General features: G+C 41.7%; 3 protein-coding genes and 1 pseudogene across 5 annotated transcripts; 3 read left to right on the forward strand and 1 right to left on the reverse strand.

The window, feature by feature from the left end:
- Positions 1 to 25,621: 25,621 nt before the first annotated feature.
- On the reverse strand, positions 25,622 to 173,439 carry UGGT1 (UDP-glucose glycoprotein glucosyltransferase 1). 3 transcript variants are annotated; one of them, XM_036254953.1, is made up of 40 exons: positions 173,375 to 173,439; positions 164,201 to 164,336; positions 162,652 to 162,734; positions 157,075 to 157,205; positions 155,885 to 155,997; positions 153,631 to 153,805; positions 151,174 to 151,270; positions 149,532 to 149,610; positions 145,605 to 145,705; positions 144,800 to 144,899; positions 143,425 to 143,485; positions 139,452 to 139,543; positions 137,520 to 137,670; positions 134,923 to 135,042; positions 133,207 to 133,292; positions 127,813 to 127,948; positions 124,072 to 124,203; positions 97,609 to 97,773; positions 89,622 to 89,742; positions 86,602 to 86,700; positions 85,242 to 85,336; positions 83,092 to 83,298; positions 82,254 to 82,385; positions 81,140 to 81,270; positions 72,426 to 72,521; positions 70,235 to 70,337; positions 69,046 to 69,125; positions 60,443 to 60,632; positions 57,841 to 57,999; positions 57,248 to 57,333; positions 54,568 to 54,652; positions 50,807 to 50,895; positions 50,159 to 50,263; positions 48,393 to 48,477; positions 46,671 to 46,853; positions 45,612 to 45,772; positions 44,420 to 44,534; positions 27,707 to 27,823; positions 27,182 to 27,350; positions 25,622 to 25,846 (listed from the first exon to the last, which is right to left on the reverse strand). In XM_036254953.1, exons 2-40 carry the CDS (start codon positions 164,320 to 164,322, stop codon positions 25,821 to 25,823), a joined length of 4,578 nt encoding a protein of 1,525 aa, XP_036110846.1. In that variant the 5' UTR covers positions 164,323 to 164,336; positions 173,375 to 173,439; the 3' UTR covers positions 25,622 to 25,820. The 3 variants fall into 3 exon arrangements, with proteins under 3 accessions (XP_036110846.1, XP_036110845.1, XP_036110847.1); XM_036254952.1 differs by lacking the exon at positions 173,375 to 173,439 and adding an exon at positions 169,274 to 169,403; XM_036254954.1 differs by lacking the exon at positions 173,375 to 173,439 and adding an exon at positions 165,102 to 165,124.
- On the forward strand, positions 115,103 to 115,315 carry LOC118625787 (40S ribosomal protein S21-like). The gene has a single exon (XM_036254956.1). The coding sequence runs from the start codon at positions 115,103 to 115,105 to the stop codon at positions 115,313 to 115,315; it is 213 nt and encodes a 70-aa protein (XP_036110849.1).
- On the forward strand, positions 117,467 to 118,353 carry LOC118625786 (annotated as a pseudogene).
- A 223-nt stretch (positions 173,440 to 173,662) lies between the features above and the next one.
- On the forward strand, positions 173,663 to 175,350 carry LOC118625788 (40S ribosomal protein S17-like). Its single transcript, XM_036254957.1, has 2 exons — positions 173,663 to 173,778; positions 174,841 to 175,350. The coding sequence occupies exon 2, from the start codon at positions 174,853 to 174,855 to the stop codon at positions 175,258 to 175,260; it is 408 nt and encodes a 135-aa protein (XP_036110850.1). The 5' UTR covers positions 173,663 to 173,778; positions 174,841 to 174,852; the 3' UTR covers positions 175,261 to 175,350.
- The last annotated feature ends 31,557 nt before the right edge of the window (positions 175,351 to 206,907 follow it).

The raw sequence follows: 206,907 nt of genomic DNA on the forward strand, positions 1-206,907 counted from the left end.
TCCAGGCAAACAAAAGCTAGAGTATAACAACATTCGCTGGGCTAGCAACACTAACCAGAAAAGCTTAGACTTGACAGTGGTGTTTAAAGTGGGTCTTCCCTGGCTCATCCAAACCCAGGAGAGGAAGCCACAAACAGCAGAACACCAACACCCACAGGGAAAATTTGGCAGACTCCAAAGCCCACTGTGATAGCCAAAATGGTGAAAAACAGAAACAAAAGCCAAATGAAAGAACAAGAGACCTCTACAGAAAATGAGATAAATGAGGTGCAGTTAAGCAAGTTAACAGAACTAGAATTCAGTCATGATGTTGAGGAAGTTCAACAGCATGTGTGAGGATATGAGCACCATGAGTAAAGACATAGAAATGTTGAAAATCAACCAGTTGGAAATTAAAAACCACCAAGAAGAAATGAAGAATGACATATCAGAAATAAAAAACACATTGGAAGGTCTAAAAAGCAGAGTAGGGGAAGCTGAGGACTGGATCACTGAATTAGAAGACAGGGTAGAAAAAAATCAACCAATCAGAAAACCAAAAGGAAAAAACTATTAAAAACAGGAAGACAGCTTAAGAGAACTGTGGGACAACTGGAAACGGAATAATATTCGCATCATAGGAGTCTCTGAAGAAGAAGAAAATGAGCAAATGCTAGAGAATATATTCAAAGAAAGAGTGACAGAAAACGTCCCTAATTTGGTGAAGGAAGAAGGCATTCAAGTTCAAGAAGCACAGAGAGACCCAAGTAAGAAGAAGCCAAACAGGCCCACACCAAGACACATAGTAATCAAACTGCCAAAAATTAAAGACAAAGAGAGAATCCTAAAAGCAGCAAGAGATAAGCAACAGGTTACCTACAAAGGAAACCCCAGAAGGCTCTCAGCTGACTTCTCACAAGAAACACTACAGGCTAGAAGGGAATGGCATGAAGTAATCAAGGTCATGAAAAACAAGGATGTGAATCCAAGACTAATCTACCCAGCAAGGCTATCATTCAAAATAGAAGGTCAAATAAAGAGCTTCACAGACAAAAAAAAAAAAAAAAAAGGCTAAGGGAATACATTAGCACCAAACCAGCACTGCAAGAAATGATAAAAGGACTGCTGTAATTACCAGGAGAAATGGGAAGAAAAATAGAACCACACTAAACAAAAATGGCAATAAATAAGTACATGTAAATAATCACCTTAAATGTAAATGGAATGAATGCTCCCATAAAAAAAACACAGAGTAGCTAATTGGATAAGAAAGCAGGACTCATCTATATGTTGTTTACAAGAGACCCACCTCACAACACAAGACTCACATAGATTGAAAGTGAAGGGATGGAAAAAAATCTTCCAAGCAAACAGGAAAAAAAAAAAAGCTGGGGTAGCAATACTCATATCTTATAAAATAGATTTCAGAATGAAGGCCATAACTAGAGCCAAAGAAGGGCACTACATAATATTGAAAGGATCTATCCAAGGAAGGAAGATATATGAAAGGAAGATATAACCTTGATAAACATATATGCACCAAAATATATTTAAAAACTTCTGGAGGATTTCAAAGGAGAAATCAACAGCAATACAATCATAGCAGGGGACTTCAACACCCTGCTGACATCACTGGACAGATCCTCTAGACAAAAAATTAGCAAGGAAACAGCTCTAAATGAAGCACTAGACCAAATGGATTTAATAGATATCTACAGAGAATTACACCCCAAAACTACAGAATTCATTTCTTCTCAAGTGCACATGGGACATTCTGAAAGATAGACCACATGTTAGGGCACAAACTAAGTCTCTACAAGTTCAAGAAGACTGAAATCATATCAAGCATCTTCTCAGATCACAATGGCATAAAACTAGAAATCAATTGCAAGAAGAACATACAAAGACATTTGAACACGTGGAAGCTAAAGAGCATGTTATTAAACAATGAATGTGTTACCGAGGAGATCAAGGAAGAAATCAAAAACTTCCTGGAAACCAATGAAAATGAAGACACAACAACACAAAATCTATGGGATGCAGCGAAAGCAGTTCTGAGAGGGAAGATCATAGCACTACAGGCCTACCTCAAAAAAGAAGAAAAATCTCTAATAGATTATGTAACCTCACAACTTAAAGAACTAGAGAGCAAACAAAAAGAAAACCCCAGAGCAAGTAGAAGGAAGGAAATAGTAAAGATCAGAGCACAAATAAATGACATAGAGACCAAAAAAACAATTCAAAAGATCAGTAAAACAAAGAGCTGGTTCTTCGAAAAGATAAACAAGATAGATGGACCCTAAGCTAGACTCACCAAGAAACAAAGAGAGAGAACCCAAATACACAAAATCAGAAATGAAGGAGGAGAGGTAACAACTGACACCATGGAAATACAAAAGATCATTAACAACTACTATGAACAATTATATGGCAACAAATTCGACAAGCTAAGCGAAATGAACAAATTTCTAGAAACACATAGTCTCCCAAAACTGGATCAGGAAGAGATAGAAAACTTGAACAGACCATTAACAACAGAAGAAATTGAAGATGTAATCAAGACTCTTCCAGCAAACAAAAGCCCAGGCCCAGATGGCTTCACGGGGGAGTTTTACCGAACATTCAAAGAAGAACTAATACCCATTCTCCTCAAACTATTTCAAAAAATTCATGAACAAGGAAAACTTCCAAACTCGTTTTATAAAGCCAGCATAATTCTAATTCCAAAATCAGAAAAAGACACAACAAAGAAAGAAAACAATATCCCTGATTAACATAGATGCCAAAATCCTGAACAAAATACTAGCAAATCAGATCCAGCAATACACCAAAAAAATTATCCACCATGACCAAGTGAGATTCATCCCAGGGATGCAAGGCTGGTACAATATTCGCAAATCCATAAATGTGATACACCACATAAATAAATGAAGAATAAAACCCACATGATCATATCAATAGATGCTGAAAAAGCCTTCGACAAAATCCAGCATCCATTTCTGATAAAAACGCTCAGCAGTGTGGGAATAGAGGGATCATATCTAGACATAATAAAGGCCATATGTGAAAGACCTACAGCCAACATCATACTCAATGGGCAAAAACTAAAACATTTCCCTTAAGAACAGGAACAAGGCAAAGATGCCTACTTTCACCACTCCTATTTAACACAGTACTGGAAGTCTTAGCCACAGCAAGCAGACGGGAAGAAAAAATAAAAGGATCCAAATTGAAAAGGAGGAAGTGAAATTGTCATTATTTGCAGATGACATGATACTATGCATAGAATACCCCCAAAGACTCCATCAAAAGTTTACTAGACTTAATAAATGAATTTGGCAATGTAGCAGGATACAAAATTAACGTCAAGAAATCGATGGCATTCTTATACACCAATGATGAACTCACAGAAAGAAAAACTAAGAAAACTATCCCATTTACCATTGCGGCAAAAAAATTAAGATACCTAGGAATAAACTTAACCAAAGAAATAAAGGACCTATTCGCAGAAAACTACAGGTCATTGAAAAAAGAAATAGAAAAATATATAAAAAAGTGGAAGTACATACCCTGTTCACGGACTGGGAGAATTAACATCATTAAAATGTCCATATTACCCAAAGTAATCTATAGATTCAACGCAATCCCCATCAAAATACCAATGGCATACTTCACAGAATTAGAACAATTACTTCAAAAGTTCATATGGAACCAAAACAGGCCTCGAATAGCCACAGCAATCTTGAAAAGGAAGAACAAAGTTGGAGGGATCACAATACCAGATTTCAGGTTATACTACAAAGCCACTGTAATCAAAACAGCCTGGCACTGGCACAAGAACAGGCATATAGACCAGTGGAACAGAACAGAGAACCCAGAAATGGACCCAAGGCAATATGCTCAATTAATATTTGACAAAGGTGGCAAGAGCATACAGTGGAGTAAGGACAGCCTCTTTAATAAGTGGTGCTGGGAAAATTGGACAGCTACTTGCAGAAAAATGAAACTAGACCATCAACTTACACCCTACACGAGAATAAACTCAAAATGGATAAAAGACTTAAATGTAACTCATGCATCCATAAAAATCCTAGAGGAGACTGTAGGCAACAAAATTTCAGACATCATACGCAGCAGAATTTTTACTGACATATCACCTCAGTCAATAGAAACAAAGGAGAAAATGAACCCATGGGACTACATCAAACTCAAAAGCTTCTGCACAGCAAAAGATACAATCATCAAAACGAAAGGCTACCCACTGTATGGGAGAGCATAATTGCCAATGATATATCAGATAAGGGGTTAATATTCAATACATATAGAGTGCTCATACAACTCCACAAAAGGAAGACAAAGAATCCAATTAAAAAATGGGCAGAGGAACTAAATAGACACCTCTCCAAACAGGACATACAAATGGCTAAGAAACATATGAAGAAATGCTCATCATCACTAATCATCAGAGAGATGCAAATTAAAACAACTATGAGGTATCACCTCACACCTGTCAGAATGGCTGCCATCAACAAATCATCAAACAACAAGTGTTGGCGAGGGTGTGGAGAAAAGGTGACTCTTGTGCACTGCTGGTCGGAATGCAGACTGGTGCAGCCACTATGGAAAACAATATGGTGTTACCTCAAAAAATTAAAAATTGAACTTCCATTTGACCCAGTGATTCCACTTCTAGGAATATACCCAAAGAAGCCTGAAACACCAATCAGAAAGAATATATGTACCCCCATGTTCATAGCAGCACTATTTATAATAGCTAAGATCCGGAAACAGCCCAAGTGTCCATGAGTAGATGAATGGATAAAAAAGCTGTGGTACATATACCCAATGGAGTACTACACAGCTGTAAGAAAGAAAGATCTCTTATCCTTTGAGACGACATGGAAGGACCTGGAAAGTATCATCCTAAGTGAAACAAGCCAAACAGAGAACGACAAGTTTCATATGATCTCACTTATTTGTGGAATATAATGAACATAACAGTCTGAGGAATGGGGTAGTCCCAGAGACGCGGAAGTGGGATACAGACTGACAAGCCCCTAAAGAGGGGGGTGGTGGGGGAGAGATAAACCACAGAACTTATATGCATGTATGCATGAACAGTGGACATGGACAATAAACGGGAAAGGGCAGGGAGGGAGGGAGAGGGGGGAATCAGTGGGGGGAAAAAGGAGAAACATCTGTAACAAAAAATAATTAATAAAAAAAAAAAGAAGAAAAGCAAGGACCTGAAATCAAGACTACTCTATCCAGCAAGGCTATAATTCAAACTTGAAGGTGAAATAAAGAGCTTTCTTGACAAAAATAAATAATAATAATAATAATAATAATAATAATAATAATAGCTAAAGAAGTTCATTGCCACCAAACCAACATTGCAAGAAATGTGAAGAGGACTGCTTGAAGAAGAAGAAGAAGAAGAGGGAGAGGGAGAGGGAAGGAGGGAGGGAGGGAGGGAGAGAGAGAGAGAGAGAGAGAGAGAGAGAGGAACATAAGCATAAAGAATAAAAATAGAAATAAATTTCTATTTACCTATCAATAATAAGCTTAAATGTAAATGAATTAAATGCTCCAGTCAAAAGACACAGGGCAGCTGAATGGATAAGAACACAAATTCCGTATATATATGCAGTCCACAAGAGACCAACTTCAGAACAAAAGACACACAGTCTGAAAGTGAAAGAATAGAAAAAAAAATATTCCCTGCAAATGCAAATAAAAAGAAAGCTGGGGTAGCAATACTTATATCTGAAAAACCAGGCTTCAAAACATAGGCCATAACAAGAGACAGACAAAAATCAATAAAATCAGAAGTGAAAGAGAAGTAACAACTGACATCACAGAAATACAAAGGATTGCAAGAAAATACTATGAACAACTATATACCAGCAAACAGGACGACATAGGTAAAATGGACAAATTTCTAGAAACATACAGTCTTCCAAAACTCAATCAAAAAGAGCCAGAAAACCTGACTGGACTGATAACAACTAATGAAACTGAGACAGTACAGCCAGTAGTCAGAGAAGAGCCCCTGAAAGCTTTGAGCTTTGGACCTCTCAGTGTTGGGTGTTGTGGCTCTGGATACTGAGCTGTGAAGGCTGAGGCTGGGTTCCTATGCTGAGTCACTCTCCCATACTTCAGTAGCCAACACTGTCAAGCAACACCTTCACATCGAAGTAGCTTTAGCCTGGGGGAGAAGCAACTGCCCCTCACTCCGGAATTTAACACCACCTGGTCCAAAGAAGTGCAATCTAAGACTCATTAACAGCCAGAAACTACCAACAGGCCAGTAGGCAGAGACAAGATTCTGAAGGTTTTGGGCCATGGACCTGGCTCACAGTGTTGGGTGTTGTGGCTCTGGGAACTGAGCTGTGAAGGCTGAGGTCTGGTTCCCTGTGCTGAGGCATTATCCCACACTGTAGAAACAATTTTCTTCTCAAAGAAACTTTAGCCCAGGGGAAAGCAATTGCCCCACCTGCTGGAATTGTTCTTACCCTGCTCACCTGTAGCATTTTTCATTCAGCTGAGAGCTATAACCTGAGGCTCCTTAAGTAACTGAGATAATAGTCATCCTGCAGGAAAAAGCTCTGAAATGATAGAATCTTTTCTTGGCCTGTGACTCTACCCAGGAAATTAAGATTAAACATTAGTGTTCGGTGTTGTCACTTACATACTCATCCAAACCCAGCAGAGGGAGTCGCAACCAGTGGAACATTGACACCAACAAAAAAAAAAATTGGCAGGCTCCAAACCCTGCTGAGGCAGCAAAGTGATGAAACAAAGAAACAAATTCAAAATGAAAGAACAAGAAACTTCAACAGAAGAAGGGCTAAATGAAATAGAGTTAAGCAAGTTATCAGATGTAGAGTTCAGAATAATGCTATGAGAAAGCTCAACAGCATGAGTAAAGATATAGAAACAATGAAAATCAACCAATTGGGAATGAAAAACCACCAAGAGGAAATTAAGAATGACATAGCAGAAGTGAAGAACACATTGGAAGGAAAACCAGCAGATTAGAGGAAGCCGAGAATCAGATCAGCACATTAAAAGATGGTAGAAAAAAATCACTAAGTCAGAACCATAAAGAAAAAAACTTAAAAACAAGAGGACAGTTTAAGAGAGCTGTGGGACAACATGAAACATAACATCAACATCATAGTAGTTCCAGGAGAAGAAGAAAGTGAGCAAGGGTTCAAGAATATATTTGAAAAAAATAGTGACAGAAAACGTCTCTAACTTGGTGAAGGAAAAAGGCATTCTGTAAGGTCATATAGAATTTAGCCTTGTTATTCTGCACACAGATAACTTGGAAGGAGCCCAGATGTCTTGCAAACAAGCTTTGGAATGTTCCCATAACCTTGGAGAGCACATACCTTGCAAACAAGTATGTTACAACATATGCCTACAAACGGGATATGGTTGACTCCCAAGGAACTCATTGACCTTAAAGATTAAGGAACAGTTAGATTATAACAAGAGTGAGGTCAGCGAATTCTTGGAACCTAGCCTAACGCAGATAGAGGATATAAAAATAAAATGACGCAGCACTCGGCACTGCAGTCTTGTACCCTGTCTTTTGTGTTTGTCTGTTTCTTTGTTCATTCCCTTTCCCCTCCTCCCGACATATGGGAGGCAACAGCATGCAAGTTCAGGAAGCACAGAGATCCCCAAGTAAGAAGAATCCAAAAAGGCCCAACCAAGACAGAGCATAATTAAAATGCAAAAAATCAAAGATAAAGAGAGAATCTTAAAGGCAACAAGAGAAAAACAATAAGTTAACTAAAAAGGAGCCCCCATAAGGCTTCCAGCTAATTTCTCAACAGAAACACTACAGGCCAGAAGAGAATTGCATGATATAATCAAGGTAATAAAAAAACAAGGATCTGAATCCAAGAATACTCTATCCAGAAAGCTATCATTCAAAATGGAAGGTGAAATAAAGAGTTTCTCAGATGAAAAAGGGGGGTGGGGGAGGGCTAAGGGAATATATTATATATTAGTACCAAACCAGCACTGCAAGAAATGTTTAAAAGACTGCTGTAAGAAGCAGAAGAATTAGAAAGAGAAACAGAGCCAGTATTAAAAATGCCAAAAAAATAAGTATGTATAAATAATAACCTTAAATGTAAATGGTTAAATGCTCCAATCAAAAGACACAGCATAGCTGAAAGGATAAGAAAGCATGACTCACCCTGGCCAGTTTGGCTCAGTGGTTAGAGTGTCAACCTGTGGTCCAGAGAGACCCAGGTTCGGTTCCCACTAAGGGCAAGTACCTCGGTTGCAGTTTGTCCTCGGCCCTGGTTGGTTGTGCGGGTGGCAACCATTCGATGTGTCCCTTTCATGTCGATGTTTCTCTCATCTCTCTCTCTCTTTCTCTCTCTCTCTCTCTCTCTTACTCTACCTGGACAAAATATTGAAAAATGTCCTCAAGTGAGGATAAAAAATTAAATAAAATTTAAAAATAAAGAAAGCATGACTCATATATATGTTATTTACAAGAGACTCATCTCACAACAAAAGACTCACACGGGTTGAAAGTGAAGGGATGGAAAAGAATTTCCCAAGCAAATGGAAATGAAAAAAAGAGCTGGGGTAGCTATACTCATCTGATAAAAATAAACTTCAAAATTAAGGCCATAACTAGAGACAAAGAAGGCCATGATGTAATATTGAAAAGATCTATCCAACAGGAGGATGTAAACCTGGTAAACAAATATTCACCCAAAATATGAGCACCAAAATATATTAAAAAACTTCTGAGGATTTCAAAGGAGAAGTCAACAGCAATGCAATCATAGCAGAGGACTTCAACACCCCACTAACACTGCGACCCCTTTTAGGGGTTGAATGACCCTTTCACAGGGGTTTCCTAAGAGCATTGGAAAACACATATTTCCGATGGTCTTAGGAACTGAGACACCACTCCTCTATCCATCTCCAGGCGGGTTCGCCCACATGCAGATATGCCCACATACAACATGAGGTACTATATTAAAGGGTGGCAGCATTAGGAAGGTTCAGAACCACTGCTCTAGACAAAAAAAGAAAATTAATAAGGAAAAAGAGACTCTAAATGATGCACTAGATCGAATGGATTTAATAGATATCTACAGAAAATTACACCCCAAAATGGCAGAATTCACATTCTTCTCAAGTGAACATGGGTCATTCTCAAAGATAGACCACATGTTAGGACACAAATTAAGTCTCTACAAGTTCAAGAAGATTGAAATCACATCAACCATCTTCTCAGATCACAATGGCATAAAACTAGAAATCAATTACAACAAAAACACTCAAGAACATTCAAACACATGGAGGCTAAATAGCATGTTATTAAACAACAAATAGGTTACCAAAGAGATCAAGGAAGAAACAAAATAATTCTTGGAAGCCAATGAAAACAAACACACAACAACACAAAATCTATGGGACGCAGTGAAAGCAGCCCTGAGAGGAGAGTTCATAGCACTACGGGCCTACCTTAAGAAACAAGACATATTTCTAATGGACTATCTAACCCTACAACTTAAAGAACTAAAAAGGAAACAAACAGAAAAACCCATAGCAAGTAAAAGAAAAGAAATAGTAACAGTCAGAGCAGAAATAAACAACACAGAGAAAAAAAAAATTCAAAAGATCAATGACACAAAGTCCTGGTTTGTTTAAAAGATAAACAAGATTGATGAATGCTTAGCCAGATTCACCAAGAGACAAAGAGAGAGGACCCAAATAAACAAAATCAGAAATGAAATAGGAGAAGTAATAACTGACATCACAGAAATACAATGGATGGTTTTTTTAAAAAAAAACTACCATGAACAAGTATACACCAACAAATTGGACAATCTAGGTGAAGTGGACAAATTTCTAAAATTACTTAGTCTCCCAAGGGTGAACTGGGAAGAGACAAAAAACTTGAACAGACCAATAACAAATAAGGAAATTGAAGATGTAATCAATAAAATCCCAGCAAATAAAATCGAGGGCCCAGCTAGATTTATGGGGAACTTTTACTGAACATTCAAAGAAGAACTAACACCTATTCTGCTCAAACTATTCCAAAAAATTCAAGAGGAAGGAAGATTTCAAAATTCGTTTTATGAAGGCAGTATAATTCTAATTCCAAAACCAGATAAAGACACTACAAAGAAAGAAAACTACAGGCCAATATCCCTGATGAACATAGATGCCAAAATCCTTAACAAAATATTAGCAAATCAGATACAGCAATAAATTTTTAAAAATTATTCACCATGACCAAGTGGGATTCATCCCAGGGATGCAAGGCTGGGACAATATTTGCAAATCAATAAATGTGATATACCACATAAACAAAACGAAAGATAAAAACTATATGATTGTATCAATAGATGCTGAAAAAGCATTTGACAAAATCTAGCACCCATTTCTGATAAAAGCACTCAGTAGTGTGGAATAGAGAAACCATATCTCAACACAATAAAAACCATATATGAAAAACCTACATCCAACATCATACTCAATGGGCAAAAATTAAAGTATTTTCCTTAAGAACAGGAACAAGTCATCATAGTCCACATTCACCACTCTTATTTAACATAGTACTGGAAGTCTTAGCCACAGCAACTAGACAAGAAAAAAAAAAGAAGAAGAAGAAGAATCCAAATCGGAAAGGAGGAAATGAAACTGTAACTATTGGCTGAGGACATGATATTGTACATGGAAAGTCCTAAAGAGCCATCATAAATATACTAGATTTCATAAATAAATTTCTCAAAGTATCAGAATACAAAATTAACATCCAGATATCCATGCCATTCTTTTTTTTTATCCTCACCAGAGAAAATACTTGCATTTATCTTCAGACAGAGCAGGAGGAAGAGAGGGGGAAGTAAGAGAGAGAAACATCAATGTGAGAGAGACACATCAACTGGTTGCCACCCACACAACCCCAACCAGGACCGGGGACAATGCAACCAAGGCACACTCCCCCAGCGGGAACCGAACCTGGGCCTCTCTGGTCCGCGGGCTGATGCTCCAACCACTGGGCCAAACCGGCCAGGGCCATGGCATTCTTATATACCAATAATGAACACTCTGAAAGGAAAACAACAAGAACAAAACAATCCTACTTACCATTACAACAACAACAAAATTAAATACCTAGAAACAAACTGAACCAAGGAGATAAAAAAAAAAACTGTTCTCAGAAAACTACAGGACATTGAAAAAAAATAGAAAAAGATATAAAAAAGTAGAAACATAAACATGGTATGAGGTAAAAATCAACCTCATTAAAATGTCCATACTACCCAAAGCAAGCTAGATTCAATGCAATCCCTATTAAAGTACCACAGGCATATTTCACACATCTAGAGCAAAAACTCCAAAACTCTCAGGGAACCATAAAAGACCCTGAATAGCCACAGCAATTTTGAAAAAAAAAAAAAAAGAACAAAGTGGGAGGGATCACAATACCAGATATCAAGTTATACCACAAATCATTGCAATCAAAACAGCCTGGTACTGGCACAAAAACAGACATATAGATCAATGAAACAGAACAGAGACCCTAGAAATCAACCCAAGACATTATGGTCAATTAACATGTAACTAAGGAAACAAGAACACACATGGAGTAAAGACAGTCTCTTCAGTAACTGGTGCTGGGAACATTGGATAGCTACATGCAAAAAAAAAAAAAAAAAAAGAAAGAAACAAGACGACCAATTTACACCATACACAAGAATAAACTCAACATGGATAAAAGACTTCAATGTGACTTGTAAATCCATAAAAGTCCTAGAAGAAAATGTATGCAATAAAATTTCAGACATCACATGCAGCAGAATTTTCACTGACACAACAACTAGGGCAAGAGAGAGAAAGGAATAAATTAATACATGAGACTACATCAAACTAAAAATCTTCTGGCCCTGGCTGGTTTGGCTCAGCGGTTGGAGCATCAGCCTGCGGTACAGAGAGACCCGGGTTCGGTTCCCGCTAAGGGCAAGTACCTCGGTTGCAGTTTGTCCCCGGCCCCGGTTGGTCGTGCAGGTGGCAGCCACTCGATGTTTCTCTCTCTCTTCCTCTCTCTCCCTCCTGCTCTATCTGATCAAAAAATGGAAAAATGTCCTCGGGTGAGGATAAAAAATAAATAAAAAAACTAAAAAGCTTCTGCACAGCAAAAGAAATATCAAAGTGGAAAGGGAACTGACTATATAGGAGAGCATAATTACCAATGATACATCAGATAAGGGGGTAATTTCCAAAATATATAGAATACTCATACAACTCAACAAAAGGAAGACAAAGAACCCAATAAAAAAATGGGCAGAGGAACTAAATAGACACCTCTCCAAAGTGGCCAAGAGACATATGAAAAAATGCTCAACATCACTACTCATCAGAGAGATGCAAATTTAAAAAACTATGAGGTATCACCTCACACCTGCCAGAATGGCTGCCATCAACAAATCATCAAACAGCAAATGCTGACAAAGGTATGAAGAAAAGGGGACTCTAGAACACTGCTGGTGGGAATGAAGACTGGTGCAGCCACTATGGACAATATGGTATTTCCTCAAAAAATTAAAAACTGAACTGCCATTTGACCCAGTGATCCCACTTCTAGGAATATATCTTAAGAAGCCTGAAACACCAATCAGAAAGAATATATGTACCCCTATATTCATAGCAGCACCATTTACAATTGCTAAGATCTGGAAACAGCCTGTGTCCATCAATAGATGAGTGTATAGGAAAGCTGTGGTACATTTACACAATGGAATACTATGCAGCTGTGAGAAAGAAAGATCTCTTATCCTTTGAGACAACATGGAGGGACCTGGAAAGTATTATGCTAAGCGAAATATGCCAGTCAAAGAAAGACAAATATCATATGATTTCACTTATTTGTGGAAAATAATGAACAAAATAAGGTGATGAACAAAATAGACCCAGAGAAATAGAAGTAGGGTTTAGACTGACATACCTCAGAGGAGGTGGTGGGGTGGATGGGGAGAGATAAACCAATTAACTTATGCATATAAGCATAGACAATGATGCTATTTTTAATGATAGCCTTGCTGGATAGGGTAGTCTTGGATTCATATCCTTGTTTTTCATTACCTTGATTACTGCATGCCATTCCGTTCTGGCCTGTAGTGTTTCTGTTGAAAAGTCAGCTGATAGCCTTATGGGGGTTCCTTTGTAGGTAACCTTTTGCTTATCTCTTTTTTTTCTTTATTGATTTTAGAAAGGGAAAGGGAGAGGGAAGGAGAAATAGAAACATCAATGAGAGAGAACATCGATGGGCCGCCTCCTGTATGCCCCTGACTCGAGATTTGACCCACCACCTGGCTATGTGCCCTGACTGAGAATCAAACCAGCAACCTCTTGGTGCATGAGTTGACACTCAACCACTGAGCCACACCGGCCTGGCTGTTGCCTATCTCTTGCTGCCTTTAGGATTCTCTCTTTGTCTTTAATTTTTGGGATTTTATTATGTGTCTTGATGTGGGCCTCTTTGGGGCTCTCTGTGCTTCTTGAACTTGTATGCCTTTTTACTTCACTAAGCTAGGGAAGTTTCCTGGCACTGTTTCTTCAAATATATTCTCTAACCCTTGCTAATCTTCTTCTTCTTCTGGCATTCCTATAATATGGATGTTGTTACATTTCACATCCCACAGTTCTCTTAGGCTGTCTTCCTGTTTTTTAATTGATTTTTTTCTTTTTGGTTATCTGATTGGGTGATTCTACACTCTCTTCTCATTCTCTGATCTGATCCTTGGCTTCTTCTACTCTGCTGTTTATTCCTTCCAATGTGTTCTTGATTCTGCTATGTCATTCTTCATTTCCAATTGGTTGATTTTCAATGTTTATATATCTTTACTCATGCTGCTGAGCTTCTTCATAATTAATACTCTGAACTCTACCTCTGATATCTCACTTAATTCTATTTCATTTATCTCTTCTCCTGTACAATTCTCTTGTTCTTTCATTTGGGATTTGTTTGTTTCACCATTTTGGCTGCCTCAGTGGGTTTTGGAGCCTGCCAAATTTTCCCTGTGGGTGTTGGTGTTCTGCTGGTTGTGGCTCCCTCTACTGGGTTTGGATGAGTGTGGGAGGACCCACGTTAAACACCACTGTCAAGTTTTACTTTCTTGGGTACATTTGCAAGCCAAGTTAAGGTTCAGTTATCCTCTAGCTTTTGCCTGGAAACTATTATTCTCAGTTGCTTGATGAGTCTTGATTTTTAGCCCTCAGCTGAATAAAAAATACCTCAAGTGTAAGAGGATTTTCAGTGGGTGGGGCACTTCAGTGAGGGGCATGCAGGAGGTGGCCAGTTGATGTTCTCACTCATCACTGTTTCTATCTCTCCCCATCTCCCTTCTTCTTTCTCTAAAATCAATAAAGAAAAAAATTTTTTAAGAAATAAATGTTAATGAACCTCAATTTGCATTTCACTGGCCTTGCCTGGTGGTGTTGAATTCCTGAGAGAGGGGCCATTGCTTTTCCCAGGTGCTCTTAAAAGGGGCTCTTTGAGTAATATGGCTACTCTCCTGTGAGGGAGTGATTCAGCACAAAACTCCTGATGTCCTCCCCTACAGCTCTCTCCTAAGCCAGGAGCCTGAGACATTCTCCACACAGTTCCAGTCCAGTCCCCCTTCCCTCTGCCAGAGCCCAAGGTGAGTGGGTGTAACTGATTTGGTACTTTTTAAAATCCCCACTTTCTCAGTGGGAACTGCTCACAGCTAAAATTGCCCTCAGCTGTTGTCCGTGGGCTCCCAGTGGGCCTTCTCAGTGGGCCCTCTGCAGTTCCTACCAGGCTTGATTTGGCATCCTCTTTCTGTCTCTGGTTATATGGGTTTTCTCCAGCTGCTTTTCAGTGTGTTTCTCCCAATGATTTGTCTTTATTTTAATTGTAATTTAAGTTTCTGTGCCAGATGTTCATGCTCTCTCAGCATCAGCAGTTTCCCAGCCATTAATTTCAAAACTAGTGTCCCCTTGTCCCAGTTGCTCCTCTCATGGTTAGCCTTGCTCTACACCTCATGACCTACAGAGACAAGTTTGGCCTGATCTGCCCCTCACCTCAGGTCTCCCAGCAGCTATTTTCTCAAATTACTTTCCTTTAGTTTTCTTCTTCTAGGACTTCTACAATGCATATGTTGGTACACTGGATGGTGCCCCATAGGTCCATCAGACTCTGGTGATCATTTTTCTTCCTGCTCCTCAGACTGGATCCTTTCAATTGTCTTAAGTTTCATTTCTCTGATTCTTTGTTTCTGACTACTCAAATCTGCTACTGAACCCTTCTAGTAAGTGCTCATGTCAGGTAGTGTACTTTCAGCTCCAGAATTTGTTTGGCACCTATTTATAATTCTATTTCTTGTTTTTTAATATTATCTTTCTCATATGATCTTTTCTTGATTTCCATTGATTCTTTGTCCATGACCTCCTTTAGCTCATTAAGAATATTAAATGAGCCCTGGCTGGTTTTGCTCAGTGGTTAGAGCATTAGCCTGCGGTCCAGAGAGACCTGGGTTCAGTTCCCGCTAAGGGCATGTACCTCGGTTGCAGTTTGTCCCTGGCCCTGGTTGGGTTGAAAGGGACCACTCGGTGTGTCCCTTTCACGTCGATGTTTCTCTCTCTCTCTCTCTCTCTCTCTCTCTCTCTCTCTCTCTCTCTCCCCTCCCCTCCCTCCCAACCACTCTATCTGAAAAAAATATCAGGGGAAAAAATATTAAGTGAGTTGATTCTGCCCTGGCCGGTTTGGCTCAGCAGTTAGAGCATCAGCCCACAGACCAATGAGTCTCAGGTTTGATTCTGGTCGAGGGCATGTACCTCAGTTGCAGTTCATATCCAGCCTTGGTCAGGGTTGTGTGTCTCTCTCTCCCTCTCTCTCCAACTCTCTCCATCTTACACTGATGATAAATGGAAAAATATCCTTGGGTGAGGATTTTTTTTAAAAGCCCTGGCACCCTGGCTGGTTGGGCTCAGCAGTTAGAACATCGGCCTGCAGTCCAGAGAGACCCAGGCTTGGTTCCCGCTAAGGGTACGTACCTCAGTTGCAGTTTGTCCCTGGTCCTGTTTGGCTGTGCGGGTGGCAGCCACTCGATGTGTCCTTTTCATGTCAATGTTTCTCTCTCTCTTCCTCTCTATCTCTCCCACTCTATCTGAACAAAAAATGGAAAAATGTTCTCGGGTGAGGATTAAAAAAAAAAAAAAAAAAGTCCTGGTTTGGCTCAGCGGTTAGAGTATCGGCCTGTGGACCAGGGAGTCTCAGGTTCAGTTTCCACTAAAGGGCACGTACCTCGGTTGTAGTTTGTCCCCACCCCCGCTGGGTCGTGTGGGTGGCAACCACTCAATGTGTCTCTCTCACATCGATGTTTCTCTCTCTCCCTCCCGCTTTATCTGAAGATAAATGCAAACATGTCCTCAGATGAGAATAAAAAATAAATAAAAATATATGAGCTGATTCAATGTCATCACATAATTCTAATATCTGAGCTACCTCATAGTTTCTAATTTTTTCCCCCTGGGACTGTTTTTTTCTTTTTAATTCTTTGTTGACAAATGGACATTCTGGGTGTTATACGTTAACTCTGGAAATCTGATTGTTCCAGTTCTCAGGGATTGGTGATTTTGGCTTGTTGGGGGTAGAATCATGGCTTGTGAATTTCCCAAACTGTATTTTGTGATTTTTTTTTAAACAAAGTATACACTCCTTGATGTGTGTTCCCTGAAGTTTCTGTTCCATTATCTCTTCAGTCAAGCAGTACCCTGAGAAGTTTCTTTACATGTCTGTCTTCAACAAGGCAAACAAAGGGTCCCGTCTTTTTAAATCATCTGATACATGACACCAGGTAAGCCACTCTACTGAGGACCTAAGCCAAGGCAAGTATCTGTGCCAATTCCTCAGGTATTACTACACCAGCCCAAATGCACAAATCCAAGTATTTTGAGGACAAGGTCACACTGCCAAGTTGCACCATCCGGCTGCTCCAGAACATTGGCCGTTGCCCCTTCACTGAGTCGATACTGAGGAATGGGGAATGGCACTTGGTTTGTGTGTGCCACACACTTACAAAAGATCAGAAGCTTCTCCATTCATGAAACACTCCCTTGGTTGTTATGAGTGTCCAATCACATTCCAGATGTTCCCAAATCATTTATTCCAATTTCTCTTTCCAGCTTAGTGATTGACTCAGTGGAGTGTCTGCCACTTTGCATGTTGTCACTCTGGCTCTGTGTATTTTCAAATAATTATTTGGTGCACACATTTAGAACTGTTAATGTCTTCTTGATGGACTTTTGTCATTATAGAATGTCTTTTTCCTCTGGCAACACTCATTGTCTTGAAGTTCAATCTGTTTGATACAACATAGCCACACTAGCATTATTATTAGTGTTTGCATAGTGTATTTCTTAGTTTCAACCTATGTATTTCTTCTACTTAGTGTGTGATTTGCTTTCTAAAATACAATCTGAAAATCTCAGCCTTTCAATGAATGTTTACGACCATTAACATATAATGCAACTATTGTTTTCAGCTTAAAGTCCATTATTTATCCATTTGTTTACTGCTTATCTTCACTGTGCTTTTATATTTGTTCTTCCCTTCTTGTTTCTATTGAATTGGAGTTTTATGTTTTTTTAATTAAAAATTTTAATTTAAGCATTCCATTTCTCTCTCTCTCTCTCTCTCTCTCTCTCTCTCTTATAAATTTTTAGTTAAATAGTTGCTCTAGGGAAAATAATATTCTTCCTCAGCTTATCACAGTTTATCTTACATTACCGTCACACCAATTCACGTGTAATATGAGAATCTTGTAACTCTCATCCTTGACGTAACCGTCATATATTTTACTTTGAGATGTTATAAGCCCCACAATATATGTACAGGTATCATTTTTGTATTATGTCATCAATAGTTACTTAAAGAAAAAAATAGTATATATACCTCCATATTTACTATTTCCAGTGTTCTTCATTCCTTCCTGTAGATCTGAATTTCTGTCTGGCATGACTTCCCTTTTAGCCTGGAGAACTTTTACCATTTCTTAATAGTCCAGGTCTACTGGCAATGAATTCTCTCAGCATTCAGTTACTCTGAACTTTTATTTCATTTTCATTTGGAAGAATATGTCCCCTGCATACAGAATGTTAAGACAGCTTTTCCTTCTTTCAACACTTTAAAAATGTTATTGCACTATCGTTTGTTCTCTTTTCCTCATGAAAAGTCAGCATTGGACTAGGATGTACCTATTTGTGGCCTTCTTTATATTTATCCTGCTTTGGGGGGGGGGCGGGCATATGGTGAAGCCAGACACAGATTGAGAGAGAAAACAAGAGAATTCTAGTTTTGTTATACTCACAGTTCATTCACACCATGCAGGATCCTCAGCAGCACTAGGGTTGGTCATGAGGTAATTGGCAAGGTAGGTGCTGTGGGTAAGAGCCTTTATTGTGGGTTCCCCAGGAATGAATGGGTGAAGCAGGGTAAGAAAGTTTAGGATTGGGTCATTTGAATAATTCCAACAGTCTCTGGGGCATATGCACTGTCCCTGGTGGTCTGGTATCTGGCTTTGGGCAGTTAGGGTGGGTACATACTGGCACAGAGTGTGAGTGTCCAATAAGTGAGGTGGTTGAGGGTGTGGACTTAATCAGCTGGTCAAGATGACTGATTGGCCTCTAGCCAGGGCCTCAAAGCTAGTGAAGACAGCATTTTAAGAAACTATATTACAGGGGGTCACTCACTTTGTTGGGCCCAAGAGTTAATCTTTTTCATCACACTTTGATGAATATTTCTCCAGATATTTTTTTCCTCCAAATACCTTCTCCTCTATTTCTAGTACTCCACTAACATGTTTGTTATACTGCTTGATGCTGCCTCACAGGTCATTGCATCTGTAATTTTTTCAATCTTTCCCCCCACCCCCTTTGCTCTTGGCTTTTAACCTGTCTTCAAATTCATTGATCCTTTCTTCTGCAGTGTTTAATCTTTTAAGCTTACTCATGAAATTCATTTTCAAAAATGTCATTTCTCTGCTGAATTTCACATCTTTGTCCTGTGTATCTATCCTTTCCTATAGATTCTTGAACATACTGATGATTTTTTTTTTTTTTAGTAAGAGAGCTTTTGTAAGATTATTTGAGCCAAATTGATGAATATGTCAAAGAACAAGATATCAAATGCACCCGGCTGGTGTGCCTCAGTGGTTGAGCGTTGACCAAGAGGTCACCAGATTCCAGGTCAGGGCACATGCCCAGGTTGTGGGCCAAATCCCCAGTGGGGGCATGTGGGAGGTAGCCAATTGATGTTCTCTCTCATAAATGTTTCTATCTCTCTCTCCCTCTCCCTTCCTCTCTCTCTAAAGTCAATAAAGAAAATTTTTTTTTTTTTTTTTTTTTTGCATTTATCTTCAGATAGAGCAGGAGGGAGAGGAGGAGGAGGAGAGAGAGAAAGATCAATGTGAGACACATTGAGTGGTCGCCACCCACACAACCCCAACGGGGGCCAGGGACAAACTGCAACCGAGGTAGGTGCCTCTAGCGGGAACCAAACCTGGTCTACGGGCTGACGCTGTAACCACTGAACCAAATAGGCCAGGGCAAGAAAAAATTTTTTTTAAATATATCATATGCTCCCTTCTAATTCTTCTTACTCAATAATTTCAACATCTTGGTTTCTGTAGGTGTTTCTTTCCACTTTTTTCAAGGTGTGTCATATATTCCCATTTCTTTTTATGTCTCCGGATTCGTGATTGTATATTGAACATTATGAATGACTCACTGTAGAGACTCTGGATTCGGTTACTTTTTTCCACAATATCTGTTCGGTTTTGTCTTAGTAGGCAGTTAAGTTACGAGCAGGTCACCTTGATTCTTTACAGGCTTGAGTTTAGGCTTTATCAGACCACTCTATTTTAATGTGGCCTTTAGTCCTAGGGCCTAGACCTGAGTTTTGAGATGTGATTCTAATTCTAAGGTAGTATGACCCTGTAGGTTTTCAATAGAAAGCCCAAATTATTTACCACGCCTCCCTAATTTGGTGGGATGTACACTTTCACTCCCCAGCACGGCATCTACTGAAATCTCTACTGAGATTCCCAGCTTTTCAGTGTTGCTTTCTGTTGGGCCCCTTGGAATCCTGCCCTGTTCACCCATAATTTAGAGTCAGTCAAGGATTTGGGGGGAGTATCTAAAACAAATTCAAGGCTCTGTGGCTTCCTCCTTTCTAATTTCCAGCAGCTCAGGCAGCCTCACACTCTGACTTTGCTCCTCAACCCAGTAAGACTGCCACTTTTTGATTCATCCCCTGTGGGCCACATGAGGAATCGCCACTTAAAGGTGGATCTTATCCAGTGGGTTTCTCTTCTGTGCTGGAGCCCCTCTGCCTTCTGCCCTTGGCTGGTCATTTTCCAGTGCATTTCAACAGTGTATAGATTCCTGGTAGGCGGGTCAGTCTGGCACAAGATGCTTCTGCCCTTACTGAAAGCCAGACTGCAATCAGACGTCTAAATGTTGTTTAATATAAAATAAAATCCAACTTCCTTTTCCTTTATCTGGGTGATGGTTATACTTGTGTGTTCACTTTGAAAATCTATCAAGGTACATATTGGTGTGCTTGTGTCTACATTTGCTATAAGCAATTTTTTAAAAGTTTATCATAAGTAAAAAATGTCATGTTGGCACCCAGTTTAAAAATCCCTCAGGGGCTTTCTTGTGGTCTGGGCTCAAACAGCGCCCCCCCCCCCCCCAAACTTCTCTCTGGCCATGATTCTGGCCACATAAGCTTACTTACAACTCCCTAAATGACATACAGCTCTTGCCCCTCCCTCTTTCCCCATCTCTCTCCCCGGACAGGACAAGTCCTCATTCCACAGGCTTCCATGTGAACATCGTCTCCGCGTGGAAACTCTTCCTGACCACGAAATGCCTCTCCACCTACCCTTCAGTGCTCTCTGCCATGCTCTCACAGCCCCAGGGCCCCTCCACCTCTGATTCAGCAAGAGCACCCATGACACCAGCCTGCAGTGTCCAATGAGAACCTGTCAGGAGGGTTCGCAGCTTCAACTCCAAATCTAGTGCCAGAGCAGGAGCTCGGAGCTTCTGCATGATGCACGAAGTCAAGGTTCTCCTTTGTTATGGTTAGTGCTGCTGGGCAGCTGGCCTGCCAGCTCCACCTGGGGCAGTTCTGAGGCTGGCGAACCTGATGAGGCACAGCTGGCTGCAACCACGCCCAGCTTCCTCGCCAGGTAAGATGTTCAGGTAAAGCTCTCCTTCCTGTCTGGACCTGCTCCCTCAGTCAGATAAAGGGGTGGAGCTCTGAGCTCTCCCAACCTGCCCTTCCTAAATATCAAAGCTGAATAACTGACCAGACTGTTCCAAAGAAGAGAAGGAGGCATTTCTTGGTTGAGCAGACCTTATTCTCATTACAGCAGCAAGGAATTCATTCACATTCACTCAGGTGCAGAGGGTTCTGCAGACACCAGAGCCCCGATGCGGGTCCCCAGGCAAGAGCAGCACCTGGACTGTTGCATTTAGTGGAACAAAAGTACAGAGAAACAGAATAGTTTTTATAAAGATGGGCTTTTTTTAAGGTACATAGTTTTTTAAAATCATAACATTTTTCTTCATTTTTTCCATGTGTACATTGTTATTACCAAGGATAACTGGTTGTAAAACATGGTACTTGATTCTCTTTTTCTCAAATTGCTGACCAGAGGTTAATGTATTTTGATACTTTTATTTTAAGAGGAATGATACCCGTTTCTCTGGAACTCTAACTCACGACAAGTAAGGCGATGCCTGAGTCACAGACAGGAGAAGGCCTTAGTTCCCACCTAACTTGTACCCCCTCCATCAAATCTTCCACATTGGCCTCTGCATTGCTAAGCAACTGGGAAAGACCAGGAGATGGCCTGCTTCACAGTCGTCACCATGGTGTTTAAACTTTCCAACCACTTCCAGAGAGCAGGCAGCTGCTTAAAGCTGACTCTATGGTTGTTTTTAGAAACTATCAGTGAGCTCTCAGGGAGGGCCCTCTGCTTGGGCACTGACTCACTGCCCCCAGAAGCATCCTTTCTGTATCAGATCGAGACCAACGACCCAACGAGGAGAAACTGGTACCCTCCAGATACTCTGAAGTACCCACGCCGACATGAGTTGACTCTCATCTGCTTGATTTCAATCACATAATCACCAAAGTCCTGATTAAGACCTTTGCTTGCTACATAAAAGCAGGGAAAACATGAATTTAAATTAAAAATGTTATACCACCAAACTCGACACACAACAGCTGTTTTTAAGTTGATTAACTCTATTATCCCCCAAATATTCCCCATTAAATCAAATATTTTAAAAATCATAAAAATTGCACACTGGTAAATGTATTTCACAGCTCTGTACGCATGCACCCCCTTGTGTCACCCAGGAAAAGTGTCCATTTGGGAGCTTCACCAACACATTCACATTCCACGAACTCCGATGCCCTGGCGCTGACATTCTATTCAGAGACATGCACTATTCACTTGTAACCCTTGAGCTGAGATGTTTCTCGCACTCATTCATGGCGATTTTAGAAAAGGACGGCTTTGCCCTGGCCGGTTTGGCTCAGCGGTTAGAGCGTCGGCCTGCGGTCCTGAGAGACCCGGGTTCGGTTCCCTCTAAGGGCACGTACCTCGGTTGCAGTTTGTCCCCGGCCCTGGCCGGTTGTGCGGGTGGCAGCCACTCGATGTGTTCCTTTCACATAGATGTTTCTCTCTCTCTCTCTGTTCCTCTCTCTCCCTCCCTCTCTGCCTGAACAAAAAGTGGAAAAATGTCCTCGGGTGAGGATTAAAAAAAAAAAAGGACGGCTTTCAGGTCCTCACAGGGCAGATGGGGGAAAGGAACCATTTCGTGCTCATCACTATGAGGGTGGTATCTGATCTGTCCCAAGTGATGGTGTCAACAAGCAGAATTCCCAGCTCCATGAAAGGGGGTTTCCTTCCTCCCCAGCACAGGGGGCTTCTCTGTGAAGAAGCACGGCCACCCCTCGCGTTCAACCCCTCACCAGGGACAAGCAGTCCCTGAAGCCAGACTGAAGCTGTTCATTCAGACAGAGCTTTACCGAGGCCCATGCTGGGGGGAATTCACGGGGGCAGAGCAAACGAAGCTCCACTCTTGGGAACTAGTTCTCAGTCCATGTAAACGTTCGCCCCGAGCTCCACGAGCTCAGAGTGCAAAGGCCTGAAGGAGCAGCACAGGGGCGCAGGCACCGGCCCCTCCGAAATGCCATGCTGAGTCAGCACTTGAGCAAGCTCATGGAGAATGAGCTCACTGTGATCAGTGTGGCAGACTAAATGCAAGTCTAGGACAGACAGAGGCAGGCCCACAGTGCCAGCGGCAGGCTGTGAGCAGGGGTCTTGATCTCAGTCACACATCACTCCATGAAACATGAAAGTCACATGACTTCACATCACTCTGACACTCATTCAGAAAGAAAATTTTCCATTATGGCATAATGAGAGAGGGAGAGGGGAACCCATTTCATATAAATGATGGTTCAAAACAACACACTGTGACAGTTCTGAGAACTCTGAATGCCTCGGTGCAATCGACCCTTCCGTCTTAGAAGTAAACCTGCCTTCCCTATCTTCTCGGTCACAATCGGCTTCATGCAGTAGAGGCCAGAGAAAGCTGACACTGGCCGGGTTTTAGTGCTAACACCATTTCCTAGGGCATCAGAGGCTCAGCTGAAAGAGGGCTGTGCCGCACGAATCAGGAACTACGGCAGGAGGAGGAGGGCCCTGGGCCACCGCAGAAGCTGATCTTGAACATTTACACCCAAACACCAGTAAGACCTCAGTTAGAGCGCTGGCAGGCATGGGCAATGAGGACACACAGAGAACAGACTTCACCCAGTGCCTCCCCACGGAATATGCTAAGAGCCCTGGTAGGAGACATGGGGAATGATGGTCTGGTTCATGGCCCAAGGAACTGCCATTAGAGCATGTCCCAGTGACCAGTATTTCCTGCTCCAGCTCCCAGAAAAACACAGCTCTGCCCACGCTGTGGACGGAGCGGCAGCAGCAGAAGCCATGGAGAAGCGTAAACAACGTAAGATGAAGCTGCATAGGCACTGACTCTCGGGGACCCCTCCCACGGCTCGGACCTGGTGCTTCACCCATAGCAAGCATTCTGTCGGTCTTGGGTCAGTTTATCTAAAAACCTTTTGAACCCCCTTCCCCAGCGTTTCATGGACTCATAGAAGAAACTCAAAAGTTCCTCAGAGTGCTTGAGGGACTCCTGTGCTGACTTTGCATGTGAATGTGGAAAAAATAAATTACTTGACATTCATCGTAAGACCTTGATTTAAAAAAAAAAAAAGACTGCAGATCAGTATGTTACCTGGCTTAGGCGAGTGAGGCCCTGGAGACCATGTGCACTCCTTCCTATTTAAAAGCAGGCACGTATGAGAGTCCACGGCTGTGCTCTGCGTCCCTGCAGCTGGGATGAAGGGGACCTGGGACCCCCACCCACACAGGCCAGCACACAGGGAGACTCCTAGTGGGAGCTCCCAGCAGGCCCCTCCCTGGGCATGTGCTGAAGCACAGGTACAGAGAGCAGTGCCTACAGGGCATGTGGCCTCCAGATGCCCATGCAGTCGGGACAGGTGGGCGTTGTCTCTGAAGCCAAAGGCACCCACGTGCTGAGCTGAGAGGATGGAGCCGTGTCTGAAACACGAATCACACAGCCCAAACCTCTCCTGGTCTCAGATGTTGGAGTCTTCTGTAGGGAAACGCCAAAGCCTGCTTCCCTGTCTGAGGGAACAGCCCTCAGAGGGAGGGAGTGACAGCGAGTCAGTCCCAGGTGGCCCTGAGCCTGCGATGCACCTCTGGAGGGCTACTATGGCTGTATCCGTAAGGAGATCAGGAGCGACTTTTGTCAGAAAGTGGAAAACAAAGCAAATACTTCCACAAATTGTTTACAAAATAATTACCTAAAATAGTCGGTGAAGTTGGGTGGGGAATAAGAATAATGTTTTTGCTTCAAATTACTCACAATGGTACCAATGGTTTACAAAAGAAAACAGCCCATCTCCGGTCTTCCTCCCCCACCCCATCCCTGACACCCCCGAGTGGTCCTACTCCTGATATTCTCCATACCCTCACCCTCACCCACCCCATTCTGTCCCAGTTAGCCTGTCCCGAGCCAGCCCTGAAGACACCACTGTTGGCTGGGTCTCAGTCCATCGCAGAACTTGCTGGGGAGCAGGGCACAGGGAGGGCACAGGAAGGGCACAGGAGGGGCACAGGAAGGCACAGGAAGGGCATAGAAAGGGCATAGGAAGGGCACAGGAGGACACAGGAGCACACCAGCATAACCTCCAGGTGTCCCGGTCGGGACAGAGCTCCTGCTGGCCCAACTGGAGAGCACCTGTCCCCACTGCAGCTGCAGAGGGAGTCCGCTCCAGCCTACCGAGAAAGGAAGAAGGGTGGTTCCGGCAGCTCGGCTCCCAGGAGTGTGGCAAGAGCTCTGGGTGGGGACACACAGGACCTGTGCTCCCTCCACGGCTTCGCCATGCTCCCTCCTGGTGAGAAGACTGCTCTCCGCAGAGTCCCCAGAGATCAGCCCCTGGTCTTCCTCCGAGGTACAGACCCAGGAGAGCCTTAGCTCCAAAGACCCAGCCAGGATGCAGGTCTCAAAGTCGATGCTCAGAATCAAAAGGGCCTAGGCACACCTGCCCAGCCAATTCATCAGCAGTTGTATAGACAGATCAGAAAAAACTAGCGTTGAATATAAAAAATGTTTTTCAAATGGTGCGATTTCCTATACTTCTCCGCAGATCATAATTCTTCGTGTGTCTGAGGTCCTAGACAAAGAGAATGAAAGAAAGTGGACTGTCCTCACGTCATGAAGACACAGACTGGGCACTTTCTAGTACAGTGACCGTCATCTGTGCCCACACCTCCATTTTATCTCTCTTTTTAAATGTTTAGAAACTTTGGTTTGATGTGTTTGAAAGCAAAAACAAAATAAGAGACATTTTTATCTTTACAATGAAACCACCTGCGTGTCCCTTACCTAAGGTGAACTGTTTACAAAGGACAGTGTTTACCTCTGTCAGATGCACTTTCTCAGGCAGGAGCCTCATTTTCTCATGTAACACCATATACACATTTTCTTGTGCAGCTCATTTTCCATTCTCTGTGCTTGGAGGTTTACACTGTTTTCAATGCTTTTGGTTTAGAAATATTAGCAAAATAATTTCTCCATGCATATAACTTTATTCTGTTGAATTTCTTTAAGGTAATTTCACAAAAAATTATTGAAGTATAAACCTTTTAACTGTCCTGACAATGGCTGATGACTTAACAAGGACTGTGTAAGACGCAGGGGTCCAGCAGTTCGGCCAGCACGTCCCCGACAACGGCCTCCTTAGTACGAATCTCGATGTGATATGTATTGACAGATTCCTTTCACCTCATTACTGTTTCCTCAAATTCATTTATTGTTTGTTTTCCTCTTACTTGAACAGTATGTCTACATTCTTTGCCCATCTATGGAAATTCTTAAAGCTTACTAATGAATTTGAATTATTTTTATGGTGAATATCCAACCTTTCAGCTGTGATATTTAATATCATGATATAATCTTCAGGATGTTTGGGTGAATCACTCAAGATCCATGTTCCTTAACTGCTTTTAGTTTTGAGCTGAATACCTAATAAAATCCAGAAGTCAGCTTATTAATAGTTTACAAAAGGTCAGTTTTGTAGTCTAATAATTTTTTTCAAATGCATGGAGATCTATACACAGGAGTGACAGATTACATTAAGACTAGTCCTTCCTATTCTTAGCCTAGATTAAATAAAAATGCATCTGTCAATCCTAAATGTGTTCATTCACTAGTGACTGGAGAGATTTGATGGAAAACCAAGGAATCTGGCAAGAGATCCCAATATAGTGTCAGGTTTGGCTTATGTACCACCAAACCCTAAGTAACAACAGTCACAATGAAAGGACCTTTCTCAAAGCAAAAGGACGAAAAGGGCAGCAGCCGCAGTGACAAGTACCAGAAGGCCAGACTGGAACAGGAAAGTGAAATACACTGGATGATGTCGGGACAAAACGTCCGTAGGCTGTTGTTTCTGCAACAAGCAGGAACCACAACTGCGGAGCTCTCCCGAAGCCCAGGGCCGCCCTACCTTCCGCGCCTGGCTCCGTGGCCGTCCGCTCCTCGTGCCGCGCTCCCGTCTCCTTCTCCTTCTGAAAGCGCATCTGCAGCTGCTTGATCTCCTGGTCATAGTCCTGCCACTCGGGGACGATTCGGACAGCTGCTTCCAGCTTGGGCTCTTTGGTCATTGGATTATTACACTGGAAACCAAAAAAGTAACACACTTCAGCAGGGCTGAGAAAAGGGTCATTATACAGAATTCAAAGGTGTTTCTGTTTCGAGTCCTAACTGGGCAGAAAAACAACACTGAGGGACCAAAGGACAATCAGCAGGAGCAAAGCCGCGCCCACTGGCAGCAGGAGCAGCCCCCGCAGGCAGGCGCTGGCTTTCGGGAGACCCGCACGGAAATGTTCTCCGATCCCTGAACCGACACCAGCGGAGGAAGACGGACTAGACCCTGTGCACCAACCCCCGCGGCTGTCCACCCTCTGCCCTGAACGGACACTGAGGGCGCGGGCGGCCGCGGGCGGCCACGCAAGCACGGACGACAGCTCACCAAGTCGATTGTCTTCGCCCCCCTCTTGGAGGCGTCATCACACCACGTCTCACACCAAAGCCACTCCTGAGGGAGCGATTTGATTGGCACCTGATGGATCATATTATTGGGCAAATCCTATTTGGTAAAAACAAAAACAAAAACACTAAAGTTCTGGGGAAAATTTAAATAAATTTAAAACAAATTAATGATGTCAGCTTCTCAATATATAACACATGTCAGTCACAAGATTTTAGAGCTGAAAGGCTGCTTACTTACCAAAACCTTATAGAAGCCAAAATACTTATTTACGCTGTTTTTAAAAACCACACAGTTTAGAGGATCCATAAAACATATACCCATAATAAGCACCTGAAAATCTTTAGCTTAAAATTCTCAAACAGGCCCTGGCCGGTTTGGCTCAGCGGTTACAGCGACAGCCGGGTGGACCAGAGAGTCCCGGGTTGGGTTCCCGCTAAGGGCAGGTACCTGGTACCTGGTACCTTGTTGCAGTCTGTCCCCAGCCCGGTTGGGGTCATGTGGGAGGCAACCACTCTATGTCTCTCTCATGTCGATGTTTCTCTTTTTCTCTCCCTCCCTTTCTCCCTCCCGTTCTATCTGAAGATAAATGCAAAAAAGTCCCTGGGTGAGGATAAAACAAAAAAAATTCTCAAACAGCCTATACCTAGACTTTTCCACCATGAGGGAAATTCTAAAAGATAGTACTACTGCCTTTTGACAGTCAACTAGAAACAGTATGGTTCTTATATTTGCTTAAAGTAAACTCTGACTTCATCTGGTCTCCTCAGGCCTGACCCCAAATGGATGAAGCCCATGTGTTTCCCAGCCAACCACACTGTGCTTTGAAGATTTTCCTCAGGGAACCTTCTGAGTTTGGCACAGTAAAATGTTCCATTGTCCTAAGACAAACAGCCAGCATGGGCCAGCAGTTCCACCTCTGAGTAGTACACAAAAGAACTAAGAGCAGGGACTCAAACAGATGCTGTGCACCAACATTCATGCAAGCATTATTCACAATCAGAATTAGCCAGATGTCCATCAACAGATAAATGGGCAGCCCAGCTGGTGTGACTCAGTGGTTGAGTGTCCACCCATGCACCAAGAGATCACCGGTTCGATTCCCGGTCAGGGCACATACCCAGATTATGCGCTAAATCCCCAGTGGAGGCATGCAGGAGGCTGCCAATCGATGTTCTCTCTCATCGATGGTTGTATCTCTCTTTCCCCCTCCCTTCCTCTCTCTCTAAAATCAATAAAGAAAAATTTTTTTTGATAAATGGATAAACAAAATATGGTATACACATACAATGAAATATTATTTGATCTCAACAGGAAGAAAATTCTGATACATACTACAACATGAATGAACCTTGAAAATACGCTGTGAAATAAGCCAGATACAAAAGGAAAAATACTGTATGACTGTTATTGAGAGAACAGGCAAATTCAGAAACAGAAAACAGAATAGAGGTGATAAGGAGCTGGGGGAGGGTAGAAAGGGGCTAACTCTTTAATGAGTACACAGTTTCTGTTTGGGAGAATGGAAAAGTTCTGGAGATGGACAGCTAAACAACACTATGAATGTACTTAATGCCACTGAACTGTACCCTTAAAAATAACTAAAATGGCAAATTTTACGCTATGCACATTTTACCACAATTACATTCTTTACTAGTGAACTCACACTACAAGAAAATAAAAGACGTCCTTTAAGAAGATAAAAAATGACCATTATGGAAGCCCAGCAATACAGGGAAGAATGCAGAGGAACCAAAGGGTAACTATGTGAGTGAATTTAAATCTAGATATTGACTGATCTAAGCAAAAGTAACAACTTCGGCTGAGGTTTAGGAGAGAGAGACCTACACTACAAGGCAGCAGGCAGTGTGGTGGATAGTGGAGGTAAGCTCCAAGGCAGCGCTGCTCGAAGTGTGGCGAGCAGCCTTGCAGCAGGAAGCCTGAGAAAAATGCAGATTCTTAGGCCTGGCCATCTATCTGCTGAATTGTCCTGTGCAAACAGAACCCAAAAATTAATGCTTTGGTAAATTCTCCAGGTGGTTCTTTAAATGTGCTAAAATTTGACACCAAATTTTCTGATGGTTTTGCACTGTGGTAGGTGGGTAAAATACACCAATTAATATTAGCCTTTGCAGAGTCAGAAATGCATACTATAATTGCTAGGATAATCATTAAAATAATTATTTTAAAACCTGTATAGTTTAAACTAATCAAGGGAAAATAAAATTATAAAAACTCTCAATCTGAAAGAAACTAAGGAGAAAAAGAAACATAGAATACCTATAATAAGAGTAATACAGAAAAGCCAAACTTATGGATAATTACATTAACTATAAATGGGCTAAATGTTCAAATCAAATGATTGTCACACCAAATGAAAAACCAAACATACACAAGCTATTTCTAAGAAACAGAACTAAACATAAGGATAAAGATGGAAAATAAAAGGATTAAGAAAAATTGAATGTAACCTTAATTGAACGGAAGACTAATATTAGAAGAAGCACACTTTAAGGCCCAAAGAGAAAAAAAGAAGGTATTACCAGAGATAATAAAAAGTTAATTTGTCAGAAATATGTATATGACTTCTAAGTTTCTAGCCATTCAGTAACAGTCTCAAAATAAGTGAAGCAAAATCTGATAAAAACAATAACAAGAAAGATCACAGTACAGAAATATATTTAACACAATTACCTCAGTAACTAATAGAAAAGAGACATGGCCCTGGCCGGTTTGGCTCAGCGGTTAGAGCGTCGGCCTGCGGTCCAGAGAGACCTGGGTTTGGTTCCCGCTAAGGGCGTGTACCTCGGTTGCAGTTTGTCCCCGGCCCTGGTCGGTCGTGCGGGTGGCAGCCACTCGATGTGTTCCTTTCACGTCGATGTTTCTCTCTCTCTCTCTCTGTTCCTCTCTCTCCCTCCCACTCTACCTGAACAAAAAATGGAAAAATGTCCTCGGGTGAGGATAAAAAATAAAATAAAATAAAATAAAAAAGAGACATGAAACACATAACATGTCGCTAACCTTAACCTAATGAACACATATGGAAAAATATTATACTAAACAACTGTTAAATATAAAACCAGATGAAATGTTTACCAAAACTGACTATATCTAAGTCAAAAAGCAAATCTCAATTTACTTCAATGTCTGAAATCACACAGACTACATTCTTAGATCACAGAAGAGACCAGCTAGACAGTACTAACAGAAACATAACTGGAGGCCCACCACCTCAGTGTTTGTCAGTGCAGGCACCGCGAGAAGACTTCCTGCAGGGGACGCTGTCCACAGGAAACCTGCGCAGGGGCCACTGAGCAGGAGACCCGCGCGAGCAGCACGGGAAGGTGCTGGAAAGGGACTCCAGTAAGAAGTAGGCTCTGTGCACACAGGGGACAAGCCAGCGGCAGAGGATGCCAGAGCAACTGCACCACAAGCTTCTCAAGGCAAATAGGTCCGTGGAAGCCAACAGGAGTAAGAGCAAAGCCTCCACGAAGCTGCTTGAGGGCAACCATGGTCCCGCCTGTACCAACAAAGAGCTTGGGGGACGTCTGAGGAACACAGTCCCATCATAGAATATGACGAACGCGCCATCATGAGAGAGGCCTTTGTACACAGAGCGGGCAGTGGGGCCATCGGGGCCTTGACAACAGTTTCCAGGGGAACCACCATCTTTGGGAGAGGGCTGATCACAAGGCTGTGTGCAGAAAACAGGTTGGATGAGTAAAGGGAAGGGTTAGAGTAGACAAACAGCTGGCGGCTGGCTGCCAGTAAAGGATTAAGTGTGGGTGATGGGCCTATAATGGAGAATGCTTGGGATTTAGAGGCTTTACCTTAGGCAAACAAGACTCTGGGAGAAACACCGCCTTTGGTTTGTCCCCCTAAGACTTGTACACCTGTGAGTGCAGAAAGCCTTTCCTCTGAGACTTGCCAGTTATGCTGTCTCTGGGGGGAGGGGAGCAGAGCACACTGGGTTTTCACTCTGCACAGGCTGCCTCACAGCAGTCCAGGCACACCTCAGGGATGCTGCGTCCGTCCAGGCCCCTGCAGTACAGCGAGTATTGCAATATAACTGAAAAATCTCCCTGTATTTGTAATCACTTTTCAGTAACTCATGAGTCAAAGAAGAAATCACAATGAAACAGGAAACATATTGAATCAATTATATGCTATTACTACATATAAAACGTGGAATGTAGCCACAGTCTTACTGAGACAGAATTTGAAATTTTCAAATGCATGTATTAGAAAAGACTAAAAATAGTGAACTAAACATCTATCTCAATAAATCAGAAAAATATGAACAAATTAAAGTGAAAGGTAAAAAATAAGAAATTAGTGCAATAGAAAAAACATTACACACAAGATGAAAAACATTAAAAGCTAGTTCTCTGAAAAGACCAATAAAACTGATTAATTGCTGGGAAAAAGAGAAAGCACACATAAACAATGCCAGGAACTAAACAAAGAGAGAAACAGAGGAAGAGAGAGAGAGAAATTAGCACATATCCTACAGACTTTAAAAAGATAACTGGTGTGGCCCTGGGCACTTTGGCTCAGCAGTCGGAGCGTGGAACTAAGTATCCAAGAGTCATGGGTTCAATTCCGGTCAAAGGCACGTACCTCCTACCTCGGTTGCGGTTCGGTCTTCGGCCATGGTCAAGGTCCTGCAGGAGGCAACCAGTCGATGTGTCTCACATCGATCTCCCTTCTCTCTTTTTGTCTCTCTGTCTCTCTCCTGTCTCTCTCTCTCCTTCCCTCCATCCCACTCTATCTAAAAATCAAAGGAGAAATATCCTCAGGCGAGGATTAACAAAAAAAAATTCTGATTTTTGATATACATATTTCAAAACTTATAAACACTGCACTTAACCATGTCCCTGGGTATAAATTAGACCTCAGTAAACGAGATGGAGGGTCATACAAACAACTCAGTGACAATATGCTAGGAAATTCAGATGCAATCCAAAGAAAATACAGGCAAATGAAGTGACAGAAAATGTCCACAGTCCCATGACTCTTAAAGAAATCAGAATTATAATTTAAACACAAAGAAATCTCTATCTGGCTGCACTACTGAATTCTACCAAACATTTAAGAAAGAAAGAAGGCCAATCTTTCATAACCCAATCAGATTAAATAAAAAAAAAAAAACCTAACTCATTCTATCAAGCTGACATAGCCTTGGGACCAAAACCTGGCAGGGACATGATAAATGTAAAATTCTTAAACAAATATTAACAAAAAGAATTCAGGAATACATTAAAAGAATAATAAACTAACACCTATTCTCCCCAAACTATTTGAAAAAATCCAAGAGGAAGGAAGAAATCAAATCTTTGTATGAGGCCAGCATAATCCCAATTCCACCACCAGATAAAGACACTACAAGGAAAGAAAATTATGGGCCAATATCCCTGATGAACATAGATGCCAAAAACCTCAGCAAAATATTAACAAGCCAAGTCCAGCAACATATTAAAAAATTATTCACCATGACCAAGTGGGATTTATCCCAGGGATGCAAGGCCGGTACAGTATTCACAAACCAAGAATTGTGATACACCACATAAACAACACGAGAAATAAAATTCATATGATCATACAAATAGATGCTGTAAAAGCATTTGACAAAATCCAGTATGTATTTTTTTTTGCTGTTAATCTTCACCCAAGTATATTTTTCCATGGATATTTAAAGAGAGTGAAAGGGAGGGAGGGAGAAGGAGAGAGGAACATTGATGTGAGAAAGACACATTAATTGGCTGCCTCCCGCACCACGCTGACCCAGGCGAAAGATCAAACCTGCAACCCAGGTACGTGTCCATGACCGGAATCAAACCTGAGACCCTTCAGTCTGAGGGCCAACACTCTAACTGCTGACCCAAGCTAGCCAGATGCAGTACCCATTTTTTAATAAAAACTCTCAGTAAAGTGGGAATAGAATGAGCATACCTCAACATAATAAAGGCCATATATGACAAACCTATAGCCAACATCATACTCAATGGGCAAAAACTAAAACCATTTCCCTTAAAAACAGGAACAAGCCCAGCCAGTGTGGCTCAGTGGTTGAGCACTGACCCATGCACCAAGAGGTCACTGGCCCACATGCCCAGGTTGTGGGCCAAATCCCCAGTGTGGGGCATGCAGAAGGTGGCCAATCGATGTTCTCTCTCATCAATGTTTCTATCTCTCTCTCCCTCTTCCTTCCTCTCTCTCCAAAATCAATAAAGAAAAAAAAAAATCTTTTTAATTAAAAAAAGAAAAGAACAGGAACTAGATAGGGATGTCCACTTTTGCCACCCTTATTCAACATAGTACTGGGAGTTATAGCCACAGCAATCAGACCAGAAAAAATAGCCCAGCTGAGCCCTAGCTTGTTTGGCTCAGCAGTTAGAGTGTCAGCCTGCAGACCAGGGAGCCCTGGGTTCAATTCTGGCCAAGGTCACATACCTCGGTTGCTGTTTGTCCCTGGCCCCGGCTGGGGTCATGAGAGTGGCAACCAATCAATGTCTCTCTCTCACATTGAAAGAGAAACCTCTCTCTCTTCCTCCCACTCTGTCTGAAGGTAAGTGTAAAAGTATCCTTGGGTAAGGATTTAAAAAAAAAAAAATAGCCCAGCTGGTGTGGCTCAGTGGTTGAGCATCACTGGTTCAATTCCCAGTCAGGGCACATACCCAGGTCTTTTTTGGTTCCATATGAACTTTTGAAGTATTTGTTCTAGTTCTGTGAAGTATGTCATTGGTATTTTGATGGGGATTGCACTGAATCTATGGATTGCTTTGGGTAGTATGGACATTTTAATGATGTTTATTCTTCCAATCCACAAACATGGTATATGGGTCCACTTTTTTATATTTTCCTCCCTCCCTCCCACTCTATCTATAAATCCATAGAAAAATATCATCAGATGAGGATTTAAAAATAAATACATACATGACGATGAGGTATCACTTCACACTTGCCAGAATGGCTATCATCAACAAGTCATCAAGTAACAAGTGCTGGTGAGGATATGGAGAAAAGGGCACCCTAATACACTGATGATGGGAAGCCACTATGGAAAACAATATGGTATTTCCTCAAAAAATTAAAAATGGAACTGCCATCTGACCCAGTGATTCCACTTCTAGGAGTATATCTTAAGAAACCTGAAACACCAATCAGAAAGTATACACCCCTATGTTCACAGCTGCGCTATTTACAACAGCTAAGATCTAGCAAAAGCCCAGTGTTCATCAGGATGAGTGGATAAAAAAGCCATGGTACATATATACACAATGGAGTACTATGCAGCTGTAAGAAAGAAAGATCTCTTATCCTTTGAGATGACATGGAGGGACCTGGAGAGGATTATGCTAAGCAAAGTATGCCAGTCAGAGAAAGACAAGTATCACATGATCTCACTTATTTGTGTAATGTAATGAAGAAAATAAGCTGACGAACAAAATAGATTCAGAGACATGGAAGTAGACCTTACATGCATATATGCACAACCAATGGACACAGACAACAGTGGAGTGAAGTGGGGGGTGGCAGGAGCGAGGAGGAGGCTGTCAATGGGGGGGGGGGGAAGGAGGGACATTTTTTATACTTTCAATAATAAAGAATTTTTTAAAATAACAGGCCAAAAAACACGAATAATAAATCATGATCAAATATATTTCAGAAATTATATTAAATAATTAGCTACATTACAGAATAAAAGAGAATCATATCATCTCAGATATCAAAATAGAGAAAGTATGAAAAAGAAATCTTTAAATGTAAGATTGAAAAAAAAGGTTAAATTATCATTATTTGTAGATAATATTATATAAATAGAAAATCCAAAAGTATATGCAGATTGGCAAGGTAGCTGACTACACCAATGAACAAAAATCAATTGCAATTCTAGATACTAGCAACAAACAAAAAACAAATTTTAAAATAATAATAACTCTAACAAAGGTGTACAAGATCTCTATGAAGAAAGCTATCGGTACTATTGAGTGATATTAAACACAACCCAAGCCCTGGCCGGTTTTGCTCAGTGGTTAGAGCATCGGCCTGCGGTCCAGAGAGACCCGGGTTCAGTTCCTGCTAAGGGCACGTACCTCGGTTACAGTTTGTCCCTGGCCCTGGTTGGGTCATGTGGGTGGCAGCCAGTCAATGTGTCCCTTTCACGTCGATGTTTCTCTCTCTCTCTCCCACTCTATCTGAACAAAAAAATGGAAAAATGTCCTCAGGTGAGGATAAAAATTATATATATATATCACAACCCAAATTTAAAATCCTAGCAAGTATTTTTTTTCCTCCTAACGTGAAAAACCGATTCTCAAATGTATATAGGAAAACAATAGACAAAAAATACTCTAAGACCATTCTTGAAGAAGAATGAGGTGGGAGTATTTGAATTACTAAAAATCAAGACTTAGTATAAAGCTACAGTAATTGAGATATTTGTAGTATGAGCATGAGACAGACAAACAGACTAATGGAGTGAAATAGAGGGCCCAGAACCCAATCCATACATATATTTATATATATATACATACACATACATATAACTTCACATCTGACAAATGTGTTGAGCACAGTTTCATTAAATAAAAAAATCGTGTTGATATAACTGTATGCATATAAAGAACAAAAGTTGAATTCTACCTTACACCATACATAAAACAAATTTCTACTGAAATGTAGATCTAAATGTAAAAGAAAAACAATAAGGCTCATATAAAAAAAAAAATTTGCATGACCTTAACAAGAGTTAAAAGGCATTAACCTAACCATAAGGGAAAATACTGGCCAATGGGACTATAAAAGATACCATTAAGAGAGTTAAAGTGGGAAATTTTACAACATATATAGCTAACAAAGAATATACTATCAGTATATATAAAGAATGCCCATAAATCAAAAAGCAAAACACCAAACAACCCAAATACTTAAATAAGCACTTCACAAAAGAGATTATCAAAAGAGCTGTAAACATACAAAAGTTACTCAACTTTGTTTTGTTTTTTTTGTTTGTTTTTTTACCCTCACCCGAGGGCATTTTTCCATTTTTTGTTCAGGTAGAGTGGGAAGGAGAGAGAGGAAAAGAGAGAGAGAGAGAAACATCTACGTGAAAGGAACACATCGAGTGGCTGCCACCCGCATGACCGACCAGGGCTGGGGACAAACTGCAACCGAGGTACGTGCCCTTAGCGGGAACTGAACCTGGGTCTCTCTGGACCGCAGGCCGAAGCTCTAACCGCTGAGCCAAACCGGCCAGGGCTGTTTTGTTTTTTTTAACGCTCACCTGAGGACATTTAACGCTCAGATAGAGTGGGAGGGAGAGAGAGGAGGGAAGAGAGAGAAAGAGAAACATCAATGTCAGAGAAAAACATCAAGTGGTTGCCACCCACGTGACCCCAACCGGGGCTGGGGACAAACTGCAACCAAGGTACATGCCCTTAGTGGGAAACAAACCCGGGACTCTCCGGTCCACGGGCCAACGCTCTAACCACTGAGAAAAACTGGCCAGAGCGGAAGGTACTCAGTTGAATGATTAATTATGAAAATGCAAAATAAAACCACAATGGAGAGCAACATCAGCAAAAATGGCAGAGTAAGAAATTCTGAAAGTTCACCTCTCCAAAAAAGCACCCCAACAATTGGCAAAAATAGTCATAGAGTAATTTTTTCAGAACTCTGCAAATTAACCAAGGGCTTGTAGCAACCCAAGGAGCATCTAAAAGTCAATAAAAATGGTTGTATGTCAGTAAGAGCACTGAGCTTTGTGGAATTTTAACTTTTACCCTACTCCCATTAACCTCCTCCAGCCTCAAAAATGAGCAGCCTGCATTCCCATACTAGAGGAGAAGGATGGAGGTCTTTCAAAGCTTTGTTCACAAAGCAATCATTATTTGACCTAAGGGTCCCTGGAAGACTGTACTGTAAAAGTTTATTTCTACTGAACTTGCCCAATGCTAAAGTTTCTCCTTGACAGTACTTCTTGAATGTATTAAGCATCCTGAGGCTGCCTGAGGTGGAGCAAAGAACAGACTAACCAAAAATCTTTAAAGGAGAAGCTGAACAATGAGATGTCCACAGGAGACTTTGAAAAGAACAGACACATTCCTGGGAATATAGAAGACCGTGTACATGTGTAAGACTCTGAGTATGCTCAGGGCTGTGTGCATAATCAAGTAAGACCTAAGATGGACCTACGCTCTCTCCTCTGGCTGACCTTGAGGTTCCATACAAGGAAACAGTGATAGCTAAGGTAGAGCTGTAATCTGCCTGACTCACTGTTGAGGATGTGCCCCAACATGCATCCACAGGCCTTTAGCAAAGACTGGGGGACTTTAGTGGTTCTGAGCACTTACAGAAATCTCTGTTCAATGTTAGCTAACTACTAAGCAAATCAGGCATGACTAATAGAACTGACAGAGTGTATGAGAATAATGTTTCAAAAAATTAGACAATATAATGCCCCGGCCGGTTTGACTCAGGGGTTGGAGCCTGCGAACCAGAGAGTCCCGGGGTCAGTTCCCGCTAGGGGCATGTACCAAAAAAAAATTAATAAAGAGAAATTACAAAAGAACCAAATAGAAAATCTGCAGTTGAAAAATACAATAACTAAAAAGAAAATTCACTAGAAGGCTTCAACCACAGATTTGAGCAGGCAGAATTAAGAATCAGATCAATTGAGATTATCTAGTTTCAGGAGCAGAAAGAATAATGAAGAAAAATAAGCATGACTCCTATCAAATATGTGGCACTATCAAATATACCAACATATATATAATGGGAGTCACAAAAAGGAGAGAGGGAGGAAAAAAGGATATTTGAAGAAATAAAGAAAACTACCCAAATGTGATGATAAATATTAACCTACACATCCAAAAAGCTCAATGAACTCCACGTAGAATAAACTCAAAAGAGACCCACAAATGGTCAAAACACTGAAAACCTTGAAATGAGCAAAAAAGAAAGGAATACTCAAGGTTAACAGTTGATTTCTCATCAAAAACCATTGAAGCCAGAAGGCTAAGGGATTCAAGCTGCTACAAGAAAAAACTGTCAAGCAAGAATTTTATGTCCATCAAAACTATTCATCCAAAAAAAAAGGACTTCTGGTCAAGATGGCAGTGTAGGTAAACACAGTATCACATCCACCCACAACCATATCAAAGTTACAACTAAACTACAGAACAACCATCATTCAAAACTACCTGAAATCAAGCCGAATGGAAGTCCTACAACTAGGAAATAAAAGCAGCAGCCGCATCAAAACTGATAGGTGAATAGGCTGGTCCCACACCCACATGTGACAGATAAAAATTAGGAGGACACCTCAGCTGGGAAGGTCCTCCCTGAGGACTGAGGGGTCCCCGTCCCACACCAGGTGCTGGCTCAGGATCCCAGTGCCAGGAAGAGAATCCCCATAACTTCTGGCTGGAAAAACCAGCGGGAACTGAGGCTCAGGGAGGCTGAGGCAGCTGGAGCCCCAGGCAGCTCCTCTTAAAGGCCCACGCACGGACTTACCAGACTCACTCCTTCTAGGCTTGGAGGAGAGGCAGCTGGAGGGGCGCCAGAAACATAGAGGGAAGAACTGAGCTGTTTGGCACTGCAACGAGGGCTGGAGAGGGGGCTTTCTCCGGGACAGATGTGCTGTCAGAAGCCTTTGTTCCTTTGGTGAGCCCTTCCCTGGGGCAGCAGACAGCCGCCATACCTGGGACTCCAGCAACCTGGCTCACACTGGTAGCCCCGCCCTGGTGATTCCCTGAGGCCCTGCCCCACCCAACTTTCAGGCCCACCCAAGCTGTTCCCAGTTGCTTAACCTTAGGATTGGCCTGTCTTGGATCCTGCTTCAGGTTTTCCTAAATTCTTTCCAACAAGCAGCATCTGATCTCAGCTAGCACCATACCTCTCATTAAGTAATATATAGAAACAAACACAGAGAAGCAGCCAAACTGAGGAGACAAAGAAACAGGTTCCAAATCAAAGAGTAGAATAAAATCCCAGGAAAAGAACTAAGCGAAATGGAGATAAGCAACCTAACGGATGCTGAGTTCAAAATACTGCTTATAAGGATGCTCAATGAACTTAGTGAGAACCTCAGTGAACTTAGTGAGGGCCTCAAGAGCATAAAAAAGGACCAGTCAGAAATGAAGGAAACACAGTCGGAAATAAAGGAGGTACTAACTGAAATAAAGAATAATTTACACAGATTCAATAGTAGAGTAGGTAAAGCCAAGAAGCAAACCATCGATTTGGAATATAAGGAAGCAAAAAACGCCCAATCAGAACAGCAAAGAGAAAAAAGAATCCAAAAAAATGAGGGTAGTGTAAGGAGCCTCTGGGACAACTTCAAGCGTACCAACATTCGCATTTTGGGGGTGCCAGAAGAAGAAGAGAGAGAACAAGAAATAGAAAACCTATTTGAAACAATAATGACAGAAAACTTCCCTAACTTAGTGAAGGAAACAGACATACACGTCCAGGAAGCACAGGTGAACAAACAAGATGAACCTGAAGAGGCCCACACCAAGACACGTCATCATCAAAATGCAAGAGGTTTGCCTTGGCCGGTTTGGCTAAGCAATTAGAGCGTTGGCCTGTGGTCCAGAAAGACTTGGGTCGGTTCCTGCTAAGGGCATATACCTCAGTTGCAGTTTGTCCCTGGCCCTGGTTGGGTCATGTGGGTGGCAGCCACTCTATGTATTCCTTTCATGTCGATGTTTCTCTCTCTCTCTCCCCCTCCTGCTCTATCTGAACAAAAAATGGAAAAATGTCCTTGGGTGAGGATTAAAAAATAATAATAAAATGCAAGAGGTTCAAGACAAATAGAGAATCTTAAAAGCAGCAAGAGAAAGGCAGATAGTTACCTACAAGGGAGTTCCCATAAGGCTGTCAGCTGATTTCTCAAAAGAAACTTTGCAGGCCAGAAGGGAGTGGCAAGAAATATTCAGAGTGATGAAAACCAAGAACCTACAACCAAGATTACTCTATCCTGCAAAGCTATCATTTAGAATCGATGGCCATATCAAGAGTTTCCCAGACAAGGAAAAGCTAAAGGAGTTCATCACCACCAAACCATTATTATATGAAATGCTGAAGGGTCTTCTTGAAGAAAAACATAAAAAATATGAACAAACAGACCTGACCTGTTTGGTTCAGTGGTGAGAGCGTTGGCCTACAGTCCAAAGAGACCCGGGTTCAGTTCCCGCTAAGGGCGTGTACCTCAGTTGCAGTTTGTCCCCGGCCCTGGTTGGTTGTGCCGGTGGCAGCCACTCGATGTGTCCCTTTCACGTCGATGTTTCTCTCTCTCTCTTTTCCTCTCTCTCCCTCCCACTCTATCTGAACAAAAAATGGAAAAAAATGTTCTCAAGTAAGGATAAAAAAAAAATATACGAACAAACAAAATGGCAATAAATACATATCTATCGACAATTGAATCTACAAACAAAATAAACAGGCAGAACAGAAACTGTGGGAGACTTTTTGCATGGCATCCATCTTGTTAAAGTCTGCTCTGCCGTCTCCGGCCTCAGGGCGGGGTCTCTCTGCATTCCTCTAGATAATTGTTTACTCCATTCTTTGCTTATCATTTGTTCCACCTGGGGTATTTGCTGGAATTTGCTTCAGGTGAGATACTCATTAACTGTTTCACCTGTTTTTCCCCTATATATTATATGAACTCCCTCTGAATAATCGAGACTTGATCAGAATCCTGTCTTGTCTCCATTTCTCGTGTCTCTTGTCCCTCCTCATCCTCACTCCCCCTCTAGAGTCCTTGTTGCTCAACCTGCGGGACGGGTCAAGAAACATTCTCATAGATATACAGAAAATTTTGTTGGTTGCCAGATGGGAGGGGGGTTGGGGAAAGGGGTGAAAAAGGTGAAGGGATTAAGAAGTACAAATTGGTTGCTAGACTGACAAACCTCAGAGGGGAGGGGGATTGAGGGATGGAAAGAAATAAACCAAAGAACTTATATGCATATATGCATATATGCATAACCAATGAATACAGACAACAGTGTGAGGAGAGGCAGGAGGGGGTCGGGAGTGGAGAGGAGGGGGTCAATGGGGGAAAAATGAGGAACATCTGTAATACATTCAACAATAAAGATAAAAAAATAAATAAATAAAAATTTTTAAAAAAAGAAGAAGAAAAGAAATTATACATTCTCCAAGAGTTGGTAACTCCAGAGCTACCCTACCAGAAATACTAAAGGGAGTCTTCCTGGCTAAAAGGACACTAAACAGTAACTCAAACCTACATAAAGAAATAAAGCCCAGCCAGTGTGGCTCAGTGGTGGAGCATCGACCCATGCACCAAGAGGTCAAAGCCAAACCCAGTGGGTTTGATTCCCAGTCAGGGCACATGCCCAGGTTGTGGGCCCATTCCCCAGTGGGGGTCATGTAGGAGGCCGCCAATCGATGTTCTCTCTCATTGATGTTTCTATCTCTCTCTCCCTCTCCCTTCCTTTCTCTCTAAAAATCAATAAAATTTTTTTAAAAAATAAAGAGTACTAGTAAAGGTATGTAGGTTAATTTAAAGACCATATCAATGTATTTCTTGTTTGGAACTCACCCCACCATCAAATTAAAAAACAACTAAGAAAAGAAGTAATTATAAATCTGTGTTGATGGGCATATAATGTATAAACATGTAAACTGTATAATAATAACAGTATGGGGGTTCAAAGCTATACAGAAACAAAGTCTTTATATATTAATAAAATTAAGTTGTTATTATTCCAAACTAGATTCTATAAATTATAGCATTAATGATAATCATTAAGACAATCATCAAGAAAATAAAAAGTATATAACAAAAGAAATAAAGGAATTAAAATGTCTAATATAAAAAGCAATGATGTAGGAAATGAGGGACAAAAAACAGAGGACATATATAAAACAGAAAATGGCAGATGTAAATCCTATCTCACTAACAATTACATTAAATGTAAATAGACTAAACTCTTCAACTGAAAGTCACATGGGATGCCAGCTCACACCTACTGAATTCATACACTGACCAATAATTACTGGTCAAAACATGAAGCAACAGGAATTCTTATATGACTGATGAGAGTACAAATTAAATCTACTTTGGAAAACTGTTTGGAATTATGTAGTAAAGATACACAAACCTGGTAAGCAAGCAATTCTACTTGTACTTGTACATGCAACTGAAATATGTATACATGTGCAGCAAGACATGTGCATGAATGATCACAGCATTATCCATGGAAGACAGAAATGGAAAACAACCCAAATGTAGAATAAACAAAACATAACACCAGTACACACAACATGGATGAACCTCACAAACATAATGCTGAAGAAGTCAGACTCAAAAGAGTTCATCTTTTATGATACCATTGAGATAGAAAGGAAAAAAAATACAGGCAAAACTATAGTTTTTTTCATTTTTGTTTTTTTAATCCTTACCCAAGGACACTTTTGCATTTATCTTCAGATAGAGTAGGAGGAAGAGAGGGAGGAAGAGAGAGAGAGAGACACATCAACTGGTTGCCACCCACACAACCCCAGGGTTAGGGACAAACTGCAACCAGGGTACGTGCCCTTAGCAGGAACCGAACCCAGGACTCTCTGGTCCACAGGCCAACACTCTAACCTCTGAGCCAAACCGGCCAGGGCTAAACTATAGTTTTTAAGAATACATGTTTAATACATCTTTCCATAAAATAATTCTATACAGAAAAGCAATGGGATGACTCCCACAAAGTCAGGGTTCTGGACACTTGCATTAGAGAAGGGTGGCTTCCAGGATGCTAGTAACATTCTAGTATTTCTTGAACCAGATGGCGATATATGGGCATTTGCTTTGTGGTAATTTACTGATGCATATGAATATGTATACATTTATATATTTTTGTTTTGTACACTTCTCTATGGGTGCTAAATATCACAATAAAGGCATAAATATGTTTAAAGTAAACTTTTAAGCAAAACAAAATATGTGAAACTATCTACCACATCTAAACTATAATATCGCCTACGAAATTGTTTAGCATTAATAAACAGTATTAGTTCAGCTAAACCTAAAAAACACCTCAGTTTCTGACACAGAAAAAAGGGACACTGTGGTGCTATATTCTATACTGAGTCCTGATCTAGTTAGTTCCTAAAGAAAAGGAACGAATTGACCCTAGCAGGCAGAGAAACAAATTTACCAGATTAGCTCGGCTACAAAATGAGCAGATACAGTAACAGTTCCTTCCATTTCCCTTTCCAAGGCAACACTGGGCCTATGACATTTCTCATTAATGTGTCTTCTCTTGAGGAGAGATAAAAATGTTACATACAGCCCTGGCCGATTTGGTTCAGTGGTTAGAGCGTCAGCCCATAGACCAAAGAGTTGTAGGTTCAATTCTGGTCAAGGGCACGCACCTCAGTTGCAGTTAGGTCGGGGTCGTTGAAGAGACAACCAATCGATGTGTCTCTCTCACATCAATGTTTTCGCTCTCTCTCTCTCTCTCTCTCTCTCTCTCTCCCTCTGTCTGAAAATAGATGGAAAAATATCTTCAGGTGAGGATTAAAAAAAAAAAGTCACATACACAAACACAAAATTTCTTCCCATGAAGAAACGAAACACTGTCCCAACCAAAGAGAGAACTGAGAATACTTCATATTCTGACACAACAGTGTACAGCATCTCTGAAAGTGTTCACCAAAAAGACAGGCACTTACTTGATCAAGATTTGAAAGACTGTTGGGATCCTGGCTCAGGCCTTGGTACTGTCCCCTGAGTCTGTCACCAGCAGCTATCTTCCTAAACTTCTTCAGATCGACAACATACAGCGCACTGTACAGAGAGGATCCACGTATTAAGTCATGGATTACAGTAAACAAAGTAACCCCGCTGAATAACGGAACACGTCACCAGGCAAACACTCTGGCTTCTCTTTGAAAATGTGAGCTGAGGCCCAATGGAGGACCGTGGGGTCAGTATATGTCACTTCAAAGATGGCAAAGAAAAGTATTACAAAACCCATATTCTGCCACCACAAGCTCAATTTGTCACTGTTCCTTATTAATCGCCTTCCAAAAAAAATAATTTAATGTCTGACAAAAGCATTCTAGCAAATGTCAGCAGATTAGGCAATAAAAGCTATAGGAACTGCTACATAACTCTATTAGTCAAAGACATCCTGATGCTGTTTTACATGTTGCAGGGGTGGGGGACACGTTTACCATGCTTTTGGACCAAAAACATAGAGTTGAATACTAAAATCACTCCATCCCAACACATCTCTGTATGTGCTGTTCCCTGAGGTCCCCACCCTCCAAACCTTCAAATCACACTGTGCCCAGAGAAGACAATGTAGTAAAAGTACCAAACACTACATGGTTTATCCTAGGAGTTATACTTCTAGGAATTTATCCTACAGGTGTACTGGAATATACAAATTAATGTACTTAATTATTCAATGCAATAATGTATGTCACAGCAAAAGACCGTAAATATAATAACACTACTGGAATGGTATGTAGATATAAAAAGAAAAAAGGTCTCTCTCTACATATAATAAGATCCACTAGAGAGATTAAGTACAAAAAAGCAAGGCATAAAACTATAAATAGGATGGTATGCTTTGTGTAAAAAAGAATTCATATTTTGTGTAAAAAAGCAGTCAGTTGTTTTTGTAAGAAGTAAGAAATTCTATGGGACTTACAGATAATTAACGGAGGAGGTTCATCTGTTGTGGAATGAAAACTAGGTGGAAGAGAGATAGGACTGAGAAGATTTTTTTCACTGTGTATTTTATAATTTTTATTTATGAACCACATTAATGTATTACCTATTCAGTATTAAATATACAAAATTAATTTAAAGAAGAGAAAATCAAATAACAGTGTTAGGAGTCATCCCTTCTAGTACCTGATGTGATACTTGCGCCCAGCTAAGTGGCTGGCCCAGTACCCTGACTTCCAGAACCGGTAGCCATCCATCTCTTTCCGGCTATCACAGAATGGAGTATAACCATAAGGGGCACCATCCAAGTTGAAATCTCTTAGCTCTTTTAGATCTGTTCTTACGATCTAGAGAGAAGATACACAATTCATTTGTTAAACAACAATGCAATAGCAGTTCCTGAAAATACAGAGCACCTCACTGAAGGTATCTTGGAGGGCAGCTCAATGGTTAATGGCACAGGCTCCAACAGGAGACCCAGCGTGCGCCTGGGTTCTTCCACTGATAGCCGACTGCCTTCACTAACAGATGAGACACTTAGTGTAGTCCTTGGCACACACAGAGTAGAAATAAACAAATTTATGTTGCTGAGCCTCTCTGTGACTCAGTTTCCTCATCTGTAAAATGGGAATCTCACAGGACTATCAGGAGGTTTAGATGAATTACATATGTAAAAAAAATGCCTATTTTTAGTTTGCATGTGAAATGAATTAAGATTAAAAAACTGCACACATGATGTAATGACAATTATGTAAAAGAGGCATAGAAGAAAATATAAAAAGGAGAGGCAGCAAATGCAAATTTTAAAAGTGATCACATCTCGCCCTAGACAGTTTGGCTCAGCAGTTGTGGTGTCGGCCCTTGGACAGAACAGTTGTGGGTTCAATTCTGGTCAAGGGCATGTACCTCGGTTGTGGTTCGGTCTCAGCCCTGGTAGGGGTCGTGGGAAGCAACCAGTCAATGTGTCCCTCTCACATCAGTGTTTTTTTCTCTCTTTCTCTCCCTCCCTCCGACGTTCCTCCCTCCCACAACATAAAGATCAACAGAAAAATAACCTCGAGTAAGAATTTAAAAATTAATAATAAAAAAATAAAACTGACCACATCGGGTGATACTTTTCCATATATTCTAAATAATGTAAAATAAGCATGTATTTTTCCATAGCTGAAACAATAAAATAATCCAAAAAGGAAAAGGCAGGCTTGCCCTTCAATGCGAACTCCCAGCCAGGCCCCCGGAACTCACCTGATCGGCGTCCACGAACAGCACCTTGTCAACAGCCAGCGGGAAGAGCACGTCCAGGAAGAGGATCTTGTAGCCCCAGATGATGCGCTGCTTCTCAGTCTGCTGGTGGAGCCAGCGCGGCCACTTGTACTGCACCAGCTCGTACTGGAAGCTGTGCTTGTCAGCCATGTAGGGGATGAACTCCTGTTTGCAGACACAGGGACACAACCATTTACTCTGAGAAAACCGACTTCACAACCTAAGACAGCCATCATCACTGTGGCACAAAGCACATTCACCATGACAAAAAAATCTGACTCCCCGTGACTACATAAAAAATACATATAGCCCTGGCCGTTTTGGCTCAGCGGTTAGAGCGTCGGCCTCCGGTCCAGAGAGACTCGGGTTCGGTTCCCACTAAGGGCATGTACTTAGGTTGCAGTTTGTCCCTGGCCCTGGTTGGGTTGTGAGGGTAGCAGCCACTCAATGTGTCCCTTTCACATCGATGTTTCTCTCTCTCTCTCTCTCTCTCTCTCTCTCCCCCTCCCACTCTGTCTGAATAAAAAATGGAAAAATGTCCTCGGGTGAAGATAAAAAAAATAAAAAAATTAAAAATAAAAAAAAATACATATAAATGTCTGCCAAATCCCCATTCCTTTATTAGTTCCGAGCACTACATGAAATGACAGAAGTCTTTAAGGCTTTTACATAACTATTTACATTTGTGGGTATGTACTTAAAAGAAATGAGCTTCACTGGTCTAAACTTGATTAGTAAAATATTTTTTGAGCTTGATTTTTTTATTGCTGACAGTATTACAGATATCTCCATCTTCTCCTGGTGCCTCTCCAAACAGCCCACCCCACCCCAGGCCTGCACCACACTGTCATCTGTGTCTGTGAGCTGTGCATACATGCATCTCAATTCTTTGGTTAATCTCTTCCATTTCCCCCAACACCCTTCTGCTCCGACATGTCAGTCTGTACCACGTATCTATGCCTCCGGTTCTATTTTGTTCGTCAGTGTATTTTGTTCTTTAGATTCCACATATAAGTGAGATCAGGTGAGATCTGTTTCTCCCTGGCTGGCTGATTTCCTCTCCCGAGGTCTCACCCAGGGAATAACATGGCAAACCAAACATTGAACAAACCAGTTGCCATGAATTTGTTCATATTCTAAACACAAGTACCTTCAGGGAACCAGAAGTGAGGAACTTATCCAGGAGAGAAAGTAGTAAATACATTAAAGTTGTCTAGTAAATTCTACAGAATAACAACAACAAAGATGCAAGTAAATCCATTTAGATGGCAAATACTGATGCAAATAAAGCAGAAACCCTCCCAAGTGTGTTTTGTTTCCTAAGACGGAGCATTGCATCTACAGATCGTGGGAGTGGCTCGTGACACAACTGATCCTCTGTCACTGGACCCAGCACCGTGCGCTATGTAACTACACTAGGCGCATGTTTGACATAGACTTTCCATTGCAGCGAACTGTACATCTCTCTTCATCTGTTATCCACACTCCACAAAGGACATAATTTTGTGTTCGGTTTTATAACAACTGTTCCCCCAAAATAGATCAGTCTGGAAGAGTAATTAGCAAAGAAATATGCAATTGAATCAAGGTAACTTAATCAAAGAAAATGTTTAAATTATACACATAACACTGAGATAGTAAAAAGTACATTATACTACATATATTTTCTTAATAAGAGTATTTTCCTTTTTCTGAGGAACAAACCTTAAATGTGGGGGACAAATAATTCTTCAAAAACCAAAATTTCACAGGAGTCTTGGTATTCTTCAGGACTGATAACATCATTATGCTGCCAAAGAAAAGCAAATTAACACTAATAATCTTCCAATGCTTTTTAATCTCAACAAAATCAAAAGTATTCAATTACGAGAGCAGTAAATGTTCTTCATGGCAGGGCTAACTGATGGCTCAGTCAGGCTGAGAGACCCCAAGTAAAGGAAAGCTGCTATTATCCTTCTTTATAAATTTCTCACTGAATGAGAAAGGAGTATTTCTCACCTACAAAAGTATACCAAACTGATAAAGGCAAATGTTTAAATCATATTGTATCTTAAATAAACTGCTTTACAATGCAAATTAATAATGGAAGTTGTGGTTAACTACATCATCACTCTAAAGAGAAAGCCTGCACAGCCCTCAGGCTGTGTCGCTGGCCTGCCCTCCCACCGTGCACTGGCGCCCCGCCAAGGAATGGGAAAGGAGTGGCGAATGGTCACAGTTGCAGGAATCCCCATTTTAAAAACAAAAATACATTTTGAGTCAAGGAATTTAATTAAACTCAGTTGTTACTAACATCTGACATTACTGCTTTAGGTCTGATATTACGTCTTGGAAATGGGAGGTCTGAAACATGAGTAAAATGACATTTTGACTGCTTGCTGTACTGGATCTAGAACGGAGAATTAAACGTGACAAGAACCCTGGGATCAGGAAAGCTACTCTCAGGCAAAGGCACCTTCCTGACCACGGACCACAAGGCAGTCCTGAGGACCTTTCCCTGGCCACTCCTGCATCCTCCAGCCCAAGCCAGGGCCTCTCCTTGGCTCTGACTCTGTGACCTCAGCAAGTCCCTTCAGCCTGTCTAGAGAACAGCTGTTCTTGTGTGAGAACTAAGATCCTCCGGCTCTAGAACCCTGTGACTCTTTCGAAGGCAGGCCCACAGTCCCATCCACTTCTATTCTCTGCCTTCACCTTCCAATGTACGAATTCAGCAACGTGTGGTGGCTAATCGAACATTGCTGTGTATGACGTGTGCACGGGGATAGTGAAGGTCTTGTTATCATCACACAGACATGTTCACCGTACAGCCTGTGACATCCACACAGATGTGTTCACTATACAGCCTGACATCCACTCAGACACGTTCACCGTACAGCCTGTGACCTCCACACAGACACGTTCACCGTACACCCTGTGACCTCCACACAGACGCGTTCACCGTACAGCCTGTGACCTCCACACAGACGCGTTCACCGTACAGCCTGTGACCTCCACACAGACGCGTTCACCGTACAGCCTGTGACCTCCACACAGACGCGTTCACCGTACAGCCTGTGACCTCCACACAGACGCGTTCACCGTACAGCCTGTGACCTCCACACAGACGCGTTCACCGTACAGCCTGTGACCTCCACACAGACGCGTTCACCGTACAGCCTGTGACCTCCACACAGACGCGTTCACCGTACAGCCTGTGACCTCCACACAGACGCGTTCACCGTACAGCCTGTGACATCCACACAGATGTGTTTACTATACAGCCTGTGACATCCACAGATGTGTTTACTATACAGGCTGAGTTCGTGCTGTCAGCCTGATCAAAATAAACACAATGATGTGTGATAATCTATTCATAGCCCTCAGAGTGCTTCAAATACACAGAAGTATAATGGGCAAGACTGCATAAAACATTTACTCTCTAAGAATACTGTGACAAACTCATTCACGTATACTGAAATAACACGACTAACCGAAGAAATCTTTCATAGAGATGACCAGATGCAACGGAGAAGATATTAATTATATCATCTTTCTCTTGTTTCACTTCCTCAGTCCTCTGTCCTCCTGTGAAGCCCCTATAATAATAAAGGTGAACATAAGCAGACAGGTGAAATTCTGGCAGACACACGGCCCCTCAAGGGGAGGGGCTATGAGGTGGTGTGTTCCCACTGCTGCTCCCTCTCTGGAAGGTACAGGGGAGCAGGTGCAGAGCCCCTCACACCACGGGGAGAGAGCATATGGCCAGAGAACCACCCACCAGGTAATGAAAGAGCACAGCCTAAAGGCACCGTGCAGCTTCAGGGAAAGATTGAGCTACACCACAGAAAGCAACAATACAATGGAAAGTAAACCGAGCAGTTATCAGTCGGCCCTGCAAAGAGCAGGTACAACCCCACGGCAGTCAAGAAGTATGGAGGAGAAGTGACTTCACCATGAGGGCATCAACTCTCTGTTAGTGGGAAATACTCGTGTACACTCAATGTAAGTGCAATTTTTGGCTGCACAGAGTAGAATTTGAAAGGCCTAAGACTATTATTATAATCAAAAGAAGGGAAGGATGGTGCTTATACCTGTTTTTCCTAAAAAAAAAAAAGGACTTTTTTATTATGCCAACTTACCATTTGAAGGAATCCCAGAATCCAGATTCATTCTCATTCGTCCCATCACTCAGCAAGTCTTCATTCACCATGTCTGCCTTCTTCTGAACCTGCAAGCACAAGTGATGCATCTCATTCCTCCTGAGGTTAGCAGGCACTAAACTAACTTCCCCAATGGGCACTGCTGACAACACGGAAGCAATGCTCCTACAAGTAGGTGCAGCCCACTCCGGGGCTGAACGTAGTCCACAGAAGTATCTCCATCACATCACAGAAAACCTTACATGAAAAGACAGCAACCTCTTGTAATGAGACAATAACTCTTTCAGTTTGAAAAATGGGCAAAAAAATCTCCAACAACTGTGTAGAAAATACAGCCTAAGTGAAAATACAAGCATAATTCATGCAGCTGGCAGCTACTCCTAGAGAACAGGTGCAGCGTCCATGGCGTTCTGTCAGGGAAACTCATTTCACGCCATGGCCATTCTGCAGGATTCACTGGCACAGGCTGGGAGGGTCTTCTCGGCAGCACCGGGATCATTTCTTCGGCTTGGCAACGTGCAGTGGCTTTAGGTATCACTGTATGAGAACTGTGGGTTCAGTCCCTGAGCACAAGAAAGCAAGTAGCTCAAGGACGTGAGTCATAATCTTTCTGCTACTGAAGGGCCTTAAAAATCACATCTGTGACGTCCGGTCAAGATGGTGGCGCAGGTAAACGCAGTATCGCGTCCTCCCACAACCACATCAAAGTTACAACTAATCTACTGAACAACCATCATTCAGAACCGCCTGAAATCAAAGGAAGTCCTACAACTACGGAATTAAAGCAGCAGCCACATCGAGACTGATAGGAGAGGCAGCAGCGTGAGGGGCGGAGGCGGATGGGCTGGTCCCACACCCACATGTGGCGGATAAAAATCAGGAGGACACCTCAGCTGGGAAGGTCCTCCCTGAGGACTGAGGGGTCCCCGTCCCACACCAGGTGCTGGCTCAGGATCCCAGTGCCAGGAAGAGAATCCCCATCACTTCTGGCTGGAAAAAACAGCGGGAACTGAGGCTCAGGGAGGCTGAGGCAGCTGGAGCCCCAGGCAGCTCCTTAAAGGGCCCACGCATGGACTTACCAGACTCACTCCTTCTAAGCTTGGAGGAGAGGCAGCTGGAAGGGCGCCAGAAACATAGAGGGAAGAACTGAGCTGTTTGACACTGCAACGAGGGCTGGAGAGGGGGCTTTCTCCCGGACAGATGTGCTGTCAGAGGCCTTTGTTCCTTTGGTGAGCCCTTCCCTGGGGTGGCAGACAGCCACCATACCTGGGACTCCAGCAACCTGGCTCACACTGGTAGCCCCGCCCTGGTGACTCCCTGAGGTCCCGCCCCACCCAACTTTCAGGCCCACTCAAGCTGTTGCCACCTGCTTAACCATAGCATTGGCCTGTCTTGGATCCTGCTTCAGGTTTTTCCTAAATTCTTTCAAACAAGCAGCATCTGGTCTATGCTAGCCCCATACCTATCATTGAGTAATACACAGAAACAAAACACAGGGAGGGAGCCAAAATGAGGAGACAAAGAAACAGGTCCCAAATGAAAGAACAGAACAAAACTCCAAGAAAAGAACTAAGCGAAATGGAGATAAGCAACCTAAAAGATACTGAGTTCAAAATATTGCTTATAAGGATGCTCAATGAACTTAGTGAGAACCTCAGTGAACTTAGTGAGGGCCTCAAGAGCATAAAAAAGGACCAGTCAGAAATGATGGATGCACAGTCAGAAATGAAGGAGGCATTAACTTAAATAAAGAATAATTTAGCCCTGGCCGGTTTGGCTCAGCGGTTAGAGCGTCGGCCTGCGGTCCGGAGAGACCCGGGTTCGGTTCCCGCTAAGGGCACGTACCTCGGTTGCAGTTTGTCCCCGGCCCTGGTTGGTCGTGCGGGTGGCAGCCATTCGATGTGTCCCTTCACATCGATGTTTCTCTCTCTCTCTCTTCCTCTCTCTCCCTCTCGCTCTATCTGTACAAAATATGGAAAAATATCCTCAGGTGAGGATAAAAAAATAAAATAAAATAAATAAGAATAATTTACACAGATTCAATAGTAGAGTGCGTAAATCCAAGAAGCAAACCATCGATTTGGACTATAAGGAAGCAAAAAACGCCCAATCAGAATAGCAAAAAGGAAAAAGAATCCAAAAAAATGAGGATAGTGTAAGGAGCCTCTGGGACAACTTCAAGCATGCCAACATTCGCATCTTGGGGGTGCCAGAAGGAGAAGAGCGAGAACAAGAAATCAAAAACCTGTTTGAAACAATAATGGCAGAAAACTTTCCTAACTTGGTGAAGGAAACAGACGTACAAGTCCAGGAAGCACAGACAGTCCCAAACAAGATGAACCTCAAGAGGCCCACACCAAGACACATCATCATCAAAATGCAAAAGGTTCAAGACAAAGAGAGAATCTTAAAAGCAGCAAGAGAAAGGCAGCTAGTTACCTACAAAGGAGTTCCCATAAGGCTGTCAGCTGATTTCTCAAAAGAAATTTTGCAGGTCAGAAGGGAGTGTCAAGAATTATTCAGAGTGATGAAAAGCAAGAAGCAAGAATCTACAACCAAGATTACTCTATCCTGCAAAGCTGTTATTTAGAATCATGGCCATATCAAGAGTTTCCCAGACAAGGAAAAGTTAAAGGAGTTCATCACCACCAAACCGTTATTATATGAAATGATGAAGGGTCTTTTTGAAGAAAAAGATAAAATATATGAACAAACAAAATGGCAATGAATACATATCTATCAACAATGGAATCTACAAACAAAATGAACAGGTGGATCAGAAACATTCTCATAGATACAGAGAACATTTTGTTGGTTGCCAGATGGGAGGGGGGTTGGGGGAATGGGTGAAAAAGGTGAAGGGATTAAGAAGTACAAATTCATTGCTAGACTGGCAAACCTCAAAGGGAAAGGGGTGGGGGGTGGTTATATGCATAACCAATGGACACTGACAACAGTGTGGGGAAAGGCAGGAGTGGGGCGGGAGTGGGGAGGAGGAGGTCAATGGGGGAAAAAATGAGGAACATCTGTAATACATTCTACATTCAACAATAAAGATTAAAAAAAAAAAATCACATCTGTGAAGAGCAGTGAAGCAAAGTGCAATAAAACGAGATACACCTGGACTTGTTCCATGATGCCTTTTGAATTTAAGGCACTGAGACCGTAAAAGTTCTGAGAATAGAGAAAAGTGAAAAGAAATTAAGGGAGCTACCATAGATAACTGTTACTGACATTTTCACTGGCATCCTCCCCAATTTTCTCAGAATGAAGTCATCAATAATAATGTAAATTGTGGCAACATGAGCAACACAGTATCTTAAAACACTGTATCTAAAACGAGACTTGCATTGCTCACTGAGATTACCAGAAAGGCAGAGTCTCTGCTGCAGAAGCCAGTGCACATGTGGACGAGACCACATGCATCTAAAGCAGCATTCCTGCAATCCCAGCTATGAATTCCAGTCCTGGGCTTTTTTCCTTCCCGCCTCAGCTTTGCTGAGATGTAATGGACAGATAACACTGAATAAATTTAAGGTACGCAGCCTGATGATCTGTGTACAAATACATTATGAAATGATTGCCACAACAATAGCGTTATTACTGGAGTGACCCATCCATTAACTCACAATGTTTGGGGCTGGTTTCAAGATACATTTTCCAGGTAACAGCTACCAAATCCCAGAACACTGCTCCTATTACCAACTATGAGAGTGGCTGCCTCAATACACCAAACTCACCTTCACTTTAATGATTTTGCTCTTGAAGTTATTGAGGACAACAACAACTTCACCAGCATCAGGTGGAGAGTCTGTCCCGTCATGGCTGAGAGAGAAAGGGGAGACAATGAAATGGACATTACAAATCACAACTCTCAAATGCAGTAAGTAAATCCTGACATCAACCCACCATATTTGTCCACCGTTTTATCATAAAGGAGTTTTTCAGAACAAATTATTTTTTCACAACCTGCAGGAAGCCCCTTCAAGGTACAAAGAGCCACATCCCTCTGCTTTCCAACAGGCAAGCAGGAAAGCAGGGCTCCACCTCAGTTTCACAAAGCACCTGCTCTGTTTTCTGCCTGTGGACACACACGAGCCGAGTCTAGGCCCTGCACTAAATCGGGTGTCCATGCTCTGGAGGAAGAACTGTAACTAGCTCTACTTGCAGGCAGACAGGGAAGAAGAGGTAAAGTATTTCTCTACTAATGAACTATAATGCCTAAAATTTTTAGCCACCGATTTTCAAGGTGTTAACTTCAGAAAGCCCTGATATAATATAAATTCACTGGATTCACTGTCATCCCACAGAGAACAGAGCTCTTGGGCAAAAGTATGAGTCTGAAGGTGCATGAGACACTCCAGAGGCTGGGAATAGCCAACAGGGAGCATAGGAGGCAGGGAGCCCTGGACAGCAGGAACAGGAAGGGCACCATACTCCTAGGGATCAAGGAGAGTGGTCAGACAAAAGGCACACAAAAGAACCGCGGTTAGAAAAACAAGCACACTTCTTATGACAAATTGTAAAATCCTGTTTGGAGGGAAACCTACTGTTTATAATGAAGATGTTACTCTCACACAAGTCTTCTACTTCCTGGGTAAGAAATAAGCAGGAGTGCACACCGCTTTCATGTCAGGTGAGACCCTCTGGAGCTCAGGTGAGAAGGGCACAGCACTTTCTGGAAGTGAAAAGCTCCTCCTGGCAGCAGTGTGCCGAGACCCCGCACCCACCAACCCTGGTGTGCAGGTGGGTGGGGGTCCTTTCCAATCTGGTGGGAGCATGACAAGGGGTGGACTGTTGCACAGCTGCCCTCAGCGTCCAGTCCAGTGACTGCTGTGGAATAACTCAGGCCCCTTGGTCAGTGGGAAGCAGCATGAAGGAGTACTGCACACCATCAGGCCCTCGAGACACAGCCTGGCACATACAGCCCATTGCACCCTGGACATCAGCTCCTTCCTTCCACCTCGGGCTCACCGGGAGGCTGTGGAATACCGCTGGGTGCCTTCACCACGTGGAGGAGAAGCCGGGGCCTTCAGGGAAGGGGACACCAGGTCAGAGAAGACCTGGAGCACTGTGCTGGGCATTGTCTACGTCAGGCCAGAGTGGTGTCTGTGGGCTGATGCCCATGTCCTTTCTACCCTCTTAGCTATGTCTGGCCTGCCCCAGTGACAGTGGGATGGGCCCTCTTTGCGAGTGTCCACCTGGAGGGGACCCCACTCTGGTTGTGACTCCCTCTTCCCAAATGGGCCTACGCAGGGTGGGCTGACGACCACTGGCACCACGGCCTCTCAGAGCCGCCTCAGCACAGGGCAGGTGGTCTGCCTGCCACCTGGGTCCAGGCCCTGGGTGACTCTAGGCGGTGCACCCACTGCAGACCTCTGCTCCTCATGCCCTTTCTCAGGCTGTTTCTGGGCAGGACAGAGCTACAGGGTAACTGCTGCCATCAGCTGCTACTTCTCATCAGGCACACCACATGTGAAATGTCTGTTCTCCCCACTCTTGTACTGGGAATGGGATGTGTGGGGGTGGAGGGGTTCATCTACTATGCGCCTCTGTGATGACTGTGTCTAGAATGAGCTACGTCAAGAGTTGGCCTGTTTGATTTCAATGCTGGTTTGGCTCAGCAGAGCCGAGTAGTTTCGGTAAAGTGCTCATAGTCTGCCACCCTGGACCTCTCCTGTGTCACTCGGATATCCTGTGGACGCTGCCACGCAGTCATGCCAGCATCACAAACCAGGGTCCTCGAGAGCTGCCAGGGTCAGTGGCAACACGGAGTATCTGGGGTAACGAGAGGCCTGTCTGTGGGATCAGCCCAGACGAGGTCAGACCAAGGGCTCTGTGCTGTGGCCTTTGCTGGGAGGACAGAGCCATAGATGAGGGATGCCTGCGAGCAGGAACTGTGCTAACTCTTGTACAAAGTTGGGTCAGAAATTGCCATCTTGCCAAATTCCTAGCAAAGAGGGAGCTTAACCCTTTTCTGTACATCTTGAAATGTTTCGGGGGCAGAGCATCAAAACAGCCCCTCCCCACAGTACCTGTGCAGGTGAGGACTGAGGGAGGCTATGGAGCCTCCTGCTCGTCTTTAGTTGCTAATGATCAGACTTTTTTTTTTTAAACTACCATGGTCTCATGATTTAAAAATAAAACTGTAAAGTACCTGTATAAAGAATAAATGGAACTGTCATGGGTCTAAAAAAAGTAAAACTTGACCACACTTATTAGCATTGGATAGTGTTATTATCCAATTATACCCTGACAATTCTTCCATGTTTAATTTCCTGGAAAAGCATGATTTCATCACACCCACAATTATAAATTAAATTCTTATTCCTTGGCTAACTACCAGTGTAGTGCTCAATTTGAGCTAATTTTCAGTGCAAAATGCTCTAAAAAAATGTACCTGACATCACGTAATCATACCTGTAGATCCTATAAATATCTTCAGAACGTCCCTTCCGCAGTCTGAGAATCCAAGCTCCTGGGTTGGCCTTTAACTGAAAGTAGCCCTAGGACAAGAAGAAGAGACAAGTTTTAGTTCTCTTTCAAACATCATAATGCTTTTTCTGAGAGACAGTTATTTCTTTTCTGAAATAATAGTCACCTATATCTTAAATAAGTTAACCAATCAGTGCAACTAAAAAAAAAAACTACACACAGGAAACACTAGCAAAACACAGGCCAGTCAAGCCAAGAAGGCTGCCCTCCAACCATGTTGGGGGAAAATCGCCGTATGTGTGAGTCAGCTGCCTCCCACGGAATGGAAAATGCTATCAGTGCGTAAGTAATGCATTTTCAGGAGCCAATCTGGTTCAGACTGGACGAGTCCAACATATTTTCTTCTAAGGAGACATGTAATTACAATCTACAAGTTTAACTAAACAGGATGTTTACATTAACCGAATTTAGTTAACCATGAATTCCAATCTCACTCCTGCTCAGAATACTGACTGCTCCGCCATGAATTAGAGCCCAAATGAACCGACTCGTCCCCACCCAATGCATGAATGACTTACCAGGTTGGCCATGACAATGGTGTCCACAGTGACCGGCTCGGCTGAAGTCCCCAGTGTGAACTGCAGCCCTCGTGGAGGCTGCCCAGAGGTGATGTCGTAGCAGTGACCTTCTAGTAAGAGGTGCTCCAGCTCGTACTCAGCAGCCACTACGCTGTCCACCTGCAACACCACAATCCAACCACTTGAAGACCACTCAGCGATAACAAGAAAGATCTACATGCAACAACATGGTTGTATCTCAAAGGCATTATGCAAAGTGAAGGAAACCAAACATAAAGGGTGACATACCGTACGGTCACATCTATAAGAAATGTTGTAAAGAGCACAACTGCAGTGTCAGAAAGTACCAGCAGTTACCTAGGGCCAGGAGTAGGGAAGGACAGTGCTTGCGAAGGGGCACAGTTGGTCCTTTAGAGTGAACTGAATTCTCCATACCTTGATTCTACTTGTGTTTAAAACCAGTATACAATTTTTAAAACTCAGGTGGGTTGAAAGAGAGCAAAAAGAAAGAGACTAAAAACCAATAAGAATCCTGGCCGGTGTGGCTCAGTGGACTGAGAGGTCCATTTTTTTCCTAGTCAGGGCACATGCCCAGGGCTCAATTCCCAGTAGGGGGTGTGCAGGAGGCAGCCAATTGATGTTTCTCTCACATGGATGTTTCTATCTCTCTCTTCCTCCCTCTCAAAAAAAAATCAATAAAGACATTTAAAAATATACATTTAAAAACAAAAAACAATAAACAAAACTTACTCCAAAGTACAGATGGGAAGACTTTAAATAAGATTGTATTTCCTATTTCTTTAAAATACGGTGGATGGGATCAGGGTGCGGAATAAGGCAAGTACCTAAAGGAGCCTTCTTAAAGAAAGTAGAGTTATTTAACCTAATAAAAAAAAGACTGAGAAACCCTTTGGAAACTATTTTTAAGTCCCAGGCCTCCCCACCCCAGGAAGACAGAACCAGGAACAGGCTTCAGCTGCAGCAGGAGACACGTAGGACAGACAGACAAATGTCTGAAAAGGGAAGGAGGCTCTGAGAGGTTTTAAAAGGTTCTTGAAAGTTTGGAGGGACCTAGAGAGCATTATGCTGGGCTAAATAAGCCAGTCAGAGAAAGACACTTATTTGTGGAATATAATGAACAAAATAAGCTGATGAACAAAATAGACCCAGAGACATAGAAAGCAGTACAGTTCAGACTGACAGACTTCAGAGGAGGGGGCCAGGGAGAAGGATGAGATAAACCAAAGAACTTATAGACATGTATGTGTAACCAATGGACATAGACAACAGTTCTGGGGTGGGTGGGGGGCCGGGATGGGGAGGAGGGCGTCTAGGGGGAAAAAAGAAGAAACATCTGTAACAAAAGTAAATTAATAAAAACTGAAGAAGAAAAAGAAAGTAAAGACCATGTCTTTTTATTCCTTTGTTAAAACACTCTGTGTTAGGTATAGGGAGTGAGGGCGATGAAGAGAGATCAGTGAAATTATACCTGTGAGCATTTTATCTCTGAAAACGAATTAGGGGAAAAGGACCACTTACCTTAGAGACTCAAAATAGTTACATGGGCCCTGGCTGGTTTGCTAAGCGGTTAGAGCGTCGGCCAGCAGACCAGAGAAACCCAGGTTCAGTTCCCGCTAAAGGCATATACCTCGGTTGCAGTTTGTCCCCGGCCCTGGTTGGGGTCATGTGGGAAGCAACCAGTCGATGTGTCTCTCTCACATCAATGTTTCTCTCTCTCTCCTTCCCTCCCACTCTATCTGAAGATAAATGCAAAAATGCTCTCAGGTGAGGATAAAAAAAAATTAGTAATACAAATAAATAAAAGGAAAAACAAAAAAAGAAAGAAAAATAAATCAATGAAGCCAAAAGCTAGTTCTTCAAAAAGGCCAACAAACTGATGAACTGTTCGCATGACCGGGGAGAGCGCAAAGCCAGCTTACTCAAATCAGCAAGGACACAGCACACATCACTACTGAGGTACAAAACACATGGGAAAATGTCATGAATACCGTATGCCAACAAATTAGATAACCTAGGTAGAATGATAAATTCCTAAGACACAAACACTCTAAAACTGACAAGATAAAACAGAAAATCAAAACAGAGTCATGAGTGATTGGATTAATGTTTTAAAATCCTGGGGCTCTTAGTCCAATTTTTACAAAAAAATATGCTTTCATTGCCTTTTTTTTTTTTTTTTTAGGCAAAGAAGGGAGAGGGGGAGAGAGAGACAGAAACATTGATGAGAAAGAACATCAATGGGCCACCTCCTGCATGCCCCATACTGGGGATGGAGTCCACAACCCAAGCATGTACCCTGACCGGGAATCAAACTGGTGATCTCTTGGTGCATGGTACAATGCTCAATCCCCTGAGCCACACTGGCTGGGCTGAACTGCACATTTTAAAAGGGTGAATTTTATGGTATGTGAATTAGATCTCAATGAAGTTGTTATTTTTAAGAATATAATTATGCCTGAATATTGAGATCTCATAGGCCTGCCAAGACTGTGATCTAGTCTGTCCAGCCAGAGACGATCAGCACTACATCTAGAGCAGGTTCTACACATGGTTAAACACGTGGAAGCAATGACACTCTTACCTCTTCCAAATAAATATTATCCAGATCATATGGTGTTCTCACAGGCTCCACCATCCAGCTCTCGGGCGTGTTCAAGTTCAGAGTGAACAGAGGGGACTGCGGCATATCCAAAAACTTGGCTATTGGACCCTGAGCAAAACTGCTGTCTGAAGTGAAGGAAATCTCTGGTTCTAAGACATAACGGTAAAAGCTGAAATTAAAAAGAAAAATGTTAGTTTTTTTGTTCTTTAATACAATCAACCATAGCCCTTGAGATCACAGCTTTCGTAAAGGTAAACAACTGGCTTATCACAAACTAGACTTGGAAGGGTTCCCTCCCACACTGGGACAGTGCTTCCAAAACCATTTCTGGACCTAACTAAAACCTCCTGTGGTGCTGCAGACACAGAAGCGCAGCCAGACGGACAGGACTGAGAAGGAGCTCCCCCCGTCCTGTGCTGTTGGGACTGGCTGCTACTGGGGTCGCAGGCATTTCCTGAATGATTGCTTCTCTTCAGTGAGAAATCCTCATTTTTCTCTTACAAAATCCTAACTGGGCCCTGGCCGGTTTGGCTCAGCGGTTGGAGCGTCCGTCCGCCTGCGGTCCGGAGAGACCCGGGTTCAGTTCCCGCTAAGGACAGGTACCTCGGTTGCAGTTTGTCCCCAGCCCCTGGTTGGTCGTGCGGGTGGCGGCCACTCGATGTGTCCCTTTCACGTCGATGTTTCCCTCTCTCTCTCTTCCTCTCTCTCCCTCCCACTCTATCTGTACCAAAAATGGAAAAATGTCCTCGGGTGAGGATTAAAAAAAAAAAAAAAAAATCCTAACTGGTGATTGGGTTCTCAGATAAGCCCTGAAAACACTATATGTAACAATTTAAACATTTCTCCTGAACAAGGACAGTGGTGGAAGCTGGGAACTCTTTTGTTCCTTTCAAACCCTGTTTAAATTCACTTAGAATCTAACGTACAAAACACAAGTAGGAGGATACAAAATTAACATCAAGAAATCAATGGCATTTTTATACACCAACGATGAACTCACAGAAAGAGAAACTGAAAAAACATCCCATTTACCATCGCGGCAAAAAAATTAAGATACCAAAGCCAGGAGATGGTGGAGGGCAGGACTGGAGGGAGGGTGAGTGTGTGAGAGAGTGAGCGAGTGTGTGAGACAGTGTGAGTGGACGTGAAGGTGGACGACCAAACCCAAGTAGTGCAGAGACATGGAGCAGAAGGTTCCTGTGCTGTGGACGGAGCAGCCAGCTACCAGATAAGTGGCCCTTCAGGGCGCTTCTCCCTGCCCCACAGGGAAGTCCCACCATTTAGGAAGATCCCAGGTCTTCCCTGGGAGGAGGCAGTGGGAGCGGCTAGGACCCAGCAACCTGAGCCCACCAGCTCACCTGGCACCATCGGACCAGTGGACACTGTGTGTCAATACAGACCAGTGTACAGTAGTGGAGCCCCCAAGGTGCTGGTGGAAGAAGCCGCAGACAACTTGGAGCCCAGCACCATCCGCCATAGTAGCAGCCCGATCAGAGTCCAGATATTAGCCCAACAACAGAGGCTGGGGAGCAGACATCCATCCCCAGGCAACAGAAGCACAATCCAGCAGCTGAGACCCATCCCCAATAACTACAGCAAAAGCTGAGCAGGAGTTGAGCCCCACAGGGGAGCAGCACTCCCCAGCCACCAGTGGCAAAACCTGGGGCTCCACAAAGGCCTGTGAGGTCCAGTAGCCCACAAGAGCAGTGGGAACCCAGAGCCCCAGAGAGACTGGAGCAATCCACCTGCCCGCCCGCGGGAACTGCAGGGTGCAGGGGCACCAGAGAGGCCTGTGCAATCCAGTTACACAAGGGGCCTGTGGGGTGCTGAAGCACCAGAGAGGCCTGTGTGACCCAGCAGCCCAAAGCAGAGCCATAGAGCCTGGTCTCCAAAGGGACTGTGCGATCGAGTTACCAGCAGGACCTGCAGGGTGTGGGGCACCAGAAAGGCCTGTGCGACCCAGCTGCTCACAAGATAGGCATAGAGGATGTGAAAATGGAGATGGAGTGAATAGAAGCTACGCAGACGATCTCCCAGGACCAAACAGGAATTACAACTAAAATTAAGACAAAACCTTAGAAAAAAGCAACAGAAAAGCAGCAGGTCAGGACCTATAACCAGGGACACTCATAGGATCTGCAGAGGCTCAAGAGGGTGGCAGGCTCGGAGCCCACGGACAGCAGCAGTCTTAGCTGTGAGCAGCGCCCTTGGGGAATAAAGACCAAGCCCACTCCACAGTGCAGAGACCCGGGACAGAGCACTAAAATAGCCACAGCCACTCACCTGGGGGCTACAGCAGAGGAAGGACAGACTGGGTTGGAACTCTGTGGGGACACCCGGGATTTGGAGGGCACTCAGAGTTTTTGCTGAGTTGCAGCCACAAAGGATGGTGGCCAGTGTGCTCCTTCCCAGAGCTGTGGGGAAAAGCAGCAGCTGCCTCACCCCCCACCCCCAACCCTGAGATTCAGCCTATCCCAGGTGAGGCAAAGGAATGCAAACTGAGGCTCATTAAAAACCAGCATCTATCCCACCCTCTGGAAATCCTCTTATGCAGAACAGCAGGGCTACATTCCAAGGCCCTGAGTAACTGAGACTACTAGCCTCCAGGAAAATGCTAGAGGATAACTGAACCTTTCCTGGGCTTGCAACTCTGATCAGGAAAGTAAGACTTGACATTGGTGTTTAACGTGGGCCCATCCAGACTCAGTCAAACCCAGTAGAGGAAGCCACAAACAGCAGAAGACCAACATCCACAGGAAAAATTTGGGAGGCTCCAAAACCCAATGAGAGAGCCAAAATGGTGAAACAAAGAAACAAATCCCAAATGAAAGAACAAGAGAACTCTGTTGAAGATGAGATCAATGAAATGTAGCTAAGCAAATTATCAGAGGTAGAGTTCAGAGCCATGGTCTTGAGGAAGCTCAACAGCATGAGTAAGGACATCAGCACCATGAATAATGATATAGAAACAATGAAAAACAATTAACTAGAAAAGAACAATGACATAGAAGAAATTTAGAACACATTGGAAGGACTAACCAGCAGAGCAGAGGAAGCTGAGAACCGGATCAGTGAATTAGAAGACAGGGTAGAAAAAAAATCAACCAATCAGAAAACCAAAAGGAAAAAAACAATTTAAAAACAGGAAGACAGCTTAAGAGAACTTTGGGAAAATTGGAAACGCAGTAACATTCGCATCATAGGAGTCCCCGAACAGGAAGAAAATGGGCAAGGGTTAGAGAATATATTTGAAGAAATACAGACAGAAAACTTTCCTAACTTGGTGAAGGAAGAAGGCATTCAAGTTCAAGAGGCACAGAGAGCGCCAAGTAAGAAGAACCCAAACAGGCCCACACCAAAACACACAGTAATTAAAATGCCAAAAATTAAAGACAAAGAGAGAATCCTAAAGGCAGCGAGATAAGCAACAGGTTACCTACAAAAGAAACCCCATAAGGCTCTCAGTTGACTTCTCAACAGAAACACTACAGACCAGAAGGGAGTGGCATGAAGTAATCAAGGTCATGAAAAACAAGGATCTGAATCCAAGACTACTCTATTCAGCAAAGCTATCATTCAAAATAGAAGGTCAAATAAAGAGCTTTCCAGACTAAAAAAAAGGCTAAGAAAATATATTAACACCAAACCAGCACTGCCAGATATGCTACAAAGACTGCTGTAATTAGTAGAAGAAATAGGAAGAAAAATATAACCACGCTAAACAAAAATGGCAATAAATAAGTACATATCAATTATCACCTTAAATGTGAATGGTTTGAATGCTTCAATAAAAAGACACAGAGTAGCTGACTGAATAAGAAAGCATGACTCACATATATGTTGTTTACAAGAAACCTGCCTCACAACAAAAGACTTACATAGGTTGGAAGTGAAGAGATGGAAAAAAATCCTTCAAGCAAACAGAAAGCAAAAAAAAGCTGGGGTAGCAATACTCATATCTGATAAAGTAGATTTCAAAATGAAGGCTATAACTAGAGAAAAAGAAGGCCACTACATAATATTGAAAGGATCTATCCAACATGAAAATATAACCTTGGTATAGATATATGCACCCAATATAGGAGCACCAACATATATTAAAAATCTTTTGGAGGACGTCAAAAGAGAAATCAACAGCAATACAATCATAGCAGGGGACTTCAATACCCCGCTGACATCACTGGATAGATCTTCTAGACAAATAATTAACAAGGAAACACAGACTCTAAATGAAAGGCTAGATCAAATGGATTTAACAAATATCTACAGAGAATTACAACCCAAAACTACAGAATTCACATTCTTCTCAAGTGCACATGGGACATTCTCAAAGATAGACCACATGTTAGGGCACAAACTAGGTCTCTACAAGTTCAAGAAGATTGAAATCATATCAAGCATCTTCTCAGATCACAATGGCATGAAACTAGAAATCAATTGCGGCAAGAACATGCAAAGACATTTGAACACATGGAGGCTAAATAGCATGTTATTGAACAATGAATGGGTTACCATGGAGATCAAGGAAGAAATTTAAAAATTCCTGGAAACCAATGAAAATGAACACACAACACAAAAGCTATGGGATGCAATGAAAGCCACTCTGAGAGGGAAGTTCATAGCACTACAGGCCTACCTCAAGAAGCAAAAAAAATTTCTACTAGACTAACCTCACAACTCAAAGAACTAAAAAGCAAACAGAAAGAAAACACCAGAGCAAGTAGAAGGAAGGAAATAGTAAAGATCAGAGCAGAAATAAATGACATGAAAACCAAAACAACAATTCAAAGGATCAAAGAAACAAAGAGCTGGTTCTTTGAAAAGACAAACAAGATTGATGTACCCTTAGCTAGACGCACCAAGAAACAAAGAAAGAGAACCCAAATACACAAAGTCACAAATGAAAGAGGAGAAATAATAACTGACACCACAGAAATACCAAGGATTGTTAATAAATAATTATAAACAATTATACGGTAACAAATTCGACAATCTAAGCAATATGGACAAATTTCTAGAAACACACAGTCTCCCAAAACTGAACCGGGAAGAGATAGAAAACTTGAACAGACCAATAACAACTAAGGAAATTGAAGAGGTAATCAAGACTCTCCCAGTAAACAAATGCCCAGGCCTGGATGGCTTCACGGGGGAATTTTACCAAATATTTAAAGAAAACTAATACCCATTCTCCTCAAACTATTTCAAAAAATTCAAGATGAAGGAAGACTTCCAAACTCATTTTATGAGGCCAGCATAATTCTAATTTCAAAACCAGAAAAAGACACTACAAAGAAAGAAAACTACAGGCCAATATCCCTGATGAACATAGATGCCAAAATCCTGAACAAAATACTAGCAAATTGAATCCAGCAATACATCAAAAAAATTATGCACCATGACGGAGTGGGATTCATCCCAGGGATGCAAGGCTGGTACAACATTCACAAATCAATAAATGTGATACACCACATAAACAAAATGAAAGATAAAAATCGTATGATCATATCAATAGACACTGAAAAAGCATTAAACAAAATCCAGCACCCATTTCTGATAAAAACGCTCAGCAATCTGGGAATAGAGGGATCATATCTCGACATAATAAAGGCCATATATGAAAGGTCTACAGCCAACATCATACTCAATGGGCAAAAATTAAAAGTATTTTCCTTAAGAACAGGAACAAGACAAGGATGCCAACTTTCGCCACTCTTATTTAACACATTACTGGAAGTCTTAGCCACAGCAATCAGATAGGAGAAAAAAATAAAAGGGATCCAAAACGGAAAGGAGGAGGTGAAACTGTCACTATTCACAGATAACATGATATAATACGTAGAAAACCCCAAAACCTCCATCAAAAATTTACTAGACTTAATAAATGAATTTGGCAAAGTAGCAGGATACAGAATTAACATCAAGAAATCAATGGCATTCTTATAACCAATGATGAACTCACAGAAAGGGAAACTTAAAAACAATCCCATTTAATATCACGGCAAAAAAATTAAGATACCTAGGAATAAACTTAACCAAAAAACTAAAGAACATATTTGCAGAAAACCACAGGTCATTGTAAAAGAAATAGAGGAAGATATAAAAAAGTGGAAGCACATACCTTGTTCATGGATTGGAAGAATTAATGTCATTAAAATGTCCATACTGCCCAAAGCAATCTATACATTCAATGCAATCCCCATCTAAATACCAATGACATATTTCACAGAACTAGAACAAATACTTCAACAGTTCATATGGAACCAAAAAAGATCCCGAAAAGCCACAGCAATCTTAAAAAAGAACAAAGTTGGAGGGATCACATTACCAGATTTCAGGCTATACTACAAAGCCACTGTAATCAAAACAGCCTGGTACTGGCACAAGAACAGGTATACAGACCAGTGGAACAGAACAGAGAATCCAGAAATGAACCCAAGGAAATATGCTCAATTATTTGACAAAAGTGCCCTAGCCGGTTTGGCTCAGCAGTTAGAGCATCGGCCTGCAGTCCAGAGAGACCTGGGTTCGGTTCCCACTAAGGGCACCTACCTTGGTTGCGGTTTGTCCCGGCCCTGCTTGGGTTGTGCGGGTGGCAACCACTCAATGTGACCCTTTCACGTTGATGTTTCTCTCTCTCTCTCCCTCTCCCACTCTATCTGAACAAAATATAGAAAAGTTTCCTCGAGTGAGGTTAAAAAATAAAAAATAAATATTTGAAAAAGGTGGCAAGAGCCTACAGTGGAGTAAAAAGAGCCTCTTTAATAAATGGTGTTGGGAGAATTGAACAGCTACATGCAAAGAAATGAAACTAGACCATCAACTTACACCATACACAAGGATAAACTCAAAATAGATAAAAGACTTAAATGTGACTTGTGAATCCATAAAAATCCTAGAAGAAAATGTAGGCAACAAAATTTCAGACATCATACACAGCAGAATTTTCACTGATACATCACCTAAGGCAATAGAAACAATGGAGAAAATGAACACATGGGACTACATCAAACTCAAAAGTTTCTGCACAGCAAAAGATACAACCATGAAAATGGAAAGGCAACCCACTATATGGGAGAGCTTAATTGCCAATGGTACATCAGATAAGGGGTTAATTTCCAATATATATAGAGTGCTCGTACAACTCAACAAAAGGAAGACAAAGAACCCAATTTAAAAATGGGCAGAGGAACTAAATAGACACCTCTCCAAATGGAAGATACAAATGGCCAAGAGATATATGAAGAAATGTCAACATCACTAATCATCAGAGAGATGCAAATTAAAACAACAATGAGGTATCACCTCACACCTGTCAGAATGGCCACCATCAACAAATCATCAAACAACAAATATTGGTGAGGGTGTGGAGAAAAGGGGACTCTAGTACACTGCTGGTAGTAATGCAGACTGATGCACCACTATGGAATACAATATGGTGTTACCTCAAAAAATTAAAAATTAAAAATTTTACCCACTGATCCCACTTCTAGGAATATACCCTAAGAAGCCTGAAACACCAATCAGAAAGAATATATGTATCCCCATGTTCATAGCAGCACTATTTACAATAGCTAAGATCTGGAAACAGCCCAAGTGACCATCAGTAGACTAATGGGTAAAAAAGCTGTGGTACATATACACAATAGAGTACTATGCAGCTGTAAGAAAGAAAGATCTCTTATCCTTTGAGACAACATGGAGGAACCTGGAAAAAGTATTATCCTAAGCGAAACAAGCCAAGCAGAAAAACACAAATACCACATGATCTCACTTATTTGTGGAATATATTGAACTTAACAGTCTGAGGAATAGGGTAGACCCAGAGACGTGGAAGTAGGGTACAGACTGACAACCCTCAGAAGAGGGGGTAGTGGGGGGAGGGAAGAGATAAACCACTGAACTTATATGCATGTACGCATAACCAATGGACACGGACAACAAAGCCAGGGACAGGGTGGGGTGGATGGGGAGGAGGGTGTCAATTGGGAAAAAAGAAGAAACATCTGTAACAAAAATAAAATAATTAAAACACAGCACATTTGTAAGTAGAAATTTCTCACAGCTCTAACATGTACTACATTATTACTATTCAATGCTTTTCCTACCTTTTCTCATAAATGACCCTTTTAGAGCTCACAGGTATGTCTGCTCCCCTTTCCCAGATGCCTGCAAGCGAGCAGGTGTCCTGACACAGGTACTCCACCTGGACAACTGCTCTTCTTTTAGGATAAAAAAGTTCAGACAAGTCTTTTCTCAGCTCAGCACATTTCAACTACCAAGGTAAATTTAATAGCTACATCGATCCCATGAGAACTGTGTAGTTCTGAGCAAACAGAGAGAGAGAGAGAGAGAGAGAGAGAGAGAGAGAGAGAGAGAGAGAGAGAAGCAGCAGGGCAGGAGGCTGGGTGAGCACCACCTCAGGGCTCCCACACCCAGTGATTCTCTCAATTCCTGATGAGAGCAGAAAGTAAGCAAAACTAAGCATCCAGTGAATGGTTTTTTTCAGATATGATGGCCCATCTGTAAACCCAGCTTTTAGATTTTTTTCAATTGCTCATTTCTTAAAGAGCTTGTTTTACCTTTTCAAAGGCATGTCAGAAAGTTTGGATTGGCAGTTCATAAACACTCTTAGATTCATGTTGATCAGCTGAGTTAACACCTAGGAAAGCAACCAGAGGACAAAACATAAACTTATCACTTAGTACTGAGTTAAGAGAACATTCTTAATATCTCAAGAAAAGATACAGTTCCATGCACAATCTGAATCACACACACTGCCGCTCGCACTGCAGTTCCATGCACAATCTGAATCACACACACTGCCGCTCGCACTGCAGTTCCATGCACAATCTGAATCCCACACACTGCCGCTCGCACTGCAGTTCCATGCACAATCTGAATCACACACACTACCGCTCGCACTGCAGTTCCATGCACAATCTGAATCACACACACTGCCGCTCGCACTGCAGTTCCATGCACAATCTGAATCACACACACTGCCGCTCGCACTGCAGTTCCATGCACAATCTGAATCCCACACACTGCCGCTCGCACTGCAGTTCCATGCACAATCTGAATCCCACACACTGCCGCTCGCACTGCAGTTCCATGCACAATCTGAATCACACACACTGCCGCTCGCACTGCGAATCACTGCCCCCCAGGCATGCAGCAGCAGGCAGAGAATGAACAGCTGTCTGTCTACACCAGGGAAACGTCACAGCTTCATTAGTGCAGCTTACATAAGTGCAGCTATGGTACAAAAACACACACATATGTAAATACCCACAAAAAAGGTTAGTCAATTATACTTCATTAAAATTTTGTGTTTAAAAAAATACAGTGCAAAACAACAGTTGAAGCAGCTGTGTTTTAGGCGGGCTCTTTTAAATTTTCTCAAAATCGTAGTGTCTCATATCTATCTAAAAGGCATGCTAGTTATGAAAGAGGAAATAATAACACACAATTATTTTACCTCTTCACCATTATAAATTAAAATATGGCATATATCAATTTAATTCAAAGACATTTTACTCTAAGGATAATTTTTTTCTTCATTCATGAGCTAAACCTGTACCAACTTAGGTTACGAAGCTATTTTCAGAGCCATTACCAATCTTTGTGAAGTATCAGCTCGCCCAAGGTGCCTCAGACGGTCTCCAACGCCCTCTGAGGACACTAAGGGGACATAACGACCTGAGAGAACCCAGGCGCGTGATCACTTCACATGAAGATGGAGAGTACTGCCTCTGTGGCAGTCCCTACCAGGAGCAATGGAGCAAGTCTCTGTGATTCTCTGGTGACAGGGTCAATGACAGCCACGACATCGAAGTACGTCTCTCCTTCTTTCGGCCTTAGTTTAATTGCACTGTAGAGATTGAAAGATTAAACATTAATCTGGCAAAAAAACAAGTAAATTTGTTCTTGCAGCACTGGGGACAGGGCAGGGTTCAACATAATCTATCAACCCTCTTAGCATTTAAAAAATCCTTAGCTGTAGAACGCAAGGCTATGTTGTGGTCAAAAATATGATTACGTCTAACTCGGAGTTTACAAAACCCTCCAATGACTCAAGTTCACTGAAAATGGATCAAAAAAATGTGGGTTAAGAGAGAAAAACCAGCTTGAAATTATATATAGCCAAAAACTGCTAAAAGCTTCTGATATTTATTTTTAACATTTACAAACTATTATGCCAATTTTTATTTCATGGCAAAAAGTTATGAGGAGACAAAAAAAAAAATCAGTTTTACATAATAAAAGGAATTTAATAAAATTACAGAAAACTTGCAGAACAGAGAAAAGAAAAATAAATCACCCTAAACTCTCACCACCCCAACCCACTACCTGTGGCAGGTCCCTTGCAGCCCCTCGCCTGCCGACAGAGACCGTTGCACCTGCAGAGAATCTAGGCTGGACATATTAGGGTGTTCACTGTAACAGTCTTTCAACTATTCTCTTGGCTTGAAACTTTTCCAAATAAAAAGCTGGAGAAAAAAGGCAAAGACTTCCTCATAATGCTAAACTTATTTTTATTTTATTGAAAACAAAAGTTTTCAATAAAAGTGAACAAGATAGGTGCTCTAACAAACTGTTTATTCTTGAGGATCAGAAATTATAGTTGATCTGCTCCATTAAGCGCTTTGTTGTCTAAAAGCTGCCTTCAGAACTGTTTCAGACATATTTAGAAATAAATGTGAACTGTGGCGCAGCTGAGATCTGCATGAGTTTTACATGTGGGTCTGAATATAAATACATGAAAACCGTAGGCCAGAACTTTCATTCACACAGGAACATGCATACACACTTCACATGAAAACACATGGTCTGAGTGGAAGGCAACCTTAAGACTTCACTGGAGATGGCGCTGCGGGCAGCTGCCTGTCCCTATGCACAGGCTCACAGAGACGTGAGTGAATGACAGAAAACGGCATTGCAACGGTGGGGATCGGCTGTGTCACTCAGGAAGCTCTGGGGCTACTGCTGACTGTAATTAGTCTGAAGTTGGAACAAAAGTGAACAAGACGGGTTTGGTGATTTGGAAAGTGTGAAAGCCGCTCGTGAACTCTATTCTCTTCTGTCAGGACAAGTAACTGAAATTAATGAAGTTTGTGCAGAAAACCCAGGACCTGTCAACAGATCTTGTCATGAAGAGGGCTGGCTGACCAAGAGGACACAGAAACCCTTCAGAACTCAACGAACTGATAAATGAAGAAGTATATGAGAAAAACATAAAATCTACCGAGGAGTGAAAATGGAACCCCCTAAACAAAGCATGAAACAACGTAATGTAGCATGGTTGTCTTAAATCAGTGGTGGACAGGAGATAGCAACTTTTAATAATGCCAGTGGAAAAGGAAAGCACTTACAACAATGGCTACTAGAAGAAAATACCCCTTCACTTTCTAATGACTGCAGATAAACAAAATATGCATCTTTTTCTCTACACCTTATGGTTTTTAGGCTAGGCTACAATGATATCACTCAGAATTCCTGAAATTATCTGTGGTAAATCTAGTTATAAAAATTATGTAATTCAAGGATAACAGCTCTGGCTGGTTTGGCTCAGCAGTTGGAGCGTCGGCGCGTCGGCCTGCGGACCAGAGAGTCCCGGGTTCGGTTTCCGCTAGGGGCACATACCAAAAAAAAAAAAAAAGGCTAACATTGTTATTTTAAGCCTTATGTAACAGTGTAACTTTCAGAATACTGAATGACCTTTCCATTGGCAATAACCAGCAGCGGAGAAAAGTTTTTGTCAGCTGTAGAGTGTCAGACGATGAACAAAACTGTGTTAATTTCGTAACACACTGCACTTGCTGGTGCTACTGTTAAACAGAAAAGCAACCACCTTGTAGGAAAACAAGAAATAGTTTAATAATAAAACATTCAACTTCACTGAAAAAAAAAAAGCATTTAATATTCAAAAACACACACGAATCCAACATCATTGCTATACCTGTGTCTGTCTTCAAAAAACTGGTACTCGATTCTTGCATCGCCTTTTGGTTGAGCCGACAGGAGAGCATCCACCTTCATTACCAAGTCACTTGCCCTGAAAGGCAGGGTTGGTAGAAATTCAGCATCTCTTTACACTGAAGGTTTTTCCAATTATTGCTAAACATAAACATAACATAACCAGCCAATGTACTGAATGCCAACAAGACAGTTTGAAGGAAGGAGAACTTTGTACCAACATACATGAGAAAAGTACTGACTTGGAGAATGATGATGCATTCTTAACTTTGGGGAAGGTAGTGACTTTGCCCTGTGTGAAAGGAGATGACGCCTGTTTTGCACAGCCTTCGTCAACACTGTACTGCCTACACATGTAAAGGATCCAGCTCGTGGTCCGGCCCATAAAAGACTGGCAGTCAGCCCTGGCCAGTTTGGCTCAGAGGTTAGAGTGTCAGCCCGCGGTCCAGAGAGACCCAGGTTCGGTTCCCGCTAAGGGCAAGTACCTTGGCTACAGTTTGTCTCCGGCCCTGGTTGGGGTTGTGCGGGAGGCAGCCACTCGATGTGTCCCTTTCACGTCAATGTTTCTCTCTCTCTCCACTCCCCCCTCCTACTCTATCTGAACAAAAATGAAAAAACGTCCTCGATGAGGATAAAAAAAAAAGACTGGCAGTCCTGTTATTGACATTCTCTCTCATCCTCATCTTTTTTTAAAATTCTTACACAAGAATGTTTTTCATTGATTTTAGAGAGAGAGAAACATAGACATGAGAGAGAAAGATCAATCAGTTGCCTCCTGCATGCACCTCAACTGGGGATCAAACTCACAACCCGGCTGTGTGCCCTTCGGTTCACAGGACAATACTCCAAACAAGTGAGCCACACTGACCAGGGCTCACATTCTTTTCTTAGTAACGTTAGTACTTTTTACAAATATTAGAGTAATGATGCACTGGAAAAACATTCAGGGAAAAATATATAAGGGGAAAACTGAGACATAAACAATACCATTATCAAGAAATAATCACTAAACATTTTGGTTCATAATTATTCTATATATTTAAATAAATATATATACACAAAAGTAGGATTATATTATCTAATAACCTGTTTGTTCATGTAGCAATAAAAAAAAACACTGTTTAGTTGATAACAAATATAGGAGCACATCAATATTGCCAATGACTACACAATATTATATTTATGGGTACATCATAATCTATTTAACCAATCAATCAGCTACTGAATATCTAGGTTGTTTCCTATTTCACTATTACAATCAATAGTTTGGTAAACAACAAGAAAAGCATTTCCGCTTTTCCCACCTGTTCTAAAGTTGATTTCTAACCAAAGAAGATCTTGAACTAAACCACAAGATTTAAAAAGTGCTCCAATCTGTTGAACTAAGGACTAAACCCTAAGAACTCTAAAAGAACACTTGTGAATATATCTGAACTAGAATCATGCCTATACACTTTCCCACTAAACCAAACAACCAGAACAAATCACCTCTTTGGTACTTCTCAATACTAATTCAAAGCATGTAAAATGCAGGCCGTGTTTCCTGTGATGTGTCAACAGCGCCACAAAGCATGTCCAGGGACACGTGGTTCTGTGAATCAGGTAAGCAGGCCAGCAAGCAACTTCAGCAAGGCTCAGAGCACCACAGCCGAAGAGCCCACGGCCGAGCTTCAGAACGCTGAGGGCAGCCTCCCAGCTGCAGGCAGGTCGCGAATGAGAGCTCCAAGCTGGAGCAGCCCTGGCATCCATGAAAAGCCCCAGGCAGGGAAGGTAATTCTGAGAAGCCTAGTAATTTCGGAAGCAATCATTTGGCAGCCCCATAACTACCTTATTTCCCTAAATTCACCAGGACACGCCCAGAGCCATCTCCAGGTGAGGAAAGGCAAGTCTTTCGTGCCCCATCTGACAATCATTTACTGTCCACAAGGACTCCAAGGGGCTGCCCCTGCCCCTCCCCAGAGACGAGGTGCTGTGTAGGACATGGCGGCTCCGTCGTGGACCCTCCTGCCTGCGTCAGGGAAGTCACAGGCCAGAACAAGGAGCGTCACTCCAGAGCCACTGAAGTAAGACGGAGTCCATTGTCTGTAAGAAAAAGACCCCTCACCGTATCACTGACCACTGGCAGAGAGACCACTCTGGCAGTTATTGAGGTCAACACCTGACTGAACGTGCATTTTGAACCTTGCAGCATGACGCTGGAAGAAAAAGATGAAGGAGCCCTGGCCGGTGTGGCTCAGCGGTTAGAGCATCGGCCCGCAGACCAGTGAGTCATGGGTTCAATTCCAGTCAAGGGCACATACCTCAGTTGCGGTTCAGCATCCCCAGCCCTGGTCAGGGTCGTGCGGGAGGCAACCAGTTGATGTGTCTCTTTCACACTGATGTCTCTCTGTTCCTCCCTTCTCCCTCTTTCCCTCCCTCCCTCCCACTCTGTCTGACGATAATGGAAAAATATCCTTGGGTGAGGATTAAAAAAATTAAAATTAAAAAAAGAAAAAAAGATGAATTAAAAAAACCAGAACTTTTCAATCTATATCCTCCACTATACAACAACAAAAGTGCTGGTGAGGATGTGAAGACACTGGAACCCTGTGCGTCAAGGCAATGAGTGAAACAGCAGGGCCTCTGTGACAAGGCTGATCAGAGGGCAGGACACACGAAACATACTGGCCCCACACACACGCAGCACTGGAAGAATCGAAAGGGAGACCTCAGCTACGGAGGTCCCTCTGAGGAGTGAGGGGAAATGGCCCCAGACCAAGCCCCGCAGGCCAGGACCCCAGTGACAAGAAAAGAATCCCCATAACCTTCATCTGTGAACGCCAGTGGGGACTGAGGCTGCGACGAAGGCGGCTGGCACCCCAGGTGCTCCACTTAATGGACCTGGAACAGACTCACCCAGACTCACTCCCTCTGAGCTCCAGCACTGGGGCAGCCACTCGAAAGGCCCGTCAGAGACATGGGCAGGAACTGAAGTGTCTGGCATCAGAGTGAGTGCTGAAAGGCAGCTTTCTCCCAGACAGAAGTGGTCACAGAGGCCATTGTTCCCTTTCTGAGCATCTATCCACAGAGCTGCAAGCAGGCGCCATGTCTGAGTCTCCACTAACTGACTAACACTGTCCACCCCCTCCCAGTAATCCCCTGAGACTCCTCCCCACCCAACCTACACACCTACTCAGGCCATTTCCAATGTCTTTTCCATACAAACGGTCCACCTAAGTTCATGCTACAGATATCCCTGAAATCTTCTGAAGGTTCACAAACCCCAAACAAGCAGCCTAGGCATATCCTGTGCTTTTTGCTAAGTGGCTCCGAGCCCAGCACAGTAGCAGCTGGCCAGGGCGGGTAGGTGGTCTCTCTTAGGCTCTTCCGAGCCCAGCACAGCAGCAGCTGGCCATGGCAGGTAGGTGGTCTCTCGTAGGCTCCTCCGAGCCCAGCACAGCAGCAGCCATCTTCAGATGGCTTTGTAGGTCATGCTGGGAGCCCAGGGCAGGTACATGTGGCAGCTGACCTTGGCTTATACTTCCCGGTAGGACCCAGAGCCAGTGCAACTGGTAGTCAATTTCAGACCATGCAAGTACACCACCCAAACACTCCATGAGCAGCACTCCAGGGGTGAGCGCATCCAGCACCAGGGCCCTGCTGAGGTGAGCAGTGCTCCATCAGGCTGGTCCCTGCAAACAGTTCCTTGTCTGCGGTTAGAACTGGTTGCAACCAGTCCTTGCAACCCACAGCCTGGGGCAAACTCCTCGAAATGACATTTCAAAAGCAATCAAGGTTCCACTATCACAGGAAGGTGTCCACAGCCCACAGGGGGTGCACCTGGAGTGCCCAGGGCAGGCAATCAGGAAGGCCCCACCACTGGGCCCTACAAGATTACTGCTACATTAGGCCACTCTACCAAGACCAGGAGCTAGCTCTAACTAACACAAAGAAACAAACACAGGGACACATTCAAAATGAGGAGACAAAAAAAATGACCCAAATAAAAAAACAAAATATGCTCCAAAAAAAAAGAACTTAAAAAAAAAGAATGAAGAAAAGCAATCTAGCCCTGGCCGGTTTGGCTCAGCGGTTAGAGCGTCGGCCTGCGGTCCGGAGAGACCTGGGTTCGGTTCCCGCTAAGGGCATGTACCTCGGTTGCAGTTTGTCCCCGGTCCTGGTTGGTCGTGCGGGTGGCAGCCACTCGATGTGTCCCTTTCACATCGATGTTTCTCTCTCTCTCTCTCCCTCCTGCTCTATCTGAACAAAGAATGAAAAAGTGTCCTCGGGTGAGGATAAAAAAAAAAAAAAAGAAAAGCAATCTACCAGATACAGAGTTCCAAACACAGGTTATAAGGATGCTCAGAGATCTCAGTGAGAACTTCAACAAAAAGATAGAAAACATAAACATGGAGGTACAAATCATAAAAAATAAACAGAAATGAAGAATAACTGAAATGAGGAATACATTATAGGGAATCACCAGCAGAGTAGATAAAGCAGAGGATCAAATCAGCAATTTGGAAGAAAAAGCAGAAAATACCCAATATGAATATGAAAAAATAAAATAGTTTTTAAAAATCATGATAAGTGACCTATGGGTCAACATCAAGCATGACAACATTCACATCATAGGGGTACCAGAAAAAAGAGAAAGCAAAGAAATGAAAATCTATCTGAAGAAATAATGATTGAAAACCTCCCTAACCTGGTAACAGACACACAAGTCCAGGAAGCCCAGAGAGTCCCAAACAAGAAGAACCCAAGAGGCCCACACCAAGACACAACATAATCATAATGTAAAAGGTTTAAGACAGCCCTGGCCGGTTTGTCTTAGCGGTTGGAGCATCGGCCTGCAGACCAAAGAGTCCTGGGTTCAGTTCCTGCTAGAGGCACTTACCAAAAAAAAGAAAAAGAAAAAAAAGGTTCAAGACAAAGAGAATCTTAAAAGGAGCAAGAGAAAAGCAGTTGGTTACCTACAAAGAAGCTCCCATAACACTGCCAGCTGATTTCTCAAAAGAAACTCTGCAGGCCAGAAAGAGTGGCAAGAGATATTCAAAGTGATGAAAAAGCAACAACCTACACCAAAACTACTCTATCCTGCAAAGCTATCATTTAGAATCGATGGCCATATAAAGAGTTTCCCAGACAAGAAAAAACTAAAGGAGTTCATCACCACTAAACCAGTCTTAGATGAAATGTTGACGGGTCTTCTTGAAGAAGAACAAAAATATGAACAATAAAATGCCAATGAATACATATCTATCAACAATCAAATCTACAAACAAAATGAGCAGGCAGAACAGAAACAGGCTCATAGATACAGAGAATTTTGTTGCTTGCCAGATAGGAGGGTTCTGGGAGAAATGAGTGAAAAAGATGAAGGAATTAAGAAGTACAAATTGGTTGTTAGACTGATAAACTTCAAAGGGAAAGGGGAAGGGAGGGCAGGAAGAGATAAACCAAAGAACTTCTATGCATATATGCATAACCAATGGACACAAAGAAGAGTGTGGGGAAGGCAGCAAGGGGGCAGGATTGGGAAGAAGTGGGTCACTGGGGGAAGAAAGGGGGAACATCTGGAATACATTCAACAATAAAGATAAGTTTGTTTTTTTTTTAAAAAAAGAATGACCCAGAAGAATCAATACCAGATTAGAAAAAGCTGAGGACCGAATAAGTGAGTTAGAAGACAAGGTAGAAAAGGACACCCATTCATAGCAGCAATTGGAAAAATACTTTAAAGCAGGAGGATAGTTTAAGGGAGCTTTGGGACAACATGAAACACAACATCCACATCATAGGGGTACCAGAAAGAACTGAGCAACAAATAGAGAATCTATTTGAAGAAATAATGACATAAAACTTTCCTTACCTGGTGAAGAAAAACAGTCACACAAGTCCAGGAAACACAGAGTTCCAATCAAAATTAACCCAAAAAGACCCACACCTAGACATATCATAATTAAAATGGCAGATGTTAAAAGCAAAGAAAGGCCCTGGCCGGTTTGGCTCAGCGGTTAGAGCGTCGGCCTGCGGTCCAGAGAGACCTGGGTTCGGTTCCCGCTAAGGGCATGTACCTCGGTTGCAGTTTGTCCCCGGCCCTGGTCGGTCGTGCGGGTGGCAACCACTTGATGTGTTCCTTTGACATCGATGTTTCTCTCTCTCTCCCCACCCCCACTCTACCTGAAAAAAAATGGAAAAATGTCCTCGGGTGAGGATAAAAAAAAAAAAAAAGATTAAAAGCAAAGAAAGAATCTTAAAGGCAGCAAGATAGAGACAGAAAGTAACCTAAGGGAACTCCCAGTAGACTGTCACTGATTGCTCAATGGAAACACTTCAGGCCAGAAGGGAGTGGCATGAGGTATACAAAGTAATCAAAAGCAAGGAACTGAATTGAAGACTACTCTATCCAGCAAGGCTGTCATTCAAAATTGAAGGTGAAATAAAGGGCTTCGCAGACCAAAAAAAAGGGGGGCTAAAGGAGATTACCACCACCAAACCAGCACTGTAAGGAAATGTTAAAGGGATTGTCGTAAGAAGAAGAAATTGAGACAGAGAGGAACATTGGCGTAAAGAACAAAAATGGCAACAAATATGTACCTATGAACAGTAACCTTAAATGTAAATGAATTAAATGCTCCAATCACAAGATATAGGGTAGCTGATTGGGTAAGAAAACACGACCCATATATATGCGGGCTACAAGAGATCCACCTCAGGATAGAAGACTCACACAGGATGAAAGTGAAGGGATGGAAAATTTTTTCCATGTAAATAAAACCAGAAAATTAAAATGACTATATCACCAAACACCTGCCAGAATGGTTGCCATCAACAAACCCTCAAACAATTAAGTGCTCATGAGGGTGTGGAGAAAAGGGGACTCTAGTACACTGCTGGTGGGAATGCAGACTGGTGCAGCCACTATGGAAAGCAGTATGGTGTTTCCTCAAAAAACTAATACAAGTGGACCTGCCATTTGACCCAGTGATCCCACTTCTAGGAATATACCCTCAGAAGCCTGAAACACCAATCAGAAAGAATATATGTACTTCCATGTTCGTAGCAGCACTATTTACAATAGCTAAGATCTGGAAACAGCCCAAATATCCATCAGTAAACAAATGGATAAAAAAGCTGTGGTACAGCCCTGGCCAGTTTGGCTCGGCGGTTGGAGCGTCCGCCTGCGGTCCGGAGAGACCCGGGTTCGGTTCCCGCTAAGGGCACGTACTTCGGTTGCAGTTTGTACCCGGCCCTGGTTGGTCGTGCGGGTGGCAGCCGCTCGATGTGTCCCTTCACGTCGATGTTTCTCTCTCTCTCTCCCTTCCTCTCTCTCCCTCCCACTCTATCTGTACAAAAAATGGAAAAGTATCCTCGGGTGAGGATAAAAAAAAAAGCTGTGGTACAGCCCTGGCCAGTTTGGCTCAGCGGTTAGAGCATTGGCCTGTGGTCCAGAGAGACCCGGGTTCGGTTCCCGCTAAGGGCACGTACCTCGGTTATAGTTTGTCCCCGGCCCTGGTTGGTCGTGCGGGTGGCAGCCACTCGATGCGTCCCTTTCGCCTCGATGTTTCTCTCTTTCTTTCTCTCTCTCGCTCCTCCTCTCTCCCTTCCACTCTAGCTGAGCAAAAAATAGAAAAATGTCCTCGGGTGAGGATTTAAAAAAAAAAAAAAAAAAAGCTGTGGTACATATACACAATGGAGTACTATGCAGCTATAAGAAAGAAAGATCTCTTATTATCCTTTGAGACGACATGGAGGGACCTGGAAAGTATTATGCTGAGTGAAATAAGCCAATCAGAGAAAGACAAATATCACATGATCTCACTTATTCATAGTTTATCATGAACAAAATAAGCTATCAATCAAAATAGATCCAGAGTCATGGAAGTAAGGAACAGAATGACAAACCTCATAGGGACTGATGAAATCCTGGCATTAGAGACAACATGGATGGACCTAGAGGGTATTACACTGAGTGAAATAAGTAAGACAGAGAAAGACAAACACCACAGACTTCACTTATATGAGGAATCTAAACATTAAAATAAACAAACAAAACAGAGACAGACTCATGAATACAGAGAACAAACTGAGGGTTATCAGATGAGAGGGACTTGGAGGACTGGGGTAAAAAAGTGAAGGAATTAAAATAAAAGCACACATTAGCAGCCACAAACAGACACAGGGATGTGAAGTTCAGCATAAGGAAAACAGTCACTGACACTGTAATAACTATGCATGGTGCCAGATGGGCACTAAACTTATTGGGAGAATCACTTTGTTTTTTGCTTTTTTACATTTTTTTTCCCTCACCTGAGGATTTTTTTTTTCTGATATTTTGTTCAAATAGAGTGGGAGGGAGAGAGAGAGAAACATTGACATGAAAGGGATACATCAAGTGGTTACCACCCACACAACCCAACCAGGGCGGGGGGGGGGGGGGGGAGCTGCAACCAAAGTGTGTGCCCTGAGAGGGAACCGAACCTGAGTCTCTCTGGACCGCAGGCCGATGCTCTAACCGCTGAGCCAAACCAGCCAGGGTGGGAGGATCACTTTGTAAGTTACATAAATGTCTAACCACTATGCTGTGCTCCTGAAACTAATGTAAAAATAACAGTGAATGTCAACCACAATTGAAAATTTAAGTGAGTTTGAAAAATATAGATAAAAAACACATAGCCCCTATGACATAAATTTCTTCTATATAAAACTTACACATCCTCTTCTACCCGAAGCTGCTGAATATGAGATTTAATTTTCTGTCCTGAAGTTTTTAAGATGATATTTTCTAGAAGGTGGAAATCATCTTGATTAAAGAGCTCACTATTCTCCAGTGGCCCAATGATCTGTGAAGGAGAACAGGGTGGTCAGTGTGGGAACCTGCAAGCGGTAATGAAGTCCTTTATTGTCCTCAGGCTATCTTATGAACCAAATCATGTTAAAGACTCAAGACACGTTTACCTCTAAATAAAGTAAATGAAAATGTTAATTTTTTTTGTTTAATTTTGAGAGACAGAGGAAGGGAGAGGGAGAGGGAGAGATAGAAACATCAATGAGATAGAACATCGACTGGCCACCTCCTGCATGCCCCCCACTGGGGATCGGGCCTACAACCTGGGCATGTGCCCTGACTGGGAATCGAACCAGCGACCTCTTGGTGCAGGGTCAACGCTTAACCACTGAGCCACACCAGCTGGGCAAGTCAATAAAAATGTAAAAATAAAATCCCAATGAACTTGCACTGTTATTTATTTACTTATTAATTCCTCAACTACACAAAGTGTAGACTTGTATACTTTACAGTATTTTTACAGTAAGCAAATTCTGAAGTAAACTGATATCGTTTTCATCAACTCTCACTGAATATAATAAAGCCACAACCAAGATAGCACGGTTGATATCAAAGATTTTACCGTGTGCTCAGACTTCAAGTCTGCATGTGCACCGCTGTCTGCCTGTGGGCTCATTTCAGCGGCTGCAGGAGCTCATGAGAAGTGCACGCCTCACCCAGCGGGATGCCAAGATGCACAACTACAAGCGTGGTCCCCAAGGGGAGCGCTTCATGTCATAGGCCTCACTGACTGTGTTCTGAGGGCCACACACCTCACCACCTTACACAATAGCAGGACAAAATTTAACACAGGACACTGCTGTCAAAAGGGGCAAACCTCCTTCAGAACACGAGAGAGAAACAGCCATCACACTGCGTGAGCCCGTCAACTCTACAGAGAGGCTCCACTTGAAGAGTTATTCTCTGCAAAGGGGGACACTGCCAAGTCTGTTCACGGGTCTAATCTGAGGTCAATTTGTCTCAGAACAAGGTTCTCACCCTTCCATTGCTGATCACTGCCCGCTGCCCCTTCTTCAGCATCAGGACATCCCTGCAGTACATGGCATGAGACAAAATGAAATCCATTTTGGAAGACTCAAAGACCTCTTTAAAAAGACTGAAATCCATGCCCTAGGAAAGTAATTATTATTAAGGAAAAGTGATAGTTATTAAACCATAAAAATGAATAATAATAATGAATAAATCATAAAATGCTCTATTAGTGAAATAACTAATTTGAATAATTAACATTACCCCTCCGCCCCCGCCCCCCCCCCCGCCCCCGACCTCTCAAGTAATGCTCGCTTCCTTGTCCTGTTTTCTGTGTGACTGTTTGAATGGTAAACTAGCGTTCATACCTTTATTCTGCATTTTAAAATCTTTCTAATTTGAAGTAAAAGCCTTTTTCCTAACTGAAACATCAATATACTCATCATTTCATAATAAATTTTAAGACTAAAAACAGTAAAAAGTATGTTACATATAAATGAATAAACATGGGCTTCTGTTGGAAACACATCAAGAACACATTAGCTTCTAACTCATTAACCATCTTCAATCTGTTTTTTGCTCTATCAACAAGTCAAATATTGTCTCTTTTAAAAACTATAAAAACAAATGGCTTGTGCTTAAAATATGCAAAAAGTTATATTTTTCACATCTTGAAACCTAACAATTTTAAAGCAATTAAGGCAATGTGGCAGAACTGCTATTTCTTGGACAGAATTCTTCCAACAACAAAAAAAGAAATCCTGAGACTCAAAACTAAAATCACAAATCCTGAGTATAAACTTCAGCCCAGGGGAGCACACTTCTGTGGCAAGCAGCAGAGACTCACCCCAACAGAGAAGTCCCCGATCTCAGCCCCTGCCGCCAGGGCCTCCGCAGTCTCCTCCTTGGCCATCTTCGTGATGAAGTTCTTAGCAGAGCTGGAGGTCTGCGTTTGGAGAGCTGCCCAGATTGCTCTGGAGATCCGAGTGTTCTCATAACTTATCTCTTCACTGGGATTATTGATCATGCTTATTCTAACATTGTTACTGGATTTCTAGTCACAAAACAGGAAATAAGGGTTATATGGTAGATGTTCTCAACTAAAAAGTGGCATTATATCAGCCACAGTCTATAAAGAGAAAATAAGGCCTCATGTAAATCTTGGTGGTTCCCCTCTGCACACAGAACAAAATTTGGATGCCGTGACCAGGCACTCGAACACCTGCAGGAGTTGGCCCCACCTTTCCAACTTCCCTTCCCACCCTCCTGTGAATACATCACAGGCCACAGAGTCCGCTGCCCCCCACAGCCTGCACTCTCCTGCACAGAGTACCTCACACTTCATGTGAACCCTAGTACACCCACTTAAGCCCCAACTTTCTTCAGGGCTCTGTTCAAACCCTTCTTCTTTCACAGAGTCTTTATAGATTTGTAGTAAAAAGTAATCTCTCCCTGGGTAAAAAGACAAGAATCCACGCAAAAGAAGATATCTGGGACCCTTAAAACCAAAAAAGGGCTCATATCAAGAACATAAGCAACAGAAATGTGTACTTAAGTATATCTAAAGCAGTGGTTCTCAATCTTCCTGATGCCGCGACCCTTTAGTACAGTTCCTCACGTTGTGGTGACCCCTTTAGTACAGTTCCTCACGCTGTGCTGACCCCTTTAGTACAGTTCCTCACGCTGTGCTGACCCCAACCATGAAATTATTTTCGTTGCTACTTCATAACTGTAATTTTGCTACTGTTATGTCTTAGGCGACCTCTGTGAAAGGGTCGTTCGACCCTCAAAGGGGTCATGACCTACAGTTTGAGAACTGCTAAATTCTAAAGACATGTATAAGAAAATTCACAGCAGCCTTCTTCAGAATAGCCCCAAACTAGAAACAATCCAAATATCCATCAAATACAAACTAAACAAACAAACTTTGTGATAGAGTTATACCATACTACACAATGAAATAGAACTATCACTACTTGTCATTTCATGGATCTCAAAAATGTTGAGGAAAGAAACCCAACACAAATAAATATAAGATTCCACTAAAATAAAGTAATACATAGGCAAACCTATTCTATGACATGAGAAGAGGGAAGAGCTCTGGGCATTGATGTGGTCATGAGCAGGGGAGGGCTTTCAGGAACAGGATACCTCTGCTTGCCTGGGTGTGGTCACTTGTGGGGGCTATGACTTGTGCACTTCTTCTGAACCTACATTTTACTTTAATGAAAACATTGATGTAGAATATTCCGCTCCCCCTTTCCGTCCTCCACCCCGCCACACTGAGCACGCACCCATCTGAGTTAGACTGCCCACGTATCTGCCATCCTTCACTAGGCTGCTCCTAATGTTACTCTGAATCACCACAGCAGCGGATTCGTCCCGCTAAGACAAGGAGGCATTGCGCACATCACCTGCACATGCCATATTTCAGCAAGCCTACCCGACACAGGTGCCAAGGAGACACAGAAGGGTGTAAAATTTGGATGAAGATCCAACCTGAAACTGCTCAGGAAAAGAAAATGGACCTTCTCATTCTCTGACAATGACACTCTCTAGAAGGGCCCATTTCCTCCCAACCGACCCCACTGCACTCACTCAGGTTCTGCGATAACGTGCTACGAGCTCTCAGACCTCACGCATGTGCGCTCTCTGTGTGCCAGACCTGCCCCTATCACGCAGGCACACACCTCGGACCTGTCTCAGCGTAAGGGCCCTGCCTCTCCCACATGGTCTCTGCAGCTGCTCCGCAGCAAGACCATGAGCAGTCACACAGTGAGAACTTGTCTGAGAGGATCTCCCTGTTTCCCTCCAGAGGAATCTGTCCCCTTACGTACAGCTAGAATACGGCGGTCTCCTCCTTCTCTGACTGACTGGCACTCTGAAGGAACGAAGCTCTGTCCCTTGGGCACTAAGGAAGCAGGACCTGGCCCGCCCTGAACAACAAGGTCAGCACATACATGCTCGTGAGGAAAAAGTAAAGATGTAGATACTTGCCTGGTGTTTAATAGCATCATACAATAATTGCCTTCCAGGAGGGCTATCAAAATCCCCAACAATCCAAAAAGTCACTGGCCTAATAAAAGAATCATCTGTAGAAAAACAAAACGACACACTGAGTTGGCGGGAGAAAGCACATTCTACGTTTCAATACTGTGATTAAGCCAAATAATTTCTGAAAATCATGCAAAAAATAAGAAAAGTACAAGTTTAAAAAAGATACAAAAAGCAAAAGCAGTAAAATCTTGATAGTAGAACAAATGCAGGGTCTCTTCCATGTGGCTTAATTACAAATTAGGGACATGCACTTGTTAGTCCTACTGGGGTGTGGGCATCTGTTAGCATATACAACAAAAAAGAACCTTTGAACATGTGGGTAACATATTATAGCCTTTAATAATATTAATTTGTAACTTTCTGAAATGCACTTCTTTGCAAACATTTATACAGAATTTATCTGAACCAATAAATTATCCACTGTTACCCACAGGTTCCAGAAACATCCCAATAAAGGGTCAATAAATTCTGAATTACAACAGTGCCTGAAATATGATGATTAAGAAACAGAACATTCTAAAGTTTAAAGTTACCATAGATTTCCTTGGAGGACATCCCTGGGCAAAAGTAAAGCAAAAAAAGTAGAAAAAAAGAAAATGTCATTTCTACAATTACTGCCTACCATCAGAGTCAATTTTTAAATGCCTAACAAGCTCTATGCTCTTTCTGCTCCTCAGTCCCACTGGTGCTCAGGTCAGCACTGCCCGTTCTCAGAATGTTTCCTGAGGAATCAAAGGGAGCGATGCCTGTACTGACATACATCTAGGAAACCAGACTTTCTCTCTGGGAGGTTACCGGGGGGACAGAAGCAGCTGCCTTGACTGACAGTCAGTGCTCTGAAAGGGTAATAAGTGTGACAGGGAAAAGCATCTGTCTGCCATAAAAGGATATCACTTCACATTAGTCTAAATAAATAACTACATAAAAATCAGTTTTAAAACTTATAAAAGTATTTCTAGAACCAAATTTATCTTTAAAAAATTAATCCAATACTGTCACTTAAGAGACAAGTCAAACCAATTTCCAATCCATCAACCCATTAACATCATAAATGTTTTCCCTTTTTGAACCATGAAAAATGTTTCCTTTTGACTTTAATATCTAGTTTAAAATTTATAGACAACATTAAAATTTTCAAACATATATAAAGATTTATATTTTAAACAGTTATTTTCTATACTCAAATTATTAGAAGTCATTAATAAAATAAATTATGACATCTCCGGACAGATACTAATGACTGAAGTTTTGCAAATACTGAAACAAGTGTTGCATCCAAGATGAGCCTAGAATATATTACCTTTCTTTGTCAGATAGTTCATACTATTGGCTATAGCAGCAGTCTTGCTTTGAGAATCCAAGGCAGAAAATCTTGCATAATCATCCACAAAAAAGTTATCTGAAAAAAAATTTTAGTATAATTAATAAATTATAATTAATATGCCTAAAGTGAACCTAATGTTAATTTCAACTGATAATCTGACATGTCCATAATACAAGTTTTTTAAAAATATGTTTTTATTGTTTTTTTAGAGAGGAAGGGAGAGACAGAAACATCAATGTGAGAGAGAAACATCAATCAGCTGCCTCCTGCACACCTCCTACTGGGGATCGATCCCACAACCTGAGCATGTGCCCTGACCAGGAATTGAACCGGGATCTCTCAGTCCATGGGATGACACTCCATCCACTGAGCCACACTGGCAGGGCCATAATATAAGTTTTATAAATATGCATGAGTCAAATACTTTGCTTCATGTTTATTGACCAACTTTACAATTCTACTGACCCCTATTCCATTAATCACATTTTAAGGCACAAAGTTAATAAAAATGCACACATCTCACACAACTCTCATTCAGTTATGTGTCATTTTAATGGTTTAAATTTATTCTATCCCACTTCTATCACTTTACAACTAGAGAATGATCTCGTAAAGATGCCCCCTTAACCTCATCTCTCCCTTCCAGTGTTCATCCACCATAATGAGCTCTTCCTTAAATTATTTGGGCGGGGGGAAGAATGGGAGGAAAAAATACTTTAAAATTCTCATTTTGATGTTTTCATGTGTCATAAAATAGTATATTTTTAGCCTTAACAAAAATAAAAGGTCATTTGCAGATATATACTTTCTCTGATTAGTGCCTATGGGCAATGCTCTTAATAATCATTTCCCCTTCAGATTACTCTTGCTAAAATTCCAGTTTCAGCAAGTCACTCCCTTGCTCTAAACTCCCGAGTAATTTCTCCCTACCTACAGAATGGTCTCCAGCCTGGTATCATAAACCCTCTACCTCCAGCAATGTCCCCAATCTCATGCATTATTGACCCCAACACGAATGGCATTCTTTTTTTTTTTATCCTCACTTGAGGACATTTTTTCCATTTTTTGTTCAGATAGAGTGGGAGGGAGAGAGAGGAAGAGAAAAAGAGAGAGAAACATCAATGTGAAAGGGACACATCAAGAGGCTGCCACCCGCACGACCAACCAGGGCCGGGGACAAACTACAACCAAGGTACGTGCTCTTAGGGGAACTGAACCCGGGTCACTCTGGACCACAGGCCGATGCTCTAACCGCTGAGCCAAACTGGCCAGGGCACGAATGCCATTCTTTTCTCACTATCCTCCAAGCACATCTTACTTGCCATCCGCCCATCTATCTGTCCATCCACCCACTCACCCATCTATACTTTCATTCAACAGAACACACTAAGGGCCTACAATCCTTTCAGTCAATATTTTAGTAAAGGAAAGCAATGAATGGTAAATAAGACAGACATTAGTATTCTCTACAAGGTTTGGGACAGCACAGGCCAAGAGCAGCGCAGGTGATGGAGCCACGAGCACTGTGTCGAGAGGAGGCCAGCGGCCCTTTCACAGACAGCTCCAAGTGCTCGCCAGGGACTGCAGCTCTGCCTCTGAGGACCAGCACTGTTTCACAGCTGATACCCACAGCACCCAATCAAGAGAGGTATCCAAACACAGAACTATTTCTATGCTCCTTATTCGTGAGTACTCCAAAGATAACTACTGACAGTGTAATTTAAAATGATGAAAACAACAAAAACTCAGCATAAAGACTCACAACACTGTTAGCCTTGCTCTATTAAAACTTCTGGTGAAAAGCTAAAACCTAATGTAAAGAAACAATGTAGTTCCCATTCTGATTACTTTCTTTTTTAAATACAAGGATATATGTGCATTTTCCTCTGCTGAAAAGACATTCAGTTTCAAGTTAGAAGATGGCTGCCATAAAGTAACAACCAAAAATTGACCTACATATTCATTATTCTCAACAACGACAAACACAGTTGGTTTTGACTTCACCAGGACACACATCTTCTCCTCCAGGGAGATGTCCTGGGCAGTGATGATGGCTCCCCGTGTTTCCAGCAGTTTGCCAGAGTGGCCTTCAGCACCTCACAGGAAGGCAAAAGGAATCAACCGCACCCGGGCTTAACATATCTACGTCTTGAAAGATATTCTTGTGGTAACAACCTAGTATTCATCAACTAAAGAATAATAGGCAAAATATGGACTATCTAAACTGTGGAATGTTAGCCATAAAAAGGAACAAAATACTACTGACACCTGCTTCGACATGGATGAACCTGAGGAGCATCATGCTAAGTGAAAGCAGCCAGTCACAAAAACTCCCCATTATAGGAAATATCCAGAATAGAAAAATCCACAGAAACAGAAACTAGATTAGTGGTTGCTGGAGGACAGGAGAAGGGAGAAATGGAAAGTGACCACTAACGGGTACATCGATTCTTTTTGGGGTGATAATAATGTTCTAAAATAAGACAGTGGTAATGATCACTTGACTTTCAAAATACACTAAAATGTGTACACTTTAAAAGATTTGGTTTTATGGTATGACACTATTTCTCAATGAAGCTTTATTTTTTAGAAGGTCATTCCTATGTTCTCAGAGAAAAGCTACATAAGATATTTGTTGACATTATTGCTGACTGATTCGAGAATGATGAAGAAAGGACAGTTGCTTAAACTCTTTGCAATTAAGAAAGTCAGTAATACAGGTCACTTTTCTCATGTAAGCGTGTTTAGTTGGTAATTAAAAGGCACTGAGTATTTGTCCAAGTTTACAAGGATTCATCCAGGAAGAATGTCTCTCCTTTTACAGGATACTCTTGTGAATGTAGAAGCTCGTATGATAAACTCAAGGTGCAATGAGTTTAAACATAAAACTGTGTCACAACCTCAGGTTATCTTCTGAACACCACAATCTAATAAGTGCAAAGCCTCTGAAAGACAAATCCAAAACAGCCCAAAGTTGTTCCTGAAATACTCCTTACTGGTTGCTGTTAAATCCAGGTATTCTCGCTCAGCTGTCAAAATCCTGGAATTGATTCGTGGAACAACATTCGGCTGATTCATAATATACTCTACCACATCTTGATCGTGGGATAGTTCACCCTACAAAAAAAAATTTTTAAAAGAAACAGGGTGTGTGTTGGATGAATATGAAACAACTCTAATCAAGAATAATTTATTAGAAACTAAGAAATCATTAACTTTATATTATCTTCTCAGGTATCGGTAATAGCTAAAGACAGAAGTTACCACATTCCAGGTCCCTGTTATGGCCAAGCACAGCTTGGTGTCTTATATACAGTACAAAGGAGGCATTACTGGTCCAGCTTAAAGATCAGGAAGCTGTGGCAGAGAAGGTTAAAGAGCTAACTCATAGTCACAGAGTCAATGGAAGTGAGTATGAAACACAAACCCAGGTTTATTTTCTCTCCCCACATACACTGGGATTCCCCAGAAATAAGCAAGCTCTTCAGATTAGTGAAGAGTTAACACAAGCATAATCTACTATGAGATCTGCCCAGTGTTGGCTTCTCTTAAAGAAGAAAGCCACCTGCATTCTCTGAAGCAGTTACTATACTGTAATAAAAATCACCCAAGTTTTTTTCAATCTCAGACATCCAAGCAACCCTCCATTTCCAGAATCACAATTACAGTGGGGTGAAAGAGAAATCATTTACTATTCTTCCCTTCTGTACCTCTTATATTATAGAAATACCTGTACGACTAACTCTTGAAAAATACAGGTTTGAACTACACAGGTCCACCAGGGTCCACTGATACATGACTTTTTTTCCTCAATTAGTATTATAAATGTATTTTATCTTCCCTATGATTTTCTTAACATTTTTCTCTAGTTTATATAAGAATAGAGTATAATACATATAAAATACAAAATATGTGTTGATCAACTTTTTATGTTATCAGTAAGGCTTCCAGTCACCAATAATAAGCTTAGTAGGTAAGTTTTAGGGATAAAGTTATATGCAAATTTTTTACTGCATGGTGGGTTGTCACCCCAACCACTGAATTGCTCAAGGGTCAACTATAGTTTGTTGTAAAAAATAAGAAAGATAGAAGAGGGGAAGGGAAGAAAGAAAGGTAAGGTATTTCAAGTAGGAAAAACGCAGAGTTCCACACCTAGACAGAATTTTGAATGTCAAAAATGAAAGGGAATCCTGAAAGATCCTGAAATCAACCAAAGAGAAGATCTTGAAAACAGGGTGAAAGAAGACATTCATCACATAGGCCAGATCCTGAATCAGATTAACAGTTGATTTCTCAAGAGAAACCAGAGAACAACAGGCAATGGAATTACATATTCAAAGTGCTGAAAAGAAAAGGCAGTCAACCAAGAATTCCATATCCAGGTATATTATCATTTAAAAATGAAGGGCAGCCCCGGCCAGTTTGGCTCAGCGGTTAGAGCGTCGGCCTGCGGTCCGGAGAGACCCGGGTTCGGTTCCCGCTAAGGGCACGTACTTCGGTTGCAGTTTGTCCCCGGCCCTGGTTGGTCGTGCGGGTGGCAGCCTCGATGTGTCCCTTCACGTCGATGTTTCTCACTCTCTCTCCCTTCCTCTCTCTCCCTCCCACTCTATCTGTACAAAAAATGGAAGAAAAAATATCCTCGGGTGAGGATAAAAAAAATAAAAATAAAAATGAAGGGCAAATAAATACATTTCCAGATAAAGAAAAATGAAGAGAATTTTTCACTCTCAGACCTAACCTATAATAAATACTAAGAGATTCCTTCTAAAATGAAAGAACTCAAGACAATAATTAAGATCCACATAAAAAATTGAGAGCACAAGTAAAGGGAACCACACAGGTAAATATAAAGAGTATAAACACATTTTGGGTGTTGCAACTCTTTTCTACCTCACGTAAAATTATAAAAGGGAACAGTTGTAAATCGATGCCAGTGGGCACACAATGTGGAAAGATGGAATCTGTACGACAACAACATCATGAAGGAGGGGCTAAGTAAAGCTGCAGAAAAACAAAGCTTCCTGTACTACTGACATAAAAAATTTAACAATCATACAAACACTATATAACCACCATAACAAAGTGGTTAAGGAATTCAAATTTAGGTCAACACAACACTCCCTATTAATAAATAAAGGATAGCCCTGGCTGGTTTGGCTCAGCGGTTAGAGCATCAGCCCATGGACTGAGGGGTAAGGGGTTCAGTTCCCAGTGAAGGGCATGTACCTGGGCTGCAGGTTCAATCCCCAGCCCAGGTTGGGGTCCTCAGGGAGGCAACCAATCCATGTGTTTCTCATATATCAATGTTTCTCGCTCTACCTTCCCCCCCCACCCTGCCCACATCCCTTCCACTCTATCTGGAAAAAAAGAAATCAATGAAAAAATAATACTCAGGTATGAGGATTATAAACAAACAAACAAATAAATAAAACCACATGGTTGCCCTGGCCGGTTTGGCTCAGCGGTTGGAGTGTCGGCCTGCGGTACAGAGAGACCCGGGTTCGGTTCCCGCTAAGGGCACGTACCTCGGTTGCGGTTTGTCCCCGGCCCTGGTTGGTCGTGCGAGTGGCAGCCACTCGATGTGTCCCTTCACATCGATGTTTCTCTCTCTCTCTCCCTCCCGCTCTATCTGAACAAAAAATGGAAGAATGTCCTCGGGTGAGGATAAAAAAACAAAACAAAACACATGGTTGCCCAGCAAACAAACAAACAAATAAATAAATAAATAAAACCACATAGTGGCCCAGCCAGTGTAGAACAGTGGTTGAACATCAACCCATGGGGCACACGCTCAGGTTGTGGGCCCAAACCCAGTGGGCAGCATGCAGGAGGTAGCCAATCAATGTTCTCTCTCATCAATGTTTTCATCTATCTCCTCTCTCCCTTCCTCTCAAATTTCAATAGAGGAAAAAAAAAAAAAAACACACATAATCATCTTAATAAACAAAGAAAAAAAATTTGACAAAACCTAACACATTTTGATGATTTAAAAAACAATAAAAAAACTAAGAATAGCAGAAATGTTCATAAGCCAATAAAGGCAATCTGCAAAATGCCAATGGCTAGTAAAGAACTGAAAGCTTTGTGATCAGGAACAAAACAAGGATGATCAATTCAGAACACTACTAGAAGGCAGGCAATTAAAAAAGAAAAAAAGAAAGAAAAACAGGTAAAAAAAAAAAAAAAATCCCAACTAAAAGGAATCAAATCTCTCTCTAGTTAAAGATGACATACTGGCAAGACAAAAATATTTTCTATAGAGGAGGCATTAAAAAATCCACAAAATATTATTAGAACTAATAAACAAGTGATTACAACATATAAAATCAATATACAAAAATCAAAAGTATGTCTACTCACTTTAATGAACTATCCAAAACTTAAATTTAAAAAACAACTCCACTTACAATAACATCAAAAAGAATATAATATCGAAAAATAAATTTCAGAAAAACAGTGTAAACCTTCTTCATTAAAAACAATAAAACTCACTGAAATGAAATAATAAGACCGAAATAAATGATAGCACATACTCTGTTCATGGCTTAGAATCAGTATTGTTAACACATCAGTACTTCCCAAATATTCTATATTCTATACAAGTCCTATCAAAATCCCCTAGTCATTTGCTGCAGAAACTGACAAGCTTATCTTAAGATTCATAAGATAATGAAAGGAACACCAATAAGACAAACATCTTAAAAAACAAGAAAAAAATCCCCAAAGCTGGAAAATTCACTTGATTACAATAATAATCAAGATTATGAGATACTTACATAAGAAAATATATACAGATCAATAGAAAACAATAGAACGTCCAAAGATAAATCTATACATAGGTTGGCAATTTATTTTTGACAAAAGTACCATGAAAATTACTGAGCAGAGCACTCTTTTCGATAAATGGTGCTGATTTCTAGAAACACATAGTCTCCCAAAACTGAACCGGGAAGAGATAGAAAACTTGAACAGACCAATAACAACTAAGAAAATTGAATAGGTAACCAAGACTCTCCCAACAAACAAAAGCCCAGGCCTGGACGGCTTCACAGGGGAATTTTACCGAACATTCAAAGAAGAACTAATACCCATTCTCCTCAAACTATTTCAAAAAATTCAAGAAGAAGGAAGCCTTCCAAACTCGTTTTATGAGGCCAGCATAATTCTAATTCCAAAACCAGAATAAAACACTACAAAGAAAGAAAACTACAGGCAATATCCCTGATGAACATAGATGCCAAAATCCTGAACAAAATACTAGCAAATCGAATCCAGCAATACATCAAAAAAATTATGCACCATGACGAAGTGGGATTCATCCCAGGGATGCAAGGCTGGTACAATATTCACAAATCAATAAACGTGATACACCACATAAACAAAATGAAAGATAAAAATCATATGATCACATCAACAGACACTGAAAAAGCATTCGACAAAATCCAGCACCCATTTCTGATGACAATGCTCATCAATCTGGGAATAGAGGGATCATATCTCGACATAATAAAGGCCATATATGAAAGATCTACAGCCAACATCATACTCAATGGGCAAAAATTAAAAGCATTTCCCTTAAGAACAGGAACAAAGCAATGATGCCCACTTTCACCACTCTTATTTAACATAGTACTGGAAGTCTTAGCCACAGCAATCAGACAGGAGAAAAAAATAAAAGGGATCCAAATGGGAAAGGAGGAGGTGAAACGCATTATTCGCAGATGAAATGATACTATATATAGAAAACCCCAAAGACTCCATCAAAAATCTATTAGACTTAATAAATGACTTTGGCAAAGTAGCAGGATACAAAATTAACGTCAAGAAATCGATGGCACTGTTATACACCAATGATGAACTCACAGAAAGAGAAAGCAAAAAAACAATCCCATTTACCATCGCAGCAAAAAAATTAAGATACCTAGGAATAAACTTAACCAAAAAAAATAAAGGACCTATTCGCAGAAAACTACAGGTCATTGAAAAAAGAAATAGAGGAAGATATAAAAAAGTGGAAGCACATACCTTGTTCATGGATTGGAAGAATCAACATTAAAATGTCCATACTACCCAAAGCAATCTATACATTCAATGCAATCCCCATCAAAATACCAACGACATACTTCACAGAACTAGAACAAATACTTCAAAAGTTCATATGGAACCAAAAAAGACCTCATATAACCACAGCAATCTTGAAAAAGAAGAACAAAGTTGGAGGGATCACATTACCAGATTTCAGGTTATACTACAAAGCCATTGTTATCAAAACAGCCTGGTACTGGCACAAGAACAGGCATATAGACCAGAGGAACAGAACAGAGAACCCAAAAATGGACCCAAGGCAATATGCTCAATTAATATTTGACAAAGGTGGCAAGCATACAGTGGAGTAAAGACAGCCTCTTTAATAAATGGTGTTGGGAGAATTGGACAGCTACATGCAAAGAAATGAAACTAGACCATCAACTTACACCATACACAAGGATAAACTCAAAATGGATAAAAGACTTAAATGTGACTCATGAATCCATAAAAATCCTAGAAGAAAATGTAGGCAACAAAATTGCAGACATTATAGGCAGCAGAATTTTCACTGATACATCACCTAATGCAACAGAAACAAAGGAGAAAATGAACACATGGGACTACATCAAACTCAAAAGCTTCTGCACAGCAAAAGATACAATCATCAAAATGGAAAGGCAACCCACTGTATGTGAGAATATAATTGCCAATGATATATCAGATAAGGGGTTAATTTCCAATATATATAGAGTGCTCGTACAACTCAACAAAAGGAAGACAAAGAACCCCATTAAAAAATGGGCAGAAGAACTAAATAGACAACTCTCCAAACAGGACATACAAATGGCTAAGAGACATATGAAGAAATGCTCATCATCACTAATCATCAGAGAGATGCAAATTAAAACAACCATGAGGTATCACCTCACACCTGTCAGAATGGCCGCCATCAACAAATCATCAAACAACAAGTGTTGGTGAGGGTGTGGAGAAAAGGGGACTCTAGCACACTGATGGTGGGAATGCAGACTGGTGCAGCCACTATGGAAAACAATATGGTGTTACCTCAAAAAATTAAAAATTGAACTTCCATTTGACCCAGTGATCCCACTTCTAGGAATATATCCTAAGAAGCCTGAAACACCAATCAGAAAGAATATAAGTACCCCCATGTTCATACGAGCACTATTTACAATAACTAAGATCTGGAATCAGCCTAAATGTCCATCAGTAGACGAATGGATAAAAAAGATGTGGTACATATACACAACGGAGTACTATGCAGCTGTAAAGAAAGAAAGATATCTTATCCTTTGAGACGACATGGAGGTACCAGGAAAGTATTATCCTAAGTGAAACAAGCCAAGCAAAGAAAGACAAATATCACACGATCTCACTTATTTGTGGAATATATTGAACATAACAGTCTGAGGAATGGGGTAGTCCCAGATAGGTGAAGTGGGGTTCAGACTGACAATCCCCTGAAGAGGGGGTGGGGGGGAGAAATAAACCACAGAACTTATATGCATGTATGTATGAACAATGGACATGGACAATAAAGGTGGGGACTGGGAGGGAGGAGGGAATCAGTGGGGGGAAAAGGAGTAACATCTGTAGCAAAAATAAATTAATTAATTTTTTTAAAAATGGTGCTGAGACAGCTGATACAAAAGCTAACTGAAAATGGATCAAAGAATTAAATGTTAAGAGAAAAAACTATAAAATGCCCAGAAGGAAAGAAATATAGGCATAAATATGTGTGACCTAGGATTAAGCAATAGTTTCTTATATATGATTCAAATAGCACAAGCAACAAAATAAAAATAGCAAATTGGATTTAATCCAAATTAAAAACATTTGAGCTTTAAAAGACACCACCAAACAGTGAAAAGACAAATCATAAAATGAGAAAATAATACAAATGATTAGTACCCAGAATACAGAAACAGCTCTTGCAACTCAAAAATAACAGAACAAATAACTCAATTAAACACGAGCAAATAATATGAATAGACATTTCTGCCAAGAAAATACAGGCCGTATTGAGGAGACGGACATCACGTGCTGGCTGAGGTGCAGGAAGTGGAACCTGCGCACTCTGCCAGCACGGATGTCTCCTGGGGCAGCTGCTTCGGAGCCAGTCTGGCCTTTCCTCAAACTGTTCAAACAAGCAGGCAATTCCACTGCTAGATGTGCCAAGACAGCCTGGGTACGAGTGTTCCAGCAGCATCCCTATCACAGCAGCCAAAAGGGAAACTCCCCGAATACGCCGTCAGCTGAGAAGGGAGAAAAGTGCTGAGTCCATCCGAGGAACTAGTTACCGCTCTGTCACAGACAGAGATGCAGCACTGACAAATATTCCAATGAGGACACCCTGAGAGCATTACACTGAGTGAAAGACAGCGGTCACAAAAGACCACATATTGTATAAACCCATTTCTATAAATGTCCTAAACAGGCGAATCCACAGAAAGGAGTCATGGTTGACAGGGGCAAGGTAAGGGAGAATGGACGTAACTGCTGCTGGGTGTGGGTTTATTTGGGAGTGATGACAATGTTCTGAAACTAGACAGAGGTATATACTCTAAAAACCAACAAACAGTCCACTTTAAAAGGTTGAGTTTTATAGCGTATGAGTTATATCTCAACAATAACTATATTTATGAAATATTTTAACCTTTTCTAAGTTAAAATTCCTTATAGTAGAACAAATATCTCCCAGAATGACTATCTTCTTAAGAATATTTAAAATAAAATTAAATCCTGAAACCAATGAAATTAGCTATTTCAAAAACAATGTACAGAAAGTCTCATGAATACTTCCATTATAGCAGAACTTGCTAGAAATCTGCAAACTACTAAAGACTAGTGTAAGGAAAACAGTGATACTTAAAGAATCGTACTGCCCACGACAAAACCGGTCTGTCTCAAAATCGGTCTCCAAACACAACACACCAGGTACACTGCTCGCTGGAAGGAGGTGGTGGTCTCCAGGATCTTGTGCATCGTGACGGTTTCCAGTTCGTCGGGGTCCAGCTGCTCCCTCTCCAAGGGCATCCCATTGAACAGAACGACGGGCAGGAGGCCGACTCCTGTCTGCTCATAGTAGCCTCTTGCTTCCTGAAACACAAGGGACCGCAAAGAGCATGTTTGTCCTCGTAAGACAAATGGAACAGAGCACATTTTTCATACACACAAATTCTACCCCCACCCCCCCCAAAAAAAACAGAAATATGGTACCCAAGAAATAACTAAAGAAACATCTTTGAAAACAAAATCACCAGTGATAGCGCAATTAATAGTCCACTGGATAAATGTGAGGCTAAATTACTGAGTTTTTATAAAAACATAAAACCTTGCAAATTAGAAGTAGTTTGGGGGTGGGGATTGGGGTAATTTTAAACAGCCCAAGCTACCAAACCTGAATTACACATATATAGTCAAAACTATACAACAGACCTGTCTGCAATGATGGACATATTCTATTTTTGCTGATGCAGTAGCCACTAACCACAAATGACCACTTGAAGAAATTAATTGATTTCCATTTTAAAGCCACATGTGACTAGAACCTGCCATATGGGCAGCACAACAACAGGCTGACATGAACTATTAGTGTTCCTGGGCAGACAGCATAAGAAGAAATATTTACACCCAATTCTGAATTTAAAAGGTCCATGTCACTAAAACAGGAATTACACATGAAGAAAACAAAACCAGGTTGGTGGGAAAACAGTGCTCAACAACTGATCTACACTACACTGAGCTCAATCTTTGTCCTTCTCCAGGACAAAAGAGGTTCCTTGGCAAGGAAATGTCAGCAAACAAAATAGCAAATGTGACAGATAAATATACTTTTACCTGACTGTCATTTTCCCCTGTTAACAGAGGTATATTCCCCAGATAACAACCACAGACCCAAGATTAAGTTCTCAGAGTAAAAACTGTATTACCATGCAAGGTATTAAAGAGTTCCTTAAAACTTTCTTGCTCAACATCTTGTAACTGATATTTTCTGAAAATGGCAGAATTATTTTACATGCAAACTTTTTTTTTTTTTTTAATCCTCACCCAAGGACAAAATCCACATTCTAATTCTAAGTGACAATAAAAAGTAAGTTAAGTAACATCGGTGGTCTCTGGAAATGGCAACTGAGAGACAGTCTGAAGGGAGACGTTTTGAGTATATAGCTTCTACTTCTACAACTTGTGAACAGTTTTCCAGCCCAAATAACAGAATGCAACACAATTATCAAAGAGCCAAGTTTAAAAATTTACGTGTGAGAATTTCTGTCAACTAATCACTGAAAATGTTAATTATAAACAATTTTAAAAATTAATTACGGGAAGTGTCTTAAGAATGAGCCACTCAAAAATGATAACTAAGATTAATAAAGACTCGGAGTAAATATGCCAAATACACAATATTTGCATGTATAAGTTAGAACTTTTCTGAACTACCAATCTTACTGGCTTTGAAAAATATAAACCTATCAGATGATATTCTCTTCAGTTTAAAAGTTCTATTTTAATTGTACTGCCCAGTTTTAGAAATAATTACTTTTTTTAAATATCAGAGATAGAAGATACCATAGTTTCAGATGTATAACAAAAGTTAAAGATATTTACAAGTGTAATAACACTTGCTAACTGCACTCATTCTTTTTTTAAAAAAAAAAAGAACCTATTTTCTTGGGATTTTTGTATGAGGCTATGGCTCCTGAAAGTTAAAAAAGTCCTACTAAATCATGATTCTTGGAACGTTTAGGAATCTCACAACATCCTTCTCTGAGAGTATATATCTACTCAAATAGCTAGGAAATGAAGTAGCATATACAAATAACATGATGTCTTTACAGATGGGAAGAGCTGCTAATCAGTACAGATGAGGAAAATGGCCAAGTCTGGGAAATCCCCAAAGAGCTAGGTCTGATACACACATTTGATTCTTCAGCAAAATAAAGATTTCAATACATAAAAGACAACATGCAAAAATACCCTTTTCCCAAATGTATACACTGTATTCAATACTTTTCAAGCCAATACTTTTTCATACCAATCACCAAAAAATAGGCAACATAAATTTTTTCTTCAATAAGATAAAGTTGAATTAAACATTTTCTAAATGTGAAGGAGATAAAATTCCATTAATTCCTTCAACTCTTTGGTATTCCCAAAGTGGTCCTTCTTTTATTTCATCTGTTCTTTTCTACATACTCCTATTCTTGCTGTTTGTGAAAATATGGGGGTGGGGGGGTCACTGGGCATCCATATTAATATTATTTTATTCTAACAATCATAAAAGTGTCTAAACAGAATGCTGCAATACAATGATAGATCCATTTCCAGTGTGTACGAAGTAGATCTCATTCCCAGCTTCAGCTCCAAACCTGACTTGATATAACACGAGGAGATACAACATTAAAGCAGGAGTGACGTCAGCATCATGGCTGAATAAAATATCCTTCCTACAGCAACAACCTGGCATCCATCCACAGACAAAAGTGGTGTAGAGAGAGCTTTGGTACCCAGCACCAGCCGCCCAGTGACCCAGGCAGAGCCTTGGCCACTGGTGCAGTCAGTGATAAGCATACAGACTTCAGCCCTGGCTATGGACCCAGCATGGCCCATAAACTGGCTCCAGCCCCTCTTGGCCACAGCCTGGGAACCCCTGTCTTAAGAAATCACTCATGGACAGGAGCTTTTGTTGAAGTCCAGGTTTCCAGCAGAGAAGTTTCAGTACACCACTGGAGCAAAACAACTACCAGTCTGGACACACTGAAGAGGGTAAGAGGAACAGTTGGACTTGACACATATCACCTCCCCAAGCAGTGCCGTTTAGGACCCAGAGAGACCTGTGCCTGTGATGTGTCCTGCAGGGGAAAGTGACAGCAAGTGACTATGCACGTGCCTACCTGGGATGCTGCTCAGAGGCTCACTTCTTTCTCACCCTCTCTAGAGCACTGGCTTGTGAGCTGCGTGACGGGGTGTAGGAGGAGGCTGGGAGAGCAAACAGTGCTCTCAAGGGCGTTCAGTGGTGGCGAACCATGCTGACTACATCAAGAGGCACACCTGACCCTCCCCAAACACCCCATCCACAGTTTTCCCCAAATGGCTCACAGGCACCAGTGCTCACCCAGACACTTCCCCACCCTGTGGCTGGTTCCAGTGTACACTCCTGACAGTGGCAGCAACACTGAGTTTTGCCAGATGGCTACTGAGCACATACAGAAAGTCAGCCCAAATCTGTGAGCCAGAAAGAGACAAAGAACTCGAGCTTTAGTGACACCTTGGGGAAAACAAAAAGGGGGCTGGTCAGCACCCAACAATGGGCATTGTAGAATCAAGAGAATTTATACAAACTTCTAAATTCTGTACAAGAGGGAACAAAACACAGAGCAGATATATCCACGGACAGTCAGAACGCCTCAGATTCCTAGTAGGCCTAAAGAAAGATGTCTCTCCCCCAAAGGCAGTTAGAAAAAACTAGAGGAAGTGACCGATACTACAAAAGCAAAGAAAGCAATGCAAAACTGCAGGAAACATAAAAAATACAGAGAGCATACCGTCACCAAAGAATCACAATAATCTTCTATTAAGTGATCCCAAAGACCTGTGATTTACCCACTGAAAAATCAAAAATAGCTGTTTTAGGGAAATGCCAGGAGCTACCAAAAAAATATAGAAAGGAAATTCAACAAAATAAGGATAACAATGCATAAACAAAATTTAAAGTTGAACAAAAAAAAGGGAAATCATAATAACAGAACCAAAAAAAAAATCTGGAGCAAAGAAATACAATTAATGAAATAAACAATGAAATAGCATTTATATCAGATCAATCAGAAGAAAAATATCTTTGAGTTAGAAGAGAGGAACTTTGAAATTATACAGCCAGGAAAGAACAAAGAAAAAAGAATGAAAGTAAGAAATGGTATATGGATAATTTGCAAATTACTGAAGTCCAGAAGGAAACAAGATGGAGAAGGGGCAGAAAGCTTATTTTTAAAAATGGCTGAGAACTTCCCAAATCAAGAGATAGATTTGGATATCCAAGTTTATGAAGTAACCAAACAAAATCAACTTAAGAGATCCTCTGCAACAGACATTATAATAAAACTGTCAAAAGTGAAACACAAAAATAGTAAAAGCAGGAAGAGAAAAGAAGTGTGTAACTTACCAGGGAAGGCTATCAGTGGGTTTCTCAGGAGAAACCTTTCAGGCAAAGAGAGTGGAATGATATATTCAAACTGCTGAAAGAAAAAAAAACCACCAAAAATACTCTACCTAACAAAGTTATCCTTTAGAAATTAAGTGAAGACTTTCCCAAACAAAAGTTCATCACCACTAAACCCGCCCTACAAGAAATGCCAAAAGGAGTTCTTTAAACTGAAATGAAAGGATGCTGACCAGTAATATAAAAACATACAACACACTGGTAAAAGAAGTATACAGTCAAATTCAAAACATTCAACTACTGTAATAGGGTGGTACGTTGACCACTTAACACTAATACAAAGGTTGTGACAAATATGTTAAAAATAACTACACTTGTAATTTGTTAACAAATACACATTATAAAAAGAGGTAAATTGTGACATCAAAAACAGAAAAAGGAATGGAGTAAAATGGTAGTTTTGGTATGTGATAAAAGTTAAGTTTTAACCAACGTAAAACAGAGTTATATAAGATGTTTCATGTAATCCTCATAGTAACCACAAAGCAAAAAATCTACAGTAGCTTCACAAAAGATAAAGGAATCAAAGCACAACACTATAGAAAACCATCAATTCACCAAGGAAGACATCAAGAAAGAAAGAAAGGAACAAGAAAACTATAAAATAGCCTCAAAATAACTAATAAGATGGCATTATTACATCCCTTACCTAACAATAATTACTCTAAATATAACTATATTAAATATCCCAAACAAAAGGGAAAGAATGACTAGATGAATAAAAGAAAAAAATAGACCCAAACCTACAAGAGATTCATAGCAGCTTTAAGGACACACTCAGGCTCAAAGTGAAGGGATGAAAAAAGATTCTATGCAACTGGAAACCAAAAGAGATCAGGAATAGCTGTACTTATATCAAACAAAATAAGAGTTTAAGCCAAAAAACTCCTAACAAGAGAAAAAGAGGTCATTATATAATGATAAAGGGCTCAATTCATTACGAAGGTATAATAACTGTAAATATACATACACCCAACATCAAAGCATCTAAATATATTAAGTAAACACTAATAAATCTCAAAAGAGAAATAGATAACACAGTATTAGTAGAGGAGTTCAACACCCCACTGTCAACAATAGATAAATAATCCTGATAGAACATCAAAAAGGACACATTGGCATTGAACTATAAACCAAATGGACCTCACAGACATTACTTAACATTTTATCCAACAGCAGCAGAATATACACTCTTCTCAAGCACACAAGCAACATTCTAGAAAAAGCAGATGGAAAACTGGAAAATTCATAAATAGAAGGAAAGTAAACAACTGATGAGTCCAGAAGAAATTTAAAAAATAAATTTAAAAAAAAAAAGGAAATTAAAAAAAAATCTTGAAACAAAAATGGAAACACTACATACCAAAACGTATGAGATGCAGCAAAATCAGTTCAAAGATGGAAGTTTATAATGATAAATGCCTACATTAAGAAAAAAGAAAAATATGAAATAAACAACCTACCTTCAGACCTCCAGGCACTAGAAAAAGAAAAACAAAATAAACCCCAAGTTGGCAGAAATAATGATCAGAAGATCATCAGGAAATAAAGATCACAGGGAAAAAAAAAAAGAAAGAAACAAAGAAATGGAGAGCAAAAAAACTATAAAAAAGATCAATGAAATTATGAGCTGGTTTTTGGAAAGATAAATAAAATTAACAAACCTTTAACTAGACTTAACAAGGAAAGAAACTCAAATAAAATAAAAAATGAAAGAAAAGACATTACAACTGATAACCACAGAAATATAAAGGATCATAAGAGACTACTATAAACAATTTACACACCAACAAATTGAACAACCTAGAGGACGTAGAAAAATTCCTAGAAAAATAAAACCTACCAAAACTGAATCATGAAGAAATAGAAAATCGGAATAGATCAATGAGTAAAGTGTTTGAATCAGTAATCAAATATCTTCCAACAAAGAAAAGGACCACATGATTTCCCTGGAGAATTCTACCAAACATTTAAAGAAGAGTGGGAAGACTTCCGGTCAAGATGGCGGGTAAGTAAACACAGTATTACGTCCTCCCACAACCATATCAAAGTTACAACTAAACTACAGAACAACCATCATTCAAAATCGCCTGAAATCAAGCTGAATGGAAGTCCTACAGAATGAAAGCAGCAGCCACAGAGACTGGAAGGAGGGCGGAGGCGGAGGCGGATGGGCTGGTCCCACACCCACGTGTGGCCGATAAAAATCAGGAGGACACCTCAGCTGGGAAGGTCCTCCCTGAGGACTGAGGGGTCCCCGTCCCACACCAGGCACCGGCTCAGGGTTCCAGTGCCAGGAAGAGAATCCCCATCACTTCTGGCTGGAAAAAACAGCGGGAACTGAGGCTCAGGGAGGCTGAGGCAGCTGGAGCCCCAGGCAGCTCCTGTTATAGGGCCCGCGCACGGACTTACCGGACTCACCCCCTCTAAGTATGGAGGAGAGGCAGCTGGAGGGGCGCCAGAGGCATAGAGGGAAGAACTGAGCTGTTTGGCACCAGAACAAGGGCTGGAGAGGGGGCTTTCTCCGGGACAAATGTGCTGTCAGAGGCCTTTGTTCCTTTGGTGAGCCCTTCCCTGGGGCGGCAGACAGCCGCCATATCTGGGACTCCAGCAACCTGGCTCACACTGGTAGCCCCGCCCAGGTGATTCCCTGAGGTCCCGCCCCACCCAACTTTCAGGCCCACCCAAGCTGTTGCCACTTGCTTAACCATAGGATTGCCCTGTCTTGGATCCTGCTTCAGGTTTTCCTAAATTCTTTCAAACAAGCAGCATCTGGTCTCAGCTAGCCCCATACCTCTCGTTAAGCAATACAGAGAAACAAACACAGGGAGGCAGTCAAAATAAGGAGACAAAGAAACAGATTCTAAATGAAAGAACAAAACAAAACCCCAGGAAAAAAACTAAACAAAATGGAGATAAGCAACCTAACAGATGCTGAGTTCAAAATACTGCTTATAAGGATGCTCAATTAGCTTAGTGAGAACCTCCACAAACTTAGTGAGGGCCTCAAGAACATAAAAAAGGACCAGTCAGAAATGAAGGATGCGCCCGGGCCGGTTTGGCTCAGTGGTTGGAGCATCGGCCTACGATACAGAGAGACCTGGGTTCAGTTCCCACTAAGGGCACATACCTCGGTTGCAGTTTGTCCCCAGCCCTGGATGGGTCGTGCAGGTGGCAGCCATTCAATATGTCCCTTGCACATCAATGTTTTTCTCTCTCTCTCTGTCTTCCTCTCTCTCCCTCCCACTCTATCTGAACAAAAAATGGAAAAAATGTCCTCGGGTGAAGATAAAAAAAAAAAAAAAGAAATGAAGGATGCAAAGTCAGAAATGAAGGAGGCACTAACTGAAATAAAAAATAATTTACGTAAATTCAATAGTAGAGTAGGTAAAGCCAAGAAGCAAAACATTGATTTGGAATGTAAGGAAGCAAAACACACCAAATCAGAACAGCAAAAAGAAAAAAGAATCCAAAAAAATGAAGATAGTGTAAGGAACCTCTGGGACAACTTCAAGTGTGTCAACATTCGCATCTTGGGGGTGCCAGAAGGAGAAGAAAGAGAACAAGAAATCGAAAACCTATTTGAAACAATAATGGCAGAAAACTTCCCTAACTTGGTGAAGGAAACAGACGTATACAATCCAGGAAGCACAGAGTCCCAAACAAGATGAATCCCAACAGGCCCACACCAAGACACATCATCATCAAAATGCAAAAGGTTCAAGACAAAGAGAGAGTCTTAAAAGCAGCAAGAGAAAAGCAGTTAGTTACCTACAAGGGAGTTCCCATAAGGCTGTCAGCTGATTTCTCAAAAGAAACTTTGCAGGCCAGAAGGGAGTGGCAAGAAATATTCAGAGTGATGAAAAGCAAGAACCCGCAACCAAGATTACTCTGTCCTGCAAAGCTGTCATTTAGAATCATAGCCATATAAAGACTTTCCCAGAAAAGAAAAATTTAGAGGAGTTCATCACCACCAAACCAGTATTATATGAAATGTTGAAGGGTCTTCTTGAAGAAAAAGATAAAAAATATGAACAAACAAAACGGCAATGAATACATATCTATCGACAATTGAATCTACAAACAAAATGAACAAGAAGAACAGAAACATTCTCATAGAGAACATTTTGTTGGTTGCCAGATGGGAGGGGGTTGGGGGAATAGGTGAAAAAGGCGAAGGGATTAAGAAGTACAAATTGGTTGCTAGACTGACAAATCTCAAAGGGAAAGGGGCTTGCAGGGTGGGAAGAAATAAACCAAAGAACTTATATGCATATATGCATAACCAATTGACACAGACAACAGTGTGGGAAAGGCAGGAGGGGGGCAGGACTGGGGAGGAGGGGGTCAATGGGGGAAAAAAGAGAAACATTTGTAATATATTCAACAATAAAGATAAAAAAAATGTCCTCGAGTGAGGATATAAAAAATAAAATGAAGAAGAGTTAAAGCCAATCTTTCGCAAACTCATCCAAGAAACTGAAGAATAAACACTCCCTAAATCATTTTTGAGGTCAGTATTACCCTAACACCAAAAACCGACAAAAACACTACAAGAAAACTACCGGTTGCTATCCTTGATGAATACTGATCCAAAAATTCTCAATAAAATATTAGCAAACCATATTTGACAGTACATTAAAAAGATCATACACTGTGATCAAGAGAGATTTATCCCTAGGATGCAAGGATAATTCAACATATGCAAATCAATAAAGGTGGTATACTACATTAATGGAATGAAAGATAAAAATCATATGATCATCTCAGTAGATGCAGAAAAAGAATGTGACAAAAAGTAATGAAAAACTGAGCACAGCCCTGGACGGTTTGGCTCAGCGGTTAGAGTGTCGGCCCACGGACCAGAGAGTCCTGGGTTCGGTTCCCACCAAGGGCACGTACCTTGGTTGCAGTTTGTCCCTGGCCCCACTTGGGGTCCTGTGGGTGGCAACCACTCGATGTGTCTCTCTCACGATGATGTTTCTCTTTCTCTCCCTCCCTCTCTTCCTCCCACTCTGTCTGAGGATAAATGCAAAAATGTCCGCGGGTGAGGATAAAAAAAATAAAAGAAATACTGCGCATAAAAGGAACCTACCAAACATAATAAAGGCTACATATGACAGGCCCACAGCTAACATCATACTCAAAGGTGAAAGATTAAAAGCCTTTCCTACAAGATCAAGGAGAACATAAAAGCACCCACTCTAATCACTCCTGTTCAACATAGTACTAGAAATCATAGCAAAAGCTATTAGGAAAGAAAAAGAAATAAAAGATATCCACATGGGAAAGAAAGCAGTAAAACTGTCTTTGTTTGCAGATTATATGATCTTATATGTAGAATATCCTAAAGACTCCACCAAAAAAACTATCAGAAATAATCAACAAATTCAGTAGACTTCCAGAAAACAAATCAACATTCAGAAAGCATTTCCCTTTCTATACACCAACAACAAACTATCTGGGGAAAAAAGGAAAAAGAAAAAACCCCACTCACACTAGCATCAAAAACAATAAAATAGGAGACCGAAAAATGGCGGCGGAGTGAACGGAGCTACACAGACCGTCTCCCAGAACCAAACTGGAATTACAACTATAACACAGACAAATCGACGGGAAAAACCAACAGAAAAGCAGCTTGCGAGGACCAGACAACGAGGGACACTGACTCCATCCCCGTAGGCTTGCGAAGGCGCGAGACGGGGCTGGGAGCCCAGGTCGGCAGCTCGGCAGCGGCCTTAGGTGGGAGCGGCGCCCTCGGGTTACACTCCCAGGCGGCCCCACAGCGCAGCCGGGACAGAGGCTGAAACAGCCACAGCCACTCACCTTGGGCTCCGGCAGAGAGAGGGCAGACTGGACTGGAACTGTGTCGGGACACTTGGGGTTTGGAGGGCGCTCAGAGCTTTGGCTGAGTGCAGCCACTCAGGACATGGCCACATTGCTCCTTCCCAAGGCTCTGAGAGAGGCAGAAGCCCCTCCCTCGGAGATCCAACCCCACCCTGTGGGCCATTGAAGTGCTAATTGAAGCTCACTAAAGACCAGCACTGCCCCACCCTCGTGAAAGCCCCTTGGCTGAGCACCAGAGGGAGTTTTTCAATCAACTGACAACCCAAAACTCATCAATTAACCTAGACTGCTAGCCTCCAGGCAAAAAGCTAGAGGAAAACAGTACCTTTCCTGGGCTGGCAACTTTAACCAGGAAAGTAAGACTTGACAGTGGTGTTCAACGTGGGTCCTCCCTCGCTCATCTAAACACAGGAGAGGGAGCCACAAACAGCAGAACACCAACACCCACAGGGAGAACTTGACAGGCTCCAAAGCCCTCAGTGATAGCCAAAATGGTGAAACACAGAAACAGAAGCCAAATGAAAGAGCAAGACACCTCCACCGAAGATGAGGTCAATGTGGAGCAATTAGGCATGTTAACAGAGCTAGAATTCAGAGCCATGATCTTGAGGAAGCTGAACAGCATGAGTAAGGACATAGAGACACTGAAAATAAGCCAAATGGAAATTAAAAACCAACAAGAAGAGATAAAAAATGACATATCCGAAATGAAAAACACACTGGAAGGTTTAAAAAGCAGAGTAGGGGAAGCTGAGGACCGGATCAGTGAATTAGAAGACAGGGTAGAAAAAATCAACTAATCAGAAAAACAAAAGGAAAAAACTATTAAAAAACAGGAAGACAGCTTAAGAGAACTATGGGACAACTGGAAACGGAATAATATTCGCATCATAGGAGTCCCCGAAGAAGAAGAAAATGAGCAAGGGATAGAGAATATATTCAAAAAAATAGTGACAGAAAACTTCCCTAATTTGGTGAAGGAAGAAGGCATTCAAGTTCAAGAAGCACAGAGAGTCCCAAGTAAGAAGAAGCCAAACAGACCCACACCAAGACACATAGTAATTAAAATGCCACAAATTAAACACAAAGAGAGAATCCTAAAAGCAGCAAGAGATAAGCAACAGGTTACCTACAAAGGGAACCCCATAAGGCTCTCAGCTGACTTCTCCCAAGAAACACTACAGACCAGAAGAGAATGGCATGAGGTAATCAAAGTAATGAAAAACAAGAATCTGAATCCAAGACTACTCTACCCAGCAAGGCTATCATTCAAAATAGAAGATCAAATAAAGAGCTTCCCAGACAAAAAAGGCTAAGGGAATACATTAGCACCAAACCAGCACTGCAAGAAATGTTAAAAGGACTGCTGTAATTAGCAGTAGAAATGGGAAGAAAAATAGAACCACAGTAAACAAAAATGGCAATAAATAAGTACATATCAATAATCACCTTAAACGTAAATGGATTGAATGTTCCCATAAAGAGACACAGAGTAGCTGATTGAATAAGAAAGCATGACTCATCTATATGTTGTTTACAAGAGACCCACCTCTCAACAAAAGACCCACATAGGTTGAAAGTGAAGGGATGGAAAAAAATTTTCCAAGCAAATGGAAAGCAAAAAAAAGCTGGGGTAGCAATTCTCATATCTGATAAAATAGATTTCAAAATGAAGACCATAACTAGAGACAACGACGGCCACTACATAATATTGAAAGGATCTATCCAACAGGAAGATATAACCTTGATAAACATATATGCACCCAATATAGGAGCACCAAAATATATTAAAAATCTTCTGGAGGACTTCCAAGGAGAAATCGACAACAATACAATCATAGCAGGGGACTTCAACACCCCGTTGACAGCACTGGATAGTTCCTCTAGGCAAAAAATTAGCAAGGAAACAGAGACTCTAAATGAAGCACTAGACCAGATGGATTTAATAGATATCTACAGAGAATTACACCCCAAAACTACAGAATACACATTCTTCTCAAGTGCACATGGGACATTCTCAAAGATAGACCACATGATAGGACACAAACGAAATCTCTACAAGTTCAAGAAGATTGAAATCATATCAAGCATCTTCTCAGATCACAATGGCATGAAACTAGAAATCAATTGCAACAAGAACATGCAAAGACATTTCAACACATGGAGGCTAAATAGCATGTTATTAAACAATGAATGGGTCACCGAGGAGATCAAGGAAGAAATTAAAAACTTCCTGGAAACCAATGAAAATGAACACACAACAACACAAAACCTATGGGATGCAGCGAAAGCAGTTCTGAGAGGGAAGTTCATAGCACTACAGGCCTACCTCAAAAAACAAGAAAAATGTTCTAATTGACTGTCTAACCTCACAACTTAAAGAATTAGAAAGCAAACAAAAAGAAAACCCCAGAGCAAGTAGAAGGAAGGAAATAGTAAAGATCAGAGCAGAAATAAATGACAATGAGACCAAAAAAACAATTCAAAGGATCAATGAAACAAAGAGCTGGTTTTTCGAAAAGATAAACAAGATTGATGGACCCTTAGCTAGACTAACCAAGAAACAAAGAGAGAGAACCCAAATACACAAAATCAGAAATGAAAGAGGAGAAGTAACAACCAATACCATGGAAATACAAAAGTTCGTTAACAACTACTATGAACAACTATATGGCAACAAATTCGACAATCTAAGCGAAATGGACAAATTTCTAGAAACACACAGTCTCCCAAAACTATTCCCGGAAGAGATAGAAAACTTGAACAAACCAATAACAACTAAGAAAATTGAAGAGGTAATCAAGACTCTCCCAGCAAACAAAAGCCCAGGCCCAGATGGTTTCACGGGGGAGTTTTACTGAACATTCAAAAAAGAACTAACACCCATTCTCCTCAAACTATTTCAAAAAATTCAAGAAGAAGGAAGACTTCCAAACATGTTCTATGAGGCCAGCATAATTCTAATTCCAAAACCAGAAAAAGACACTACGAAGAAAGAAAACTACAGGCCAATATCCCTGATGAACATAGACGCCAAAATCCTGAACAAAATATTAGCAAATCGGATCCAGAAATACATCAAAAAAATTATTCACCATGACCAAGTGGGATTCATTCCAGGGATGCAAGGCTGGTACAATATTCACAAATCAATAAACGTGATACACCACATAAACAAAATGAAGAATAAAAACCACATGATCATATCAATAGATGCTGAAAAAGCATTCGACAAAATCCAGCATCCATTTCTGATAAAAACGCTCAGCAATGTAGGAATAGAGGGATCATATCTCGACATAATAAAGGCCATATATGAAAGACCTACAGCCAACATCATACTCAATGGACAGAAACTAAAAACATTTCCATTAAGAACAGGAACAAGACAGGGATGTCCACTTTCGCCACTCTTATTTAACATTGTACTGGAAGTCTTAGCCACAGCAATCAGACATGAAGAAAAAATAAAAGGGATCCAAATTGGAAAGGAGGAAGTGAAACTGTCATTATTTGCAGATGACATGATATTGTACATAGAAAACCCTAAAGACTCCATCAAAAATCTATTAGACTTAATAAATGACTTTGGCAAAGTAGCAGGATACAAAATTAACATCAAGAAATCGATGGCATTCTTGTACATCAATGATGAACTCACAGAAAGAGAAACTGAAAAAACAATCCCATTTACCATCGCTCCAAAAAAATTACGATACCTAGGAATAAACTTAACCAAAGAAGTAAAGGACCTATTTGCAGAAAACTACAGGTCATTGAAAAAAGAAATAGAGGAAGATATAAAAAAGTGGAAGCACATACCCTGTTCATGGATTGGAAGAATTAACATAATTAAAATGTCCATACTACCCAAAGCAATCTATAGATTTAATGCAATCCCCATCAAAATACCAACGACATATTTCATAGAACTAGAACAAATACTTCAAAAGTTCATATGGAACCAAAAAAGACCCCGAATACCCACAGCAATCTTGAAAAAGAAGAACAAAGTAGGTGGGATCACAATACCAGATATCAGGTTATACTACAAAGCGACTGTAACCAAAACAGCCTGGTACTGGCACAAGAACAGGCATATAGACCATTGGAACAGAACTGAAAACCCAGAAATGGACCCAAGGCAATACGCTCAATTAATATTTGACAAAGGTGGCAAGAGCATACAGTGGAGTAAAGACAGCCTCTTTAATAAATGGTGTTGGAAAAATTGGACAGCTACATGCAAAAAAATGAAACTAGACCATCAACTTACACCATACACAAAAATAAACTCGAAATAGATAAAAGACTTAAATGTGACCCGTGAATCCATAAAAATTCTAGAAGAAAATGTAGGCAACAAAATTTCGGACATCATACGGAGCAGAATTTTCACTGATACATCACCTAAGGCAACAGAAATAAAGGAGAAAATGAACACATGGGACTACATCTAACTAAAATGCTTCTGCACAGCAAAAGAAACAATCATCAAAATGGAAAGGCAACCCACTGTATGGGAGAACATCATTGCCAATGATGTATCAGATAAGGGGTTAATTTCCAATATATATAGAGTGCTCTAACAACTTCACAAAAGGAAGACAAAGAACCCAATTAATAAACGGGCAGAGGAGCTGAATAGACACCTCTCCAAACAGGACATACAAATGGCCAAGAGACATATGAAGAAATGCTCAACATCACTAATCATCAGAGAGATGCAAATTAAAACAACAATGAGGTATCACCTCACACCTGTCAGAATGGCTGCCATCAACAAATCATCAAACAACAAGTGTTGGCGAGGGTGTGGAGAAAAGGGGACTCTAATACACTGCTGGTGGGAATGCAGACTGGTGCAGCCGCTATGGAAAACAATATGGTGCTACCTCAAAAAATTAAAAATTGAACTGCCATTTGACCCAGTGATCCCACTGCTAGGAATATACCCTAAGAAGCCTGAAACACCAATCAGGAAGAATATATGTACCCCCATGTTCATAGCAGCACTATTTACAATAGCTAAGATCTGGAAACAGCCCAAGTGTCCACCAGTAGACGAATGGATAAAAAACCTGTGGTACATATACACAATGGAGTACTATGCAGCGGTAAGAAAGAAAGATCTCTTATCCTTTGAGATGACATGGAGGGACCTGGAAAGTATTATCCTAAGTGAAAGAAGCCAACCAGAAAAAGACAAATACCACATGATCTCACTTATATACGGAATATAATGAACATAACAGTCTGAGGAATACAGTAGACCCAGACACATGGAAGTAGGGCACAGACTGACATCCCTCAGAAGAAGTGATGGGGGGTGGGGAGGTGGGAAGAGATAAACCACAGAACTTATATGCATGTATGCATGACCAATGGACATGGACAACTGAGCCGGGGACAGGGTGGAGGGGGGGTGGAGTGGGGGGTGCCAATGAGGTAAAATATCTGTAACAAAAAAATAAATAAATATTCATAAACAAAAAAAAAAACAATAAAATACTTAGGAATAAATTTAACCAAGAAAGTAAAAGATTTTTATACTGAAAACTATGAGACTTCGATGAAGAAAAACGTAGCACGCTCTCTCTCTCTTTTGCTCTCTCTCTCTCTCACAAACACACACACACACACACACACAAATATATCCCACGTACATGATTCAGAAGGATCAATACTATTAAAATGTCCATACTACCCAAAACCATCTATAGATTCAATGCAATCCCTATAACAACTGCAATTGCATTTTTCATAGAATTATAGGGAAAAAAATTCCTAAAATTCATATGAAACCAAAAAAAACACCCCAAATAGCCAGAGCAATCCTGAGAAAGAACAAAGCTGGAGACATCACACTTCCTGATTTAAAACTCGACTACAATACTATAGTAATCAATACAGAATAGTACTGCATAAAAATAAACACCTACCAGAGAATCAAGAACTCTGAAATAAATCTGTGCCTTTATAGTCAACTAATGTTTGACAAGGGAGCTAGGAATACTCAGTATGGAAAGAATACAGTCTCTGATAAATGGTGTTGGGAAAACTGGATAAACGCATGTAAAAGAATGAAATCCGACCACTACCTTATACCACTCACAAAAATTAACTAGAAATAAATTAAAGACTAAAACGTAAGGCCTGGCACCATAAAACCCCTAAAAGAAAACATATGGAAAAAGCTCCTTGACATTGGTTATGGCTATGATTTTTTTGATAAAGCAACAAAGCAAAAATAAACAAATAGGACCACACGAAAATTAAAAGCTTCTATACAGCAAAGGAAACGACAAAATAAAAAACCAATCTACTGAATAAATGCAAACCATATATGTAATAAGGGGTTAATATCCAAAATATGTAAGTAGAAAATAAAACAGTCTAATTAAAAAGAGGTAGAAAACTGAAAGATACTTTGCTAAAGGCATACACATGGCCAACAAGTACATGAAAAGGTGTTAAGTGTCACTAATCATCAGGGAAATGTAAATCAAAACCAACATGAGATATTATCTTACAGCTGTTAGAAAGATCATCATCAAAAAGTCAAGAGATTAATCCAGCAAGGCTATCATTCAAAATAGAAGGTGAAATAAAAAGCTTCCCAGACGGAAAAAAAAAAAAAAAGACTAATATATTAGCACCAAACCAGCACTGCAAGAAATGTTAACAGGACTACTGTAATAAGCAAAAGAAATAGGAAGAGAAACATAACCATAATAAACAAAAATGGCAATAAATAAGTACATATCAAGAATAACCTTAAGCCCCAGAACTCTGGGAAGGGGCTGCTCAAGCAAGATGGTCACTGTCCTGTGTGGCTGTGACTCAGCAACAACTCTTAGTGCCCTCCAAGTCCCAAATGTCTCCACACAGTTCAAGTCCAATCTGCCCTCCCTCTGTCAGAGCCCAAGGTGGTGAAAGATCCTTTGTGACTTTCCAAGGGCTTTCTGGAAAATACCACATACAGTTTTAGATGCAAAAGATATTTCGGATTAAATTTTTTTTTTTTTTTCTTTTTTTTTTATCCTCACCCGAGGACATTTTTCCATTTTTTGTTCAGGTAGGGTGGGAGGGAGAGAGAGGAACAGAGAGAGAGAGAGAAACATCGACGTGAAAGGGACACATCGAGTGGCCGCCACCCGCAAAACCGACCAGGGCTGGGGACAAACTGCAACCGAGGTACACGCCCCCAGCGGGAACCGAACCCGGGTATCTCAGGACCGCAGGCCGACGCTCCAACCGCTGAGCCAAACCGGCCAGGGCCGGATTAAATTTTAAGAAGGCAAATATCATATGTTGTCAGGAGGTTTGAACACCTGGTTACATCGATGCAGGCGCGCCCTGGACATGCAGAAGAACGCTGGTGAGTTCGTGGACTTGTACATGCCGCGGAAATGCTCCGCCAGCAACCGCATCATCGGTGCCATGGACCACGTGTCCATCCAGATGAATGTGGCAAAAATCCACAAAGTGACAGGCAGGTTCAACGGCCTGTTTAAAACCTATGCTATCTGCAGGGCTATTCGCAGGATGGAGGAGTCAGATGATTCCATTCTCTGACTGGTCAAGGCTGATGGCAGAGAGCATCACAGATGTGAAATTTTTCATAAATAAATAGTGGAACCCCCCCAGCAAATAAATGAGAGTAACAGCAAAAAAAAAGAATAACTTAAATGTAAATGAATTAAATGCTCCGACTAAAAGACACAGAGTAGCTAAATGGATAAGAAAGCATGATTCATATATATGTTGTTTATAAGAAACCTACCTCACAACAAAAGACTCATATAGGTTGAAAGTGAAGGAATAGAAGAAAACTTTCCAAGCAAACAGAAAGGAGGAAAAAGCTGGGGTAGCAATACTCATATCCGATAAAATAGACTTCAAAATGAAGGCCATAACTAGAGACAAAGAAGGCCACTACATAATATTGAAAGAGCTATCCAACAGGAAGATATAACCTTGGTGAACATATATGCACCCAATACAGGAGCACCAAAATATATTTTAAACTTCTAGAGGACTTTAAAGGAGAAATCAACAGCAATACAATCATAGCAGGGGACTTCAACACCCTGCTGACATCACTGGATAGATCCTCCAGACAAAAAATTAACAAGGAAACAGATTCTAAATGATGCACTAGGTCAAATGGATTTAATAGATATCTACAGAGAATTGCACCCCAAAACTGCAGAATACAGATTGTTCTCAAGTGCACATGGGGCATTCTCAAAGGTAGACCACATGTTAAGACACAAACTAAATCTCGACAAGTTCAAGATGACTGAAATCATATCAAGCATCTTCTCAGATCACAATGGAATAAAACTAGAAATTAATTACAATAAAAACACTCAAAAACATTCAAACACATAGAGGCTAAATAGCATGTTATTAAACAGTGAATGGGTTACCAAAGACATCAAGGAAGAAATCAAAAACTTCCCAGAAACCAATGAAAATGAACACACAACAACACAAAATCTATGGGACATAGTAAAAGCAGTCCTGAGAGAGAAGTTCATAGCACTACAGGCCTACCTCAAAAATAAAAAAAAAATTTCTAACCCTACAACTTAAAGAACTAGAAAGTAAACAGAATAGAAAAACCCAGAGCAAGTAGAAGGAAAGAAATAATAAAGGTCAGAGCAGAAATAAATGACATAGAAACTAAAAAAATAATTCAAAAGATCAATGACACAAAGAGCTGTTTCTTTGAAAAAATAAACAAGATCAATGGACCCTTAGCCACACTCACCAAGAAACAAAGAAAGAGGACCCAAATAAACAAAATCAGAAACGTAAAAGAAGTAACAACCTACACCACAGTAATATAAAGGATCATTAAAAAATACTATGAACAATTATATGCCAACAAATTGGAGAATCTAGGCGAAATGGCCAAATTTCTAGACTCACACAATTTCCCAACTGAACAGGGAAGAGATAGAAAACTTGAACACACCAGTAACAACTAAGGAAACTGAAAATGTAATCAAGAAACTCCTAGCAAACAAAAGCACAGGCCCAGATGGCTTTACCGGGCAGTTTTACAGAACATTCAAAGAAGATCGAATACCCATTCTCCTCAAACTGTTCCAAAAAAATCAAGAAGAAAGACTCCCAAACTCGTTTTAAATGGTCAGCATAATTCTAACTCCATAACCAGATAAAGCCACTACAAAGGAAAAAACCTACAAGCCAATGTCCCTGATGAACATAGATACCAAAATCCTTAACAAAATATTAGCAAATCAGATCTTGCAACACATTAAAAAAATTATTCACCATGACCACGTGGGATTCATCCCAGGGATGCAAGAATGGTACAGTATTCACAAACCAATAAATGTGATACACCACATAAACAAAATGAAAGATAAAAACCATATGATCTTATCAATCAGCGCTGAAAAACCATTCGACAAAATCCAGCACCCATTTCTTACAAAAACGCTCAGCAATGCGGGCACAGAGGGACCATAACTCAACATAATAAACGGTATGTATGAAAACCCCATAGCCGCCGGCCTGGGGGCCCTGGCGCGGGGCGGGGGGCCCGCCCGGCCTGGACCACGTGGGGGTTAAGCGGCCCGAGGCTGCGCAGGGAGAGTGGCTGCAGGCCCCAGAGCAGGACGCGCAGCCCATTGGCAGGGACAAGCTTCACGGAGTTGCCTCCCACAGAGCCCAGCCAAGGAGGAAGCACAGATGACGTCCAACCCTGCCATCCAAGCTGCCATCGACCTCACGGCAGGGGCTGCAGGGGGCACAGCATGTGTGTTGACCCGGCAGCCCTTTGACACGATGAAAGTGAAGATGCAGACGTTCCCCAACATGTACAGGGGCCTCACTGACTGCTGCCTGAAGACCTACTCGCAGGTGGGCTTCGGGGGTTTCTACAAGGGGCCCGGCCCAGCACTCATCACCAACGTGGCGGTGAACTCGGTCCTCTTCATGAGCTATGGCTTCTGCCAGCAGGAGGTGCGGGAGGCGGTGGGAGCGGACGCGCAGGCCGAGATGAGGGACGTGCAGAACGAGGCCGCTGGCTCCCTGGCCTCTGCTGCCCTGCGCTGGTCGTCTGCCCCACCGAGCTGCAGACCATGTACCAAACGGAGACCTCGGGAAAGATACCCAAGAGCCAGGACAACGGCTAGTCTGTGGTGAAGAGCACCCTGAGAAAGCACGGCCCCCTGGGCTTCTACCTTGGACTCTCAAGTATTGTGCTTCAAGAAGGACCGGGTTATTTCTTCTTCAGAGGCTATGAAGAGACTCGATCGATTTTTGCGTCAGGGAGATCCAAAGGTGAACTAGGCCCTGTCCCTTTGATGTTAGGTGGTGGAGTTGGTGGAATTTGCCTCTGGCTTGCTGTTTACCCAGTGGACTGTATCAAGTCCAGAATTCAAGTTTTTTCCATGTCTGGAAAATATACAGGATTTACTGGAACTTGTACAAGTGTTGTGAAAAATGAAGGAATAATGGCCTTATATTCTGGACTGAAACCTGTTATTATGCGAGTGTTCCCTACCAATGGGGCACTAATTCTGGCCCATGAATACAGCAGGAAGTTGATGATGAGCCAGTATGAAGTAGACTGATGTGTTTTAGCAAATGTGGATGCAGATACAAGTGTTTGAGGACTATAGTTCATTAATCTCAAGGTTTCATGGGGTATAAGACCAATGTGGAATTATTTTGATTGTAAAAAAGAAAAGAAAAACCTACAGCCAATATCATACTCAATGGGCAAAAACTAAAAGCATTCCCCTTAAGAACAGGAACAAGACAGGGATGCCCACTTCCGCCACTCTTATGTAACATAGTTCTGGAAGTCTTAGCCACGGCAATTAGACATGAATAAAACATAAAAGGATCCAAATTTGAAAGGAGGAATTCAAACTGTCATTATTTGCAAATGACATGATACTGTACATGGAAAACCCTAAGGACTCCATCAAAATCTATTAGATATAATAACTGAATTCAACAAAGCAGCAGGTTACAAAATTAACATCAAGAAATCGATGGCATTCTTATACACCAATAAACTCACAGAAAAGAGAAACTAAAACAACAATCCCAATATACCATTGCAGAATAAAAAGTAAGATACCTAGGAATAAACTGAACCAAAGAAGTAAAGAACGTGTTCATAGAAAACTACAAGTAATTGAAAAAAGACACAGAGGAAGATATAAAAAAGTGAAAGCACATACCTTGTTCATGGATTGGAAGAATAAACATCATTAAAATGTCCATACTACCCAAAGCAATCTATACATTCAATGCAATCCCCATCAAAATACCAATGACATATTTCACAGAACTAGAACAAACACTCCAAAAGTTTATATGGAACAAAAAAAAGACCCTGAATAGCCACAGCAGTCTTGAAAAAGAAGAACAAAGTTGGAGGGATCACATTACCGGATATCAGGTTATACTACAAAGCCACTGTAATCAAAACAGCCTGGTACTGGCTCAAGAACAGGCACATAGACCAGTAGAACAGAACAGAGAACCCAGAAATTGACCCAAGACATTATGCTCAATTAATATTTGACAAAGGTGGCACGCACATACAATGGAGTAAAGACAGCCTCTTCAATAAATGGTGTTGGGAAAATTGTACAGCTACATGCAAAAAAATGAAGCTAGAACCACCAACTTACACCATGCACAACAATAAATAAAAAATGGATAAAAGACTTAAATGTGACTTGTGAATACATAAAAATCCTGGAAGAAAATGTAGAAAACAAAATTTCAGACATCACACACAGCAGAATTTTCACTGATACAATACCTAAGGTAAGAGAAACAAAGGAAAAAATTAATATATGGGACTACATCAAACTAAAAAGCTTCTGCACAGCAATAGAAACAAGCATCAAAATGGAAAGGAGACCCACTATATGGGAGAGCATAATTGCCAATGATGTATCAGATAAGGGGTTAATTTCCAAAATATATAGAGTACTCATACAACTCAACAAAAGGAAGACAAAGAATCCAATTGAAAAATGGGCAGAGCAAGTGTCTATCAACAGATGAATGGATAAAAAAGCTGTGGTACATGTGCACAATGGAACACTATGCAGCTGTAAGAAAGAAAGATCTCTTATCCTTTGAGACGACATGGAGGGACCTGCGGAGCATTATGCTAAGCGAAATAACCCAATCAGAGACACACAAATACCATATGATCTCACGTATTTGTGGAATATAATGAACAAAATAAGCTGATGAACAAATAGATCCAGAGACATAGAAGTAGGGTTCAGACTGACAACCTCAAAGGAGGGGGGGCAAGGGAAGAGATAAACCAAGGAACTTACATGCATGTATGCATAACCAATGGACACAGACAACAATGCTGAAGGTGGGGGCGGGATCGGGAGGAGGGTGTCAATGGGGGCAAAAGGAGAAACATCTGTAACAAAAATAAATTAATTTTTAAAATAAGTCAAGAAATTAACAAGTGTTGAAGGTGTGAAGAAAAGGGAGCTCCCTGTAGTTGGTAGGAATGTAAACTGGTTCAGTCAATACAGAAAAAAACATGAAGGTTCCTCACAAATTTTAAAGTAAACTATTGTATGATCCAGCAATCTCACTTCTGGATATACAGCTAAAAGAAATGAAGTAAGGATCGCAGAGATATCTGCATTCCCATGTTCATTGCAGCATTACTTACAACAGCCAAGACATGGAATCAACCTAAGTGTCTGTCAGCAATTGAATGGATATAGAAGGGTGTGTGTGTGTGAGAGAGAAATAAGTACTGCCCTGGTGTGTGTGTGTGTGTGTGTGTAAGAAATAAGTAAAACTGAGTGGTTAGAGCATCCGCCTGCGGTCCAGAGAGATCCGGGTTCAGTTCCCGCTAAGGGCATGTACCTCGGTTGCAGTTTGTCCCCGGCCCTGGCTGGTTGTGTGGGTGGCAGCCACTCGATGTGTCCCTTTCACGTTGATGTTTCCCTCTCTCTCTCTCCCACTCTGTCCAAACAAAAAATGGAAAAATGTCCTCGGGTGAGGATGAAAAGAAAAAAAAGAAGTCCTGCCATTTGCAACAATACGGATTTAAATAAATCAGAAAGAAAAAGACAAATATATGTAGAATCCGAACGAGCTAAACACAAAGACACAGAATGCTGGTTGTCTGGGCTGCGGTGTAGCAGAAATGGGGAGAACTGCCCTGGCCAGTTTGGCTCAGCGGTTGAGCGTCAGCCTGCGGACCAGAGAGTCCCAGGTTCGGTTACTGCTAGGGGCACGTACCACCAAAAAAAAAAAAGAAAGAAAGAAATGGAGAGAACTTTTGGAAGGTACAAGCTCCCACTTATGAGATGAGTAAGCTCCTGGGATCTAGTGTGCAGCACGATGACTCCACTTAGCAGCCCTGTCAGATGTCTGAAAACTGCTCAGAGGGGATCGTAAACAGTCTCACCACTGAAAGAAACGTAATTACATGAGGTGGTGGAGGTGTCAGCTGACACTGCTGTAATTATCATGTGTCAATCAACACATGTACACCTCAAACTTACACAACATTACATGTCATTTACACCTCAATGAAGCCGGGGGAAATCTTATCACTGGCTGTAAAATGAAAATAAAAGTAAAAAAACACTAAAGCACATAATGAAAACAGTGAAGAGGAGAAACAAGATGTCATCCTCACAGACCTACTAGCTCCTGGTTTGAATTTACGTTTTCAGAAGTCTTGGTAGAGAGCCAATATTTAATTAGTTTGACACTCAACATCAATTTCCACATATAATAAACCTGTGGTTTGTGTTTTACTTTGCTTTTTTCATTCAGCCCTCTAAAAGCTTTCCTTCACAGGGCAGGCAAGCGCCACCACCTCTGTAGGAAGCTTCCAACAATCACCTGCCTGTCCCACACTGCCAGGGCTGCCCCTCCTTCTGGGCCTCCCACCCACCACACGCAAACACTAACATCACAACCACCAAAATCTTACAGCTCTTACTGTGTATCACTCCCCAATGGGCTGTGTGACACTCCAAGAATAGGCACTCCCTCTTGTTCAACTTTCTATTATAAGGGCTGGCACAGAGAAGTTACCCAATACTATCAGATGTGTTTAAAAGTAAAACAGTATTCCTTATTTCAAAGCACTTCAGACATGTCTCCAGTTGTTAGGTCCTTGCGTTTTGTTCTTACTGAATGGCATTTTTGTTGAATCCCTGTAAAACCAGGATCAGTAGACAGTAGCAGATCTTTTAACAAATATAAATTAACCAAGTTAATACCACAAACACACGCTATAAAGCACATTCAGCTCTTACACTGGTGAGCTGCTCTCTGGAATACACAGACCTTTGCTCCCCTCATTTGAGCTATATGTTTACCAAAAATCAGTTGTGTCTGTTTCCAAACCAACCATTTCTCTTAGTGAATGAAAAAAAAAAAGTAATATTATACAGCCAACAAAATATGACTGCCAAAGGGAAAAGTTGGTTTCCCCAACAAAACAAACTAAATGACTAAAAAAACTCAAAAAGGTGAGAATCTAAAAATAGCTGATGCTGAATTAGATGTGGGTGAGACAACTACAAGAGAGGGGTGGAAGATTACAAAAATCTCAAAGGAGCCCTGGCCTGTTTGGCTCAGCGGTTAGAGCGTCGGCCTGCAGTCCAGAAAGACCCGGGTTCGGTTCCTGCTAAGGGCACATACCATGGTGCAGTTTGTCCTCAGTCCTGGTTGGTTCACGCAGGAGGCAGCCACTCGATGTGTCCCTTTCACATCGATGTTTCTCTCTCTCCCTCCCACTCTATCTGAACAAAAAAAGGAAAAATGTCCTCAGGTGAAGATTAAAAAAAAAAAAATCTCAAAGGACTTTGGTCTCAGATAAAGAGAATTTATAAACAAATCATTATGAGAATGATTTCTAATGGAAGGATAGCTCAGATGTCCAAACAGAAGAACCAAAGGCCTTGTCTTTAATTTGAAAAAAAGGAAAAACATTAGTAAAGGAATACCCTTTTATTGTTTTAAATTAAAATGTTCTGGAAATGTATTTTGGTTCACTGCTATAACATTTATTATCAATAAAATGACCACTCATTCCTGCTTGCAATAGGTAAGAGCCCTTGCCTTGGGTAGTGTTGTTCAGTGGTTAGACATCGGCCAGTGCACCAAAAGGTCACTGGTTTAATTCCCTGTCAAGGGCACATTAACTGGGCTGCAGGTTCCATCCCTGGCCTGGTCAGGAGGCAACAATCCATGTGTCTCTCTCACACTGATGTTTCTCTCAGTCTCTCTCTCTCTCTCTCTCCACCCCTCCCTCCCCTCTCTCTAAAAATCAGTGTAAAAAATATCCTCAGGTGAGGAATGATAAAAAAAAATTTTTTTTTACCCTTTGCATTTTTCTTCAGATAGAGTGGGAGGGAGAGAGGGAGGAAGAGAGAAAAACATCGACATGAGAGAGACACATCGACTGGTTGCCACCCACATGACCCCAACAGGGGCCAGGGACGAACTGCAACAGAGGTACGTGCCCTTAGCGGGAACCAACCCTGGGCCTCTCTGGTCTGTGGGCTGATGCTCTAACGGCTGAGCCAAACCAGCCAGGGCTGATAAAAAATTTTTTTTAAAAGGTAAGAGCCCTGCCCTGGCCGGTTTGGCTCAGCGGTTAGAGCTTCAGCCTGTGGACCGGAGAGTCCTGGGTTCGGTTCCCGCTAAGGGCACATACCTCGGTTGCAGTTTGTCCCTGGTACGTCATGTGCGTGGCAACCACTGGATGTTTCTCTCTCTCACTTCCTCCTTCTCTCCCTCCTGCTCTATCTAAAGAAAAATGCCCTCAGGTGAGGGTTAAAAAAAAAAAGGTAAGAGCCCTTTACTGTACTTAATGTAGCACAAGGAACATTACTATTTTTAAATAAAATTTTTCAATATTTCTCTATATCTATTACAACATTTTGCAATTCTGATTATTACATTTTAAAGATGTTTGCATCTTTAGTCTGAATAACTATAAATGCTACACATTGTTACACCTCATGTCCTGGCAATCGTACCTCACACTTCCCAGACTTTATCCAGAACGTATCATACAAGTACACCACCCCACTGTGAAAACGAAACGGCGCTTCAATGTAACAGTTAACAGGCCCGCTAAAAACCAGTACCTTCACAAAATTGAAATGTAAACTGCATTTTCAAACTCAGGAAAGTGATCTGGTTTCTAAATGTTTACATGCAAAGTACCTAAGCACTGAACCACCATCAGTAATGGTAACCCCAAAACAATGGGGTAAAAAAAGTGCAGCGCTGCAGACAGATGGGCAAATAACGTTTACCTTCCGCTTTTGATCATAGGCAGAATCAATCCCCAAGATGCTATTCACTTCTACATACGGATATTTCTTCTCCAGGACACTGACCACATGTTCAACTTTTACCTTTTCTCCGGTCCTTACTTTATTATATATCTGAAAAAGAAAAAAACAAAACTGGTTAATCAACTTCACTTTTAAATTCAAATTTCAGAGTGTTTATTACAAAAGATTTCTGAATGTGCAAGAAAACATGATCGTTTTTCTTAAAATGTCAAATGACATCAAATGGGAATAGCAGTTCTCTTTTCCATACACCTCAAGATGCCTTCTTTTAAATTACATGTATTAGGGTCAACAGGGTCATGCAGCTGTGAGCACACACATCTATGATACATGACCTGTACGTTGTGTGTGTGCCCACCACCAAGGTAAAGCAGTCTCCGGCACCACGTTAGGTCCCTTTACCAGCCACGCTTCTGCCCTTCCCTCTGGTGACCTCCATACCACTGTCTGTGACTAGGAGTTTCAGTTTATATCCCACACGAGAGTGACATCATATGGTTCTTAGCTTTTCCTGACATAATTTGCTTAGCATGATATTCTCAAGGTCTATTCCTACTGTCACAAATGGCAGTATTTCATCTTTTCTTATGGCTGAGTAGTATTCCATTGTGTATGGACCACATCTTCTTTATCCAATTCTCAAACGAAGGACATTTTGGTTGTCACCATGTCCAGGCCACCATAAATAATGCTACGATGAACATAGAGGTGCATAAATCTTTGCAAATTAATATTTTTGAGTTTTTCGGGTAGATACCCAGGAGAAATTGCTGGGTCACATGGTAACTCTATTTTTGATTTTTTGAGAACCAACTGTTTCCCACAGCGGCTGGACCAGTCTACATTCCCACAGCAGTGAACAAGGCCTCCTTTTACTCTACAACCTCCCAAACATTTAGTACTTGTCTTGTTGATAACAGCCATTCTAATAGATGTGAGGTGGTATCTCACAGTAGTTTTGATTTGCATTCCCCTAATAGCTAGCAAAATTGAGCATCTTTTTATATCTGTTGGCCATCTCTATGACTTTTTTTGAGAGAGGTACCACTTTTTAATTGTTTGCTGTTGAGTGTGAGTCTTTATGAATTGTGGATATTAGCCCCTTGTCGGAACTATTGTTTGCAAACACTATCTCCCATTTGATTGGTTGCCTTTTTGTTTTGTTGGCAGTTTCGTTTGCTGTGTAGGAGAGTTTTAATTTGATACAGTCCCATTCATTTATTTTTGCCTATACTTCCTTTGCCTTTGGGGTGAAATTCATAAAATGTTCACTAAGACCCAGGTCCATAAGTTTAGTGCCTGTGTTTTCTTCTATGCAGTTTATTATTTCTGATCTTATATTTAGGTCGTTGATCCATTTTAAATTAATTTTTGGCCCTGGCCTGTTTGGCTCAGCAGTTAGAGCGTCGGCCTGCGGTCCAGAGACACCCGGGTTCAGTTCCCACTAAGGGCACATACCTCAGTTGCAGTTTATTCCTGGCCCTGGTTGGGGTGGTGTGGATGGCAACTACTCGATGTGTCCCTTTCACGTCGATGTTTCTCTCTCTCTCTCTCTCTCTCCCTCCCACTCTATCTGAACAAAAAATGGAAAAAAGTCCTCTGGTGAGGATTAAAAAATAATTAATTAATTAATTAATTTTTGCACATAGGAAGAAACTGTGGTCTAGTTTCATTCTTTTGCATGTAGCTTCCAATTCCCCCAGCACCATGTATTGAAGAGGCTTTCTTTTCTCCATCGTGTGTTTGTGGCTCCTTTGTCAAAAATTATTTACCCATTTACATGTGGTTTTATTTCTGGGCTCTCAATTCTATCCCATTGGTCAATGTGTTGTTTTTCTGCCAGTACCATGCTGTTTTGATTATTGCAGGTCTGTAATATAATTTGAAGTCAGGCAGTGTAATACCTCTGGCTTTGTTCTTTTTCTGAGGATTGCTTTGGCTATTCAGGGTCTTTTGTATTTCTACACAAATCTGATGATTTTTTCTTCTGTGACTTTAAAAAAATAAAGTTGGCACCCTGGCTGGTGTGGCTCAGTGGTTAGAGCATCAACCCGCAGACCAGGGAGACCCGGGTTCAGTTCCCGCTAAGGGCGCGTACCTCGGTTGCAGTTTGTCCCCAGCCCTGGCTGGGGTCAAGTGGGTGGCAACCACTCGATGTGTCTCTCTCACATCATGTTTCTCTCTCTCTCTCCCTTCCGCTCTATCTGAAGATGAATGTAAAAATGTCCTCGAGTAAGGATTAAAAAAAATAGATTTTAGCCTGGCCGGTGTGGCTCAGTGGATTGAGCGTGTGATCTGGACACCTGCTACCTCGCCTGATGGCTTCAATGGTCAGGTTCCCCTTTCCACTCTGCTCTTACCATTCTGTACTCAAATCACACTAACTCAGAATCACTATCTCTGACCTGCAGCCATTATTCAGTGGACTCCTGTTCTCCCTCCTCCACTCGGCTGGGACAATGTCCCCTGCACAAACATGCCCACGACCTCCCTTGTGGTCTGAGGGCCCAGTGGGGCCACAGCCCGCTGTGCTTCCCACATGGTTACAGAGCATCTATCTGGAGGGTCCCCACTAAACTTGGAGGTCTCTGAAGACATATAGGTGGCATCTTACTCTTTTGTATCCCTCACAACTAATACCAGGTCTGGTAAATAGTCTTTGGTGAATGTTAGCCAAATAAATAATACATTTTAACTAACAAAATAATGCATTTTAACTAATAAAATAATACCCCTGATCGAACTCTAAACAATAAACATAATAAACAGTAGACGGGCTTCATGTTTTCAAGTAAAATGAAAGTGCTGAAAATCAATTGCTTTAGAGATATCACTACCACTAAAATATAAACAAAAGAACTGTTACTTCTTCTGAATATAATAATTTTTTAACTTATTAAATCTGAAGTTCTTTATATTGAAAAATTAAAAAAAGGAGTTCTTTGAACTTGAGCAAGTATGTTAAATATATATGAAATGAAGGCATTTAAAAGTTTTCAGTTAATATGAAGAAAACAGACAATAAGAATTTTATGACTTAAATAGTAAACTGAATCCCAATGAAAATATCATGATGATCTTAAAGGTGAAAAAAACAAACAAACACTTTTTTAAACAAGTAGAGAATGCCCTGGCTGGTTTTGCTCAACGGTTAGAGCATCGACCCACAGACCAAAGAGTTGCGGGTTCAATTCCAGTCAAGGGCACGTAACTCTGCTGCAGTTCATCCCCAACCCTGGTTAGGGTCATGCGGGAGGCAGCCAGTCAATGTGTCTCCCTCACATGGATGTTTCTCTCTCCCTGTCTCCCTCTCTTTCTTTCCCTCTTTCTCTCTCTCTCCCACTCTGACTGAAGATTAATGGAAAAATATCCTTGGTGAGAATTTTAAAACAAGTAGAGAACATCACATTTACCAAAAGACACTAATTAGTGAGTTCAAATCACCAGAAGTCAGAAGTCTAATTAATATATATTAGTAGGGCTCCTAAGAAAGATTATCTTAGCTGAAATCACAGCAATCTATTACTAACATCAGTCCATCAATAAAGTAAAGGCAACTCTGGAAAAATAAAACACAAAGTTTGTGTGAATAATTTCTTACTTTTGCTCTTTACAAATATATTGAATCCCCTTACCACATGCTTTTTTCTTAGAATAAGTTAGACTTTAAAAGTTTCACCATTTTGAATGAAAACATACATGTGTCAGAGTCTGGAAAGCATGGTAACCATCCACCTCTTGAGCAACATAATTGTACGCCCTCATGATGGCCACTCCAGCATCCTGCATCCCATCCACATCTTCAGAGTCATTAACCACAAAGATTAAACCAAGTCTAAGGGAAAGAAGGAAGGGGAAAAAAACAAAAGAAACATCTCAAAGAACACAAATGGGCAATGAACCCCTATGTTCACTGCAGTGTTATTTACACCAGCCAAGATATAGAAGCAATACCCAAGTGCTCATCAATAGGTGAGTGTATAAAAAAAGTACACACACACACACACACACACACACTCACACAATGGAATATTACTCAGCCACAAAACAAAAATGAATTACCATTTGTGACAGCATGGATGGACCTAGAAGGTATTAAGCTAAGTGAAATAAGTCAGGCAAATACCATGTGATTTCATTTACATGTGGAATCTAAAAAATAAAATAAACGAGCACACGAAATTGAAACAGATACAGAGAACAGACTGATGACTGCCAGAGGGGAAGAGGGTTGAGGACTGGGTGAAAAAGGTGAAGGGATTAAGAAGTGCAGACTGGTGGTTACAAAAGAGTCAGAGGGGTATAAAGTGCAGCACAGGAACCAGAGTCAATAATATTGTCATAACTATTATTATGGTTCTAGTTGAGTACTGGAAATATCGAGGGGAACACTTTGTAAAGTATATGATGGTCCAACCACTATGCTATCCACCTGAAACTCACGCAAAACAATACTGAATGTAAATTGTGATTGAAAAAAAAAAGGCAGCGGTTAAAGGGAACATACCCCACACAAATACTGTAGCGAACAGAGGAGAACTATTCATTATTGAAAACCGCAGTTCACATACTAATAGGGTTGGCAAAGGCAGTAATCACTCAGAATGAAAAAGCAGGCAGGTTCCCAAAGGTGGCTCAGAATTTCAACTGTTAAAGCAAGCTGTTTCCACATTGTGAAACAAGGCCATTACTGACATAATGGGTATTGCTATAGTTTTACATCAAGATTTTGTTCTGCTTTTAAAAGAAAATTCGGAAAAGTGAAAATTTTCAGAATGTGAAAATACACAGAAGGGAGAGGGATTTTGAAATTTAACATCGGTAATGTGAGAATTGTGGGTAAATGGAAAGCATAAAAACATTTACTAGCACTGGCCGGTTTTGCTCAGCGGTTTGAGCGCCCCCGCGGACCAGAGAGTCCTGGGTTCAGTTCCCGCTAAAGGCAAGTACCTCAGTTGCAGTTTGTCTCCGGCCCCAGTAGGGGTCACGTGAGTGGCGACCACTCAATGTGTCTCTCACATCGATGTTTCTCTCTCTCCCTCTCTCCTTCCCACTCTATCTGAAGATGACTGCAAAAAAAAATAAAAAACATTTACAACTGTCCATCAAAAACTACAACTGAGGTTAGAATGTATTACATTATAAAATTTTAAAGAGCCCTGGCTGGTTTGTTTCAGTGGTTAGAGCGTCAGCATGTGGACTAGAGAGTCCTGGGTTCAGTTCCCACTAAGGGCACGTACCCCCGTTGCAGTTTGTCCCCAGCCCTGGATGGGATCGTGTGGGTGGCGGCCACTCAATGTGTCTCTCTCAAATCGATGTTTCTCTCTCTCTTCCTCCTTCCCCCGCTCTTGCTCTATCCAAAACAAATGCAAAAATGTCCTCAGGTGAGGATAAAAAATATATTTTCAAAAAATTTTTTAATTAAAGGAACAGAGCACAAAGAGACACCATTACACATGCACAGGCGGAGATAAAGGGCTGCACTGCTGGCAGAGGGAAGGAGGACTGCAGAGAGAGGGAAGGAGGGCTGCAGAGAGAGGGAAGAGGGCTGCAGAGAGAGGGAAGAGGGCTGCAGAGAGAGGGAAGGAGGGCTGCAGAGAGGGAAGAGGGCTGCAGAGAGAGGGAAGGAAGGCTGCAGAGAGAGGGAAGGAGGGCTGCAGAGAGAGGGAAGGAGGGCTGCAGAGAGAGGGAAGAGGGCTGCAGAGAGAGGGAAGGAGGGCTGCAGAGAGGGAAGAGGGCTGCAGAGAGAGGGAAGGAGGGCTGCAGAGAGAGGGAAGAGGGCTGCAGAGAGAGGGAAGGAGGGCTGCAGAGAGGGAAGAGGGCTGCAGAGGGAAGAGGGCTGCAGAAAGAGGGAAGAGGGCTGCAGAAAGAGGGAAGAGGGCTGCAGAGGGAAGAGGGCTGCAGAGGGAAGAGGGCTGCAGAGGGAAGAGGGCTGCAGAGAGAGGGAAGAGGGCTGCAGAGGGAAGAGGGTTTGCAGAGGCCATCAGCCCCTCCTGGAGCTAAGTTACTCAGCAGAGAAAGGATGGTCCTTTTAATAACCTTCACAAAAATGAACTTAAAATGGATCATAGACAAAAAAATGTAAAATACAAAAGTATAAAATTCCTAGAAAATAAAAGAAAATGCTGATAATCTTAACTTATTAGATCTAACATCAAAAGCATGACCTGTGACAAAAAATTAATAACGTGGACTTCATTTAAATTAAGAACTTATCTGCAAAAGAAACTGTTAAGAGAATAAAGACAAGCCACAGACTGGCAGGAAATCTGTGTAAAACACACACCTGATAAAGGACTGATATCTAGAATATAAAAAGAACTCTTAAAACACACAATTTAAAAAAAAAACAACCGTTATTAATGGACAAAAAGTCTGAACACCACCACGCCAAACAAGACATGCAGTTGCAACCAAGTATATAAAAAGATGCTTGACATCACATATCATTGAGGAATTTCAGTGAGATATACTATTAGGACGGCTAAAACAGAAACACTGACAACACCAAATGCTGGTGAGGATGTGGAGCAATAAGGAACTCACCACCACCATTAGTAAGAATGCAAAATGGTACAATCAGTTTGGCAGTTTCTTGTAAAACCAAACATACTTTAATGATCAGATAAAGCAATCATGCTCAATACAAATGAGCTGAAAATGTATACCCATACACAAAAACATGCACATATATGTTTACACAGTTTTATTCATGATTGCCCAAACTTGATGTCTGTCAAAGTAAAACAAATACCCATGGTACATACTATAATGGAGCATGACTCAGTCATAAAAGGAAGTAACATTTCAAGCCACAAAAGACATGGACAAAACTTAAAAGCATGCTGCTAAGTGAAAGAAGCAATCTGAAAAGGTTACACACATCATGATCCTGAAAAGGGCAAAGCCATAGAGACAGTAAAAACATCAGTGGTTGCCAGAGGCTGGGGGCAGGGGGGAAAATTGTGAAGAAGAAGGGGTTTTTAGGGCAGTGAAACTAAACTGTATGTATCTGTAATGGTGAAAACATGTAATTACACATTCATCAAGAACCACAGCCCTGGCCGGTTTGGCTCAGCGGTGAGAGCGTCAGCCTGCGGTCCAGAGAGACCCGGGTTCAATTCCCGCTAAGGGCAAGTACTTAGGTTGCAGTTTGTCCCCGGCCCTGGTTGGGTCGTGCAGGTGGCAGCCACTTGATGTGTCATTTCACGTGGATGTTTCTCTCTCTCTCTTTCTCTCTCTCTCTCTCTCTCTCTCTCTCTCTCTCTCCCCCTCCCTCCCTCCCACTGTATCTGAACAAGAAATGAAAAAATGTCCTCAGGTGAGGATTAAATAAATAAATAAATAAATAAGAACCACAGAATGTACAACTCAAACAATGAACCCTAATGTAAACTATGAACTTTTAATAGCAATGTATCAACACCAGTTAATTAACACTGCTCTAAAAGAGACAAAGTTTATTAATTTTTTTAAAAAGGAATAGCCTAAGAGTAGAAGAAAAAAATAAAAACATATCAAACATCAAGTTCTCAGGAGGTATGTGTGCATCCATGGATTGGGGTGGCAAGAGGGTTTGTTTTAGATGAGAGCTGTCTTTGTTTTAAAACCCCACTCATGACAGAAATCACGAGCAGACTCCAGGCAGAAATGACATAACTATCATTTTTCATAAAAATAAAATTATAGTCAAGAGCCTGTTTATCTCCTCACAAAGTAATTCCTCTCCCCAAGTTTCCAACTTCTGGAAAGAGTATTAGTCTTTGTTAGCTAAGCTCCAAAATTCAGACTTCTGCTCTCCCTCATCAAGCATCACGATGCGATCTTTCAGATCTGTCCCTCCTCTCCTTGACCTCTCCTTGACGCCATGAGGCTCAGTGCAGGCGCCACATCAACTCAGGCAGAGCAGAACATGCCTGCCTGCAGGCTCCTGCGACTCTGACAGCGCCTCTCGCCTCCCCGGCAGCCTGAGCACCCCTCCATCTTGTCCCTCAATGCATCCACAAATATTCAACTAGTGCCCACTGTGTACCATGAGCCAACTTCTTCTACCTTCTTACAGCTCCTTTTTAATCAAAACACAGCTCTGGCTGTGGCCCAGCAGTTTACTCCTCCACCTAACAGGTGCTTTTCGTGTTTTACATGAAAAAGTTCATTAAATTCAAAATCTCTGCTTTTCCATCAATGAAAAACCTCTATTTTCTCCAAAGCCTATCTGAAATCCAACTTTTCCATGAAACTTTTGTCCTTCCCAAATGTCTCAGTCTAAAATATTTTGTTTCCCGGAAATTCTGAAGAACTTATAACTAATAGGACATAAACTAATACTTGATCAGATACATATCTTCTTAAAGTGTCTGAAAGTATGCACAGCATTTTCTTCCCAGAAGGCAGCAATGTGGCTTATATGCCACTACAGTATTTAGCTAGGTGCTGGGTACAGAATACCCAATTACATTTGTTAGCTACACAGTTCTTTTCTTCTTTATTTTCATTTTTTCTAAGAATTCAAATTTTGTCAACATGTAAAACTTTTTAAAATAAGAAACAAAATTACCAGATGTTATTCAGAACATACGTGAGACTATCTTAACCTTATATGTAAAACCTTGAAACACTTCTTCACAGGCACAATGGAAGCCCAGCCACTCAAGCACCTTATTGGTACCTTTGGCAACACAAATGAAATAAATGTATCTGTTTGCACTTACAAAACGCTGCATACTATACATTCAGTCCTTAAGGTCTAATGAAAGGAGTTGGCAAAGCTCTTCATCTCCCTGAACGTGGAAATGGGCTTGTGGTACCAACACTCACTCAGGAAGCTGCTGTCACTGGGAAGCAAGCTCAGACCACAGACTATTTCTGCACAAGCCACTTACTAATAATTCAGTGGCAGTAAGCTTCTATTCCTTGAGAAGCAAATTCTTTACCCCAAAAGATACTGGCTTCATGCTGAGCAAAACATACAATTGCCATTAACGATCCCCACTATTAATTATTCTACAATTCAGTAGCGCCAGACTTACATTTAAGAGTGACAAACAAAACCTCATTTAATTAGGCATGTCATCAAACCTACACCAGTGCTACCTGAGTGGTATCTGGTTACTGAGGAACAGCTCCGCTGTGGTCATCAGCTCTGCTGTGGTCTCATGAGCAGGATCAACGATAAACACCTGCAGGGTAGAGGGACAGGAACACGTGAAATGACGCTTATTTAAATGTCACTGCGCCCTGGCCTTTTTGGCTCAGCGATTGGAGCATTGGCCTGCAGACCAGAAAGTCCCAGGTTTGGTTCCCACTAGGGACATATACCAAAAAAAAAAATGTCACTGGACCAATAAAAATAAAAGGTCCTCTTTTTCCAGCTACTCCTAAGACAGGAGTCACACAGCAGCAGTGACCCTCCCTCCGTGTCGAGCCTGGCACTGAAAGGGTACCGCATCTCCTCGCGGTCCACGCTAGCGACAGGGGAGTTACAGTCCAGAATGCTAACACCTGCTCTCTCACTACATCTTAAAAACCCCGTTTTATTAACTCAACCACCTTAGAAAATTTAGACTAGATTTCTAAGGATCTCTGAATTCAGAATTCATTTAGAATTCAAATTTAGATAATAGTTATCATTATTAAGTTCTCGACGTGCTTTTAAAAATACCATCTCGCTTAATCAAGTTCAGACAAACGATTAAGGAGAAACACTGACATTGTGACTGGGAAGGGAAGGTGTGGTCTCAAGAGTCAGGAAAGGACAGAGGACAGTGTCCCTGAACGTTCTGAGGGGTCCTGGCCAGTCTGGCTCAGTGGTTAGAGAGTCGGCCCAAGGACCGGAGTCTTGGGTTCAATTCCGGTCAAGGGCATGTACCTGGGTCACGGTTTGTCACTGGCCCTGGTTGGGGTCATGCGGGAGGCAACCAGTCAATGTGTCTCTCTCACACTGATGTTTCTCTCTCTCTCTATCCCTATCTCCCTCTCCCACTCTATCTGAATACAAATGGAAAAGTATTTAAAAAAAATTTTTTTAAAGAAAGTTCTGAGTAGGCCAGCCATGGCACTAGCCTGCCCTTACTCTTAGGAGCTAATACGGGAAGAGAAAGCAATGAGAAGAGAAAGAGGGCCAACTGAGATCCCTCTTCCACTGTCTGTCCAAAGCGGTGAAATAAGCAATAACAAGAAGGAGCTGACAGAAAGACTTATTTTTTTTTTTTTTACCCTCACCCGAGGACATTTTTCCATTTTTTTGTACAGATAGAGTGAGAGGGAGAGAGAGAGAGAGAGAGAAACATCGACATGAAAGAGACACATCGAGTGGCTGCCACCCGCACAACCAACCAGGGCCGGGGACAAACTGCAACCAAGGTACATGACCTTAGCGGGAACCGAACCCGGGTCTCTCCAGACTGCAGGCCGATGCTCTAACCGCTGAGCCAAACCGGCCAGGGCCAGAAAGACTTATGTAAGGGAATACACCGAACTAGTAACTTCTAGGGATTAAGATATTTAAGAAAAACGGTAGCAACAAATTCATCTTCTTAGTAAAAAAGAACTATCTTAAAGCTACAATAACACAGTCTACACCTTCAGGTTATGGATGAGAAACATTTCCTACCACACTGACATCTCCCAGCCTACAAATGATCAACACACTTCAAACCCCTTGCGATGTGAATGTGGACCTGGAAAGAGTGCATCTGGCTGTGGCTGGGTGGGAGCAGCAGCTCCCAGGAAAAAGTGGACGTTCCAGACACGACCAGAGGCGTGGGTGGCAGAACAGAGCCAACAGCCTGGCAGGAGCGTTTCACTCACCATGTTATGCAAGTTCTTACGGATCTGCCGGATAACACCAGGAAAGGTAGGTCGGAGCAACTCTTGCAGACTGGAAGGCCATGAATTATATCTGCTATCGACCTCCAGGTTGTTGATCCACTAGGAAAAAACACAATATGTGCATATACATTAGTCACGATTTGTAAAGTTTGCATAAAAAATAATAAGACTTCAAATTATTTTAAGAATAATCACACAGGAAACACCATTTTCAAAAATATAAAGATCAAGTAGAAAAATGAGTGACTAAAACATAAGCTAATAATAGAAGATACTTGCCATCTAAAAAGCAATAAAGGATTAGTGTCAAGAATATGTACAGAAGAAAGTAAATCCCTGGCCGGTTTGGCTCAGCGGTCAGAGCGGCAGCACATGGACTAAAGAGCAGCAGGTTCAATTCCAATCAAGGGCACGTACCTCAGTTGTGGTTCAATACCTGGCCCTGGTCAGTTCATGCGGAAGGTGACCAGTCAATGTGTTTCTCTCACACTGATATTTCTCTCTCTCTCCCTCCCTCCCCCTCTATCTGAAGATAAATGGGTTATTTTATCCTCAGGGGAGAATTTAAAAAAGAGAGAGAGCAACAGATAAATAAACGATATGTACTATTCATACAAAAAAGGCAGGGTGGAAAAGTACGAGTATATTACCTCGCTCATGTAAACAGAGTATTTTTGGAAGGATACACAAATAATTGATAATACATGCTGCTTCTGGGGAGAAAAACTGAACAGTCGGGTGATGAAACTTCAATATAAACTCTTGTGTGTGTCTTAAATTTTAAACTTTGAATATGTAAAAGATACTTTTAAAATCAGTAAAATATAAAATCTCATATGATAAAACTGATCTATATGTTATCAACCTAGAGTCTTGAAAACAATGTTGACTCATGAAGGACACTGACATGGCACTTTTCACAATGTTAAACACAGTAGGGATGAAATGCTAAGTAAGGGACAATGGAGGCACACCACCTTCAGAAGAGGCATCCCCTGCGGGGGTGGAGGGTGGAACTGGGGGAGACACAAAGAGGGCTTTAATCAAACATGTTTTCTTCCAAATACACAACAAATCTAACACAAAATAAATATTAACATTTAGTAAGTATGGTGATGGGTCGCATGATTGTTAATTATGTTAATCTCTCTTTTCTTTGTAATTAAAAACAGTTTTAACAGAAAAGTAAAGAACACAACAGTAGTCACTAAAACAGTAGTTATATCACCAAGTGACAACTCAATTAATTACCATCTCAGTTCTATACTATTTCTCTTTTTAAAATGTTTCCCTAAAGCCCTAGTCGGGTGGTGTGGCTCAGGGTGGTGTGGCTCAGTGGGCTGGAGTGTCATCCCATACACCAAAAGGTCGCAGATTCAATTCCAGGTCAGGGCACACACCTAGGTTTCAGGTTTGATCCCCAGTCAGGGCACGTATGGGAAGCAACAGATCAATGTTTCTCTCTCCTCTCTTTTTTTCTTCTTCTTTTTAATTACGTTTTTATTGATTTTTTTAGAGAGAGAGATAAAAACATCAATGTGAGAGAGAAACATGGATTGGCTGCCTCCTGCACGCCTCCTACTGGGGATCAAGCGGCAACCCAGGCACGTGCTCTGACTGGGAATCAAATGGGGACTTCTCAGTCCATGAGGACACTCAGTTCACTGAGCAACACCACCGGGCTCTTTTCTTCTTTTTCTTTCTTTTTCCTCCGCTTCCTCCTCCTTCTTCTCCTCTCTCTCTCTATTCCTCTCCCTCCCTCCCTACCTTCCTCTCTCTCTAAAAATAAATAAAAATACCCTTGGGTGAAGATTTAAAAAAAATGTTTTCCCTAAAATAAATGCATTACAGAAGCAAACAACAACAAAAAACACTGGAGTGCCCAGAGTGTGCTAGGCACACCTCCAACACTGACGCCACTGTCACCACACCTGCCCAGGGCAGCCCGACTCTCTCCACTCCCTCTTATAGATGTGAAGACAAAGGCCTGAGGCATCATATAGCAGATATTAACCTACAATAATCCTTCACACATAAAATATCAAATATGCATTTGGGTAAATACAAGCTAAACACTCTTTCTCAAGACATGCCCTGCTGAATCACAGGGAGACACAAATGTGGAAAAGCCACCCTGGCAGGTCTGGCTTGGAGGTTAGAGTGCCAGCCTGTGGACCAGAGGTTGGCAGGTTCAATTCCCAGTCAAGGGCACATACCTGAGCTGCAAGTGCAATTCCTGGCCCTGGTCAGGGTCATGTGGGAGGCAACCAATCAATGTGTCTCTCTCCCATAAATGTTTCTTTCTCTCTCTCCCTCCTGCCCTTCCATTCTATCTAAAAATCAAAGGGAAAATATCCTCAGGTGAGGATTAACAACAAAGTGGAAAAGTCGCTGTCTTCACCATATAAAACTCAACTTCTGGGAGCACACAGTCCCATATAAGCAGTTGGGGCAAATCTTTGTTTGATGCCAATAAAAGACCTGGCAGGAATAACTTACCTCTCACAAAAGACAAGTGAAAAACAGTAACAAATACCTGGCCAGATGCTCCCTGGACACACTAACAGAACACCTACCGAAATAGCAGGACTCCGGATGTCAACAGCATAGTCGGCCTCAGAGGGCTGGATGTTCAGTTTCAAAACATTGTGCAGAGAAGCACCTTCTATTCCCAGTCTATGCAGACCTTCCATGACCCGTGCTTCATTCCTCAATACATCAAACAGACTAAAAAACATAAGTATATAGGAAAAAATCTTTTTTAAAATTCCTTGCCATGAAAAAAAAATGTGTCAGTTCAAACTCAATTCCCTACTAGTTGACAAGTCAAAACAAGGGTGATCGTCCCTTTGCTTCCTCTTATCAAAGTATGCAGAAGAAGGTAGGTAGGATTTACTTCTTGGTTCATGTTTATTTCTACTTATCAACATATACACAGTGTATACTGTGTACAGAAATCACCTGTATTATAAACATACCATTTCGGGGTGAAATACCCCTAAATCTGGGTTTGACAATGCACATTTCTAACAACACTGCCATAATCTCTGTTACTTCTTACAATTGCACCTGATCTACAATCATCTCAAAACAAAGAGTTTATGAAAAAAGGCCAGAAACAGAAATACTAGATTATGTATGTTTAACATGTGTGTCAACACCAGTACCGATGTGCACAAGCACACGCACCTACGACCACAGAAAAGGTCTAGAGGAAGTCATACCCAACCAAGGTTTCCTGGAGGAGAAGAAAGAACTAAGATGACAAGATAAGGACTTTCCTGTCTAGTTCCTTGACACTCTGTATTATTTAAAACTGTTTACAATTAGAAGGTTGTAATACTCTGAAAAATTAAAGATATATATATTTTATTTAATAAAAAATAAAAACAGCCCGGCTGGTGTGACTCAGCAGTTGAGTGTCAACCCATGCACCCAGAAGTCACCGGTTCGACTCCCAGTCAGGGCACATGCCCGGGTTGTGGGCCCAACCCCCAGTGAGGGGCGTGCAGGAGGCAGCCAGTTGATGTTCTCCCTCATCAGTGTTTGTATGGCTCTCTCCCTCTCATTTCCTCTCTCTCTAAAATCAGTAACAAAAAATAAATAAATAAAAACAAATATGGGCAGTCTTTTCAAGTCTCCTTCATTAATGTTTCACCAGCTCTATACAATAGGATGTAAGCATAAAACCCCATTCAAATAATTAACGTGGCCCTGGCTGGTGTGGCTCAGCAACAGAGCATTGGCCCTTGCTCCAGGTTCGATTCCTGGTTACAGACATGTACCTCAGTTGCAGGTTCAATACCCAGCCCCTGTCAGGGGGCAACCAACTGATGTGTCTCTCTCACATTGATATTTTTCTCTCTCTCCCTCCCTTTCTCGTACTCCATGTAAATGTCGATGGAAAAATATCCTCAGGTGAGGATTTTTAAAAAATAAATAAAATAATGTGAAAATATCACACTAGGGAAACTGCTGCTTCTGAAGCATTAGCAGTAGCTTTTGTTTTCACTACATACTATGAAGCCACAGTGTCAACTGGGTAATTTTAATTCCAAGGATAAAACTTGAATTCCACCTGAATGCCCACCAACCCCTCTAAAAATTCATAATAACAATTTAGAGCAATTTAGTCCTAAATAACATTTTAACAAAACATAAAGATGGGCATTCAAAAGAGATCTATGTGACAGAACACCTGTGAGACTCCAGAGGCAGCACTTGAATGCCCTTCCCACCCTGCCCAGAGCAAAAGGGCTCTCCTGTCGCTGCTACTAGGGCATTCTTGCAAGACACCTGGGTTTGAAACGTCCAAGGCCTTAAATGGACATATGATTTTAAAAATGGCAGAGTATCGTCCTAGCCATCCCAGTCGGAACACAGACCCACCTAAGTGTACCCCCAGGCCCGGTCCGCCACCAGGCTGGGCAACACCACCATCCAGGGGAACCACCTGCACCGCAGGAGCGACACGTTACAAGCTCAGAGCATGGAAACGGTACCCATACCTGAATATGTCCTGTGTGTCTAAGTCAATGTGAAGTCCATTGATGAACAGCGCTGAGTCTCCAGGCTGTAATCCTAAAGTTCCTTTGAAATACTGAAATATATAAAAAAGTATTTAAGGAGCAGGAAGAGAATGTTTAACAGAAATGTCCATGTTTCTGGCTGTACTGTGTGTACAAAGGTTGACACCCTCTAATGTACCATAGGAAACCCCTGGCCGTCTGCTACTCCCCCTTGTCATTTAGGACACAATCTGGTGAAACAGCAGGTTTACGCAGCACACACCCTCCTCCCTCCCTCTTTCCAACATCGATTAACAACTGTTTCCTATGACGAGGGTGTCAAATCAGCCAAGTGCTGAGGGTCACGTCTCATAAAAGAGGACTCCTGTTGCTTCTCCCTGCTTGCGATGCCAGCCAAGCAGTGACAGGCGCCAACAACAGCTAGGCCGTCTTGGTCAAGTCCAGGGGTCTAATCGAAACCCCACACTCCCCTCACCTTTCCACTAAGGCACACCAAGGAATTGCTGTGCTAAGGACAGGACCTCCATGCAACCCAGCTCTCCAAGACCTGAGCCCCAGAGGGGTGCCTTCAACTGCTGCTCCTGAGACAATGGCTACCTGGTTCTCCCAGAGCTTGGGGAGGAAGGACAGAAACTGCTGAGCTCCTTCCTTTTCCCAGTAGTCAGTGGACTAAGAGAAATAACCTTTAAAATCTAGTACTGCTGAGAAAAACACAAAACCATGAGGAAACATGGCTTTGCTTCCTTGCCCTGCCAGGATTAAATGGCAAGTGAGATTAGGGTAACGAAGAGCTGCATCAGTGAGAATTAGATTCCTAGCTCGGGAGAGAAGCTCCATGCCCACTCACTGCAGGCCGCGAGGACAGCGCCTCTGAGTATGACAAAGACACAGCTCAGTCTCCTGTAGACCTGGGTGTGGGTAACACAGGTGGCTTCACTTACCAAAAATTCATCACACTAACATTTTGTGCACATTTTTATATGTGTTTTATATTTTGTATTTTATACTTCAATAAAATATTTTACCCAAAAAAATGAAAAACTCAGGATGTACCAATATATAGCCAATTTAATGTTTTATCTTCCTGGGGAAGGGGACTAAAATGAAGGCAATATTTGATACTGTTATGTGGAAATTTAAAATTAAGTGAATAAAAACTGTCAGGGTTCTTCAATTTAGCAAATATTTAAGATATATTTGGTTTCTTATTCCTCAGGTCTACTTAAGTAACTAACATACATAAAGATTAAGAAAATCCTGCCCTGGCCAGTTTGGCTCAGTGGTTGGAGCGTCGACCTGCGGTCCAGAGAGACCCGGGTTCGGTTCCCACTAAGGGCATGTAACTCGGTTGCAGTTTGTCCCGGCCCTGGTTGGGTTGTGCGGGTGGCAGCCACTCAATGTGTCCCTTTCACGTCGATGTTTCTCTCTCTCTTTCTCTTCCTCTCTCTCCCTCTATCTGAACAAAAAATGGAAAAATGTCCTCAGGTGAGGATAAAAAAGAAAAAAAAAAGATTAAGAAAATCCGGGGTACAGATAGTAGATTGAACACACTTTTTTATCCCTTTTGAAATTTTCCTGAAATGTCCATTTTTTTTTAAAAGGGGCTCTCTTAAAGTTACAAATCCATAGTGACGAAGAGAAGAGAAAAAGAGCAACAGACTTTGGAAGCTGGAGAGGTATGAGCAGCAGTGCCCCGGGAATGCTGGGAAAGCTGAAGGCTAGACCTCCAGTGCACGAGCCAAAAGGACACCATGAATCGAGAACACCAAGGACACGCATAGGAGGGGTGATCATGAGGCTAAAAACAGTTCCGATAGAAAGCCTTTTAAGGTAACAGCCCTGGACTCCCCTAATTTCACATAGCAGGCAAGTGCTATCATGACTCCCTCACTCCAAAAAACTGGCGGCTCATCACTGGAAAGAGTAAAACAGACTCTGGAACTGTGGTAAATTAAACACACTGAGGGTGGGGAGCCCACACTGAAAGCAGGGAGCTGAGTGGAAGGTACTAGTGTTCTTCCCTACTGGGCCTCTACCACCCTGGCAGCCAAACTTCACTCTCCAGACAGAAGACCAGAAGATCCTTTCTGGAGACGAAACAGCTCCAGGAGAAAGGTCAAAAGATACTGTCCCTGGGGTACCCTGGGAAGTGGTCATTCGAGGATAGCCTACAGTCAAAAAGCCTCATCCTCGGGGATTCTGTTCAGCTTCTGGCTGCCTCATTCTTCAATATCAGCAGCTGGCCACAGATCACCAGACATCCTGGAAAGCCACTAGCATTAAAGACAAGAGACCAAGACAAAAATAAAGAATACTTACGTGGAAACAGACTATGCAAAGAGAAGAAAATATACACGTGCACCATTGCTATCGCAGAAGGATACGAGAACACCATAAAAGAAGAATCCAAGAACAACAATAACCCTTGGAAATTAAAAATGTGACAACTACAGGAAAAACCTAAACCAAGGAGTTAAAATCCTTCCCAGAAAGTTTAAAAGTAAAAAACAAAAGGATTGGAAAATAGGAAAAAAAAAAACTTTTTTCAATTAGGCCAAGTCAATCATGGCGGTGCAAAATCTTAAAAATAGAGCCTTGGCTGATTTGGCTCAGCAGTTAGAGCATCAGCCCAAGGACCAATTAAGTCATGGGTTCGATTCTGGCCAAGGGCACATACTTCGGGTGCAGTTCATCCCCAACCCTGGTCAGGGTCATGTAGGAGGCAACCAGTGGATGTGTCTCTCTCACGTCGATGTCTCTCTCACGTCGATGTCTCTCTCTCTCTCTCTCTCTCTCTCTCTTTCCCACTCTTCCTCTCCCTTCCTCCCTCCCACTGTATCTGAGGATAACTAGAAAAATATCCTTGGGTGAGGATTAAAATATAATAAATAAATAAAATAGAGTTCTCATAAGACAGAAGAGAAAAACCCAATGGAAGAAATGCAAATAAATAATTTTTTAAAATTTCCCCAAACTCAAGAAAATAATTTTCTAGATTTAAAGGGCCTATCAGCCACCTAATAGTACAGAAACTTTTTTAAATGACACATCATTGTGAAATTTCAGATTACTAAGGTCAAAGAAAAGATCCTAGATGATTCTAGAAAGAAAAGGCAGATTTCATACAAAGGCTTCAGACTTCTCAACAGCCACAATGGAAATCAAAATTATAAGTATCAATGCCTTCAAACTTCTAAATGACTTCAGATCTAAAATTCTATATCCAGCCCAACTACCAATAAAAGAACAGAAATGGAAAATTGATTTCTCGGAGTCTGAAATTTACCTTGCATGCAACTTTTCTTAATGAAGAATGATTTGCTGCACCAAAATAAGGGAATAAACCAAAAGCGAGACCTGAAATCCAAGGAATAGGGCGTCCAACAAAAGACTTTAAGTTAAAGGAAGATTCCCCCAGATGATTGCTGTGCACTGGACATAAAAAACAACCGTCCATAGAGGAGCGGTGAATATAATCATGACACAAAAACACAGGGAAAGTGACGAGGTAGGTAAAGCACCAATACGGAGTCGTGGTAGACAGGGGTAGGAGGGTAGTGAAAGAAAGTTAGATATCCTTGTAACAGGAGGCCAATCAATAAGGTCTGAAACTCAAAACTAAAGTACCAATTTAAGCTTGTTACAAGTCTGGAGATAGGTATCAAAAGAATCAACTAAGAGTCAGAAGCAGATGTTTCTGGTAAAAGGGACACAGGGAGTGAGGATGTTTGTTTTGTGAATAAACAGGTAGCACCATTTGGTGCTTTAAATTATATTCATATTCAACTTTAATTAAAAACTAAAAACATAAAAAAGATTACAGGAAGGAATTAAAATATCATCATCTTTGATCAAATGAGATTAAAACTACTAATGTCACTGGTTTAACTCAGATTTCCTAAAGATACACTATGAAACAGAAAGGCCCCCATTTTCCATTGATTATTGTTACCTTCTGATTCTCTTCCACTTCTGTTCTAAGTTCTGAACTCACAGCTGTTTTTGTTATTGCTCTAAGGAAACAAACACATTATCATTGCTTGGTTTAATATGTTGTCTTCATATAAATGTCTTCAATTTAGTATGAAACAACAAATTGCTTAATAAATTACAAAAACCGCCCTGGCCAATTTGGCTCAGCAGTTGGAGCGTCGGCCTGCAGACCAGAGTCCAGGGTTCGGTTCCCGCTAGGGGCACGTACCAAAAAAAAAATAACAAAAACGAAAAGAATAAATAAATAAATTACAAAAACCTAGTGAAAAAAACCTTAAACCTTTACAACTGGTAAATATATTTCTCCTCTCAAATGTGTTTGTTTTTTCATTATTGTAAGAAACAATACCAAGGAAAAGTACCAGTAACAGCAGCATTTTAACACAAGGGCAGTTATTTCCAAGATCTTAGTTACTATATGTGATTCTACTCCTGTGTATGATGCTAAAGCTCACAGGCTAAAGGATACTGTTATTTCCAAGATCTTAGTTACTATATGTGACTCTATTCCTGTATATTATCTCTAAAGCTCACAAACTAAAAGATACTGTTAAATAAATTAAGGCAACAAATTGCTCATCCTATTTAAGCACTTGTGGTGAAGATGGAATCCTACATGTACATCTTCAATAACATGCTGGACTAAAGGAGAATATACTATATGATTTATAAGTTCTATCCAAGAAGTATTTTCAAAACTAATCAAATAAACTTATCTACAAAACATCTCGTATCAGAATTCAATCTCATTCAGTGACTCAAGAATGAATGACACTAATTTAAGTCACTAGTTTCTAAAAAATTGGCTTTTAAAACAACTGTGCCTTGCATCTATTAGACATGGGGACAATTACACAATTGGAAGCAATACCGGAAAAGCTGCATTCAAAATCTCACCCTGTCTCTATGAACAAGTCAGACTCTGTAACTCATTTTCTTCATCAAGATTAAATTAGATGTGAAAATGTTCAGGAAAAAAAAACACTACCATCCATGTGAAATCCTACACTGGTTATGTCTGCTCAGCTTAGTGTTAACTCATCCAACCCTGAAAAGCAGCTCTTTCAGGGTTGAGGAAAGTGTTCATTTAGAGCTCACACAACTAGGAAGTGCAGTGCCAAGAATACGACCAAGACGTGTCTCCTCCACCACACACTGCAGTCTTGACACCTCAGAAAGAGAGCAGCATTAGCAGTATGGTGTTGATAGAAGGAGAACTTTCATTTTCTAAGTATTTATATACTTTAACTGCTTCATTTTTACATATAAACATGAAGATAATTAGATATATGTTCAGGAGACAAATGCCTCAGAGCCTTAATACCCTATATTACCTGGCTTTGGTAGGAAAATTTTGACTGAGATCCTTCATAACCACCAAAGCTAATTCAACAGGAGCATCCAAGATTCGGGCAGCAGTCTGGAAACTTAGATCTGTAACAATGTCAAATATAATATAAAGTGTATTAACATACTACAATAAAAAATAGGAAAGAAACACACTTACTTCCCACTACTTTCTTGGTAATTGAGACTGCTTAGAATGCAACCATTCCAGAGTGTGCTCATGGTTTTATTTCAGGTGTTATTGACCTTCTATGGTGTTTACTACAATAATTTCTTGATCTACCTGTATAACACAGTAGAGCATACACTAACACATGAGGCAGAGGATAAAGTCATCGCAAATCCTGTCCCTTTTGAATTTACAACAAATCTCAAATTATTAAAAAAGACTTTAGTAAATTATCTTGGAAAAACCTTGATGGATCGTTTTGGACCAGAAGGGCGCACATGCGCCCTCCCACTGCCACACGTTGGAACCCCACATATGCACTGTTCAGTAAATGTGAGCAAGCACACAAAGGCCAAGACACACAGCTTCTATACTACAAACCTGTGCATTTCCCCTCACAAAGAAAAGACCTGGCACTCATTTGCATATTCATTTACTATTTATAAAGTGTTACTTATCTAAAAAAGGATGTTCCTTTCTGATTAATCATAACTAATCACAATTAATCACTCTCTTTAAAATCTGTGAATTGATACAATTGCATTCAAATTCTACCTTTTCGTAATACCATAAAATATAGTCAAAAAATAGGCCAGTGATTCATATGTTTTTATTTTTATTACCTTGTAATTGCCAAACTTTCAAAGGTGCCATTTCATTGGTGCTCTCCACAAGATGCTTTCTAAGTTCCTTCAACTGTCCCTTCAGGTCAGGGTGCAGGTCTCTGAAAGAAACATAAAATCAGTCCTTTTCATGTGTCTTTTCTTTCTCAAACTACACTCAGAAGTTGGCTCCAATTTCACCTTCATGATTTTTCCCCTCTTAGCATTAGAAAAATTCCTACAATATAGGGGGGAAATTAAAGTATAATTATTTTTCTTAAAAAATTAAGTTGGGTCCGGCCCGGCTGGTGTGGCACAGTGGCTGAGCGTTGACCCATGCACCAAGAGGTTGCCCGTTCGATTCTCAGTCAGGACGCATGCCCAGGCTGTGGGCCAAATCCCCAGTGGGGGGCATGCAGGAGGCAGCCAATTGATGTTCTCTCTCATCGATGTTTTCATCTCTCTCTCCCTCTCCCTTCCTCTCTCAAATCAATAAAGAAAGAAAAATTTTTTTTTAAAGTTGGGAGGAATGAGCACTGGACAGTTTGGATCAGCAGTTAGCATCGGCCTGCAGTCCAGAGAGACCCGGGTTTGGTTCCCGCTAAGGGCACGTACCTCAACTGCAGTTTGTCCCCGGCCCTGGTTGGGTCGTGTGGGAGGCAGCCACTTGATGTGTCCCTTTCACGTCAATGTTTCTCTCGCTCTCTCTCTTCCTCTCTCTCCTTCCCACTCTATCTGAACAAAAAATGGAAAAATGTCCTTGGGTGAGGATAATAAAAAAATAAAAATAGCCTTGGCCAGTTTGGCTCAGCGGTTAGAGCGTCGGCCTGCGGTCGGGAGAGACCCGGGTTCGGTTCCCGCTAAGGGCACATACTTCGGTTGCAGTTTGTCCCCGGCCCTGGTTGGTTGTGCGGGTGGCAGCCACTCGATGTGTCCCTTCACGTCGATGTTTCTCTCTCTCTCTCCCTTCCTCTCTCTCCCTCCCACTCTATCTGTACAAAAAATGGAAAAATATCCTCGGGTGAGGATAAAAAAAATAATAATAAAAATAAATAAATAAATAAATAAAAATAAAAAGTTGGGAGAAATGAGATAAACCAAAGAACTTATATGCATATATGCATAACCAATGGTCATAGACAACAATTCGGGGGGGGGGGGGGCATGGGGATCAGAAGGAGGGTGTCTAAGTGGGGAAAAGGAGAAACATCTCTAACAAAAATAATTTAATTAAAAAAGTAAAAATAGCCCGGCCGGTGTGGCTCAGTGGTTGAGGGTCGACCCTATACCAAGAGGTCGCTGGTTTGATCCCCAGTCAGGGCACATGCCCAGGTTGTGGGCCTGATCCAGGGGGGGGAGGCACGCAGGAGGCGGCCAATTGATGTTCTCTCTCTCATCGATGTTTCTATCTCTCTCACTCTCTCTCTCCCTTCTTCTCTCTCTAAAATCAATACAGAAAAATAAAAAACAATTTTTTAAAATTAAATTAAATTAAAATCAAAAAGTTAAGGTGATATAGAAAAGTATGTTAATTTAAAACCCTAAGATTTACAGACGAAATCATGACTCACTACAGATTGCTGAGGTTGCAGGGAGGGAGATGAGTGGAACTGGGAGGAGGGACAAAGGGAACCTCAACTCTACCTGTCGTGTCTCATTCACCTTGTTTCTTTCTTCTTTTAAGTAAAACCACACATATATTTGGGGGGAAACTTAACAGTTCTTTGGTACAGAAAAGCAAGTATGAGAGCAACAATCAATTCTCGGTGGTAAGTATAGTACATGGGTGTGTTATATTATTTTCCATACTTTTCTGAATCTTTATAATTCCTCGAAATAAAATTCAATCTATATTGTTACCAGTCCCCAAATGAATTTCTGTCTACAACATGCTCATAAATCCTCTGGTTACATGAATACAATTCAAGCTAACCAAGATTACTGGGTTTTGTTTAGTTTTATCTTGAAATATAGTACATTCTATTTGAAGCTAGTATAACAGAAGATATCAGAAACAGAAATATATCATTTAGACAAATGGCTGAAAGAGTCATTCTGTTCTTTTTTTTTTTTCTTTATTGATTTTTAGAGAGAGAGGAATGGAGAGGGAGAGAGAGATGGAAACATCTATGGGAGAGAACATCGACTGGCCGCCTCCTACATGCCCCAACTGGGAAATGGGCCCACAACCTGGGCATGTGCCCTGACCAGGAATCGAACCAGCAACCTCTTGCTGCAGGGTCGATGTTCAACCATGGAATGGCTGGGCCATTCTGTTCTTTTAAATGCTAAAATCTCAAATTTTCTCTTTTTTAAATTTTTTTTTCAACCACAGTTTACATTCAATACCATTCCACACCATTTTCAGATGTAGAGCATCAAAATTTCTTAAATACAACATGCAGCAAGTTAAATGTTTACTCAGATCCTTCACCTTCCAAAGAATCTACTTCCAATCACACTACAAACTCTTCTTCATGATAAAAATATCAAAAAATGTTCCAGTTACTTTAGATAGCTAAATAACTATTCTGAATGTCCAAAAAGAAAAAAAAATGTCTTCAATATTCAACATACTCCATTATGTTGTAAATACATGAAATCATAACGCTGTCTAAAAAAGCAAACATAAAACACATGAATAGTTAAAGGAATTCTGGAAACCTGGGCCAATAAAAAATGGAACCTGACTGCACACTGAGGCCAGAACTGATACTGAACACAAAGAATATGTATATGCATAAGATGAACATAACATGTCCATAGTAATTTAACATGAACTAAGTCATTTCTGCTAAACTATTAGTCTGGCTAAGGCATTTCATGCAGCCAACAGTTAAACGAGTACTAGAAAATGAGCCTGCACATATTATTCCCCTATGGTGTCTTCCTTTAAAAATAAACAAAAACAAAAGGGGGACATCTGTAATACTTTCAACAATAAAGATTAAAAATAATGAAAACTGAAAATAAACTTAAAAAAAAAACACAAAGCACACTGTAGAAGCTCTAACTAAGATTTTTAGATAAAGCAGAATCCAGGGCTCTGAACAATTATCACATCATGTCAGAAATAACCGCAACATTTGAGAGAGGAGTTAAGAAGACTTTTCAGCTATAAAAGCCTATGATAGCCCTGGCCGGTTTGGCTCAGCGGTTAGAGCGTTGGCCTGTGGTCCTGAGAGACCCGGGTTCGGTTCCCGCTAAGGGCGCGTACCTCGGTTGCAGTTTGTCCCCGGCCCTGGTCGGTTGTGCGGGTGGCAGCCACTCGATGTGTCCCTTTCACATCGATGTTTCTCTCTTTTCTCTGTTCCTCTCCCCCCCCCCCCCACTCTACCTGAACAAAAAATGGAAAAATGTCCTCGGGTGAGGATAAAAAAAAAAAAAAAAAAAAAAGCCTATGATACTTAGATAAAATGGCTATGAATTTTTCTTCAAAGCAAATCCATTTTCTATCCTCTTTCATACAGAGCAAACACTAATGTAATGTATTTTAACTGAACATGTATAAAATCTACTCCTCATCTACTACACCTGCTTTGCATTTTTTAGACTCTGTTTAGCATGAGTAAATAGCTATGACCTCTCTAACTGAAAATACATTTGAATTTCTTGGGAAAATATTGACTGAAACAGTTATATTTCTCCTTTTATGTGAATCAAAAAATGGCATGTAATTTTGTGCCATCAACTGCAAGGCCCAGAAAAGGAACTCAAAGTGAGCCATAAGGAGACAGCCACAGTATCACTGAAAGCTATGTGCCCAGAACAACTGGAGATCATGTACTGTCCTATAATTAATGGGCCATCTCTTCGTATCAGGTGACATGTGTAAAATGCTATCGGGAGATCTGTAATTCAGATGTAGTAAGAGAGATGACGTTCCTAGTGCGACGAAACCTGGAGGTTTAAACAGAGTAAGATCATTCCCCAAAACCATACACATACCTTAATCTTCCAAAGAAAAATCCCTGAACTTCATCAATAGGATCATTTTCACCAATCACTGTGGTGTTTACTTCAGTTCCTATAAAAGCACAGCAAATACATGTCTAATCATTCAGATTAGAAATAAAAACACTATTAACCTCATAAGTCTGAGTGATGTTAAAAAAAAAAAATTAGAAACACTTGATATTATGATACCATTTAAAATGCTGAATATCTAGCTCTTCCTGAAAGCAGCCAGAGTGACCTCTTAAAATGGTTCGATATTCACTTGACCCAGAAACGCACACATAATCATGCAAATCAAGAGGTTCGCTGTACGAACACTCGTGGAACTGCCCAGGCCATCAAGTGCATGCATACTCAAAAAGCCACCGAGCATCTGAAGGATGTCACTTTACAGAAGCAATGTGTGCCATTCTGTCATTACAATGGTGTTGGCAGGTGTGCCCAGGCAAAACAGTGGGGTCGGACACGGGGTAGGAGGCCCAAAAAGTGCTGAGTTTTTGCTGCACATGGTTAAAAATGCAGAGAGCAATGGTGAACCTCAGGGTTTAGATGTAGGTTCTCTGGTCACTGAGCACATCCAGGTGAACAAAGCTCCCGGGATGCGGCACAGAACATACAGAGCTCATGGGAGGATCAGCCCAGACATGAGCTCTCCCTGCCACAGGGAGAGGACCCGACAGAGAAAGAGCAGACTGCTCCTAAACCAGAGGGGAGGCTGCACAGAAGAAAAAGACAGCCCGGAAGAAACTGGAGAAACAAAAACATATGGCCCGGGAATAAATTCAACATAAAATAAATGCTAATAAAAGTAAAACTAGATAAATAAATAAACAAACAAATAAATAAATAAAATGCTGAATACCTAATTTTGCAATGGTAACGAGAAAACTGATGCACTTTAATATACCCTACATTCCTGGATAAAATAAGAATATATTGTTTCCCTTAAACTTCGGAAAATTACATGCTAAAATTTTCCAAATTAATACCTTTGAAATGATAATTAATTTTTCAATATAAAAATTCTAAAGAATATGCAACCAGGCACCTAAATAGAATTGTTGATGAGTTACTAGGCTATCTCTATGTACCAAGCCAATCCTTTTTAACTTTAAAATGAGCTCAAAAGAAATTAAAAAGACCGTACATAAAATGTGTGGTTGAAATAATAAATTCAAAACCCTAGAGTATGACAAAAAGTATCCATAGTAAACTGTTCCAAGTGCAGAAAATAATAAAAACCATTAAATCATTTGTTAATTATAGGATAGTTTAAGATTTCACATGGGCCTCAAATTAATGGCTATTTGTGAACTATATATTGTCAGTAACAATAGCTACTACTCACTGAACATTTTTTGTGCAAAAAAACCGTGCTATTTTCTTGCATATACATCTTATTTTCTCCTCAGAAACAGTTTAAGAAGCATATGTCATTATCTATACTTTACACAGGAAAAAATTAGGACACAGAGAATTTGCTTAATGTCACCCAACTCGGATGTAACAGAACAAGGATTCAAACACAGGCTCATCATATTCTTAAATCTATTCTTTATTATTAAGGAGAAAAGTTCCCCTTTAACTCACATTGTAAAAAGAGAAAACACATTGGTCTGATTTACAAATTCACCTTTCACCTGAGTATCGTCCTTGGCCTTGTACTCGGTGCTCTTGATGGCCAGTTCCACGCCATAGCCAGAGAGATACACAGGCTCCTTTCTGGGATTCTGCAAGCAGAGCAAGCATCCCACCATCACCTCCAAGCTCTTACATGTCACAAAGTGCAGAATGTGACTGTGTTAATACCGCGGCCAACACTTAGGATTATCCACTCAAACACACTTAAAACCTCCATGGAAATCCCAGCTGCCTTTAGATCTTGTATCCTACCACATGTGTGAGAAGGGGGATTCCAAGGTAGAAGCAACACCAGAGAAAGGCAAAGGGAACCAAACCACGTGAAGAGAGGGAGAAAGAGAAAGTTTCAGAGCCTGCACAGCAGGACTGAAGAGCAGCAAGGCTGGAACCCAGAAGAGCTCTGCCATGTGTGTCAATGTGTGCATGTTTACATTTTGTATTGAATTTAAACATCTTCAGACAGGGTTTGGGCTGACCAAGTATCACGGGCTTACCACCACAACCTGAATGAGCATGGCCCTTTAGAAATGTTACGTATTTATTTATGTGTTTGTTTGTTTGCTAATCCTCACTCAAGGGAGGAGGGAGATAGAAAAACATCGATGTGAGAGACACACATTGGTTGCCTCTTGCAGGTACCCCAACAGGGGCTGCTAATCGAACCTGTAACCCAGGTACATGCCCTTAACCAGGTATTGAACCAGTGACCATTCAGTATGCAAGCTGATGCTCTATCAACTGAGCCACACCACCCAGGGCCCTTTAGACATTCCAATCTTTAATACCAGCAATAGAGCCCTGAGGCAGAGGGATGGAGAGCAGTTGTCAAAAATTAGATACTAATAAATCTGTTTCTGTTCAAACAAATTTTCATTCAAAATTTTTATTTTAGTACTTGCATGGACTTAGCATCCAATATTTATCTAGCTTATTAGGATACAAAAACTTTTTTTTTATAATATATTTCTATTATATTTTTTAGACGGAGAGAGGAAGGGAGAGGGGGAGAGAGATAGAAACATCAATGAGAGAGAAACATTGACTGGCTGCCTCCTGCACACCCTATACTGGAATTCAAGCCTGCAACCTGGGCATGTGCCCAGACCAGGAATCAAACCAGCAACCTCTCAGTGTATGGGATGATATTCAATCCAATGAGCCACACCAGCTGAGTAGGATACAGAAACTTTAGGGCTAATAATCTTTACATATAAATAATTCAAATGCTAAATGTTATACAAAGTTCCAAAACCTTCATTTTCAATCGATTCTGCCTGATTTTACCTCTTCAGAAATCCTTCCTTTTCCATCTTATGAAAATATTTCAAACAAAAAAAAAATTTGGAAAAGAACTGAATTAAAGAATAAGTTCCTGCCTGGCTGGTGTGGCTCAGTGGTTGAGAGTTTATCCATGCACCAAGAAGTCGCTAGTTCGATTCCCAGTCAGGGCACAAGCCCAGGTTGTGGGCCTGATCCCCAGTGGGGGATGTGCAGGAGGCGGCCAATCGATGTTTTCTCCTATCGATGTTTCTATCTCTCTCTCCCTCTCCCTTCCTGTCTAAAATCAATATTTTGATTCTTAAAATCAAACAAAATGTTTTTGTTTTTTTTAAGAATCCGTTCCTGCTCCAGCCTGTTTGGCTCAGCAGTTAGAGCATCGACCTGCAAACCAATTCCCAGTCAAGGGTGCGTACCTGGGTTGCAGGTTCGATCCTCAGCCTGGTCAGGGTCATGTGGGAGGCAACCAATAGATGTGAGTCTCTCACATCGATGTTCCTCTTCTCTCTCTCTTTCTCTCCCTTTCTCTCCCTTCCTCCCTCTCTCTCTCTCTCTCTCTCTCTCCTCTCCTCTCCTCCCTCCTTTCCACTCTATCTGAAAAAATAGCCTTGGGTGAGGATTAAAAAAGAATCTGTTTCATAGTATGTAACCATATTAAATCTGGACCATATTAAATATAATTTACATGGTTCATTTGAAAATAGAATATAAACTTTATGAAGCTGTAGTTAAGCATAATTGTTTTATATTTCTTCAGAAAGGCAAGCAAAGTACCTCCATTGTGCAAATAACATTTGATGAAAGTACTTAAATTCTCAAAAAAGTAACCTGGCCAGTATGGTTCAGCAGTTAGAGCGTCGGCCCACGGACCAGAGAGTCCCAGGTTCGGTTTTTGCTAGGGGCACGTACTTTGGTTGCACTTTGTCTCCGACTCCAGCTGGGGTCGTGTGGGTGGCAGCCAGTCAATGTGTCTCTCTCACATCCATGTTTCTCTCTCTCTCTTCCCCCCTCTCTCCCTCCCACTTTATCTGAAGATAAATGCAAAAATGTCCTCGGGTGAGGATAAAAAAAAAAAAAAGTAGTTCTAATAATTTTATAAAAGGGGAAATTTATAGCTTATGTGGTAAGGTCATGCTGGGCAAATCAATATATAAAGTAAGTCAATACTCACAGATACATAATGTCTGAATATGTAATTGATTTTGCCTGCACTGCTTTGTGACACAAGCTGGTGGTGGAAATTGTAAAATGCCTCACAGCCGATCTCAGAGTAGAAAATCACCACTGGACTCTCAGGACTGGAGGAGGGGTATCTGTGATCACCTTTGAACAACAAGGGTTTGGGTCTAAAAACAAATAGCAAAAGTTTAAAATTATAAACTTAAAAAAGTTTTTAAACAAACTGTAGCTGCAGCAATGATAATGTAAGTAAAGATTATGATCATCTTAATATAAAAGTATCAAAATCTTAAATAGTTTTCAGTAAGAGTGCTATCAGGTATAAATCTTATTTGTTCATCATTAAACATAATAATAAAAGTATATTACCTAAATACTAGCTATAAAATGCAGACTTTAATAATTGTTACCGATTCCTAGAGAAGAGGGAAAGCCAGATCTCATAGTACTAAAACTTTTGCCGTGGTTGTTTTTGCTCAGTGGTTAGAGCATCGGCCTGTGGTCCAGAGAGACCTGGGTTCGATTCCCGCTAAGGGCATGTACCTCGGTTGCAGTTTGTCCCTGGCCCTGGTTGGGTCGTGCAGGTGGCAACCACTCGACGTGTCCCTTTCACATCGATGTTTCTCTTTCTCTCTCTTCCTCTCTCTCCCTCCCACTCTATCTGAACAAAAAAAAACAAAAAAATGTCCTCAGGTGAGGATAAAAAAAAAAAACTTTAACAAATTATCCTACTAAAAACAGAATATAATTACCCTTTTACCTGAAAACATAAGAATACATAATGCAAAGAAGCAGAGGACTACTTAAGCATATATCTTGCAAATCAGAGCAACTCCCTCCTCTATCAGCTTTACCACTATGATCTTCCTAGCAATAGATTTAACATTTATATGTTCCTCATAAATTTTAAAACTTAACCTCCAAAAACACTTCTCTAAGAATAACATCAAGATACTAATAGACTAAATAAAACACCCTGTCCAATTTGGCTCAGCAGTTAAAGCGTCAGCCCGAGGACCAAAGAGCTGCAGATTCAATTCCGGTCAAGGCATGTTCCTTGGTTGCAGTTTGGTCCCCGGCCATGGTTGGATTGTGCAGGAGGCAATCAGTCGATGTGTCTCTCTCGAATTGATATTTCTCTCTCTCTCCCTCCCTCCCATTCTATCTGAAGATAAATGGAAAAATATCCTCAGGTGAGGATTAAAGACAAAAGAAAAAGATATTAATGGACATAAATGCATAGACTTTAGGACCTACCAATCTCTCCCAATGAGGTACACCTACATGTGTTAAAGAAAAGTTACTCTAGTAAAAGCAATGTATACCCACACAAAAAAGTCTAAAAGGATACAAGCCGAACCATTAAAAACAGTTACCTCCTCTCAGAAGAGGATACACTATCACTGTTTTGTTTACAAAGTCTGCATTTTATTACAACATATTAAACAAAAACAGATCAATTTTGTTTTCACCAAAGGAGCACCACTTTAGCACACAACCACTTCAACCCTGACAGGGCTAGAATGCACACTGGTGTCACCCTGAGTAAGAAGCACTCATGTCATTTGCTGGGCAGAGGACAAGTGCTGGGCAGATAATCTCACTAAAGAAGAACGACCCTCACTGAAAACACCCTTAGCACTTCAGATACAGCAGAGCAACACCACAGAGAAAGATCACTGCTATCTTATTTATAAGGTCAGTGGAGAGGTTATAAAGCATACTGCCCTAGACAGACAGCAAGAGGTACTATTATATTAGCCCAGAGGAAATCAACCTTTACGCAAAAGCTAGACCATTAATTACCAATTTAATATTCAAATTAAGCTTGCAATTATCCTTTAAATAGCTTACTTTGTCTGAAACCAAGAATATCCTGAGAGATCATTATCATTAATATAATTACTTCAGGCACTAGCTTTAACACAGAGTATGCTTTACTAAGCTGACGACAGAGTCTATGTAATTTCTCAGATACAGTCATTACTAAATACTGACAGCAATATTAGGTACTCTTAGTATCTCCATTTTAAAATGAGATGAGGAAAGAAAGGTTAAGTAATCTGCCAAGTTCATGACATTTTAAGCAACAGAGCTGGAATTCAAATCTGGTCAGTCTGGTTCCAGAATCCATGCTCTAGACCACTGTCCCTACAGACCACAAAACTCATTTAAAAATCAAAAGTGGTCTTGATATTAAAGAAAGCACAATGCATGACATTTATAGAGAGATACACACAACCTACCTTTCAGATGCTGTTAACAGAAGAGTCTCAAGGGTATCAAAATCACAGGTCTTCCTTCCATGAACTGAAAAAAATGAATTACATCCCTCTGGTGGAGGTTCGTCAGCCGCTATCTGCCATTTAAGACACAAGACTTTTTAAAAAAAACTTCTAACCAAAGACAAGTTCCAGCTCTTGACCTGGGTGAGAATTACAGGATGTTCACTTATCATTATTTATTATACTATATCTTTATTGTGAGTGCTTTGCTATACCTGTATTACTTTATAGTGAAAAATTGTTTTAAAATTCACATTTCTTTTACATCAAATATACAACTGGAGCCCTGGCGGGTTTGGCTCAGCAGTTGGAGCATCGGCCTGCGGTCGAGAGAGACCCGGGTTCGGTTCCCACTAGGGGCACGTGCCTCGGTTGCGGTTTGTCCCCGGCCCTGGTTGGGTCATGTGGGTGGCAACCATTCAATGTGCCCCTTTCAGGTCAATGTTTCTCTCTCTTTCTCTCTCTCTCTCTTCTTCTCTCTCCCTCCCACTCTATCTGAACAAAAAATGGAAGAATGTCCTCAGGTGAGGATAAAAAAAAAAAGTATATTTTTATACACACACACACAACTGGGATCGATACCTTTGATTCTCTCGCTTTTTTTTTTCACAATAGAAGTCTGTTCAATGCAAAATCCAATAAGAACTATAAACTACATTAAGTTAACATTTTTAAAGTCTCTCTTAAAGCTCCTCCTTCCCTCTTTCCTTCATCTTTTAACTTACTTGTTAAAGAGATCCAGTCATTTACCCTAACATCACCCACAGGCTGACCTTTGCTGACTGCCCTGTGACACTGCCTCACATGTTCCATATTCCTGAACTGCTATGGGAGCTGCAGGCTATGCCCAGGTCGATCAGTTGGGCAAGACTACACCTCCTAGGCCGTGTGGTACAGATGAAGTCCGATAGTCTCTATTTTTGTGTGCGTATTCTTTATTTCTTAAATAAAAATAAGTTGAAAGTTAAATTTTTTATAATATATGGTTTGAAGATTTCACATCGACTTTGCTTGTTATTTACAAACAAATCATAAATCCTAGAAAATGTCAGGCAGAAAAGTTACAGCTCTGTAATAAAATACCAGGTCAACTATAATATATCCAATCATGTTGTACAACTCTAAAAATACTGTGTAAGCACTGAACTCACCTGCTGGAAGGCTTGAATTGTAGCCGAGTAGGAATGGAGAGACAGAGAAAATTTCAACAAATTCTGCTGCAGAGGTGACAGAAACTGAAATGCAGCTTCCAATACTGCATGATAATAGGAGTAATCAGTACCTGTCGAGGAAGAATATTAACCAAAATGATCATATATAATTAGAGGTATCCAAATAAAACATTTATAAGTATCAAGATATGTGTTACAAAACCATATGAAAGGAAAGTTTTGTACTATACTGCCTTGAACTGCCGTAAAATGCTCAGAATCCCTGGAGTGAACAAAGAGACTGGACGTCTCCTCCCTTCTTCCCTTTGTCCACTCCTCCCTCCCATGGACTGCCAGTCACCTACTTCAGGGAGGAAGCCCAATCCCCACGCCATGCGTCAATGGACCCAGTACATCTCTTCTTTGCTCTCATAATATTCCTTTGCTTACCTCTTTCACTCATTACATTATTCACTAAAGTATTCACTATCTGCCCCACCCAAAATGGTCCTTGAGCACCCACAGGCAGGAACTATGACTTATTTGCCTTAGTATCCCCAGTGCCTACCACCACATGTCATCAGTCTAGCACAGCTGAGCGAGGTGATCAGGAAACACAACGTATTAAAGGATAGTGATAAAACTGTGTTTAGGGTAAAGCAGTGATTCTCAACCTATGGATCACAACCCCTTTTGGGGGTCGAATGACCCTTTTACAGGGGTCACCTAAGACATAACAGTAGGAAAATTACAGTTATGAAGTAGCAATGAAAATAATTTTATGGTTGGGAGTCACCACAACATGAGGAACGGGATTAAAGGGTCTCAGGATCAGGAAGGTTGAGAACCACTGGTAAAGCATTTAAACAAACAATTGGAATAAATTATCTAGGAGGGAAAAAACACACATACCAGTATAAAAAAAAAATTCCGAGGACAGACTGCTAAATGAAAGGCACAACGTACAAACAATGTATATATAACCGCTCATTTTTTACTGTAAGAAAGGATGAGAAATAAGACTACATATGTATGTATTTCTCATAAAAAAAACATTGAAGGTTAAACAAATTAAATTAAATGGTTCTAACAACAGGGAGAAATATCCCTGGCCAATTTAGCTCAGCAGTTAGAGCGTCAGCGCGAAGACCAATGAGTCACAGTTCGATTCTGGTCAAGGGCACAGGGGCATTTACCTTGGTTGTGGTTCGACCCCAGCCCTGGTCAAGATCCTGCAGGAGGCAACCAGTCGATGTGTCTCTCTCACTACGATGTTTCTCTAGCTCTCGTCCTTTCTCTCCCTCCCTCCCACGCTATCTGAAGACAAACAGAAAACTATCCTCAGGTGAGAATTCAAAAAAAAAAAAAAATGGGGAGAAACAAAGGAGGCTACAAGATTTCTCTGTGCAAGTATAAACTTTCATATGGCTTCTTTAAAGAAAATATTCACATCTTAAAAAGCAGAATATAAAAGGTCTGGCCCTGGCCGGTTTGGCTCAGCGGTTAGAGCATCCGCCTGTGGTCCAGAGAGACCCAGGTTCAGTTCCCCCGCTAAGGGCATGTACCTCGGTTGCAGTTTGTCCCCGTCCCTGGTTGGGTCGTGTGGATGGCAACCACTGTCTGTATCCCTTTCATGTAGATGTTTCTGTTTCTCTTTCTCTCTCTCTCTCTCTCTCTCTCTCTCTCTCTCTCTCTCTCTTCTTCTCTCTCCCTCCCACTCTATCTGAACAACAACAACAAAAATGTCCTCGGGTAAGATAAAAAAAAAAAAAGGTCTGTACTTGTACTGTATTAGCATCTAAGTATCTAAGTAGAAAAAGAGATCAGAAAGAAATACCTTAAAGTTTTGCCAGAATGTTAACGGTGAATATTTGGGTGATGGGACTACAGATAATGCTTCAAACAAAATGTTTAACATACTTTTATGATCACTTCCAAAAATTCATACTCACATAATTCTAACCAAGAACACACTACCATTTGTACTGAAGAAATCTCATTCATATGTCAGAACTCAAATTCATTATAAAGCCCACTTCAATAAATTTGTTTCATAAAACTGTAAATTAAAACTAAAATGATCTTGACTTCCGGTCAAGATGGCGGGTAGGTAAATGCGGTCTCACGTCCTCCCACAACCACATCAAAGTTACAACTAAACTACAGAACAACCATCATTCAAAACCGCCTGAAATCATCCTGAATGGAAGTCCTACAACTACGGAATTAAAGCAGCAGCCACCTCCAGACTGGTAGGAGGGGCGGAGGCGCGAGGGGCGGTGGCAAGACGGGCTGGTCCCACACCCACGTCTGGCGGATAAAAATCAGGAGGATACTTGGGCTGGGAAGGTCCTTCCTGAGGACTGAGGGGTCCCCGTCCCACACCACATGCCCTGCACAGGGTTCCAGTACCAGGAAGAGAATCCCCATAACTTCTGGCTGGAAAAACCAACGGGAACTGAGGCTCAGGGAGGCTGAAGCGGCTGGAGCCCCAGGCAGCTTTTTAAAGGGCCCGCGCACAGACTTATCGGACTCTCTCCCTCTAAGCTTGGAGGGGAGGCAGCTCCAGGGGCGCTAGAGACATACAGGGAAGAACTGAGCTGTTTGGCACTGGAGCGAGGGCTGGAGAGGGGGCTTTCTCCGGGACAAACGTACTGTCAGAGGCCCTTGTTCCTTTGGTGAGCTCTTCCCTGGGGCGGCAGACAGCCGCCATATCTGGGACTCCAGCAACCTGGCTCACACTGGTAGCCCCGCTCTGGTGACTCCCTGAGGCCCCGCCCCGTCCCACCCAACTTTCAGGCCCACGCAAGCTGTTGCCAGTTGCTTAACCATAGCATTGGCCTGTCTTGGATCCTGCTTCAGGTTTTTCCTAAACTCTTTTAAACAAGCAGCATCTGGTCTCAGTGAGCCCCATACCTCTCATTAAGTAATACACAGAAACAAACACAGGGAGGCAGCCAAAATGAGGAGACAAAGAAACAGGTCCCAAATGAGAGAACAGAACAAAACCCCAAGAAAAGAACTAAGCAAAATGGAGATAAAAAACCTAACAGATGCTGAGTTCAAAATACTGCTTATAAGGATACTCCATGAACTCAGTGAGAACCTCAGTGAACGTAGTGAGGGCCTCAAGAGCATAAAAAAGGACCAGTCAGAATTGAAGGAGGCATTAACTGAAATAAAGAATAATTTACACAGATTCAATACTAGAGTACGTAAATCCAAGAAGCAAACCATCGATTTGGAATATAAGGAAGCAAAAAACACCCAATCAGAACAGCAAAAAGAAAAAGAATCCAAAAAAATGAGGATAGTGTAAGGAGCCTCTGGGACAACTTCAAGCGTGCCAACATTCGCATCTTGGGGCTGTCAGAAGGAGAAGAGCGAGAACAAGAAATCGAAAACCTGTTTGAAACAATTATGGCAGAAAACTTTCCTAACTTGGTGAAGGAAACAGACATACAAGTCCAGGAAGCACAGAGAGTCCCAAACAAGATGAACCCCAAGAGGCCCACACCAAGACACATCATCATCAAAATGCAAAAGGTTCAAGACAAAGAATCTTAAAAGCAGCAAGAGAAAGGCAGCTAGTTACCTACAAGGGAGTTCCCAAAAGGCTGTCAGCAGATTTCTCAAAAGGAACTTTGCAGGCCAGAAGGGAGTAGCAAGAAATATTCAGAGTGATGAAAAGCAAGAATCTACAACCAAGATTATTCTATCCTGCAAAGCTGTCATTTAGAATCGATGGCCATATAAAGACTTTCCCAGACAAGAAAAAGTTAAAGGAGTTCATCACCACCAAACCGTTATTATATGAAATGATGAAGGGTCTTTTTGAAGAAAAAAATAAAATATATGAACAAACAGAATGGCAATGAATACATATCTATCAACAATGGAATCTACAAACAAAATGAACAGGTACATCAGAAACATTCTCATAGATACAGAGAACATTTTGTTGGTTGCCAGATGGGAGGAGGTTGGGAGAGTGGGTGAAAAAGGTGAAGGGATTAAGAAGTGCAAATTCATTGCTAGACTGACAAACCTAGGGAAAGGGGTTGGGGGGGTGGGAAGAAATAAACCAAAGAACTTATATGCATAACCAATGGACACAGACAATAGTGTGGGAAAAGGCGGGAGTGGAGAGGAGGGGGTCAATGGGGGAAAAATTTGGAACATCTGTAATACATTCTACATTCAACAATAAAGATTTAAAAAAAAAAAAAACTAAAATGATCTTGCTCTGGCTGGTTTGGCTCAGCGTTAGAACGTCGGCCTGCGGTCCAGAGAGACCCAGGTTCGGTTCCCACTAAGGGCATGAACCTCGGTTGCAGTTTGTCCACGGCCCTGGTTGGGTCATGCGGGTGGCAACCACTCGATGTGTCCCTTTCATGTCAATGTTTCTCTCCCTCTCTCTCCCTCCCCACTCTACCTGAACAAAAAATGGAAAAATGTCCTCGGGTAAGGATTAAAAAAAAAAACTAAAATGATCTTTCTGATAACTCAAACAATTCTAAATGACTCTAACTTACATTAACTAAAACTTATAGGTGCTTGCTTGTTCAAAATCATTCTATATTTATATCACACAAAAATTCAGACATGACTTTTTCAACACATATCACTTAAATAAAAATAAAAGTTAGCCCTGGCCGGTTTGGCTCAGCGGTTAGAGCGTTGGCCTGCGGTCCGGAGAGACCCGGGTTCGGTTCCCGCTAAGGGTACGTATCTCCATTGCAGTTTGTCCCCAGCCCTGGATGGGTAGTGCAGGTGGCAACCACTCGATGTGTCCCTTTCACGTCGATGTTTCTCTCTCTCTCTCTCCCTCCCACTCTATCTGAACAAAATATCGAAAAATGTCCTCGGGTGAGGATAAAAAAAATAAAAATAAAAAATAAAAGTTACAATCAATTTACTTCACTATTAACGGCAGTCACAAAATTTTCACACTTTTCCTCTTTCAATAAAGACTTATGCCTGTCAATATAATATCAAAGTTTTAGCTGCTCATGTATCTTTGACTTCATGTTTATATTCTATATAGGTTATATTGAGTTAGAAGATGTTCATGAAAGCACATCATAATCCATAAACAAATAAGAGAGTTTACCCTGTAATTAATTTGATGCATTGACACTCAAGCTGTGGCTGGCTGGCAGGCAGAGCAGAAAATAGTTTAGGGGGCACTAACTCAATAATAACAAAACAACAGATAATACATCAGTTATGTAATTGATTTGTAACAAAAAATAGTGAATCAAATGTGATGGTTATTAAATTAATACTAGATGATTTTTAAATGAATTTGACTTTCACAAAATAGTCACACATTTTTTAATAAAACGTCTCAAAAGCACAAGGGGGGTAAAAGTCAAGGATAGTGCTTATAGCCAAAGTTATAAACCGCTTCAAAAATAATTGTGTCTGGGCTGGCTCTGCTGGCTGCCATCATAACTCCAGTCATTAAGTTCAAAGTTATCCCATTAGCTGGCCCACCACACATGCTCCAAGAGAGAACATTTTTCCAGTATTTTCCCAGACACCAAAGTCAAAAGAGCATTGGCTTCAATTTACCATGATGATCTGATGATCCAATATTTTGACTGGCTTCTACAAAATTCCAAAACTTCTCTTGACTGTCTTCTGCTAAAAACTCACTGGGAGAAAGGAAGAAATATCAGACATAAACCAACTTAAAATGAAAATCTTCTAATATAAGCTCTATTACTAAAGAAAGTAAATTAAGTTTCTACGTCTCCAAATGTCCATAGTTTGTCTTTCAATTTATAATATGTATTACACAAATGTGCATAATATATATTTTTAATAATAAGAAAATCTTACTAGCTAATTAGCTATCAATAACTTAACAGTTTAATGGATACTTCTTTAAAAGACCTAGAATAATAAAATGTAACAATAGAGAAGTCCCAATATAAAAAAGGCTAATGAAACACCATTTGTGAAAATGCTATCATAGTAGAAACAGAATCAGAAATTGGTAATTCGTCATGGCCGGTGTGGCTCAGTGGTTGAAGTGTCACCCAGGACACCAAAAGGTGACAGGTTCTATTCCCAGTCAGGGCACATACCCAGGAGGAGCTTACCCCACTTATCAAGTTAGTTATTAATATCGCTGTGAAATATGTGCAGTATTTTTCTTGTTTTCTGCCGTTTTATTGATGAGAAAGAGGCACAGAGAAGTGACCTTTTGAAGAAAGTCTGTGGGGCTCCTCAGTGAGTCAAGACCAGCTCCTATGTGTCCCACTGGCCCACATGCCCTCTTATCAAGGCCAAAGGAGGTTTTTTTCCTTAGAAATGCAACTATTTGTGTATACAATCAACATAACCCAACTCCTCATTCACATTTTTCCGGGGATTAAGGAGGAAATGTTAGAAGACACACCACAAAGTTCAAACGTCGAACAAGTATATCTTAGAACAAATAAAATCTGGCCATTTCCTCGGTTTCCCCCTGAACTCTCTTATCTCAGGGTCTTCTTCCAAGTTCTTAGGAGGAGCATGTCCTCTTTACCCCACCTTGCCAAGCTCTCTTCTCTTCCTTTCATTTATTTATTTTTTTAAATCCTCACCCAAGGACATTTTTCCATTTATCTTCAGATAGAGTGGGAGGGAGAGAGGCAGGGAGAGAGAGAGAGAGATATCAATGTGAGAGACACACATCGACTGACTGCCTCTCACAACCCTGACCAGGGCTGGGGACTAAACCGCAACCAACGTACCTGCTCTTGACCAAAATCGAACCCGAGACTCTGGTTCGTGAGCTGACGCTCTAACCATTAAGCTAACTGGCCAAGGCTCTTCTCTTCCTTTTAAATAAATAAATAGAATATTTCCTTTAAGTACCACTCTCTCCCCCCCTTATCACCACATATATTGAACCAATTCAATATATTTGTCTAAAGAAGTCTCTAAGGATCACTATGAGTCAATCCAGTCCTGTCTGCTACAAGTTCTGTGTTCTAACAGCACAGTGCATTCTGAGAGGGTCTTACTAAATGCATCTGATGATCATCATCACACCTCTAAAAAAGCTCCTGGATATTCACTAGTGGAGTCTATATTTTGCTCAAACATGTGAAAGAAAAAAATGTCTTCTTACCTGGTTTCTAACAACAATGGAGTGGAAAACCATTTTGTTGTAAGAGAGGTTGTAATGGCTTTTGAATCTGCCTTTACTAAAGAAAACAGCCACAGTCCAGTGAATACAGTCAGGAGTCCCATTTTACAGCAAATCCCTAAAAAGAAAAAAAAAAAGTTTTGCTACAAGGAAATATTTAAACCTGAATCTTAATATTTAGAGACACAAAATAACATGAATATTACAGAAATAGAAATGATTCCAAAATATAACAGCCCTACTGCATAGAGAGTTCAACAGACACCTGCTGCGTGTTGGACACGTACGGAGAGTGTGCACTCACTATGGACCGTCCTACAGAGGCTCCAGGTCATCCCTATGAAAGTCACTGTGGACCCGTCCCACAGAAGCTCCAGGTCATCCCTATGAGAGTCACTGTGGACCCGTCCCACAGAAGCTCCAGGTCATCCCTATGAGAGTCACTGTGGACCCGTCCCACAGAAGCTCCAGGTCATCCCTATGAGAGTCACTGTGGACCCGTCCCACAGAAGCTCCAGGTCATCCCTATGAGAGTCAGCTGCGGCAAAACAGGTCGCACACAAGACTTCATTAAGCAGAAGAGTAAATAAAGCTGAGACAGATGAACACATAACTGATGGGTGTTACAGGTTATATAGGGTCCCCCAAAATCACAGGTTGAAGTCCTAGCCCTCAGTAGCTCAGAATGTGAACTTATTTGGAAACAGGGTCTTTACAGAAGCAATCAACTTAAAATGAGGTCATTCGTGTAGGTCCTAACTTAATATGACTGGTATTATAAAATAAGAGATATTTGCCCTGGCCGATTTGGCTCAGCGGTTAGAGCATCGGCCCACAGACTTTGCAAAGAGTCTCGGGTTCAATTCCGGTCAAGGGCACGTACCTCGGTTGCAGTTCTATCCCAGGTCCTGGTTGGGGTCATGCGGGAGGCAACCAATCAATGTGTCTCTCCCACATCAATGTTTCTCTCTCTCTTCCTCCTTCGCTCCCACTCTATCTGAAAAATCAATGGAAAAATATCCTTGGGTGAAGATTTTTAAAAAAAGAGAGAGAGATGTGGGCACTGAGACAGGCACACAGAGGGAGACTGTATGAAGACACGGGGAGAATGCCAGGTAAAGAGCAGGCAGGCTCTGGCTGGTCTGGCTCAGCGGTTAGAGGGTCAGCCCACGGACCAGAGAGTCCCGGGTTCAGTTCCCGCTAAGGGCACATACCTCGGTTGCAGTTTGTCCCCAACCCCAATTAGGGTCGTGTGGGTGGCAACCAGTTGATGCGTGTCTCTCACATAGACGTTTCTCGCTCTTCCTCCCTTTCTCCCTCCCGCTCTATCTGAAGATAAATGCATAAATGTCCTAGGATGAGGATAAAAAAAAAAAAAGAGGAGGCAGACTGGGATCATACTGTGAGCCAAGGAATACACTGCAAGCTGGGGCTGTCAGAAGCTGGAAGAGGCAAGGAAAGATCCTACAGCCCTCAGTGTGAACACGGTCCTATGACACCTTGACTATGTCACCAAAAGAAATATTCACACCTGTGAAGAACTTCTGTGAGTTTATTTGAGCCAAACTGTTGGCAACTGCCAGTAAGCAAAATCTCAACGACTGAGATAATGCTCAAGTGAATGGCAGCTTTGCACCTTATTTTATACATTACAATAAAAAGAGAAGATGTAACTGCGTTACATGAAATCCATTGGTGATAGATTAGCTGGGCAGGGAAAAAGCAAAGCAGGGAAACTTTTGGGATTGGATATAAAATAAAATGATAGACACTTCTTTTACACAGATGGGTACAGGAGAGTTAACAGCCAACAACTAACTCAACAACAACAAGGGATTCATGGTGTCTGCAGAACGGTGCCCGTGCTTTAGGGGTCCGGAAAAAGGGGAATTACGGTGACGTTCCAAAGACATGTTATCGTAGATGCAAAAAGACAACAGACAGTCTCAGTTGAGGTAAAGACTGACCTTTCTCAGGGAAGTACCAGCCTAGGACATGACTGCCTGCCATAAACAGCTTTTAGTTAAAAAGTTTTCATTTCAGACCATCCTTTGTGGTTACTTTGGGTCTCTGAGTTTGTAAGGCCACCACACAGGCCTCCCCTGGGCTTATCAGGTTTAGTATGTGGCCCCTTTTCGTCACAATTAGAACTTCTAGCCTTCTGGCCATGAAATGCAGGCTCCTGAACTCTCAGCAGCAGCTCCTCAAGCAGAGAGCCTCACAGTGCTCAGATCATTTCAGAAAAAGGTCTCCAGCTGCAGACGTCTTTGATCTGATCTTTCATCCCAAAAGTCAGCCTGACAGAACACTATATAAGAGCCAACATCCAAGTTCTCCCCATGTGAATGGGAACACCAAGGGAATGTGCATGTGGGAAACACTACAACAAACTTGTCTTCTGAACCTTAACATCTGGAAAGGCTCGCCCCAGTTCAACACTGGCTATAAAATCTATTGTTGGGGAAGACAGTCCATATTGCAGGGAACTAGTCAGTATCTTCATTTTAGAAAAAGTATCATCATTTATATCAACATTCTATTCATACTGATACTGTTGTTATAATCTGGTTATTAGTTAACAGAAAAGGAGCAGGGAAGGCTAAATAATACAGGATTCCATGTGTACAGCTTTGCCAGGAAGCTGCGATTTAACACTCTCCAGGTCTGTTACCCGAAGATCACCGGGGGAAGGGACTGGACAAAAGACGCATGCCCAGTAAGATCTGGGTGATGTGGGAAGGTGCTTACCTGTAAGTCACACATGGGAAGGAGTAATTGGCCAGGATAGGTGTGGCCACTGCAAGGGCGTGAAATCTGAGATCCTTAAACTCCCTCTCTTGCCTCTTGGCCCTTCCTGCTCCCTTGCTGCTCCTGCCTGACTCCCGGCTTACAGGCCTCTCTGCCCTGCAGTGGCCCACATGGCTCATGGCCATGTGGACCCCACAGACAATGGACTAACAGACTGTGATCAGCCTGATGTCAAACTCAACTCCACCATGGAAAGGAAACTCTGGACACTGGCTTTGCTTTTAGCTCTGCTGAATTCCCTGCTACCTCTTCCAGGACTGGACAAAGGGAAATGGGGCTCTGCAAACCAAGAGATGTAACTCCACGAAAATAATGCCTTTTACCACATCTCATCCTCCTATAGGGGCCTCCAGAAATGCTTATTCCAGAGGGGCCCCACGAACCCCACTCTCACTAGCATTGAGGAAATCCCACCCATGCAATTCTCCAATAATATAACACACAATATCTCTAAAGAGCAATGGTCAAAAGCAAAATCTACCAAACAGAAGAGTTGCTTTTACATGAGTTTTATGTTCAGGCTCTGTCAGCTTCTTTGGAAACAGAAAATATGAATATCCCATTTATAAATAAGTACTTTAAAGCAATCAATATTTTCAAAGACTAGGGCTAACCAAATTAGACTTTTGACAATGAAACCTACTAGCAGTTGAGGGGTGGGGGGGTTCAGAATGGATGATGTAGGGCCCTTTCTGAATCTAGCAAAAGTTACTAACATTTCCAGCAGAGGGGCAAAGAAGGACCCAAACTTTTACATCCAATATCAGACCACCCAAGACCTCTCGTGGGACATTAATAGATACCCTCCCCTACAGGTCCATGGACTGCAGCCTCAGAAACAAATATGCCTGCATGCTAGAACAAACATGGTTACGGACAAGAGAAACATTTGAGTCAAGAAACTGCTATCAATTCCTGAGTTTGCTACTTACTAGCAGTTTAACCATAAGCATGTTACCTAATAACTTCACTGGCCCATAGTCTCCCAGATTTTAATAGGAGTAACAGTATCTGCCACACCAGATCACTGTGAAAATGAAAAGGCAATATGAAAATCACTTCATAAAGTGCCAGGTACTATACAAGAATTATTCTAGTAAAAGATATCATCAGGGGAAAACACTAAAAACTATCTTCTATATTACAGAATAACATATCACCATTATCACATGGCCTCAAAAATATGCCTTAAAAACCTAAACTCTGCCCGGAAAGTATTATCCTAAGCGAAACAAGGCAAGCAGAGAAAGACAAATATCACATGATCTCACTTATTTGTGGAATATAATAAACATAACAGTCTGAGGAATAGGGTAGACCCAGAGACGTAGAAGTAGGGTACAGAATGACAACCCTCCGAAGAGGGGGTGGTGGGAGGAGGGAAGAGATAAACCATAGAACTTATATGCATGTATGCATAACCGATGGACATGGACAACAAAGCCGGGTACGGGGTGGGGGCAAAGGGGAGGAGGGGGTCAACAGGGAAAAAAAAGGAGAAACATCTATAACAAAAATAAATTAATAAAAAATTTTTAAAAATAAAAATAAAAAGCACATACATGGTAGGGTAAAAACAAAGAAGCTGGAGGCACTGGTAAACTGGCATGGCCATGAAATGCAGGCTCCTGAACTCTCAGCAGCAGCTCCTCAAGCAGAGAGCCTCACAGTGCTCAGATCATTTCAGAAAAAAAAAAAAAAAAACCTAAACTCTGTGGCTAGGGAAAAAATAAAAATAAAAATAAGCCCTGGCCAGTTTGGCTCAGCGGCAGAGCATCGGCCCAAGGACCCATGCGTCTCCAGTTCAATTCTGGTCAAGGACATGTACCTTGGTTACGGTTAGGTCCCGGTAGGGTCACACGGGAGGCAACCAGTGGATGTTTCTCTCTCTCTCCTCTCTCCCTCTCCCTCCCTCCCACTCTATCTGATGATAAACAGAAAAACATCATCAGGTGAGGATTAAAAAGAAATAAACAAACCTTCCCCAAAGTCACTAAGTTTCTAAAATGGCGAGTATATGAACTACAGTGAAACAATATTATGCAGTGGCCATGTTTATAACCTTTCCCGAAGGGGCCTAAATGTGTAATCCCCTAAAAGTAGATGATTCCATGAGAAATGGAATACCACCGCACAGTGGAGTTACAGGGAACTGAAAGTGAAAACAGGCCCCTGAGGACACATTAGCACTGAATGAACAATCACTCTGGGCGGAGCACGCTGTCAGGTGCTTTGCACAGCCCTTACCCAGCTTTCCACACAGGAAACTGCAGTTCCTGGAGGATAGGCAGCAGATACGGCTCCTCTGTTCACCACAGCAAACAGTAGACAAGCCATAAATATGCTGCATAATGGATGTAATACTGTCATGCCCGCTTAAAAATAAAAAAAAGGAAAGCTAAGAGAGGCTGAGTAACTTGCCCAACTCATCTATAGCAATGCTTTGAACCCACATCTGCCTGGTAAGTTCTATAACACCATGCTATCTCCCCTGGATCTCTGGTCTTACAAGGGGTAACAATTCAAACTGTGCAAAGACAGACTAAGCAAAATCTTTCTTTTGAGAACCAAGGCAACCACAAGAGTTTTCTAGGGGCAGAGCCCTTCGGCCCCAAGGGACTGAGAGAGGACTGGTTTCAACCTGAAACCAAAGATGTAGGTCTGAAGTTGGAACCAAAGCAAATCATTCAACTAGACAGAAAGATCCATACACAGGCTGAGCTCCTCAAGAGTAGGAAGTTTTGTCTATCATTGTGACATACCTAGCTTTCTGCATGGAACACAGGGAATTCTCAAAATAAAATAAACAAATACAGGCTTCATTCATTAAGGGATCAATGAAAGAAACTAGAAAGAAGTGTAGTACCAAGAACAAAGACAAAAATATTTTTAAAAATTTTTAAATTGCCCTGGCCAGTTTGGCTCAGTGCTTAGAGCGTCAGCCCATGGACCAAGGAGTCATAGGTTCAATTCTGGTCAAGGGCATGTATCTCGGTTGAGTCACTGGCCGTGGTCAGGGTCATGCGAGAGGCAACCAATTGCTGTGTCTCTCTCAAATCTCTCTCTTCCTCTCTCCTTTTCCCTCTCTCCCTCTACCCCCCCCCCCACACACACACACATGCTCTATCTGAAGATAAATGGAAAAATATATCCTCAGGTGAGGATAAAAAATAAATAAAAGAGCAACAGAAAGAGTTCTTGGGCAAGCCCAGCCATTAAAGATGAGACAGGGAGGCCCTGGCCAGTTTGGCTCAGCGGTTAGAGCATCAGCCTGAGGTCCAGAGAGACCCGGGTTCGATTCCCACTAAGGGCACGTACCTTGGTTGCAGTTTGTCTCCGGCCCTGGTTGGGTCATGCGGGTGGCAACCACTCGATGTGTCCCTTTCACGTCCATGTTTCTCTTTCTCTCTCTCTATCTCTCTCCTCTCTCTCCCTCCCACTCTATCTAAACAAAAAATGGAAAAATGTCCTCGGGTGAGGATAAAAAAAAAAGATGAGACAGGGAGGAAAGCAACACATTAAAGAAAAGCCTTCCAACCTTGACTCCACTTCCTTCATTCCACAGGTAATACCGAGGAAATGGCTGTCCAGAGAAGCAAAGGCAAGAACCTCACTGAAGTAAACTTTTATTTCAGGGTGCCTTCATTTTACAAAATCCCTTATTACTCTGACCCTAGTGGTCTTTAAATGTTGTTTATAAAGATGAATAGTCTGAGCCCTGGCCCGTTTGGCTCAGCGGTTGGAGCGTCGGCCTGCGGTCCAGAGAGACCCGGGTTCGGTTCCCACTAGGGGCACGTACCTTGGTTGCAGTTTGTCCCCGGCCCTGGTTGGTCGTGTGGGTGGCGGCCACTCGATGTGTCCCTTTCACGTCGATGTCTCTCTCTCTCTCTCTCTCTCTCTCTGTTTCTCTCTTTCTCTCTCTCTCTCTCTCTCTTCCTCTCCCTCCCTCCCACTCTATCTGAACAAAAATGGAAAAATGTCCTCGGGTGAGGATAAAAAAAAAAAGATGAATAATCTGAGAAATAATAGCTGTTAGAATCTGCAACGTGACATTGTGTGATCATAGGCATAACACTTGTGACATGATGGAGAAATAAAAAAGTTTAAAAAGTTCTAGGCCCAACCCTAGCTGGGTGGCTCAGGTTTCGGGTTCAATCCCCACTTGGGGCACCTGGGAAGGGAGTGGGAAGTGAGGAATTAACTGATTCTCTCTCTCTCTCTCTCACCAATGGAAACATATCCCTGGGTGAGGCTTTTTGTAAAAAAAAAAGTTCTGCCTGGCCAGTGTGGCTCAGCAGTTGGAGCGTCAGCCCTTGGACCAAAGAGTTGAGGGTTCAGTTCTGGTCAAGGGCACGGACCTTGGTTGCAGTACAGTCCAGGTCCTGCTCAGGATCATGTGGGAGGCAACCAATTAATGTCTTCCTCTCACACTGATGTTTCTCTCTCTCTGTCTCTCTCTCCCTCCCTCCCTCCCTCTCTCACTCCCACTCAATCTGAAGATAAATGGAAAAATATCCTCAGGTGAGGATTTAAAATAAATAAATAAAAAGGTCTAGGCCCAAATGTATCATCTGTAAAATTGAATCTGTGGCCTGTATCGTCAGTTTAAAGACACTCTCTCTAGCTCATTAACATACAGTAAGATATTGGAAATATTAAAGATTACAATACAGAAAATGCTTTCCACTTTTTGGAAAACAAAAAAGGCATAAGACTTTAAGTCATCGCCAACTTTTTCTTCTTCCATTTTTAAACTGAAGATGATAGCTAACAAACACTTAAAAAACAACCCATACCCTGCAAGTTTATAGATGACCATCTGAATGTCAACATATAACAGTGAAGAAAAACATTAGAAAGTACCCTTCTCTAAAAATACATTTTCTTCTCAAATAATTAAATGTAATATACACTTATACCTATTACAAAACCATTCGTAGTGAACCATACAAACCTAATTTCTGATACAAGCAGTTACTATTCATCTGGTATGAAAATGATCACAGGTAACTGCAGAAAAGTAATCTAACAGAATTTTCTCCAGTTCAATGTATTCCCTTCCGGTTAAATGTGTGTTGTAAAGGCAGCATGCAATGTAAAGTCACAAAGCAGTGTTCATTTCCTTTAATAAAAAAATGAATTTCACTGGGGTGGAGACTTCAGATACTGCAGTTGTGGAAAGAGAGAAACATCAGTGTGAGAGAGAAACATTGACTGGCTCCTCCCATACATGCCCTGACTGTTACTGTGATTGAACCTGCCACCTAGTTCCAAGAACAGATAGAAATTGGCTATGGATTATTCGTATGATTTCAATCAACGAAGCTCAGGTAATGGAATTCCATTGAGAAGATAAACATCTTCCTCCTGTCAGAAGATCATGGACAGAAAATCTTAACTGTTACTACAGAATTTTAGAAAACAAAATGTCTTTCATGAATTCAAAATAATCAGGAAAGATGAAATAATCCCATGTCATCATTGTGTGTTAGCTGCATGCAGTGACTTTTTCCGGGCTATGTTTGAAATAAACATGAAAGAAAGATGGTGGAAGTGTCACCATTACTAATTTGTCCTCCAAAGCAGTAAAAGCATTCCTTGATTATGCCTACACTGGAAAAACAAAGATAACAGATAACGTGGAAATGTTCTTTCAGTTGACATCATTTCTTCAAGTTGCCTTCCTAGCCAAAGCTTGCAGTGACTTTTTAATAAAAAGTATTAACACTGTCCCAAAAAATGAGTTTCGGCTAAGTTTGTCAAACGCAAGCCGAACAGAAAGGCTATAATCACCCCGCACTTTGTGATATGCATGATAAACGTTTCAAAAAACAGTGCAGCACAGTGAGGCGCGAGACCCTAGAACCGCAGATGAACACAGGACGCGAGTGCTCAGACCTGGCAACATCTGTAGCACAACCTGGAGACCGTGGCCGAGGAGCCGACCGCTCACACACATCACCTACAGGCGGGACCCACACACCTCCTTCCGGCAGGTCGCACACTAGAACTGAAACCGGATCGCCCCATTTTCAGCCGGCATGCCCCAGGCAACCCATATGCATCCCTCAAACTCATTTTAGGAAAAATAAACATCTACGAAAAGATTAAGGGGGAGGTCGTGCAAACTGCCGGTTCTCAGCCCACTGAAGGCCCTACCTGGTCTAAAGCCGTGTTGGGGCGCTGGGACACAGGGGAAGCCCAGCCAAGGAAGAAGCGGAAGCTCAGGTGACAGGGGCACAGGGTCACCTCCGCCCCATCCCTCTGCCCGTCCGCGAGACCTCCCCACGCCACCCCGGGGTACCTGTCACCTGCCGCGCAGCCACGACACACACACTACTCACGTACCCTTCCTGCCCTGGCAGGAGGCGCGCTCTGTCCGCGGCGGCACTGGCGACAATGCCAACGCCAGGGCGGGGCGGGCCGGGGGCGGGGACGGCGACAGCGCCAGTGAGCGGCCGACACGCGCCTTCCCGCGGTTCAGCTCGCAAGCCGGCCTCGCTGAGCGCTGATCCAGCAGCCGTTTACTTCCGCTTCCCATGGGCGAGACCCGGAGGACATCCGGCTACCGAGGCGCGGCAGGGTAAACCCAGAGTGTCGCGCAGCCGCCATCTTGTCCCCGAGGAGGCCCCGCCTCGCCAGGCTGGCGCCAGTTCAGCCAGTTCAGCCAGTTCATCGTGGTGACGCAGGCGTGTTCCGCGTCTGCGGAGGATGATGGACAGGCCGCTGAGACCCCACGGGTATACCAGACGGTGAGGATACGTGGAAGTTGGTTAGAGCTTCCGACACAGCGACTGAGGGTTTGAGGGTTCGATTCCCCGGTCTTTGTCCCGCCAATCAGTGTGAGACATCCATCTCTCTCCTGTCCTCTCCGTCCTCTCTCTCTAAGAATCAGTGGGAAAACATATCCTGGGTGAGGATTAACCAAAAATAAATACATAAACAAAAGCACCGGTGCCGGCCCTGGCGGGGGGGAGGGGCTCCATTGGTTGAAGCCCCGCCCATACACCAAAAGGGTTTCCGTTCGGTTCCAGTCCTGCGTTTCCGGTTTCATCCCCTGTCCTAACGGAGGGGAACCAACCAATGTTTCTCTAAGAAAACACATCCTCCGCTGAGGTGTTTTTTAATTTTATTTTTTGTCTTTATTGACTTTAGAGAGAGAGAAACATAGATGAGAGAGAACACGGATTGGCCGCCTCCTGCCTGCCCCCTACTGGGGATCTGGCCCACAGCCTGGGCATGTGCCCTGACTGGGAATCCAATGGACCTTGGTGCAGGGGTTGATGCTCAACCACAGAGCTACACCAGCTGGGCTCTGGTGAAGATTTTTATAAAATAATAAAAAGCACAATAAAGAAAAAATGGCAGTGTTTCAGAACATCTTTGACATTATTTGAAATGATAAATGTTCATAGTTTCTAGGAACATAATACTTTATTAATTTTATGAAAATTTTTATAAAATTTAATTTGGTACTGCTAGCAACTTAATGTGCAGGGATTAATTTGTCCTTTGAATTATCTGTTTGCTTGAAAATATAAATCACTTTGTAAAATTGTTTTAAAATAGGGGACACTGGGCAGATCATTTTACCTACCCAAAAACAAGTTAGTCGTCAGAGGGTATATTTTTAACTATTAAGTCAAAGTGAACTGAAAAGCACATAAAAGTGTAAAATTTTGACTGACTTATTTTATACGACGCAAACAACCCTTCCCCCTGAGGATGCCAGAGCAAGCACTGAAAACACCGTTCCTTAACCTGCCACTGGTATGTCTGTGCTTAAGAACTTCAGAGCTGTCCTCTTTCACCAGGGACCCGCCAAGATGGGGCGCGTTCGCACCAAGACCGTGAAGAAGGCGGCCCAGGTCATCATCGAGAAGTGCTACACGCGCCTGGGCAACAACTTCCACACCAACAAGCTCATGTGCGAGGAGATCGCCATTATCCCCAGTAAGAAGCTCTGGAACAAGATAGCGGGGTGTGTCACACATCTGATGAAGCGGATTCAGAGAGGACCTGTGAGAGGCATCTCCATCAAACTGCAGGAAGAAGAGAGAGAGAGGAGAGATAATTATGTCCCTGAGGTCTCAGCCCTGGATCAGGAGATCATTGAAGTTGATCCTGACACAAAGGAAATGCTGAAGCTCTTGGACTTTGGCAGCCTGTCCAACCTGCAGGTCACTCAGCCTACAGTTGGGATGAATTTCCAAACACCACGTGGAGCCGTTTGAATCCTTCTGCTGTGCTGTATAATATCAATACATCATCAACAACCTAAAAAAAGAACTTCAGAGCTGACTATTGGGTTTTCTATTCCTTGCTAGAACAAAAGGAGTAAAAAATAATATTAAAGAATGAAAATAGCGTTTTAGCCCTGGCCAGTTTGGCTCAGCGGTTAGAGCGTTGGCCCACAGACCAGAGAGAATCAGGTTCGGTTCCCGCTAGGGGCACATACCTCAGTTGCAGTTGCATATACCTCCCCTCCCTGGTTGGAGTTGTGTGGGTGGCAGCCGCTTGATGTGTCTCTCTTACATCGATGTTTCTCTCTCTCTTCCTCCTTCTCTCCCTCCCACTTTATCTGAAGATAAATGCAAAAATGTCCTCAGGTGAGGATAAAAAAAAGAAAATAGCACTTTAAAATTCATTTCCTGGGTGAATTTTTGTGTTCGTAGCTTCCATGGAGTGTTTTCTACTGCTCTTTACATTAGGTAAGGTAATGCTTCCAATTAAAAAGAGAATTGTTGCCCAGCCAGTGTGGTTGAGTGTTGACCCATGCACTAAGAGGTCACTGGTTCTATTCCTGGTCAGGGCACATGCCCAGGATGTGAGCCTAGTCCCCAGTGGGGAGCATGCAGGAGGCAGCCAATCAATGTTCTATCTCATCAATGTTTCTATCTATCCCTCTCCTTTCTCTCCAAAAATAATTAAAGAAAAAAAAATTTTTTTAACAAATAAAAAAAGAATTACTATTTTTTTTGCTTTAACTTGGTCTTCTGCTCTATGACACATGAACAACACTGTTGACCCAGAGAAAGAATTTACCTGCTAAAACAACTCCTTGTAATTGACTGGACCCAAAATCATGTTCAGCAGCCATTGTTTGCCAAGGGCCTCTCATAAAGGCTGCATTTCAGGAAAAACCCACAGACTGGGCTGCCAAGCCTCCTACACTGTGTTCCTGCCCTCTGCACAACCTATAAAGGAGATCCTAGAATCCTATTTTGACCAATGGGACTGAGATCATCCTCATTCAATAGAAGCTATGGAGCTGTATCCTCATTTGCACCTTTACTGACCAATCAGAGCAGCTCCACAATAACCAATCAGAACAGTGGAGCCAGCCAATCAGGACGATGCTATTTGTATCCATCAGTGGCTTTAGAGTCCTCCTTTGCATAGAAATTGACCAATCATTGACTGAAGGCAGGACCTTCTCTCCATGTAAGCCCGCCTCCCCTTTGTCTCAGTGGAGCGCCTGTTCTCAGTTGCCCCAGCTTCAGAGGGAACACCAGAGCCACAACACTAGCTGCAGCATTGGAACTGCTTCAGGAGAATAAAGTCTCAGCCTTCACTAAACCCCAGGATAGGAACTCCTGATAGCATGTATAAGTGGCAGAGACCTTTAGTTGACATCACCAATGTTTGCTTAGTTATTACATACCACTAAGTGCAGAGCTCCCAAGGAAGTTGGGTTTCTTTTTTTCTAAACTTTTCTCGGAAAAGTCAGTGCTGTTTTCTTTGAATGAAGACCTTTAATTTTATTTTAACTTTTTAGTTTGAAATAATTATAGAATCACAAGAAGATACATGGTACAGAGAATTCCCATGTACCCTTCAGGGATTTCTCCTAAGGATTATATCTCACTTGTAGTACATCAAAATCTGAACATTGAAATTAGTACAATGTGTGTGTACAGTTCTGTCATTTTATCACATGTGTAGATTTGTGTAACTACCACCAAAATCAAGATACAGAACTATTCTAGCACCACAAAGATCTCTGTTGGGTTAGGGAGAAGAGGGGACAAGTGGAGAACAGAGAATTTCTAGGGCAGTGAAATTATTCTATATGATATACTAGTGGTGGATACATTATACATTTGTCAAACCTATAGAATGTACAACACCAGGAGTAAAATCTTATGTAAACTATGGACTTTGAATGATAATGTGTCAATGTAGGTTCATCAGTTGTAACAAATACACCATTCTGATGGAGGATGTTGATAGCTATGCATGGCATGATGTAGAAGAACTCTGTACTTTTGCTCATTTTACTGTGAATCTAGAACTGCTCTGAAAAACAAAGTACAGATATATATTTTAGATGGAATACTTCATGAATCTGTATGTCATTCTTACTCAGAGGAAAAACTGATCTCTGCATTATTCCAATTTTTAGTATAAATGTGAGCACTAAAATACATTGAAAATTGGGAAGTCATAAATGTTAAACATGGAAAATATATAAAAAGATAACCTCGCCCTGGCCAGTTTGGCTCAGAGGTTAGTGCATTGACCTGCAAATCGAACAGTCAAGGGTTCAATTCCCAGTCAAGGGCACATACCTCAGTTGCAGGGTCAATCCCTGGCCTCTGTTGGGGTTGTGCAGGAGGCAACTGATTGATGCATCTCTCATCAATGTTTCTCTCTCTCTCTCCCTCCCTCCCTCCCAAAAATCAATGAAAAAATATACTTGGGTGAGGATTTTTTTTTAAAAGCCCTGGCCAGTTTGGCTCAGCAGTTAAAGCGTCGGCCCGCAGACCACAGAGACCCAGGTTCAGTTCCCACTAGGGGCACATACCTCAGTTGCAGTTTGTCCCCAGCCCCCGTAGGGGTCATGTGGGTGGCAGCCAGTCGATGTGTCTCTCTCACATTAATGTTTCTCTCTCTCTCTTCCTCCCTCTCTCCCTCCTGCTCTATCTGAAGATGAATGCAAAAATGTCCTCGGATGAGGATAAAAAATAAAATAAAAAGATAGCCTAGCCCTCTATGCTCATTGTAAAATAACAACAAAGGAGACTCAGATTTTAAAAATAATTAATATACACTATTTTTAGTACAGTTTTAATTTTACAGAATTGAACAGATAATTCATATGGTTCCATATGCCCATCCCACCCCAACACCCAAAACACTGTTTCTGATATTGACAGCTTGCATCATTGTGGCACATTAGGGTTATATCCATACAGCAGAATATTTGAAATAATTCTCAAGTGGAATAATTTTCAAATCATATAAGACAAAGGACTTATATTTCAAATATATAAAGGACACTCAAAACGTAATATTGTAGAAATAATGTTGTTGTTATTAACTAAACTTCATCATTGACATCAAGGTTCACTCTTAGCATTACAAAGTTTTATGGGTTTTCACAAATGCATGAAAACACGCATCCACCATCACAGAATAGTTTTACCCCTCTAAAAAAATTCATATGCTTCACCAGTTCACCTCTCCCCCAAATCCCTGGCAACCACTGACCTCATCACCATCTGCTATAGACTGAATGTTTGTGTTCTTCCCTCAAATTCCTATGTTGAAACCTAATCCCCAATATAATGATATTTGGAGGTGGGGTCTTTGGGAGAAAACATAGGCCATGAGGGTAGAGCCCTTGTGAATGAGATTAGTGTCCTTATTTTTAAAACTCCAGAGTTCTCTGGCAGTTCTACCATGTGAGGACACAGGGAGGAGATAGCCAGCCGACTATGAAACAGGAGGTGAGCCCTTAGCAGACACCAGCTCTATCAGAGCCTTCATCATAGACTTTCCAGCCTCCAGAATTGTGACAAATAAATGTATCTTGTTTAGAAGCCACCTAGATTCTGCTATTCGTTACAGTAGCCAGAATGGACCAAGATGCCTTTTGCCTTTTCCAAAATGTCATATACTTGAAATCATACAAAATTTGGCATTCAGATCGGTTTGTTTCAATAAGTATATTCATTTAAGATTTAGCCATGTCTTTTGTAGCCGGAGCACTCATTTCTCTTTACTGCTGAATAATGTGCCATTGTATTGATCTAGCACAGTTTATCCTTTCATGTTTGTAATGATTTTATGTTCATTGTGTTTAATCTATCCTTCTTTGTCTGCCATCTCTTTTTCTTCAATCCTCACCCAAGGATATGTTTATTGATGTTAGAGAGAGAAGGGAGAGGGAAAGAGAGAAAGAGAAGAACATCAATTGGTTGTCTCCTGTATGCCTCTGGCCAGGTATTGAACATGCGAAGTAGGTATGTGCCCTGACTAGGAATCAAAACAGAAACATTTTGGTGCATGGGACGACACTCCAACCAACTGAGCCACCCAGCCAGGGCTGACTTTTTTTTTTTATCCTCACCTGAGGACTTTTTTTCTTGTTTGCATTTATCTTAAGATAGAGTGGGAGGGAGGGAGGGAGAACAGAGAGAGAAACATCGACATGAGAGAGACACATCGAGTGGCTGCCACCCACATGATCCCAACCACGGTCGAGAACAAACTGCAACCCAGGTACGTGCCCTTAGCGGGAACTGAACCCAGGACTCTCTGGTCCATGGGCTGACGCTCTAACCGCTGAACATCTGAGCCAAACCAGCCAGGGCTGCCCTCATTTTTTAATTGAGCATTTTATATAATTGCATTTTATGTCCTCTCTTAGCGTATGAATTAACGTTTTATTTTTTTAAGCATTTTTATTGATTTTTTTAGAGAGAGAGAGAAACATCAATCAGTTGCCTCATTTATATACCCAAAAAGGGATGTCTATGGTAATACTATATTCCTGGATCAGTGATTGAGGAAATAAGACCAGCTCCAGGAAAGACAGACTTTTCCGAACATGTCATATAGCACTTTGATAGTCTCTATTAAATTAAAATATCTTAATGAACTTCTGTACAGGATGGAGGGAAGGTAAACATGGTATCGCCTCCTCCCACAACCACATCAAAATGACAACCAAACTACAGAACATCCATCCTTCAGAACCACCTAACATCGAGCTGAATGGAAGTCCTACAACTACGAGATTAAAGAAGTCACATGGAGACTGGTGGAGGGGCAGAGGTGGACGGCTGGTCCCACACCCACATGTGGTGGATAAAAATCAGGAGGACACCTTGGCTGGGAAGGTCCTCCCTGAGGAGTGAGGGGTCCCCGACCCACACCAGGCCCCCAGCTCAGGGTTCCAGTGCCAGGAAAAGAATCCCCATCACTTCTGGCTATAAAACCAGCGGAAACTGAGGCTAAGGGAGGCTGAGGCTGCTGAAACCCCAGGCAGCTCCTCTTAAAGGGCCTGCTCACAGACTTACTTGGACCTGCTCCCTCCAGGCTCCAGCAAGGGGGAGGCAGCTTGAAAGGCACACAGAGACACAGTGTAGAACTGAGCTGTTTGGTCTTGGGACAAGGGCTGGAGAGGCAGCTTTCTCCTAGACAGACATGCTGATGGAGGCTGTTGTTCCTTTGGTGAGCCCTTCCCTAGGCTGGCAGAGAGCAGCCATATCTGAGACTCACTCACACCATTGCCCTGCCCTGGTGATTCCCTGAGGCCCCGCCCCACCTAGCCTTCCGTCCCACCCAAGCGGTTTCCAATGGCCTTCCCATAGGATTGGCCTATCTTGGCTTCTGCTTCAGATTTTCCTAAATTCACTCAAATAAACAGCACCTAGCCTCAGACAACCTCATACAACCTCATACCTCTAGCTTACAGGCCTGGCACTAGAAGCAACCAGCCTTGGTATACAGCTTGGCTTTGCCTGGGCATCTCCAAGCCCAGCCCAAAGAGCATCCATCTGCAGATCGCTCTGTAGCTTATGCCTGATGGTCCCAGGTAGAACAGAGGCAGTGGCTGATCTTTTGCCAGAGTCAGCACACCCAGTGGACAGCTTCAGAACACTGCAAAGCACCGCTACCCAACCACCTCCACAAGCAACACACTCAAGGAGTGGTCCTGCTGAAGTAAGTCTTGCTCTGTGTGCTGGGCCCTGCAAAGTTGATCCTCCAGGGTAGTCAGAGGTCAGTGCTCAGTGGACATAGTCAGTGTCTGAGAGCCTGGGAACTGGCACCAGGCAAACTGCTCAGCCATTACCTCGCTTACCCAACCTAAACTCCCTCCCTGTTTCAGGAACTGTTTGCACCAAACTCATAGATCAACTCCTGTCCCATTCTCCTGTCCTAGTCCAGGAACTGTTTGCTCCAGGACAATAGACTCACATTCCGGGGGCCCCCATGCATAGCCCCTCAGGACCTAACCTAACAAGTTCCCACTGCCACAGGCGCAGATATAAAAATCACAAACCCCAGCATCGGGCGCGGCTTCTCGGACTCGACCCCCCGAGTCTGTGAACCCGCCCGGAGTGTACCCAATAAAGCCTGATTTCTGCTTATTCGGCTGTTTGGCTCTCTGGTTTCTTCCCACCTCCCACCGGCGGCACCTGGCTACCTTACTGTCAGTCCATGTAGCTAATCACCCTGAGTAAATCTCTCCCATTGATGTGTCAAGAGCAATTATAGACTTCCGGTCAAGATGGCGGCGTAGGTAAATGCAGTATCGTGTCCTCCCACAACCATATCAAAGTTAGAAGTAAACTACAGAACAGCCATCATTCAAAACCGCCTGAAATCAAGCTGAATGGAAGTCCTATAACAACAGAATGAAAGCAGCAGCCACATCCAGACTGGTAGGAGGGGCGGAGGCAGACGAGCTGCTCACACACCCACGTGTGGTGGATAAAAATCAGGAGGACACCTCGGCTGGAAAGGTCCTCCCTGAGGACTGAGGGGTCCCCGTCCCAAAGCAGGTGCCCTGCACAGGGTTGCAGTGCCAGGAAGAGAAGTCCCCATAACTTCTGGCTGGAAAAACCAGTGGGAACTTAGGCTCAGGGAGGCCGAGGTGGCTGGAGCCCCAGGCAGGTCCTTAAAGGGCCCGCGCATGGACTTATCAGACTCACTCCCTCTTAGCTTGGAGGGGAGGCAGCCCGAGGGGTGATGGAGACATACAGGGAAGAACTGAGCTGTTTGGCATCAGACAAAGGGCAGGAGAGGGGGCTTTCTCCTGGACAGACGTACTGTCAGAGGCCTTTGTTCCTTTGGTGAGCCCTGCCCTGGGGCAGCAGACAGCCACCATATCTGGGACTCCAGCAACCTAGCTCATACTGGTTGCCACACCCTGGTGATTCCCTGAGGCCCTGCCCCACCCAACTTTCAGGCCCACCCAAGCTGTTGCCAGTTGCTTAACCATAGGATTGGCCTGTCTTGGATCCTGCTTCAGGTTTTCCTAAATTCTTTCAAACAAGCAGCATCTGGTCTCAGATAGCCCTATACCTCTCGTTAAGTAACCCACAGAAACAAACACAGAGAGGCAGCCAAAATGAGGAGACAAAGAAACAGGTCCCAAATGAAAGAACAGAACAAAACTCCAGGAAAAGAACTAAGCAAAATGGAGATAAGCAACCTAACAGATGCTGAGTTCAAAATACTGCTTATAAGGATGCTCAATGAACTCAGTGAGAACCTCAGTGAACTTAGTGAGGGCCTCAAGAGCATAAAAAAGGGCCAGTCAGAAATGTGGATGCACAGTCAGAATTGAAGGAGGCACTAACTGAAATAAAGAATAATTTACACAGATTCAATAGTAGAGTAGGTAAAGCCAAGAAGCAAACCATTGATTTGGAATAAAAGGAAGCAAAAAACACCCAATCAGAACAGAACAGCAAAAAGAAAACAGAATCCAAAAAAATGAGGATAGTGTAAGGAGCCTCTGAGACAACTTCAAGCGTGCCAACATTCCCATCCTGGGAGTGCCAGAAGGAGAGGAGAGAGAACAAGAAATCAAAAACCTATTTGAAACAATAATGGCAGAAAACTTCCCTAACTTGGTGAAGGAAACAGACATACAAGTCCAGGAAGCACAGAGAGTCCCAAGCAAGATGAACCCCAAGAGGCCCACACCAAGACAAATCATCATCAAAATGCAAAAGGTTCAAGACAAAGAGAGAATCTTAAAAGTAGCAAGAAAAAAGCAGTTAGTCACTTACAAGGGAGTTCCCATAAGACTGTCAGCTGATTTCTCAAAAGAAACTTTGCAGGCCAGAAGGGAGTGGCAAGAAATATTCAGAGTGATGAAAAGCAAGAACCTACAACCAAGATTACTCTATCCTGCAAAGCTGTCATTTAGAATCGATGGCCATATAAAGAGTTTCTCAGACAAGGAAAAGTTAAAGGAGTTCATCACCACCAAACCGTTATTATATGAAATGTTGAAGGGTCTTTTTGAAGAAAAAGATAAAATATATGAACAAACAAAATGACAATGAATACATATCTATCAACAATGGAATCTATAAACAAAATGAACAGGCAGAACAGAAACAGTCTCATAGATACAGAGAACATTTTGTTGGTTACCAGATGGGAGGGGGGTTGGGGGAATGGGTGAAAAAGGTGAAGGGATTAAGAAGAACAAATTGGTTGCTAGACTGACAAACCTCAAAGAGAAGGGGGTTGGGGGGTGGGAAGAAATAAACCAAAGAACTTATATGCATACCTCTCGTTAAGTATTCCACAGAAACAAACACAGAGAGGGGGCCAAAATGTCCAATAACCAATGGACACAGACAACAGTGTGGGAAAGGGCGGGAGGGAGGTGGAAGTGGCAAGGAGGTGGTCAATGGGGGGAAAAATGAGGAACATTTGTAATACATTCAACAATAAAGATATATATATATATATATATATATATATATATATATATATATATTGTACAGCCTTCTGCTATAATTGAGTTATATATATATATATATAAAACTCAATTATAGCAGAAGGCTGTACAATCCACATGAGCGGTGCACCTTGAGGGCCCAGCTGGGGTGATCAGGGAGGCTGTGCCACTGGATCCTATAGGACATCTACTACAATAGGCCACCCTAGGAAGCCTAGGAGACATAGCAACTTTACTTAATACATAGAAAAAAACACAGGGAAGCAACCAAAATGAGGAGACAGATATGTTGCAAATGAAAGAACAGAACAGAACTTCAGGAAAAGAACTAAATGAAATGGAAATAAGCAATCCAACAGATGTAGAGTTCAAAACACTGATTATAAGGATACTCAGTGAACTCAGTAAGAATTTCAAGGAACTTAGTGAGGGCCTCAAGAGCATAAACAGGGACCAGTTGGAAATGAAGGAAGCACTAACTGAAATAAGGAATAATTTACAGGGAATCAATAGTAGAGTCAGTGAAGCTAAGAAGCAAACCATTGATTTGGAATATAATGAAGAAAAACCAGAGCAAAGAATCCAAAAAAATGAGCCCAGCCAGTGTGGCTCAGTGGTTGAACATTGACCAAGAGGTCACCGATTCAACTTGTAGTCAGGGCACATGCCCAGGTTGTGGGCCCAATCCCCAGTGGGAGACATGAAGGAGGCAGCCAAATGATGTTCTCTCTAATTGATGTTTCTATCTCTCTCTCCCTCTCCCTTCCTCACTCAAAAAATCAATGAAGAAAAAAAATGTTTAAAAAAAAAAAAGGAGGATAGTGTAAGAAGCCTCTGGGACAACTTCAAGAATATCAACATTCGCATCATGGGAGTGCCAGAAGAAAAGAGAGAGAGCAAGAAATTGAAAACCTACTTGAAAAAATAATGACAGAAAACTTCCCTAATTTGGTGAAGGAAACAGACATACAAGTCTAGGAAGCACAGAGAGTCCCAAACAAGATGAACCCAAAGAGGACCACACCAAGATACATCATCATCAAAATGCCAAAGGTTAAAAACAGAGAATCAAAAGCAGCAAGAGGAAAGCAATTCATTACCCACAAGGGAGCTCCCATAAAACTGTCAGCTGATTTTTCAAAAGAAACTTTGCAGGCCAGAAAGGAGTGGCAAGAGATATTCAAGGTGATAAAAAGCAATGACTTACAACTGATATTACTCTATCCTGCAAAACTGCTCTTTAGAATTGATAGACATATACAGAGTTTCCCAGAGAAGAAAAAGCTAAAGGAGCTCATCACCACCAAACCAGTATTATATGAAATGTTGATGGGTCTTCTTGAAGAAGAACAAAAATATGAACAATAAAATGGTAATAAATACACATCTATCAACAATTGAATCTACAAACAAAATGAGCAAGCAGAACAGAAACAGACTCATAGATAGAGAACTTTTTGTTGGTTGCCAAATGGGATGGGGGTTGGGGGATGGGGAGCCCACATAGCATCAGACAGTGAGAATCAGAGGTGAATCGGCCCACTGTGGGGACTCAGCACTATCCCAGGCTAAAGCCAGTGCCTGGTTACAACACCAGCCTGGGAAGCTCCCTTGAGTGTGGGAGCTGGAGAAGCCACAGAGCAGAATGGCCCACCTGAGGAGGGGACTCAGGATCACACAATGAATCTGAGGGTCCAGGTATTCCCTGAGAGATCTTTGATGAAGGATAGTGAGAGTGCCTGGGGAGAAGGCACATTTCTCCCCACCTCTAGCAAAGAGGAGGCATCACGTCCCCAACCCTGGAACAGCTCTGGGCTGGAAATCAGCACCCCAGTGGCAGGGCCTGGATGCACTGGGAATTCCCGCATCTGGCCTGGGGAGAGCCTGGGAAGAACACCCCACCCCCCACCAGCAAGAGCTAGTCAACCTGAAAATTAAAGAACCAAGCAGGGTATTTGTTTTTTCCCTTTTTATTTTTCTATTCTCTCCTGCATGGGGTGGCAACCAGGGGGTGCCAGAAACCCAGGCAGAGCTGAGGCATTGGAAAGAGAGGAAGAGAATGCCTGCCTCTCCTATAAACTACAAGTACCACATCAACACAAATCTGTTTAAACCACCCTAACTGGACCTGATACTCTGCAGAGCCAGTGCTGTGGGGGAGGGGAAAGCAGCCTAGAACAAATACTTACAGGTGACCAGCCCCTAAAGTGACCGACCTACTGACCTAGGGAAGCCCTACCCATAGGCCTCCCTGGGATCTCGCCTGGCGGGGCTTCAGCCAGGAGGCCAAGGACCAGGCAGGGACAGCAATTCACATTGGCCTGCACCAAAGAGCTGCCCAAGAGGACAGGGACACGTGCCCAAGGAGCCAGATCTACAACATTGGAGCAAAATTCCGGTGAAGTCCATAAAAAGCAGATCCAAGCCTTGGCTGGTTTGGCTCAGTGGTAGAGTGTTGACCCGCAGACCAATGAGTCCTGGGTCCGATTCCAGTCAAGGACACGTACCTCGATTGGGCTCTGGTCGGGGTCCTCTGGGAGGCTACTAGTCCCTCTCACGTTGATGTTTCTCTCTCTCTCCCTCCCACTTTATCTGAAGATAAATACAAAAATATCCTCAGGTGAGGATTAAAGAAAAATAGCAGCTTCCTGGCCAGTTTGGCTCCGCGGTTAGAGCATTGGCCTGCGGTCCTGAGAGACCCGGGTTCGGTTCCCGCTAAGGGCACGTACCTCAGTTGCAGTTTGTCCCTGGCCCTGGTTGGGTTGTGTGGGTGGCAACCACTCGATGTGTCCTTTTCACATCGACGTTTCTCTCTCTCTCTCCCTCCCACTCTATCTGAACAAAATATGGAAGAAAAAAAATGTCTTTGGGTGAGGATAAAAAAAAAAATAGCAGCCCTGGCCAGTTTGGCTCAGCAGTTAGAGCATCAGCCTGTGGACCAGGGAGTCCTGGGCTAGATTCTAGCTAAGGGCGTGTACCTTGGTTGAGGTTTATCCCCAGCCCCAGTTGGGGTCTGGCGGGTGGCAGTCAGTTGATGTGTCTCTTTCACATCTCTCTCTCTCTTCCCCTCCCTCCCACTCTGACTGAAGATAAGTGTAAAAATATCCTTGGGTGAGGATTAAAAAAAAATTGAGGATCCAAGGGTTATTGTTGTTGTTGTGGTTGGTGGTTCTTTTGTATGTGTTATTTTAATATTTATTTTTAATTCAATATTTTTCTTCTTTTCTTTTCCCATTTTTTATTTTCCTATTCTTTCTTTCTTTCTTTCTTTCTTTCTTTCTTTCTTTCTTTCTTTCTTTCTTTCTTTAATTTATCCTCAGCCGAGGACATTTTTTTCCATTTTTTGCACAGAGTGGGAGGGAGAGAGAGGAAGAGAGAGAGAGAGAGAAACATCGATGTGAAGGGACACATCGAGTGGCTGCCACCCGCACGACCAACCAGGGCCAGGGACAAACTGCAACCGAGGTACATGCCCTTAGCGGGAACCGAACCCGGGTCTCTCCGGACCGCAGGCCGATGCTTGAATGGGCCAGGGCAATTTTAATTTATCATTATTACTTTTTAAAATAATTATTTTTATTCCAGTCATCATTTTCTACCTTTTATTTTTTTATATTTACCCTATTTCTGGTCTCTGCCTTCTTTACTTTCATATTTTTCCTCTCTCCTAAATCTTTTGGTCTCACACCTTCTAGTATTTGTGTATGTGTGTTTCAGCTTGTTTCTTTGTATTTTAATATTTTTGTTGAGGCTGGTGCTTGTATCATTGTTGATGCTGACTTTTTTTTCAGGTGCTTTTTGGTTTGGTGTGGTTGTGCCTTGCATTCTTTACTTTCATTTTTTTTGTCCCTCTTCTTTGGTCTCACACCTCCTTGTATCCTTTTTGTCTGTGAAAGTGTTGTTTTTGGTTTGTTTGTCTTTTAATTTTTTTTTTTCGAGGAAGATGCTTTTATTATTGCTGATATTTGGTAGGAGGGCTCTCTTTGTTTGTTCTCTCAACACCTATATAGCAGTGGGCATGACAGGGTCAACAGGGTTGACAGGGTTGGGGTTGAGACTCACAGTTTACAATCCTGAGGGCTGACCTCACCCACAAATGGACTACAGCACCCAGGACTCATATTCAACAGGACAGACCACATAACCCACACAAGGGGCATTCTTAGAGCACCCAGCTCAGAATATCAAGGAGCCTACTCCGCTGGGTCCCACAAGAAGGCCACAACATTGAGTCTGGGAGGCATAGCAATCTTATCCGATACACACTGACCTGCCTACACATCCCAACATGCCTCACCTGGCCCCGAACTACCAGACTGCTAAAATGGTGAGGCGAAGAAACAGCCCTCAAGTGTAAGAAAAGGAGGAATCACCAGAAAAAAAAAAAAAAAAAAAAACTGCATGAAATGGAGGCAAGCAGTTAATCAGGTAAAGAATTCAAACCAATTGTTTCAAGGGTGCTCAAACAACTTAGAATTACAAGCAACTTAATGAAAACTACACTCATATAAACAAAGAGATAGCACCTGTGAATAAAAATCAAATGGAAATGAAGAATAACATAACTGATATAAAAAATACCCTGGAATGCCCTGCCAGAGTGGTTCAGTGGATTGAGCATCATCCATGGACTGAGAGTTCCAGGTTCTGTTCCTGCATATACCTGGGTTGCACACTTCATCCCCAGTAGGGGGTGAGCAAGAGGCAGCCTATTGATGTTTCTTTCTCGTATCAATGTTTCTTTTTATTTTTATTATTTTATTTGCATCAATGTTCCTATTTCTCCCTTCCTCACTCTGTGTAAAGAAAAATAATAATAATAAAATTAAATTTTTAAAAAAAATACCCCAGAGGGTGTTGCTCAGTGGTTAGAGCACCAGCCTGCAGACCAAAGTGTCACAGGTTTGATTCTGGTCAAGGGCACATACCTCACTTGCAGTTCGGTCCTCAACCCTGGACAGAGTCATGCTAGAAGAAACCAATTGATGTGTCTCTGTCACATCTATGTTTCTCTCTCTCTCTCTCTCTCTTCTTCCCACTCTATCTGAAGATAAATGGGAAAATATCCTTGGGTGAGGATTTAAAATAAGTAAATAAATAAATAAATAAAATAAAAAATACCCTGGAAGGATTTAATAGATTAGAGGAAGCTGAAGACTAAATAAATGAGTTAGATGACAAGGTAGAGAAAGACATCCAATTAGAGCAGCAAATGGAAAATAAATCAGAAAGCAGGAGGAGAGGGCCTGGCTGGTTATGTTCAGTGGTTAGAGCATCACCCCATGGACCAGAGAGGCCTGGGTTCAGTTCCCACTAATGGCATGTACCTCGGTTGCAGTTTTTCCCCAGCCTTGGTTGGAGTCACATGGGGTTGTGTGGGTAGCAAACACACGATGTGTCTCTCTCGCATCGATGTTTCTCTCTCTCTTACTCCCTCTCTCCCTCCTGCTTTATCTGAAGATAAATGCAAAAATGTCCTCGGATGAGGATAAAAAAGAAAGAAATAAAGCAAGAGGAGAGTTTAAGGGAGCTTTGGAACAATACAAAACATAACAACATTCTCATTACAGAGGTACCAGAAGGAGAACAATCAAATAAATAGAAAATCAAACAAAGAAATAATGACAGAAAACTTCCCTAATCTGGTGAAGGAAAAAGTCGCACAAGTGCAGGAAACACAGAGAGTCCCAATTAAGATTTACCCAAAAAGCCTGGCCAGTGTGGCTCAGTGGATTGAGCATCATCCTATGGGCTGAGAGGTCCTGATTGAATTCTCCATCAGGGCACATGCCTGGGTTGCGTGCTCCATCCCCAATAGGGGGCATGCAGGAGGCAGTTGATTGTTCTCTCTCTCTGTCCCTTCCTCTCTCTAAAAAATCAATAAAAAATATTTTCTTTAAAAAAGGTTTACCCCAAAAGACCCACACCTAGACACATCACAATTAAAATGGCAAACATTAACAACAAAGAATATTTTTCTTTATAATGGGAAAACATTTGTACATACACCAATGAAGAAAAGCAGTCTTCTGTCAAATGGAAAAGATTAAGATTCTTAAGGAGCTGATTTGGGGACCCACTACAATGTGAAGACTTGCTTTGTTGACTCAGATATTATGTCTCTTTATCTGACACTTGACCAGGCTTTTTTTTTTTTTTTTGTGGTAAGTGCCCCTAGCAGGAACCGAACCCAGGACTCTCTGGTCCGCAGGCCAATACTCAACTGCTGAGCCACACTGGCCAGGGATGAGCAGCCTTTTTAAATGGGTCTTCCTCCTGGGCTGGCGTTTCTCATCCCTTATGATATACAAGCTGGTGTTCCAGGTAGCCTGTGTTCCTCTTCTGTTTATCCAGGTACTTTCCCATGAAGCGTAAGAGATCAGTTTCCTTGTTGGCAGAAGCCATGGTCTTCAGGTCTAGCAGGAGGTTGGTTAACTTCCTCTCCAACCCAGAGCAGACTCCAGAGTTTGTACTCCAGTTCCCCAGTTATCTATGTCTGACCTCTTCATCACTGGAAGGCTGATTTTATTCACATTTTCTTAGATATCTTAGGAATTACTTTGCATGTTCCCTCTTCACCTCAGCTTGGTCTTCAAAGAATGTGGCACAAAGAGGTGCTCCCATGTCTTTGTTGTAATAATAGACCATCGATAAATAAGCATCACTGATGTGCAGCTCATAAGATGTCACGTGATGAATAGCAGCTCTGCAATCTTCAGAGAGGAGGCTGTGGTCCTGGGATGCATCTCAGCGTCAGAGAAAACCAGGCATAAACAGTGCTCAAGGAAAAGAATCTTAAAGGCAACAAGAGAGAGAGACAGAAATTTACCTACAAGGGAGTTCCTATTAGGCTGTCAGCTGATTTCTCAATAGAAACACTGCAGACCAGAAGGGAGTGGCATGAAGTGTACAAAGTAATGAAAAGCAAGGGTATGAATCCAAGACTACTTTATGCAGCAAGGCTATCATTTAAAATTGAAGGTGAAATAAAGATCTTCACAGACAAAAAAAAAAAATAGGCTATAGGAATTTACTACTACCAAACCAGCACTGCAAGAAATCCTAAAGGGACTGTTGAAAGAAGAAGAAGAGAGAGAGAGAAACTCAGGCATAAAATAAAAATGATGGCTGCCCAGTGTGGTTCAGTAGATTGAGCGTCATCTCATGAACTGAGAGGTCCCAGTTCAATTCCCCGTCAGGAAACATGCCTGGGTTGTGGGCTAAATCCCCAGTACGAGGCATACAGGAGGCAGCTGATCCCATGTATCTCATTGATGTTTCTATCTCTCTCTCTAAAAACTCAATAAAAACATTTTTAAAAAGAATAAAAATGGCAACAAATAAGTACCTATCAAAAGGAACCTTAGCCCTGGCCGGTTTGGCTCAGCAGTTGGAGCGTCACCCTGCAGACCAGAGAGTCTTGGGTTCGGTTCCCGCTAGGAGCACATACCAAAAAATAAATAAATAAAATAAAAAAAGAAAAGTAACCTTAAATGTAAATGAATTAAACCTGGCTGGTGTGGCTCAGTGGTTGAGTATCTACCCATACACCAAGAGGTCACCAGTGCAATTCCCGATCAGGGCACATGCCCAGGTTGTGGGTGTGATACCCAGTGGGGTATGCAGGAGGCGGCCCATCGATGTTCTCTCTCATTGATGTTTCTATCTCTCTCTCCCTTTTTCTCTCTCTCTAACATCAATAAACAAACAAAAAAAATGTAAATGAATTAAATGCTCCAATCAAATAGCATAGGGTAGCTGAATTGATAGCAAAACATGAACTACACATACACTGTCTTCAAGAGACTCACACAGGAGGAAAGTGAAAAGATAGGGAAAAAAATTCGCCCTGCCTGGTTTGGCTTGGCGGTTAGAGCATCGGCCTGTTGTCCAGAGAGTGCCGGGATCGATTTGTGCTAAGGGCATGTACCTCAGTTGCAGTTTGTCCCTGGCCCTGGTTGGGTTGTGCGGGTAGCAACCACTTGATGTGTCCCTTTCACGTCAATGTTTCTCTCTCTCTCTCCCTCCCACTCTTTCTGAACAAAAAATGGAAAAATGTCCTTGGGTGAGGATAAAAAAAAATTCCTTGTCAGTGGAAGTGGAAAAAAAGCTGGGTAGCAAGACTCATAGCTGACAAAACAGACTTCAACACGAAGGCCATAACAAGAGACAATGAAAGCCACATCATAATGCTGAAGGAACTGATACAACAAGAAGATATAATCCTGGTCAACATATATGTATGCACTCAATATAAGAGCACCCACATATATATATTTTTTCAAAACCACCTACAAGATTTTAAGGGAGTGATCAACAGCAACATAGTCATAGCACGGGACTTGACCACCCCATTGACATCACTGGATAGATCTTCTAGATAAAAAATCAACAGGAGACTTCTGGTCAAGATGGCGGCGTAGGTAAACGCGGTCTCACGTCCTCCCACAACCACATCAAAGTTACAACTAAACTACAGAACAACCATCATTCAAAACCACCTGAAATCATCCTGAATGGAAATCCTACAACTACAGAATTAAAGCAGCAGCCACATCCAGACTGGTAGGAGGGGCGGAGGCGCGAGGGCTGGTGGCAAGATGGGCTGGTCCCACACCCACGTCTGGCGGATAAAAATCAGGAGGATACTTGGGCTGGGAAGGTCCTTCCTGAGGACTGAGGGGTCCCCGTCCCACACCAGGTGCCCCGCTCAGGGTTCCAGTGCCAGGAAGAGAAATCCCTATAACTTCTGGCTGGAAAAACCAGCAGGAACTGAGGCTCAGGGAAGCTGAAGCGGCTGGAGCCCCAGGCAGCTCCTTAAAGGGCCCGCGCACAGACTTATCGGACTCTCTCCCTCTAAGCTTGGAGGGGAGGCAGCTCCAGGGGCGCTAGAGACATACAGGGAAGAACTGAGCTGTTTGGCAGTGGAGCAAGGGCTGGAGAGGGGGCTTTCTCCAGGACAAACATGCTGTCAGAGGCCTTTGTTCCTTTGGTGAGCCCTTCCCTGGGGCGGCAGATAGCTGCCATACCTGGGACTCCAGCAACCTGCCTCACACTGGTAAGCCCGCCCTGGTGACTCCCTGAGGCCCCGCCCCGTCCCACCCAACTTTCAGGCCCTCCCAAGCAGTTGCTAATTGCTTAACCATAGGATTGGCCTGTCTTGGATCCTGCTTCAGGTTTTCCTAAATTCTTTCAAACAAGCAGCATCTGGTCTCCGCTAGCCCCATACCGCTCATTACGTAATACACAGAAACAAACACAGGGAGGCAGCCAAAATGAGGAGACAACGAAACAGGTCCCAAATGAAAGAACAGAACAAAACTCCAAGAAAAGAACTAAGCAAAATGGAGATAAAAAACCTAACAGATGCTGAGTTCAAAATACTGCTTATAAGGATACTCCATGAACTCAGTGAGAACCTCAGTGAACGTAGTGAGGGCCTCAAGAGCATAAAAAAGGACCAGTCAGAATTGAAGGAGGCATTAACTGAAATAAAGAATAATTTACACAGATTCAATACTAGAGTAAATCCAAGAAGCAAACCATCGATTTGGAATATAAAGAAGCAAAAAACACCCAATCAGAACAGCAAAAAGAAAAAGAATCCAAAAAAATGAGGATAGTGTAAGGAGCCTCTGGGACAACTTCAAGCGTGCCAACATTCGCATCTTGGGGGTGTCAGAAGGAGAAGAGCGAGAACAAGAAATCGAAAACCTGTTTGAAACAATAACGGCAGAAAACTTTCCTAACTTGGTGAAGGAAACAGACATACAAGTCCAGGAAGCACAGAGAGTCCCAAACAAGATGAACCCCAAGAGGCCCACACCAAGACACATCATCATCAAAATGCAAAAGGTTCAAGACAAAGAGAGAATCTTAAAAGCAGCAAGAGAAAGGCAGCTAGTTACCTACAAGGGAGTTCCCAGAAGGCTGTCAGCAGATTTCTCAAAAGGAACTTTGCAGGCCAGAAGGGAGTAGCAAGAAATATTCAGAGTGATGAAAAGCAAGAATCTACAACCAAGATTATTCTATCCTGCAAAGCTGTCATTTAGAATCGATGGCCATATAAAGACTTTCCCAGACAAGAAAAAGTTAAAGGAGTTCATCACCACCAAACCGTTATTATATGAAATGTTGAAGGGTCTTTTTGAAGAAAAAGATAAAATATATGAGCAAATAAAATGGCACTGAATACATATCTATCAATAATGGAATCTACAAACAAAATGAACAGGTACATCAGAAACATTCTCATAGATACAGAGAACATTTTGTTGGTTGCCAGATGGGAGGGGGGTTGGGGAAATGGGTGAAAAAGGTGAAGGGATTAAGAAGTGCAAATTCATTGCTAGACTGACAAACCTCAAAGGGAAAGAGGTTGGGGGGGTGGGAAGAAATAAACCAAAGAACTTATCTGCATAACCAATGGACACAGACAATAGTGTGGGAAAAGGCGGGAGGGGGTGAGAGTGGGGAGGAGGGGGTCAATGGGGGAAAAATGTGGAACATCTGTAATACATTCTACATTCAACAATAAAGATTAAAAAAAAAAAAAAAAAAAAAGTTCAGAGCCAAAAAAAAACAAAAACAATTATAATTTCCCCATAAACTTGTGAATTAGTAAAATCTCAAGCCTGAGAATTGAGCTCATTAAATATAAATGACTGTGTTGGTGAGAACAAAAAAAATCAACAAGAAAACAGCATCCTTAAATGACACACTAGATCAAATAGATATAATTTACATTTACGGAACATTTCACCCCCAACCTGCAGAATATACATTATTCTCAAGTGCACATGGGACATTCTCGAAGCTAGACGTGTTAGGACACAAACTAAGTCTCTACAAGTTCAAGAAGATTAAAATCATCTTCTTGGATCACAATGGCATGAAACTAGAAATCAATTACAATAAGAAGACTAAATTTCCTGCAGACTAGATTATGACATACAGGGAAAATAAAGGTATACTTCTGTCTTTGCCAGGTAAAAACAAATAACTTCTGGTAGATTTTTAAATTGATATTTAGGAAAAAAATTGTCAGATTAATTGCTGCAAACCACATACTAGATATGACAATTTGCTCCATTAAAGAAATAATACTAGGAAATTGGACACAACCGGAATTTATGCTTACAATAATCCATTGTTTTCCTCCAAAATCAATCTTTTGAGAAAAATTAATAGGCAAGATTAATGGGGAATCACTACTCCTGCACCTTTTTTTTCCTTTAATGTTGACATTAATCTTTGAAATTTCCCAAAGGATGCTATATTTATTTTGTGAGGTGTGAGGGTAATTTCAAAGCTTGGCATTGCTTAGTGTAATAGCAGCCTTCATTCCATTCCTCAGAAAGCCAATATGGGTTTTTTACCAGTTATTGTGAATAAAGAAAAAATACAGCCTGGCCGGTGTAGCTCACTGGTTGAGCATCGACCCATGCACCAAGAGGTCACCAGTTTGACTCCCAGTCAGGGCACATGCCCCGGTTGTGGGCCAAGTTCCCAGTGGGGGGCATGCAGGAGCCTGCCAATTGATATTCTCTCTCATGGATGTTTCTATCTCTCCCTCTCCCTTCTTCTCTCTCTAAAATCAATAAAAAATATTTTTAAAAAATACAGAGTGAGTTCACAGACCACTAGAACTACTGTGAGATGGACTTGGACAAAAAACTTCATTTGTCATATTACTTCATAAGTAACTAATTTGACAACCAAAATACAAATTCTATGAGTTTGGGAGATCAGAAGTTTAAAGTGAATCAGCAGGACTTCATTCCTTCTGGAGCCATCACATTGCAGGGTCTTTCCTCAAAGGGTTTTCCCTCCCCTTCCGTTCGTAGGGCCTAGGCCTGCAAACAGGATCCACTATGAGAATTGGGTGAGATATAAAGAACCTATAATGTGCTGGCACAAATCAGGTCAGTGGACACCACAACAAGAAATATTCTACTTTTTAATATTAAGGAAACTTTTAGTGGAATTCTCATATATTTTTTCCTAGGGACATCATGTTCAGTTGGCCATCAGCAAGGATATATTGATTGAAACCACACTGATGACTGTTCCGTCAGTGCTTGCCATCCACTACAGTAACTGTGATTCTATTTCTAATGCTATTTGGCCTGCACTTTGCCTCTGCCACTCTGGAAACCAGCAGCAGGGAAAACAACAGTTGCCATAAAAAAGTATTTGGTTTGGCTCAGCAGTTAGACAGTTGGCCTGCAGACTGAATGAGCACGGGTTCAAGTCCAGTCAAGGGTACATGTCTGAGTTGCAGGTTTGAGCCCCGGCCCTAGATAGGGATGTTCAGGAAGCAATCAATTGATATCTCTCTCTCTCTCTCTCTCTCTCTCTCTCTCCTTTCCTCCCTCCCACTCTACCTAAAAATCAATGAAAAAAAATATCCTCAAGAGGGAATTAACAACAACAAATGTCATTGATTTCTGGATGTTAATTTTGTATCCTGCTACTTTGTGTAATTCATTTATCCAATCTAGTAGGTTTGTGGTAAAGTCTTTAGGGTTTTCTATGTACAGTATCATGTCACCTGCAAATCATGACAGTTTCACTTCCTCCTTTCCAATTTGGACGCCTCTTATTTTTCTTCTTGTCTAATCAGTGTGGCTAAAACTTGCAGTACTATGTTGAATAAATGTGGCAAAAGTACATGTCCCTGTCTTGTTCCTGTTCTTGAGGGAAATGATTTTAGTTTTTGCCCACTGAGTATGATATTAGCTGTAGGTTTGTCATATATGGCCTTTATTATGTTGAGGTATGATCCCTCTATTCCCACTTTGCTGAGAGTTTCAAAAATGGGTGCAGGGTTTTGTCAAATGCTTTTTCAGTATCTAGTGATATGATCATATGACCTTTATCTTTCATTTTGTTTGTGTGGTATATCACACTTATTGATTTGCAAATATTGTACCAGCCCTGCATCCCTGGGATGAATCCCACTTGGTCATGGTGAATAATTTTTTAATGTATTGCAGGATCCAATTTGCTAATATTTTGATGAGGATTTTGGCATCTATGTTCATCAGATATGTTGACCTGTAATTTACTTTTTTGTAGTGTCTTTATCTGGTTTTGGAATTAATATTATGCTGGCTTTATAAAAAGAGCTTGAAAGTCTTCCTTCCTCTTGAATTACTTGGAATAGTTTGAAGAGAATAGGTATTAGATCTTTTTTGAATGTTTAGTAAAACTCCCCCAATAAAGTCATCTGGACCAGGGCTTTTATTTGCTGGGAGTTTATTGATTACAGCTTCAATTTCCTTAGTTCTTTTTTTTTTAATTTATTTTTTTAATCCTCACCCGAGGATATTTTTCCATTTTTTGTACAGATAGAGTGGGAGGGAGAGAGAGGAAGGGAGAGAGAGAGAGAAACATCGAGTGGCTGCCACCCACATGACCAACCAGGGCCGGGGACAAACTGCAACCGAAGTACGTGCCCTTAGCGGGAACCGAACCCAGGTCTCTCCAGACCGCAGGCCGACGCTCTAACCGCTGAGCCAAACTGGCCAGGGCCAATTTCCTTAGTTCTTATTGGTCTGTTCAGGTTTTCTGACTCTTCCTGACGGAATTTTGAAAAACTGTATGATTCTAGGAATTTGTCCATTTTGCCTAGGTTGTCTTATTTGTTGGCATATAATTGTTCATAATATTTTATTGCAATCCTCTTTATTTCTGTGGTGTCAGTTGTTTGTTACTTTTGTTGCTTTACCTCTTTTGTTTCCGGTTTTATTAATTTAAGTCCTCTCTGTTTCTTGGTGAGTCTGGATAAAGGTTGATCAATCTTGTTTATTGTTTAAAAGAACCAGCTCTTGGTTTCATTGATCATTTGTTTCTGTGTTTTTTTTTAGTCTCTATATCATTTCTGTCCACTCTGATGTTTATTATGTCCTTCCTTCTACTTACTCTGGGTTATTCTTTTTTGTTCTAATTTTTTAAGTTGTAGGGTTATATAGTTTAATAGAAATGTTTCTTATATTTTGAGGTAAGCCTGTAATGCTGTGGTAGGCCTGTAATGCTGTAATTTCTTGAAGTAGGACTATAATGCTATGAACTTCTCTCTCAGGACTGTTTTCACTGTGTGCCATAGATTTTGTGTTGTTGTGTTCTTTTTCATTAGTTTCCAGGAAGTTTTTTATTTCTTTCTTGATCTCCTTGATAACCCATTCATTGTTTAATAACATGCTATTTAGCCTCCATGTGTTTGAATGTTTTTGAGTTTGTATTGTAATTGGTTTCTAGTTACATGCCATTGTGAGCTAAAAAGGTGCTTGATATGATTTCCATCTTCTTGAACTTGTAGAGATTTAATTTGCATCCTAACATGTGGTCTGTCTTTGAGAATGTCCTGTGTGCACTTGAGAAGAATGTATATTCTTCAGCTTTGGGGTGAAATGTTCTTTAAATTTCAATTAAATCCATCTGATCTATTTTGTCATTTAGTGTCTCTGTAGTCTTATTAGTAGTTTTCTAGAATATCTATCCAGTGAGATAAGTGGATTGTTAAAGTCCCCTACTATGATTCTATTGCTGTCGATCTCTGCCTTAATGTCCTCCAGAAGTTTTTGAATATATTTAAGTGCTCCAATATTGGGTGCATATATGTTTTCCAGGGATATATTCTCTTGGAGCAATTCCTTTAATATTATGGCCTCCATTTTAAAGTCTATCTTATCAGATATAACTATTGCTTTTTATCAGATACAACTATATCCCCAGCTTTTTTTTTTTGTATCATTTTTATCTTCATGAAAAATTGTTTTCACCCCTTCACTTTCGCTCTGTGTGAGTCTTTTGTTCTGAGGTGGGTCACTTATAGACAGCATATGTATTGGTCATATTTTCTTATGCAATCAACTGCCATATATCTTTTGTGATGGGAGCACTTAAACCACTGACATTAGGCTCAATGGATTGAGCATCATCCCGTGGAGTAAGAGGTTGGTTTGATTACTGGTCAGGACATGTGTTTGGTTTGTGGGCTCGATCCTCAGTAGAGGGCGTGCAGGAGGCAGCTAGTTGATGTTTCTTGCTCACATTGATGTTTTTGTCTCTCTCTAAAAATCAATAAAAACATATTTTTAAAAATAATAAAATATAAACCATTGACATTTAGGGTTAGTATTGATAGGTACTTATTTGTTGCCATTTTTATTCTTTATGCCTCTCTCTCTCTCTCTCTCTCTCTCCCTATTTCTGCTTCTTACAACAGTCCCTTTAGCATTTCTTTCAGTGCTGGTTTGGTGGTAGTAAACTCCTTTCGCCTTTTTTTGTTGGCAAAGCTCTTTACTTCACCTTCAATTTTGAATGATAGTTTTGGAATGGTAGTCTTGGATTCAGTTCCTTGCTTTTCCTTACTTTGTATACCTCATGATGCTCCATCTGGCCTGAGGTGTATCTGTTAATAAATCAGCTGACAATCTAATGGGAGCTCCCTTGTAGGGAAATTTCTGTCTCTCTCTTGCACTCTTTAAAATTCTTTCTTTGGCCCAGCTGGTGTGGCTCACTGGTTGAGAGCATCAACCCATGCACCAAGAGGTCACCAGTTCAATTCCAGTCAGGGCACATGCCCAGGTTCTGGGCCTGATCCTCAGTGGGGGGCATGCAAGAGGTGGTCAATTGATGTTCTCTCTCATTGATGTTTCTATTTCTTTCTCTCTTTCCCTTCCTCCTCTCTAACGTCAATAACAAAAAAATATTTAAAAAAAATTTTTTTTCTTTGTCTTTAATGTTTGCCATTTTAATTATAATGTGTCTACCTTTGGGTCTTTTTGAGTTCATCTTGAGTAGGACTCTCTGTGTTTCCTGACTTGTGTAACTTTTTCCTTCACCAGGTTAGGGAAGTTTTCTGTCAGTATTTCTTCAAACAGGTTCTCTACTCCTTTCTTCGATTCTTTCTGGTGTGATGTGAATGTTGTTATGTTTCATGTTGTCTCAATGCTCCCTTAAACTCTCCTCCTGCTTTTTAATTTTTTTCCTTTGCTCTAATTGGATGTCCTTTTCTACCTTTTCTTCTAACTCACTGGTTCAGTCTTCAGCTTCTTCTAATAGACTATTGAATGCTTCCAGGAGATTTTTATTTATCTATCTATCTATCTATCTATTTATTTGCAGCTTAATATAATTTTCATTTTATTTTATTTTCATGGAATTATTTTTATAATTTTGTTGTTGTTGTTACAGATGTTTCTCCATTTTTCCCCCATTGACACCTACCTCCCCACCCCCCAACCCACCCCGTCCCCAGCTTTGTTGTCTGTGTCCATTGGTTATGCATATATGCATATAAGTTCTGTAGTTTACCTCTTCCCTCCCCCACCACCCCCTCTTCTGAGGGTTGTCAGTCTGTACCCTACTTCCACATCTCTGGGTCTATCCTATTCTTCAGACTGTTATGTTCATTATGTTCCACAAATAAGTGAGATGATGTGGTATTTATCTTTTTCTGCTTGGCTTGTTTCGCTTAGGATAATACTGTCCAGGTCCCTCCATGTCGTCTCAAAGGATAAGAGATCTTTCTTTCTTACAGCTGCGTAGTACTCCATTGTGTATATGTACCACAGCTTTTTTATCTATCAGTCTACTCATGGACACTTGGGCTGTTTCCAGATCTTAGCTATTGTAAATAGTGCTGCTATGAACATGGGGGTACATATATTCTTTCTGATTGGTGTTTCAGGCTTCTTAGGGTATATTCCTAGAAGTGAGATCACTGCATCAAATGGTAATTCAATTTTTAATTTATTGAGGTAACACCATATTGTTTTCCACAGTGGCTGCACCAGTCTGCATTCCCACCATCAGTGTACTAGAGTCCCCTTTCCTCCACACTCTCACCAGTACTTGTTGTTTGATGATTTGTTGATGGTGGCCATTCTGACAGGTGTGAGGTGATACCTCATAGTTGTTTTAATTTGCATCTCTCTGATGATTAGTGCTGTTGAGTATTTCTTCATATGTCTCTTGGCCATTTTTATGTCCTTTTTGGAGAGGTGTCTATTTAGCTCCTCCGCCCATTTTTTAATTGGGTTCTTTGTATTCCTTTTGTTGAGTTGTATGAGTACTCCATATATTTTGGAAATTAACCCCTTATCTGATGTATCATTGGCAACGATGCTCTTCCATTCAGTGGGTTGCCTTTCTATTTTGATGGTTGTTTCTTTTGCTGTGCAGAAGCTTTTTAGTTTGATGTAGTCCCATGTTTTCATTTTTTCCTCTGTTTCTGTTGCCTTAGGTGATGTATCAGTGAAAATTCTACAGAGTATGATGTCCTAAATTTTGCTGCCTTCATTTTCTTCTAGGATTTTTATGGATTCATGAGTCACATTTAAGTTTTTTATTCATTTTGAGTGTATTCTTGAGTATGGTGTAAGTTGATGGTCTAGTTGCATTTTTTTGCATGTAGCTATCCAGCTTCCAAGGTATTTTTTATATCAACTATATCATTCTCCATTTTCACTTGATTTGTATTCATAGCTTCTACCTCTTTTTTCATGCTGATGTAGTTCCCACTGAGTTATTGGGTGAGGCCAGCCCTCAGGGTTGTTAACTGTGAATCTCAACCCCAACCCTGTCAACCCTGTTGACCCTGTGATGCCAACTGTTGTATACATGTTAAAGAACAAAACAAAGAATAACAAGAGCAAACCAAGAGAACCCCCAAAACAACAGCATCAACAACAATAAAAGCAACTGCCTCAACAAAAAATTAAAGGACACACAAACAAACAAAAAACACACTCACACAGACAAAAAGGATACAAGGAGGTATGAGACCAAAAGAATTAGAAAAGGGGCGGGGGAGAATGAAAGCATTGCTCATTGGTTAGAGCATCAGCCCACACACCAGGTAGTCTCATGTTTGATTCTGGTCAAAGGCATGCACCTGGGGTGCAGGTTCCATCTCCAGCCCTGTCACAGTCGTGTGGGAGGCCAACCAATCAATGTTTCTCTGTCTCTTTTTCTTTTGCCCTCTTTCCCTCCCTTTAACCCTCTCTACGAATCAATGGGAAAATAGCCTCAGGTAAGGATTAACAAAAAAAAGAAAGAAAAAAGAAAAGATTAAAGACAAACAAGCAAACAAAAAACACACTCTCACACACAAAAAGAATACTAGACAGTGCAAGACCAAAAGAATTAAAGGAGGGGGGAAAGAATATGAAAGAAAAGAAGGCATGGCAAAAACAGACCGACTCAAAAAGAATCTGAAAAAAAATATATCAACAACAGTAATAATAAAAGCAACAGCCTTGCCTGGCCAGTGTGGCTCAGTGGTTGAGCATTGACCTATGCACCAAGAGGTCACCGGTTCCATTCCCAGTCAGGGCACATGCCCAGGTTGTGGGCCCGATCCCCATTGTGGGGCATGCAGGAGGCGGCCAATCGATGTTCTCTCTCATCGATGTTTCTATGTCTCTTCTTCCTTTCTGTATTTATATAATGCTCCCTGCCTACTTGGACTTTGTGGAATGCCTGTCACTTAGTCTATTGTTGAAGTGATTTAGCCCATTCTTCCTGCGTTCTCCATGGGATGTGTGCCACTGTCTTCTCTGGCTGTGTTACCAAACTAAAGGGTTTGGTTCATCTGTACTCATCAAAGCCCAATCACATGTGAACAGTAAAAGCTCTGAGCCAGCGGGAGATCACACCCACAACACAAGGCCAATGTAGAGCAAAACGGCTTTATTGCATGTGCCTGGGTGCAGGCAGACTGAGCTGAAAAGGGTTCAGCCTACAGTTGGGGTGTAGGTTATATACTCTACTTTTGGCTTCTGGCAGTTCCTGCTGACGTACTCTGGCTGGCCCACTGTCCACTTTGCAGTTGGACTGGTCTGGTATCTCATCCAGATTGTCATGTAGATAACCTGATAATCTTTATCCATACTCAACAGAAGACCAAGCAAAGGTTAGGCAAGCAACACAATTTTTAAGTTTCTGCCTTTTGCAAGCTTTTACCTTTACCCTTTAAAACATTACTAACCCTTTCAAGCAGGAGTTTACAGCAACAAAAGTAATGGTTTATTTTTAAGGAAATGGTGCCAAACCTGTGGTCACAGATGAGCTGTTGCTCTAAGATCTGGCTCCCCAATGGTTTCCAGCGGATAGATTATATAGGGGTAGATCATTAATCATGGTGACTGAGGGAGTCAAGGTCATGGTTAGGCTCATGGTCTCTGATGGGTTGGCGCTAGGGGAGGAGGTTGTTGATCATTGCATCTAGTCCTGATATCAGACAGGACATTGCTCTGTTGGGTTTCACAAGGATGTTGTCAGAGGGGCCATCCGGCTTTTCTGGGTCTGGAGCTGAAATACAACTGAGGCCTACATATTATGTTTAGTTTGACTAAAACTCTGTTTCTGTGGTCAACAGATACGAGGCTTTTTCGGAAGATTATTTGACGCTGACCAAAACCTCATTGTCCTGAAGGCTTTATGATTAAGGGACTGGGCATGGAAGGGAGAGGGAGGTGGGTGAGTCAGGGTGCTCCTAGGCTGGACAAGGCTAGTTTGAATCAAAATGAAAAAAGAATATTTCAGGTTAAAGAAATGAAATGTCTGCACAGTTACAGGGGTGATCTTCTAGTCCTGCTAATATCAGACAGGAAACTCTGGTGTGGGCACACTCTGTTCTGCTGCCAGCAGCAACAGCCAGATCTCAGGGTTGGGAGACAGGACACTGGCATTTGTTATCTTGGAAACTGTTCACAGCCATGTTAATAGTTCCTTGACATTTCAACTATACACAGAGACTGAAGTGAAAGAACTTTCCACTTTTTGTGTTTCTCTTTATCCTTTGCGCAAGTGCTATACAAATACCATTGACTGCCTACTGTATAGCCAATCTTTCTTAAAAAAAAAAAAAAAACTGTATCTTCAGCCCTGCTGGTGTGGCTCAGTGGACAGAGCATCATCCCATGGACTGAGAGGTCCGGTTCGATCCCTCATCAGCTCACATGCCGGGGTTGTGGGCTCGATCCCCAGTAGGGGGCGTGCAGGAGGCAGCCAATCAATGTTTCTCTCTCACATCAATGTTTCTATCTAAAAACCATATTTTTTCAAAATTGTGTCTTTAATTTTTAGCTAGACACATTGCTGTCAAGGTAAAACAAACAAACTTACATTTCCAGCCTCCCTTGCAGCACAGTGTCTATATTCTGGTAATTGAGATATGAGTGAAATATTCCATGCAGCTTCCAGTAAATTTTTTAAGAGACAGAATAGGGTCTTCTTAGCCCATTACTCCAGGCTAGAATTAAGATGTAAAGGTGTGGTGTAATAAATAATTTGTCTAGTCCTTGTGCTGGGTTCTTGGCATCAAGCCTCAAAAACCCCTGGAATTTCCGGGATGTTAGGAGCATCTTTGTTATGTTAATGAGGTGACTCCATGTGCTCATCTAAATAGCTTTATTTTAGCACAGTAGAAAGGATAGGGACTTTTAGCTGTGGGAATGGAAGTGGGGCTGGAAATGGGGCTGGAGATGGAGTTCCATCATGCAGCCAATGTTTTAATTTATCATGCCTACATGTTAAACCCCAATAAAGACTCTAGACACTGAAGTTTAAAGGAGCTTCCTGGTTTGTGAACACATATGCTGGGAGGATAACCTGCCCCAGTTCTGTAGGGAAAGGGCATGGAAGCACTGTGGTCCCTCTCAGACCTTACCCTGTGTATCTTTTATATTAAAACTGTAATTGTAGCCCGGCTGGTGTGGTTCAGTGGTTGAGCATCGATCCATGCACCAAGAGGTCGCCAGTTTGATTCCTGGTCAGGGCACATGCCTAGGTTGTGGACCTGGTCCCCAGCAGGGGGCACACAGGAGGTGGCTGATAGATGTTCTCTCTCATCGATGTTTCTGTTTCTCTCTCCCTCTCCCTTCCTCTCTCTCTCAAAATCAATAAAGAAAAATAAAATAAAATTTGTAATTGTTAAGTATAGTGCTTTCCTGAGTTCTGAGTCATTCTTTTGAATTATTGAACAAATTTATGAGAACCCCCAAATTTGTAACAGTCAGAAGTGCAGGTGGCCTGGAGATCATCTGAGACTTATGGCTGGTATTTGAAGTAAGGGCAGCTTTGTGGAAAACTCTACCCTTAACCTGCGGACCCTGTGCTAAATGAGTGGCAGTGTCAGGTTTGAACTGTAGTCCACTCCACGTTAGACCAGATGGCTAGAGCCAATGATGCCAACTTGGATTATGAGGCAAACAAATTGTGCAGTACAGAATACAATAATCATGGGGCTCAGGGTTTTTAGCTTCTGCCCCTTCTAATCTGTCTATATCACTTTTAAATTCTGGAGAGAACTGAGAAGATTAGTTAGCTTCATTCTTTCTAGTGTGTACAGAACTTTCCTTAGACAGCCTATAGAATAGCTGCCCTAGGATCACTGCACTCCAAATTGGGGATTCCTATTGACATTGAACTGGCACTAATGACCACTGATGCTGACACCTTCTAGGCAGGCATTGTGGCATTGGCAGCACTCTATCAGGTGACTGCTGAAGGTTGAGGCCTATAGGAGGCACTTCAGGCTTGGAAGGAAACCTGGAGCCACACCATGTGGAGTACTGGTGGAACTACTATTGAGAGAGACCCAATGTTTGGAGAGGTCAGAGGGACTAGATAATTAGGCCTTTGAATAGTACTGGGATTAGAGGTTTAGGATATATTCTAAAGTTATCAGAATATCGTGGATGGAAAGGAAAGACTCAAATTAATGCTTAAAAAAAAACTCTGTGGAGGACAGATTGGGGGTAGGAAGAGATTTAAGTGGAGGCAGCATTACTGTAACCCAGACTGGAAATAATGAAACAGGAGCCAAGGCTATGAAAGGGACTGGAAAGGGGGTAGAGGGGTATATATGGCAACTCTGACGGATGAAAAAGTAGAAACAAGATAAAACTAAAGGTAGAGATAAAGGTAGAGAGGTTGGTGATGACATTAACCAAATCCAGAAATCAGGAGGAGTAGAGATAAGGCAAATCAACAAAGGTGTTCAATATGCTCAATTTCAGGGACTTCTAAAACATGTACGTTGATTGGGACAGCAGGTAGATCTGGAGGTGTACAGCACGTGCTACCATGTAGCAAAATTTCTGAGTTATTTTCAAGAGCAATATTTGAAATGGAGAGTCATTTAACCAGTTAGGAAGCTAGTACAGAATTAAAAGAGGGTTGGAGCCTTGGAGAACACTATACAGTATATATATTTTTTTTAAATTTGTTAATCCTCACCAGAGGATATTTTTTCCATTGATTTTTAGAGAGAGGTTTTTAAAAAAATAAGTTTTGAGTTTTTAGAGGGGGGGGGGGGAGAGCGGAAGAGATAGAAACATTGATGTGAGAGAGACACATCAATTGGTTGCCTCCCCAACATGCCGGGGGATCAAACCTGTATCCCAGGTATGTGCCCTTGACCAGGAATTGAATCCCACAACCCTCTGGTGCACAGGCCAAAGTTCTAACCAGGGAGCCACACCAGTCAGGGCTACAGTATCTGTGAAGGAGAAAGTATAGTGGAGATTGACAGGGTTAAGAGTAGATCCAGCAGCCCTGGCCGGTTTGGCTCAGCGGTTAGAGCGTCAGCCTGTGGACCTGAGGGACCCAGGTTCGGTTCCTGCTAAGGGCATGTACTTCAGTTGCAGTTTGTCCCCAGCCCTGGTTGGAGTTGTGTGGGTGGCAGCCAGCTGATGTCTCTCTCTCACTGACATTTCTCTCTCTCTCCCTCCCTCTCTGAAGATAAATGCCAAAAAAAAAAAAAAAAAAAAGAGTAGACCCAGCAGAGAGGGTGGCCAAGGGAAGAACCTTTTAAGGAGGAATTACAGTAAACTAAACAAGAGAAGTTGAGTAGGTTATCTGCAAATTTGGGGAGCACTGAGAAGGGTGGCAGAAGCAGAATCTACCAAGTGTGGAGACTGCCTGGTGGAAAGAGGAGGCTGCTCAAGCACATTCCAGCAGTTCTTTTAGAAGAAACTTGGTAAGGGAAGAAAGTGAGAAAGCAAAAAGGCTTGAGGAAGGAGGAGGGTATTTTAGATTTATCCTAACAAGCAGTTAGTTTACACAGCTGTGCATGATAGAAAGAAGGGGTCTGAGCCCCCTTTATTTCTTAACCACCCCCAAACTCCAGGCCTAAATTGCCACCTGGGGA

Source organism: Molossus molossus, unplaced genomic scaffold, assembly GCF_014108415.1.
Source record: "Molossus molossus isolate mMolMol1 unplaced genomic scaffold, mMolMol1.p scaffold_m16_p_11, whole genome shotgun sequence".
NCBI classification, from domain to species: Eukaryota; Metazoa; Chordata; class Mammalia; order Chiroptera; family Molossidae; genus Molossus; species Molossus molossus.

Excerpts from the sequence above, each read along its gene's own strand:
- UGGT1 (XM_036254952.1), bottom strand. The coding sequence starts at position 169,376 with ATGCAGCATATTTATGGCTTGTCTACTGTTTGCTGTGGTGAACAGAGG. Across the intron at positions 70,338-72,425 it reads TTTTTTGAAGACAGACACAG|TGCAATTAAACTAAGGCCGA; the intron begins GTATAGCAATGA and ends CAATCTCTACAG. Across the intron at positions 44,535-45,611 it reads GGGCGCAAGTATCACATCAG|TGCGCTGTATGTTGTCGATC; the intron begins GTACTAGAAGGG and ends CTCTCTGTACAG.
- LOC118625787 (XM_036254956.1), top strand. The coding sequence starts at position 115,103 with ATGCAGAAGAACGCTGGTGAGTTCGTGGACTTGTACATGCCGCGGAAA.
- LOC118625788 (XM_036254957.1), top strand. The coding sequence starts at position 174,853 with ATGGGGCGCGTTCGCACCAAGACCGTGAAGAAGGCGGCCCAGGTCATC.